The sequence below is a fragment of the Musa acuminata genome, chromosome BXJ3-9 (assembly GCF_036884655.1).
Source record: "Musa acuminata AAA Group cultivar baxijiao chromosome BXJ3-9, Cavendish_Baxijiao_AAA, whole genome shotgun sequence".
Lineage (NCBI taxonomy): Eukaryota > Viridiplantae > Streptophyta > Magnoliopsida > Zingiberales > Musaceae > Musa > Musa acuminata.
In genome coordinates this window covers 471,523-746,954 of record NC_088357.1, presented here as the reverse complement: position 1 = coordinate 746,954, position 275,432 = coordinate 471,523, and the positions used below count along the sequence as shown (strand labels likewise).

At 39.6% G+C, this 275,432-nt stretch overlaps 39 protein-coding genes, 1 long non-coding RNA gene, 2 other non-coding genes and 1 pseudogene across 79 annotated transcripts; 17 read left to right on the top strand and 26 right to left on the bottom strand.

The window, feature by feature from the left end:
* The first annotated feature begins 992 nt into the window (after positions 1-992).
* On the top strand, positions 993-15,378 carry LOC135648920 (probable alpha-mannosidase At5g13980). 2 transcript variants are annotated; one of them, XM_065166939.1, is made up of 29 exons: positions 993-1,256; positions 1,341-1,424; positions 1,509-1,597; positions 1,761-1,935; positions 2,820-2,939; positions 3,019-3,105; positions 3,181-3,252; positions 4,550-4,663; positions 6,076-6,176; positions 6,267-6,360; positions 6,464-6,631; positions 6,713-6,802; positions 7,429-7,494; positions 7,604-7,660; positions 8,103-8,319; positions 8,609-8,754; positions 9,018-9,086; positions 9,212-9,271; positions 9,374-9,445; positions 10,712-10,759; positions 10,879-10,998; positions 12,673-12,738; positions 12,944-13,056; positions 13,177-13,261; positions 13,615-13,725; positions 13,792-13,887; positions 14,647-14,694; positions 14,827-14,895; positions 14,968-15,378. In XM_065166939.1, exons 1-29 carry the CDS (start codon positions 1,041-1,043, stop codon positions 15,190-15,192), a joined length of 3,078 nt encoding a protein of 1,025 aa, XP_065023011.1. In that variant the 5' UTR covers positions 993-1,040; the 3' UTR covers positions 15,193-15,378. The 2 variants fall into 2 exon arrangements, with proteins under 2 accessions (XP_065023011.1, XP_065023012.1); XM_065166940.1 differs by having other exon boundaries at positions 994-1,256; positions 8,615-8,754.
* A 270-nt stretch (positions 15,379-15,648) lies between these two features.
* Positions 15,649-19,037, top strand: LOC135648921 (probable carbohydrate esterase At4g34215). Of its 2 annotated transcripts, none has more exons than XM_065166942.1 (3): positions 15,649-15,793; positions 15,872-16,513; positions 18,585-19,037. In XM_065166942.1, the coding sequence occupies exons 2-3, from the start codon at positions 15,989-15,991 to the stop codon at positions 18,795-18,797; spliced, it is 738 nt and encodes a 245-aa protein (XP_065023014.1). In that variant the 5' UTR covers positions 15,649-15,793; positions 15,872-15,988; the 3' UTR covers positions 18,798-19,037. The 2 variants fall into 2 exon arrangements, with proteins under 2 accessions (XP_065023014.1, XP_065023013.1); XM_065166941.1 differs by having other exon boundaries at positions 15,869-16,513.
* Positions 19,038-19,693: 656 nt separating this feature from the next.
* LOC103996627 (uncharacterized) lies at positions 19,694-34,864 on the top strand. Of its 4 annotated transcripts, none has more exons than XM_065168007.1 (10): positions 21,909-22,655; positions 22,777-22,854; positions 23,615-24,003; positions 24,113-24,249; positions 24,702-24,815; positions 24,917-24,985; positions 28,066-28,207; positions 29,787-29,947; positions 30,026-30,155; positions 33,247-34,864. In XM_065168007.1, exons 1-10 carry the CDS (start codon positions 22,640-22,642, stop codon positions 34,441-34,443), a joined length of 2,433 nt encoding a protein of 810 aa, XP_065024079.1. In that variant the 5' UTR covers positions 21,909-22,639; the 3' UTR covers positions 34,444-34,864. The 4 variants fall into 4 exon arrangements, with proteins under 4 accessions (XP_009415844.2, XP_065024079.1, XP_018673651.2 ...); XM_018818106.2 differs by having other exon boundaries at positions 22,777-22,869; XM_009417569.3 differs by lacking the exons at positions 21,909-22,655; positions 22,777-22,854 and adding an exon at positions 19,694-19,843.
* Positions 34,865-35,734: 870 nt separating this feature from the next.
* LOC135649537 (polyadenylate-binding protein 2-like) lies at positions 35,735-45,282 on the bottom strand. Its single transcript, XM_065168008.1, has 9 exons — positions 44,737-45,282; positions 42,628-42,746; positions 41,848-42,504; positions 41,677-41,754; positions 41,517-41,606; positions 40,107-40,244; positions 38,959-39,135; positions 38,333-38,530; positions 35,735-36,151 (listed from the first exon to the last, which is right to left on the bottom strand). The coding sequence occupies exons 1-9, from the start codon at positions 44,981-44,983 to the stop codon at positions 35,900-35,902; spliced, it is 1,956 nt and encodes a 651-aa protein (XP_065024080.1). The 5' UTR covers positions 44,984-45,282; the 3' UTR covers positions 35,735-35,899.
* A 1,619-nt stretch (positions 45,283-46,901) lies between these two features.
* On the bottom strand, positions 46,902-52,903 carry LOC135582753 (protein ANTAGONIST OF LIKE HETEROCHROMATIN PROTEIN 1-like). 2 transcript variants are annotated; one of them, XM_065166392.1, is made up of 2 exons: positions 51,518-52,903; positions 46,902-46,923 (listed from the first exon to the last, which is right to left on the bottom strand). In XM_065166392.1, exon 1 carries the CDS (start codon positions 52,827-52,829, stop codon positions 51,573-51,575), a length of 1,257 nt encoding a protein of 418 aa, XP_065022464.1. In that variant the 5' UTR covers positions 52,830-52,903; the 3' UTR covers positions 46,902-46,923; positions 51,518-51,572. The 2 variants fall into 2 exon arrangements, with proteins under 2 accessions (XP_065022464.1, XP_065022463.1); XM_065166391.1 differs by lacking the exon at positions 46,902-46,923 and adding an exon at positions 47,996-48,258.
* Positions 52,904-56,404: 3,501 nt separating this feature from the next.
* LOC135648578 (protein TPX2-like) lies at positions 56,405-66,948 on the top strand. 5 transcript variants are annotated; one of them, XM_065166385.1, is made up of 17 exons: positions 56,405-56,713; positions 58,091-58,240; positions 58,709-58,865; positions 59,640-59,748; positions 62,072-62,122; positions 62,411-62,526; positions 62,596-62,674; positions 62,749-62,811; positions 62,937-62,996; positions 63,188-63,270; positions 65,269-65,338; positions 65,553-65,615; positions 65,700-65,762; positions 65,931-66,005; positions 66,118-66,161; positions 66,287-66,350; positions 66,753-66,948. In XM_065166385.1, exons 1-15 carry the CDS (start codon positions 56,542-56,544, stop codon positions 66,154-66,156), a joined length of 1,350 nt encoding a protein of 449 aa, XP_065022457.1. In that variant the 5' UTR covers positions 56,405-56,541; the 3' UTR covers positions 66,157-66,161; positions 66,287-66,350; positions 66,753-66,948. The 5 variants fall into 5 exon arrangements, with proteins under 5 accessions (XP_065022457.1, XP_065022458.1, XP_065022456.1 ...); XM_065166386.1 differs by having other exon boundaries at positions 66,128-66,161; positions 66,753-66,891; XM_065166384.1 differs by having other exon boundaries at positions 66,287-66,370; positions 66,750-66,888.
* Positions 66,949-70,328: 3,380 nt separating this feature from the next.
* On the bottom strand, positions 70,329-72,896 carry LOC135649301 (peroxisome biogenesis protein 16-like). 4 transcript variants are annotated; one of them, XR_010501222.1, is made up of 9 exons: positions 72,799-72,896; positions 72,633-72,690; positions 72,132-72,348; positions 71,743-72,041; positions 71,349-71,617; positions 71,130-71,197; positions 70,973-71,034; positions 70,753-70,886; positions 70,329-70,669 (listed from the first exon to the last, which is right to left on the bottom strand). XR_010501222.1 is itself a non-coding variant. In XM_065167519.1 (9 exons), exons 1-8 carry the CDS (start codon positions 72,865-72,867, stop codon positions 70,825-70,827), a joined length of 1,104 nt encoding a protein of 367 aa, XP_065023591.1. In that variant the 5' UTR covers positions 72,868-72,896; the 3' UTR covers positions 70,329-70,669; positions 70,802-70,824. The 4 variants fall into 4 exon arrangements, 1 of the variants encoding a protein (XP_065023591.1); XR_010501223.1 differs by having other exon boundaries at positions 70,774-70,886; XR_010501224.1 differs by having other exon boundaries at positions 71,349-71,608.
* An 8,652-nt stretch (positions 72,897-81,548) lies between these two features.
* LOC135650139 (hydroxymethylglutaryl-CoA synthase-like) lies at positions 81,549-90,426 on the top strand. Of its 2 annotated transcripts, XM_065169303.1 has the most exons (12): positions 81,549-81,729; positions 82,436-82,542; positions 83,337-83,469; positions 83,718-83,861; positions 83,989-84,147; positions 86,146-86,219; positions 86,298-86,373; positions 86,477-86,532; positions 89,048-89,135; positions 89,214-89,354; positions 89,444-89,593; positions 90,029-90,426. In XM_065169303.1, the coding sequence occupies exons 1-12, from the start codon at positions 81,655-81,657 to the stop codon at positions 90,251-90,253; spliced, it is 1,428 nt and encodes a 475-aa protein (XP_065025375.1). In that variant the 5' UTR covers positions 81,549-81,654; the 3' UTR covers positions 90,254-90,426. The 2 variants fall into 2 exon arrangements, with proteins under 2 accessions (XP_065025375.1, XP_065025376.1); XM_065169304.1 differs by lacking the exon at positions 89,214-89,354.
* A 4,717-nt stretch (positions 90,427-95,143) lies between these two features.
* LOC135649338 (uncharacterized) lies at positions 95,144-98,140 on the bottom strand. Its single transcript, XM_065167602.1, has one exon. It carries the CDS (start codon positions 97,556-97,558, stop codon positions 95,369-95,371), a length of 2,190 nt encoding a protein of 729 aa, XP_065023674.1. The 5' UTR covers positions 97,559-98,140; the 3' UTR covers positions 95,144-95,368.
* Positions 98,141-102,369: 4,229 nt separating this feature from the next.
* LOC135649339 (BON1-associated protein 2-like) lies at positions 102,370-103,950 on the bottom strand. Its single transcript, XM_065167604.1, has 2 exons — positions 103,813-103,950; positions 102,370-103,086 (listed from the first exon to the last, which is right to left on the bottom strand). The coding sequence occupies exon 2, from the start codon at positions 102,990-102,992 to the stop codon at positions 102,558-102,560; it is 435 nt and encodes a 144-aa protein (XP_065023676.1). The 5' UTR covers positions 102,993-103,086; positions 103,813-103,950; the 3' UTR covers positions 102,370-102,557.
* Positions 103,951-104,060: 110 nt separating this feature from the next.
* Positions 104,061-105,474, bottom strand: LOC103996618 (heat stress transcription factor B-2a). 2 transcript variants are annotated; one of them, XM_065167603.1, is made up of 3 exons: positions 105,458-105,474; positions 105,058-105,333; positions 104,061-104,981 (listed from the first exon to the last, which is right to left on the bottom strand). In XM_065167603.1, the coding sequence occupies exons 1-3, from the start codon at positions 105,464-105,466 to the stop codon at positions 104,187-104,189; spliced, it is 1,080 nt and encodes a 359-aa protein (XP_065023675.1). In that variant the 5' UTR covers positions 105,467-105,474; the 3' UTR covers positions 104,061-104,186. The 2 variants fall into 2 exon arrangements, with proteins under 2 accessions (XP_065023675.1, XP_009415832.3); XM_009417557.3 differs by lacking the exon at positions 105,458-105,474 and having other exon boundaries at positions 105,058-105,384.
* Positions 105,475-107,544: 2,070 nt separating this feature from the next.
* Positions 107,545-111,043, bottom strand: LOC135649967 (uncharacterized; annotated as a pseudogene).
* On the bottom strand, positions 111,017-115,801 carry LOC135648869 (uncharacterized). Its single transcript, XM_065166849.1, has 3 exons — positions 115,288-115,801; positions 114,308-114,456; positions 111,017-111,382 (listed from the first exon to the last, which is right to left on the bottom strand). Exons 1-3 carry the CDS (start codon positions 115,471-115,473, stop codon positions 111,250-111,252), a joined length of 468 nt encoding a protein of 155 aa, XP_065022921.1. The 5' UTR covers positions 115,474-115,801; the 3' UTR covers positions 111,017-111,249.
* A 436-nt stretch (positions 115,802-116,237) lies between these two features.
* Positions 116,238-119,796, bottom strand: LOC135648870 (uncharacterized). 2 transcript variants are annotated; one of them, XR_010501124.1, is made up of 3 exons: positions 119,508-119,796; positions 116,771-116,895; positions 116,238-116,693 (listed from the first exon to the last, which is right to left on the bottom strand). It is a non-coding gene; the product is annotated as an uncharacterized LOC135648870 (long non-coding RNA). The 2 variants fall into 2 exon arrangements; XR_010501123.1 differs by having other exon boundaries at positions 116,771-116,845.
* A 2,487-nt stretch (positions 119,797-122,283) lies between these two features.
* On the top strand, positions 122,284-124,371 carry LOC103996616 (aluminum-activated malate transporter 10). Of its 2 annotated transcripts, none has more exons than XM_009417555.3 (6): positions 122,284-122,644; positions 122,769-122,909; positions 122,990-123,262; positions 123,342-123,457; positions 123,544-123,687; positions 123,759-124,371. In XM_009417555.3, the coding sequence occupies exons 1-6, from the start codon at positions 122,290-122,292 to the stop codon at positions 124,131-124,133; spliced, it is 1,404 nt and encodes a 467-aa protein (XP_009415830.3). In that variant the 5' UTR covers positions 122,284-122,289; the 3' UTR covers positions 124,134-124,371. The 2 variants fall into 2 exon arrangements, with proteins under 2 accessions (XP_009415830.3, XP_009415828.3); XM_009417553.3 differs by having other exon boundaries at positions 123,756-124,371.
* Positions 124,372-124,769: 398 nt separating this feature from the next.
* On the bottom strand, positions 124,770-127,793 carry LOC135648841 (protein LEAD-SENSITIVE 1-like). Of its 2 annotated transcripts, none has more exons than XM_065166815.1 (2): positions 127,339-127,793; positions 124,770-125,701 (listed from the first exon to the last, which is right to left on the bottom strand). In XM_065166815.1, the coding sequence occupies exons 1-2, from the start codon at positions 127,430-127,432 to the stop codon at positions 124,983-124,985; spliced, it is 813 nt and encodes a 270-aa protein (XP_065022887.1). In that variant the 5' UTR covers positions 127,433-127,793; the 3' UTR covers positions 124,770-124,982. The 2 variants fall into 2 exon arrangements, with proteins under 2 accessions (XP_065022887.1, XP_065022886.1); XM_065166814.1 differs by having other exon boundaries at positions 124,770-125,716; positions 127,339-127,627.
* Positions 127,794-129,227: 1,434 nt separating this feature from the next.
* LOC103996614 (uncharacterized) lies at positions 129,228-134,247 on the bottom strand. The gene is made up of 8 exons (XM_009417551.3): positions 133,988-134,247; positions 133,625-133,769; positions 133,331-133,499; positions 131,957-132,227; positions 131,610-131,875; positions 131,319-131,534; positions 130,884-130,992; positions 129,228-129,696 (listed from the first exon to the last, which is right to left on the bottom strand). Exons 1-8 carry the CDS (start codon positions 134,136-134,138, stop codon positions 129,635-129,637), a joined length of 1,389 nt encoding a protein of 462 aa, XP_009415826.2. The 5' UTR covers positions 134,139-134,247; the 3' UTR covers positions 129,228-129,634.
* A 5,400-nt stretch (positions 134,248-139,647) lies between these two features.
* LOC135648418 (ras-related protein RABA3-like) lies at positions 139,648-141,599 on the top strand. Its single transcript, XM_065166103.1, has 2 exons — positions 139,648-139,920; positions 140,002-141,599. Exons 1-2 carry the CDS (start codon positions 139,691-139,693, stop codon positions 140,465-140,467), a joined length of 696 nt encoding a protein of 231 aa, XP_065022175.1. The 5' UTR covers positions 139,648-139,690; the 3' UTR covers positions 140,468-141,599.
* Positions 141,587-145,465, top strand: LOC103996611 (uncharacterized). The gene is made up of 3 exons (XM_009417548.3): positions 141,587-142,121; positions 144,563-144,923; positions 145,065-145,465. Exons 1-3 carry the CDS (start codon positions 141,726-141,728, stop codon positions 145,241-145,243), a joined length of 936 nt encoding a protein of 311 aa, XP_009415823.2. The 5' UTR covers positions 141,587-141,725; the 3' UTR covers positions 145,244-145,465.
* Positions 145,466-146,443: 978 nt separating this feature from the next.
* On the top strand, positions 146,444-148,736 carry LOC103996681 (protein TILLER ANGLE CONTROL 1-like). Of its 2 annotated transcripts, XM_018818088.2 has the most exons (5): positions 146,444-146,507; positions 146,609-146,669; positions 146,771-147,339; positions 147,446-147,563; positions 148,577-148,736. In XM_018818088.2, the coding sequence occupies exons 1-5, from the start codon at positions 146,502-146,504 to the stop codon at positions 148,585-148,587; spliced, it is 765 nt and encodes a 254-aa protein (XP_018673633.2). In that variant the 5' UTR covers positions 146,444-146,501; the 3' UTR covers positions 148,588-148,736. The 2 variants fall into 2 exon arrangements, with proteins under 2 accessions (XP_018673633.2, XP_009415918.2); XM_009417643.3 differs by lacking the exon at positions 148,577-148,736 and having other exon boundaries at positions 147,446-147,848.
* Positions 148,737-148,976: 240 nt separating this feature from the next.
* LOC135648919 (probable 6-phosphogluconolactonase 4, chloroplastic) lies at positions 148,977-150,909 on the top strand. Its single transcript, XM_065166937.1, has 3 exons — positions 148,977-149,497; positions 149,593-149,728; positions 150,249-150,909. The coding sequence occupies exons 1-3, from the start codon at positions 149,103-149,105 to the stop codon at positions 150,732-150,734; spliced, it is 1,017 nt and encodes a 338-aa protein (XP_065023009.1). The 5' UTR covers positions 148,977-149,102; the 3' UTR covers positions 150,735-150,909.
* A 4,324-nt stretch (positions 150,910-155,233) lies between these two features.
* LOC135650301 (small nucleolar RNA snoR1) lies at positions 155,234-155,331 on the bottom strand. The gene has a single exon (XR_010501500.1). It is a non-coding gene; the product is annotated as a small nucleolar RNA snoR1 (small nucleolar RNA).
* Positions 155,332-155,453: 122 nt separating this feature from the next.
* On the bottom strand, positions 155,454-155,549 carry LOC135650302 (small nucleolar RNA snoR1). Its single transcript, XR_010501501.1, has one exon. It is a non-coding gene; the product is annotated as a small nucleolar RNA snoR1 (small nucleolar RNA).
* A 681-nt stretch (positions 155,550-156,230) lies between these two features.
* LOC135582467 (protein EXECUTER 2, chloroplastic-like) lies at positions 156,231-164,391 on the bottom strand. Of its 2 annotated transcripts, XM_065166022.1 has the most exons (11): positions 164,017-164,390; positions 162,206-162,322; positions 162,065-162,130; positions 160,619-160,725; positions 160,474-160,555; positions 159,470-160,207; positions 158,666-158,792; positions 158,423-158,586; positions 158,259-158,333; positions 157,774-157,866; positions 156,231-156,638 (listed from the first exon to the last, which is right to left on the bottom strand). In XM_065166022.1, the coding sequence occupies exons 1-11, from the start codon at positions 164,296-164,298 to the stop codon at positions 156,537-156,539; spliced, it is 1,953 nt and encodes a 650-aa protein (XP_065022094.1). In that variant the 5' UTR covers positions 164,299-164,390; the 3' UTR covers positions 156,231-156,536. The 2 variants fall into 2 exon arrangements, with proteins under 2 accessions (XP_065022094.1, XP_065022095.1); XM_065166023.1 differs by lacking the exons at positions 160,474-160,555; positions 160,619-160,725 and having other exon boundaries at positions 164,017-164,391.
* A 900-nt stretch (positions 164,392-165,291) lies between these two features.
* LOC135648560 (uncharacterized) lies at positions 165,292-168,197 on the top strand. 2 transcript variants are annotated; one of them, XR_010500993.1, is made up of 5 exons: positions 165,292-166,203; positions 166,300-166,476; positions 166,574-166,665; positions 166,739-167,869; positions 167,951-168,196. XR_010500993.1 is itself a non-coding variant. In XM_065166337.1 (4 exons), exons 1-4 carry the CDS (start codon positions 165,454-165,456, stop codon positions 167,385-167,387), a joined length of 1,668 nt encoding a protein of 555 aa, XP_065022409.1. In that variant the 5' UTR covers positions 165,292-165,453; the 3' UTR covers positions 167,388-168,197. The 2 variants fall into 2 exon arrangements, 1 of the variants encoding a protein (XP_065022409.1); XM_065166337.1 differs by having other exon boundaries at positions 166,739-168,197.
* An 821-nt stretch (positions 168,198-169,018) lies between these two features.
* On the top strand, positions 169,019-179,654 carry LOC135649602 (paired amphipathic helix protein Sin3-like 4). Of its 5 annotated transcripts, none has more exons than XM_065168135.1 (23): positions 169,019-169,410; positions 169,902-170,066; positions 170,180-170,348; positions 170,424-170,522; positions 170,605-170,775; positions 170,969-171,290; positions 172,012-172,145; positions 173,384-173,459; positions 173,569-173,598; positions 173,772-174,037; positions 174,129-174,283; positions 174,524-174,648; positions 174,800-175,054; positions 175,239-175,916; positions 176,000-176,091; positions 176,557-177,228; positions 177,307-177,407; positions 177,498-177,636; positions 177,721-177,873; positions 178,195-178,367; positions 178,437-178,548; positions 178,656-178,834; positions 179,155-179,654. In XM_065168135.1, exons 1-22 carry the CDS (start codon positions 169,340-169,342, stop codon positions 178,809-178,811), a joined length of 4,314 nt encoding a protein of 1,437 aa, XP_065024207.1. In that variant the 5' UTR covers positions 169,019-169,339; the 3' UTR covers positions 178,812-178,834; positions 179,155-179,654. The 5 variants fall into 5 exon arrangements, with proteins under 5 accessions (XP_065024207.1, XP_065024204.1, XP_065024205.1 ...); XM_065168132.1 differs by having other exon boundaries at positions 173,384-173,483; XM_065168133.1 differs by having other exon boundaries at positions 169,205-169,410; positions 170,436-170,522; positions 173,384-173,483.
* A 656-nt stretch (positions 179,655-180,310) lies between these two features.
* LOC135582383 (protein Dr1 homolog) lies at positions 180,311-185,304 on the top strand. Its single transcript, XM_065166646.1, has 5 exons — positions 180,311-180,579; positions 182,526-182,615; positions 183,346-183,440; positions 184,802-184,870; positions 184,977-185,304. Exons 1-5 carry the CDS (start codon positions 180,525-180,527, stop codon positions 185,133-185,135), a joined length of 468 nt encoding a protein of 155 aa, XP_065022718.1. The 5' UTR covers positions 180,311-180,524; the 3' UTR covers positions 185,136-185,304.
* A 585-nt stretch (positions 185,305-185,889) lies between these two features.
* On the bottom strand, positions 185,890-190,160 carry LOC103996680 (piriformospora indica-insensitive protein 2-like). Of its 3 annotated transcripts, XM_065166645.1 has the most exons (5): positions 189,747-190,160; positions 189,233-189,580; positions 188,621-188,756; positions 187,415-187,621; positions 185,890-187,138 (listed from the first exon to the last, which is right to left on the bottom strand). In XM_065166645.1, the coding sequence occupies exons 4-5, from the start codon at positions 187,619-187,621 to the stop codon at positions 185,906-185,908; spliced, it is 1,440 nt and encodes a 479-aa protein (XP_065022717.1). In that variant the 5' UTR covers positions 188,621-188,756; positions 189,233-189,580; positions 189,747-190,160; the 3' UTR covers positions 185,890-185,905. The 3 variants fall into 3 exon arrangements, with proteins under 3 accessions (XP_065022717.1, XP_018686855.2, XP_009415916.2); XM_018831310.2 differs by lacking the exon at positions 189,747-190,160 and having other exon boundaries at positions 189,233-189,581; XM_009417641.3 differs by lacking the exons at positions 188,621-188,756; positions 189,233-189,580; positions 189,747-190,160 and adding an exon at positions 187,804-188,107.
* A 3,488-nt stretch (positions 190,161-193,648) lies between these two features.
* On the top strand, positions 193,649-202,188 carry LOC103996603 (protein decapping 5). The gene is made up of 8 exons (XM_009417536.3): positions 193,649-194,099; positions 196,435-196,535; positions 198,974-199,042; positions 199,115-200,035; positions 200,204-200,266; positions 200,937-201,128; positions 201,259-201,369; positions 201,452-202,188. The coding sequence occupies exons 1-8, from the start codon at positions 193,955-193,957 to the stop codon at positions 201,599-201,601; spliced, it is 1,752 nt and encodes a 583-aa protein (XP_009415811.2). The 5' UTR covers positions 193,649-193,954; the 3' UTR covers positions 201,602-202,188.
* Positions 202,189-204,222: 2,034 nt separating this feature from the next.
* LOC103996602 (mitogen-activated protein kinase 9) lies at positions 204,223-211,999 on the top strand. 2 transcript variants are annotated; one of them, XM_065167656.1, is made up of 11 exons: positions 204,223-204,651; positions 205,195-205,603; positions 205,700-205,827; positions 205,998-206,057; positions 206,588-206,737; positions 207,860-208,015; positions 208,107-208,244; positions 208,342-208,415; positions 210,502-210,603; positions 210,767-211,017; positions 211,573-211,999. In XM_065167656.1, the coding sequence occupies exons 1-11, from the start codon at positions 204,415-204,417 to the stop codon at positions 211,641-211,643; spliced, it is 1,776 nt and encodes a 591-aa protein (XP_065023728.1). In that variant the 5' UTR covers positions 204,223-204,414; the 3' UTR covers positions 211,644-211,999. The 2 variants fall into 2 exon arrangements, with proteins under 2 accessions (XP_065023728.1, XP_009415810.2); XM_009417535.3 differs by having other exon boundaries at positions 204,224-204,651; positions 210,767-211,013; positions 211,569-211,999.
* A 406-nt stretch (positions 212,000-212,405) lies between these two features.
* On the top strand, positions 212,406-219,883 carry LOC135582290 (uncharacterized). 4 transcript variants are annotated; one of them, XR_010501244.1, is made up of 12 exons: positions 212,406-212,475; positions 212,556-212,601; positions 212,720-212,802; positions 214,893-215,100; positions 216,124-216,440; positions 216,524-216,652; positions 216,726-216,853; positions 216,954-217,054; positions 217,237-217,328; positions 219,190-219,320; positions 219,484-219,599; positions 219,678-219,883. XR_010501244.1 is itself a non-coding variant. In XM_065167657.1 (11 exons), the coding sequence occupies exons 1-11, from the start codon at positions 212,452-212,454 to the stop codon at positions 219,542-219,544; spliced, it is 1,320 nt and encodes a 439-aa protein (XP_065023729.1). In that variant the 5' UTR covers positions 212,406-212,451; the 3' UTR covers positions 219,545-219,883. The 4 variants fall into 4 exon arrangements, 2 of the variants coding, with proteins under 2 accessions (XP_065023729.1, XP_065023730.1); XR_010501245.1 differs by having other exon boundaries at positions 219,190-219,599; XM_065167657.1 differs by having other exon boundaries at positions 219,484-219,883.
* LOC135649374 (uncharacterized) lies at positions 219,771-221,202 on the bottom strand. The gene is made up of 2 exons (XM_065167659.1): positions 221,032-221,202; positions 219,771-220,549 (listed from the first exon to the last, which is right to left on the bottom strand). The coding sequence occupies exons 1-2, from the start codon at positions 221,084-221,086 to the stop codon at positions 220,011-220,013; spliced, it is 594 nt and encodes a 197-aa protein (XP_065023731.1). The 5' UTR covers positions 221,087-221,202; the 3' UTR covers positions 219,771-220,010.
* Positions 221,203-222,659: 1,457 nt separating this feature from the next.
* On the bottom strand, positions 222,660-224,123 carry LOC135648837 (probable aquaporin NIP-type). The gene is made up of 5 exons (XM_065166809.1): positions 223,952-224,123; positions 223,642-223,863; positions 223,374-223,571; positions 223,248-223,309; positions 222,660-223,121 (listed from the first exon to the last, which is right to left on the bottom strand). Exons 1-5 carry the CDS (start codon positions 224,045-224,047, stop codon positions 222,908-222,910), a joined length of 792 nt encoding a protein of 263 aa, XP_065022881.1. The 5' UTR covers positions 224,048-224,123; the 3' UTR covers positions 222,660-222,907.
* A 2,045-nt stretch (positions 224,124-226,168) lies between these two features.
* LOC135648542 (U-box domain-containing protein 4-like) lies at positions 226,169-227,802 on the bottom strand. Its single transcript, XM_065166308.1, has 2 exons — positions 227,468-227,802; positions 226,169-227,060 (listed from the first exon to the last, which is right to left on the bottom strand). Exons 1-2 carry the CDS (start codon positions 227,755-227,757, stop codon positions 226,259-226,261), a joined length of 1,092 nt encoding a protein of 363 aa, XP_065022380.1. The 5' UTR covers positions 227,758-227,802; the 3' UTR covers positions 226,169-226,258.
* Positions 227,803-230,673: 2,871 nt separating this feature from the next.
* Positions 230,674-233,214, bottom strand: LOC135648773 (beta-1,2-xylosyltransferase XYXT1-like). Of its 2 annotated transcripts, XM_065166707.1 has the most exons (5): positions 233,064-233,214; positions 232,924-233,007; positions 232,471-232,608; positions 232,246-232,365; positions 230,674-232,135 (listed from the first exon to the last, which is right to left on the bottom strand). In XM_065166707.1, exons 1-5 carry the CDS (start codon positions 233,200-233,202, stop codon positions 230,943-230,945), a joined length of 1,674 nt encoding a protein of 557 aa, XP_065022779.1. In that variant the 5' UTR covers positions 233,203-233,214; the 3' UTR covers positions 230,674-230,942. The 2 variants fall into 2 exon arrangements, with proteins under 2 accessions (XP_065022779.1, XP_065022780.1); XM_065166708.1 differs by lacking the exon at positions 232,924-233,007.
* A 4,267-nt stretch (positions 233,215-237,481) lies between these two features.
* LOC135649495 (alpha-1,3-arabinosyltransferase XAT3-like) lies at positions 237,482-240,099 on the bottom strand. Of its 2 annotated transcripts, none has more exons than XM_065167897.1 (3): positions 239,950-240,099; positions 239,675-239,834; positions 237,482-238,914 (listed from the first exon to the last, which is right to left on the bottom strand). In XM_065167897.1, exons 2-3 carry the CDS (start codon positions 239,808-239,810, stop codon positions 237,734-237,736), a joined length of 1,317 nt encoding a protein of 438 aa, XP_065023969.1. In that variant the 5' UTR covers positions 239,811-239,834; positions 239,950-240,099; the 3' UTR covers positions 237,482-237,733. The 2 variants fall into 2 exon arrangements, with proteins under 2 accessions (XP_065023969.1, XP_065023968.1); XM_065167896.1 differs by having other exon boundaries at positions 239,675-239,879; positions 239,950-240,087.
* Positions 240,100-241,260: 1,161 nt separating this feature from the next.
* Positions 241,261-243,716, bottom strand: LOC103996594 (beta-1,2-xylosyltransferase XYXT1). The gene is made up of 4 exons (XM_009417525.3): positions 243,400-243,716; positions 243,177-243,254; positions 242,742-242,864; positions 241,261-242,618 (listed from the first exon to the last, which is right to left on the bottom strand). The coding sequence occupies exons 1-4, from the start codon at positions 243,524-243,526 to the stop codon at positions 241,423-241,425; spliced, it is 1,524 nt and encodes a 507-aa protein (XP_009415800.2). The 5' UTR covers positions 243,527-243,716; the 3' UTR covers positions 241,261-241,422.
* Positions 243,717-246,330: 2,614 nt separating this feature from the next.
* On the bottom strand, positions 246,331-248,953 carry LOC103996593 (alpha-1,3-arabinosyltransferase XAT2). Of its 3 annotated transcripts, none has more exons than XM_065169351.1 (4): positions 248,796-248,953; positions 248,536-248,722; positions 248,161-248,430; positions 246,331-247,652 (listed from the first exon to the last, which is right to left on the bottom strand). In XM_065169351.1, the coding sequence occupies exons 2-4, from the start codon at positions 248,675-248,677 to the stop codon at positions 246,442-246,444; spliced, it is 1,623 nt and encodes a 540-aa protein (XP_065025423.1). In that variant the 5' UTR covers positions 248,678-248,722; positions 248,796-248,953; the 3' UTR covers positions 246,331-246,441. The 3 variants fall into 3 exon arrangements, with proteins under 3 accessions (XP_065025423.1, XP_009415799.2, XP_065025424.1); XM_009417524.3 differs by having other exon boundaries at positions 248,350-248,430; XM_065169352.1 differs by lacking the exons at positions 248,536-248,722; positions 248,796-248,953 and having other exon boundaries at positions 247,825-248,304.
* Positions 248,954-254,362: 5,409 nt separating this feature from the next.
* On the bottom strand, positions 254,363-257,870 carry LOC103996592 (uncharacterized). Its single transcript, XM_009417523.3, has 4 exons — positions 257,597-257,870; positions 257,308-257,490; positions 257,164-257,223; positions 254,363-254,782 (listed from the first exon to the last, which is right to left on the bottom strand). Exons 1-4 carry the CDS (start codon positions 257,807-257,809, stop codon positions 254,501-254,503), a joined length of 738 nt encoding a protein of 245 aa, XP_009415798.2. The 5' UTR covers positions 257,810-257,870; the 3' UTR covers positions 254,363-254,500.
* Positions 257,871-260,190: 2,320 nt separating this feature from the next.
* LOC103996591 (uncharacterized) lies at positions 260,191-260,652 on the bottom strand. The gene has a single exon (XM_009417522.3). The coding sequence runs from the start codon at positions 260,650-260,652 to the stop codon at positions 260,191-260,193; it is 462 nt and encodes a 153-aa protein (XP_009415797.2).
* Positions 260,653-261,817: 1,165 nt separating this feature from the next.
* On the bottom strand, positions 261,818-263,888 carry LOC135649595 (protein ROOT PRIMORDIUM DEFECTIVE 1-like). 3 transcript variants are annotated; one of them, XM_065168115.1, is made up of 3 exons: positions 263,758-263,888; positions 263,553-263,620; positions 261,818-263,371 (listed from the first exon to the last, which is right to left on the bottom strand). In XM_065168115.1, the coding sequence occupies exon 3, from the start codon at positions 263,354-263,356 to the stop codon at positions 262,076-262,078; it is 1,281 nt and encodes a 426-aa protein (XP_065024187.1). In that variant the 5' UTR covers positions 263,357-263,371; positions 263,553-263,620; positions 263,758-263,888; the 3' UTR covers positions 261,818-262,075. The 3 variants fall into 3 exon arrangements, with proteins under 3 accessions (XP_065024187.1, XP_065024188.1, XP_065024186.1); XM_065168116.1 differs by having other exon boundaries at positions 261,818-263,365; XM_065168114.1 differs by having other exon boundaries at positions 263,553-263,763.
* Positions 263,889-264,574: 686 nt separating this feature from the next.
* LOC135649597 (uncharacterized) lies at positions 264,575-265,443 on the bottom strand. The gene has a single exon (XM_065168117.1). It carries the CDS (start codon positions 265,300-265,302, stop codon positions 264,754-264,756), a length of 549 nt encoding a protein of 182 aa, XP_065024189.1. The 5' UTR covers positions 265,303-265,443; the 3' UTR covers positions 264,575-264,753.
* Positions 265,444-272,072: 6,629 nt separating this feature from the next.
* LOC135649966 (protein NEGATIVE REGULATOR OF RESISTANCE-like) lies at positions 272,073-272,498 on the top strand. Its single transcript, XM_065168972.1, has one exon. It carries the CDS (start codon positions 272,073-272,075, stop codon positions 272,496-272,498), a length of 426 nt encoding a protein of 141 aa, XP_065025044.1.
* The last annotated feature ends 2,934 nt before the right edge of the window (positions 272,499-275,432 follow it).

Genomic DNA, 275,432 nt, shown 5'->3' with positions numbered 1-275,432 from the left:
TCTCGTTTAGAAGAACATTATTATCTGTGAGTACAGTTTGCTCTTATCTTGGCGCTCTCATTGCTGATTAATAGCCATGTCATGTGAACTTTTCTTGGGAAACAAAAACTGCAAAATTATATCAATTTATTTACAAGAATCCACTCTCATATATTTTCTTTCCTCGTCTATCATAAAAATCGCATATTGAACTTAATATTATTTCCATAATTTGTAAGAGTACATGATCTTTTTCCTTCAAAAACTTCCGAAATTTAATGACCATTTGAAGAAACAGAAATCAAACATCATTGCATTACGAGTTTGATGATTCGTCCATCTTTTTCATTTATGTGCTGCTTTTTTGTTATTAAATAAGCGTATTTGGCTGATTCCACATCTTTTGGTTCTTCTCCTCCTCTCATCGCGGACTAAAACATTTCTACTCCTTCCGCCTGCTCGTTTTCATACCTGCCTTGCCATTGGAGGAACCTGATCGGTATCCAATAAAATGCCAGGTATGTTTCGAGTAACTGTCGACGGAGGGAAAATAACTTTTTGTTCGTTTACGAAGCACGATTATGGCAAACAGGACGATGGCAAAAATTTCTCCGCGTCTCATGACCCAGACGTCGGATCATACGTTAATAACAAGACAGAAAACATATAAGAATCTAATGAAAGTTCAGCACGTCGTCCTTTAATAGCCGACGAAATCTCTTCTGTCGAATCAGAAGCCTGTTTCTGTTCTCTTCAGAACAGTAGATCACACAATCACTGATTTCCGGGCCAAGCCTTATCCAGCCCACCAAACAGCATCTGTTACCTCCTCGAGAACACGACGAGCTTGTAGTACCACTTACGTGGCGATAAACCATTGGATTCCCGTCACCTTTGAGATTTGTGCAACATCAGTGCCCAAACTTGGGACGGAACAGAAAACCAACGTTAACCTCTGCCTCGATTCCATCGTACCGCTGTTCCTCTTCCCTTTTACCCCACTCCCCTCTATATGCCACTTCTCTGAGGTAAATGCTCTCTGTTGCTCCCCGCCGAAGTCCATGGCGATCGATCATCCTCACCGCCGTACGCGGCTTTCCGCCTTACTCTTAGTCGCGCTGTGGTCACTGGCGGAGTCCAAGTATATCGCCTACAACACCACGCAACGGATCGTCGCTGACAAGCTCAACGTCCACATCGTAGCCCACACCCACGACGACGTCGGGTGGCTCAAGACCGTTGATCAGTACTACGTCGGCTCCAACAACTCTATTCAGGTCCCTTCCTCCTGATTTCTTGCACATTTAAGTGATTTCCGAATGATCCCGGCGTGAAATTTTTTATCCCCGTGTGGTCCGTAGGGAGCATGCGTCCAGAACGTTCTTGATTCGATCATTCCCGCGCTATTGGCGGATAAGAATCGCAGGTTCATCTATGTGGAACAAGTGGGTCGCTATTTCATTGCCTTGGTTCGGTTTTGATTTGGGATTTTGGGGTTCGTGGAAGACTTATGCTCGAAATGAATACAGGCGTTCTTCCAGCGATGGTGGAGGCAGCAGAGCGACGAGATTAAGAATACGGTGAAGGAACTCCTTAGCTCCGGCCAGTTAGAATTCATGTAAAGACTTCTTATTTTTTGTTTCTTTTGGCAGTGTTAATTTGATGTGGATCATTGTTATCGTGAATTCATCAAGGCGTCTCTTTTGTTTTTGCTATTTCCTCTTTTTCTAAATTATGGTGAGTAGTTTTACAAATTAAAATTTCACCTTTTCTCTTTGAAGAAATGGTGGGATGTGCATGCATGATGAGGCTGCAGTCCATTACATTGATATGATTGATCAGACAACCCTTGGGCACCGATTTATCAAGCAGGAATTTGGTATAATACCTAGGATTGGTTGGCAGATTGATCCCTTTGGACATTCTGCCGTACAAGCTTACTTGCTTTCTGCAGAGGTAACATTTTGTGATTGACATCCATATCTAGCTTTCTGCTTTACTTCCATGGATATGGTCCATCCGTGTTAATGTTTTTTTCACCCTTGTGGTGACTGATGAACTCGAGCTAAGATAACTTCTCTTCCAGTATTACTTATCTGTTATAAGTTCTTCATATATTGCTATGATGCATATATGCTATTTGTTTCTAGCTTCGAATAACAGTTGTTTCCAATATTAACTATAGCCAAGATTTTGATGCAGAGCATGTGAAATTCAAAGTGATATCTATTTTTTCTGTTTGTATGGTTTATAAATTGGTAGAAGCTTGATGCTTTTCTATGGTTACTAAAAAGATTTATTACAGAAATAATACTGATAGATATCGTTCCTGATTCTTTGGATAAAAGGAAGAACATTGATTAAATAACTAGTATGATAACTCCTACTCGAGCTTCTCACTATGCTTCGATACTAGGTAAACTCTGATACCAATTATTAGACCCTTGCTTGATGGGATCTGATAATTGGCATCAGAGTCGACAATGATTAATAATTACTTGATTATTAGTTAATAACAACCGATTTGTGCTCAACGAATTTGTCATTATTGGTTAATAACAATTAATAATACCAATTATCGGTTGTTATTACTATTCTCACTAATTAATAATGAACTCTTCTTTTGTAAGTGCATTCTTCAATGTCATCATCTAAAATATGACAAGCATTATATCATTTCTTTATATGAAGAATCAAGAATGTTGATATGTCTATCAATTTAAAGTCGTGCTATCCTATCTAAATGATATGTTATTATATATAAAATAAAAGCTATAGTCTTTTTTCATTTCAGACCCTTGCATGATATTTTTCTTTGAAGAGGCTTTAATAAATTGCAGGTTGGATTTGATGCTCTTTATTTTTTTCGGATTGATTACCAAGATCTGGCAAAGCGAAAAGACCTGAAGAGTCTTGAGGTTATATGGCGGGCTTCTAAGTCCCGTGGCTTGTCTGTGGATGTGAGTCTATTTTATTCTTGCACCTGATTATTTCATTATTCTGTTTCTCCTTCGTGCCTTATTATGTTTCTTTCTTTAGATTTTCACTGGTATATTCCCAAAGAACTATGAACCTCCCCCAGGTGGCTTTTACTTTGAAGTAAACGATGATTCTCCTGTAATTCAGGTAATTTGTTTGAATGGTATTTAAGTGTCTCGGTGTTTTTAGAGTATCTGATTATTGTATTTCTTTCTAATGAAGGATGACCCTCTTTTGTTTGATTACAATGTTCAAGAGCGTGTTGATGATTTTGTTGCTGCAGCTCTATCACAGGTAGTGTTATCAGCTTGGTGGTTCCATACTTTCTTTATTTCTTCTCTAACCTTTTTTTTGAAGTTCCTTAGGATAACCAGAACTTAATTTGCTGCACTATTTGAAGTACATAACTATATGCAGACACCAATTCATGGCTAGTCCAGTTATGATTATGTGTCTATTTGTTATGTGAAACAGGTTTGCTAATTGAAAATTCAAAATTGAGGTACTAAGATTTGTCTGCCATTGCAGAACCTCAAACTCCAAATTTTTGGTTTTCTGTCATATTTGATCACCTGGATATTTTGATATTTCAGGACAGTTCAAGATACTCTTTAAACACGTTAATGCACTTTGTATCATATCTGTATTTACACATCTGTCATAAAGAAGATATAACACAACATTTTCATGAGCTTTTTTTTTAAATGATATAATCTGTCAAATTAATTGTTGACTATATCCACAAAATCTTGAATGCCTATACTATCATTTTATGATGTGTGCTAAATTTTAGTTCCCATGTCCTTTGTATAATTGACATATTAATATGCCATCCCATTTTATTTATATGAAACTTTGACATAGAAGCCATGTCATGTAGTTTAAAATAGTTTGTTATTTTCTGGTTGTGAATACAAATCATATTTTATCAGTTTTCATTACTTACAACTCGTGGTAAATTCCATCTCTTTTTTCAAACAATCTACAATACTTCCATCAGATGCACAAGTCAAGGAGCTTAATTTAGATTTTTTGCTATAAAGTTTACGTTGTGTTCGTTATCAAGATTTATTGTAATCTTCACTAACAATGTAGTAAACAATTTCTATGGCCTATCAAATTTTACATGCTAGCAATATATAGTTGCAGGAAATTATCAGTTAAATGACAACTAATAACGTGTATTTTCAGGTTTACATGCACGTCTGAATGTGTAAACAAGAGTGTCTTTGTTCAAAATTCATTGTTAAATTGATGGTTCGTCTAGACCCCTCAGATATATGAAACTTATGCTATAGGCTAAGGAATGTTGCATTTTTCAACCACTTCTTTTTCTTAGCTAGGTAGCAATATTCAGATATTGTATGCTCTGCATTTTCTTGTCCAATGATTGTTGTGATACAGTATTTTTCTGTGCCATGTCATGCTCTGATTAGTACGTTCCACCATAGTACATTATGCACGTGTAGGTATTTTACACACCAACTTATATGTGTTACCTATACTTGCATGAGATATTGTAGGTAGTATCATGTACAATTTAACTTGTCTCAGGAAGCAAGCTATTAAAAGGTTTGTTTTATATTTTCAGGCAAACATTACCAGAGCAAATCATATAATGTTTACCATGGGGACAGATTTCAAGTACCAATATGCAAACTCATGGTTTAGGCAGTTGGATAAATTCATTCATTATGTCAACAAGGTATTTTTTTTCTGATATTATAAAGAAAATGGCTTGTTGAGTTGTAATTTCTTTAGATATTGCTATTTAGAAAAAAAATTCATTTCTTACATTCTTTCCTTTTGTGATTATTCCTTTTTATATATTATGAGATGTCATGATCTAATGTTTCTATTCACTAGTGTGTAACGAAAGAGTTATTAGACCCAGTGTCTGCCATACCGAATCGTACCGCCCGGTATGGGCGGTACGTACCGGTCCGACAGGACAGCGGTACGCGGATCGCCCGGTACCGGTCCGCACTGTAGCAATGCTACAGTGCTCGGTACACCGTACCGTACCGGTATCGAGCCCAAGTCGAAATACCGGTACGGTACAGTATTGCGAACCTTGATTAGACCTTGGTTGCCTATGTTTATTCTTGACCATAGCCATGAAATGTACAATTATTTTTATAATTGTATCAACTAGTGTGTATCATCTATGTTTATTTCTATATCATATTTTAATCACCAATATACCCTTTAAGGGCTTAATTTTGCCCTATTTTCATATTTTATGTTTAAAATCCTAGACCCACTCATTTATGAAACTGATATGCAAAAAAAGTCAAATATTATTTGTCATATACTGTTTATTATTTTGTCCATTCAACGTAACTATGTTCTCTTGTTTATTCTTAGAATTACTAAAATTGCATCTCATATATTCACATATTTAATTAAAAACCTTTAGTTTCTGAGGATTACCTCCATAGCTCAAGTTTATAATTAATTTCACTAAGGCTCTCATAAACTAAGATAATATAATCACTAAATAAAATGCATCAGAGAGGTCTATTATGTTAGTGATTACTAAGTTCATCCATTATCAATATGAAAAAGTAAGGACTTAATGCAGATCCTTATCGTAATCCTATACTAATAGGAAACTAACTATACACAGTCCCTATAGTTCTAACACGAGTAGCTACATTGTCATACATCTCTTTAATAACATTAATATAATTAATAGATATACCTTTGTTTTCTAAAACCCAACATAATAAATCTCTAGAAATCTTATCATAGGCTTTCTCTAAGTCAATAAAAATCATATACAAATCTATCTTTTTCTCCCAATACTTTTTTATTAATAACTTTAATAAATAAATATCTTTTATGGTTGATCTTCCAGGCATAAACCCAATTATATTTTCAAAGATATTTGTTTCAAGTCTTATCCTACTTTCAATAACTCTTTCCTAAAGTTTCATCATATGGCTCATGATTTTAATTCCTCAATAATTTGAATAATTTTATATGTCATTCTTGTTCTTGTAAATTGATACTAAAAAACTCTTTCTCCATTCATCAGACATCTTTTTATATCCTTCTCTCTCTCTTTAAAAAATGTGAGACACATTAGTTGAGCTTTTTTTCTCCATGTTTTAGGATGGGCGGGTTAATGCCTTGTATTCTACACCTTCCATCTATACTGATGCAAAATATGCGTTGGAGGAGTCTTGGCCTCTGAAGACTGGTGACTTCTTTCCGTGAGTGAAATGCTTGAAAATCGTGGAAATGTTATCAATTGTCTCATATAGTTTTTCTTTTATGTGACAAATTCATTCCTATCCATTCAGTTATGCAGATAATCCAAACGCATACTGGACTGGATACTTCACCAGTAGGCCAGCCATAAAAGGTTATGTGAGAATGATGAGTGCTTATTATCTGGTATGTAGAACACCTTAAGTTTCGTTTTGTATTCTACATGTAGCCATTTCAAATTTTTGCTCTGCTGATGAGAACATGCCTAACTTTGTGGTAATATAATCAGGCTGCTAGGCAATTAGAATTTTTCACAGAAAGAAATAGTTCAGGCTACACTACTGACAGTCTAGCTGATGCTCTAGCTATTGCTCAACATCATGATGCAGTCACTGGAACAGAGAAGCAGCATGTAGCAAATGATTATGCAAAGCGACTCTCTATAGGCTATTCAGAGGTTACAACATCAACTCATGTTAATGCAGTCTGTTAGTAATTATAAGATGGGAAATTTTTTGATATTAAATGGTACTTACAGGCTGAAAAGCTAGTTGGTGCTTCTCTCGCTTGCTTAACTGAGGCAATATCAAGTCCTGGTTGTTACAACACGACAACAAAGTTTGAACAGGTAAACTTCTTTTATTCTTGCTAGGTGATTCCAATTGTTCATGCTACTAATCCTCTTAAGTCTTATCTTTCTGCATATGTGCATCTCATTTAGATTTTATTAGAATGCTCGGGCTGTTGACTATAAAACAATGTCAGATATGGCAAATGAACATTATTTTCCTTCAAAATTTTAGCTCTAGATAGTTATAGTGGACTAAATACATAATTCTCGAATTTGTTCATCGAAGTTCTAAATATCGGCATGCAAGCTATGTTCACTACTACATTAAGAGTATTTACGTTAGTAATCACACAATTAGCCTGCTATTGTGATTTTTCATCTACGGTAGACATACTATGATGTTGGTTCTGAATAAGAGAATAACAAAGCACATGAATTACTGTAAATCCTGTGGCTGTTTCACTACCTATATAGTTTATTGTTCCAGTGCTATGTTTTTCAGTAACTATGTAGTTTATTTCACTAAATCAGCAGAATTGATGCGCTTATTTAGTATATGCTTAAGAAAAGCATTTTTTTACATGTCCCTCCACCATGAAACAGTACAAAAATAAATTGTAGGGTCATTTTCACAATTTGTTTAAGAAAATATTCAAGGGATATTCTTTTTCTCTTCTTTTCAGTGTCCTCTTCTGAATATAAGTTATTGCCCACCATCTGAAGTAGATTTGTCTCTTGGAAAAAAAATGGTAAGTTCTAATATCAAATATTTTTCTATGATATTTCTTCTGGTTATGTCTTATGGAAAAATCTTTTTTTTTGGGGTTCACGTGTAATCCATAAATCTATTATTTTTAGATTGTTCTTGTCTACAATTCTCTTGGATGGAAGCGGAATGACATTATTCGTATACCTGTAAGTAAATATTCTTCCCTATTACTCATCCTTAACTGATGTATTTCTTTATTTTTCTAGTCATTTCCAAGTCTACTAGAATCTTTTAGAGAGATGAAGCTTCAGATTTGGATTGAATTTCTTAGTTCATACATTAGCATGCCAGTGCAACCTTGCCTACATCAGTTTTGATTATATATGTTCCTTGTACTATTTATCACTTTTGCCTGTAAGGAAATTGTTGACCCATACATCACCATATATCGATTTTACCAATATATCGATTTCTCATAACAACAAAAGACAATGTCATACTGGGTGCAGATGATCTACTTTGTTCCTTTTCTTCAAAACACCATGTAAGAACTGGGACTAAATGGATTCTGTCCTAGGAAATTGCAAGGAAGGTATTGCAACATCTCTTGAATTTTAAGAAACTTATACGTAATTGTACTTGTTGCAGGTGATTAGCGAATCTATTGTTCATGATTCTGACGGAAACGAGATTGAGTCTCAGCTTTTGCCTTTAGCAGATGCTACAATCAACTTACGAAGTCACCATGTCAAGGCATACTTAGGCATTTCTCCGAGTATCACACCCAAATTTTGGCTTATTTTTGCAGTATCAGTACCGCCTCTTGGTTTTAATACATACTTTGTTTCAAGTACAAAAGGAAAAGGTAAAGCTATCTATTTGCGAAGTTATTTTTATGTTTATAGAATACTGTACCGTATCATTGTACTGATCAACTGTCGGTATGATACATACTGAGGTATACCGAGTTGTACCGAGTATATTGACACATGGTACACTAAGGTGTACCGACGTAACTCCCGTACCGGTCCTCTATTGGACCGGCACATATCACCTGTACCGAGCTGTACCGAGCGGTACAATACGGTATTGCAAACCATGATTTATACACATTTTAGAGACATGAAATGTATCTGAACTATCTGCTGAAAAAGTTGCAGGTTCAGTTGCTTCAGTATCAACCTTTTACTCATCAGAAGAAAGTAAGAGCAGCAACATCGAAGTTGGAAAAGGAAAATTAAAGCTTCTGTATAATGTGAAAGATGGAACACTCACTCATTACTTGAATAGCAGAAGCTTGGTATGTTTGATGGTAGAAGATGGGTGTTTTATCGATCTTTTTATGGTTATTTATTTTCTCTCTTAGTTTTTGAGGTTCTACTAACTGTCATATTGCAGTACAAGTTCGCTTTTAGATCTGATATTTGAAATTTGACACGGAAAATCATGATACCGTTCTTGTAGCTTTCCAAGCTTATGGTTGTGTTGTGAATATTCAGTAGCATTTGATTTTTATTTCTCTGTAAAGCTTTCCATGTCCCTAATTGGTGGTCTGTTTTCAAGGTAAAAGCAAGTATGGAACAGACATACAGTTACTACTCTGGTGACAGTGGAAGCGGTAATGATCCTCAGGTACAAATCCTTGCTTCAAGTTATAAGTTCTTTCTCATATAAATTTGTGATGTTTAATAACTTAATTTATAACCATGGCTAACATTATGGATAATTTCTCAAGAAACTTGTTTTAATTGTTGAAGGCTTCTGGAGCATACATATTTCGCCCAAATGGTACATTTCCCATAAAGCCTGAGAAGAAGGTACTTATTTCTTTTTAGATAATTTGAATTATCCCATGTATCAAGAGTTTGTCAATGTAGTAAATGTCTCCTAAATATTCATATATTATCTTATTTCTCAAGACACCAACCACAATTGTTCGAGGATCTATACTAGATGAAGTGCATCAGCAGATCAATCCATGGATATATCAGGTAACAAGTTTTAAAATTTTGGTGAATCCTATTGTAATAATTAGTACAAGAACTACATTAGATATCTATGCTGGGTGTATCTATACATACCTGCATCTCTACTGTTTATTGAAACTTCTATACTTGTGGGTCATAGAAAGCCTTATCAGCCAAACCATTTTTAACAAACACACACACACACACATATGTATGTATTTTTTTTGCTTTTTATGTAGCAGCTTGGTATAAAAAATAAAATACTTGATAAATAATAAAAATTCACTTGCGGCATTTGGATGGTGTGCTAACTTGCTGACTCTACCTAATGGAATTTAAATTCTTTGGAGTGGATAGGCACCTTGAAATCATACCGAATGTTCTTGAAGTTGATTTGGATATTTTCAAAATTTGAATTGTGTAGACATCTATAAAGAGGTCAATTAAACTGCCGGCTTGCTAATCTCGGAAGGAACCAAATGATGAATTGTATCTGAAGGACTCATATCCATTACAACTTTCGACTATTTGGAGTCGCCTTTTGTAATGGGCTTTTAAATTAATTATATTCTCTTTTGGGTAAAGAAAACTGAATTCCTGTCTCTATTTTATTTTTTTGCTTTTTCTGTACCAGGGATCCTTTTATCTTTCTGTCCAAAAATCCCAGTTCTCCTATTATCATGACAGCTAACCTTAACATTACATATATGCACTGATCAAGATTTCATAAAAATAAAAAACAAGACACTGGCATAAGTCCTCTCTGAAACAATTGTAATCTGTGCACTTTTAGTGGACTTAGATGAACCATATAATGAATGCAACATCCTGTAGTCATGTATCTGACCGAATTCTCTCCAATTTGCACTCCTCTGGACTCAAATATCATCTGTTCTGCATTTTTGTTTCCCATATCAGATAATTGAGAATCATGTGAATTTAGAGTAGTTCAGTTTTTCAAACTACATAGTCAAAACTGAATTAGAGATAACATGGGAACATAAGATTGGCAATAACAAAATTAAGACTCATTATGCTTGAATGGCATGCTTATCATGTTTCCACACAAGTCTTTCTATGCACCCTATATGTATTGGAATTAAATAAGAATCTTAAAGTTCTATGGTTCCGTGAAGAAGACATAGTTATCATGTTTCCACAGAAATTTTTGTATATTTTCTGTACACGAATGGAATTAACAAGAGTTTCAGGAAAGGCTAAACAGTTTAGGTATGCTGACCAACACAAATTTCACTACTCAACTAGTAAATATGGTATCTCTATGTGCAGGTTTCCAGGGTTTACAAGGACAAGGAGCATGCAGAAGTGGAATTTACAGTAAAGAATTTTTTATTAGAGCTTTTAGGGTTCCTATGTTTTTCACAATTAATACCTTACCTAGTGCTCATGCTGGTTGTTACTAATGAAGATCTTACACTGATATATGGTCATGTTAGGTCGGGCCAATACCAGTTGATGATGAAATTGGGAAGGAAATAGTGACTAAAATTACAACAGGCATGGCGACGAATAAAACATTCTACACAGATTCCAATGGACGCGATTTTATTAAAAGGGTATTTGTGCTACATAATTTACTATATTTTTCAAGTGTTACCAAAGAATTACATTATATTGGCATGTTAAACTTTGGCTTGAAGTTGACCGATGTTTAATATGTCTATTTCTTCATATTTGCACTTCCAGTGAAATGTGTATATGATTCATTCAGAGTAAATGAGAAACAACCAATAAAAGTTACTTTCATATATTGACGGCACATGAGAAGTCTTGGGATGCCTTGAAAATATGCAATTGTATGTTCTTATAATTTATCACTTTCTATTTGATTTGATTTTTCTCAACTGGAAGAAATAGAAGCACATCTCGGACTAGCTGGTCATTGCCAGATGCAATTAAATATACGAGCATATGTAGAGGTCTTTTTTGATAACCATTCAGACTCTTTTAATTTTATTTATCTGAAATAGTTGTTGCAGGTTTAATGGAGCAGCTTATACAAAAAATTGTTTTATGTTATTCATGCTTCATATGCCCTGTAAACTGCCACTACTTTTCATCTTTTTTGGTGTGGTGGAAACTATGGATTCGATTGCCAAAAGTTTATTGTTATTCCCAGGTTCATAGAATTATAGATCATAAATTTCTTGTGTCAGTGTTGCTCTGTGAACCAATGATCAGACAGATCAAGGTTTTAAACTATGGATCAATGTTGTACTAATACACGTATAAGTTTGAACTAGAGAGAAAGAGGGAGAGAAGAGGTGAGGGTTGCTGCAGGACTATTATTTCTAATTTGAATAAATTTCATTAGTTTAGGGGTATTTTGAATATGTTGTAAGATGCCACATGGCAATATCTCCAATGTTTCTACTTTAGTTCCTTGATCCTTTGGTTGCTTAAGGAAACGAAAAAGGATGTCAACGAGGAAAAACATGTAAGAAATCAAAACTTGGTTTGATTGAAAATTACAAATCTTGATTAAAGATTTCACTTGTACAAGATGTTTCCATCATCCTTTGTAGATAAAAATCTACAAACTAAATCTATCATTAAAAAGAAGAACGGTCTCCAAAACAAATGTATCAAGGACTTGACACTCTCACCAAGGCATGGGCTAGGAAGGGTGAATCTGTGTTCAGTATTGGTCACCGGTTCCATGCCGGTCCATGATCGGACTGGTATGGGTTTGGTCTGCCTCGTGTACCATGTGTTCAGCATACCACAATATTGTTGGGAAGGGAAAAGTTGGGAGGAAGAAGGAAGAGGAAGTGATGTATTGGAGCGAGGAGCATACAGTCAGCAGCATGCAGGCGACGATGGGTGGAGAGCAGACACAAAATTCCTTGCAAGGAGTCGCATTGCAAACCCTGGTTAAGGTTGTAAGAAAAATTATATATATATATACACACACACACACACCTGTTGCTGGTTGATGGTCAGACTGATAGATACTGGATGAATCATACCAAACTGGTTGGTTTTGCAATCGATGATCTTAAGCTGTAAGAGGATATTTTCGTGACTTGAGCCTTAGTAATCCAGGTCACAGAACGACAACCTTACCTTGGTCATTATCAATGCTTTTTTAAAGTGTTTATTCACTGCTTTCATGGCTTTTCCAGTTCTTGTTCCGGTGCGTTGTTTATAACCTCCATAGTAGAATTTATGATAGCAGCATTCATGAGAAGAGGCTTTCTCACTGTATTAGAATCTTACATCATCTGCAGGTCCGAGATTACAGATCAGATCTGGAGTTACAAGTTAACCAACCTGTTGCCGGAAACTATTACCCTGTAGGTTTATGGTTCAGATGAACACTCCTGTCCTTTTTATTTTTCTTCTGAAACTTAAATGAGGTGTCTAATAGATGTTCTTTTCATGTAAATAGAGTTATTCTATGAGGATAAAAGTAAAAAAAGATGAGTGGAAACTGGGTAGCATATTATATATTATTATCTTTAAATGGACAGGCTTTATATTCGTATTGTGCTATTTCAGATCAATCTTGGAATTTACATGCAAGATGATAGCACAGAATTCTCAGTACTGGTAGATCGTTCGGTTGGTGGTTCTAGCATACTGGATGGGCAAATTGAGCTTATGCTTCATAGGTAAGTTAACATAAGATGAACAAAGTACTTCAGTTGAAATCAGACGTGTTTTTTTATGTGACATTCAATTTATATAACTAGACTGATTTTATGTTTTATTTATTATTGTATATTGTACAGGAGATTGCTCTATGATGATGGTCGAGGTGTTGGGGAGGCACTAAATGAAACAGTTTGTGTCAATGGTGAATGTGCAGGACTAACAGTATGTATATATTGGTTGTTATTTGTGCATGCTTATCATTTTTTAATCAACCTTTTGAACTTATTGATGGCTCTTCGAAGAGAGAAATCTTGATTGAATGACATGGTGGAATACTATGAGATTGTAGTAAATTTGCTTGAATTTGATTTGTCTAGGAGGAAAATACTCTGTCGTTTTGGTTGAATTTCTTACTAGTGGATATTTTCATAGAATATCTAGTTTCTATTACTTGTTCAGCGTCAGAAACAAACTTTTCGTATCTGCACATACCATCTAAATCAAGGTACTTATGCCAAGTGAAAAGCTTTGCAGGTAATTTACATGGAAGCTTAATGGGTTATCAATTTTGACAGGTTCAAGGTAAATTTTATGTTAAAATTGATCCGCTTGGAGAGGGATCTAGGTGGCGTCGGACGTTTGGCCAGGAGATATATTCTCCTCTCCTTGTAGCATTCTCGATAGAGGTAATACAGCGTCTAGTACCTCGGCTTATAAGTTTGATGCAGGTTCACCATTTTTGTTTTCTCCAGGATGGTGGTAATTGGACAGGATCCCATACTGCAAATTTCTCAGCAATGGATCCCTCCTACATCTTGCCAGATAATGTTGCACTGATCACTCTTCAGGTATGTGACTTTTCTCCAAAAGATCCTTCCAGAGGCGACCACAGCAAACATTTAATTCTGATAAAATTGAAGCAAAGATGCTTATTGAGTTCTGTATCTGCATGCTTTTTTGTTACATTTTACTTTCTTGTTGTTAATATATTACTAAGCCAACTTGAAGAATATTTCTAAACTAGTCTGAAAATTCTAAATGATTGCAATTTACCAATGTTACTGGGATCTCAATCTCTAAATTGGGGCAAATTACTAGTGTTTAGTGTTTGGTGCTTGTCATTTTCTGGCACAAAATAAAGTACCTTGCAACCATGTTGGGGATTTTGTCAGATATGCACATTGTTGACGTTATCTTACGTAGTACACATTAGACTCTGCCTATTGTAATTGTACATGTGAGATTTGCTCTAACAAATTAATGATTCGACAATTTTCTTCCAATCTCTTTCGGTTATCCATAACATAACTGTTATGAATACCCACATGCAAATGCACATTGTGTAACCGAAATAGTAGCGTCCTTGTTACATTTGAGATTTAGATCAACATGGTATCATCGGTGGTCTGTGATCATTGGAAATCTCCGAAAGCCAAGTCCAGAAGCTGAAATGAAGAGGCTAATTACTTAACAGGACTAGATCATTGTGGTTTAAGTTGTGGTTACTGGTAGTTTTAACATGTTCAGACTGATAGGCAAGTGATCTCCATGTTTTTTTTGTTCTTCTCTTTAATATCTTATTTTTCGAAAATTTAATATGCTGTCAGGAACTTGAAGATGGAAATGTTCTCCTTCGGTTGGCACACCTTTATGAGGTATTATTTCTCTTATTTCCCATTACAATATGTCATTCAAGTAGTGGATTCTTTCTACCTGTGCATGGAATTTAGTAGGACTTCCAAGTCAAGTCTATTCCTAATTTGTTTTGTTCATTTGACAATGTAAAGGTGGGAGAGCATAAAGACCTCTCTGCAATGGCCTATGTGGAGCTTAAGAAGATGTTCCCAGTGAGAAAGGTAAAGGAATTCAACTAAACTGATTTTCTAAAGAGCAATTATAACATCATTTCTGTGATTCTGCTATTCCAGATTGGCAACATAATAGAAATGAACTTGTCTGCTAATCAAGAGAAGACTGCAATGGAGAAAAAGAGACTGAAATGGAAGACAGAGGGTTCTTCTGGTGTTGAAACCATTGCGAGAGGAGCGCCTGTCGACCCTTCCAAGCTGGTTGTGGAGCTTGCACCAATGGAAGTCCGCACATTCTTGATAAAATTCGATTATATTTCCTTTGCCAAAATTGGTGATAGTTGAAATGTGTAACTCAAACCATCATCGACTTTAATGTAGACCCATGTTGCTAATAATGCCGAGCCTGAGAGCATAATCTTATTTCACTAGCTTTTCACCAAATGTAACATGCTCTGGGTTCGTCCTGTCCCATATATGTTCTAGCACTTTTCTAGTCGAAAGTAATTTGTTCGATCGGGATTGTAACTGTGTTTTGAGTTTCTGAAGATAAAATATGGGGTTGTACTTTTCATGGTAATATTTCTGTATATAATTTCTGTAATTTGATTGATTTTGTTGTTTACTAATGAGCTTTTTCTTCCGATTGCCGGTTTATCGTCTTGAGAAGACCATCCAGGAGGAAAGGATTGGACCAGAAGTGATGTTAACTTCAATTGATGAGGTTGACTCTCTTATGTTAGCTCCTCGAGAAGTTTATGGCGAAGCACATTCTATCATCTAAATTATAGGATGCAATTGCCAAAAGTATTATAGGAATATGAAGAAAAGGTTGCAGATGACATGCTGCGCATCACAGTGGAGGAGATGCGGAAGGGACGCCATGACATTGACAAATCCCATCATATCTCCATAGAACTATCAGATGTCTCGAGATCATCGCATGGTAAGTTAAAAAATTGATTGCATTTTACATCCATAGTTTGAATTATAATACCAATCGATATATTATTTCCATTAGTAGGTTATTATGCCCCTTTAAATATCGATGGCATTTTGAGGTGAGAGTGAGGGAAAAAGTGTTGCACCTTCACACAAACATAAAGTCGTACGGTGGTTGGAGTCAGCTCGGTGGGTGGAAATGAGTGAGCAGAAACAGATCTTTGTTCTGTCGGGACAGAGCAACATGGCCGGCAGAGGCGGCGTCAGACACCACCGGTGGGACGGAGTCGTCCCTCCGGAGTGTCGTCCCAACCCTTCCATTCTTCGCTTCTCAGCCCGATGCCACTGGGAGGAAGCCCACGATCCTCTCCACTGCGACATCGACACCGGCAAGATCTGCGGCGTCGGCCCGGGCATGGCCTTTGCCAACGCCCTCCTCCCCCGCCTCTCGGACGGGGCCGTCCTGGGGCTGGTACCGTGCGCCATCGGCGGCACCGCCATAAAAGAGTGGGAGCGGGGATCGCGGCTCTACGAGGAGATGGTGCGAAGGGCTAGGAAGGCGGCCGAGCTCGGCGGTGGCGGGGAGATCAAGGCGGTGCTTTGGTACCAGGGGGAGAGCGACACGACGTCGCATGGTGCTGCGGAAGCGTACGCGGCCAACATAGAGAAGCTTATCCGGGATGTCCGATTGGATCTCTCTCTGCCTTCTCTGCCGTTCATCCAGGCAAGTCTGCTTCCAATTATAACTTCTTTTCTTTTCCTTTCTGCTATGCTTGTCTTCTGTTTCCATGCTGCAAGACCCTGCCTTGGCATTGGCTTATTTTTCGTTCCGTAGGTGGTGTGAATATGAGCGTAGAGCAACCAGCAGATAGGAATCTGATCCACGGAACCACTGATCCTCTAGATAGACAGCATGTTAATTAACCTAATTGGTAAGGATTTTGACGATCGATAGCGAGATCCATGGTCGAATCCACCACTTTTCATTATTCATATCCAATTAGCCAAACAGACCACCATTTAAAGGGCAACTCTGCAGAAATGCCTCGTGTTTGGGTTCTACTGAACATAAACATGATATTCCTTTACTCTACCTTTTAATATTCTCTTCTATGTGAGAATGTGGTGGAAACATGACTGAGACAATAACCATTTCTTCCTGGCATATATACTGAAGGGATCAAGCAGTATCTTTGAAATATGAACCTATTTGTTAGTCCTAGGTTGTGCTCTAGTTATTGCTCACACTAATGTAAGCACTGGCAGAACAAATATTGTGGAGGGCGTGAAGGGACGAGAAAAACTTTTCTCTGATAAGAAAATTGGGCAAAAGGAGGATGATCCTCTTAATAAGACGAAGAATTCACATATCGCTATCTTAGCCATAAAGAGAGTGAAGGGCAGGGGAACTTGTCAAGGAAGACATGAGTTAGAAGTTGGATGAAATACACAATATATGAAGGATAAGATTTACTTGCTCTCAGAGAGTCTGAAAGCTGATATTTTCTTTTCTCCTCCTTCGGGTTGGTTGTCATTCTAGCATAAAGGTTGGGTGAGGGGACATGTAACAACCAAAGCCTTTTATGTCACTAATGTGGGACCAAAATGCTGCTTTTATGTGAGACTTCCTCTCTTTTATATCGTGGAGTCTTCTAGGCTGATAAAGGGGTAACTACGCCTTTGGAATTTGCATGTTAATGCAGTTGATTCTGAAAACCTCGGTTTATCCATGATAAAATAAGAGTGGTAGGTATTGAATTTAGTTGGCCTAAGATAATGGGCCTAGGTTATGTTATTGATCTAGAATAAGTGATTGATCTAGGTGCATATGGAGAGGAATGTGGCTGGTCTTGCTTGAGACTAAAAGGCTAAGGATACACAAAGTTAGAAGAGTATAAGATCGATGAGAGGATTTAGTGAGGAGAATTGTGCAATCCACCAGAATGGAACATCTGTCATCGTAATTGCATCTGAATGTTCTGAATATTCTGCCACTTTTTGTAAGATTTACAAGTAAATAACTTCTGGAAATTTTTAATTTTGAAAAAAAAAATCCTACAATTAACATGGAATTAGTGAGGATGAGTTGAATGAAACTTGTCATTTAACATGAATCTGAAGCAAAATAGAATTGGAACTCTAACTTGATGATGTGAATTCAGCATGCCAAGTTGGATAACAAGAATCAGTACAATGATGAATTTTCTTTTGTAAATATAAGATCGACTGTGGAACCCCTTATCCCACCATTGGATCATCATTAAGTGTGACACCTTAAATTCTAGACCTTTTGACAGCAGTGTGTTCCATGCTTGCTGATTTAGATACGATAATTTGATTTTGCGCATCAGCATGTTTGTCACTCACCTTGTGGGATCAATTCTTTGTTGCATTATTTACAAGATGTGTGGTTTTGAAATTAGTTTGTCATAATACTTGATTAATACAAGGGTTTACGTCAGCTGTTTTAAGTGTCTCTCAGTGGTTTGGACCTTGTATCATAATTGGACATGATTTGGTTGCTCCAAACTCTCTATCTGTAAGTAAAGAATATCTGGCCTAGACAAAACAATGCCTTGCTGTTTCCTGGTATTGGCTTTGGGCTTTTCTTGTGCAGCCTAGGTGGAAAGTGCGAAAAGGGGGAGCCCTAGCCATCAGTGACGGACTACTCCAGAAGAGCTGAGCTAGAATTCTAACCTTGTATCTGGGTGTTGTCAAATTAATGATTTATGGTAGAAACGGTATTTAGTTCTGGTTGTGGCTTTTATCTAAAAGGTTTCCTTTTGCATCCCCAGGTCGCTATCGCATCGGGTGACGAGCATTACATAGAGAAGATAAGAGAGGCTCAACTGGGAATTAGTATGCCCGATGTTGTCAATGTAGATGCTATGGGTTTGCCACTAAATGAAGACAACTTGCATCTCACTACTGAAGCTCAAGTCCTGCTAGGCAACATGCTTGCAGAAGCCTATGCCGAACACTATTTGACGACGATCGATGGCCTCTGAAAGAAGCTTTGAAGGCGTGCTATGCCACAACCATGTTCCACAGAATCGACTCTTCTTGAGATGGCTGAAACTTGGGATCTCTTTTTGATGCAGTTATCATTTGATTGGCACAATAATTATTGCTGTTGATTCAAACGGAAATGTTTGAAATCTTTTGGGCTGTGATTAACTGACTCATTTCTCAGACATTAAATTTATATAGATTGGAATGGTTGCTAAATGAAAGAGAACTACATGAAGATAATCTCATGGTTCGATGCACATCTATCTCTATGGTAGGAATTATAATTGAACTTTAACTTGGTTTCGTTTATCTGATGTACGAACCTTCTTTCTTTCTGAGGGTTAAGCTTTTATTTATTTATTTATTTATTTCTGAAAGGTGCGATACTCTATTTGTTTCATTACTTTAACAATATTATACGTTTTAAATACTATAATGATAATAGTTAGTTCGAATAATTAACTGTAGTTATGTTTATTTAAGAATTAAAACCGTGTTAGGTTTTGGATAGAATCATAAAATCATTTGATTTAATTTATATAACACAATAACTTCATTTGTGATATTAAAAAAAATAATGAATTATGATAAATCGGACTGACAGTGCGTATCGCTACGCATACTCGTTACGCCTTTCCTTTCCGGTGGGTAGTCTTAAGGAAGGTGCAATTAAAGTGTGACCGCACCCTTTCTTTACACGAGAATACACGCTGTCCACCGAAGTCCACCGTTAGATCTAAGATGATGCTTGTAATCATCAGTCGGACGGATCAGATCCGTTCATCAAATCCAATGCACAGTGAATCCGCTCACAGAAACATAACATGCGGTCACTGCGTTCGCATACGTCGCTGACGCGGGACACGGGCCCTACAGCAAATCTCCAATCAACCAGGAGCCACGCTGCGGCCGAGTCGGACGAGTTAACGCCTCCGACAAAGCAACCCATCTCCTCATCTTTAGAAATCCCCAATCCCGAAGGAAGGGTAGCAAACCCTCGCCATCTGCTGTTCCTTCTCCGCCCCCTCCGCCCATTTGAGAGGTATTCGACTCCTGATATCTAATTAGGTTTTGTCCGTCTCGATTTCCTGTGGTTAGATTTCTTGGGTTGTACTTTTTTGATTCGATTTGCTACGGCTCTTGTCTGTCTAAAGGCGTCGATTCTTGTTGATTTCATTGAGAAGGTTGATTGAAATCTTTGTTTGTGATGGTGGTACTCTTCTAACCATTTGTTACGAATGGGATCTGTTGCTGGTGTTAGTTCTTTCGTAAACCTTGTTATTTGATTGCTTGTGCGTGTGAATTGGGTTTCATGGACGGCGAGAGTATGTTAATGACCGCTTAATGTGTTGCTTCTTTGCTTCGATAGTGAGCCATTTGTTTCCTGCTGTTGTGTTGTTTGGCCATCTTGTTTTCGTCGCGGGAGGATTTTGATTATTTGGTGCTTGTTGGTTTCGTATGACGTCATGGCATGTAGCTTTCAGCAGCGTGTATAATTTTTATTATATTTTTCAAAAATTTCTTTTTCGGTATTATGCTATCAATGATAGTGCTTTTTATACAGATTTTTTGCAGAAAACAATAATGTAAGATTCTACCTTTCATCCATTTTTGAAAAGAAAACAACTTGATAGCTATCATCAAAAGATGTATTCAAGGGCAGTCACTATTGCGTTCTCTGCAACAGGAGCCAGAAAATGTTAGCAATTAAACCTCAAAGGATCTTAGCATCGTTAGGTGTCCAGTCATCTCCATTGAGCCAGGACCCACTAGACTAGTTAGTCCTAAAATTAAATTGTATATTGAAAAACCTCATAAAGAGGTTCCAAACAGAATTTGAAAAGCTGTGGTTACAGAAAATGTGGTCCACAGGATCCAGGTGCTCTTTGTCTCCTCACACAAACAGCAGCGATGTATACTGGTTATGTTCAGGTGAGCCAATCTCTCAGTGGTAAGAAGGTGACTGCAAGAAGTTTCCAACAAATGATAACAACTTTATGAGTGGCTGGGAGCTTCCAAGGCCCTGCTCCATCCATTCCTTTGAGATCCGAAATCAGTGTTCCTAGTTTTGAGGAAACAATATGCTGATTTCACAGTAGCTGAATCCTTAGTATCAGGGTTGTTGGGTTCTGCTATCGCTTGACACAAAGTGAACAGGGTTGGTGAGTCCTTGCATGGTGGTTTCTTGAAGTGCTCCAATAGGTAGGCAGTATTAGAGGAGCATTTTTCTTTATTGTACATGTCAAAGTGGCGGGATGTAGAGGATTACAGCTCTGGACCAGTAGGCACCGGACTGGTACACGCTGGTCATAATTCAGAGTTTGTTTAACCCATTCTTTAATTAGCATTAACCCAAACCCCCCACCCCCTAGGGTCCTCTCCCTCTTGATGTCACACTCGCCTCCCTTGTGCCGCCCACCACTGTCCTCTTTCTACTTTGTATTTCTGTCCACTGCCTCCTCTTCCTGTAAGCAACTCAGAATAAAATATCTTATATAAGAACTGAAAAGATCTTTAAAGCATCTTGCAAGCTTCGCCATCTGATGATCATTTCTCTTGTGTTTCGCTTACTAGTCTTACTCAAGCTGTTATGTTTAAGAATGGGATGCTTTATTGCACATTGATTGAGTTTGATATGCTTTAACCATAATTTCTCAACAGATAACTGATTTTCATATCCTCTATTTTGTTTCTGTAAAAACCAAAGTTTTCACTATATTGGTTTGCCATTGGAGCCATAAAAATTCTAAACAAACAACTAGTTTTTCTAGCTTTCATTTTGTTTCATACAAGGTATACATTTTCGAATGATACCGCCCGGTACAGGCGGCGGTATGTATCGGTCTGACAGTAAACCGGTACACGGACCGCTCGCTACCGGGTGGTATATATATATATATATATATATATATATATATATATATATATATATGCAACGTCGCCCCACCTCGGGAGAAGAGAGGCGACGTCGCACATTTTTTAAAAATATAAATAAATAGATATATAAATAAAAGAATATATATATATATATATATATATATATATATATATATATATATATATATATATATATATATATATATATATATATAGAATGGTATACGGAGCGGTATAGCACTCGATATACAATATCGTACCGTACTGTACCGAGAGAATGTCGAAACTTAGGTACAGTACGATATTTCAATCCTTGGTTTCATATAAGGATTAAATTGTTTATTTATCGGTCCATATAGATCCCTTTTTTTGGAGACGGTGGATAGGAGTAGGGGGCAACAAGCGGGGACAGGGACCATGAAAGGTGATCGGCCCAGGTGGACTGCACTAGGAAGGGAAAGAAGATGGGGGTTGGGTTATTAAGGTTTTTTAAAAAAGTTAAAAATAATAATAAAAGATTGGCCTTACCGCTCGGTTTGCAGGGCTACCAGGTGGTAAGCCTTGTACCATATGTGGAGTGCTGGAAATTGGATTATTCTCATGCTGGTTCACATCCGAACCTGGTCAATATTGGGGAGTACATATAGATCTAGATGAAATTGCATTCGTTTTCCATGTGTTGTGAATTTGATGTGATCATGCTTGTTTATGGATGCCATGAATCGGTAACAAATCTCCTGTGCATCATTGATTCTGGTTTGTATTGCACTTTGGGGGGGATATCATGGTATCAACATTAGTAACACTATTGTGAACGAACCTCGTATTGGAAAAGCTCAAGGAAAGCCTCGTATCAACATTAGTAACACAATTGGATGCCTCATCTTCGGACTCCTGCCAACATCACGAGAACTGCTATCACTAAGTCATAGTGGATCATCATGGGCTTGCTACAGCTTATATGTCCATCCATTCAGGTGCTCCTTTTATATTTATGTTTTTCTGCAGTCTTAGAGCTTTTCAGGTATCTAGACTTTTGCTAAAAGCTCATTTGGGTTTTTGGACCTTTGTGCATTTGGTGATCTCTGTAAATTCTAGCAAAGACTGCTTCATCCTTGTTATTCCTTCACCATGAACAATATGTTTCACCAATGATGGATATGCTCCGACTATCAAGTATGCTCACACTGGGTTGGTACTTTGATTCTTTGTTGTCATTTTCCTATAATCATCAATCAAGAAGTGGATTGAACTATGCAATTCAGAAGAAGTAACAAAAATACAACCTAGGTTTATCGTATATTTACATGTTTAATTCAGATCCCAATGGATTTACACAAATCTGGGCTAGATTTATGCAAATCTACTTGGATCTGACCTATATTATAAAGATAAATCTAGATTTCATAGTATAGGTGGGATCCACATAGATCTAAACTATCTCTATGTGGATTTAGGCTGGACTCATTTGGTCAGATTCATGTGTATTTAGCCTAGATCTACATCTTGGTTTGATTTGTACAGATTTGGGTTAGATATAAAGTAGAGTTGCACAAATCTACTTGGATCTGGCCTATATCTATAAAGATTAAGGCTGGATTTCATGGTCTAGGTTGGATCCATAGAGATCTAAACTAGATCTACACGGATTTAGGCTGGACTCGTTAGGTCAGTTTCTTGTGTATTTAGGCTAGGTCTACATGAATCTTGGTTCGATTTGTACAGATTTAGGCTAGATATATGTGAATCTGGGCTAAATTCACATGGATCTAGGCCAAACCTACATGGATTCAGGTTAGATCTACATGGATCCATCCTAGACATGATGGACTTCTTTGATTTGAGTTAACTTCAATTGTTCATATTCATTCCTTTGGATGGTCACATAAATAACTGCAATGCTTTCTATCATGGTAATCCCACTCATGTTGAACAGGAAAAGTACATTCAAATAGGCATCAGGGATGCATTTCAACTGAAACAGATTGGTCATATGGTCATGTTCAGATGACATGCAGAATGGCAGCTGGTCAACAGAAGAAACGGTTAACAAGTTCCAACTTCCATGAACAACATAAAGGAAAGAAGAAAAAAAAGCTGGACTCATCTGACTACATATTAAATTTAAGATGTCGTGTGGATCTGGCATGGGATGACCGTCAAAGGAGAGTTGTGGCAAAGAAGGAACAAATCAGTTTATCATGGACAGATATTTCTCCTTTCCTTGACTCTGTTTCCCAGTCCCATGCTGGCTTAGCTGATGTTGTTTCTGTTCCAATTGAAATTTTTAGTTTGGACAATTTGACTGATGTTCTTTCTTACGAGGTATGATTGTCCTAACACAACTAATGAATTTTCTTTTGTAACCTCTGTTTCTTATTAAAATCATTAGTATCTATATTTTAAGTACATATTGCTCTAAATGTTTTGTCAGGTTTGGGCTACATGTCTTTCAGAATCAGAGAGAAAGCTTCTCACTCAGTTTCTTCCTAGTGTGAAAGGTGCAGAACAAGTAGTTCATTCGTTGCTTAACGGAGAAAATCACCACTTTGGAAATCCTTCCCTGAAATGGCAAGTTGAATTTTTGTTGTTGATTAGTTGCTTCTGGTCAGCTTCTGTTAATTGGAGTCTCCACTATTGAATCTGAAGGATGCTGATTTCCAGTTTTACAACATATAATGTTCTTCTAAATAATATGAACTGTGGTTTTTTAAGGATATTTATCTACTTGAATTTAAAGACTTTGTTCTTAAATATTTTTTGTTTCTTGGAAAGTTTATCTAACTGATAATATATGCAAATTCACATAAAATCTAACCAAATACAAGGTAGGAGAAGTAATATGAGCTCAAATGTCATAACCATGTTACAAGGAGATATATTTTTTCAGCACTAGGCTTTTTTCCGCAGATTCTTGACTCAAAACTGTTGTAGACTTATTCCAATATGCTCCACGGATCTGTATTGTCCTTGTTTTAAATTGCCGATAAGCCTGTTTGAAGGAGTTATCCTATACTGCACAGGTCTACTTCTCTTTGTGCTGGTAATCTTCATCCTGATATTCTTCTTCAAGTGGAGGAACAATGTCAACTCAGTAAGAGGGCATATTATTGTGAGATAAATAAGTATCACAAGGGGTATGTGCAGTAAAAATATATTAGGAGATTGCAAAACTTTGCATTCAAAGTACCACTTTGGTAGTTGTTAAGTGTGTTTAATAATATGCTTATGGTTGCAGCATGCTTGAGGTTTTGAAGAAATGGAAGGAACGATGGTTAAACTGCAAGGATCCAGAGTTACTGTTGAGGTTGTTTCTTCTTGTCTTTTTCTTTCCTACACATGGATAAACATTTTTGCCTGTGGCCATTCAATAAAAATCTTTACTAGGTATCTCTATCATTGTACATTATTGACTACATGGTTATTTTTGCTTGAACACAAGCTTAGCTCCAAAAAAGAGGAGGCAAGGTACCATTTCTTCGTTTTGAGGGACACTTTGGAGGGTTTCTCATAGGTTGCATGTTTGCTACCAAAATGGTAGTTCTTATAACTTTGGAAATTTTCTTGGTTGTGTGGTTAAATTGCAATTGATATGGTAGGTTCCTATCCATTAAGGCGAACTGTATACATTATCTATCCTCTTTAGGTTTGATGGCAAGTTCACATCTTGGCTAGCTTTGTCTCGGCTAGGAATCTATAAAGGTTTTCGAGTGGTATCCCAGTTTCACAGAGAATTAGTTATATGCATGTCTATAGTTCATATGACCTCACTGTTATATGCGAGAAACTTCGTTGCAAGCTTGTGCTTTCCTATGAAGTTGAAATGGAAAAAGTTGAGTCTGTGTCAGAGTGCACCATACCCAGACACCATGTACAAGTCTTTCCTTTGCACTAACATGTGAAGGAAACTTGGTGGGTTGATCTCAATGCTATTCTGCTGGTCCTTAGGAGGTAAGGTTGCTGAAATTTTCTGCTGAGGCCCTTGGGTCAGATGTAAACATATTTGAAACTGTTTGGATGATATTTTCAATGTTGTAGCTTCAGGATGATGGTGGCAGTTTATCGTTAGCTGCTGGAGATGGTGTTGGATTAGATGAGAGGAGAGATGGGGATTGAGATGAGAAGAAGATAAAGGAGGAGACCAGGTGGTCGGAAGAGGAGAGTTCCCACCTAATGAAAACTGAGGTCTGAGCAGCCAGGGAAAAGAAGAAAGAAATGTTAATATTTTATTTGCAATTGTCAAGTACCATCAACATTTCCTCTCTTTCTGTAAGCTGTCTGTGCATCTTGAAGTTGGAAACTAAGCCACTTAGTTTAATCTATAGGAGTTTGACTATAATCAAACTCATTACTAAATTGATCTAATAAGTTGAGCACCTTAAGTGATGAAAATATCCATTCAAATTAACTATCTTTTATTAATCTAGTTAAATCTGAAATCAAAGGCTCTTGTCTCGTATTGACAATCTTTTTGTCCCTGGACAGACCAGTACATGTCAGTCAGGACTCGTGTACCGAAACATGGTACACCTGTACATACTAAAGACTCAAAGAAGAGGAGGAGGGGGAAGGAACAGATGGCTGCGGAGGAAGAGGAGGAAGGAGGAGGAGGAAGACGAAGGAAGAAGAGGTGGCGGTGGAGGAAGAAGAGGAGGCAGAGGAGTAAGAGGAAGAAAAAGAAGAAAGAGGAAGGTGGAGGAGGATGAAGCGAACCGGAATCAGTGGCACACGAATGGGCGATGAGCGGCAGCAGGTGGCTCGCGAGTGAAGAGGGCTCGCAAACATGAACCCTATTCTGGTGTTAAATAGCTTTTCCTAATAAGCCAGACCAGACCTCTCGAAGTCTGCCAGTTCATGCCCAAACCTTACAGACTTGTCAGTTTCGTACATGTCCAAGTGAAATGGTGTTCCATGTATGAAATTAAAATAACATTAATCCAATTAAAATACCATTCCAGTTCAATTTTTCAGGCTTCTTCGGGGTGGAGAAGAGTGAACAGGGAGGTGCACCATAGAGCCAGAGTAGTCAGAAGCCTGTAATACTTGTATAGTTGTATAGATGAATACATATATATTCAGAGTTTGATACTCATCTATATTCTAGTACAACACTAAAGAGAATAAGAAGAAATGTTATATGAACAGCTTTTGGGGACCTGAGAATGCCTTTGTCTTCTCCTCTTGTCTGAATATGTCTCAAAACGACCTTTTGGACCCATATGACTGCTAAAGACACAGGATGATTTGCTAGAATCCTACATGCCTTAGTATTTTATAATTATTGCATTACATCATCTAAAAAGTCAAGAAAACTCCGATAAATGGAAAGTTAAAAAGATGCTCCTAAGCTGAATTGAATGCTCCAAATTCAACTTTGATGCTTAATTGACTGTATCGCAACGATCCAGCAATCTATACACATTAATCACTTTTGTTGCACATGGCTCATCCTAGTGCTATGAAATGAAGATGATTCATACCATTTAGGGTATGGACTAAAAATGTCTTTACACTTTTTGATGAGCAAATATAAGTAATCTTTCTTAATATTTGTTCTTCCCGTCAATCTGAGATTCTGAGATCATCTTGCGGCCTCTTTAATCTGCATTGAATTTAAATATTGTTGTCTCTCATGCTTCTTGATATTGTAGATGTTTGTGCTAGCCATATGGATGACATTTGAACCAAAGCCTTCCAGAGGGACTTTCATTGTGATTCTGTCCAATTGTCATGACATCAGTGATACTTCGTTGCTTCATCACCTACATAATGTGTAGAAACATCCTTACGCATCTTCTAATTCCTTTTCTTCCTTAACATCATCTTAATTTATTGTTTGCGATGGTAGTATTCAAGGTTCTAATACCGGGCACACTGCTTGAAACAACCTGGTATTTGGCAGTTTGATGGAAGGCCAACAGGTGAACTGGGCAATTTTGCTCGGTCGGTTTGAAGAAAGGATGTTTCTAATTCTTTGTTTTGGATGTGATAGGTCTATTATTTTCATTTTGGATTAGAATATGTTAACATTCCTACTGTTTTCAAACTTAGTAGTTGATATTAGATCTTAGAAAAATCTTGTTGAGAAAAATTTTAAAGCTTTGATAGGTCTATTATTTTCATTTTGGATTAGAATAATTTAACATGCCTACTATTTCGAAACTTGGTTGTTGATTAATAATAATGATAAAATTTGTTGATCCTTATCACAGTTTGCATCCTAGGAAACCACTGTCTTTCTATAGGTTTGGAAGCTATCTTCATAAATTGAACTGGCTTCTGCAAACACTTGTTGCCAATTTTTTCATAGATGATTGGGCTCTATGTGCATCCATTAGTATTTTGCATTTGTTCTATTCCTCTAAGCTGAACACCTTGAATATACAGTGAAGGATATTGCGAGGACAAGGAAGGAAGCTTAGCTAATTCTGCTGAAAGGGCTAAAGTTCTTGCAATCTCAAAGAGGGAATCACCTCATAAAGTCAATGATCATGCTGATGACACTGATAAATACATGTCATATATTAAGGTCAGCTGACTTGTACGTCCTACTTATTAAGTAGTTAAGCTCACTTATATAGTTATATGGTAGTTGGTGCAAGTATATCTAAGGTTTTTAGACCAAAATAACTTCACTAAAGTTGAGAACATTCTTTTGACATGATATTATCTTTATCATCTAAATGCCTTTACATAATTGGTTGGCTTGAGTTTTATGGCTTTTGCCAGTTGGCTTGGAATGCACCTTGTATCTATGGACTAAACAATCTGCTAGTAACCATCTCAAATGAAAATGATATGAAATATATAAGTATCAGGACTGTATTTGATGTGCTGGGATGTTTTGAAAGTCAAATGAATATATCCTCATTAGGACTAAATTTGTAAGTAAATAGGAACTTTATATCAAATAACACGAGCTCATTTCTATTTGAAATGATATCACTTGCATCTCTCTTTGAAATGCATTTTATTATGCTTCATAAACTCAGATAAGAGTGATTGAATGATGACAAGTCTGTTATCTAATCCAGAATATTTCTTTTTGAATACTTAATGAGAAATCTGTTAGATAAATCATTGGAAATATCCTAAGAAGTTACATCCGTTTTTGATCTAGTGACAGTTAAAAGCAGATGACCTGAATTCTGTCTCCCAGAAATTTGATTCAGAAAAAGAATGTATAGTGGTTTAGTTAGACCTTCCTGTCTTGTTAGAGACATGGGGCTTGAGAACTTTTCTACATTATCTAGAGTTATACTTTGAAGATAGCCAACCAGTGAAATCATATAAAAGTTATTTGAAATGCAAATGCTCATGGCAAGCACCTCCCAGCATCTAATAGTCCTGACTGTTTATATCAATGGATAAAATTATTCCAGCTTCTCTTCACAACCAAGCTATGCTACTTTTGACTCATTGCAAAAGTTACACAAAAATAACTTGTCAGATTCTCGACTTGTAGATATGCTATATAAAATAAAAAACCACGGTGTAAAGACTTTCTACATGGTATGAATCCGGTTAGTTTGTTGCCAATGGAGATAAGATACCTCTTTCACACATATTATGTCTTGATACTCCTGCTATTGAGAAAATCATTAAGATTTTCATCTTGGTTTTGTTTATTATTGATTTGTATTGTTTGTTTTATTTTCTTCTTTCTGTTTTCTTGCATATATTTAGACTCAGATGTTGTGGAACTAAGTCCATTGGTTTAAGCAGACATTAAGAACACTTGGTCTTTGAATATTTTCCTGGTTGATCTTAAAATTTGATGCTTGTATCATTCCCAATTTGGTACTTTATAAGCTTGAACTAAGTCAAGCTGCGTCTGTGTGGATTTTCTGCTCTTTTTGATAAGTTTTATGCACATTAGTTGTATATCTGATATGTTTCATATTTGTTGGATAGTTTTGGCATTTTTGTTCATTTTATTTATCTAACAGTCCATAAAAAGAAAGAATTCTTCTGAGTTCTGATCTGTAACTCAAAATTGGCTTTCTTTATGAGGCTTTTAGAAGAAATCTGGCGTGCTGGGTTATGATTGCAATCCTATGGTTGAAAATGCTAATCATTTGTTTTTCTATTTTTTGTCAATACTTCAGGTAAGCAGGGCACAACATCAGCAGATCAAGAATATAAAGCATTCTGCTGATGGTATTCAACCTAAATTACTTGGTCGTGTGCTTGGTGACATACAATGCTTTCATGTTCATCCTTATGAGACATTTGAAGAGGAAGAAAAGAAGAGGTTGCATGAGCACTGGTTGGTTATCATTTCTCTCGTGGTCAGTTTGATGTCTGAAAGTTATTAGATTCTGAAAATTAAGCCTCGTGCAAGCAGGTTGCAAGTAGCAAACAAGGATCTCTTGGTAGCTTTTGAGGCTGCTAGGGGCCGGAAGTTGTGGAGAGAGCGATCTTGGAAATCTTTGGAACGGGAACTCGCAGAGAAAATGAAGTTTATAAATGATAAGGTATTCTTTGATCTTATTAGTTATTATTATTCTTTCATACATTTACTTTCTAAGTTAACCTTTGAAATCATTGAATATATAATGAAACTTTGCTTCATTAGTTCATGTTTTCATAGTTTATTATTATGGATATTCAAGATTTCCGTATATTAATTAATACTATTAGTAGTTCTTTAGATGCTTGCCAATATCTTGTAGAGGTAGCAAAGAGAACTCTAAGCACCATCCATGGTAATGAAATCTGTACTCTGTACATGCTATGAATTAGTTGGTAAATTGCACCGGTGCTTGCTGAGTTCTTCATCCCTTTCCAGTATATAACATCCATGCACATGCCTCAATGGGCATGACATGGCATGAACTTTCAATAGTGCCCGTGGACTCCCTATGGTACTGGCTGACTGCAATGGTCAGAGTATGCTGCTCCTTAAAACTTATCTGCTTATATAAATTGTGATGCAGAAATCTTCGGTGATGTTTTTTGTTTGCATTTTTGCATACACGCACACACATGCAATTCATTACTACATATGCTCACATTATAAAAAACAAACTAATATTAGAATCTCAATATCCATGTGCATGCACACTTGGATGAATAGAGATGCGGGTATCAGTTATAATGTAAATGTGACTAGTAACTATTAAGTATTACGTATGCACATGTGTGGTCACATCATAGACAAATATAAGAAAGGATGTTGATTGTGGTACTTGATGCCATTTATTTTATTTAATTAAAGGGTAATTGCTAGTTGATATTCTCCACTTGCTCTATCCTTAAAACACAGTTATGACTTGCCATGCATAGATTCTTGGACATCTGAGTGTCCCATCTCTGATCAACGTTACGGAGATATAACTCAAATGTCCTCAAAGCAGAAAGTGCCTTCCTGATCTCCTTTATAGTGCAGACATGTGATATACATAGTCCATCTACTATGATAGAGCAATACATACAATGACCCCATCATGACAATGATTTCAGTCACTGCATCTCAGAATCTGCAGGATATATAGAGCTCCATGACCTTTTCATCTGATGAGCTAACCCAAAATGTAAACATAGTTTTCAATCCGATTATTCTTTGCAAGATAAACTTTAAGGAGATGGATTGGCAAACTAAGTAACACAATGCCACCAACCTTTTTAAGGTTTACATTATCGTTGGTTATCACTTTTACTACAAACTGAGGTCTAATCTCATTTATGGGTCTCAATAGTGCATTGTGAATACAATTTGATGCAACAACCAACTTGTGGAAGACTATTCTGTTACAATATATCAAGAAGTTTGGGATATTCATCCTGATAGGGTCAAACCAGCTATGGTACATGATTGCCATATCATAGAGGATCCGACTTCTTAAAAGCAAGGTTTTTAATTTTGAGTATCAAAGCCATATCATTCCTGGCCCAGACCAATATGGGTATGAGATTTACCAATATCAAATTTCGAAAAAAATTTGAAAAAAAAGATGAAAATTATAAAAATTACTATCTAGTAGAAGTCCTGTATCGGATGGTATAGGCGTTGAACTACGCTTGGGTACAAGCCCTATACCTAGCAGACCACCTAGTTTACCCAAGTCCTTGTGCCAACAAGCTGTGGGATAAGTAAATACTACCAGTACGGTATCAGATGGTATTGCAAACCTTGCTCAAAAGTATTAATTTAATCTTTGACTCCTCAACCACTTTATCAAGATATCTACCAATAGTCTTACATGGAGTAGGAGGTTATACACCAGGGCATGCTTCTGAATGGACACTAAGGATTGTAACAAGGATCTCAAGCTGCATTAATAATGATGCAGTTGAAATTGAACCATTTTGTAATTGCTTTACCCAACGTTTCGTATCATACTGCCTGATATGGGTGGTACGTTCCAGTCCGTCAGCCTATCGGCACGCAGACCGCCCACTATCGGGTGGTATCAGATTTTTGGCCTCGTATCGGACGATACGAGGCTGTACTGGGTGGTAAAGGTCAAAATTTTGACCATTACCGACCTGAACTAGGCATTACATAGCAGTTGCCATTAGCCCAGATGATCGCCCCACGATCGAATATTATGTCGTTCCGCCACTCGCCGACGTATTAGTTCCCCTCTGCCACACGTACTGGCCGCAGCTCTCCTGTAGGTTGTGCCACTAGCCGCCCTCGTGATAGTCGTCATTGGAGTACCACTTGTGTCCGAACTCGTGCTCTCGGTCGGCGACATAGGAATCGGGTCTGGCATTGCCCTCCGACTCGATGAAGGTTCCGAAGCCTTCCATCCGGTCGGAATGGAGCTCGCTCATGAAGGTCGCGTTAGAGGGCCACGAGAACTTTCCCTTTCCGGAAGCCTTCCCCCTCCGCCACTCCCCCTCATGCATGCACTAGTCGGCCCCAAGGCACTTCGCCCGTCGGTGGGGGGAGTTCTCCGCATCCACGATCAGGTACAAAAACCCTAAGTTGCTTCATGTTCTCCGCTTGGTACGCCAATATGGTATGAGATTAAAAACCTTGGCTTTACCTATATACCTCTTCTTCTCTTTAGTATGTGTATCATCGATCCTTGTTTGTTTTGTAGTTTGAGATGGGAAAGCTATGGGATTTATTTCGACTAATTAAAAGCTGGCCTACCAAATGAACAAAGTAGTCTATTCCAAGCGAGTAGTATGATATGTAGTCTATCAAAATGATTTGTGGAATTGAATAGGAAAACGAGTTGATTCTTTGGAGAAATTGTTTCCTGGTGCACATATCACTGGATTTTCACCTAGTTTTGTTGTAGAGATAAAAGAATTTTGTGAGTTACTAGTGGCAAAGTGATAGATAACTCCTGGCTTACGGTCTTAATTGAATTTCTCATGGTGCTGATTTACATAAATTGAATTCTGTATGATAAAACCTTAGTTAATTGTAGTTTGTTTTACTTTGCCTTTGCCTTTTGTGAGATATTTTTGCTTTTGTTGACAACAGGGTAGTCTACATTTTTTCCCTGCTCTTTGCTGATTTCTAATTTCTTTTAGTTTTTTTCTGTTAAGCTTCCATCTATGAAAAAGAGGTTGGAGATGCTAACTTTTCTATGGCTAATTGATTAGGATGATAAATTAGAAAGTTCTGAGGGCTCCCCAGAAGAACCTACATATGATGGTTATTGCAGAAATCAACATACCCAGGATATTAATGACAAAAGTTACGGCCAGTCCAAAGATAATTCCATTGATGACCATCAGTTGGAGCTCATTCCTTCTCCGAATAGTCACAAGGAACCTAGTCTTATCATCCACAACCAAGAAGAGACATTACAACAGGATGATGATTTCTCTCCTCTTTCGCATGTGGAAAAGCAGAATCCTAAAAACATGTGGCAGACGGCAGGTGTTTCTGATTCTTATTACCATTCTACAGAGAACCATGGTTACACATCAGCTAGCGAGTTGTCTCTTCGGCAACCCCAACTTACAATAGAACATCCAACTAATATGATTGATCTAGAGAGAGACATAATAGAATCCGAAGGTGGAGAGTCCATTCCATCAGCTTTTGATGTAGACGGCCGGCCTTCTCTGTTTTGTTCATTTGGTCGAAACGAGATGCTTCCAACCTTTCCAAAGGAACCGAGAGTGATGTCATCTTATCCAGAACATATAAACGGCATGAAGCAACCTGGATTGCAGTTTTTGATGGCTAATGATGATTTGCAAGAATCTAGCCTGGTTTCCAATCAATTGCAGGAGCAGCAGCAGTTGATAGAGCAGAGAGATGTAAGGGAGAAAGAGGTATATATGCAACAAATCATACCCAAGAAAGTATATTCCACAACCAGGTACCCAACCCAAGGGTTTCCATCAGTTGATCGTCAGAATCTTGCTGCTGTTCAGTCATCCATGAATAGTGGTACCCGAGGCTACAATTGGTTTCCCGGTGATGATCAGTCTTACAGTAGTTGGTCTGCAGTTGAATCATCGAGGGGTGGTGGCCACTGTTTGGACGATGGTGGCAATGCAGATGGGAGCCTCTATAGTGTTTTATCTAACAAGTTGTCAACGTGCTCACCATATGACAGTAATAGTTCAGAACAGTATCTCCAACCAAGAAGCTTTGTTGGAAATGTTATCCCCAGTGCTCACAATATTTATGGGTACGGACAGCATCAACCGGACGACCCAAGCAGCCATCAAATGGGTGTTACTCCATCAATGAACAACGGGTCATGGATGAACTTTCCACATCAAAATCCGGATCTTCACGATCCTTTGGGGAGACCATTTCAAAGGCCTTGGGATCATCAGTAGCACCTTACTGGTGGCAGAACCCTCGATCAAGTTCTCCTTTTTGACTCGTTTGCAGGCTGAACCCTCTGTCAAGACATATTTACTCGTAAAGAGGCTCATGTGCAGAATGCACCAAGATGACTTCATAAAATTTAGTTATTTGGCCTTTGTGGGGTGGCCTCTCTCATAACCGGTGCTTGCAAACACTACGAGTTTGGTGGTTTGTACATATATCCTGAATGCCATGAGGATGTGGAAGGGGAGAGGAACAGATTGCTTTGGTTCAGCAGGGATTTTTTTTTGTTACAGCTTTTTTTTTTATTTCGCATTGTATGAAGGGTATTATTATATTTTTATGTTGGGAACGAGGGTTCCTTCCACAAATAAAAAGTTTTGATCATTTACATAAAATAGTCCTGATGATGGCAACTGCTTTAGGTCATATGTTTTGCCTTCTAACTTGCTCAATTCTAACCCCACTTTAAGCCCAACGACGTCTGGAAATTTAGGTTCTATATTTAGGTTCTATTTCAGCTGACTCATCAACCACGACACTTTATTTGAACCTGAATGATCTGACGACAAATGCAACCATTTGATTCATTAATCCTTTGATTAAATTAGCTGTGAGAGCAGGTTGGTTTGGTTTCACGGCAAAATGCAGCAACCGTTTGATTTACAAATCCTTTTGATTAGATAAGCCAGGGGAGTAGGCCAGGAGGCCAATGGCAGGTGCTGTGACATCGCCGCCATGGGATTGGTCAGATTCACGCTCAAATCTCAACTGCTGTTACATCGCCGCCTCACATACATACTGGCATCACACACAACTGAACTGATCGGAAAGATAAATGCAAGGGTTAAATTACCTTTCATCGCCATCATAAGCTGAGCTCATACGAACTACAGATGGAATGATAGATAAATTTCTCCCTCGAGCTTGAGATTAAGCAAACTGATCCCCCGAGGCTCTACGCCCAAGCGGTGAGAACTAGACAGACTACAATCCCCCATTTCTCATTGACCCTCCGTACCACACCAGACTAGCTTTGGTCAGATACATCAGTCCGGTGAACGTGACAGCCTGCAAAGACCAATAAGTAATGGATTCAAAAACACCAGTCCCTTCACAATTAAACAAGCTATGTGAACATCAGCCATACTACTTCTCTGCATGTGCAGCCTACTAAAAGAAACATACATACCTTCTTTGCCGAGCAACATAATCCAACATTTGCTGCATAAGCCACGAAATATTAGTATGATCACCAGCAGATTATAAGCAAAAAAACAATTAATTCCAAATTGCTAGTTAGTCAATGGTCACTTCAAATATTAATTAAGCCACAAATCTGCTAGACAATGACAAGATTCAACTCAAAAATGATCCTTACGAACCTACCCTAAAGAACAAGTTCTCTCTCCAGAACAAAACCAATGTCCACAACAGAACATCCTCAACAAAAGAAAAAACTAGTTATTCAACTTGAAGACCATCATTCAGGGATAATGCTGCCAACTGATCAGCTGGAGCATTCACATGCTGGTGCTGCTGTGCAGCATTCCTCAGGACTTCCATAGCTTCTGCCACTTTTGCTTTCAATGCTTCCGGAGACTCCAACAAATGCAGGACTTCTGTCTGGTCCATCTCCAGAAGCATTCCAGTCACTTTAGCTGAATGATCATGTTCCAGTTGGTCCACCAGTGGGTACAGGCTTTCACCAAGCATCTGGACAAGAAAAACATGTGCTGGTAAGAGCAAATTAAGAGAAACACTACTCAAGATATAGCTGAAAGTTCACAGTTGACCAACTACTTCACAAGTAGGTCCATGTTAGTGAAGACCATCATAGGAACTATGATATGACACCAGAACAAGAAAACCCAAGAGAATTTACAAACAAAAAAAAAGGAGCATGAAACAACATTATTGAGCAAATCAACAAAATGAGAAAATTAAAAAACCATACACGCACAACATATATGTAGCTCCTTTTATGTTTCATCTTCTCAAGCCAACAACCCCTCCAAAAGTTAAGATGTAAGGGTAAAAAGCATCAAAGGAATATCAGTACATGGTTAAAACAATTGTGAAACTTTTGATATCTTCCAAGCTTTAAATGTGGCTTTCAAAGCTCATATCAGTCTATGGAATAGATGGACCACAAACTGTCTAGTTCAGCCCAAAGACATTGGGGTATAGTAATAATCTCCTGTACATGGTTGAGAATCTGTTCTAAGCAGCAATATCTTGTCAGCGGATGTTTTAACCAGTAAACATCTCGATATGTTTGGTCAAGGTCCAAGTACTACCAATGAAACAGAATTATGAACATGTACCAGGACTTGTATTTAGGTTTACAGTAGTCCGCTTTTGGATTAACCACTCTGCAAAGAACAATCTTAGATTCAATGAAGATATCAATAAGGTCAGAAAAAGCTGATGAATTGCCCACAGATAGAAGGATAAAAAAATGTAACAAATATTAGAATGCTCAACTTATCGATGGATAAATGTAACTTTATCCTTCTAACAAATATTTGAAGGATAAAGTAAATAAGCATCAAGCAGTATTTTGGTGACTGAATCGATGGTGAAGAGATCCATAATGAACATGATAAAAGAAGAAATCATAGACCTTCACTTGATGATGCACCAGTGAAGTCATCGGACTCCAAGGGACTCGCCTAGGTGCCCAGGCGAGGTGAGGCCTGAGCGCCTGCCTAATGGTTTGGGTGGGTGTCTTCACTCAGGCGAGGCCCAGGCAAGCGTTGGGCGAGTCGAGCAAATGCTTGGTTCAACTCAGACCAATTCGAGCTCGAGCTCGAGCCCGAGTTGAACCAAATAACTGTATCTAGTTTGATTGAACCAGTAAAACCCTAAGTCAGACGGGCATAGTGTTTAATTGAGACTTGTCCACGCACAAGGCGTAATGCAGAAACCCTTTCACTCGTTTCTACACGACGACAGAGATCCTCCCATGGACGAACGACGACAGCAATGGCAGCAACAGCATCTTCCTCCAGCAGCAGAGAGAACGACAACATCTTCCTCCAACGACGACGATAGCGACGGCATCTTCCTTCGACGACAGCAGCAACAACTACTTCCCCTCCCTCCCCGTATATCTCTCTTTCTCCTCCCTCCAACCTTTGTCGTGTTCACCACAACACTCTGCAACCTCTTCTCTCTTCCCCTCCTTCCCTGTTCACCAATGCCTTCTTCCTCGTTCATGGCAGTCTCTTCCCTCCCCTCCCTCTTCCCTGTTCATCGCTGCCTTCTTCCCCATTCACCACTGCCTTCTTCCGCATTCACCACAGCCCTCCTAAAGCCTCTTCCCTCTTCCCTCTTCCCCTCCCTCTTCCCCATTCATCGCTGCTTTCTTCCCTTTTCACCACTGTCTTCTTCCCCATTCACCCCAGCCATCCTACAGCCTCTTCCCCTCGCTCGTCCCCGTTCACCACTGCCACTTCATTGCTGTTTGTCAATTTAAACTTAGAATAGCTCCTGCTTTGCTGTTAGTCTTTGTTGTTTGTTTGTTTGTGAGAACAGAAGCTGCTGCCTGCTGTAGTACAGCAGTAGTAAAATGTCGATTATTATTGCTATTTTTGTGGTGATTAGTGTTACTTTTTAGTGTTTTGGATTGTCGTAACAGCTTTAGATGGTGACAAGATTGAAGATTATAAGCTAGATTATAAACAAGATTGAAGTTTGATGTGTTGTTTTTGTTTTATTTTTTATTATTCATGATATATAATTTTTAAATTATAATATTTGAGAGCACCTCGAGCATTTTGGGATCGTTGAGCCTTTTGACGCCTACCACTTTTGACTACACTGGTGCACAAAACCAGATTGTCTAAATTTTACAAAAGATGCACAGAAACATGGTTATTTATGAGCACATACCGTTCTTTGCTGCTCAGGGGTTGCATTAGCAAGGGCTGTAGCCAGCGTACCGGTGGGAATAGGTTGTGAAATGGCAGCCTCTCGTATAGGCAAACTACCCATATCATAAGGTGAGAGCATTCCTCCAGGTGCACTAGGCATAGGAACCTCAGGTATGTTGCGCCCAGGAGGATAGCGAAAGACACGACGTGGAAGCATCTGGAATGGAATAATATCAACAATATTAACAAAGTGAATGAGTCTTGTGAATGGATTTAAACAAGGAAAAACACACCAATAATTGTGTATGCACTTACACATAAAAGAATGATACAATGAGTTGTACTGCACACTGTAAATCATATATTACGATTGCATGGAACAATGACCGTCATACACTCTAGGCATGTTGTTATTCACACTATTTAATCATGCTGTGCCAGAGTTGTCTACCCTATTGGTTAACCTTCAACATGGTTATAATAGCCAATTAGAGCCAGGTGCTTCCCCAGCCTGTCGTAGAATCTATATCAACCACATACTCTGATCAAACCACATCAATGTTACCAACCGTAGAACAATCAAACCTATCAAATGGAGCAGTGGCAAAAGAGAACTATTTTTAAGCACAAGAAGAAATCACAAACCTGCTGCTGAATTAAAGGCATCGGCTGATGTGTTTGTTGCACAGGTCCAGCGCTGGCACGTCTCCCCCCAGGGCGTGTCTGCTGACCTTGTTGGACTAATGGCAAATAGAAATTTGGCATAGGAGCACCCACAGGCCTCATTCCCGGAACATGCTGTTGTGGGAAGCCAAATCCCGGCTGCGAATGAAGATTCTTTTAGGCAACCATGCAACTGACAGTAAGTATTAATTACAAGCCAAATCTTTCAAAGGAACATAAACTTCAAATTTGTTCAACCTGCCCAAAAGCACAAAAACAATGTACTCCATGGAAATTGAGAGTAAAATCTTATGCAAAGGCATGTTGTGTGCATCCATGTTTACAACAATGCAACGTTAATGAAAACAAGCCGACTAGGATTATCAATTGATCATATCCAACTTCAAAAGTTTAGGTACCACTCCATATGTTCCATGACTAACAAAGTAGCAATTCTCAGTTATAGCTTATCTTGCCACTATTCCGCGAGAGTTTTTAGAATTAGCTTCAGAGACCTACTTGGAGTACAACTGATGTATCAATACTAAATATATTGCATTGAAAGTAAGATCACCAGGATTCATTTTCCATAAGTCAAGGTTTCTTTTAAAAAGATTTTGTGACTCTAGATTGTCTAAATTCAAAATGTTTCATAATTCATCACACAGTTTCTTCAACTATTATTCATTAAGCATCCAGTGTATGACACATTAATAAGTTTAGTCATCAAGCATCCCATATAGGAGCGATGGCTCCAAGGGATTAGAATAAATTTTCTTTTGCTGAAACAGAATTTAATGAATGCAGTAGGATTTTAGTCCAATTCTTAAAATAACATCTCAGTCTTAAAAATTCAAACAAAACCCATACTCTTCCTCCATTGAAAGAGTGTAAACCTACTATATGTTATTCTTTCTCTATCTGCAATCAAGATGAGCTTTTATGTTATAACACAACATTATTTTTGAACTACAATTAACCATGTCCTTGCAGATTAACACTAAATCACATCAGATGTCAGTAAAGAAACCAAATAAATTCATATTTTCATAGGCATACTCTCAATGTATGCATAATAAATAGAAGATTAAAGATAAAGCCAAAGCAAAATGCTTAAGAAAACATTGTACCTGTGGAGGAATAAGAGCATGCGGAGGTTGACCATAAAAGATTTGTTGTCCCAAACCAGGAGTAGCAGGAGGGTACATAGGCACCCTAGGACCAATGGCAGGTGTCATTGCAACTGGCCGCATCTGTGAAAAATGTGCCTACATTGAACAAGATCAAGCAGACATGTTTTAGTCAATCATGTCAAAATAGTTAATTTCTTAGTCAATCATATCAAAATTGTCAAGTAGAACTATGCAACAGTGTTGAAAACATGACCAATCATCAGGAAATATATGAAATAGACTGAAAATATACATCGAGCAAAAAGTAAACCACCATGGCGACAGCAATTCACAACAAAATCTATATTGCAAGAGAAACATTAAATAAGCAAACCAACAACTGCAAAGAGCCCAGGGAATATATTGTACAGAACCTAGAAAAAATCAAAATCCAGTAGAACTCAGCAAATAAAAGACTAGCTGATTGACAGGCTCCATCCAAACTACCTTAAAGGCTTAAACAATTCACCCAAACCTCAATTGTTACAGCCAAGGCTTCAAGATTCAATCCAAGACCCATACCATTCCTAGCCTCAACAATACAAGTCCTTCATATACCAGTATACTAACTTGCAGAATGCTGGTGTCACAATCAGCAGTCCTTGAACAATTGTTACAGCCAAGGCTTCAAGATCCAATCCAAGCCCCATCCGTTCCTGGCCTGACCAATACATGTCCTTTATAAACCGGTGTACGAACTTGCAGAATGCTGGTGTCACAATCAGCACGGCCCAAAGAGAAAGGAGGAAGAGGAGAATAGCTTCACACGCCATCCAATGAGGCAACAGCAGTGATGATACAAGGAGGAGGCAGCATGGATATTGTAGTAGGTAGACAAGGTGGCAGCGGCATTAGTGGAGGTTGCATCGTCCGAGTGATAGAGAGAAAAGTCTTGTTTAAAGCAAAAAGTTTACTCTTTTCCTTTACCATCTAAAACAGCTAACTTATCAACAACTGTTTTCATCTGTTAAAATTTAAAATATAAATAAAAAACCCCAATTTTGAATTGGAACAAATATAACTGCCCTGTCAGCATGCACCAATCGGTATATACCAATCAAAAAAGTCATTTAAACCATGGGTACAAACTTGATATGGAACTTGTATCTAACATGATCAACCTCATCATCTTCATCTTATTTACAATTATAACATGTAATTTCCTTATCATCCAACATTATAAACCATAAAGCATGGTTGGATCAATATATGACTTTGAAGTAGAGGGTAGGGCCACTTGACTTCTATATACAGTATCTAGGTAGTGAAGGCACCAAAATAGCTTTCACATAGCATATGAAAGGCTTGTTTATTAACTGAAAAAGACAGTAGGATAAATTATCTGTGAAATTGCATAAGATAAATTACCTGCAATCTAGCTCTCCTATCTTCTTTCGATTGTGCAAGTGCAACATAGAGTGGTTTTCCATTAATCATCTTCCCATTCATATCTGCAAGCTAATGGAATGGAAAGAATCTTGTCAGTTCCAGAATATTATCCAAATGCTGAAAGAAAGTCTTCACTTACAGCTCGAGCTGCTTCCTCAGGAGTCGAGAAAGCAACAAATCCAGAACCTTTACTTGCACCACTGGGATCCCGCATAATCTGCACAATTGACATATATCAGGGTAACATCTTAGAGAAAAGCTCCATGATTGACAAAAATAAAGCATAATCATGGAAAAAATGCAACAATACCTTGCAAGATGTAATAGTACCATATTCAGAAAACAATTCTTTCAGTGAATCATCTCCGATGTCATCATCTAAATTTTTCAAATATAAGTTGAGTCCTTGATATTTATCTGCTGCTTCCTTAATACTTTGATCGAACCGTCCTTTCAGTTCTCGCTCCCTTTCAGATTTCTTCTGTGCTTTTCCAACATACCACTCCTTCTCATCAAATTTCTGCCCATTGAGTTCCTGAACTGCCTGAGCAGCAGCATCCGTATTTTCAAAATTCACAAATCCAAAGCACTTTGATTTTCCATCCTCCTCCCTCATAACAACAGCACTTGTAATTTTCCCATACTTGCCAAATATTCTCTCTAAATCTTCCTTTGTTGTAGATTCCGATAGGTTTTTGACAAAGACATTATTAAATTTTGCCTTGTCTGCTGAATTTTCCCTTTCTTGTTTACGAAGGAAAGGTCCAACATAAACTGGCTTATCATTGATAAGCATACCATTTAATTTGTTAATTGCATTTTGTGCCGCCTCCTCTTGATCAAACTGAACAAAACCATAGCCTTTTGACTGGCAAGAAGGATCAGTAGCAACCTTGCAAGAAAGTATGTTTCCGAATACAGAGAAGGTATCATACAGTGCTTTGTTGTCTATTGTTTTGTCCAGATTCTGACATGACAAGTAACAAGAAATAATCATTAACAAAAAATTTGATTAATTAAAATAGGAAACTTATAAAGGACTTAGGTTGAAGCAAACCACACTGATAAGAAAAATAAGAAGATGCAATACCTTAATAAATATATTAGCAGCCCCACTTCTACGAGTGCTAGGGTCCCGGTTTGAATACATTATACGAATAGGCTTATTGTTGAGAGGTGTGAAATTCAGCGCATCCAGTGCCCTTGCAGCTGTCAACCACGCAAGAATAACAGGCAACAAACAAATTAGCTAGGCATTATCAAGAAACACTAGGTCTTTCTTTCCTATTTAGATTTCAGGGATGAAGACAAAGGAAAGATTGCACAAACATAAAGCAAGACCAAAGACCACTCATAGAACTCAAGATATAGAAGTAATTGGAAGATCCATTATTAGGAAAGAATTGCAAATATGGTACAGAATATAAATAACAAGATGATCTAGTTGTGCATCTAAGTGACAAGAAGGATTAGTCAACAAGTTAACTATTTTAGGTACTGCAACCTAATAAAATAGGATTTAATATAAAGCAATGTTATTTAACCCACTTCTTAACTCAGTATAGCTACTACCATTAATATATGACACTTGCAACCGTCAGCGCCTCTGTTACATCAATACACAAATACAATAAATCATCATAAGATAATGTATCCATTGAAGGAAATTTCAAAACATGACAAAAACTTAGTAGTGATGTTCCCATAGAGCATTATATATGTTAATAACAAAATGATCAACCAACTTTACAATAATACAATGTTATCAAAAGCTCGGGCCGAATTGAAGAATTACGATGGCCTCTCAGAATCTAGGCAATCAAAGTGAAGCGCATGCCTCACTGAAGCTGGTTGCACTTTTTCACAGAATACCTGAAAGATGAGCTTACAAAAAAAATCTAGAACTAAAATTACTTATCATTCAATATTAAAATAATCAAAGTTGGCTTATTGGCTCAGGCAATAAATCATTATCATATTTGCAAATATGCCATTACACAAATGTGACTAGGTCGATTCTGTCAACAAAAACATATATAGCATAAAACAAATCGAATTTGCATCATTTGGGACAGATAAAGAGTATTTACGGTGGACACTAACAATTGAATATATAAGAGGCTCGCCTTTCATGGGTCTCTCAAAAGGCATATGAGATGGAAGCCTTAAGCATTCCTTGGAGCCATGGAGCTTCAGGTGAAGTTAAACACAAAAAACAAAATGAAGTCTCAGTGCGCCTAAGCGCACCTAGCATGACAAGAACCCAAATTTATGAGCCTGATGCCAAGGAAAACTAGGTACATGCTATAATTTGGTAGCTGAATTATGCTAGTCAGCATTTACAAAGCATTTGGCTCCTACCAAAGAGAATTAGCCAGTCATTTGGTTCTTACCAAAGAGACACAGGGTCGTAAGACTCTATTTCCTGCTTTAAATCTCTACTATCTTTTTGTATCCTCTCCTCTCCATTCTTTCCTCACTCCATTTTTCTCTTTGATTCATCAATTTATTTTGACAACATGTAATTACACCTAATGAAGCCAAAAAAAAAAAAAAAACTAAGAGATACATCTTTAATTGAGGCTTATTCCATTTAATTGACCTTAATCATTTGTGAACATTCAAGATGAGTTAACTAAGCTCAAGGCATGCATCTAATTGTCATAAGTTAGTTATTTAACCTGAACCATCAACATCTTTTTCCTTTGCTTTCATCTTTTATTTTGCATGTTTATTGGCTATCCTACATCTATTTTTCACGTGGAAATCTTATTATTGATTTTCTTCATCTTCAACACAGTTAATTTTGGATCCCTTAAGCATAAAAAACTGTTCATATAGACGTTTTTATGTTTCATGAAACATAAGCTTGTGTTGCTAGAAACATCAACAGTATCATAAAAAGAGTTTTAGAATTCCAGGAAACGTATCCTGACCACATAAAATACTTATCAGTCAGGACCTACGCATCACCCATTCAAACGATATCCAAATTGCAAACCGACATAAAATAAAAATGTCTCATGTTAAACAAACAAGCCGCAAGTCCCCTTCCTAAGGTATTCTTCAACGGAAAAGATCAACGATTCGGCAAACTGTTACTCGTGAAATCTACAAAACCGTCATGAATGAAGGCATCGAATTGAGAGATTATAGACTAAATCTAAAAGCACGGCCAATGGAGAAGCATCCTGCTCACCGTCGACCGGGCTGTTGTAATTGACGTAGGCATAGCCCAGCGAGCGGCGGGTGCCGATGTCGCGGCACACGCGCACAGACACCACTTGCCCAATCTGGCTGAACAGATCATACAGCTGCGAGTCCGTCACGTTCACGTCGAGGTCACCGACGTAGAGCGATGAGGACGGGAACTGGTTTACCCCGGCAGCGCCACCATTGTTGGCCATCCCATTCGGTGGCTGCGGCTGCACTTGAACCTGCGCCATCCCTCAACAAGATACAGTATCTCTTTTTTGCCTTTCTTTCTCTTCCCCTACGAGTCAAACAAAAATAAAAACACAGCAAACCTTCCTCTTTTCTAAGCGATTTCGATGCAAAAATTGTAAGAACAACAATGATTTTGGCAACGAATTTTTAGATTTTTTTTGTTTTGTTTGGGGATACGTCGATCGGAGAACGAAGAAAAGGGCTAAGGGAAGAGAAGGAAGACGACGGATAGATTGGTAGATAGGTAGAAAGAGAGGAGATTCGGGAGGGCAGCCCCAACTGCGCTTCACTCTCTCTCGCTCGGCCCTTATCCGCGGTTATATCGCCTGGGTGATGGACAAGAGGAAACCCTAGGTCACTCACGGGTTCATCCTGGCCGTCGGATCCACTTTGTCAGTTTCAGGATCAAATGTCCGGCACCGGATGGGAGAAAGAACCCCGTTTGTCTGCCCCTCGAAGACCATGCATGCTAAAGTTGGCTCGATCGAACCACACAACATTTGGTGTTTAAATTGATTCTCAATTTAGATCTCCCAATTAATTAGTCGACTTATTTTTCATCGTCGTAGTCTGCATCTATGTAACGTTAACATAATGTAACTGTCAGTACTCCAATAACTTTGAGCTTTTTTTGCCTCCTTTCTTTTAAAAGGAAACAAAAAGTATTTTGATGACAAATCTAACTTCAAGTTCTCGGTTTCTCATTTTTCTTCTAATTACAATTTAATGGCCCATCGATGTTCCCCCTATATCTCACTCGAGCTTGCTATCGACTAATCGCTTTGATCATCACTAATCACATCATTTTCTTAATGTGTCTATTGATGGAAGAGCGAGTTTGCCAACCAATCATGTACGCGTCATAATTTTTATGGATATTTGGTGAAACTTGCTTGGTATTTCCAACCGTTGTTTCTATATTTACCCTTTGACAAACCAAGAATATATAGGTCCCTATCAACATTTGGTTTATGATAAGTGAGCATTTATTGTGAATTAGGTTGGTATTCAAGTCTGCAATGTGAAGTCTTGATGAGTACAACCCCTTATATTTATAGGATGGATTTTTTTGTTTATATTTGTATTTAAGGTTCTTATGGCGTCGTTCGAGAGAAAAGGATAATACCCCTAAAACAGAAATTGAAAGAGAGAGAGAGAATGAGGAGTGTATAAATGAAGCCACAAAAGAAGAGATAGGGAGGAACTATAAAGGACATTATTAGTAGTCCAAATTGTGATCGAGTTGTAATGCTTGTTGAGTTATCTAAATATGACTAGGAAAAGCTTATACATTTCTTTTTTTTTTCTTAAAACTATATCTTGAAAATTACTGTGCTCCATTGATAGCACCCCGCAGGAGATGATCAATCCTATATTAAAAAAATATATAAAAAATATTTAATTGATAAACAATGATGGTAAATTCAAACTTGTAAATTCCATCCACCTGAAGGGCATTTCTTTTGTTACATATTTCGTCATCCTCTATAATTTGGAAGGAACAAACAAATCCTCTAATATGAGGTGTATTACACTAGAAGCTAATTACATTTTAAAAATTATATTGATATTTTTATAATTAAAAAATTAAATATATATGTCAATTTATCCTAACATTATCGATTTTACCAACGAATACATAAATATAAAAGATAAAAAAATAATTTTAATATTTCAATTGATGGTGGCAGACGATATCGGTAGTAGTGGACGATAACACTGCTGGGGTCACGAGTGACTCTTGTGGATGAGGAGAGCGACGACGAGAGGTGAGAATCGCTCTGCATCTACATTGGCAACGAGAGGTAAGAGCTACTATGCATTTGCATTGACGTCGATGTAGATACAAATGGGCTCTCACCTCTCGTCGTCGCTTTCCTTATCCACAATAGTCACCCACGACCCCAACAGTGCCGTCGTCCGCCACCATCGACACTATCTGTCACCAATTAAAAAGTTAAAATTATATTTTTTTACTTTTTTTTTATATTTTCATTGATAAAACCGACGAAGTCATGATAAATAGACATAAATATTTTAATTTTGTAATTATAGGAATGTAAATGTAACTTTTTAAAATACAAAGATCGAAATACTAAAGATAACTAATTATAGTAGATAATTTGTCATTAGCTCTCGCATTGGTGATGACCCCGACTGTAACATGCAGCGAGACATCTGCGATATTACTGTGTTTCATCACCAAATTTCACGACCCAATTAACAGCCTCATTAGCTAAGTAACTTGGTATACCAGACCTTAAACCACATGAAGCAAATACCAGACCTTAAACCACACGAAGCAAAAACCAACACATAAGTCACTTTAGAAAGCCGATCAAACTTGATGTATCAACCAAAATTACCATCCACTTCTAGCACAAGACTAATCATCATACACATAAGATGTGCATAAGCCAACTCTACTATTTCCACTGTCATTAAATTTTCCTCTGAACAGAAGTCAGAATGTCTTCCATGAAACACAATTCCAATTATTACTATCACCAGAATGTTCTGAATGATCGGACAATTAGTTGTAATTTCAACTGCAACCGTTGATAAAGATCTATGTTTCTTCTCTCCTTCCCATAAGCAGATTCAGATAGAGCACAGTTTAGTTACAATCTATCTTCATTTCTATCTGTTGTTTCTCTTTAATTTAGATTATGAAAATGTACTTTAACCAGACACTACAAATCCCTACAGGCAAAAATAAAGTCGTACTTGTTTACATTATCAGCAAGAATCTAGAAATTTCATATTTCAGATATAGTTTTAGACAAAGTGCACAATACACAACCCAGAAGAACTTACAACACTCCAGCATTCTTATTCAAGTTTATTATCTCTATCATAGACTCATGATAACGGAAAATATCCATGTGAAGTTCCTTCTCAAAGAGTAGCAGAAAACAGACATACATAAGGACTCAAAATAACTTGATCTGTGAATTTAGTTATATGCTGAGATTTCCAATTGAAATAGAATCAGTCCTTTGTGCCAAACATTTAAAAAAAAAACTTATTGTTTATTTCATGATGGAAAAACAAAGTTTATTCTCATCCTATACAAGGCATCACAAGACTTCTTCTCTAGTTAGGATTAACAGCTAATACAGTTGAAAGTTTGATCTTTTCTGATGGCAAGACTGGAGATCAAAATAATAATATCTTGCTGACGTTGAACTTCAAAGAAGGTAGGCAGCAGTAAGGCTCTTGGGAATAGCTTTAACTTGGGACAGGCTCAGCTACTCTAACTGTAAAATCTCAACTGATAGTGCACTTCAACAGTTAATAGTTGGACTGGAAATTTCTCAGTCATGCAAGAGGAGTGAAGTTAATTAAATAAGTGTTGTTCAGTTTGCAGGTCTAATGGAGAAGCAATTCAATAAAATGAAAAATATTCTTCAAGAGGTAGCACTGACATGGGCAATTGGGGATTAAAGAAAGAGAAATCGGAAAAGATAATGCTTCAATGCTGTAATGGATAACAGACGTATATGAAGCATACATCGTCCATATAGTTGAAGTTGGGTCTGGAAGAAATAATGTTATGGAATGCAGTCTGAGGCCATGTATGCATATATGGTCATATGCTTGCATCTCATATGGCTTTTCTGTGGCCACAATATCTGTCAATTACATTTCAGAGGCATTTACATGTGGTTGCATATAATACACAACTATGTGACTGCCTTCGCAGTCCATTTAATTGTATGTGATTGTTATATGCGGTCTATGTTTCTCCCTGTGCTATTATGTCTAATAGTACAAAATATTTAACAGTATAAGACATTGTAGATGGAGTATTTGAATAATCTGTAGCTTTAACTTTGTGCAGCAACATATCACTAAACAGCTTTCCGGGTGTCCTTTGATTGAATTATATATTAGTCAAATATTGTAATATCTACACATAGCCATTTGCATATGCATTCACAGAATGCATGTGTGCTATGCAGTGACTTGACCACCTGTATCCAATGGCTTTCTTTAGAACATGGTGACAAAAATGCACAAATTGATGAGTTGCAACACCACCAATGTTTGTCCCATGTCTCATTGAAAAATGTGGAGGATATGTGTTGGGTCATCAGTAACCAACATAAAACTTATAATCTCATAGGCATGGATCTTAACTGTTTACATTATAGGGGCAGGGCTGGCTAAGTCATCATCAAAAGTGACATGTGACATCTTCGTTACCTACATGCTCTCGAGTGCAAAGGATGGACTAGGAGACCACTCGGGAGTGACCCCTCATATCAAAATTTGGATGGTGGAAAATAGAAAAGAGTTCTCACATTGTTCTAGAGTAGTGAGTATAATCTAAAATCATAGGAAAAGGCTAACAATTTGGAAAACGAGAACACTTTTAAGGAAAAGTCTAGTGATGATTGATGCAATGATTTCAACAAAGATTAACATAATTTGTTTATAGCAAACTAAGTGGTAGGGAAAAACGTCAGGAGAATGATAGTCCTAGATATAAAACTTGGTATGTTGAAAATTTTAAACATAAAATATTGTCAATATTATTATAAACAATAATATTAAGGATAGTGGATTAGAGACAAAAAGATGGGTACAGAATTACAAATTTAAAATTTGTACAAGGAGAAGTGATATTAAATGTTATATGTTCTTATGTCTCTCAAATAGGCTAGGTGATCAAACACAAAAAGATGTCCTAGAAAAAATTGATAGAATGACTAAAGAAATGCCTCCACTTGAAAAATGCTAGTCATGCTTGATGGATCAGAATGTTGATTGGTTGAGAAACAAAATATGCAAAAGTCAATATAGTTTAAATAAGAATATTGAGGATGATGCATGAAAGTTACTAGAAAAGATATTTTAAGTAATTTTTAATTGAAACAAATTAGGTGTCTCCTCAATAAAGAATAAAATGAGAAATTTTCATTTAAGATGATATGAACATATTTGAAGGAGACCTATATGTGCAATGTTAATGAAATGTGAATCAATTAGGAATAGTGGGTGTAAGGAGGGAAAAAACGATACCTAAGAAAACTTTACTAAATTCGATAAAAGATATTTGAATCATATTTTTCATTTCAGATTGGTAAGATTGGTACTGTATTAGTATTACAACATTATTATTTTAATTTTTTTGGAGTGATACCAGGAAAAAATCCATATAGGCGACAAAATATTTTGGACTTTACAAGTTGTTGGGAACTAAGTTGAATGATTTGATTAAATGGTAGATAAAGTAATGGAAAAAAATGTTATTTAGGTATGACAAATGATTAAAAGACCAACGTTTGGTGAGACGCTCAGTTACTTGTTGACAAAGAAAAACAAGCCTCTTGTGTATTTGACAAATCCAAAGTTCCAAAGAATATAATAAATGGTCATTGGCATTTACATCTTGCAGTAAATAATCAAACAATGGTTTTATGGAAGAGATAAAAAAATTCTGATTTCAAAGGAGAATGATCAAATTCTGTGGACTAATAATAAAGATTTCTCCATCAAGGATGCTTGGAACAAATACAAGTTTGGAAGTTGCTGACTAGAAGAAACTAGTTCAATTAAATCAAAATTAGAAATGACCAATTTTTGGTGCTGAAGAAACTTTATCAATTGCAGATGATGGTTCAAGCTTGATTCAACCTGATTAGTTTACACATGTATCAGGGATTTAGCTTTTTTCTTTGGAGGGTTTTACCATTTTTGGTTATGGGAGTTTATTGTGACATTGTTCTAATATGCTATACGAAGTACTTTGGTAGTTGGTTACCATCACTCTAGTGACAGGTTGAACTTTTGTTGTGAGTCTTGAGCACTGGTCGAGAGATGAACTAATATATATATCATTGTACTTCTTCTGTTTCTTAACAAAATTTCAATCACAGATCCCAGGAAAAATAGCAAAAAAAAATATTTTAATGCATGAACAATTAAGCATAGCTATAATAGAGGATAAAATGAGTAAAATCACCTTAAGATAGTATGATTGCGTTTTGAGAATATCTGTATATATTTGAGTTAGACGATGTGATGGTCATGAGACAGTATTAGTGGCATGAAGAGAGATTCTAAGAAGACTTTACTATCAACTACAAAAAGAGATTTGCATGCTCTTGATTCAACTAATTTATATTGCCTTCTAAAAACTCAATGACAAAAAAGTTTCATGTACCCGAACTCTAATAGCTGGGACGTTGTCTTGTTGTTGTGTTCATTGTTCCAATATTCTGCTGATAGAAAACATATTACGTATTCTGAACAATGTATCTTAGCTACTTGTTTAACTTTCAACTGCATTAAATTTTGAGAAAGTTTTTCAGTAGAAAGATGTACACCATGTTCAAAAAAAGTCAATTTCCTAATAGCAAAATCACTGCATTAACATTATGGTTTCCTAAAAAATAATACAGTTCTTTCTTCTTTATTATCACTAGAAGCAACAATATTTGTTCACATTTGAAAAAAAAATCAAGAAGCACCAAAATTAAAAACCATAAGATTAAAAAGAATTTAGCAGAGTTAAGACCAGTTACCATAATCCACACCTTCCCTCTTCATCAATAGTCCAATAACTGTCCTAATTGTAATTTATGGAATGCCAATTTGTCCTGAATCTCGGGCTGCCCTCGCTCTCACTGCCAACATGCTCCGCAATGTTGAAGCTTTCATCTCACAGTAAAAGTCCTCCAATCCCAAATCTTCCCCATAGTGTTCTAAACCCATATGGTTCTCATTGCATACATCAGATAGGGCAGAGTAGTCCTCCCTCATCAGCAACACATTGTGAAGAATAGCACAAGTGCCAATGCATGCCACAGCCACCTTAAAATTCTCCTCTTCTCCTAAAGAACTAAGCACGCCCCAATTCCTCATGCTGCAAACCACCCGAAGCACAGGCCGGCACATTGACTGGTGAACGGCATTGAAGTCCTCTTCGCAGGAACCACGAACTGGATCAGCAAACGGGACCATCAACCAAGGCAACAGAGGGTAGCGGCCATCCCCAACCAAGTACTGTGTTGCTCCCAGCAATTGCCCCTCCTGCACATCCTTATAAAGCGATGAGCACTTGAGAACGCTGGAATCTGTGCGATCCCCTCGAAATCCAGCAGCAATGTGTATGATCCTCGATGAGGAATCGGCCACGATCTGTGCAGCGACGACAGACTGGCCACGTGCCTCGAAGCGAGTGCAGGCCATGGCACCGCAGCAGTCGGGAAGGCCATGGCCGACTGCCTGGAATCCGGCGGAAACCGTTGTAAGGTCAGATGGAGAGGGAAACGTGAGCCAGAAACGGAAATTGGTGCAGAGCACGCGGCAGAGATGCTTGAAGCAGAAGCGAGCGGCTGACTCGGGCACTCCGAAGCGGTAGGCGAGGTCAGGGTAGGAAGCACCGGAGGCAAGGCGAGAGAGAGCGATGGCAAGGCGGGTGGGGCCCGAAAGGCGGAGGGCAGAGCCAGCGGGGTCGCGGCAGTCGAGAAGGGGATCGAGGAGACCGGAGAGCCACTCGAAGGTGGTGGACGTCATGCGGAAGCATAGCCGGAAGTGGTCGGGGCCGCGGCGTGGGACGTGTAGATCCGGTTGGTGCTGGTGGCGCTTGCGCTTGCGCTTGTGGGGAAGGAAGTGGACGGAGGCGGCGATGTGGGAGGAGGAGGAGAGGAGGTGGAGAAGAAGGGAGAGGAGAGGGGCGAGAGGCGTGGGTGGGGAGGAGAAGAGGAATAGAGGGAGGTTGTTGCGATTGGGGACGGAGGCACAAGGGTTGGGATGGGGGAAGGGCAGGGAAAGGAGGAGAAGCGCTTGGGACACAAGGGAGGAGACCAGAGCAGCCAGCTGCTTCGGGTCCATCCCCGGCCTGCGGCTTTTGGTTCGGGTTGGGTAGGGGGAATTGGGCGTGGCTTTGAAGAGAGGGTGGGGGAGCGGAGGGTGGTGGGAATTGTTTTCTTTTTTTTGCTTTTAATATTTCCTTTTGTTTTTGTTTTGTCTTAAATACTCATTTCGATCAATCGTTCGGTGAGACACAAATGCTTCCTCGTATGGAAGGAACGTCCCTATTGACGCCTATATTATTTATTTGATGACCACTGATCCGTATTAGTTGTACACGACAACTGTCGTCGATCATTTAATTTATGCTGGCTTTTATTTATTTTCTAAACATAGAAAAAAAATATCATATGAAATGTTGTGCATGTCGTGATTGACAGCTCGATTGGATCCAAAGTGTGCAAGGTCATCAACGTGGCTTCTCGGTAAGAGAAAGTCAACGTTAAGTCGGATCGGGACACCATCTATCCAGCCAGGGAGAAGGAATTTTGACTTGATCTCTTCGAATTTTAAGTTAGTATAGTAGTGATAAGGTAGATTTTAGTATCTCGGATCTGACCCCTTGGGCTGGCTAGGGGGGGCGGTCTTTATACATATGATCAAGGGTCGATTATACTTGGCCTGTTAATGGTCGCTAATGCTCCAGGCGACGAGGCTCGTACACTCAGCGTGGGCGTTGATTGACCTGCATGATTTTGTGCCACGTTATGTCATTTTGTGCCTTCATAAGTTGCTTTGCATTGTGCGGTATCACCCTACACAGTATTCGATGGTGCGAGCACAGTCGACTGTCTCGTACGATCTACGTTGGCGATGTGAGTGCAATCAACTATCTTGTACATGTTTGTACCGGCAATGTAGATACAATCGATTATCTTGTATGGTTCCAAGGTGCCACATCGACATGCTTGCGGGTTTCATGTCAATCTCAGGGTGCCACATCGACTCTGACGTGACGATCGAATACAATTGAGTTACAAGGGTGACGCTAGAATATACCTTATCAATCATTAAATGACTTTAATCTTTAAATCGAGTTTGCAATCGAAAGTAATTAATAATATAAAAAAATTCATCCGAGTCCATGCTCTCTAAAATTTTCTTTTACTTGTGTTGTCTTGGTCCACCAGAAATATTCTTGTGATTCCGAAAAAATATATATTATTTAGATTTAATTTGTGAATGATTATTACTGGATACGGAAGCAATCGATAAAGAATGTCCGGAAGCCATGCTTGGAAGCATGGGCAACTACGGAATAACATATTCCCGATTGATGACTCCTTTTCACTTGGAGTTTACGAGAGCTATAGACGCCACGCTTAGAATCATTTACATTATCATTATTAACGATGTTTGCTATTCATCCTTGTAAACGTGATATTATTATCGCAAACTAATATCTTTGGTGGTGATTATAATTTAATAATTGAAGCACTATAAAAATAATTGACAAGAATTCGAACAAAATAATCCAATCTATAATTTTTTTTAATAGAAAAGCTTTCAATTAGTTAACCAGTTTATCATAATCTTGAGACGAGTGAGTCCCATCCGCCTTGCTTCCTGTGGAGCTTTGAGCACTGCAACCCCCTCAATGTTTCAAAAGAGGCAATGACATTCGGAGTGAGTGAAAGATCAAAATGCTACATATTTCTAATGTTTATAAATATAGGCCGATTCGAGATAGGAATATTATCTTGGATTCTCCGATCCATTACTTATAAGCTTCCTAAAACCCCTTATTAACTTATAAAGAGTTAAGATGATTCTTTTTCATCATAAGAAAACTCTCGATTTATTTATTATATTCGAAGGTTCAAGTGATCTATAGTTAATATTTAAGATCGTAACCCGTAGAGACGAAGGTGTGAGTCTTTCAATATAAATAATTTTTTTAAAATTATGATATCATAAATTCCAAGATCTCTTCGACATAATTTTATTATCAAACCATCATAAATATTTCGATAATAATTCAAGAAAAGAACATCTAATCGAATATACTAGATGTAGTTGATAATATAAAAAAAAAATAAGATTTTTTAATTTCACTTGTTTTATTTGTTGATTATACCCGAGTCCACATAAAAAAAAATATGAGGCATGGTAACATAAAATTTTATCAAATTTAATGCAATGGATTTGATAAAAGAAAAAAATAAAGCAAAATATTTGGGATATCACTAATATATATGTAGCATTTTTTTATCCTTTTTATTTAGCTTGCAACTCTAATGGGGGCCAAATCATATATCAAACAGTTGAAATGCATAAATAATTTAGGAGTTTCTTGAATTCTTCAGCAATGCATAATTTCAAACTTAACTATAAAAAATTATTACATAATTTACTAATTAATTTGAATATCTAAAAAAATAAAAAAAAAGTATGATTAAACATAAAATTAGAAGTTAAATATAATAAACATGGCGATAATCTCCGCAGTTCACTTTCATCGGACGTGTCCTCCAATCATCGTTGAAATGCTTCGAGTTCCTATATTTGTTGGACATAACATTGATTTGCTATTTTTTAATTCACAAGTAAAGGCTAATAATGGTACACTTACATAGGATTCTTCACACGGTCACTAAGATCTTTCAAGTACAAGACAATTTACTCATATATGGCCAAGTCATATTTTGCACGGTAACAGACAAGAGTTATGACACAACAACACGCTTTACTAGCAGTGTACTAACATTTCATGTACTGTACAACGACCCTTATTTCACAATCAAGAACATTTAATATTCTACAAAGACTTTTGGCATTCACGTATTATTGATCATTGTACTTGATATTTCTTAAAGTATTTTACCTATAACACAACACAGGTATATCTTTGCAACAAACAACTATCCAATATATATATATATATATATATATATATATATATATATATATATATATATATATATATATATATATTTGTATATTATTAATAATTATCAATCCACGCGCTAAATTATTTTTTTTGATCGATAAATAGATAGTAAGATCAGGTGATCGAATCTCATCTTTGTCACTTACCATTCGAGAAAAATATCTATTAATGCTTTCGTCTATTGTTAAACAATTAAAATTAGTACTCTAATTAAAATAATATAAATTAATTTTTATAATAAGAACCTAACATTTATTTGTGCACACCAAACTTATTCATAAAATTTTCTTGAATTTTGGGAATTACCTAAATTATGACAATTTTGTCTTAAAAAAAATTAAATCTAAATTATATAAAAAAAAAGAAAATTCATTTTTAATAAAAATGTATGTGTTGTTTCTTGCTCCAAACAATGCCTTTAAAATTAAAACTTAATATATTAAACCCTTTTAAATTTAGATCTAAAATTCCAAAAAATTTGTTGATATTGAAGGAAAAGGAAAGTTGTATTTATAATTTAGAGCCCCTCCTTTTTTTGAAATTTAAACTATTTCATTAAATGACGGTAGCATCCCAGGAAGAATCCGAGGACGTGAACGGCATTACCGAGGCCAACGGTGGTAATATGGTCATTTCATTCGGTCTCTCGGCTTCTCCTCCCGTCCCCGCATTCAAATTTCCTCCGCCTCCGCATTGACTCGTCGTTTTCCTCCACGTTCCCCCCTCCGCCGTATCCCCGCGTTTCGCCATCGTTAAGAGCGGGATCTCCCCGGTGGCCGGAGTCAACTCCCGGCCGCGCCGTATCCTCTCGTTCCTTTCTTCCTCTGTAGCCTTCGTGGAGCCATGGACGACGAGATGGTGGAAGCCGTTCAGGGGGTATTCGTCTGCTTCGAGGTCGATCTCGATTACGAGTTCGACGCGCCGACGTACTTCGACTTAGGACGGGAGGAGACGCCGGCGGAGGCTTGGGCTGCGGAGCTATGGTTCGATACCGCCGGGAGCTACCCTCCCTCTCGTACGTGCCGTTTCGCCGATGCGCAAAACCCTAATAGTTTGATCCATTTTTCGATTGTTTTCGGTTTTCGGTTCGATCCTTATGTTGCTTCATCGGTTCTGGTGATTGTTGCGAATGATTCTGTTGTCATCTCTAGTCGTCTATGATGTGATGTAGTGTAACCTCATTTCTCTGTGCCCTATTTCTTGGCTTAATCTGGGAGTTTGAGGTCGTCAAGGTTTAGTTTCGGGGAATAACCTCTTCTCACAAGTTTAAGGGATGGAACATGTAGGTATTGAACAGCTGGGATTAATGCACGTTTGCGTTCGGATATGTCGAGACAAACATTTAGATGCGAAGGTGCCTTCTTTTCATTGAGAAGGCATATTTCTTGTTCTTATCATTTCGGCCTTTTGTCTTTCTGTTAGTAGTCAGCTAAATAACATTATTATTCTTTGTTCATCTACTCGTGTCTATTCATTCATCATTTAAACCAGAAAAAAAAGAGGTAAAAAGAAGATGGTTTCCTGCACTCCAAACGAGATAGCTGGCTGGTCGTATTGGATTTTGCCTATATTTGGGGGGTTTACCTACTGATCACAGGTTTTTTTTCAACTTTAGAAAATTTTAGAGATAACATAAAAGCACAAGCGCTTACAGAACATCTTGGAACAATTTTTTTTAATGCAAGTCAGAGGTTATTTGATCAGTAGATTTGCAAATAAAGTCTACTAGCTAATAGAATTCATTAAAAGCAGTCGAATGATTAATTCTTTTGACTGTTCTCTTTCAATATGACATGGCTATGTCTTGTACTTGAATGGAAAGTTATCTAATAGACTAATACAAACAAATTATTCCAAATCTAAATCAAACTGTTAGAGGGTTTTTGTCTTTAGGAGTTGAAGATATGCTTGCAACATTTGGTGCTTTTATTGCGTTATTGTGCGACGTGACCCATCAAAAAATGATAGCACGCTGGCTGGATAACATGTGGGCTTCCTTCAAAAGAATGAGGACCATGAGTTCACTTTATTTTTCCTGAAACATTCAACTAAGATGCTCTGTTTATAGCAGAAAGCAAGCGAAAGTAATTTTTGGACAAAGTGCAGGATCGGTGGTTCTCTCTTAATTAAGATAAAGTAGTTTGAAGACTGTCCATTTGTTACTGAGTTTGGAGCAATATTCAGTTGATGCTTGTTCTGAGCTTTATACACTGCTTATGCTCTCTTGGATTCTTGATATTCATAGCAGAGTTTGCCTTTGTCAAAGACTGCAAATTATTTTTCAATACAAAATCCATCCTGTAATTGTTTCCATGATATTATACTCCCTTTCTATTCTAATTGGCTCTTGTAAAGTTATATATTTGATTTATTTGTTCTTCATCTTTCTCAGCTCTGATAGTGAAGTTATTTTTGGGAAAAGATATACACATAGCAGCTACAAGTACCAATTCAGATCATGAAGATTTGGATTATAAAAATCCGGATGGTTCTCATGCAGATTCTGCTGCGCCTGAATTTATGGTTAATGACATTGATAGAGGTATTCTGTCGGTGAATGCTATCAGCTAGTGATATATTAGTTGCTCTAATTTTTCTTTCTTTTAATGCTAGTACTTTTTGATAATTTATAGTACTTAGTTACTTTCCAGTTTAAACAGGACTTTGAGATTTTCAAAGGAATTATAGTAGAGGAATATAGATGGAAACTTTCTTTCTAATCGTGCAATAGGAAATGGATACAAGTAGATAAGTACACACCTGAATACTAGTTAAAGAACACGAGTAAAAGTGAAGAGATTGAAATCGTGAAGAAGCATAACATTTGGTCTTATGATAATTACATGGGTATTTCCAACTCATAGGAATAGAAGATATCAGTTTTTTGGGTTCATTTGATCATTTCTACTTTTCAATTTAAGTAGTTAACACAACAGATTCATGCTTCCATTGCTTTTGAAATTTTACTGGGTCCCAATGTGCTTAATAAAATGTTGTGTTTGTTGCTTAGGACATACATTCCACAATTCTATGCTGCAAGGTGTATCAAAACTTGACCATAAATCTACTTTTAAGAATCCTTTCTCAAAAAGATCAACTTTGATGAAGCCTACTGCAAGTCAATTGGCCAAACAAAACCGAGCACGTGAAGTGACGTCAGTCAGCAGGTATGCCTTTATATTGATGTTTACATTTCAACTTCATAACATTTCTTCATCCATCATGAGCAAAAAAATGACAATTTTTGTTTGGAAACATTATCATGTTCGGAGTGACCATTAATTTCACTTTAATATACCGTTAGTTAGAAGATTTGCCTTTGTACAAGATTCAATCCAGTTTCTACATTTTGTGTACTAGACCTGTGTCAGGTACCGGACCCATGTCAGTCCCATGGCTGGACCAGTATATGTCCGGTTTGTTTTGGCATTCCAACACAGTATGTCTGAACATGCTGTGGTATAAAGATGAGAGGAGGAGGAAGAGGAGGGAAGGAGGTGGCAGAGAGGAGAAGAAGAGTACTGATTCTACTAGAATCAGGTGTGCAGCATGACAGCAGGCGCTGCATGATAGCGTGCGGTGGGTTGCGCAAGAGAGAGGCACAGGGAGAGGGTTTATTGGGTCTAAAAAAAGATAAAAAAGAACCATGACAAGCCTATTTTGCATGCGGACTCTTTGAAATTAGGCGTGTTTCAGTCCACAGCGACCAGTATGTACAGGGTAGTATGTATTAGACCGCCCAATCCATTGGTCCTTCATTCACTCTTTTGCTTTCTTTCACTCTCAGTATCATTTTTTAATCTCAAATATTACTAGCTATGTTCTGATTCTTTATGGCAGAAGGTATTGTAATAACCCTTGTTCTCGACTGTAATGTTTTCAAGATTTTTTGTTTTTTTTGGTGAAAGTTGAGTTTTATCTTCTATTTCTTTCATTCTCAGGTTGCAGAAACAGTTACAAGTTAAAAAAGAAAAAAGATCTGAAGATTCAAATAATTATACTCTTCAAGCTACCAAAAGGCAGAGATTGGAGAAAGGACATTGCTGCAAGGTGCTTTGTAATTTTCTTTTATAAGCAACAAAATCATCGTTGACATGCTTTTAGGTAAAATTAGTAACATGACGTCATATCATGAACTAAGAATGAGGTAGACTTGCACTAACTTTTGGAGTCTACTTTTACATAGTTTCTGTTGGACTTAACAATGAAAGCCTGAAAAGTGGGTCGATTATGTTGGCCTTTATTTCCTGCACCCAAATGGAGCTGGATAGTCCTTCAGAAACTGTGCATCCTTGGCACATCAATATTGGAATCTTAATTTTTCTATCTGAAATTTAATGAATATTATGGTGTATTAGATGCATCTAGGTAGACATGTTACAGTAAGAAAGTGGGCATCTCACTGGTTTTCTTGTTGCAAGTGCCCTTTGAGTTGTTCTCACTTCAGTCGCAAGAATCAGAGTCGTTTCCTATGACAACTGAATCTGGCAGAAGATCTCCTATCTAAACCTTTTTAAAATAGCATTCACACTAGTGCACAACAAATTTTAAGTTTCAAAGGTGCAAAACCCCAGTATTTCATAGTTGCATTGAGCTTACTTAAACAAAGATGACAACTTAGATCAGTTTAAAAGGGTAAACCCATTGATGTGGACTAAATGATACCACTATCTTTGCATGTTAACCTGTCAATAGGAATGTAATAATACAATCTTTACCCTTAAGAAATCCTATGGTCATCTTCCGCATCAGATGAAAAATGTGCTGACAGGAATCTCTTATCAATTACAAAGTCGAAAGAGCTGCTGTTTTTTTGTGCTTCTGAATCTAATTGTTGACATATCCAGAAATCCAACCCTCTTTAGTCCAAGAGCAGATAGAAAAGACATCCACATTTAAGATGAACTGAATGTGTGCATCTTGGTGCATGTGATCATATCAGTCAAAACAAAAGGAGTTATGCAAATGAACTATTTTTGTGCTGGTTCAGTTTATAATCCATTGTTGGCAACATTGTTTTCACTACTTTATTGTAAATGGTGCCTACCATGCTGGGATCCATCAGACTTTTGTTGAGGTGCATTGTGTAGGATGGATAGCATAAGGAATGATCATTATATTGTTTTATATCCTACTGGCACCTGTAATGATAAGAAAACTAGAAGGCACTGTTTTAATTGCTTAAAGTGAAAAGAACAGGCTAAAATTATAATTAATATTGGAGACACACCATCTGTAAATTCCATATGACACAGAGACTTTCCTCCTTTTGCCGCTCATTTCATTTTTTGTTTAATATTTTCCCCTCCATCTCCTATATTTTTCTTCAACGTACGTTATTTTTGTACTTCTCTATTTCTCTTATGTATGCTTAAATATATTCAAGAAAAATGACAATGAAAGCAATTCTTCAGAATATCTTTTACCTAAACCTCTTCAAGTCCTATATTATTAATGTTTGAAGCAGGTGGTTATGGCAAATGCTGGAATGGTTTAGTTTCTTTATTCATAGGATGAGTAATTATATGTCCTTGTCCTATGCTTTCTCTTTATGATCTTGTACTTTAAGTAATTCTAATACTTTATACGTGTGTGGTGTTATAAAGTCCGGGAATTTAAATATAAATCAAATTTAATAATTTAATGGAAATAGCAACTAGTGAAGGATAAAATTGTCCACTGTTTTGGACAGACAATCTAGTGCATTTGGTGATTGGTCTAGTTGGTTGGTCATTAGCATCTTCAATTTAAAAATAGGAAGCTTCCAGTTTCAGGAAGTTTAGGGCCTTTAAACGCCGCCCTCTTATGAAGTGGTAGTCATAGTTGTTTTAATATTCAAAAGTTTCTTAGGAAAAATGATAGTAAAACTTAATTATTTTAGAATATTAGTTACACTCTATAACTTTTGTCAGTTTTTCCAAAAACTCGGAAGAGCATCCTTCTTCTGAGTCGTGGTTGGTTGACATCTAGTCATTTGTACTTGAGATGGTTCTTGAATTAGTTTATATAAAGATGTTTGGGTAGGAAAGTTTTTGGACCTAATGTACTTTTACAACTACCTTAAATAGGATAATTTCATTTGTTTCAACATTACTTTTTCCTTTGTCTAAGCTGAGCTTGTTTTTCTTATTTTCTGTCTAATCACTCTGAAAAATTTTCCAGTAACTTTCATCATCATATCACTTTTCCTACCCTGCAACTCACTATATGATGCTCCCTCAGCTTAAGGTGTAATCTCATGTATTGTTGAACCGCTTGGAATTGTTCTTCACTTTGTTGCATGTCTCTGTGTAGTTCCTTTTGTTGAATTAATGAAATGTGATTGTAAATGTAATATGTCAGAGTTACGTGGTAAGCTTCATGTTCATTGCAGGGAAATGGTGTCAAGCAGCAAATCGACTTGTTTCACAAAGTCCCAGGAAAGGTAATTCTTTTGCTGAAAAAGCATGATATGGTCTTTAAGTAAATGATGATTTCTAGTTCCTTCTTAAAGACCTTTTTAAATAGTTGACTTGCATCTTTTTTTTTGAAATTCTTATGGTTCTTTTAATGTGGCAAAAACATGCTTTTTGGATAATGATTCTCCTTGCCTAAAAAATTCTAGCATTCAATGATATGTTTTTGAAGAACAACTAGCTATAAAATACCTGATTATTTAACAATTCCCTACTTAAGATGTACTTGATATTTACTTATCAATGACGATATCCAGCAAAATGGACTTGCTGATGCCAATAACCAGCTTCATAGACTGAAGCTTACGATACCAAGGGAACCTGAGTTAGAAACTGCAAGAAGGGCACTTAGTTCAAGAGTTCAACAACAAAGGTGATTTACTTTAAATGCATTTCATTCTATTTAATGCATAACTATCTACTAAACTGCTCATTAAATCAGGTTGGATGATGCTAAATGTCTTGTCGAAGGAATGGCACAGACTACTTCCACATTCAAAGCACGTCCTCTAAATAGAAAAGTGAGTATCCTTTGATCATTAAATAGTAGGTACATGAAACAGTTAGTCATGGACTCTGTATTAGTTGTTTGCAGATTCTTGAGGCTCCATCTCTGCCCCTTCCTCAAAAGAGCACCCCTAGATTGCCCAAATTTAAAGTAGGTGCTTGAAACTCTCATTTCTTCAAACTGATTATATCTTTCATAAGTTTTGCAGGCTATTTAGCAATTGAGAATTTAATTTCTAAATTTAATTGTTTTTTTCTTTCTCCAATTGGTTTTAGGAATTCAATTTTAGAACTCATGACAGGGCTCTACTACACAGCACAACTTCATCATCATTGGTAGGTTCCATAAATCAGATTTTGCTTCTCTTACGATAACTATACCCTATATATATGCTGCAAAAATGTCAAACAAGTTTGATTAGTTTTTTGCAATCAAAGCTTTGGATATGATGATAAACTTTACTCAATTTTAAGAACATATGATATTATGCTAATCTCAAAGAGTGCTATATGCGCAAATACTGCAGATTTCAAGCAGTCATATTCCTGCTGCTAGGAAAAGTTCAGTACGGATACGATATCAGAGTTCTGGTCACCAGCAACTGCATATGTAAGTATTTCAGACTAACTTCCAAAGGTTCTTCTCTTTCCCATTCCTCCAATAAATTCTGATATTTAAGTCTTTTATTGTTGCAGATAATGCCATAGTTTAGTGTAGGCATAGATAGCATAATGAGTAAATGATTAGCTAGTTCAGTGACATTATTAGCCAAAGACCTTGATGTCGCTTGTCGCATTTATGCAAGCCAATATCTGGCTTGTGATATCATATTAGTATATTGGGCAGATATTGCTGGCATGTATTGGCACACACCACAATCCATGATCATGAATTTGACATTCTGGCAATTTAGCTACACTGAAGGCAAGTTGGTCAACAACATATACGACAGTATGTAGAAGAACGTACATGCATGCATATATACACTATGTTAATCAACTATTTCCATGAACATAATGTTCTCATATGCATTTAAAATTTACTGTTTTCAGTATATTAGTATCTTTTTCGTCAAGTAGGTGTTCTTTGCTGAATGTTTCAAAGTGTGCTTTAGTTCAACATGATCTATTGGATGTTATTATGGATTTTATAAAAATAACTAATTTGAAATCGAATTAAGATATCATAGATTCAGGAAAAGAGATAAAAATACAATCAAATAAAAAATATATTTGCTCAATTTTATCACTCAGAGGTTAAAATCTTCATGGACAGGGCTCTACTAGGGATCAGCTGAATTAACTTCTCTTGGCTGACCCCAAGACATCCTAGGCTGGTAAACGCTAGGAACTCAGCTGTTTTGGATGTAGGTCGATTTATGGACTAGCCAATTCTAAAGTGTTACTTTGATGCAAACATCATGAGTTGGCTATTCTTATATAATTTTCCAGTCATGAGGGTCTGCATGCTGATTATTAGGTTGATGATGTTCATTTATGGATGTATTATCAGAGAATCAAACATATATATGCCAAAGGCATTTACTGCCACAATTGTATGAGTGAAAATGAACTGGAAGCAGAAGCAGTTGAAAGCCTGTCATTGTGATCATAATACAAAAAAGCATGAAGAAAAGACATCGAATTCAGATCAACTTTCAAAAGCTTGTGCTACTATCTAATTTGTCATGCTTTAAATGGGTTGTCATGTACTAGCGCTATTGCACCTTTAAATGGGTTGTCACAATCAACTTAGATTGTGATTGTCCATATCAATTGAATTTATGAACATAATGCATGTCTATTAGTTGAAATCTATATAATGTTTGTCTTGAAGGGATTAGCGATGAAGAAATATGTTTAATTTATGTGGTAGCGATGCAAAACATACCTTGAGAAGGCATCAATGAAGTATGAGAAAGTCATATAATCAAGATTGTCTCATATTGAATCACACTATCTTTAGAGTTGCAGTCAGAAGTTAATTACAGCATCATAATGAACTCGTTCTTTGGTTTGGTAAATTAGGTCTTTTAAAAATTACAGCAAATTTTTAATTGAATAGCTGAAAGAGTTGACTTTGCAGAATTTTGTATGGTTCTCATGGGCAAGCTTCGAAATTCTCATTTTGTTAATTATTATTTTCCTTTTATTTTCTGAGAAACGTGGTATTTGAAATCATGATGCTTACATTTATGTTATTCTCAGCTTGGTCTTTAGGTTTGAATAACCATACTACAAAGTCAAAAACTTAAATTGAGATATCTAACACGACTTTATTGAGTAAGTATTAGGTTTTAATGGGAAATTGTCATCTGAGTGGCCAAGGTCTGATGCAGATATGCCATAGACATGCATACAAATTTTGATTCTCGGTGAAACTAGAGCTTCACAGTCATGTATTTTCATGTTATACTTTCAGGTTTGACATTTAGATAACATAGGATATGATGCATGTAGTTCTTTGCATTGGCTGGCTAGAACAAATTATTTGATCCATTTATGGAGTGTTGCGATAGGCTCGAACCTTCATTTTTTTAGCGTTCAGATTATTTGATCCACGGCTTTATATTTCAATAATCCTTATTGTTTATTTTGTGGATGCTAGTGGGGATAAGCGGACTGCTGAAAGTAAAGACATGCCAGCAGAACTCAGAGCTCAAACATTAAATCAAAAGGTACTTAGTAAATGCTCTTTGAATTTTCCAACTATACAATAAAGGGTTAGAAGCTTAATCTGACCTCTATGCTTTTGCCCATCAATTGTTTTCTATCCACAAGGTAATAAGAATCTTTGGAGATCCAACTCTCATGCAACCTTCGTGCTTACATAATCTTGAAAACCCATTACATTCTTCAACAAGCATCTTTAATTTTCATGTCTTTTAGCAGATTTTTGAAAGAAATGGAGATGAGGTTTTTCAAACCACCAAGTGGGAAATAACAGTACCCAAGGTTTGAGTATATTGTTTTTAAATCCTTAAGAGGATAATTTTATTTCATGTTTTGAATTTGAATTTGTTATACTTCTTTATGTAGGAATTCAACTTTTCAACAACAGAAAAGCTTCAGCAGACTCCACTAACTGAACATTTTAACAAGGTAGATTCATGCAACTGAAAACAAGTTTATGCTGTCATAATTATATGCTTTTTTCAAAGTATCTTGATGAATTTGAGGCTGTAGACGTAGCTTGAAATATTTTGTTATAGCCAACTGATAACTTTGTGTCGTCTGCCTCTCTCTTGACTGTTTACTCTTATCCTGTAGCTCTCCTTGACTTCGGAAGCACAAAAACCTACTGCTCTGCCAGAGTTCCCGAGGCCAAGTCATCTAGATACTAAGGTCTTCTTGTCTTAATCTATTTAAGCTAATAAATTTTTTCCCTTCAGTTGTGTTTTATTTTCATAAATATGCATTGAAGTTTATTTACTAGTTTTTACAAAATTTTGGCAAGGACTCGAAAGAAAACTTGATCAATGGTGTACAGAAATAGCAATGGTATGATATTATTGGATAATGATATTCACTTTATTTTATTTCCATGATGTACCTTGGTTTGGAATATCCGCTTGATTTTGAATTTTGAAATTAGATGATTTATCCTGTTATTTTTGTTGTTGCAGAGGAAATATGTAATCAGTGGAGAAACTTAAGAGCCTGGAGAAGCATATTTGTCATCACATTGAAGTAATGCATCGATCCCTTTGGTAACCATCTATCGTCCTCATACCACTTACGTGCCCATTAAATAAGATTAAAACCTGAATGATAAATGCTAGCAACTAGAACATGTCACTGTGCATATATTTTTCCTTGTGCTCATTATATGTGACATTGCGTGTTTCACTTGTGTTTTTAGATTTATTGCACTTGCTTTTATGCACCACTGATTTTCTGTATGTGTGTGTGTGTGTTTTGAGCTATAAATGGATATAAGTTGTTCATACTTTGAAATGTTGGATGAAGTGATGGTGTGTAGTCTCTCTTTTATGTCCTAATTAATCTTCAAGAACAGTATCGTTCAGCTACGTTGTCAGAATAGAACATACTTGGTCATAAACTTATCTTTCTAATTCTTTGCTTTAGCAGGAGCCGCGGCATTTTTGGTAATAGGGCAAGGGGATAGCTGAATTTGTACAGGTTTTATTTGATTTTTTTCAAGAGTTTGGAGTACTGCATTTGAAGATGGACTTACACCTCGACTCCCGGTATAAAGAATTCGGGAGTTGACTCAGCAAACATATGGCTATGCTGTTCTGCCATATAGTTTTGGTTAGGCAGTCTCTTCAGCTCTTCTCTGAACCATACCATGCAAAGAAGTTAGAGTTTACATAATTCTCAAACAGCTCAGGAAGCACAGAATTAGAGAAGCGCAATTAGATGGTGTCGTCGACCAGAGGAAAAACAGGTCAGAACTGTACAAAAAGCTGCTGTAATGGTTTCCTTCTTTTTATTTTTTTTGACATTCATGTGTCATACCAAAAGCTTCGAGCTGAAATGTTTAATGTTGAGAGCTTCCTTTCTTCGTATAAATTGAGCAGTTTCCTCTCTCTCTCTCTCTCTCTCTCTCATTGTTTGTGCACATATGTAAGTATTTTTTGTGCCATCCCGGTTTTATTTTGCTCATATATCAAACTAGACTTTGTTGACGTTCTAAAAACAAGTGACAAGCCCTAGATTTTGACTATTGAATGCCATCATTCACGATGTTATTATTTTATGATTTTAGTGGTAAAACTGTGCACGTTCTCTTTCCAGATCTCGCACTGACGGTTGCCTGGTGTAAGTATTACTCGACGGATCATCATATGATAAGGTACATGATTCGTCTACAGAATATTCAAATCCAAAGTTACAATTATCGACCTGTACAAAGATCATTTTAAGTCAAATCCATTTATGAAGTGGGACAAGAAGTTAAGCTTTGGCCTTCAAGATGACTTGGAAGAAAACAACGAAGTAGTTCGAATCACTAAAAGATCCTCTCACGATCTTCATCCAAGTTTGTATCCCCAAAAGATTCTCGCAAATTTGACTTTCGGAATCCACAGATGCGGTCAGATAGGGCCACATCTGTGAGCTCACGTACGTATATAATAAGATCTAGTGGTGGTTGTGCAGAAAATACAGAGTTGTTCGTCGAAGATATAGTGGAAGGTATAGATAGGAGCATAATATCTTTGTCATAATGACGTGGCTTCCCATCTAAATCTGACTTTTGGAATCCACAGATGCGGTCAAACAGGGCCACATCTGTGAGCTCACGTACGTATACAATAGATCTAGTGGTGGTTGTGCAGAAAATACAGAGTCGTTCGTGGAAGATATAGTGGAAGGTATAGATAGGGGCACAATATCTTTGTCATAATGACGTGGCTTCCCATGTAAATCTGACTCTCAGAATCCACAATTGCGGTCAGACAGGGCCACATCTGTGATCTAACGTATATAATAGATCTAGTGACAGTTGTGCAGAAAAGACAGAGTTGTTTGTGGAAGATATAGGGGCATAATAATATTCCATGACAAATATCACAATGATTGCATAACAAAACAATTGTTTATTAAAATAGTGCTACACAAGAATGCAAATAGTATGAGTGATCACTTTTAAAAACCTAATACAAATATTATGATACAGATCTGAAGAAGAATGCCTAGAGACAAAAATCTGATATCAATAGAAGCCAACAAGAACATATAATATAAACTCCTTCAGTGTTTGAAGATATTGATATTCTCCATTGGGTGAGAATAATAAAGAAGAAAATATTCTAGCTTATCTATATAATAAATACCCTGACAGTAGTCCTCTTTCTCATGATGGTAGCACAGAGAATATTTGTTTCAGATCAGCTTTCTTTAAGTTTAGCTTAAGAGAGTTCTTTTCTACTTTACCAGAAGCAGAAAAAAATTATAGAGCTTTTATAAAATCCTCTCATTCATAAAACAAACTCCATACTGTTTAAGCATAACTATGTGATGAAGTGCATGATTTTGTTATCATCAAGAAAATGGAAGACTATACAATTGTATACACAGCCTTTGCCATGAAAAAATTGGTACAGGTATAATAAATTACAAATTTAAGAGTATATATTGAAAAAGGCAATTCTCTGAACATTGGACATCAAGAATGTCTAGCTTATATAACATGCCACGATGATAAAGAACTGATCAAGAAATAAAGATAGTAACTTAATTAAGTTAGATGTGTAACAAATGGCACAGTTAAAGTTGTCGGGAAGAATTAGACAAATAATGAATAAATACGACAACTATTATAGTACTCCGTGGTAATAACATGAGGCTTACAGAGGATTGTGAATTGCTAACAAACAAAAATATTAAAGCAGCAAAGAAACAAAACTAGTGTTCCCCTTTATTACCCTTTCATCAACACCAACAATATTTGAACTTCAAAATCAGCACATTGAAGCCCAAAGCCAATTCTTCAAGGATGTTTCTCAATGACTAAATAAACAGTGCCCTAGAAAAAGTACTTGAAAATTTGATTTGCTTAGCAGCCCATTCAAAGATATGGACACACTAATCGGCATTCACCAATGGATGAACTATAGTTTAGTCCATCACTAGATGTGTGCAATGTAAAAGGAGGGAACAGAATCGATGTAACACAAAGTAAAAGTTAATCTATTCAAAGGGAGACTGTTCTCATCGATTAAACTTTCTTAAAAGATCCATGGTTCAGCAATGTGGATGCACTTGATTATAATAATATAAAAAGAACCACTAGGAAAAGTTAGTCACAAAGAAAATTTGCTGTGAAAAATTGGAAACATAGATGAAGAAAGCCATAGACCAGTGCACCATGCCACGTATTCACAGAATATGGTTGAATAGCCCTTTCATAAAAAAACATGAGTTAATTATATATTACCTCCTATACTTGGACCCTATTAGGGTCGCAGTCCTTGTACTTAAAAAATTTATTTTGGGATCCCTATAGTTCTGAAAGTGAAATAAATAACTTCATTTGTTCTAACGTCATCAGCTGCATTGATGGAAAACACAACATGTGACATCATGTGCTGGATCGACATAAAAATAATAGACAAAAAAATAATTTTAATATCTCTTTCGTTTTTAACTATATGTTGAAATTACCTTTGTGTCAATAAAATCGTTGAAAACGAAAGAAATATTGAAATTATTTTTTTGTCCATCACTTTCGTGTCGATCCAACATATGATGTCACGTGTTGTGTTTTTCATTAATGCAGCTGACGACGTTTGGGCAAATGAGGTTATTTGTTTTATTTTTAGAATTACAAGGATCCCAATATAAATTTTATAAGTACAGAAACCACGATGCTCATAAAGTCTAAGTATAGAAGGTAATATGTAATTAGCCCATAAAAACTTAAAAGAATCTATATCCATATTTTTCTATAATATGTACATTGCCAAGTATTACATGCCAAAGTAGCTTACTCAAACAATCCTTTTCGCAATAGATATGTATACTAGTAAAAAAAATTAATGCTTACATAATTCTCTATGTTATAGAAAATTCCTTTAACAAAATTGCAACATTATGGAACTTTGATATGAGATCACTGCCAAGATTGCCAAACTTAAATGGTTAAGATCTATAATATATGAAAATTTTAACTTCTCCAATAACTTGTGGCTATTACTACCAAAGATGAAAATTGCCTTTTTAGGTGATATTGCATGTGGCAAAGAAGGGCACATAACAAATGTCTCTATAGTATTAAAGTTACAGTTGCTGTGCCAAACAAAATTAACATAACAGAAAATTTTCAACAGATGGACATTTGCGCCATGCATCTTTCTAAGGTAATCTGGACCGAACAGCTTCTTCTTATTCAAGGTACTTTCTAAACCCACACTTGATCAGCATATAAGCCACCATAGTCTACATACAAAATTTGTGGTCCGGAAACAGAGATTTTTCCAAAGACCATATGTAGTTAGCCTAAGCATCTCAAATGCCAAGTGCACCATGTGCATTGGTGTAATCTGCAAGATGTAGATGAATGTGTTGTTTAACCAAAATAGCAAACTTCCTTTATCAAGATGTTCAAGTAGCATGTTTCATGTACCAGAATAGCAAGCGAATCAACCTATCAAAATTATCTCAGTAGGACAGACCTCGGATGTCAGGATTTTCCTCCTCATGAACCTGATATATAAGTATAACGTGTTTGAACTCCAACGACAAGCTCTACAAATTTATCTGCATAAAAGTTTAAACAAGGATAATACCAGTAGCTTGTTGAGGATAAAAACATTGACATGGAGCTAGAATGAAGAAACTCAAACCTGTGAGGAACCCAATTAGAGGAACTCGGCTTAAGTATCCATCAGTCTTCTCAAGACGGTGCCTGGAGAGAGAAGATGTAAGCAGCAAGCCTAGACAAGGCAATAACGGTATACAAAACTGATCGAAAGCCTGAAAGCAAGTGTATCATTAGCTTACTTTGTATACTTGGTAAAGAATGGATCCCTCATGATGTAAAGTGCCCACAACAGCTTTCGCCTTTTCAGCTACATAGCACAATTGATGCCAGTAAACAAAAACAATCACAGCAGTTTAATTCCAATAACATATGATCCTTTATACCAAAGTAACAAACAAAATTAATAAAAATAATAATTTTAATAAATGAAAAACCAAATTTATCTAAGCCACATTTACCTCATATTTCTCAGATGTAGTGAGTTGATAATATTTATCATCACTTCTAGGGCACCGAGTTGTAGAATATGAAAGAAAGCTCATTCCAGCTAGGTCCATGGCCAGTGAAATCAACCATGGTTTCCAAGATTGAATACCATATTTTCTTATAAATAGTACATATATGAGAGGTCTCAGAACAAAAAGCACCTCCCCTGTCACAAATAACCGACTGGAAAGCCCCTTCTGTAACCACAGGTTATAAAGTGTGGGCTTCCCAACTGAAAGAGCTGCAAGAAGAAGGACCACATCATAACTCCATATTACACATAAATTGTGTTAGAAAGAGTTACTAAATATCAAAAGCCAACAGCATTGCTTGCATGACCATGATAATCACATAAAAAAAATATACCAGAGGCCTTTGAACTCTTGCAAAGCTTTTTTGACCTCATTGGATCCGACACCATTTTTGCATTCTCACCAAACCGGCTCAATGCAGAAATGGCTCTTCCTTCTAGACTCTTAGGTATTGAGCCATGATAATCATGGATACAACCAGGCCCGTTACATCCACCAGGCTCTCTGGCATCCCCGATCCCTCCATTATAGACTTCTGGAGCAGCTTGCCTTTCATCCACGTTCACTGTTTCCCCACCTTGTAATAGCATCTTGTATCCGCTATCACAAAAAGCAGCTAACCTCACGAATGCCCTGTACTACACCAAGGCAAGTCAGAGCCCAAAGAAGCAAATGTAAGCACCAAATCCCAAAAAACATAAACATATGCCGCTACGATCTTACTTCACCGCCTCTGTGACGGCCAGGTAATTCCACTTGCGCCCTTCACCAGCAAACTGCTGGGTTGCAACCTCTACCACAGTCTCCGAATCTTTGATTATGGACAGGCATAAGGACCATGGAAACGTCGACTCTCCTAATCCACGAGGCGGTGTCTTCGTCGGGGCTGTATCGATTATGTGCTGGTTCACGGTACTGAGTATGCCCAAAAAAGCGTACACTGTGAAGGAAATACCAATCCATCAGCATGATTATCCAAAAATGGGACTTCTATCATAATTTAGCTTCGATATTCAACTGTTAACAAGTCCGATACTTAAGCGCTCTCTTCTGTTGATCACTAGCTTATCAACCGGAAAAAAAATCTCTCCCTCGCAACAAGGGAAACCCCAAAAATAAACACTTCAGCGAGCAGCAGAAGTAAAAAAAAAAAGTATGGTATCAGTTCTCATAGACATCATAAAGTTAAAATACGAGGAATATGTTACCAAAATTTCACAGCACCTGCTTCAGGACCGATCTCTGAATTGGAGAAGCGCTCCGGGAGAACCCACGTTATGCCCTAAGGACAGCAAAATTCGTACTCGATTTAGCCAAAAACGGAAGGAGAGAAAGATCACTTTTGACACCAGATGAGGTGAAAGTAAAGGGTCAACGAGAGGGTTCTTACACTGGACAATGATTCGAGGAACTGGACGAACTCTCTGTTCTTCCTCACCCAGAGCTTGTAGGCCTCCATGGCGACGCCTCTTCCCACTTCCCCGCGACCACCACAAGTCCCTTTAATTGCGGACTTTCTTTCATATAAACCCCTACTTATATAGATATTTTTGTATGAGTTCCTTAAAAGAAACTATATTTCATTTATACCCTTCATCTAGTCAGTATTAGCGAATAAACCCTTATATATTGCTCGAATTACCTATAGATAGTTGTTTACTGGTCCTATCATTATTTTATGGAAATCAGTCCATATAAATCCCTCCCAATTAACTAAAATTTATATTAATTCCTCTCTATTTAAGTTTAGCATATATCTCTCGTCAAATTAAAAATTATATATATATATATGTATATCTCGTCTATATATATTTTATTATCTTTTTATCTAAAATGTGTTCATATGCTATATAAAATGCAAAACAAATAATATTGTTAACACATCAACATCAACAGAAATCACGAATGCCCTTTTGTAATCACCTATGATCATCTTATAGAAACTATAATGTTACGCGGGCAATGCCATGAGCCATTCCTGCTTTAAAACCCGTGCATTGCCTACTTATCCATTGTGTCATTCGACAACTACACTCGTAAATCTTATCCATCTCACCTATATGACTTGTGATTGGAGGCGAAAAATGGAGCCCCACATGGAATTTACCTAATCGATGGTTCTACATCCAATCATAAAGTGAGTAGTGGTTGAAGCCACCATCCTTAGTCAATCTTACAATTCAAATTTCATTTCTCTTCCGGATAAAAGCTCTTAAAAAATTGTTTTTTTAATAATGAAAACTCGAAAATACCCCAAGTCAATTTAAAAAAAAAAAGAAAGAAAGAAAAACTTGACTTTTGTTCTTGCATTTGACTTACATGCTTCTCTACATTTCCATCGTTTTCTTGGAGGAATGAGGAACTCAATGGCTCGAGAATCCAGAATTAGTATTAATGGGTGTTTAATTTGCTTACAGATATAAATCTTTATAAACAATAGTTGCAAGCAAAGGAGGGTGTTTGATTGCTTGAAACTGCTATTTATAATAGCGCAAGAATTCAGAATTTACATTTAAGTGGGTGTTTGGTTATTTGCTTGCGCCTATAAAAGTTACAAAGCAAAAGAGGGTGTTTAGTTGCTTGCGGTAATATATTTTTCATAAATGATAGTAGCAATTGTAAAAAAAATATCGAGATCGATGTTTCTTAATCGGATCTCTTCCGCACCTAAGTTCCTAATCTGAATAGATAAGTATAGATGTGTTAGAAAAAAAAAAATACCTCTTTTTTATTATGTTAGAGATAAATTTTTATATTGATTATAAAGGGAATATTATATGAAATAGTTTATAGGGAGACAACCTCTAATTATCTCTAACAGCCTTCCTTCGATCTTTTGTCCACATGGGTGCTAAGGGGGGAGGGATAACCTATAATCGCTTATCTTAAACCCTTGCTCGTGTGGGCAAACAAGTGGAGGGGTGATATTATCTTTTCTTTTCACCTTGGACACCACGTGATGGTTACGTGTCGGATGATGATTAGCTGATGACGTACTCCCTATCATTTGTCGCCCCCCAAAAGATGTGCTTTGGAACTTTTACCAGAGGGATCCGAAGTCTAGCGTCTTATTCATTCGACAGCTTATACCTCTTCGATCTACGATAAACCTGGTGACATGTTTAGTTCGTCCGGCATGTCTAGTCCACCGTGCACTTCACAACATATGGAATGTGTTCGTCTAGCAAATCCGTTCAGGATCACCTCCTCCAATATTTGCTGGTAGTGATCTATTGACGACCTACTAGTTATATCATCAAGGGATGTACATTGGTTTAATGAGGTTGGGTTTTACAACCACCACACCTCGGATAAAGGCAAGGGTTGAACTTCCAAACCTCCGTGCCTTAGTGGAGGCAAGGGTTGGACTTCCCAACCCCCAGACCTGAAGCAGAGTTGGGGGTTGGGCTTCCTAACCTCTTTGCCTTGGACATAATCAAGGTCAAGCTTCCTGACCTTCATGCCTCAAGTGAAAGTGAGGTTCAGACTTTCCTATATTGCTAGTTACATGTGCTTTGTAAGCCAATCATGTGAGTGATGACACGTATGACATGATATACAATATTTTTTGTTATTATTATTATTATATTTTTTTCACTTCATATTATGTGATAAATAGATGTTGTGATATCCTTAGATCTATACAATGAGAATTGGATCATGATGAGATCATAATAGTGAGACCAATTTGCTTATAAACATTGATCGCTAAATATTCTCGATCATAGGTTACTCGAGAGGGACATCCAAATAGCCAGATAGATCGATGTACTATATACTCATCCATGTGATGGAGGTAGCTAATCTCATAGTTGCTTGTGTAGAAACACTATGGATATAGTGCAGGTGCTCATTGGAGAATGAGTTAATTGAATGATCCATTTATAGAATAGTGGATAGTTAATGATACCTTAGACAATGATTCTATGATCCCAGTTGCATATCTGGTCATTAGACTTGAGACACCAAATATACCTTATTTGAGTATTATATTTTTTTTAATACTAGACTTATATGTTTAGAAGTTTTAGATCTAGTACAACCGGTCATCATGAGTGGTAGCCAACCTTACGAAGGCAATTAGGTGTCAACAGAAGATTATTCACTTTCAATATCATGAGAGAAATATCTCATATGTTTTCACTCAAGCAAATCTCTAGCTCTAGGGTCACTCAGGTCGTGATGAATCTAATAAAAGTGAGATTCATATTGAGAGAGAATGAGTTCTCCGAGAGAATCCAATTATAGTGAGACTTGGATAGATTTTGTATGGGCCTGACAGCTCCATGCCTGGTATACGATCTTTGGGATATTATATATATGAGGAACTATAGATACACAGTAACTGAAGACAGACATATTTAATGAATTATATTTCATTGTACCGTATGAAGATTATAGTGTAGTGGCCTAATACGTTCGCAATTGATAAGTTAAGTGAATTATTATAAGGATAATAATTAACCGAGTCAGAAAGAGTTCTAATAAGTGTAAGTTATGACCAGCTCGGTATTGGGTCTAAAGAGTCATATACATATGATGGATGATGCGACGAATAAAGGATTATATATGTGATATCCAATAAGCCATCGTTTTAATGGATCATTGAGAGAGACCCAATAGAGCTTAGAATGATTATTGGATAGAGATTCAATATTCATTAAGCTAGGGGTTATTGGATGGAGATTCAATACCCAAAAAGAAGGATTAGTTAGGGTTAGTTAAATAAGGCTCTCTATAAATAGGAGTTGAGACTAAAAAGGATTATAGGCTAGACCTTTGCTGCCACTACCTCCTTTATCTCGTACTTATCCTTTCCTCCAATCGATTGCCCCCTCTTTGGTGTGAGAGGACAACCTGATTCCTCTTTGGGGTTTGGTGGTGCATAAATGCGAGGAAAGAACGTACTGCGCGAGGAGGTGCGTCATCACCATATCCGTTGTGTGGATCATCACTAGAGAGGATTTTGTGAGAGTTCCTTCATCCACGGACTGAGATTTATTGTTGTGGAGATATATGATCTCTGTTATGTGAGAATGTCTCAACCATTTTATGCAGTTACGTGATTTTTATTGCTTTCGAGTTTTACACTCCTGATCTTGCACGACGATTCGATAAATTTAATTTTGGAAAATCAATTTTGATTTTTATTTTCCACTATGTATGTGATGCTTTCTATACTTTCCCAACAATGGTATCAAAGCCAAGTTGCTTATGCAAAGATTGATTATTAAATGCATCTTGTGTTGAATCGCATAAAATCGATTTTTGCATAAAGTAGTTATGTTTGTTATCTATTACAGATTTGAACTGCATCTATTTTGACACTTTAAAATTCTCATCAGCCATTAGTTTGTAAGTGTTGTAGCCCAACAACATTGGTAGAAGGCTGCTTATAGCCTTAGCTGAGAGAAGCACTTACTGCTCTCGGCCTAGCCAAGGGTTGCATGGCCGAGAGTAGCCTTGTTGCTCTCAGCTAGGCCGAGTGAAGCCCTTACGGCTAGGGTTTCTTGGTTGCCCGACCAACCCATACGACCAAGGTTTCCTAGCCGCTTGGGATACCCTATGTGGATGCTGCAGATGTTCTCAAATTGGATTAAGGATTAATTCAAGTATTAATTAAATATCTTAATTAATTATTACCTAATTAGTATATATATATATATATATATATATATATATATATATATATATATATATATATATATATATATATATATATATATGTATGTATGTATAATTTGGGCCTACGAGCCTCCCTCTCTCTTTTTCATTATATTTGATATGCATTTCTATCTCCCCAACTGATCTACCTCCCCTTGATATGATCAAGATTTCTCATTGATGTGATATATATATTTCTGGGCTTACATGCCTATAATTAAGTTATAATTGCACGAGATGACATGACATGAGCATGAAGGTGCTAGTGGAACCCACGAGGACGAGACAGATGTTCGTCGGGCATAGAGATGCACTAAGGTGTCGACACAATCGATGAGACGAGATGAACAATCGTTCGACATGGAGATGCGTTGAGACTGCTATTCATATGGACTATGCAAGCCAATCGCATAAGTGATGACATGTGTGACATGATACACACTCTTTTTTGCTTATTATTTATTTAATATTTTTTTCACTTTATTGCACATTGCATATATTGTGATATTAATGGATCTGTGTAATTTGAATTGAATCGTGATGAGATCATGATAATGAGATCGATTCATCTTTAAACACAAATCCTAAATAATCTTGGTCATATGTTACTTGGACATTGAAATAACTAGATAGATTGGTGTGCTATATACTCATCCATATGATGGAGGCGACCGGTCTCATAGTTGCTTGTGTGGGGACACTAGGTATACAATGTAGGTGCTTATTAGAGAATGAGTTAATTGATCGATTCGCTCACAGAATGCTGGGTAGTTGATGATACCTTATTGTCAGATAGTGATTCCATCATCCTAGTGGTGTATCTGGTCCTTAGACTTAGGACAATAAGGAAGTCTTATATGAGTCCTTCACTATTTGATACTAGACTTATAGGACTAGAAGTTCTAGATCTAGCAACACCGATTTTCGAGAGTGACAATCAACCTTACGAGGGCTATTGAGTGTTGATAGAGGATCATCCGCTCTTGGTGTCATAGGAAGAATATTTTATGTGTTCTTGCTAAGGCAAATCCTTGGCCAGGTTATTTGGATTGAGAGATAAAAAGTTTTCCCGGAGAATCCGATTAGAACGAGACTTGAGTAGATTTCATATGGGTCTGACGGCATTATGCCTAATATATGATCTCTGGGATATTAGATGGATTATATATATATATGATAATTAAGGATAGGCATGTCCAATGAATTGAATTCCTCTATATCGCCTAGGGACTGTAGCGTATTGGCCTAATACATCCGTAGTCGATGTGTCGAGTGAATCATTATAAAGACAATAATTTACTGAAGCAAAAGGAGTTTTGACAAGTATGGCTCACAACCAGCTTGATATTAGGCTCAGGGGGTCACAATCATATGATTAGTGTTGCAACGAGTAGAGGTTCAGATATGAGATATCCACTAAGCTCTAAAATTATTGGATCTTGTGAATAAGATCCAATAAAAGATTATTGGGTAGAGATCTACTAATCCAAGAGGCTTTGGTAGTTGGATAAAATTAAATTGATAGGGGGCCTCTATAAATATGAGGGAACCAAAAAACCATAAGCTAGACCCTTTTTTTGCTACCACCTCCTATACTCCTCTCTTCCTCTCCTCCTCAGTCAACAGCCCCCTATTTGGAGCATGTGGACAACACGAAGGGTCAGTACCTTCTTGATTACGTGGTGCGCTTGGAAAGAATGATTGTGCAGCGATTTGAGGAGTGTCTTCATAGCTCCTACCATATGTATCACCATTAGAGAGGAGGACAGTTAACCTCATTCATCCTCTCCCATAGATCTATAGGATTTCAGGAATATACAATCTCCCTACGTGACATATCTTTCATATATATATATATAGTTTTTCGGTTTTATAATTTTTGCAAACTAATCTTCATATAACGATGAAATATTTTTTTATGAAAAAAAATTAAGATTTTATTTTTTTTCTTTTTCTATTGCGCACTTGATGCTAAGACCGAGGTCGAGAGAGATTTTCTAATCTAATCCCTTCAATACTCTAGATAGTAACTCAAAATATATAAAGTATGAATGCAAGTAGTCTAAAAATATAAACTCTTTTTTTCATTATGTTGGAGATAAGCCTTTATACTTGATCATAGATAATCTATAATTGCCTCCAACAATTTCTCTTAACTTAGTTAACTTACTTAATCCTTATCCTTATCCAACGACATAAGTTTTAGTGATTAGCTAATGATCAACTTCCTATCAATTGTATTAAAAATAAATGATGGGATGGATGTTAGGGGAAAGGGACACCTGCATTACGGAAACGTTTTCCAAACCGGTCTTTTGGAGCCGTGCGATTCGGACACCTGCATTACGGAAACGTTTTCCAAACCGGTCTTTGGAGCCGTGCGATTCTTCCCATCTATCGTTGTCTCCAGTCCAATCCACCATTCAAACTAATAGCTTACCAGAGCGAGTTGTTTTAACCCACTTGTCCACGTTTCCTTCGTGGATGCTCTATATATATATATATATATATATATATATATATATATATATATATATATATATATATATATATATATAATCGACGTGAATACCATACCGAGAGTCAATTCTGCGACATGAATGCCAAGGAACATATCCATACTCTGCTGGGGTAAACTTATTGTCATGTCAATTATGCAGCATGCGGTTGGTTGACGTCAACTTATCGGTGGGGAGGGAGAGAACGTGAAACACGAAAAGAAAGTCCCAAAAATTAATAAAGAGAAAATATATTAGAAAACTAGTGTAAGATGTAACTTTACTGGATAATTTTCTACCTATAATCATCAAGAAAATTAAATTAGTTTTTATATGTAAAAATATATAAGACCTTAAGTTATTTTAACTCAATTATAATTCTCTTGTATACCGTCTTATATAAATTAAAAAAACTTCTTTTATCCCCACCGAGCATTAAGATTCAATATGCATTTATATGAACAAATCCTTATTTTTTAGAATTTTTTCGTACTTGAATTCTAATTAAATCGAAATCCTAATTAAATTTAATTATGACTCCTGGAGAATTAGAGCCTCCTAAAATATCTATCAACTCTAATAGTTACTAGGGATAAAGATGATCTATATGATCCTCTTCCTTTACAAGTCATAGATCTTCTCAATTAATCTTTAAAATTTAAGAACCTCAAAATCAACATAAAATTTTTGAGTTAGATTATTTCTTTATTTCACATCGAATAACTCCAAACCAAAACATAAACTCACATAATAATCATACCTCTGTCACATAACTTAAGAATACTAAAGTATCTTCTCACATTTTATATTCCCAAAAAAAATATAAAGATACATGATATATTTATAAAATAATTAAATCTTAACTTTTAGAAAAAAATTTCTTCACAATGAACTTTTCATAATAACATACTCGACTTCAAAAATCTAACTCAATAAATTATTATCCAACATAATATCTTACCTAAACATTTACCTTATATGTAGTTGATGATTGTCCCTTAACATCAAGTTTTCAAATCTCTATAAATTTCTCACTAATTACGCTATTAAACATCTCAAGCAACTTATACGAGTTCCACTTCTTGTTATTTATCAAGGTAGAGTAAGTTTCCATATCTATAAAAGTACGTTTCGGGTCCAAAAATATCAAACCAGCACTTGTCATAAAACATCCCCATACTTTTCCTCATTTATTAGTCTCCCTTATTAGTGTTCTTTCTTTTTCTTCGCCATCCTTTTCATATGCATACATTTACTTTTTTTTATCACATCAAATCGTGTGCTAACCTATTTTTTCTATTAGTTAAGTCAATCAGGTTAGACTTTCATTTTACTGTGATGCTATAAAATTCTCAGTTTATTTTATATTTAAGAATATACTATATATATATATATATATGTATATATGATCCTAAATCAAGGATAAGAGGTTTGACCGGGTCAATGCCCAGTCATCGGAAATCGAACGACAGAGAAGCCATGCAAGCAAGCGGTGGTAACCACCGGGCCTTGAAGTGATGACGCTTCGGTAGTACATGCCACCGAACCACTAGTCCCGGCCACGGATTCCCACCCACGCCACCACAAGTTGGAACCTCGCTCGGTAGGAAGCCTGAGTTCTGGGGACGTGGGTCCCGAGTCATTTAAAAGGGACCCACGAACTTGGAAGGCGGACATCCCGAAGGAATCGACACGGGTTCGTCACGTGGGCGCACCAAAACAAAATGTGACAGTTGGCTGTGTCAGTTGAAAACGTTCTTAATGCTCCACCTACCCCGTTCTGCTTGAAACATACCGTCCGATATCGATCCGACGGGTGTGAAGACGGCCCGACTCACGTGCCGAGGCCCTCGATCCGGGCACAGCGCACGACCGCCCCCCTGCTGATGGCTCTGTTGTGATTAGAGCCCGATTTGGTGTCGGGAGTCGGAAGGAACCGTGGGAGCTATAAATACAAGGGGAGACGCTACTCTCCACGAACTTCGCATATATCTTTCGGCTCTGCAGGCGCTTCGCTTCGAAGAGGCGTTTGCGTCGGCCGAGAGAGGGAGGAAGAAGGAAAAGGAATACTTGGTATTGTGGGGATGGATTCTGGAAAGGTGAAGGATGTGGGGATTCTTGCGATGGACATTTACTTCCCTTCGACTTGCGTCCAACAGGCATGGATTCGAGCAGATCCTCTTTCCGCTAATTCGGCTGCAGCTAGGATTGATGCTATTTTTCGCTTGAGCTTGCTACGTTCTTCTGCCTCGTTTGATTGCTCGATCGAGTTGGTTTTGGGATTTTGATCCTTTTTTTGTCTTGTTTTAAACTTTTCATTTCGGTCAATTTGGGGCCGCGGAGATGGGTTTGTTTTAGGTGGATTGAGAAGTGTAGGTTAAATTTTGTGGTTGATCTTGAACTTTGCCTTTTGAAGAGGCTACTTCGAGTGAAAAAGGTGTGAAATATGGGTGGATTTTTTTACTTTTTTTTAGGGCTCTTGTTCGATCTAACTCTTTGTGTGTCCACTTGCTTTGAATATATACCCTTTGGATGACACTGCTTGGTGTATGCCATCAAAACCTGGCGCGACGTTGAAAATTGAAACAACACAGGTTTTGTCGGAACATATCCGGAGGCACAAGGAATATATTAAGGAGGAGTTTTAAAGAAGGAATTGTAAAAGAAGGTTAATAGATTGTTTATCATATCGATCTACTTAGTTGTGCGCTTTAGTCATGGTAAATAGTAGAAGTCCCTTTTAATTTTAATTTTCTCATCATAAATTATCGGAGGATTTTTTCAATTTGGCGTCAAAATGTTTTTGTTACACGGTATCTCATTCTTGGTGTAAATGTCTGAAAATACTAAGTGTGCTCATTGCAGGAAGCACTGGAGGCTCATGATGGGGCGAGTAAGGGGAAATACACAATAGGTCTCGGCCAAGAATGTATGGCCTTCTGCACAGAAGTGGAAGATGTGATCTCCATGAGGTAACTGGCCCTCTGGTCTATTCTTCTTCCACCAACTAACATACGAACACTTGTTAGACAGAGATGGGACCACCTAATGATTACCTGGAAAGTCTATGTACTAGAAGACATAGCCACTGAAAAGACGAAGATGAAATATTGCTACCATGTTCTCTGAAGGTTTTAGGTTAGTTTTGACATCATAGGTCACTTTGTAGGATCCAAAGCTGAAAAGTGTAAACACAGGAGCAAATAAAAAATTTACACTTTCATGGTGATATTGAATTATCTTCATCACTCAAAGAAATAGAAGAAAGGATGCTGGCACTGTTGAATCGAAAAATGATTGGAATATTTTCGTTTATTGATTATGTTCTAATGTATAAGGGAGGCTATGTACTATATTTTCACCTTTCATATATGTAACCTTTAACTTTTTATACATCTAATGAATGATACACTTATCTTGACATACATATCTCTGTTTTTCTTAATAAGTTATTTAGCTTCGTAATTTTGTGATATTTTAGGTTTTTCTCCTCTCCGCCTTTCAAATGTCATTGTCCATGTTATCGTGGCTGTTTCCATATGGTGGAATTAATTCCTTTGATTTTGTTATTACTTACAATTATGTTCTTTGAAATCATTGCTGTGCCTTCCTTTCTCTCCCGGTTTTTGTTCTTAATATATTTACCACTTGACTGGTAAAAGATGACACATCATGTCTCTAATTTTGTAGGAAATGCATATTAATCTGTTTTCTGATTTCTGTGTAATATATTCAGATTGGAATTTTAATTAAGGGTTCTTTTCAGCTTGACAGTCGTTACTTCTCTCTTAGAGAAATATCAGGTTGACCCAAAGCAAATTGGCCGTCTGGAAGTTGGTAGTGAGACAGTGATAGACAAGAGCAAGTCAATCAAGACCTGGATAATGCAAATATTTGAGGTATGTTCTACATCTGTATGACAGGCTTATTTAATCTGCTAATATCTAATCATGAACAACATTGATCAGAGAAAATTGGACAATGTATTTCTAGCATTTGCATTTGCATAGGCTAGAATGATAACTGGTCTCGGATGATTACATTTTGTATCTACTGGTATATCATTTATTTTTTTGCTTAAATCAGTCTAGCTTAAAAATTTCCCTCACTTGCTGTTGGATTCCCAAATATTTACTTGAAAATACAGGAATCTGGTAATACTGATGTTGAAGGAGTTGACTCAACGAATGCATGCTATGGTGGAACAGCTGCTTTGTTCAACTGCGTGAACTGGGTAGAAAGTAGCTCATGGGATGGGCGCTATGGCCTGGTTGTTTGTACGGATAGTGCGGTATGATCATATTGGTCCTTTTAAATACTAAATTCATTTGAAATTCTGTCACAATTATCTATTTTGGGAGTATATTTCATGATGTGTGGAGATTGTTCCACACTTACTGGATCTTCTTTCCCTTTAGGTTTATGCAGAAGGGCCAGCTCGTCCTACTGGGGGTGCTGCTGCTATTGCAATGCTGATTGGACCAAATGCTCCAATTTCTTTTGAAAGTAAATTCAGAGGAACTCATATGACTCATGTTTATGATTTTTATAAGCCAAATCTCGCAAGTGAATACCCGGTTTGTTACCTTTCTGTCCTCCTTTTATTTCTCACTTAATCCTGTTTAGTCACCATCCACTCTGATTTTTTTCTTCTCCTGTCTTCTATTTAAACTATGTGAATTTAGTATAAGATTTCTCTAATTTCTTCTTCACAAGTGACTCTGCACAAATGACGTCATAAATTATCAACAAAAGCTTTTGGGTTTTTTCATCTAAAGATTAATATTTCAGATCTGAGCTTTCTTATTTTCTTTTTAGACAGTTTCTGTGGTTCTTCCCTGAGGTGCATATGATACCAAGTAAAATTTGCAATTGCTGCCTCCGGCCATGTTTTATTTTGTGTGCTTTTCATTTTTAGTTTTTCTGTTATGCCAAATCATTTATCACGAGAGTACAAGACATAAGGTATGATTTAACTCTCTCTACTAATGTCTGCCATTTTAGCTGAACAATCAACTCACTTGTGAGATGGTACAATAAGGACATCCTTAAAGATATAACAGCAGCTGGTGGATGTCTTAATGATATTGAGTTATATTTTTGTCTTAGTACTTAGTAGTATTTCTGTTACCTATCATCTTTAGCCAAGTTGATTATCTACTTGACCATTGACCTGTAGGCTGTTATCTTGTACACAAGGACACTTGCCCTTTGGATTTTTATTTTTCTGCAATGTCTTCATTGTTCTCATTGCCAGCTCTTTCAAAAGAAATCTTCAACTTTATGCAGTCAAAACTTGAAATTGTTGGTCTTTTCGACAGAAAAATCAGGGGCTACAAACAAATAATTCAAGTCTCAGCACCAGACCCAATGCTGGTCTTGCCTCAGGGCTTGGTAGGGGATGCATATGGTTTGGTATGCTGCTGTACCAGTTGGTATCAGATAAAATCAATTTTATAAAGAAAAAAAGAAAAGAAAAAAATGTGAGAAAGGAAAAAATCACCTCTTTGTTTGTCTTCTTCCTATATTTGGTTCCCTAGGCTTATCGATATTTATTCATGATAAGTTGGTCAATTGCGATAAAAAAGTGTCATTACCAGACTGCAATGCCAGTCCCCTTGCAAATCAGCAGGGGATGGTTATGGTCTGGTATGCCTTGTGTACCAGCTGGTAGCAGCTGATTACAATTGGTACAAAAAGAAGCACCTCTTCTCTCAATCTCTTCTTTGTTTTGGCAACCCAAGTCTATTGTGATAAAATTCATGGTACGATGATCTGTTGCAACTTTTGTTGCATAAGATTGGGACCCACAAGGACTTCACGGCAGCACTGGACTGGGCAGTTCACGAGGTTGGTTCCTCATATGGTTTGTCCCTGAACCAAGGAAATTGTGATGCACTGATTATAATAGTGCAGCTTGTTTCAGCTGAAGTTTTATTCTTGGTAGGAATTCAGACTAGTACGTACTGCCCTTTCTGGGTCTGGTATACTTCTAATTAACTATCCTTGCTACAGACAATGTTTGCTCATGTAAATATCATGCAGCTGTTGTTGTCTTTATTGTGAGGAACTTATGTAAATTTGTAATGCATACAGGTAACTTGGTATCTGAGTTTGCAAATTGATATTGAGGGTCTTCCAATTGTAAATTATGTTTCCTTGAATAAGTTCAAGATTCAGATTGGACCAGGTTAATGTGTTTGAGATGTTGCTTGCTAGATTATTTTTGAGGTAAATGAGAGTGCAAATTTTCTTAGATAGCAAATTCATGACACCTGAAATCATAGGAATTACAGCATATTCGACCCGTAGACATGGATAACATCTACCAAAAATTTCTTTACTACTTGTACCTCCTATGATGTACAATCTGACTAAATATTAGTTGTTATCATGAAAAGTTGTGAGCCAAGCTAAAATTTATTGAGGCCTTGATGAACCTTATTTATGTTATGATTTTTTTGTTGCAGTTGGTTCTCAATGTTGAGTATTAAACATTTTTATTGGGATGTAGGTTCGGATGTAGAAGGTTCTCATACTTTGCATTTGTTGGTTTTCTTATTATGCCCATCTAGGTTGTTGATGGAAAGCTATCACAGACATGCTACCTCATGGCTCTTGATTCTTGTTATAAACGTTTTTGCAGCAAGTAAGTTGTGGCTGATTGTAACAATAATGTGCATTTCCTTGGGTCCAAACTCAAACTGATTCATGATCATGTCATCAGATTTGAAAAGTTTGAGGGAAAGCAATTCTCAATTTCTGATGCGGATTATTTTGTTTTCCATTCTCCCTATAACAAGGTATAGCTGTTTTTCCTTCTTTGACAACACATATATATATCTTCAAATCACAGAATTTTTCAGGTCTTGCTGAATAACTTTTTTCCTTGATGTGTTACAACAGCTTGTGCAGAAAAGTTTTGCTCGTCTCTATTTTAACGACTACTTGCGCAATTCAAGGTTAGTTTCTTCTTGTCAACTTTTATCCTTATCTTTTGTTAATCAAACTGTAAGGAAAACTTATCTGCTTAATATTTATTATATTTGAAGTGTTTATCATTTAAAAAAATTTCATACAAAATTTTATATTGTTGTTTCAAGATGCATTTGGTGTTCTATAAAAATGATTAAATGAAAATTTAACGAGCTCAACAGATTTATGTCTTGTCATTGATTCATAAAGTTTATATTAATTTTAATATATACTATGTGGTCTCTATAATACTATATTAAAAAATTGGTGTTTAGTTTTAATCAATGGATATATCTCATTTGTTGCCCCAATAATGCTTATTTAGGACACAGGCATTTAATATAAGTAAAAAATTGTTAAACAAGTGATGTTGTGGTGATAAAAGCTTATGAAAACAAGATTGTAACTTCCTAAGCAGTCTAGAGATTGTTTGGGTGGTTACCTTGTCTATGAATTCTGTTTCCATTTTTTTGTTAGATCACAAGGTCTCCATAAATATTGTCTTCCTGGTCTTAAGGCTGGAAGGTGATTGCACAGTTGAAGATGGACCTTGCAGTTGTTGTATGTACTCATTTCAAACCACATTTCAAGATTTAGGTCACATTTTATAATATGGATAAACACGGAACACCAACCAGATCCAGCCACTTGGTGACCTGCCCACAATCAGCATGTGTGAACCTTGTGATGACTATCAGACCCTTGTGTTATTCTGTCGGAAGTCGAAATGTAACTGAAGCGGTGGGTTGATTGGCTGCAGTCAATACCATTGGACACCAGCCAACAGATCTTCATTGCGCTCTTACCACAATGAACTTCAATGTGTGGACTGACTTGATTCTACTTCTTGGTCACCTTATCCAAAGCTATAAATTCCAAGCCCAATTATGAGAACTGTCCGAGAAACTTTTTTCCCATCAATCTCCTATGATCTAGATTGTTTAGGCATTAGAGAGGTTTTGCTGGTGGACATACACTTGTTTTTTTTTGTGTCCATCAATCTCCTATAATCTAGATTCTGAGAACCAACAATCTGCAATTTGTAGAAAAGGGTTTCTGAAAACTAACAATTTCAGTCTTGTAATTATGCTTGCACTGAGAAATAAGGTTTGCTGTGAAACAAATTGAACATGGATTAATTTTGAAAATCATATTTTTTTTGACATTTTATTAGTGGATATAAATTTCATTTACAACTATCAAATGGATATTGGTTTTTAATAATATTTATGTAAGTTGACAAAGATGGAATCGGATGTATGATCACTATGGCTTTTTGTTGAATTGAAGCTGTAAATGGATGAAGATAGTATGAATTTGAATTTGTTAGCAACAATAGATAAATTGCTATTGTGAGTCTGTTGATGGTACTTGTTGGAAAAGAAAACAAGGATAACTATAAATAATTTAATATTGATTATTACCTAAAATTATTTTGAAATTCAATTACATAAAGTTATTTCTCCATGTACATTTAATCCTTGTGTTATCTGTATATCCAAATGACAATTAATGAATGGAATTCAACCATTTATATAACCCCATGTGGAAAATTTGGGTAGCAAAATTCTAAATGGAAGCACATTTATGAGACCATATGTGGCTCCAATTAGATAAAAGAAGCATCATACAGGTGCTATCTGATAAACTTTCAAGTTTCAACCCTATATTAGGTTAACTAGTTGATTCTTCTTGAGAGACAAAAAGGGTTTACCCTGTCCTCCCATCTGTTCTTCTTCCTCTTTAACCTTTGTAATTCTTCTCCCTATCTGAACCATCAAACATGCTTAATGTTAGCCCTTTATCCTTCATTTAGAAAGGGCCAAAATGCTGCTTTTAGCTTTCTGAGGATATCACGTCTAAAGAACTTGAGTAGCTGAAACAAGGGCACTGAGAGGATGATCCTTCTTTTTTATCTTCATTTGTAGTCTAAGGTTAAGGAAGCTCATCTGTGGTGTGGTTTGACAAGTCTGAGTATACGATGTGGAGGAGGAAGAAGGGTCTCTGAATGTATTAACTGAAACCAGTTGTGAGAAAGTTCATGTTGTCTTTAAGGCAAGGGAAGAATGTAGGCTTCGATTGAGCTAAATCTAAAACCTAAAAGATTGATAACACAATCCAAACTGTCAAAACTTGAGGCCCTGTTGATACTTGTTGCTGTTGAAAGTCAGTAATTGACTGTATACTTTCTTGGTCTTTTATCTATCACCTTTAATCTTTTAACTAATTGCACTTGTGAATATCTTTTCATGTCAGTTCTATTATTTGGAGAACTATCAGATTATTTGTGACACCTTGGTGTAGTGGAAAATTGCAAAGTGTCTTTGTACCTTGGTTATGAAGTACAATCATCAGCTCTTCTTTGTTTATCCTTTTTTTAACGTAAGCTTAGGTGTATTCTGAAGCATTTTGTTTTGTCTTTTTTTTCATTGAATGTTCACATTCTATAAGGTATAAATTTATTCCAAGTTCCTAATTGTACTATTCCTTGTTTCTCATTAGTGTTGTCGAGAAGGATGCAAGGGAAAAGCTGGAGCAGTTCTCTAATCTGACTGGTGATGAAAGCTATCAAAGTCGTGAGCTTGAAAAGGTCATTCATCTGCTGCTTAAAGTTGAGACCTTATCATTAATGTTTATTTGCTAATTTTTTTTCTCATAAACTGTTTAGGTTTCTCAGCAAGTTTCAAAGCCTTTATATGATGCGAAAATTCAACCATCTACTTTGCTGCCAAAACAAATTGGGAATATGTACACTGCATCTATTTATGCTGCATTTGCATCTGTTATCCACAACAAATATAGTACTCTGGTGATGTTATCATATTTCTTTGTGTTGTCATATAAATAATTATATATATGATATAAGCTAATGACCTTAGTTTTACATCGTATATGCAGATGGGCCAACGGATTGTAATGTTCTCATATGGCAGTGGCCTATCTTCCACAATGTTCTCCTTCAAGCTTCAGGATGGTCAACATCCATTTAACATATCAAACATTGCTACCGTTCTTAACGTATCAGAAAAGCTCGAGAAGAGACATGTGGTATGTTTTTTGTCATTGAATTTGGTTATAGATATCCTCCGTGTTGCTTGGCATGTATAAGTTCAAGTATATTCATTATGCCCTCTCTATATTCTGTTGTTTCATCATATCTATTCATCGTGAAAACGCTTGAACATCTTGTCCGGACAGGATACCCTTGCATCATGACATTTTTTATTCTGCCAGTTCTACCTATTTATATTTGAGTCTCTCCTGTTTTGCCCTCTACTTTGAGAAACCGAATAACCTGGAGTGGATCGATGATACAGTAGGTAGATTGCTCAATGTTCAAGTGATCTATATTTTATCGTGTTTCAGTTAGGTAGAATGCTTCACTGTTGTTTCTTTTGGTGCTAGTGTCACTATTTGCATGTGGTCATTATTTATATTTCTGGTTAACTCAACTACTGTGTTTCTCTTCTGTTTCTTATTCAGATTCCACCAGAAAATTTTGTGGAGACATTGAAGCTGATGGAGCATAGATATGGAGCCAAGGATTTCGAAACAAGCAAAGATACAAGCTTACTGTCTCCGGGAACCTTCTATCTCGTGAATGTGGATTCCATGTACCGGAGGTATTACGCCAAGAAGGGCACAGAGGAAGCTACGAGTGCCAAAAGTTTCAGCGTCAAGAACGGCTCTTTGGCCAATGGCCACTGATGGCGTGCTTCCAAATTGGGGAGGCTGGTGAGGAGCCTGCCAATGTCGTTCCTTGTGGTTCTTCTGATGCTCATGTCATTATTGTGCTAATCACTCGATGAATCTGAATTATCTAGTGAATAATTTGGTTGAGCTATTTATTTCTAGCCATTATATTTGGTTTATTCGGACAATGCTGGAGAATCACTGTGCCCCCATCTTATTACTTAGCTCTAGCTATCTCGAATTGTCATTTATCAGTAGTGTCTCCTTAATAATCCCGTATAAATATAATTTTACCTTGTGTTCTGATTTGATTGAAAGTCGCCACTATTTTAGGTTTACAGGGATTAGGAACGATGGATACTTGAGCATGTAATCTACTCAAAATACATATTTTGTGACCTATTGAGCATGTAACCTACTCAAAAGAACGATGGATGCTTGAGCATGAAAAAAAAAGATATTATTTGATCGGTTTTAAGTATGATATTATTCCCTATAATATTTATTCTAATTTTATTTTTAAGCTTTTATTTAAAAATATGGAATACCTTTACTAATGATATGTTTTAACTTGTTTAATTTCCAAAATTGCATATAGCTTGGGTGTTTATCAAATATCTATCCAAATTGTTCGTTTGATTAAAAATTTGGGGATATATTATTTTCTTCCCCCATATATATATATATTATGATGGACGGTTGTGATCGGAGGGTTGTCGATAAGACCACAAAGGATTCAGGCCGTATTATAAATGCCTATATATATATATATATGGTAGGATGGACGGTTGTGATCGGAGGGTAGTCGATAAGGCCACAAAGGATTCAGGCCGTACTATAAAAACCTACTTTGTCGGGGAAGAGTCGGTTGTGGGTGCGCCTACCAGATTCTCGTCTCCTCTCTTTGCTGCTCCTTGGGTGCACTAATCGTCTCTGCTTTAGCTCCCAAAGCACTGCAACTGGAGATCTCGCTCTTCAAGGTCGGAATAATCTCCTCCTCTCTCCCTCTCCTCCTCCCCCACTTATTTCTGCTTTGGTTTCTATTGTCTTGCCGCCTGCCGAATCTTTGCCAAGCAGCAACTCAACTCATTAGAACTAGCTCGTGCCTCTATAAGTCGTTCTGAGTGTGCTATTTAACTTAAAAAGAAACCACATTGTCTTTGAAATTAGCTTTTTTTTCTTGTTGCTGTCCCAAATGTTAGAACTCTGCAAGCTAAGCATTCAAATTTTTAACAGAACTCCGTGCTAACCATACAAGTCACGGAATAATATTACGATACTAGCTACTGTTTGTCTTTAATATATCGGTACTGATTTCTCTTCAGGTGAATAATAAGAACAAGACCAATGCAATTATAATTTTCTTTTGAATTTTCGTATCTAGCGGGTGCTTGATATGTTCTCTAATTTACTATTTCCGTCTTGTATTATTTAACATGTTTTGGCAAAAGAAAGTCCTGATTGAATTGTCTCCAATTTTTTAAAATGGAACCGTAATCTTCTTTTCTGTGCTATCAACTTTGTATGTTTACAATCAAACTTTAACAATAACCAAGGTTTTATTTACCTACGTCTTTTTGTTGATAATGGTTAAAACCATGTTCATAAGATCTAAAAAAAGATAAAAATTAATAAAATAGTTTACTTATAAATAATTAGGTCACAGAGGATTACAGAAGAGAACAATCTAAGATACTGTGAACATGTTAAAAGAAAACCTGTACCTATTGTCGTTAGTCAAGATGAATCAACTAGTATCATTGGGACAAGAAGAGGTAGCGTCCGAACTAATAAATAGTACTAATAATAATTTAAAAAAATGAATGCTTTTGATTTAACAAGACGTGTCTGGTATTCATTGAAGAAAAAGTTTCATATAGCTGATCCTAAATAGTTGGATATTATTGCTTAGTTTATGTTGTATCTTAGTTAATAACAACTAATGGATGTGAACTTCATTCTTCTTTTCTACATGGTTGTGCACATAATCTGTCCTAGATGAATCCCATGGAGTTGATTGTAGAAGAGATGTTCATCGATGTTTTTTTTGTCTCTATGCATAAAGATGGATAGTTTATTGTTTTTTTCTCTACAAAAATATGTATCATCTTGTTCATTTAAGTTTCTATAAAGAAATCATATTTTAAAGAAGAACCTAGATTTCTAGTGTTTATGTGCATAAACATTTACACAAATTTTTTTTGAGTACATGATCATGATGTTAGTAGAATTAAAAGAGGAACTGATGCTCGGAATAAATGCCTCTACTTCTTTATGATCTTTCACATGGTTGTATACATAGTCTGTCCCATGAAACTTTATAGGAGTTAATTGCAGAAAAAAACTGATTTGGATCACTGTTTACTATTTGAGCTTTGCTTTTGATCTGTTTCTTTGAGGAAATGATCTAGTAAAGTAGAAGTCAAATGTCTAGTGTTTGAATGCATAAACATTGATCCGTATAGGGCATGGGTTCAATGATTCGTCAATCCAATACCACTTCTCATATGGAAGTTATTGGTAGAGAGAGATATTGCTGGAAACAAATGTAAAACCGAAAGGAAAACAATGTCTATTGCTCATAAGATTAAAGTGCCTACTACAAGGGCTAAGAAACAGAATAAAAGCAAGATAAAAGACTTACAAATGCGTAAGAACATAGGTTGCCTTTGGATAGCACTTGGGTGCTGTCGACAAGTTGACGATTGCTGTTGGTTTTGGTCTTCTCCGTTCTTGTTGTTGGAACTTCCTTCTAAGGTTTGGACAGCGAATAACAAGCTTTGGGACTTCTTACAGAGGCTAGACGTAGCTTTGATGAAGGACTTTGGCTATTGGAACTTGATGGAGTCTCTGCTGCAACGTTGCTGCAGTAGGCTGGGAGGAAGAAGGATGAAGGTCTGCCAACAATGGAGGAAGTAGGCTGTTGCTCTTCCTTGAACTCTCATTCTCCCTTCTTCTTCTTGCTGCTATTGAAGGCCTCTTTGCAAGCTACAAAGGCTGACAACAACTCAAAAAAGATCTCTGTAGCAAGGTGGCTACAGGTAGGAGGAAGGATTGTTGAATTTTCAAACTCCTTCCTCTCTTTCTCTCCTCTCTTCTTAGCTTAGGGCCGGTTGGGAACTCAAGAGGAGGCACGACTTGGATGCCTTCAAGAGGGTTGCAACCCTTTAGATTTATAGGATTGAGGGCGTATAAACTCCTAATTTGATTAGGACTTCTCTTTAGTTCCTTGTAGTCGTTGAAGTCTTTTATTGTATATTACCCTGGTTGGCTAGGGGCTGCCCTAATCTTGTTCCTACTAGGATTGAGATTGGGCTGACTTGACTCAGGTCTCTGAGCTCAAGATTGGGTTTGGTCTTGGTTTGGCTTGATCATGATCGAAGTGGGGTCTAACTAGAACTCCAGTTGGGCTGAATTGGAGTTTGGCTCAAACTCGACTAGATCGTCCCTGATCAAACATGCCCAAATTTTTTTTGACTAATTGATGAGGATGATAGTGAGATTAACATGACATGAATGTTTGTGGAAGGCTTAAATGATTTCACATTGACAATAATTTTCTAAATACTTGTAATTTAGCAACTGGTTCATGGATCAAAGATGAATGCACTAACTTGAGTTGAACTTGGCCAAGCTTGAGCTAGGCCTGGCTTGCTTGATCTCAGCTAGTTGACCTTCTCTTTGGAAAATCATGGAGCCAAACACCATGGTATACCAACCATAATGATTTAATGCTACTGATATGTTGGAATCGCAAGCATACTGATAAAATATCAACATCTTATATATTTTTAGATATTTTTCTCAATGGTCTACCAAGGTAAACCATACCATAGATTGACAATTCAGTACATAATAATTTGATTAGATTTCAGCAAAAGTACTGCTACTAATGTTTTATTCCACAATTAAGAAGTAATTCAAGCTATAAATTGGCTGAGCTCTTAAGGTTTCAAGATCATAATTTTAGCTGTTGGAGTTGTAGGATTTTAGGTTGCTGAGATGCTGACATGGTTAACATTTGATCGAACAGTTCGAATTAATATCATTCATTCTTTTTGGCCAAGGCCTGGTGTAAAAAAGATAACACCATTGAATGAGGATAAATCATGTAAATTTCAGTGGCTTTGGCAAGACTGGGGAAACCTAAATCTGTTCCTGATCTTTGTTTATTTCCCCATATTCTTGTAGAGGAAAATACAAGAAGAATAGTCTAATTTTAGGGCCTAGCTGATTTGCTGCTCCATGTGCTCTGTGGATAGTTCAAGTAAAGTGTTTGATGTTTTCACTAGATGAGGCTGATTATAAGTTTAATCATATAATCATATACCTTATCATTAAATGGATGTTTTGGGGCCTTAGCGATGATCCTGACTATTTTCCTGTGAATGATTATGCTTATCCCCCATTATCTAACTGGTCAACATTGACCCATCTTATTTTTATGTCATATCTAGTATTTAGAGTTTGCCTTGATTTGGTACTGCTCTCGCATCCCACACCAAAATAGTTCTGACTAAAAATTTAATTATATAATCATATACCTTTATCTTTATCACTAAACGGACATTTTGGGGCCTTACCTAATGATCTAAACTATTTTCCACTCACCGATGATGCTTCTCCCCATTATCTAACTGGTTGACATTGACCCCTCTTATTTTTGCGTCATATCTAGTATTCAGAGTCTGCCTTGGTTTGGTACCGCTCTCGCATCCCACACCGAAATAGTGTTTTACCCCTGGATGTGCAGGCAACTGTTGTGCCTCAACATATTCGGGATTCACAAGCATAGTCCTTGAATTGGCGAATGTATTTCTTTTATCCAAGGGCACCAAACTAAGAATTACAAGAACTAACTTGCATTTAGTTTACCTTGACTAGTTTATGATAAAAAAAGTTCAATTGAGAAATAAGGTCCCTCATATAATTTATTTGATTTGGTCATGCACAATTGTTTACATATCCAATTCTTTGACCCAGAGAAAAATAGTGAGTAGATGATTCACATTATTCATCAAGATACCGTTATCTGAACATGGTAGCACAGTAAAAGAATGTATCCCCAATTCTATGTTGACAGTTCTAGCAGAAAGCATAGTCAACTACAGAAAATTCAGCTCATTCACATTAAACCTCAACTGTTTTCTGATTCAAAGCCAAATATCTCCACCTTTCCTTCTCAACAAAATCTGCATCTAGGAACTTAGCAACAAAAGTCCAGAGTTTGTAAGCATCCTCAAAGTTAGTGAGGAAGCTAAGGGAAGCATTTAAGACATTTATTCCCATAGTAGTTTTTTGTTTCTTTCTGTTGCCTGCAACTGTTATTTCACAGGCTCTTCTCTCCAAAACTTTATGTTTCTCAGCTTCATATTTGTCTGGGAAGCGTATATTGTTTAGGAACCCACAACTAAGAGAAATGTTGCTTCTATCTGCAAGCTTTTGTACAAGCACAGGCTCGATCTTCTCTCCTTTCCAGTCGAAGATGTTGAAAGCTATTGCAGGTCCCCTGTCAAATTTTACTTGTGGACCGTAGATCCTAACTAGGGAATGACCACTTTCAGAGTGAGGATGCTGCAGCTTAATCAAAGCAACGACTAACCAGTTGGTGATGCATCTCAATCTGTTGCTGATGAGTAGCAGACCTAGAGAGTCTGCATGATCCAATCCTCTGCACACAATCTCCATGCTCTTGTTTGCTTCAGCAGTGGTCGTGCTCTTTTCTGCTTGCACGGAGAGGTTGCATTCTAATTCTACAATACCCGATGATTCTTCATTATCATCTCGTGCTTTGGAACTCTCCACCTGCTCGGATCTCTCGACTTGCTTTTGTTTTTGTGTAGAAGCAAATTCTCCAAGCACATTATCTATAGCAGCAGAGTCATTACCGATATGTGTGGGTATTGGACCAGAGAACGAACTGATGGTCTCAATATCGTCTTCGTCGAATTGGTTTCTAGAGGAATGGCCATCCAAATCTGTTCCTGAATAATCATCAGTCAGCTGCGACAGCCTTCTTGATGGGATGATGCTCACAATTCCGAGACTCCTGGCTATCGTAGATGACTCCAATGCTGCAGTGCTGGACTTTTTGATGAAAATTCCTGCAAAACCAGATGGGTTCTCACCAAACACTTTGAAGAAAGAGCAGATGATGAAGTCTGGCTGGATCAACGAGAGCCCGAGGGTGTCCAAGTCCTTTGGCCCCAGAGCACATGCATCCAGCACCACTTGCCACCCATGTTCTTTAGCCACAGTCATCCATGAATACGGATACCTGGCTCCAGTAATCCTGGACTGAAGTGGAAACACAAACAGTCCTCTTCTTTTCTTCTTTCTCTTGCTCAGCTTCTCCATCAATTTATCAGAATGAATCCGGAGGCTTGGCCAGGAGAAGCTAGCAGACATGACTTTGGCTCCTCTCCTGTAAGCGCTCTTAGTCATCGCATATATGGCCTCGCTCTCGTAATCATACACACTCAGCAGCCCCTTGTTGGCATGAAAGGGATAGGATTCTGCCAACAGCCTGAAAGCAGTGGTTCTGTTGGCAGTGCAGATCATGCTGTATGCACCATCCAGTATGTTGAGGAAATGCATGATCCTTTTCCTGATTGCTGATTCCAGAGCAGTATCTTGATTCCCGTACTGCACTTGAGATTTCAAGCTTGCTGACTTGTAAGCGATGCTGAAATATGGAGGCTGCAGCAGGCCTGAAGGCTGAGGATCACCAGATGTGGATGCTCTGGAGGAGTGCACTTGTGCATGGGAGAAGAGGCTAAATCCAGTATAATCGAGGCAGACATGATCAGAAAGGTGATAATATTCACTGTTCCTGATTCGGTCTGCTTCTTCTGTCTCACCGTACTGTGGATACACTCTGATAAAGCCGGACAAGGCATCAGGGAGGGGAGGCAGGCACTCATGGTTTGTGAAGTGGGTGTTTGGGAAGATGGAATCCTTCGTCAGCTTCGCAAAATTCATCCGTGAGATTCCAATGGTGGTGGTTCTTGCGTGGTGCATGGTGGTGCTGGACTCGACCAGGCCAAGAAATGGCACCGGACAGCAGCCATGGGTGCATGCCTCTCCGATATCCCTGATGCAAGGAGATTGAATCTCTATCATTATCTTTCCCACCTTGTTCTTTCTTGTAGCTTTCTTCGTCTCTTCCAGAAGCCTTTGGTAGCCTTTCAAGGTGCCAATGGATGAGGAAGAACATGACAACGTTTCGTCGGTGGGAGGGAAGAGACTGCCATGGATATGATCGGAGTCCCGAAGAAGACACAGCTTTCTTGCCACAGGCCTTGGACTCTGACATCTCATGAGGCTCTCATGCCCTTTTTAACACCCCAACTGCTCAATTAATCAACAATTTTGGGTACCTTGACTTCCAGACGGTAATCATACACAGGCTCTTTTGATCTTTTGGCTATGGTCCACCTCTGTCCATGGAATTATAGATGCCTGCATGGACCATCTCAGTCTTGGGAGAGAGAAGCTGCTTGCTGCCATATGTAACCGTGTTCTTTGCACTCTCATTAAATAAAGATGTGCAAGTTGGTCAGGTCCAGATATTAGATTGCAGATGCTAACCGATGTAAGATTACCGGCACAAGTGAACAAAGGTGGTCATTGTGAGGGACGGCTGCAGGCAGGCCTCGATGGGGACGGCTAGCCTAACGCAGAAAAGGCTTCAAGTTGCTTCCTTTGTTGAAGGATTGCTGATCGTCTTGACCTGGTCCATCATCTCTTTAACAAGCCTTGCATTTTGGGTGATCTCTCTCTTTTTTGATTCAGTCTTGCTGTCTCTGTAGGTTCTAACTGGTGTAGTATGAATACAGATTGCAGGATCTCAGAAATCTTGTGCTTCTGCTCCCTTCTGGCTGCTGGTTTAAATGAAAGCAGGTAAATTTCAGCTGCTTAGAACAAAACGGGTTTCATTTGGATACTTTTTGCTGTCATGTTCATGCATGTCATATGCATATGATCCAGATCAAACCAGGTATGTTTCTCCTTGTGTTCTTTCAGCTGTTGTGTCATCCTAAAAGATTAATTACGGCCTGCCTCATTGCTTCAGTGACGACTTTTCAGAGAGGTGGAACATCATTGGCTATGATTTGGTGGAAGACCCAAGTGGTGTGTTCTACTGCAGACATGATCGTTTAGAGGCCACTCCGATGTCTCGTGGACTGGCCCCTCGCGAGCACGTCGTCTGCGTATCTTCGGCGAGTGCTCACTGGCTTCTATGGTGGGAGGCCTCCGGGGATGACCAATCAACATTGAGAGATAAAGTCTTCTCTGGGTCGTACGACGCAGCAGATCGGGTGCGAGTCAATGGGTTGACCTCAGTGGGTACATTGACCTACCATGTGACCTGTCTGGCTTTGCCACCTCTGCGTTGATTGGTGAGGTAAAATGTGGACCCACACCCTCGAGGAATGCATGCATTTAGAGAAAGACATTATTGTTTGCTGCCGCTTCGACAGCTTCGTAGGGTCCCTTCACCACATTATTGCAAGTACTTGCTGTCACTACTATTATTGCATCCCTTATTTATGCATCATTACGCAAAGATGTGAGCAAATATCACGTTAAGGGACTTATTGGCTTTGAAGATATGGAATTATTTTACCTTGATACGAGATATCATCTGGTTTTTGACCACATTACGTTCGAGTTATGGGTCCCGTGTGAAAGGCATTCTTGATGGTGGAAAAAAACGTAAGAGGAACTTTATTTAGGTGAAAACAATATTCAATTTAAAGATGGGTAAAATCTTTAAAAAAATATTTAATTTTTATTTTTCCTCACCAGACGTCTCTTTTTTTTTTTTAATCCAGTTGCCTTTTCATGGCATCTTTCACCTTTTGTCGTAGCCTTTGATTTCAATTCTGTCGCTCTCGCCATTGTTCCCTAATTACTACCTCGTTCATTGTTGTCAAACCATTATAAATTCTTGCCTCCGTCTCGTTATCCCCATTGTAAGTAGAAGTAGACGAGAGAGTGAGCAAATGATGTCAATATTGATGTAGAGATGACAAATGGCGATAGAGAGAACAAGGGAATGAAGGCGACGAGTGCGAGGGTGACATAGAGAGGAGGAAGTCCTTCTCATCGTGGGAGGACATGACAGTTTAGGTGAAGGAGAGATGATGAAAATCACGAATGGACGATGAGAAGGGGCATGAGAGAGCGAGGGTAAGAGTGGAGACGATCGACGAATGTACAACAACATGATTGAAGACAATAATCGATGGGATGGAGGAAAATGATAGTCTTATTTTTTAGAAAAAAAAAATATTTTATGAAAAAAAAAGTGTTCTAAGGAGGAAAACTGAAAATTTAGGATTTATTTTTTTAAAGAGTTTTATCCTTTAAAGATCTTACTATAAAATAATAAATATTTTGAAGGACTTTACTATCATCAATCATTGACGTCGGGGAAGTACTAATTACCACTCCTGTGGCTCATTTGATTTGACATGGAACGAACGAATGAATTGGTCGGATGGCATGGCTCCATGATTGGATCCAAACCAAAAAGAAAAAGGTGGGGTTTGAAGGTCAGTATCATCTATCATTATTATTAATTAGATAAATACTCTAGTATTTTATATATATATATATATATATATATATATATATATATATATATATATATATATATATATATAATTGCACGACCATCGTAATTGATTCCCTCTATTGCAGTCTTCTCAACGCCGAACATAGTCATGTCGTGTGCGTAATCCAACTTCAATTCCTTGTGCGATATTGTGGACAAAAGTTTCTCGGTAAAAGCCTCCATCTGATCTCATCATGCGTCGTTTCCACCCACCGTGAGAACGGTCAATATCCAACACGTTTCCAAATCAGTTTGAGTATTTGATTATCTATAATTCTGATCTCAATTTCAGAACCGACGAATTTAGTTTCAGAATCGACGATCCTGATTTTATGGAATTTGAAATCACAATGGAATCGATTCTAGACTCTCGTGATTTCAATTCCTAACCCTCTTTTTTTTTTTTTAATATCCCTCTAATTAGTTATTTATTAAGTTGTTGGAAGGATATGATACGTATAAATCTAAAGATATCATAATATATGCAACAAGCAACATAAAATGAAAAAAAAAAAAAAACTAATTTTAAAAAAAGTATATCATGTCATACGTATTATCACTCACATGATTGACTTGCAGGATATATATAACTAGTAATATCTCAGTTGATCTAAAATCAATCACCTATGTATCTAATCATTTTTAAACCTGTATGACGCTCAAACATAATACGAGATAACGACTTCGTTAGTGGATCTATAAGGTGAAATATCATCAGGACATTCTTAAACATCTGATTAGACCCAACAGCCCATAAACCGCCCCTCCCTTGTCGTGCCTTTTACGATCCTAACAGTCATGACGAGGTTAGAGGAAAATTGTGTCCCGAAGGGCACCGCAAGTGTAGCTGAAAAATAGGGCCCATGCCTAACATGAACACTTGATGACGTGTCTCGAACTCCTTTGCGAGGTCCCGAGATACGCTTTCAGGGGGACGAATGATAGGGAATATTCTCATGCCAACTTGTAGCCACCGAGGAGTCGACGAATGATAGGGAATATTCTCATGCCAACTTGTAGCCACCGAGGAGTCGATGTGGAGCGAGTCGTATGTGATCGACTCAATGTCATCTCAGGGATAAATTGAGATGTTCTCTCAATAAGATGATGTCGTCTTTCACGATGTCAACAATCTCGATGGTGGTCCTCCTCACGAAATAGTAATCCAGAAGGAGAATATCTTATTAACTCAAGTTAGTAGGGATGTGACCTTTTTTTTAAAAAAAATACTAATTATATAGAAATCGAGAACATATCAAAATCGCTCTAAAGCAAATCAGGATTTCCTGTTAAAAATTTAATCGCCGGAAACATGAAACAACATAAAAAGTCAAGAATTACAAAACATGAACAAACGACTCCAGAAAACAATGCTTCAACCCTTGGAGTCTATTGGTATGATTCAAAATCTCATAACAACAAAAGAATTTTGAGAAGTGTCTCTATGAACTGTTCATACAAAGAACTCTAGAAAGAATGACGAAGCAGGAAAGCCTCCTATACTAACAGTAGTATTAATGATTAATCCCATTCAAGCATCGGACTCGAGAATTTCTAGCCAGTGCACGAAAAAGGTACTGTGTATACATTAAGGTTTCCCAAAAAGCTGCTGAAACTTGAAAATTCTCACATTCGCTGGTATTCTACATCATTAAAGAACACCTAAACTAAGATTTTGCCATATAGGTTGCATTTCAAACTGTATAGTTCATACTTGTCTAAATATGTTGATTAGTTTTATTTAGCTTACTTTGTATAGGATGTTGGAGTGCTGATCTACAGTGGAAAACATACTGATGAGGGTAATAATGACGATAAGACTCGGGTGACGTCAGCTGCCCCAGATGACGCCTCATGCCTCTGTTGACCTGTCAGTGCCTGGTCAACGCGGATCGAAACGCCGACCAAGGCACATTAACACCCTGCTCAAGCTCGATCCCCTCACGCCACGTCAACATCGATGTCAGACGCTACCAAAAGTACGATCCTGCTCCCCACGGGCAAGCGCATCAGGCAACGGTAACCCTCACTATAAAAACCCTCGCGCTTCAAGGAAAAGAAGGGAGAATACAATAGATAAAAAATCTCATGCGACTATTCACTAACTTGATCGTTGGAGGGGTCGGGCCGAGCTCCTCCGACCCGACCTATGTGCAGGTGCGAAGACGGAGGCCTCCCACTAAACGCATGAGCGAGGAGTTCCCTCCCGGAGGAAACAGCGACCCCGTCTCGATTGGACCATCGCAATCGGCCACCTCAACGGTCTCAAGGGCCGCCCCGAGAAGAACCCCCATCATCCGGACTCGAACCAAGCCGTGTCAACCCCGAGGCCACGGCTTAAAGTTGTTTACACCAACACATACGTAAGTCAAAATATGTTATTTATACACCGACAGTAATGCTCAACCCAGACAGTAGGTTTTACTGTCATTTTGGTACACTCAAACTTCCCAAAATAATTATGAAGATCGAAAGGTTAAAGATAAGTAGAATAATCTATAATTAGTCCTAAAATTAACATCAAATCTAATAAAATGATACCCGAAGTAAAGAATTAATTGCTTCATTCGCAAAACAAAGATCAACCATAATAATTTATTTGTTTTTAGAATTTGATTATGTGCATGTAAACCAAAGAAAAATAATCATAATCTAACTTGTAATAACCTACGGGATATCCAACAGCCACACCACCGTCTACCCCCAATGGCACGCACCACGTTTCCCCTCGCCGCCGATAACCCTAACGGAGAAGTTGATGATCCCATTGCCCACACCGTTGCTGTCCCTCAGCTTGTAACTGAGCAAGTGCAGGTAGTCCTCCAGCCACAGGAAGTCCGACACCGGAACCTCCGCCGCGGCCACCGCGCACGCGGACCCAGCGCCCATCTTGCTCCTGCAGTAGACCCCCAGCGACAGTGACCGTGCCGACGGCGGCAACGTCATCGTGAGCTTCTCGTTCCAACAGGGGTAGCCTCCGCCGTCCCGGTCGACTCCGGTGGCGACTTGGCCGTGCGTGTCGGAGCCGGAACGGACGGCCACGAAGGCGCCCTTGTCTAGCGGACGGCGGCCGCGGCGAAGCTCCTCGGCCGAGATGATGGTGATCTCTACGGTGGTCGCGGTCCTCTCCATTGCTGCTCGTATGGGGTTCGTGGCGTTGGTGCCGCTATGTACGCAGCGCGTGGGAAGGTAGGACGAAGTGGGAACGAAGCCTTGCGGCGATTTCCTACGTGGATTCCGTGTAACCAGGTTTGATTTCTTGTGGAGATTGGATAGGCGAGTCAAATTTTTTGACCTAGTCTTTCCCAAAATTCTGTGCCTTGTCATTAATTTTACGTCCAATATAGAATAATCGAGTCACCGGTCAACAGACGGACTTATGATTCGATCCAACCACACTTAACTCCTTCCCTAATAATAGAAACCAGAGGACAGTTGCCTAGCGAGAGATTGGTAGTTTGCATGCCAAGTCGATGAACAAAAAAGATGATGTGGTCGTAGAAAAGAATCATCATACGAGCTATGAAACTTCCACCAACAATAAAAACATGGTCTATTTTTGTACGACGACTACACGAAAAAGCATTTGATTCGAAAGAATGAATCTTATGAGCGTGTATGATGCCAGCAAGAAAAAGTTGATGACAAGGATAGCGCACGTCTTTTTGTCTCTACCTTTAGATGAGTGTAATATGGGGGAATTGAAATATGACATGGGCATTGAAATATGACATGACATACAAATATTACAAGTTGAATTGATCCACTCATCATCGATATTTTCTATATCAATTATAAATAAATTTTCTAGTTTTATCTTTTGTTGGGATTACACCTAATTCCTACGGTTCTAAGCAACGTTTTGCCAAAGATTTTGACCCTAAAATAGCCGTAGAAAATTCTGAAGCATACATGTCACATAAATGAACGCGATGCAAAGAGAGATTCTTACACTGACTCGATCGCCCGCTGCTTGGGAATCGAAAGACGCTGAAGGCTCTGACTCGGTACAGAAGACTTCTTACAGGTTGGAAAAGCCGAGCATAACGCGTACCGGCGTTGAAGCCTCGCCCACACGGATCAAACCGCGCCCACCTTGGAAACAATAACAACAGCAATAACCCAAACGGCGGCAGATTAATAATCCAAAAGAAACGCATAAAACTAAAGAAGGGAGGAGACGTTTCCAACAACAACAGATAGCCCTAAAGTAAACAATATTATATTATAAATTAAATACCTACAATATATTCTAAATTAATTCATTAGCTTTTTTTTTTTCCTTAGCTTCCGTGTAACATCGGAACACGTGACGGCCCGCTCGCGTCACGTGCGCGCCTCGTCGTCGCGCTCTTCGCCGCTGCGATCGGCCCAGTCTGGTACGTTACACGCCCTCCGCGTCGGCTCGGGGCAGTCGATCACCCGCGGATGCTGGGGGCGGCGCTCTGGATAAACCTCGTTAGGGTCCAGCCCCGCCGATTCCGTTGGCCCCGGCTTCAACATCGGCGGCGGGCCATCGCCGTCTTCCGACCGAGGCCGCTTCACGCCGATCGACACCCCGAAGAGCCTCGGGCTCGCTCCCGGCGGGGAGGGAGGCACCTCCTCGGACGTGGCATCCTCCGGCTTCACGTCCTCCTCCTCTTCGACCTCGTTGTAGAACGCCTCCTCCGCCCCAGGTCTCGCCGGCATCAGCTCCAGGAACGGAGCCGCCTCAGCACCTCCGCCACCTTCCTGCCGGCCCGACACGTGCCTCGATATCAGCGACGCGATCTGGCCGCACAGGCTCTTCATCTGCGCCACTTCCCGGGCGAGCCGCTCGTTCTCCTTCCTCAACCGCTCGTTCTCCTCCCCCAGCTCCGCGACGCCGCAGGGACCCACGGCCACCGTGGGAAGCGGCCCGGAAGAGGAGTCGGACGACAGCACCTGCTCCTCCCCCGAGTACGTCGGCGATCTGGCTCGGCTTACCAGCGCCGTCATCCTGCTCGCCGCGGCGGCAGGGGCCGGCTGTGGCGCCACCGTAACGGCCTTCCTGCGGTGGATCTCGCGGAGGAGGCGCTTTTCGCCTCTCCTGAAGTAATCGTTGGCGAACTCCCATCGATCCGGCACGATCTTCCGAAATCCCTATCGAAAGTCCCCAAAATACTCAAAAACACATCAATAATAAGAATAAAAGGACACGGTCGAAGATTAGGCATACGTAGGTGTTGAGTTGGCGAACGAAGCTGGAGAAATTGTTGTGCTTGAAGTGTTTTGGGAGGAGGTCGCGTGCGAACTCCGCCGGCCGCCAGACGACGAACGTCGACCCGTCCTCGTTCCACGAGATCACGTCGTCCATCTCGGGGTCGTCCACCAGCTGGTACGTCTTCGTCAGAAACGGCGTCGGCAGCGCCCGCTGCTGCCCATCCGCCGCCCGTTCCTCGGCCGGCTCCGCCGCAGGAGCCATCTCGCGAAAAGCTGCGGGAAGATATTGAAACTTTCCAGAAGTTTCGATTGAGAAACAGTAATATATATATAAATATAGAAAAGGACATTGCCGAGGGAGCGGAAAGCAGTTAGATAGGTAAAGAAATGCAACGGGTTCAAAGGAGTCGGTGTACCCGAGACATGATCCAACGGCGAGCAATGATTCGGGCAAGGCGACTAGGAGGAGAAACTTCGATCCGGTTCTCGTTCTGGAAGATTCGGGAGCCGACGTGTCTGACCAATCGGATAGTACACGTGGTGGACTGTGATGGGCTGAGCGACGGAATCGCCGGATCTTTTGTGGCTTGGATTAGCCCGACATCGACACGTTAGCAACGTGCACTTTTTATCTTCTCGGTAAGGGAAAAATAATAATACAAGGACCGACGACATTCATCATGTTCTGATATATATATATATATATATATATATATATATATATATATATATACCGTATTTGCTGCAAATCAAATTTTGGAGCATGTAGAAATTTGAACCTTGATGCAAAATGTTACCTACTGTCATAAGATATTAATTTGTGAGCAGGGAAGGTTTTAACATGAATATGTCGAGGGAAGTGTCAACCATCACATGCCATAAGTCTAAGCTGGCCTCTAGTCAAAAGTTAGGAGCAAGTTTTAAAGCATGAACCCTCCACTTGAGCAAGAACCTCATGCAAAAGTCATGAATAAAAAACAGTATAAAAACAAGTCATGAAAACCAACATGGTGAAATATAGAATTCAAAGTGAAGCAAGCACAAAGACAACACAGTATTCCAAAGGACTAAGATGAGACTGCAGGTGGAGTTTAGAGGAACTCTTCATCTTTGAAGAAAGTGAGCAACTTGAGGAGACTTGGAACATACAAGATGATACAAGTTCCACAATGCCAACTTATAATACTATGATCAAGGATATATTTTATCATAATGGTCTTCCCAACCATGGAGGCAGCAACATCACAAGGAGAAGACCAAGCTTCGGTTTAACCAACTCTAGAAAAGAGAGGCATTGCCAACTAAAGAATGACAGTAGGGGTAGGTACACATTTAAAGAATGAAATAAGTATCAGTCAATGACTGGGAAAATGAGCTCTAGGTGGATAAATTGGGAGGTAAATGACCAAAATGCACATGGCAGTAGCAAATCTGCAGCTTGTAGATGATCATCCACCTTATTGACTAATTACCTTCAAAAGCTAATATTAAAGCAAAAGAAGAGCAGGTGGATTGATTGGAAAATTTAGGTTTCTTGGAGGAATGTCCTGGGAGAAACAAGGAAAAGAATCTTAAACCTTTCTTCTTGAAATAGCAGGAAAAACTACAATACACCATATATATAAATACATCAAACAAAACTTATGATGGTGTTTGCAAGAAACAAAAATGAAAATAAAAAAAACAGGAACATTGTTGCTGACCTTATATTGATCAATAAAATATGATGGTAACAAGCAAGGATTTTAATTTCAAATGATACCACCTATGCCGGATGGTATATACAAGACAGTACGTATCGATCCGCCAACAGACCGATATGTGGACCACCCGCTACCGGGCGATGTTAACCTGGCTGCAACGAGAGAAGAAAAAGCATCGAGGGAGAATCGAGAGAACCTCGACGCTTTTCGATCAAGCGCTGCCCTCCCTCGATGATCTTGATTCAGAAGGTAACGGAGAGACGACAGCTCGGCTTCTTCTTTGTTGAAGGTCGAAGACACCTACGGCCTTCGTCGAACGTCATAGATGAGGAGAAGATCGACTGTCAAAGATGAGGAGAAGACCGATCTTCTCCTAATCTGACGTGACGAGGAGAAGAAAAGGAGGCGACGTTGCCAAGATAACGTACACTTCCTTTTTAATATATATATATATATATATATATATATATATATATATATATATATATATATATATATATATATATATATATATATATATATATATATATATATATATATATATATATATAAACACGTATCGAGTGGTACACCCTAACCTACCACTCAGTACGCTTGCACCATATCGTACCGAGTGAAGCTCAAAACAACAGTACGATACGAAATTACGAACTTTGGTAACAAGACTAATTAAAGTTTTGGTGCATCCATCTAATCAGAAATATATATGTAAAAACTCTACTTAACACAATAGGATTTCATGTGAAGCCAATTTATTTGAACAATATCTTTTAGGATATTAATTGAAAAACTTAGTTTGCATTAACTCACTGAAAATTGAAGCTCATGCTAGATGATACCAATAAAAAAGGATTAGCCAACACTAGAACCATGGAACACAAACGTTTAGTCAAACATAAAAGAAACTTCAAGAGAATGAAACAAAAAATTTATCCACAAGAGTTGAAGAAAGTTGAAACACCAGCAAAAGAAAAATGTAAGAAAGATGAAACACCACTCAGCAAAAGAAACTTCTATATGAAAATTAATCTAACTAGATAAACAGGGGTACAACGGTTAGCAATTTAAGCCATTAATGACAAAAAAAATATACTATAGTTGAAAGAAGATACATATATGTTACCAATCAAGGTTAGGAAAGCATCATTTTGACATCATACACAGAAGAATTTTACATTGAGAGCTGATTACCAATGCAAAAATTGGTTGAATACTTGAAGCTGAGAGGTATGCAAAAATTTTGACATCACATCATAGAGGTATGCTGGAGCAACAAGCTAACTTACACTGGTAAGTAATACTTACAGCAACAAGCTGTTGGTCCAGCTCTTAGAAGTGAAAAAAAATAGTTCTATAGTTGTCATTCAGTTTTTCTATTTAAATAGTTTGATAAATGTCTTTGCTTATCATATAATCAATTCTTATTTTGTTGTGAGTTACAGTAAGGCTGCTTCAAGAGTGTTCTACTTGTTTAAAAACTCCCACCCCAAAAAAAAACCAATTTATAAGAAAGAAAAGCAGCCATTGGCAAATGACATGAAGTCAACATTAGAAAAGTATGGGTTAATTAGTACAGGACGATCTACAGAGTAAACACAGTGAATGCTCACAATAATATATGCTTGTTTATTGCTGCTTAAAAAAAAAAAAATCTTAACCTTCTTTGTTGCAGCTCCATTTGAATGAAATATATCATAAACATATGCCCTAAATAATACATTAACTGCTTGTTGGAACACAATCTCGAAGTATATTGAAATTGAAGAGCAGATAGCAATACCTACATGACAAGTATTAAGAGCAGATAACTTCCTATTATCTACAATATTAAGAGCAGATAGCAATACCTACATGACAAGTACAACAATCCTGCAATCAAACTTCTGCATCTTTTTTCGATTTGAGATTATGATTTCCTATTTGTAAACCGCAACGAAGCCCATTCATCAAACAGAACATGGGCTGAATAGTGGGAATAGATGTTGCAAGGTCCACAAACTGTGGCAAAATTAACCACTATTTGTTCTACTGAAATTGTTGGCCGTCACATCTCTACATTTGGCTACAACCTAAGAGAAGCTATACTCATCTTACCAGCATACGAATAAGTTTGAACTCAAAATTCTCATGCACAAAGTTGAAGTATTGAACCCAAACCATGTACACCACTCAAGGAGTCCAAGCTGCCACAAAAACTGAGAGACCAATGAATGTTAAAGAGAAACCAATAAATGTTGATGTTTAACATAGACAAACACCTGTTCTCCAACTCGATCACGTTTGCTAGAGAACAAAGATTTTCTTGTTGATGGTCTAATTTGATTTCTAGAAGTGGACCTTACCAAAAGTAAGTAGCATTTACGATTGGAACAATGAACTAATTTTCCAAATGAATTAATCAAATCAATATGCCCTTGTGGTGTTTACCCTCTATTCATTGGATTAGCTCATAGACTGACAACTATCTAACTTCTGACATATGGAATGTTTTCTCATTTCAAATAAAAAAAAAAGTTTCTAACTTACCAAAAGAATGACAAATCGATGCTTTCCTATCAATTATTACGAATTTGAACTATCTAACTTTAGTACAAATTGATGCTTTCCCCTTCAATAATTAGGAATTTGAATGCTTAATTTGATGATTTTTACCTCACTAAGAAAGGTGACTAGCTATGTAACTTCAAAGTTGTAATATTTTTTTCTCTTCTTAACACTAGACCATATTTTATGTGGCTCCATTGATAAATATAATAAAAGATAGCTTGAAAAATTATCATATATTGCATGTTACATGTTTAATTGAAGACAATAGATGATATTAGAGAACAAAAAATTCACAAATCAAACAACCATACAAGTTGTGATTGCATTAGCAAAAACAAAAGATACAAGTATCAAGCTCCTCAATCAAAATTAAATAGCAATCACCTCAACATTGGTAAGTAACAAACATTCCAACTCCTATGTTTGAAAAGGCAATGCTCAAGTAAACAAAGCTCCAAATCAAGACACAAACAAGAAACCACATCGATGTAAACAGAGGATTGACTTGGTCAGTGTGAACCAAACAAACATAATCCACCAAGCTAAGAACAAAGCTATCTCTTTTACAAGATCAGAGGAATTTAGAAGATTACCCATGAAAAGTACACCACTAAACAAGTCGCCTCTAACCTGAGACAACCCAAGCAACAGCAGAACCATAACCGGTGGTGCAAAGAACTGGAGCACCACCAAGCAGAGATAGTGATTGTGCAGGAACATTTTTTGCCCTCCCACAGTCCATGTCCGGCACCTGGGTAGCATGCAGCCACTGATACCAGCAGACCACGGCCTCATTAAGGTACATTTGAACGTTAGGGCGGAATACCATAAGCTGCAGGACGACAGAAACTAGCAGAGTCCAAACTCTTGCTCCCTGAACCCGACCGACCTGATGTCACCTCCAGCCGGCACCACTGCCACCGGGATCACCCAGAGAGGCGGTGCGGCGGCCCCTGCAAGAACAGCGACGTAGAGAACCTCGGTGAAGGGGCCACACGAAACCACGGCAAGGTTCCACCGGATCTGATCCGTCCCTAGCCAGAACGCCCTCGCCGCCCGAGAGAAGAACAATCCCGCAAGGGCCCCGGCGAGTACCGAAGCCGTCGCCTTAGCAGTTCCAGCAAGACAACCGCCCAGCTCAAAGTCAAAGAGGAAGGGAGAGAGGACGAAGGTGATGAGCAGAGCAGAGAGGAAGCCTCAGAAGCCGGCTATGAAGCTCAGCTCCTTCTCCGTCCGTTTCGAGGCGGATCTCTCTCGAGAGAGTTTGGAGAGGACGAGGAAGAGGTGGGCAGCGGCGATCGCAATCGCGAGAGAGGGTTCGGAGGGAGAGAAGATGCGGAAGAACGCGAGATCCGCTGAGGGGACGGCGGAGACGAGGAAGGCAGCGCGAAAGGAGGGGAAGAGGAAGCGGGTGCGGAGGCGGAGGAGCAGGGCATTGGCATCGTCGAAGCCGCGGGGGGGTGGGGGTGGTGGGCGCGGTTTCCAGAAGCTGTTGATAAAGTATCTCCTGTGATCATACTATGAAACCACCACCTACTACATTCGTAAAATCTATCGCTCCTTATATGAGAGCGGATGTGGCTTGAGTTTTTCTATACTATTGTGGTAGCTAAAACGGTGCACTCCTTATCTGCCACATGAGGAGGATTCCTCGCTCCTTATACGACGACTAAGTTTTTGTTTTTTGTTTTAATGTATCGCAGACAACATATATACAGATGGTAATACAAGAAATCACATTATTTTTACCATTACTAACAAACCATGAAGTAATGGTATTTATCACCTATGTCCCTATCGCGATTGTTATAATGTCTATAAATATTAGCGCAACATTAGAATGTAATTGCATTAACACTCTACCAAGTTCTCTCAATTATCAGATAATAGAAACAAAAACTTACGTGGGCGCACAAAAACATGGTCATAGTTTGCTTATCTTTCACGAGAAGCACTACTCATCCGTTGATTCCAAAAATCCGGACCTTGTGCATGTTTGGGAATTTGGCAACCTCCAAAATGGCCACTGCAATCGTGTTCAAGAACAGCATCGGATGTTGGTAATCGGTTGTGTGCGAGGCTATCAAGTACCTGCTCACATTCAGAAACCAGAACATATCAAGTGGTTAGAACTCATGTAGATTGTAGGAATCAGGAGCAGATTACTACAAGTGAACTTCAAATGTCAAAACATGTGTATGCTTCTTCACGACAATAACAAGTAATGCATCATGGGTTTTGCAGTAATCACATATGAGAATAGCCGTTAAAACTACAACGGTGCTAACCACTGCAGAAGGAGCAGACAGATATGGAGATAGACATGCATCGCACTAAGATGCCCTAGGAGTCAACTACTACAACCAACACAACATGGGTGCCGGTACGGATGTGCATCTGAATCAGTTATAAGTGGCCAAACTCAAGATGACTCCCAAATTCTTTGCCGACAAAGAAGTAGGTGGTGGTCGTCGCAGCTGGCTCTCTGCAACTAGAGGAGAATAAGACATGAAGAAGAGGGGGAAGAGAAAAAGGGCAGTTCTATCTTTGTGCCACTGCCATTGTTGCTCTCTTGCCATTGCCATTGTTGCGCAGAATCCACTGCAGCTACATATGTGCAGAGAGAGAGAGAGAGAGAGAGAGAGAGAGAGAGAGAAGATGGGTTTGCAATGGGACTATGAGGAGAGGAACAAGACTCAAGGATTCAGAAGTTTTGAACTTTCCTCGGTCCTCCGATGTAGAAAGCATTTTGCTTCGCATCAAGACCACTGGCTTGTTGTCCATCATCACAAGGTTATAACTTAGATATTTGACTAAATACAAAGATTTAGAAACTTTCAATTAATTATGATAGCTTTAGATTACAACAGTAAATGTAAATTTGTATCTGGAAAACTCAACTAAAAGTCTCATTGGAGAGAATCCTTTCCCAGGATTCCTCAAGGGTTGTATTAGAGTGTGATGGTATGGTCCTTGAGTCTCACAAAAGCTAAACGTTCTTTTCCCCTGGTGAAAGCCCAATTCCTTACCCAAATAATAAATAGATAAAACTTGCATGAACTTCGCATCCCCTTAATTCTCATGATTATTTATGTATCTATCCCCTACCCTTCTCACCCATTAACTTTTCTCTCTCACACACACACTTACTCGGCGCAATATCACAAAAAAACAGCAAATAGCATGCCCCAAGAGTTTATCTTTCCCCATCGACTCCTTGTCCCCTCTCCTCCTTCCTTAGATCGCTGGTTGTAGCACACAGCTGGCAATGACTATTGCCCCTCTCCTTCAGAAAGAAATCAGTCAGAATCCTCCAGACTTGACCAATTCAGGGACAATTTACATATGATTCTGACCAAGTTCAATGATTCTGCTGGAGTCCAACTCATAACCTGTACCATCTATTGCCCATGCTTGATTGCTACAGGGTGAAGTGCCAAGTTCAAGCATCACAGGCTCCACACTCTTCCCATGTCTAGGAGAATTTGGGAATGCTCCCACCAATGAAGGGTTACCATAGGAATTTCAGCAAGTTCCTATGTTGCCTACATCTGTTGTCCCATTGACAACAGGTCACAAAATTGCTGATGTTTGTGAAGCCTTTCGACTTCTAATGTACTCCATTCTGACCCTATACTAATAATGTCTTGGATGGTGATTGCAAATCTATATGATGAGCCTTGATCAAATATAGCATATGATAGATTGGACGACTAACCATGTAGGAATGCTTTATCTCTCAAGAGGTTTCTAGGGTTTGTTCCCTTGCATACTCTTTGCTATTAAATCATTGATCATACAATTACACGAGAACTACAAACTAAGATGTATGCAAACAGAAGGATACCAAAACCCATGGCAAAATCTTAAGAAGTAAAAGACCACTTGGCAAACATGTGAATCTAGAAACCTTTAAGATATGTGTCATCTTATTTACATAGAAGTATGACCAGAAGTTGCAGAAAATCTATCATTGGACAGCACCAGTAAGACATGTTCTCAAATGAAATAAGGAAAATTCCCAGGGTGAAAGAAGAAACATCTATGCACAAAATTTATCCTTGGACTACCAGTATAATGTGATCTGAATAGAAATTAAAACAAGTTCCTGATTCTTGCAGTCAAGGAGAAACACATGTATTGCGTTTGTATCTAAACTGCAAATTCTGATACATCTTTACAGAAAATGGGACAAATGAAGAATGAACAGACAGAATATAGGAGCAAATTATCATAAGAAGATCAAAGGACAAATCTTTTACCGAAAACATGCTCCACTAAAAACAAAATAAATTCCAAGTCATAGGGTCCAAGAAACTAGAAATAAACATGGGGTCCAAGTCAACCAGTATATTATAGCATGCAGTAGTTAGTGGCATAAACATATAACTTGGATAAAAAGCATGATTCTCAGATCAATTGCAATATTAAATGCTCTTTATAAGCATCTCACTATATTTCAAGAAAGCATGGGTTTATATATGGGGGTACACTAACCATATCATACTGGTATAAAGAACGTCAACCACACCACCTAGCACCAATATATCAAACAATATTTTATTACTTCTTTAATGGTGCAAGGAAACATATCTTAACATACAGATTGGTATGTACCTGTCCAATAACATTCTGGTATGGGTAACGATGCTAATATTTAAAAACTTGCTAGGAAGAATATTAAAATAATCAAATAATTGGTTACGAATGTACAATATGTATTCGATTTTTTCATTATATTTTTTCATTATATGCTAATGGAATGTATGATATCTCATAAGCATTCTTGTTTCAAGGAATTTCCTAGTGATCGGTTGAAACAAGCACATCTAGTTTTGACTGCATTGAGCTGCAACAAGGAGAATGACTAGTTGTCCGACTCCAAATGTTTGTAACACCATATCACCTAACCAAAGCATAAGCCATTCACAAGGTTTTATATTTCATGTTCTTTTTCACTAAAAGGAACATATTTAAAATTTATGTGCAATAGAGATAAAGAAGCATTGAACTCACAGGACGACAGGTACAACGGTCAAAAATTTCCTGTTACGTGTAAGTTGCTTTCCATTTTCCATCTGCTCCCACCAGGTCAAGTTATTGTAGATACCCTGATCTTCAGCAAAGGGAGTGCCCTTTTTCCAATGGAAGAAGTAATATGTAACCTGAAAAACAATCCATCTAGAAATCATATCTTGGACAAACAAAGCACCAAATTTATAATTACTAGACATACAGTTGGCCCTAATTCTACAAAAAAAAATGATAACTACCATCAGATATCTTCACTATTGACCAAAATGATAAGCAAGAAATATCAAAGTTGTAATTCAAATATTTTATCTGCTATAACGAAGACTGCAGGCACCAATTCTTCTGGAAGAAGTACTAAATATGTTCAATATACAAAAACCCTACACTTTGTCATCCAAACAATTATGAATTCACGATTGCCATAACCACAAGCAACATGCTTGAAACTCAACTGGTCTTAAAAGCAGTTAACCATGTTCAATCATATGGGTACAAAAAATCAATTGTCAATGAAGCAGAACAATGGTATTCCGACAACGAAGAGGCTATTGACTCATTGAAAGATATTATTGGCTACCAAACATTTCTCCATGTAGCAAAATAAAAATTTTGTAACTCGGTAAAAGTTACTCGTCAAGCTGAAAAAGGAGTGCCAACATTTGAAATTCTTATTGCAATATAACTAGTTTTCTACATGAAACCAACAAAACTTGCTATTTCTATTGCGTCACTCAAGCCAGTCTCGATCCTATATACCGAACATAAAATGTTGTAATGCTTCGCAGAGAATGCCGATATAAAATCCGAAACCTATATAAAAAAAGCAAATCAACTAGTAAATATTTGAAACGTTAAAAGGAAAACGAAAAACAAAAGAGAAGAAAGAGGGGGAATAAACATCGGACAAGAATCAAGTGAAACGAGGGTAGGAAAGATGAGAACTTTGAGGCGAGGCGACCGACCGCGAAGTGGAAGAGATTGACGAGGGTCCAGGCCATCCCGGGGGTGCAGCCGAAGACGGAGAACACGAGTAGCCAGGACAAGAGGAGGATGAGCACGTAGATGGTCCAGACACCGGGGTACAGGAACCACTCGGTGTTCTTGTTCATATCCATCGGCGGCGCCGTCTGCGCGTAGAGCTTCGCCATCGCGTCGCTCTGCGTTCCTCCCTCCGCCGGGCGCTTCTTCCAGATTCAAGGCCGAGGACGAAGAGCGCCCGATCGAGAAGAGATGGGAGCGAGGGTTAATGCAGGTCGACGAAGAAGTCGGAGGAGGAAGCGAGCGAGAGAAAGGGGGATCGATTTCGGTCAAAGCACGTTGGAATTGGGTTTTTGGTCGGAGAGGCGGACGTCGGATTTGACTCGTTCATCTAGCATCAACCATATATGTATAGCAGGAGGCGATTGCAAGGCCAAGTCGTCGTTCTACTATTAACCCATTGTGTTGGAGGTCACCAAGGTCGCAACACAAATGGAAATGGAATAAGCTCAGAAAACTTGGTCAAGAGAAAGCAAAGCATTCATAAGACAATTCAGGGTGTCAATAATTTGGAATTATAAAGCCTCAATTGGAAAACTCTAATCATCAAACAACGTGATTAGGGTTTGGATTGGATAGGGACTTTAGAACCATTTTATTTTCTGTTATCACAAAATTAGAAATATTTATCTTTTAACTAGTATATATATATATATATATATATATATATATATATATATATATATATATATATATATATATATATATATATATATATATATATATATATATATATATATATACTTACTTAGCTATGGATTTAGTCTCATATTGGTTAAAATATTGAAAAAATGAAGACTAAAAAAAGTCCAAGCCCACTAACCAAAGCAAGCATGAACCCATTGGAAAGGTCAAAACCATGCAAAACAAAATGTCATCAGAACCATGAAACAACATCCATTAGGGTTGGGGTCAGTTAGGGACTTCTACAACTGTTTTAGTCCTATATTGACTAAAATATTGAAAATTGAAGACCTAAAAAGATAGTTGAAGCCGACTATCAATCACAAAATTCATTGGTGTATCTATCGGACCTTATAAATCTAAGGTCTTAACTCATTTTCGATACTTGAGATTAAACCAGTGTGTTAGATTTCATCCTTACAGCCATGACTTGATCGGTCAGCGCCGACCTTCACCAACTGATACAATGCAAGAGACACTCAACCCACCAATTAAGTCCCTCACCGAGTTGCATTCTAAGTGAATTCATTCTTGTTTTTGTTTCTTTTCATTGACGACACCCTGAAAGAATTCTATCCCTTCTACCCCCATAAACCACCTTCAAATTTGTTCCAGATATCCTTAACCATCTCCAACTTTTCCTGATCTGACATTACATGTAACAAAATAAGAAGCTCGACAGAACATGACAATGAAGCATAAGCTGAGGTAGAACAAGCTAACCTTATGCCGCCATCCGCTTGCTCATCCTTAATTAAGATCTATGACTTTCACGATTGCATGACATCCCTTACAATGCTGGGGAAAAAAAGTCTGTATCAACAAACTGAAAGTCTTCTGTCAAGAAACTGAATTGAATGCACAGAAAAAGAACATCAATTATAAAAACTTTTAAGCATGATAGACACACTATAGACTACAAAGTCTGTAGTTCATATAAATGTATGATATCAGTACTATAGCAGGGAATACAAATTAATATACAACACTTCCATAGAGGGGACTTTCAATCAAGATTGTGAAACTGTTACCTTCTTCCAAAGCTGTAGATTAAATTGTTGTGTTCAGGAACTTCAACTAAAAGAAAGTTTGCGGTTCAGAAATACAGGGAGTAAGAAGTAACAACTCAAAGAATTCCAGTGACATCCATGATATCAAGATACTCGATCCATATTCATTAAAGGTTCAAACATATATAGCCGATAGATGGATGATAAATATCACAATAAGGCAAGCCCACAAACAGAAAAAATTAGCGAGACTAATTGAAATGCTTCGCAATTAATGCTTTGAAAAGCTATTCAAGGAGTAAGCTGGAACTTTCTTCACAATTGATCCCCTTAACATTGAAATTCCTTTTTTTCTCCCACATAAATTCAAAGTTTCGAGTCAACTGCATAGCAATGACATGACCAAAAATAACAAAAAGCTAAAAAGGAGCACAAGGGTGTCCATGAACAGTAACATCAACTGTAGCTTGGTCATCACAATTACATTGTCAAGGAAAACCAATAAATGGAGCAGCTAACATATAGGATAATGGCTTAAAACATTTCCTCCAATGCCAACTAAGAGAGTCTATCAAACATAAGAAAAATAGAAACAAGGTTCCAAGATCATGTGCCACATCATGTCACCAAAAATGTGCAGTGCATATGGTCTGGTCTGACAACAAAGTTTACCATGGATTGAACCGTGATATACAATCTTTGGTTTGGTGAATTGTCAGGAACATTGCTTCCTAATTGTGCTTTTTGCTTAATTGCTTTGAGGGCAAAGTTGGAGCCTCCCAAGAGGGATTGGAGATGAGAGAAATAAAGTACAGTATATCATGTTGATTTAAACGTATAATTACCCAAAAAGCTAAGTTAGTGGTTCAAAATCTCCTATTTACAGGGTTACTTCTGCATAAACACTATCAAACATCAAAAAGGAAACAATGAAAGGGAACAAATTGCCAAAAACACATCATCATGAGAAGACTGATTGGCCTTTCTGCTTGGCAATGTAACTAAAGGAATTGATGATTCCTTTCTATTAGTCGGAAATTTAGTCGACTACTACCAGGAGCCAACCGGATGCTGCAGGACTGGTTCTAGATTAGTATTGGACTGGTCCAGAAGGCCTGAGTTGCTGCTGAGGATGGTTTGGGTTGGCTTCTGAACTCACCTGGTTCCCAGGGTGTAGTTGGAAATCAATGCAGATTCTGAGAACTGATTTTAAATACCACGCCACAACAACAGCTACTGCATAGATTAAGAATCAAGACCGTGACACAAAACAAAGTAAGTGAAGCACAACATTCTATATGTCTTGGACTCAAAGACTTCAGATATATTAGTTGATACCCAAACATGAAAACATACGACACATAAAATGGGCATCGAATGACGATGACTTATATTGACCAGAATTAGTTTTCAGCACAGAACACAGTGACCCTTGAACCAGCATGCAATTGAGTCACAAATATGCATCACCGTAGCACATCAGATAAAGCAAAGTTTTATATAATATGCAGAAACCCATCGGGGTAGATTGTAATCACCATCAAATTTGAAGATAGGAGAGCAGATGTCTTATTGGAGTAGCAATACCATCTGATCGGATGGTAAATATAACATTAATGATATAAAACATCCAGGCATGCCGCTTGTTCAATGGTTCCTCAAGTAGATAGTGCATTAATTACCACCTGCAATCACCTCAATGGTTCCTCTATGATCTGTACTTTTCTGGTTAGATCCATGAGGATCCAGCATCCAGGATCGTATGCATGTTGCAATTCGTCCATAAGGATCTACGTCCATCTTTCAGGATCAAGTACACTTGTTGCATGAGATGCACCAAAGCCAAAGAAAGCCATCATCAAAGATATTGGATGGATCCAAAAGTGGTTGCTAATTCATTTGCCACAGAAAATTTCTAGATCAGAGCACACCTGATGTCAAAAAGCTACCATCCATCACCCTTTTATATATTATCACTTGTGCAAGACAGGATAGAAACCAAGCATTTTTAGATATCCTTTTTATGTCTATCTTTACCAAGATAACACTACCAACTCCATTTGATTTAAAGATTGCATTTGAATGATCTGCTTCTTTTGTCCAACCGACTAATAGGTCATATCATCTAGTGATTCATCGACTAGATATCATTTGGGATGCACTTACATAGCTACACAATATGACCCCATGAATAGTACGTCGTTCATCTATAAGTAGTGTAGAAACAATTTGCGGTAGTGTTTGATTGTTGATAAAGGATAGTATTCCATAATATGTCTTCCTATCAACAGACTTTTTCTTCTTCCTCGGTATACTCGGCAAAATTCTGATTTCCATAATGTATCCAGAAAATCAAATAAGAAAATACAAATCTAAGATCTCCGATTACTGATCACAAGGAGAATGCATCAGGATCGAAACCCTAGTTAAGTGAGAGAGAGAGAGGATACCTCGCATTTGGGGAATGGTTGGAGAGCGGAGGAATAGGCGAATGGAATCATCGGAGCCGACGCTGGATCTGAGGAACTTGAGTAGGCTCCGAAGGCTTCTGATCCGGTAAAGGATGGAGAAATCGGCCATGGCGTCGCGGAGGACGGACCGGATGGCCAGCATCACGTCCCGAATGAGCCTCCAACAATTCAGTGCGGCGACCAGCTCCCCCACCGCCTCCTATCGGCGGCCACGGCCCTCCGATTCCGTCGTCCGACCCTAGTTGGAGTCTCCAGTTCGGTTTCCCGGTTCGGCTCTTTGCTCTTCTGAATCGGACCGAACCGCTCGTAGAACCGGTCGACTTTGATGAATCCGATTAATTACTCGTGGTTTCAGTGTCAGCACGAGGAAAAATTATTTAGGATTAATTTTCCAAAAAAAATATTATTGGTAATCCTTCTATTATTTATAATCTTATTTTAATTTTTTTTAATATTTTAAGATATTACTCTATAAATGGGTGGGCATAAATATTTTCGACTTATCACTTAATTTAGATACTTTTCCAAATCTTTCCCTATCATTTTCTCCAAATATTTTCAGACGAATCGATATTCGTGGAAATAAAATATGTTGTAAGAAGCAAGGATAACTGTGAAGTGAGTGTATGATTGATAATTGAGAGACTATATTAATATTATTATATATTATTTATTTGTTAGATGTTCGATGGTAAAAAAATGATTATCAATAATAATCTTCCGAAAGATTATTATTTTTTAGTTTTTTGTGAGAGGTGTTTTTTTTTTGTTTCAAAAGAATATCCTCTATTTATTATAATCTCGAAATACTTATTGATAAAAGAGAGAGTATAACTATTTATACCTCTTGGATCGATATATAAGATAAATCAATCTCATGTATTAGACTCACAATTGTCAGTGTTTTTAATAGGCTTATAGTGTTTTTAGTACCTCTATCAAAATATTGTAAGTCGATATCATTTACAATAAGTTTATTATTAAAAAAAAAGATAATTTGACTGAAGACTCTATAAACATCAACTCATATGGTTTCAAATAAATATCTTTATCAATTTAGAAATAAGAACAATCAAATATGAAAACTTTTCTGAATGATCTTACAATATTTTAAAAAATTATTATTTATTCAAAAATATTATAACTAAGGAGTTAGATCAATCCATCAAAAAGTGATAGTTATTAGAGGTATTTTGAAAAATATATTAAAAAAATACTAATTAAGAAATATAAACAATACCTGTTGGAAAAAAAAAATTAAAAGATGGATATTTTTGGGGGGCAATTAGCCCAACTATTTAAAGGGTATGACTTCTGTCCAAAACATTTTGAAGGGATGTATTGTATGTTATAATTTTCTTAGGATTTTAATAAGAGCAAAGTTTCAAGACATTGGTCGAGCAATAAATGAGTCGAGCAAAACATTTGGTTGACTCAGACCAGTGTTTTCGTATCCTCGTTCAAGATAGGGTTCAAAGTTCTGAGCTGACTCACCAGCTCTCTACTGGTCAACTCCTGCTGACTGTGCACGAAGGTCCCATCAATCTTGGCAATTTGAACCCTAAATCCCCTACGTCTGCTGGCTTAATGAGAGAGTCAAATCTATTCCGCCATTATGCTGTCTCCACTTCCGGACCATCACAGTGGATGTCCCCATCACAATGGCTACAACATACAGCTCACACGCAGCGGACATGCAACGCAAGCCAGTCTTTTGCTCCACTAAGTAGTAAGATGGCAACTAATGAAGCCTCTTGCAGGAAATAATTGTGTCATCCCAAAAGCTCAAAAGTGGGGTGTGAAGCGTAAACAAATGGCGTTGGATAAGCCAGTTGGGTTTTCAGGGTAAGTTGGGTGATATGAGCCATGCTTTCTCTTATGAGTAAAGGTAGACAAACCTAATTTAGATTCTGGGGAGTGCACTTTAGGTGATAAGAGGGTGAGGTGGAAAGGCTCCACACAGGTTATGAAAGCTTCCCTCTGTGACCTAATCTCACCTTATGTGGCACCAATGGGAGGAGGCCATCGTGATGCAACACCGTTCTAGGGTTTAAAGAGCCAGGAATGAATACTAATGGTTTTGCTTTTAACCAGACTAAACCCACTAAGGAGGACCGATGTCTTGGTTCGATTAGCTTTCTCCGGAGGGGTTTATCTGATTTGTGTTAACCTTTTTTGTTTTTGTTTTTACCTATTGAGCTAAGTTTAGGACAATATCACTAATCAAACTAATGGCCATGTTTGTTGTTCTTCGACAAATTTTCGTTTAGATATTACAAGTTGATCTTTGTGAGCAATTTTCTGCACCTTTAACATGCAAGGCAGACATGGTGATCTCATAAACAATCCTGTCTCATGCAACTTGCTTTAGTCATATTCATGCGTATTTATGGCACACACAAACACTATAAATAATATTGACTAAGCTGTGGTTAGGTTCTAAGGTTGTGGGGGATGACAGAACTGTGGTTTGTGCTTATTAGTCATTCAGGCCTGTGGAAGCTGGAAAGAAAAAGAATGATCTTATTTTGTCATGCTATGTCATTACCTAACATGTTGACTTCATATTCTCCACAGGACACATCGATTCTGATTTGTATTGGATTGCACTCACCAAACTCATCATTCCCCACTTTGGGCTGTCCACAGAAAGTTTGCTACCATTTGTTGGCACGTAATAAGCAACCCAATCCCATTAGAAAGCATATAAACCCTGCATCAGTGCAAGGCTGATCGAGCTACTACATCTCCGGAGTTCGCTATGAGCACAAGAGTTGAAATGGCGAGCGAGAAAGAAGCTTCGAGGGGGTTGGAATGGCAGGTGACAGTTCCTGGTGGCTCATCGGTGAAGCTGGAGAGCGACTCTGTGCCAACCGCAGCCGGATGGAGGATGCATCGTCTCGCGTCAGCATTGACATCGAAGGTGTTCGATTTCGCGAGCACGGTACGGAAGATCGCCGCCGACGATCCGCGGAAGGTCATCCACTGCATGAAGGTAGGGCTTGCGCTGGCTCTCGTCTCCGTCTTCTACTACACCCGGCCCTTGTACGATGGAGTTGGTGGCGCTGCTATGTGGGCCGTGATGACAGTGGTGGTCGTATTCGAATTCACAGTAGGTAGGTGCTACAGCAACACTACATGCATGCATGCGCGCACGCATTCATAGATGCAGTTGACAGTCTTCAAGTGTGTGGTGCACTGTGGAACTCAGCCTCCAGAAATGGTGTGTCGTTGATGCAGGAGGTAGCCTGTACAAAGGACTGAACAGAGCCACTGCAACCCTGAGCGCTGGATCTGTAGCATTTGGCATTCACTGGCTCGCGATCAAGTCAGGGAGAACCGCAGATCACATAATTCTTGGGGCCTCAGTCTTCCTGCTGTGTAAGAGAACTCACTCCATTCTTGGTCTATTGATCCCCTCCACAACCCCTCACTCACTGGCGGGGTCTCTTCTTCCTCAGCTTCTGCTGCGACGTTCTCCAAGTTCATCCCCACCATCAAAGCCCGGTTCGACTACGGCGTCACCATATTTATCCTCACCTTCAATCTGGTCGCGGTGTCGAGCTATCGCGTAGAGAAGTTGCTAGCGTTGGCTCAGTGGCGATTCTGCACCATAACCATCGGATTCTGCATCTGCCTCACGGTGTGCGTCGTGATCTGCCCCGTTTGGGCCGGCGAGGAGCTCCATCGCCTCGTCATGCGCAACATGGAGAAGCTTGCGGACTCCTTGGAGGGTACGTGTGTGCGTGCGTGCCTGCATGCAAGCGGCTTTAAGTTGCTCAAAGCTAATGTCCTTATGCTGTATGGTGACAGAATCGGTAGCCGAGTACTTGGAGGAGGAAGGCGGTGTCGACTGCAACCAGAAGCTCGGTCAAAAATCACAAGGCTATAAGTGTGTTCTCAACTCCAAATCGTCTGAGGACTCGCTGGTAATCGATCACCACCCGTTCAGCCACTCGTTTCTCTTTGTGTTTCTTTCCCTCTACATTCTCACGTTAAATATGTGCCGACAAAGGCTAATTTAGCCAGATGGGAGCCCTCTCATGGTTGCTTTAGCTTTCAACATCCATGGCGACGGTACCTCGAGGTCGGCGCTGCAATGCGGCAATGCGCATACTGCATCGAATCACTCGATAGTTGCATCAATTCGGAGAATCAGGTACATCTTTTTTGGCTCACAAGCTACAAGACACATCGGAAGATTTATGCTGGAAAACTGCATTGCAGCAGCCACCTGATTCTGTGAAGAAGCATCTGGCCAAAGTCTACGCAAAAGTGACAACAGAGTCGTCCAAGGTTCTGAAAGAGCTGGCGAGTTCATTCAGGTCCATGAGGAAGCCATCAAGCATAGATTATTTAGTCGAGGATATGAAGAACACAGCAGACGAGCTCCAGAACGCCCTTGGTTCTCTCCCGCAAGAAGCAACCTCGCTCATCGTGGAAACACTGCCTCTCATCACGGCGGCTTCTCTTCTCATCGAGGTGTCGGTAAGAGTGGAAGGCGTGGTCCACGCCGTCAAGGAGATCACTGCACTGCCTTGTTTCAAGCCCACTAATGGCGAGGAACTCAAGGCCCAAAACAAGGCTCCGTCCACCGTAGCATAGGACTTGCGAGTTAGCAGAACACCTTTTTGCTTGCAGCTGAGTTAATTCTGCGAAGCCCTTTGCTTCCATGTATTCAGATGTCTGCTGTCATATGTTCTAGCAATACGCGCAGACAGACACCATAAAAGTAATGCATGACTAAATCCTTGTAGCTTTGAGTTTGAGCATTGTTGGATGCTCTTTTGGTGTGTGTTACTGTCCACACTGATTCATTACTGCCCTCTCAGCAATTACTACTTTCCTTTTCGACAAACTTGATTGTGACTCTATAGGACAATGATTAAAGGCATAGGTAGAGAAAGCAAAAGATGACTGCAGTTGTTGTGGACTGGTTTATGTTGGAGACTACTGGGCTGGAATCACTCTTTTTACATGCAAAAGGTAAAACCCAATCATTGCAATGTGATCCTGCACGATCATTAGATGAAATAGTTTTGATACAATGAGGCAACCTGTGGTTTACAACTTGCAGTTATTTCACAAAAATTCTCAGACACCATGTTTTCTTCAGACAGAAAAAGATTACTAGGGGAACAAATTTTGATACAGTACCAACCCTTAATTATGCTATAAACTCTGTCGCGTTCTTATCTGCTCTAGCAATCGTTCAGAACGACCAGCACAGAGCTACACAGGGAAGGAAAGCAGAAACTTATTACATACGGATTGGATTAGATAGATGAACGGTAACATTCTTAACAAGGTAAATCAGAAAGATCTGAAATGAAAAAGCTGGTCAAGTTTAAATGCATACACAACAGATCAGTGATCTAGATTTATTGGCACCAATTTTCCAAATTATCGATTTCCACAAGAAAACAATGACAACCGGATTGTGCTAACGGATGGTCATAAGTGTTGTCGTTTTTCTTCTTCGATAGATGCTACACTCGCCAAAGCATCACAATCCTTTCCTGGAGCTCTTTCCTTGGGGCAGCGGCGCCAACCGAGGTTTGCAGTCAAATCCTCTACTGCAACCTTTACAACATCCTTTCTGACCCCTATATCAGTGATGTATCTGCCTGCACAGTACATCCCAGCAGTCACGGTGGCCATCCCCACCGGCCCTGCTGCCAACAGCTTGAAAGGTGTAGAAAACAATGCTGCCAAAGGGACACCGAAGAATGATGATGCCTGCCCGCTCCTACCAATACCTAGTTCTTCGAGAGAGAGAAGGCCTGTCTTGCAGTAAAGAGCAAAGTCCTCGCAATTGTTCTCGAACACATCATAGTTTCCAAACCCATTCTGGAGTAGGTACATTGCTCTGTTGATCACCGTCTCTGGAGGATCAGATTCTGCAGTTGTGCATGTGCCACCTCGGACTTTTGCAAGGAAGACTGAGGGTGGCACTCCATATTCGAAGCAGTAGAGGGAACCATTGCCAAGGAAGCAATCCAAGCAAGAGAGGATGACCCCACTATTGGACTGATGAAATCCACAGTCGGGGAAAGTTGGGCAAACTGATGGAACACCTGAGCTCAAACTAGAAGAGCTGGATGAATTGATACCATCTGATGTGTCTTTTTTGCGTGTAAAATGAACGACTTTGCTTCCTCCAACATAAATGCCTGCACATACTTGCACTTAGAATTGATCATTAGTCCTTAATAATGATTCTGCATAAGTAATAGTTGTCACATTAATTTTGGTGATGAAATCCAAAGAGTTATGATCACTAGACGAATTCATGCGCCGATAAGAACACTTAACAGACTTCCAGGGCCTCAATTTGCTTTAGAATAGAGCTAATTCTTGTCCTGATCGAATAAGCGTCGCATTCCAGTGATGTACATAAGTTTTCTCACATGTGGAACAGAAAAAAACATGAAAACCTCTAATTTCTCAATCAGATTCCATGAGGACTTCTTCAAAACAAGATTATGTTTGGTTCTACCATCAGTGTTTGCATGTTGGTTTAAATGAGCAAACCACTGTGGATACCAATTAGAACTATAACATGCTGAATATTTTAATGCATAACAGTGAAGAAAATGCGAAAACAGGCTACTACATATTGTAGGGTGACACGAGAGAAAATTCATGCTCACGATGAAGATCATCTTCGGAAAAAATGCAATCCTAGAAGCAGGAAGCAGGAGACATAAAATAAAGCAGATCACGTGTGAAAGGTAAAGATTATTCCCCCAGAAAGATAGCCTAACATGCAAACCAGCATTCTGTGATGGTGACTACAGATCTTATCATCTGTAAACAGCTTTATGAACTGCATGATATAGACCTAAGTAGATAACCATGAACCAAAAGGGCCCATTTTAAGGCCTCTAAACAGAGATCAAAGATATAATGAAAGACTAAGAAATGTAGGCAGAAGATAACAAAGCACCGACAAAGAAAGATCTTCCCCGGTTTGTTTCAAGACCATTCTATTATGAAGGAATAATTAGACAAAAAGCTCATAGAGCAAATCATGGCATATCCAAAGACAACGAACAACATGTAGGTGGCAAGGTATAATGTTAAAAGGCAAAATGCATAGGATACGAGGGAAGATGGTTTAATATCTTTGCTTTTCATTTCTCCGTCCATTCAACTTGAACGTGGAGTCTCGACTACCCGCAAAAGAGTCAAAACTTACAGTGGCCGAGTAGACAACGGAAACAAGAAAGTAGGTGAGACTTTGAGGTGAAGGAACCTGAAGATGTTCTTTTCCTCCCTTCTACTCAAAATTTCCCAATTACACAGGGTAGCTACTCGTATGGGTTTATTATCTGCAGTGTAGAGATTGGAAATTGGAACGAGACAATTGGTTGCAGGGACAAGCTACCTTTGCCTCCTGGGAGATCTATACCTTTATCATGAAATTGGGAAACCCAATTGGGACGTGTTTCAGATCACAGCTATCGAGGTGACAATTGGGGCAGACATAGAAAATGCCATTGCAATTTTCCTTCTGCGCCCCCAAATGAATGCGCATCAATCAACCGGAACAGAAGAAGTGTAATCAAAAGATACATCAAAGTCAAATTCTTGGCCCAGATTGGTCTTTCAAGAGCATGCAGACCACCAACCGGAAGTTATTGTTCTGGAGTCCTAGTGAAATTTTAACCAAAGATGATTCATTTAAGCCCAACAATACATCGACTTGCAGAAAACAAGACAACCACAATCATCGACGGAAAGGAGGAGAAATCTCTTCATCAAATGCCAAACACGATCAATGGGAAAGAGATGAGAGTCACGATACCATGGTGGGAGTAAGTGTAGGCCGCTCTCCATGAGTAGATGTGGTCTCCTGCCTTGATCTCCGTCCTCTCCACTCTGTTCGACAGCAGACCCATCGCGCTCTCTCTCTCTCTCTCTCTCTCTTTCTCTCTCTGTGGACTTCTTTAGTCTTAAGACCTGAAGTCGCAATCGGAACTCCGAGATCAGCGGCCGTTGAAGCTTGATCAGACGTCCGGTAGTGCGTCGAGGTGTTACATATTATACATAGAATAACGGGATTCCTTGGGGATATGGATTAACGGGGGAAGTGTGAGGGTATATATGGCTAATAAGATTGCTTAAAAGCTACAATAAAGAAAGGACAAGATTGCAGGAAGAAGCTTCTGAGCAAGTGTAGCAAGATAGGGATTGCCGAGGAAAGGCAGGCTTTGGATTCCAGGCAGCATCTATGTTGCAGAGTTGCTGTGAGAGAAGAAAGCATAACTTTGCCTTTTGGTTGGATCTCCAAGTCTCTAATGACTTGTAAGAGTGATACATGGCACACACTTAAATGTTGGAACAATGGGTTTGAATTTGAGCTAAAATAAATGTAAAATATTTTTTTCAAATAATATAAACTTACATCGAATCAAGTTGACCAAGTCGAACTGAGTCGGAGACGAGCTCGAATTGCTATCGAAATACTATCTTAAAATACATTTAAAGGAGCCTCGATTTATCTCGACTCAGTCATTATTGATGATAGTGGAGGTGCAAACCGACGAGCTAACGGGAGACTTGGAGCCATAATCCTTTTAACGGTTGGATCCTGCCATTCATCTTCGTTGTATCTGTCGTGCCCAATTGATTGAGGTGGATGGATGGTTGGGATCATCTGGATACAGAGGTGAATTAGAGTTGTGTTTGTTGTCTTTTCTTTTGGCTTCTTCTCAACTGCATTCTGAGACATGTAATGCCAAAACACAAATAATTGCCTCAAGCAATATCTTCTATGTTTGATGCACCAAACCCACCAAACTCAGCAATGTGACCCTACTTACTTCCACAGTTCATTATAAGCTGACAAAGTGCATCGACATATAACAATCAGCAGAATTGACAACCACAATTCCTGAACAGAACCAACTATCTAAAAGTTTAAGCCAGTAGATGAAACCTGAACTATTAATTTACATTCTCAACAAATTGACCATTGTCATGGAAGGTGCAAGAACATAATAACAACCAATCTAACACCTATTAATGCTAGAAGTAGAACAATATTTTATTTGGGAAACCAGCTGAGAAATAATAGCAAAGCCTTCTCCTCTACAACCTCAGGTTGATTGGACTCATCAATGGTTCTCGATTCTTATTGTATGCATCACTGCTAGATTTGAGAAAAGCCCATGCCTCAGTTTGCAGCCAAAAATTCTTTTGGCAAATGACCTCTATCTGGAGCAGCAGCTGAAACTGGTCATGGGATAGTTTGTATGTTAATTCTCATCTGCTTGTTAATTTATATGTGACTCATACAAAATCTCAGAATGCAGGTGCTATCTTTCAACTTGTGGTTCTTGGAATATAAAACTCTTATTTTCAACAGTTTTATATTAAAATACCAAGACCCACTCTCAATATTGTTCTCCTTGCTGTGGTAAATTATGCAAGAAAGTTAACCGGAAAATTAGTTGCCATATTCAGACTCTGCTTACTGGAAAATTAACCAGTGTCTTCTGAACTCAACAACATGCATAAATGAGGCAAGAGATCCTGTCCACGTTTAAAAATGCTGAATTATCTTAAACCTGGGTAAAACATGCTGAACTAATTTCGTCAAACTAATACGGCAAGAGAAAACAATCTGTCAAATAACAATAGTTTGCTGTAAAAGAGAGAGAAAAAAAAGAAGGAAATGACTATCAACAGAAATAACCAAATCTAGATGCAGAAATTATTGATTATTTTCTGAATACATAATAAAGACTCGGTCATGGATAGAATCTCTAAGGACATGTAGGTCGTGAGTGAAGATAAAGAAGCAACAAAAGGATTCTAAAACAGAAAACCAATTGGGCAACTGACTGTTAACCGCTACATAGAGATACTTCTGTTTTTCAGTAATCTTTTAGAAGAAAATCTAGAATAGGGAAACCTCAATACGGAGTTCTTGCATTTCCAATGTCCTCTGCCTCATAACTGCACATCCAATTGAATCCACCTAAACATAGTAACAAACTTATTTTCCATCAGATTAGTAATGACAAGAACCAAGACAAGATTGCAGTAGCATTGCCGTGAAAGACCACATTATCGTGCGCTCCAGGTTTTATTGCTCTTCAAATGTTCAGTGGCTCCGCCTCAGCATCTCTCTCCTTCAGAGAAGTCCAATCTTCAGACTCTGCAAAGAATATCAACAATGAGAATATCACAAGGATAAAAATGGATCTCCTGCATTGACACTAGAATAGAATTTTGATGGATTTCCATAGCTGAAAGTGTACAATGGGGGGGAAGAAAAAGAAATGTTTCATAAATCAAATAAATGGAGGCAAACTAAGTTTCCTATTTTAGTTTCTGCTGTTTGGAAATTTTTTGTTGACAATAAAGAACTGGTTCTGCAACAAAATGTTATACTTTAAACATGTAAAAGAGGGTAGCCCTATAAATGAGATTCCTGCAAGTAAAGGATCTAGGATCAATGTCCTCATCTTATCCCTGCAATCAGAGAGGCTATTACCAAGTTACTTTGAAATAGCATGCCTCAACCCATCATTGGAATGTTGACTTGATGATCCAAAAATGATGACAAGGTCCTAAGAATCTCCAAACTAAGAATGATAATTTACAAGCACAAATATTTTTGGCTCGTGGCTCAGAGGACACTGACAAACCCTGAAAAACCATAGGGTGCACAGACTTTTTCTGATACCTGATATATGCTCATGCAACCATGACAAGCATTTAGATCTACGATTTTTTATGCAGTATAAGAAAGTACAAACAATAAGCAAAAGAATTTGTTGAATCATAAACCTATTCAAATGCAACTGACTGCTGGAGGCAGATTTGATGAAAATTTGGTTGTACCAGAGATTGGATAAAGATGATAAGCATCAAATATTTGAAAGTTTCTTGTTATTAAGATGCAAAAACATGTGGGCACTGGGCAGCATGTCAGGCAATTCGCATGTCATCTACTAGCACTATGCTTTTGGCATTTGTTTTTCTAGAAAAAAAATGAAAAATGAAAATTTTAGATCGTAGATACTTTTTATGGTTTTTCTTTTTTTGTTGGTGGAATACTCTGCACAGTCTACAATAAGAACATAGCAAAAGGCTGATTTTTTTGTGAAATCAATAAATTATATTAATTCATCTTTTTAACTGTTTTGAATAAAAAATACTATGACTAGAAGGATGACTGCAATATACAAAATTTAAGATAATGAAGATTCAAACATTTTCAATATTTTTTGTGGCGCCCAAAAAACCAACTTTTATTTGAAGCTATGGCAGAACAGTTAAGCTAAAAGAGAGAAATCTCATGTACTGAGAAAGGATAAGAGAGGAGATTTCCTTTCTTACTTGATCTGTGGCTCTCAGCAACTATCATCAACCTCCTTTGAAGAATTGAGGCGAGGAAAAGGAAAACAGAGCACATGGCAAACATGACAGTCATAGGGAATGCATTCACCTGCAAATTGGCACTTCAACAATCATTATATGACAAATTATGATTCATATCTTCAATTTCTCAAATTAAAGCTACCATAGCTAGCATAACTATGAAACCTTTAGTTTAATTGTTCAACTAAGATATAAAATAAATGCTAATTAATATATCCTCCTAAATTTGGCAAATCATGTGACAGGAAACCTAAAAGTTAGCATCTTATGGTGCAAACACTCGAAGTGCTGAAGTAAATAAACCTTGAATTCTCACTCGTGCAAGAAACACCAAATTTTAAATGGAAATTCACTGTGAAATCAGATAATATAGCCATGTGATTGGATGCTTACATTGTATAGAACAACACACACAAATATGTTAAGGGGAATGCGGAAAAAGTTCATGATCGTGCTTCTAGCCTCTTCAGGAATGTACTGGGACCTCATCTTCATAATGGAAGGCCAAAATATTCCAACACAAGCTTCAAATGTGCAGAAGCCAAAGAGCTGAATACAACCCCCGAAAGAAATGCTTCCACCTTTGACTGTTGAGGGTGCTACTAAGAACTGCAACATATCAAAGATCAAGTTAGAACAATTGAGTGAAGGAACACGAACAAAAAGCCAGTAAGTAGGGCATACACTGGTAATAACAGGTAGAAGGAGAGTGACCGCAGCGATAGCAAATACAAGCTGCATGTAAGATTCAACTTTGGGTGCTGCGCGGGACAATAGTCGAGATGCAATGGAGCTACCCAACATTGAGGACAGCATAAATGTCGCAAAAATGAATCCGTGTGGAATGTCTTCATCATTTGGGCTTAAAGCAGGAGTCCAGAGGAAAACAAATGTATACATGGAACCTTCAAACAACGACTGTATTGCACCAAGTAACGCAATTTTTGTGTCTGAAATAGTACATTGTTCATCACACTACCGGTCGCAGCTGATTTTTTGTAAACATGAAATTGTAATACAATAATACTAACCAGAAGAAATAGCTGATGCGGCAACCTTGAACTGGGTAACTAAATTCTTGCTTTCAGAAGGATCTCCATAGTTCTCAGTCCATGTTGATAATATAACCGCCATGCCAATAGCAAGAAAACATGCGGCAGCATCAAAGGGTGCAACAGGTCCAAAACCCAAATTATCTGTCAGCAGGTTAGCAAACAACCCAGCGATAATGGCAACAAGGCCATTTCCAAGAAATATAGCTTTGGAAAATGTTATGGATAGCCACTGTGGTTCAAAACCCCTCTGTATCACAAAAGTGAAACACATATAAGAACCAAAGCATGTTATGAAAAGGAGCATCTGAATTCAGATTAGCAAGTGTTGCACCAATAGTTTTCATCTCCAAGAACCAACCGACACTGACCTTGGATATGTATAGTGGTGTGAGTTTGAGACAGCAATACACAGTGTTAAAATTTCTAACTTTGACAAATTCAAGGGTATAGCACTAACAGTTGTCGCTTAATAGTCTATTTGAAGAAGATATTTCATCTTCTGAATCAGGTTCACACGTTATGGTACAAATAAGAATACACAGAATCAGATATTTCAAAGGAAGATGCTATTGTGACATATTACTAAAAACTAAAGGGTTATAAGCCTTTATCAACAAACCAAATTGTCATGACTGAAAATACAAGAATAAAATTTCTCAATGGATTTTTTCCATTCCAGAAAATGCCAAGGAAACCATCTATAATAATGAAACAAAATTAGAATTCATGTCTGGCACCAAGAATTAATGTGTAACATTACGAGCAATAATAAAAGTTTTGTATGATTCTAATATTTTTTTAGCATTTCCATGAAAGTATTTCCAACTTCATCTTTCAAGAAATTAAATAAATTAACTATTTAACTAATCCTTCCACATGGATCTTATCATCTATCGCAATCCTAATAAAATTGTTTCTACTATGGTCTTTTTCTGGTCTTTATGTCGTTTCAAAAACCTCTCTCTTCACCGGGTCCAATTTGCATAACTATGTTGCTGAGCAATTAACAAGAAATGGAAATGTATGATAACAAGACTCTTGTGGAGAGCAAATAAAAGAGCCACAAAATTAAAGAGGTCCATGGAAAGATATACTGGACTTGAAGTTGGAAATTTTGTAGCAATTTGACCAGCTACATACCTGACAATAACAATGTCATGGGAACATCAGCATCAGATATACAGAATAACAAAATGGGAAAAGCAAGTGAAGATCGCATGGAAATTTTGTAAATCCGATACATACAATCATTATCCGTTTATGAATGAGAAACTCAACTTTGACTCAAAGAAACATGTTACAGAAATTTCCTCGACAAAGCATATCTTAAGTCCAAAATTGATGATTCACCTTATTGTGTTCTGCAACAAGCCATGACTCAAATGCCGAAAACAAGAGTGACGTCGCAATCCCTCCTAATATGCGTCCCAACATCAAGACCTTATACTGTGGAGAATGTTTGGTGATGCAACTGAGGATATAAGTGATACAATACGTCACAGAAGCTCTCTTCCGACCCCTGCCGTTTTCAAACACAAAGAAGAGAAAAAAGGCCCAAGATCACCAGATGAGGACGAACACAAAGGATTTCTTTTTTATCTATGAAAAAGCAGCAAATCGATCCCCATTGGAGGGAGTCCTTACTGCTTGTCCGCCAGAGATCCGACGATGGTCCCGAACAGCATGGAAGATCCGAAGCCGGCGATGAAGAGCCGACCGATGTCTCCCTTCCCATATCCATACTGGCTGTAGAGGTAGTACACGTACGGACCCTGCAACCAATCTCCGGCTGCCTCCGTGAAGAAAAGGGAGAAAAGGTCAACGATGTGCAGAATTCATCTAAATAACACACGTAATCTGATTGAACAATCTATCACGGTAAATGAGGGGGAGAGATCTAGGATTAACACGATCGGAACAGATCAGATCTGCACGATGTGAGGGAGAACGATGAGATGAGAAATCTAGAGAAAGGGAAGGGGGGGCGGGGGGGTGGGGTGAACGCACCCATCATGAGGGAATAGACAAGGAGGTAGTTGTTCTTGAACGAGTTGAAGGCGGAGGAGGTGGCGGCGCGGTCCCTGTTGGTCTTGCTCATCTCCAGGGCCGCCACCACCGCCGCGAGCCCGCCGAAGAGCAGCCAGTAGAAGGCCTCCATTCTCCGGCACGCTTCACCTCACAGCGTCGCAGGAGGAGCGAGGGAATGGCGCAGGAGTAGATTGAGGAGGGTGCGAGTGAAGTGAACCGAAGATAGGCTTCCTATTTGGTGTTAGATTGGGGATTTGATTATTGTAGATAGTTTTGGTTCAAAAGTATTTTCTTTGGTTCGATTAATCAAGTAATATTTTAATTTAAAAAAATAATCAATAATTATTAAACCAACTTAATGTTATAAATGTTATGAACTTAATTTCATAAATCCAATTGAATTTAATTCAAGTAAACTAATTTATTTAAAAATAAATATTTTTAAAAAATTACTTGAAGTTACAAATGGAGTAATGGAATTAGTTTAACTAATTTTGAATCAGTTTAATTAGGTAGGTCTGAATTGATTCCGATTCGGACTATCTTATTTTAATCGAACCGGACCAAAAAATTTGATCCGGTTGGATTCGATTTGAACTAGGTTGGATATTTAATATCCTAACCCCTTAATCATTCAAAATGATTAATAAAACCGACTTAAGATCTCAATTTTACAAATGAGCTTAATGATGTGAGTTTAATTTTATAAATCTTATTGTATTGGCCTTGTTAGACTAAGATTTTTAATTTAGTTTAATTGAGACCTAATTTATTTGATATATATATATATATATAATCATAAATCGATTAATCGAATTGAATTAATCAGTTTTGAATTGGCTCAAGTAGATTCAAATCGATTTAAACTATTTTAATTTAATAAATCAAATTAAAAAAAATAATTTAGGGACTCAGAATGGATTTGAATAATCTTAGTCTTACCTAATTATAAATTGAAAAGCTATGTGATATTTAGCTTTCGGTAACTAATAACAAAAAAAAAACTATGTAAAGGGGTATCGTTCCCGACTTATCGTGATATCATTTCTTTAGTTACTTAAAAAGAATTATTAATCCTTAATTAATTCACACGTCTCATACCAATCGAGCCAGAACATAAGCTAGTGACAATTCCACGATTGGAGTCTATGAATAATATATTTATATTACTTCTATATAAACTTAATTCTTATTATGTAGACTTTATACGATAATTATCCTATCATTAATATCTCTATATAACATGAATAAAATCATGACATCACGTGGACATATCTTAGTATCATAAATATCTTGATATTACATGATATCATATTATAGACCTTAATATCGTATTAATATTTTAATACGTAATTGAGTGGGTTAGACATTTATCACGTCTTGGTTTCGATGTCGCATGACCATAACTAAGTTTGAAAGAAATGCTCCACCTTTTTATAATTTGGTGTCTCCTAAGAAGGTAATGATATTGAAAGCCCATATAAAAAGACTCTTCACATGCATTTCAAGAAATGAATCTTTTCCTATTAAAAATATAACCATATCATCTAAAATAATTATTAACTTAAGCTTTTTGAATGTCTTCACACATCGGTTTATAGGTGAATATAAACGAAATCAATTGATATCATCTCGAGACAAAGACATAGAAACATTCAACTCAGATAATTAAAATCTGACTTAACACAAATATTCTTATGCTTTGGCTTTAACTTATAAGATATTTTAGTTATATATAAATATATATATATATATATGTATGTATATATATATATATATATATATGTATATATATATATATATATATATATGTATATATATATATATGTATATATATATATATGTATGTATATATATATATGTATATGTATATATATATATGTATATGTATATATATATATATGTATATATATATATATATATATATATATATAATTAAATGAACAAGATAATTTAGCCTTAAATCAGCAGCATCTACATGGGTATTTGTATAAAAACGTAAAATAAAGAGTGTACGTAAGTATGATCTAGGACTCAAAATTAACATTTAGATATGGTTATAGTATCATAATGTTGGATGGATAATGGTTTCAATTTATGATTAAAGAAAGAATAGTTGGACTTGAGATTGATGAAGTTTTATGAAACTTCGTTAAATTATTTATTTACAATTATTTGATTAATAATCAAGATTTAGCATATTCAAGTGAAAGACTCATTGTATCTTGTAGTGCTTTAAGGCTATTTTTATTAAAACCAATCTGTATTTGATTCATTGGGCATATATCTCTAAAATAAATATTATAATCTTTTTATATTACTATTTAGCATAAACCTTTACTATGTATACGAATAGCCAAATATTCTATGGTGATACATAAAAGGATAATCAATCTAAAACAATGGTTAAGGAATGATTTATCTATAAATATTTTATAGAATATTTTCTCTTATTAATCTAATATAAAAAGTTATCTTAGGCTTAATAACCAAAATCAATTATTTTTTTATTAATTTTATTTTATCATCGTTGGGGCTAACTCGTCCAACTGATAGGAGTTTTCAACAAGTCCTCAATGTGTTATTTTCGGGGTAAGCATTCAATAAGGGCCTCATGCATCATTCTCAGAGTAAGCATCTAACAAGCCTATGCTTGTAAGATGACTATCTTAGTAGAGAGACCCTAAGACAATCACCTCAGCAAGTACTCGAGGCAACCATTATCTTAGTAAAACACCTTGAGACAACCAATTCCACATAGAATCCCAAGCGACCATCTCGATAGAGTATTAGAAAAATCATCTTAGTAGAATGCTCAAGGCAAGTACCTTGGCCAACACTCAACCTAACAAAGACAACTAAACAAGAGGCCTTAGGGCTTCCTCATAACCCACATGCTATGTCAACAACTCATGACTATACTTTTAGAGCCCTCAATGAGAGATCTCATAGTACACATTCAAAAGAGATGAATGATAGAGGTAATCATCTTTGCCATAGCAAATCAACATGTGATAGTAAATATGATAGTATAGTCAACGGTGAGGAGGCAATACATGGCCCAGGCTAAGTGGACATCAATCTAAAAGGGTGATTAGAAACGTTCTGCATAATATATTTTTTTATTAACCCACTATAAAAAAACTACCTTAGATAAGTTAATTGAGCTTAATTATTTTTTACTAAATTTACTTTATTCTTATTGAAATTTACTTGAATATCGATGGGACTAAAATAAAAAATCTATATGATGTTAGTTTTTGTGTATGTCATCTATGACACATGCACCCGAATCCTCCTCAATTCTCAAAGAGTATTCTAGTTACCTCGATAAATATTTGACACATCTTATGTATATGAGCCTAAATCATACCGAGCTAATTCGAATATTAATAACATTATCTTTAACATTATCTTTTAACGTGACTCAACAAAACTCTTTTCATTTATGTGCAGCCCATATAATTTTTATTTTTTTATAAGATAATATATAGTTACTTATTGATTGGGGAGTTAGAAATAAAGATATAATAAAAAGTCAAAAGCTACTGCCTTCATAGAAAGATCCTTTAGAATCCCGATGACTTATAGAACTCACACTAGTGAGATGGTATCCATCTTGATATTAGAAAAGGCATCGACTCCCCCAAACGATGACTTCTCTCTTAAGCCTCCTTTTAGGATCCTTTTCGAAAATAAATCGTACAGGATTGATATTGAAACCGCTAATTCCTCGTGGCTTTAAGAATGAACACCAGCTTATCAGTTTTGGATGCTCACATCATAATGTCTACATTGTTTTTTGTTCGCGATCGTTGGTATATTGTGTCCATTTGATATTGAGAACAGTTCAAATTTTAAGTTTGAAAGGCACCAAAAATGTCGAGAGAACCGAAGCTAATGGATTAGCTGAAATATTTGTTTATTTAGTGCAAAGAAACAAAGATGTGAGGAAAATGATGGCAACTTCTATTTCTTCCCAAAAAAGAGAAAAAGAAAAAGGTACATTGATGTGCACTACTAAGTTGATGATTCCAATGGTGTTATTGCGCCTCGTCTCCATCAGTGCATTAGTACTATTAATGTAGATAAAGTAGGTACGCCTCCTCTTATAATGATCCTAATTCGAGAGAAAGTAGGTAGCCAAAACCAAACCTCGATGGATGTCATCCTTGATTGTGAATCTTAAAGATTATTATTTGATAGGAATGGAAACAAAATATATGGGAAAGAGTGGCTTTAATAGACTTGCATCCGATAATAGATTATCTATGTGGAACGGTTGGTATCCAAAGGGGTTCTTATTATATTACAATTTGATTCTCAAATAAAATGTGCATCCAAACGTTTTATAGCATTTTTTTTTCCCTCTCATGTCTGCTCCACCCATATAACATTTGATAGCACTATTCGTATATTTTAAATATAATATATGGTTACATTTTATTTTTTTCAAAATATAAGTCTTGTATTTTTATCGATCGACCTATCGTTTCAATTGACGAAATATCTTAAAATTTTATTTTCTTAAAATTATCTTGCTAAAATTATTATTTATAGATATTTTCAAGTATACATAACAAAACCACTTTATAGTGAATAAATATATATATATATATTTCAAGAAAGAAAGTAAAATTGTATTATGCTTCTCGGAGCTAAACAATACACAACTCAACCTAAGATGCTATTCATCCTTCCATAGTACACTTGTTTTCAAGTGTTTAGCAAACATACCAAGCACGTTAAAATACAAAAAAATATTTCTTTGTTTAAAACATTCACCTGTACCGAAGAAGACAGAGGTTGAAGAAGAAGCTGAGGAGGAGATGAAGGAGAAGGAGGGTTTGGGGATTTGATCCGAATCGATACAAAGATTTTTATATGGGTAAAATTGATGTCTACAAAAAAAAAATGGTCAAATATATAAATGATTTATAAGAGATATCATATGATTAAAAAAATAAATATGAGGATTTTATTTGATAAATTATCTTCTTTTTTTTTTTTTTTTTGTTCTTTTTCGGACGTCGGTGCCCACCATTGAGGCTAAGAATGGTAGGTTGCAGGTTTGGGTTCTTAATCAAGATCTCAATTGATGCATGGGGACTCATCTGCATGCACACTGCTCTCTCTCTCTCTCTCTCTCTACAGTAGAAGCACAGTGATGGGGGGTCCTCCTGGTTGGTCTTCAGCCTCATCTCAACGGCTAGTTGCAGCAAGTAAAGAAGGGAGCAGGAGGAGTCGGTGGTTTCCATCCATTTCCATCATCCCTCTTCTCTGTTAAAGCTTGGCTATAACTTAGCAGCTTCTCTAACCCTCCTCGCACTCATGTTGTCTCCCCATTTGCTTAGGAATAGTTTCGGGAAGGACAGGGTGAGTTGCTGGCCATGGTGCATTGGATACAGCAAAGTCACTCGCTTTCTACCAAGTGTTGATGCTCTCCATGGTCATCGAATACTAGTTGCATGAGTTCTTGGCATCATTGTCATCCACTTTTGGATGGGGCCGCTGGTGCTACCTGCTTCTTTTAAAGAAGAAGACTTCTTTTCTAAGGCAGCATCATCAATATATGCCACCTAATTCCTGGGTGATGTTTCTCTATTAATGCTTGTGTATCCTCCCCTTCCTGAGCCCAGCTTCCGACAGCAGCCACAACAAGGATCGGAAGAGGCGACAGCGATGGAAGACGAGTGGGGTGCGGAGAGGGCGGCGGAGATCGACTACGTGTTCAAGGTAGTGGTGATCGGCGACTCGGCCGTCGGGAAGACGCAGTTGCTGTCGAGGTTCACCAAGGACGAGTTCTGCTTCGACTCCAAGTCCACCATCGGCATCGAGTTCCAGACTCGAACCATCGTGCTCAACCGCAAGCGCATCAAGGCCCAAATCTGGGACACTGCCGGCCAGGAGAGGTACATGTCTCCATCCCCTTCCTCCTCCGGTCCAGTAGGAGTTGCGTGACTCGGCTTCCAGTGATGTAACCCCAAGTGCAGGTACCGAGCGGTCACGAGTGCTTACTACAGAGGAGCTCTCGGTGCCATGCTGGTGTACGACATCACCAAAAGGCCGACGTTCGATCACGTGGCGAGGTGGGTGGAGGAACTGCGAGCGAACGCGGACAAGGCCATCGTCATCATGTTGATCGGGAACAAGTCCGACCTCGCTGAAAAAAGGGCGGTGTCCACCGAGGACGCCGTGGAGTTTGCGGAGGAACAAGGGCTGTTCTTCTCGGAGGCGTCTGCACTCAGTGGCGACAACGTGGAGAGCGCGTTCTTGAGGCTGATAGAGGAAATCCATGGAGTGGTGTCAAGGAAGGACTTGGAGAGCGACGAAGGCAGCAGAGACGGTGGTGGGAACGATGTGCTGAGACTAAAGGGGAACAAGGTGTCGGTTCTTTCTGATGTCTCAATGATGGAAACCAGTGCCCTGAGAAAAGGAACTCGGTGTGCTTGTTCCTGACATGGCCAGGACGCAGAAATCATAGCGCCCATGAAGAGGTTCGAGAGGAAAGGAATGAATGGTTGATTGTGTTTTTCTCAACTGTTAGTCAAGTTTTCTGCATATCGATAGTTTCATTTTTCGCTTTATGGACTGAGAATAAATAGTACGAAAGCATCGTTACATTGCAAACTCTGTTTCATTAGTGTTAATTGATAAATAAAAGATGTGGTACCTATCAAACGACAACATAATGTTGATGTTAAAAATAATAAACCAATGTATATACATACACTTAGCATTTTCCAATTAGTAGAGTTATTGAAAAATCAAAAAAGAAAAAGAAAAAGGGAAAATAAAATGATCAGAAGAAACAACAAAGGCTAACCGATGATTTCCTGGGTGGGGTTGAGTTGCTCTACTTTGGGTCTTCCCGGGTCAACTCACTCCGTCCATTGGGTTGAAGTGCTCGACTCGCCTAACTCGCTCCAGGATGACCCATCCCTGGGCTTCTCGTCCTCGGCCCCCTCCTCGCCGATCTCTGTCTCCGCCAGCTGGAACCGCCGACGTCCTCCACCGCGGCCCGCAACCATGTCGTACACCCTCGCCTTTAATTCCTCCGGCAAGCATGCGTGAGGCGGCGAGGACGCGAAGTCAGGGACGCTCCCGGGGCCGTGCCTCATGCCAACGACCACGTAGCCGTAGCCCGGGAGAACGATGTTGTCGATGAGGATCGGGGTGGCGCTGCGGAGAAAGAGGCCGTCGAGGGTCTCTCCGGCGGCGAGGTGGGACTTCATGCTCCGGGAAGAGGCGTCCGACTCCAGCGGCAACGACGACGACCCAATTGGTGGAAGCAAGGGTTTTTTGGGCGGGGATGAAAATGGCGGTGGTGAGGGCTCGGCTGGATCCGCGGGGCGTGAGGATCGAAGGAGGGTTTTGGAGAGGTAGGGTTTCTGCAGGCGAGGAGACGAGGGTTTGCTTTGGGTTTCCCAGCGTTAGCTGCCGCCGTCAAAGACAGAGAGGCGGCCGTTCCTTCTGAACTCTAGAGAGAGACTCCCGTCCCTGGACGGGCCGATACGCCGACAGAGAGGCGGGCGGATATGCAGCACGTAAAACGGGGCCCACACAAGTGCCATCGATTTTCCAACCAAAATGCGGGTAACTAATGCGAGTGTCTCTAAACGGGTAGGAAAAGCATCGCCAGAAGACGCTCTTAGCCCGCTTCGTATCATATCCGGTGACAGCTCGAGCCCGGAGTCTCTCCGCTACAGATTTTGTGATGCCGCCTCCGGCATCCGCAATCCCACAGTTCCGCTGCGCGTCATCCTCCCTCCTCCGCTCAAGAAAATTAATCTCCACCAACCCTCACCATATCCACTGCCCCAAACCAATTTCAAGCTTAAATCTTCTCTCCTCCTCCTCTTCTCCTCCGCGACGGTGGCGATGCGGCGCCAACTCCGAGGGGACGGGGTCGCGCCCGGAGGAGGAGGCGCTTTCGGGCATGGTGGACGAGCTGCTGAGGAGGGAGGAGAACAAGGCCCTACTCGACGGGCTCGAGGAGGCCTCCGCCAGGGTGGAGCGGGCGAGGGAGGCTCTCGCGGACATCGAGCGCCGGGCAGCCGACGTCTTGAGGGCTAAGGAGTACATGCGCCAGCTCCAAAATCGCGAGGCCGAGGTGAGCTCTCTCTTTGCCCTGTTATATGACTTCATGCATCCAGTCATTTGAGCCCTCAAGTTATTTGATTAATTGATTCACCCTTTGAAGTTGTCATGCTTAATGTGTGTATATCAACATAAATTGTGCGGTTCATATGTTGGCCATGTAAATAGTTGACGAAATGGCCAATGATATTTTTTGACCACCACGGACCTCCATGAGGAAGCATTGTCATCATTTTTAAGTAAAATAAAAAAAGAAAAAAAATAACTACCTTATTGAAATAAATCAGATAAGTCCATCACATTCTTTTGTTCATTTTACAATCTGCAAAGGGCTTCTTGCTTGAGAACCAGCTTTCACTTCCATAATCAGGATCACCACTTGTTCCAACACCATGGTATACATATTTTTTTTCCTCTACTTATGCTTAGAAAAATTTGAACACTTTTAACTTGTCTTATGTAGCCAATTGTCTACATCTTTGCAAAGGCTCACTCTTTGGAACCAGAATATCAAACCATTATCACAATTTGGTTGCCTGAGCAAATGTATTTTTTCTTCACCGATAACTTTAATTTGCATACTTCAGAGTGTTTCTTACTTAAAAACCAGCTTCACATCCATAAGCTTGGTCGCTCTCTCAAATGGTATACACAATTTTCCTTCTTGTTCTTGGATAAAATTGAACTATTAAACTTGTCAATTATGTATCACCAGCTCACAAAGGCAGTCGATTTTTTATACCTCCTCTAGGCCTTTGCAAAATCTCAATATTTTGACCGTTATGACCTTTTTGCTTTCCTGAGCAAATGTTTCACATTGTTGACAGCTAGAAGATCTCAACAGATGACCTTCTTGATAATTTGCTATAACAGTACATCTTCATTAAAAAAGAATCTAGTTCTTGGACCCCTTATGCACCACAGTTGTGGGTAGTACCTTTATGTTGTAAGCAGAATGTAGCACTGCCCTTGCATGATCTATTGACCATTTCTTGTTTCAGATTACCAATTGCTATCACACTTATTTACGAAGAAATTATTGTAAAAAACCCCATAAAATAACTTTATTAACCTAATGAATTACAGACATGAAGCTCTGCCATTAGCCTCAGCACAGAAGAATATAGAAAATATAATTTTGTTATAACCCTCTTTATTTAGTTGAAGATTAAAGTATAGGATGTTCTTTGGAATCTAACGACCCAAGGATGGACTTCAAAAGCAATGATGATCCAGGAAGAAGAATCTATGGATATATCTGAGATAATTAGTTTGGTATCAGTGGCGAGATGGCACCTTGTTTTAGACGCATAGGGGTTACTAGACCCTTGTGCTATCTTCCACATAGAACATTGATGATTTTTGACTTATGCCAAACATCACTTGCTGAAAACCTCTTTGAGGACTTATGCCAAGTGTCACTTATGTTCTCTGAGATCTGTACTGCTTGTGATCTGCTTGTGCAAGCCATTGCCATAACTACTCATGATCTCTGGCACTTTGTGCAGAATGTAGGGACTGTGGAGAAACCTATCCCTGCCAGCAGATGGCCAAATCTAGGTCTAACAATTTTCCCTTATCCTCAATTTATTCAGCTTTGGCAGGCGCATCTCTATTGGCTGGCTGCTGCCACCAATAAAATAATCTTCTTGGTTGCATATAAGAGGGCCCTCTAATTAGCTCCTTTGTATCTTCCACTGCATTCCACCCAGGCGTCAAAGGGGCTCTGGCGACGTGAACTCTGGTGAATCCATAGGTGTTTTTCCTTCACTTTTAGGGCACTCACTCTGATGCCTTCACCCTCTACTCGACATCCAACTAAATTAATCCATATGGTTGCCTTCTTAATGACATTGTTCTCTAGCACCAATCAGTAGAAGGAAACCAGGAAATTCAAAGATTAATTTAAAATAAGGACATAGGAAGTGGGTCAAAAATATTAGAGCATTATGATTGCATGCCCACTAAAAAAAAAGAATTCAGATAAAGAATAGCAAGAAGGCTAAGAAACTAGCTTTTGTTTTGTTCATTTCAAAGATATTTGTCCAATTTATATTCAACAGGAGAAAGCCATCTTACATAAAGAAACTTTTAGCAGCTGTCTGTGAGTGCAAGAGATTGTGAAGAGTTGTGACTGATTGAATCTCACCTTTTTAGCTGCCGACTTCCCTTCTTTTTAGAAGTTTGAGCCTTTAGAATTAGTCTTTATCAGGTGAGGAGATGGGGTTACTTAACAGATGAGAAATAGATGTCCACACAACCAATATAACATGAGGACTCTTTTAGCAGAAGAAACGAACCAAAATAGTAAGAACTATATGTAGATTATTTGGAAGTGAGACACAATATTCCAAACTCTTCATTTGTGCTATAAGCTGATTTAAGATGCATCTTTTTTGTCATTTGTGCAATTGAATGGATTATTTCTTATTTTACTTCCCTTGTCCTATTAAGATTGCACAATCTCAAAGGGAATTGTTAGAAGCAAGGGCAAAGGTGGAAGAAGCTCAGCGATCCCTGTTAGCGAATACGGATGACAGCAATAATTCTGATATTGTCTTCGAAGACATTAACAAAGAGAAAGAGAGATTAGAATCTGCAAAGGCTGCTGTAGTTTCATCTGTGGTTGGCACACTTGCTAGTGTCCCTATATATCTGTATCAAGCTACTAGCGTCCCTCAACTTATTCTTGACTTGGCAGTCATTTCTATTAGCTGTGCTTTATTTGGAGTTACCTTTCGGTACACGGTAAGACAAGACCTGGATAATCTTCAACTCAAAACAGGGACATGTGCGGCCTTTGGTTTAATCAAGGGTATGAATCTCCCAGTCATTGCGATGCTCTGAATACGAGTTAGCATATACGCATTCTTTATTGCTCATGTGGTTTCTATTTCCCTAAAATTGCAAGTGCACACTAAGGATTCGAAGTTGAATGCGGTGCATGAATTTGCAGGGCTTTCGGCAGCTGAGACTGGGAGGATTCTGAAACTGGATGCTGAAACTTTCATCTCATTTTCAATTGATGGAGCAGTGTATGTGTCAGAGAATATCTTTATCTTTCTTGCTGCTGCTGTTGCTCTAGACTTCTGCTTTAAGATGAGGGTATTAAGTCCTTTTCCAACAAGGAGATAGACCAAGCAAATTGCGATTGCAGATTGAAGCTAGTCTTTTATATTCTCGTTCATTGAATGAAGCCATTGTTATGACAACAACAAATGTCTCTAGTGCCACTGCAGGCAGGTCTCTAACACTGTGTAATCAAAGAATCTGATGTGCATATCAAGAACTTCTGTGAACTTGTTTGATGCTATGCGCATTGGATTCCTTTCAACATAGATCAATATTTGAATCCAACCAAGGTCTATACATGGCCAACCTACACTGCTGTTATATCTATTTACCCATCCCTCTCACCAGTCACCACCCAAACACAACCATCATCACCACCACATAGCAGCAGCAACACAACAACAACAAAGACAAGATACCAAAAAAGGCAAAAAAAAAAGGAAAAAGGGAGCTAATTCTCGAACTTAGAGGCTCACAATGCAAGATGGAAAACCCCTGCAGTGTGGGGCTTCAACTTGTAAAGATGATTGTCTATAAAGTGGGTGGATGTCAAGGCCACTTTTGAGAGTGGATCCCATTACCCATATCTGCAGCAGATGAGCTTGCTTACGGATCAGGAAAGCACATATTTTTCGTTGGGTTAGGATGGGTGTGCCTCACCTAAACTACAACACTAATGACTCGAGATCAATACGCAATCGTTTCGATGATTCAAATCCTGATTAGTTGTAATGATATCACACGATTAAGTATACACCAAAAAGAAACCATCACATGAGTTTTCCAATCGAGAATAATTAAAGAGAGCAGAAATGTTAGTATCAGGTACTCATCCAAATTGTTGAGACTGTGTTCTCAGAGGAGCATAAAGGTTCATCTGAAGTGCTCCTCGGTTGACCCAGCGAGCTGTTACAGTGTCACCTTCTTGATACATGAACGTGGCCTAGAAACGGAAGGATCACGACGACGTTGCATGCATCTCCAGCTGTAAATGGAATGCAGTCAGGTTGGATCAGGTCATCTGCCGAGAAGTAGCATGCAGATGGGTTCGGATCGGGACTATTTCCCACCATGTTTTGACGTACTTCCAAACAGATGTAAACACATCTCACTCCCAATGCTTATTACAAGCTACTCCGAGACTGACAGAAAAATACATCCTCCATCTACAATCTCATACTAGTTTCCCTCAGCATCCGAGGACTTTGCACCCCCCCTCCCTCCAATGATTACACGGTTTCCTTGCTTATTTAACTCCCAGCTCAAATCCGACATTGCAGTAGGCTTCAGTTCTTCGACTGTTCATCCCTGACACGTAGAAATGAAAGTAAGTGCATCTAGCATCCTCTGCAGAAACTAGTTGCTGTTTACTGTTGTTGAATCCTTGACTGGCTTCTCCATGGAACTTGTAACTGCGTACATTTGCAGATCTTCAACTGGATGCACCGTAAACTGCACTCCGGCAACAACTACTCCCAGGTTTCACAAGGTCCGTTCGTGCTTGTCATCGCAATCCTTTGGTTAAATTTCCCTGAACGAGTTATGGATTTGAGATACAGTGGTAGTAGTTCTTTTATGCTTGATTACCAGATGAAGATGTCGAAGAGAAGGCAGTGGTGGAGACGGACACGGATGCGCTGCTTCTCCATGACATGCTTAATGGCATCCTCACCATTGGCACCTTAGGCCATCACCACCACCTTGTGCCTGAAGCTTACTTCGATTCAGAAGAGCTTCTCGGAGAGGTTGGAGAAGTCATAGAGGAAGTGGAGGAAGCTGGGTTGTTCGAGGTAGCGAGAGAAGCTTCGGCAGCCGTACGCAAGGAGTCATTTAAGATCAAGTTGTCGGTCGAGGATGAGGAGAAGAAGATAATGGAGGTGGTGCAGGTGCACGAGGTACAGGGATCTGAGAAGATCCTTGAGCTGCCATTGCTGAAGGAGCACAAGGAGAAGAGACACCGGCGGAGGACGACGCTCGCCGATCTGCTGGCGGCCAATGCTGTCAGCGACAACGATTCAGCGGCGAAGACAGTACCCGACGGAACCAATGCGAGGGGCAAGCAGCAGGCGATCAATGCTAAGAATAACATGCAGCACAAGAAAAGTAAAGGAGATCAGAAGCCACCTGCAACCACCACTACCACTGGAAAACTACAAACAGTACATGTTTCTATCCTCTGTTACCCGTAATAATCACATTCTTCAGGTAACTGGAACGATTACTACTACTACTAATATGTTCTTCGTTTTGTTGGCTAATGGGTAGCTGATACCAAGGATGTTGAAGAAGAAGATCCATCCGGAGATGGTAGAGCCCAAGGAAGAGACGCTGAAGGAAAGAAACAAAGCAGAGAAGCCTCCAATCGCCGGGGAAGCAGCATCTGGTAATCTTCCCTCTCTCTGAATAGGCGTCAGCCGTGTTCTAAGGTGCAGATGAAGTGAACTGCAGCCAGTACTATCGTTGTTCGCTGGATCGCACAAGTGATCGCCACCGGTTTGGTGTAGTTTCATGTGGTTATATCTAATCAAAGATACATAAAACGATAGAAAATTATGTGGAGTCTCAACAAGCTTCCCTCACGCAGTCCTCCATTGAGATTAGGATCGCAGCTCGCTTATCTCGACTCCGACACTGTTCGATGCACCAGTTCAGCTGGCGATGATTCGTTGGTCGGATCCACGGTGAGGTCGCGATCTATCTCACTTGGACTGCCGCGCTGCTGCGACCCAAAACACCGTGTCGCTGACAGTACGACGGTCGCCCGTCTAAAGGCGACAGTAACTAGTTACTCCACCCAGTTTACCCAACCCGCTACCCGTTCATCGCTCGCTCGAGTTGTGAGTGAGGCGGCAATGGCCCCACCTGGGAGCCGCGGACGGGGCGGAACTCGGTTGCCCTACGGACGACAAGAAGGTACGTGGGAACAGTGACTGTGCACATGCATGGGCTGGTCCAAGTTGCCTTCGAGTCCGCGCACGCGGCCCACACGCATGCGAGTGGAAGGGTGCATTTTGCCCAACCAACGGCGGGATCGTAGCCGAAGCCGAGTCAAATTACGCCAAAACCTCGAGTGCTCGAAAGATCAGAACCGTCTGTTGTGACGGTCGTGATGGTATCGGATGATATAGATTCTTTTGCAGACTAAAAGCTAAAATTTATAGTACCTTCATGCATGCTCTATAAATTCTCAAAATAAAACAAGTCGATAAGACACATTAGGGTAAGTGACGTTGTGTTAGTATGTGACATCATGATAATTCATTTTTTGAGCAGACTGTTGTGTCATTAATTAAAAGTTTTTGGATTGTTCATTATTTATGTAGTTCTCTTTCTATATTTAAATGCGTTAACCAACACAATTGACTGCTCACTGCTTTATTTTGTGTCATCTTCCAGAGCTGTTTTGAGGGTTTCGATACGAGAGACCACGCAAGCCCGTCGAATCGAAGAAAGATGCTTCCACCAGCAATCTTTTATTGTTTCCTATTTGTCTATATTCTACATTTACCCATCAAAAGATTGTATTCGAATGTTCTTAATGCATTAATTCTGGTATTCTCCTTTAATGTCATGCGCAAATTATATATATATATATATATATATATATATATATATATATATATAATTTAAATTTAGAAGAGCAATGTTCAGGGACAATATTGAGTTAAATCTGGACACGTTGCATTCCAACCGTGGGTGAGAAATCTTGTTCCCTGTTCTAAACGATGCAGGCCCAGTCGCGACCTTCTCTGATCGCTCTCTTTGCGCAGATCACAATGCATCACTTACATGGATTCATCCATTAGACTTTCTCATTCGACGGCACAGCACTAGCCGTCCATCTTCATGTCAACGGATATCAGCGGACGAACTCGATCGACTATAGGCGGACAACTGTTTCCCGGAAGCCCGGCTCCGCAACATGGCTGCCTCCGGCGTCTCCCACTCCCCTGCCGCTCCTGCTTACCGGCTCCGCCACCTGCCGCTGACACGGCGTTTCATGCTCCCGGCGACCCCACGATTACACCTGCCGACCGGAACCCTATATCCGGGCGCGAGGATCTCCCGCTGTCCTGACGCCCCTGCTCCGCTCCGATCCAACCGCAGACCGCTGTCCCCGCCTCTCGCCATGGCCTACGAAGCGACTTCCACCGCGACGGCGGCGAATGGGAAGCAGGACTTGTTGGTCTTCGACAGCGACGAGGAGCTCTCCGTGTCGCTGGCGAAGTACACGGCGGAGTTGTCGGAGAAGTTCGTCCAAGAAAGGGGCGTCTTCACTGTGGTGCTCTCCGGCGGATCTCTCGTCAAGTCCCTCAGGTTTGGAGCTGAGCTTGCCGTCAGTTTTGGATTTCTAGGGTTGATGGGTTAGGAATGTGAGACATTAAAAAAAAAAAAAAACCCTGTTTTTGTAGGAAATTGACGGAATCTCCTTATTTGGAATCGGTGGATTGGGCGAAATGGCACGTATTCTGGGTGGATGAAAGAGTGGTGCCAAAGGATCACGAAGACAGCAACTACAAGCTAGCATTTGATAGTTTTTTGTCGAAGGTACTAAATTTCGTTCTTCTGGAGCAATATTTGACAAAGAGGAAATTGCTCACCGTTACCTCTCTCTTGATCTTGCAGTTCTTATCTTTCATGATTGCCGCCCTAGTTTTTTCACTCAATGGATGTAAATGGAATGCAAGTTCGACAGTTTTAGCTTGGATTGCATGCCCAGTTTTTGAAAATAGATTTAAATTGGATGGTTATTAGCTTTATATTGAAGGATAATCTGGAACAAAGATTAAATACACAAGTTTAATTTCTTGAGCTTGAGTAGATTGCATTTGTTGATTCAGTTTAGGAATGACTTAGTCATGGATTGTTCTTTTGAAATCTTGGATATATAAGTGGCCTGACAACAACATAGAGCATAATAATAGCAGAGTACCTGTTTAATTTGAGGTTCATTGTGGTGGAGATCAACAAGTTTTAGGGCGACGCGACTATTATGCTTCTCTTATTTTCTTTACTTATCAAAAATATTGCTTCGGGGTCATTAGTTTATTTATTTATTTAACGACAGGTCCCAATTCCACCAGTTCAAGTTTATGCCATCAATGATGCCTTATCAGCGGAGGGTGCTGCTGAAGACTATGAAACTGCTTTGAAGAATTTGGTCAATGCTGGTGTGATCGCGGTATCAACAACAGGGTACCCAAGATTTGATCTCATGTTAATGGGGATGGGACCGGATGGCCACATTGCTTCTCTTTTCCCTGGCCACGCCCTCCTGAGTATGACGGAAAAGTGGGTTACCTACGTAAAGGACTCTCCAAAGCCACCACCTGAAAGAATTACATTCACGTTTCCTGTTATCAACGCATCCGCTTATGTTGCCTTGGTGGTCACTGGAGCTGGGAAAGCTGGTGCAGTTTTTAAGGCTCTGGGGAGTGAGAAAACATCATCTGATTTGCTGCCTGTTGAGATGGTTTCCCTTGAAGATGGCAAGTTCACTTGGTTCACTGATAAAGCAGCACTCTCAATGCTCCACGATAAGGCAAGCCTGTAGCCATGTAATGTAAGTTGCTGATAGGTTTCATGGTGGTCTTTATTTTGAATAACTTATCTGGAAGAGTCATTGTTCTGCGTGTTGTTGTGGAATGGACTAGTGGTTGCAGTAGGATGATCTTCGTGAGGATACTTAATGTCATCGCTTCCTCGCTCGTTTTGACCATTTACTTTAACACTTTGGTATTCTTTGAGCAATGTTGATTGATAGAAAGATAAATTGTAACTCCTATGCATAATCTTTTTCGTAATGTTGTAAGGCTTAAGTCGATTCTATTCTCCTTCGCTTTTTTAGTGACAACGTTTGCTTACATAACCTTGTCCTTTGACTCGCTGAGCTCCCTTAAGTAAATATAAGCTTTAGAAAAGTCCAACTCTCCAATCACTTTGATCATACCTCTGTATAATCAAGCCTCCCCCCCTCCCCCCCCATGGGGCTCACTAGTTTTATACTCAAAATTCTCCCTAAGTGGTATATAGCTCACACATGCTGATGGACAAGGCTTTCATCTGATGTAAAAAATCGATGCACACATAGAAGACTCGCCTTTGCGGTACCATGACATTCACTCCTTGAATCCATAGCTCTTTTTATCGTCATATTATTCATTGAAGTAGAGCTTCCAATAGCTTCCAATCCTACCTTCATATGATCAAGTCCATCACAATCATGCTATAGTTGGATCTGTAGGGAATCGTTTGTTGACTCCATCGATTGGGCTTCGGATTCAGGTAGGATAGAGTGGTAGTACGGTCCATTGAATTTCACAATTGGAGATTGAAGTGCTCCCTCGACCAATGATTCGATAGGTCACAAGCACTAGTGTTAGTCGTAGTAAGGTTGATGATGGTGGTTGAGCTAATGGCACTGCCTATTAGGTTAACTGGGATAAAAGCAAAGCGATGAAGTATATAATATCTTTAAACATATGCACTTGCTAAGTGAGATTTAAGAATACCTCGATGAGAATGAGCATGTGGCTCAGGATCATCCTTGGGGGTGAGAGACCCATATCGTTGAATAGACACCAATATCGTATCGATGTTTGCGTTGAGGTAGATGCACCCATATACAAAAAAGGTGGCTATTGCCTCCATTAGGTGAAAGTATTATGGGTCAAGAGCAAAGCCTCTTCACTTCAGCATTTATTGAGAGGGTCGGCGGGTGATCATTCTTATGATATTATGCCCTTTTTCTAGCATAAAAAATATTAAGGGAAAAAGTTATTGACGTCTTAATCGATATAGTTCGGACCCGTATGCATAGGGTTGTTTGATTTGCCTCTGAAATAAAAATATCAAGCTCTCGAGATATCACTTGCATGAAGATCGAGGTTAGGAGAAGTTTCCTGACCTGATCCGTTAGACGCCCAAGTTAGTAATCCGAAGTATATGAATATAGACATAAGTGGTAAAAAAATATGATCTCTCTTTCATTATGTTTCAGCTTTTATAATTGATCGTAAAAGAGTATAAAATATTCTACGGGGAGCAATAAAGGAGACAATCCATAATCATCTACCCTATACCCTTGCTCATGGATTGATGAAGGATAATCTCCATCTTTTCCTTTCATTCTAGATATCGGATTAAAATTGACTGATAATACTTCCTATCGACCTTCAAAATATATTATAAAACATAAATGTTATGCTTATAAAAATGGATCATAAACCAATTTAAGTGATACATGAAAGATAAAAAGAAATCATTAATTTCACACGAGTAATTTTATAAAACAACAAACATTCGAATATATCTTTTAAAAATTATATATAAGAAGAGTGACGGAAAGCTGACCGGAGCCAAAACAATGGGGTCTCAATGTCTTGTTTCTGCTTTCGAAACTCCGAAAACAGTCGGAAACACTTTGGGAAACATAAACCAAACACACTGACATGTGGAATGCAATTAAGCGTTTGAAGCGTTAATTACGAGCGACCCAACCAAGTGTCGGGAATTAAGAGAGACCAATGGAGACAATAACGGTGATTCAAACGTCCCGGTCAACCCAACGGCTTTGTAGGCGCCAATTCAGAAAGACCCGAGCACTATATAAGATGAGGAAGACGGTGGTATTGCTCACTCATCTCCACACCACATCTTCCTTCTCCTCCTCCTACTGCTACCGAAGCCATGACGAACAAGCCCAACTCACTTCCCTTCTCCTTACTCCTCCTTGCTCTCCTCTTCGCCTCGGTTCTCGTCGTCGATGCCCACAATGTAATCTGCAAGTGCCACCGAGTCCATGGCCACAAAAAGCACAACCACAAGGGCGACGGGCAGCATGGTGGCGTCAATGCCAATGGCACCCTTGATGTCACCGTCTCTCAAAACGGTACCGCAGGTGGCAACCAGTCCTCCTCCTACTCGTCTTCGTCGTCATCATCTTCATCCAATGTCACCATGTCCCAAAGTAACACCGGTGCTGGCGATCAAAACTCCTCGTCATCCTCGTCCTCGACCTATGGTTCCCTATCTAGCAATAGTACCGGAGCCGACAACCAAACCCCCTCCACGCCCTTGACTCCCCCCTCATCATCCTCATCAAACTCCTACGACAATACTGGAACTGGCAATCAGACCACCTCCTCGTCCTCTCCGTTGCCGCCATCCCCGTCATCACCCTCGTCCGACATCAGCACGTCTCAGAACATTACCACAGCTGGCAACCAATCATCCTCCTCGTCTTTGCCGCCGCCGTACTCCTCTTCCTCATCATTGCCGCCCCCGTACTCCTCCTCCTCGACATTGCCGCCGCCGTCCTCCTCGTCATTGCCGCCTGCATCCTCCTACTCGTCTTCCTCCTCCACCATCAACGTGTCTCAGAACATTACCGGAGCCGGCAACCAAGCAACGTCCTCCTCCATCCCTCCTTCATCATCGTCCTCGTCATCCCCGTCCACCTCCACCTATGTCGACGGCAGCGGCAATGCCGGCTCGGTGGGCGTATGCTTCGGACGCTCCGGCGACAATCTCCCCTCCCCCTCCGTCATCGTCCAACTGCTCAAGTCGCATCGCATCTCCAAGGTTCGCCTCTTCGTCCCCATCCCCGCTGTCCTCACAGCCCTGAAGGGCACCGGGATCCGGATCATGATCGGTGTGCCAAACGAGAACATCATGCAACTTTCCTCGGGCGGCGCCGACGCTGCCCTTGCTTGGTTGAAGACGAACGTCCTGGCCTTCGTGGACGCCAGCCAGGTCTGCTACCTTGCCGTCGGCAACGAGGTGCTCCACACGGACGCTTCACTCACCCCGTACCTCGTGCCGGCCATGTACAACTTTCACAAGGCGTTGCAGACGTTGGGCCTGGATTCCAGCATCAAGCTCTCTTCGCCATGTTCCTCGCAGATCCTCACCGTCTTGACGCCTCCTTCGAACGGCGCGTTCGCTCCGTTCTGCCTCCCCGCCGTCCAGTCGATGTTGAAGTTCCTGTCGGAGACCGGGGCGCCGTTCATGGTGAACATGCAGCCCTTCCACAGCTTCATCAATGACCCGGTCAGCACCAACTTGAACTTCTGCCTCTTCCAAGCGAAAGCGCAGCCGATGCTCGACAACGGCCTGCAGTACACCAACATGTTCGACGTGATGTTGGATGCCCTGGCGACGGCTATGGAGAGGGAGGGGTTCAAGGGGATCCCGGTGATGGTGACGGAGACAGGATGGCCGACGGCAGGGAACAACGTCGCCACGCCCGACAACGCAGCAGCTTACATCGGGGGGATCCTCGAGCGGAGGTCGCAGGGCGTCGGCACGCCCAAGCGCCCGAATCAAGCGGTGGAGGTCTTCTTGTCGGATATGTTCAACGAGAACACCAAGGGCGGACAGGAGTTTGAGAAGCACTTCGGCATCTTCCAGCCTGACGGCAGCCCGGTTATCAACGTCACCTCCTTCACTTGAATCAGGTTCGGTGGCTCCGGCGAGAGAGAGAGACACAGAGAGAGACAAATTTGATGTCTGCTGTTTCTTTCTTTTGCTTGCTTTTTGTTTAACTCTGCTTCCCACGGAGTCTCCTCGCTTTGCGTTCGAGCGGATGCACTGACGGAGACTCATTATGATGATAATAAACTGCTCTCTTGGCGAATGATTTAACAAGATGATGTTGATTTTTCAGCATATATGACTCGTTCACTCCACTTCAACAATGCGAATCAACTTCCATGTATGTATCTACTATGTATATATATTAAGCCAATGTGTCCCATTCAATACATCTAAAACCTAACGAACGGATAGAAGAACTATGTAGAAAAAAATTAATACCTAATAAAATTATGTCAAATAACAAATTTAAACTCATGTGAAGAATTATACGGAGTAGAAAAAAAAATCTTAATAAAAGCGTATCATCAAAGTTTTTCATTTTTAAAATTAATTATACGAATATTAAAAGTTAATAGTTTTGTTCTTTAAAATTATTATAAAAAAATTAGAGAAATACAAAGACTGAGACATATGTGGAAGAAGCGTCGATAAAGAACGCAATAGACGACGAGGAAGGGCTCAGTTCATTGCTAAATCTGCTCAAGGAAGGGCACTCTTCTACGAGTCCCTTCTCAAACAAGAGGTGTCAGAATAAAGCAGTGCTCGTCATAGCCCTCACAACGCACTCAACCACAGAACAAGAAGAAACAAGGGGGGGATGAACAGAGACGACAGCATCGCCATCGCCATCGCCATGTATGGAGGATAATTTAACATAAAGAGGTAGGCGAACAAGGGTTCAGAAATTTGCTACTCTGCTCAAAGAGGAGCTACAATGAAAGTAGCCCCTCTCAAACAAGAGGTGTCAGAAGAAGCACGTATCATCACAACCCTTCTCGATCATCGTCCACCATGGTCATTGTCCCACAAGAAAAGCCATTTGTGTCACATAGGAACCAAACTTAAGACGGTTGAATCAGACAGTATAATTCTCGAGAAAGCACGTAAAATGGTCGAAATAGTTATTTCAGAGTGATATCCGCCTGTGACACAATATCAACCCAACAGAAAACCTGGCATCTTAATCGGAAGAAATCAAAGAACAGTGTTTCAGTGCGTCAAAACCCAAAAGAAGAGCATTTTCCCAAGGAGAAGAGATGAGAAGAACATGATCTACCAAGAAGAGGGAGAAGAGGATTGGTAACGAAAGAGAAGCATCGTTGCCCCCCTTCCTCCCTGCTTTTTAAACGAAGAAAGCGGGCGACTCTGGCGGCGGCGGCGGCGTCGTCTAAAACCCTAAATGATTCGAACCCTACGCGTATATAACGGAGCGTTATGGCGTGTGATTGCTATTCCCCGAGGAATGGGGGGTATGGCCGCAATCGCTTGATGGTGGGGAACGCTGGACCCACACACCTTGGCATCTGACCGTTCATCACGAAGTCCGTTTGCGATCAAGATGATGATCGTCACGGCTGAGCTAGTCATGCCATCATAGATCATGAGTCTTCTTTCTTAGTACAAAGAGTAATGCGGAATTGTACGAATGAATAATAAAGAGGAACTTGTGGACTTGAAAGATCGGAATGATGCTGAAAACTTGTCAGCTAAAGATGTTCATGGGAATCAAGTTTTGACGCTCCTATCAGCATCATCAATAGAATGGAGCTACATCCACCGCAAAAAGTTTCACCGAAATGGTCAGTGAGAAAAAAACACAGTAGCCTAATTCCCTCATGTAGACAACACTAAGGAAAACTCTGAACATGCAGGTTGGAGTGTGAAAAATCCTCGATATCTGACATTGAAGAACTGCATGGGAGCTGATGACATGTTTACTCTTTGACCCCGTGACTCAAAAGGCCGGACTTCGGCAGCACTAATCTGGAAGTCTCAGCGGCTGGAACAGCACCATGTAACTCTGCTCAGGTACAACATAGAGAAACCCAAGTAACATGTCTCTGATATGTGGCCCCAACCCCTGCAAAATTCATAGTTCAACGTTGAAAAATACAAATCTCATGGTGCTCCTCCCCATTGAGAAGCCCATATACTATTTATCGAAATGGTTTGTGTGATGTAGACCTAGTGTCACAAGAAATGCAAATTCTACTAATTAAAGTATGATACGTGTCTTGTACAAGTAATACATCTTGCTAGACTGCTAAATGACAGTTGCTATGAGATGAAGCAGCATAAATATAGTCATTTCTTGTTAATGCAGCAACTGATCAAATGACCAATCACACCAACACATGTATCTTTTAAGATAACGACAGTATCATGACATCCAAACCAGATATAGGCTACACAGATTATTTTGCTCATTCGTCCATACTAGTTTACATTCGTAGTCCTCCGATGCCAATTTCTCAACCATCATACATTGAAATTTGATATGCACATGCAACACGAGTTTCTACTTACAGCTGAACCCCAACCTACCATTCTATCATGAGAACGGAGAATTTTGACACTCTCTCTGCTATACGCCTTCCTCTGTTTACCCACTAGCACTAAAATGGGTAGAACTTCAATATTCCATCTAATCATGCTCAACTCAAATTTACTTTGTTGTAAACGCCATACTTACCAGAGTATCTATTCCAGGATCAATGGGTGAAAGTCTCTCTGCTATATTAATTCCTGAACCTACACTTCAGCACCAGATCAAATAGAATTTCGATATTCTTTCTTATCGTGCTTCTCTCATATGGACTATTTTCCTAAATCAAGAAAAAGGCATTAGATCATCACATGATACTGCTCCTAGCTTCATCCACTCACAGACTTGGATTGGACTGGCAACCCCTATTAGTTTCCCCTTGAAATGTCTTTGATGATTCCACTAGAAACAAACAAATTAGTTGATCAAAGACCTTCAGCTCTGCAACCTCAACCACAAATAATGAGGTTAATATGTAAGCCATGACCACAAAAATTTACTAATGATATGACTTTTTAAAACATACGGTATCATGATTCATAAGGATTAAATCGGTATCATCAGTTTGTATATAATTATGCCAAGTCACAAGTCAAGCAGAGCCTTTTAACATGTAGTGTCATGTTGTTCTAAACAAAACATATGAGCTCAGTCGCAGAACAAGTTTTACCTTGCCACTTAACTGGAGTAATTCACCATCAACCCATCGCGGATTCGTAAATCCAGGTTCAGCAATTTGACCCTGGCCTTTGTAAATTGAAACCTGCATTCCACGAAGAACAAAATTCTCAGCTCATACTAGCACAAGTGTGTTTTAGCAAAGAGTTTCGAAGCAACAGAGCTACCTGAAGAATCATCAGAAAACTAAGATACAAATAGCAACAAGATCTTGCAGCCTTTGAACAATCAGAAGTAGAACAGGCTAAAAATTTCTCAGCTCAAACAAGCCTAAAATGGTTTCAGCAAAGAATTAATTCTAAACCTACAGAACTGCCTCAAGAATCATAAGCAAACCTAGATACCAATCATGATATGCTCCATCCAACCTTTGAATTTTTAGAAATAGAATTGATTAATACTAACCCACAGGTAATCACTTAAACAATTTATATGGTGAACCACAAATATTGAACAAAGACAACTTCAGAATGTTACCACGCCAAGCTCCTCTGGATACAAGCCCTTTTTTGGGAGGTGATATTTCTTGCCAATTTTAGCACGAAAAGTTACCTGCTCATAAAAGGAAATGAGAAACGACCATACCTGAATTTTATCTATTAAATGAAAGCCTACAAAGAGGAAATTGACCAATCACATGCCTGTCCAGCAGGAACATTTAGGTCCCCAGTCAATTTTATTGCTTCAACGTATTCAAAGAAATTCATATCTGAATTCAATCCATTTACATCATTCCAGTTACCATACTTGCGTCGCAATTGTACCACCTCAGTACCATAAGGACCAAAAGCTCCCACATATAAGCCTGTATTTAAAGAGAATGCTAATTGTCATATAATCAATCAAAATTTTCCACCATATCAAATTGTAATTCTGCAACTCACCTTCAAATGGATCCAAACCCCGATTGTCACTGATGATCCGATTGAAAAAGGTAGTCTTGGATAGTCTGTTCCTTCTCTGAGCATGGCTAAATGCAAGCTTGATAACCTCCCGAACTTCTTTGGAGACCTGATTTTTAGTAGACTTCCTCAGGTTTATATATATACATAAATAAATAAATATATATTTATATTTATATATACAAACACTATCCTCTCCATTTTGTATGAATAGATATAAGAATGAGATAAAATGATATCAAAGTAACTAAATGAAATGTATGTCTAAATGTCAAATTGTCTGTGATTTGAAGACCTAATGCTCGCAAATAACATCACAATTAAGAACCACTGAAATTTATATCATCATGATTCATCTCACTTCTTCATGGGCATATAACAGGAATACATGGTTTTGGTATTAAATTTGCATAGACAGAGGCAGAAGTAGCTACAACTGGCAGCAAACAGATCAAAAAGGATAAAACAAGGTGTTGATATGCTCTTTCTTATCTTTGAAAATGGAATGAGAGTCATAATTGTATACAAAAAATAAGGAAGAAATGCAATATTGTTTCCAGATCAATATTAAAAAATGCAATACTAGTAGTATATTTCTTTTCTCCAATGTTAAAAGATACTAAAAGTTACCTACATTTGCAAACTTATTTCACTGTACTATTGTCATTATAGCGAAACCAGAAGCATAAGTGGTAACATGTGTATCGTAATGTCTTCAGCAAAGCCTAACAAATATTGAAAATGCTTTTTATTATTTAAACAGAAAAACCAATTTGTCTTTCTAACCTTTGAAATAGCTTTATCCCCGCTCAAAATTGCCTTTGCAAGATCAGAAGGCATAAGATCTGAGGCTGATTGAGCAGCTACAGCTGCAACCCTGACTTTAGAAGGCTTCAGTGCTCCAGCACCTGTCTCAACACTTTTTCCACGCATATGTAGAATGAATGAATCCTTTTTCACATCATCCATCTCTGCTGGAACACGCATGTATGACTTTGACAAGTCATCTTCTTTGTTATAAGTAACTCCACCAACAAAAACTTGTGCAGTATCTTTAGTTTCATTTGAATCAGAATCCCCATCAGCTGAGAACATTTTGCCCTGAATATTTTCTGATTTTCTATCTTCGTATTTTGTATCTTTGCTTGAAGCATTTTTCTCGTCATCTTCCTTCACTAACTGCTCCAGTGATTCAGTGTCCGTCTTAATTTCATCTGGCACAGTGACATTCACTACTTTAACTTTAAAGCCAGGAATTCTTTCCTTCAGAAAATTTATAATAGTGTCTAGAACTTCTTCACTAGAATCTTCATTGTTTATGTTATCTTTGCTGCTCGTCTCCGTCGCATTTCTCTCTCTCTTCTCTGCTGTATCATCATCACTATTATCTGCAGCAACCTCGCTAGTTGGATTTATTTCAGTGGACGAATACTTGGAGGAAGATGCAGCTGGACGATCTATAGTTTTTGACACTAACGAAGGGAACTGGGTTAAGTTTTCTGTCACTCGCTGCAGGGCTACTACCTGTAGAAAGATCAAGCATCGGAGGTGATTGATTAAATAACCCAAGGGTAACAAACATAATATTCAATAATAGTAATAGGGAACCAAACTGTAACCTAACAGGACTTAGCCTACTAGTTGGTTTACCCTCTTTATCTTTTATGAAGTTCAGAGTTTGAATCCTTAGGAAGATAGTGCCCAATTATCTGACCTATGTAATTATTTAAGGGTTAACCTTACCCATCATTCTTAAGCAAAAAAGGGAAAAAAAGAAACAAACTGCTTACTTGTGTTTTGTATACCCCATCATCATCTCTGACAATAAAAATTTCAAACAGCGGAGATCCTGAATATCCATTTAGCAGTTGTCTGAAATAGAATGATAAGTTATAATGCCTATCCCAAAAACATGATAAAACTTTAATAATTTACCTCGGACTGTAACTTTTAGCCACATATCTACCAAAAGCAGGGGTTATCCGTACTATTCTACCAAAAGGATCATCAGAATCTTCTGCCCAGCATGCCCACCAACCAATCTAAAACAAGAAATTAAAGCATTGAAAGATATCACTTCAAACTGCAGTCATAACATAAGTCCATTCTAGATAAGACTGACAGGGAAGTCTAATTATGATAGAAATATTAAAAGAAAAAATAGCACGTCATGCTTAAGTTGACAAAAAATAGACATTCATTAAGCTTAGTAAGATAGAGTGGGATGTAGCGTGATGATAGATGGCTGGCTGATTTCTTGCATCATATGTTCCTATGATAAGCTACTCAACTTCATTAGTCATTTACAAACCTTTTTATCATTTGTCTAAAACACGAGAACCCAATATCTGTAGCATATAAACCATACAAGCTCCACTAGTGGGGATCTCCCTGCCTTTCCCCTTTTATCTCCAGCAGCAGCAACAGAAATTGCTTAGTGCCAAAGCTCCTTCTCATTTTTAAGCAGATTTAACTACACTCATCCACTCATCCTCCTTCCCCTCCAACCTTACTTGCACTTGTACTGTGCCGCAACCTCCAATATGCACCCCTCCCCTACAAAAAAGATAACATGCCAACATGGTCTGCAGTACCGGACTGTACCACCTGGTACGGGCGGTACGTACCGGTCCGATAGGTCACCGGTACGCCGACCGCCTGTTACCGGTCCGAGTGCACTGTAAACTGTAGCAGTGCTACAGTGCTCGGCACACCTGAGTATACCACTCGGTATACTGTACCATACCGGTCCCGAGCCCAGGTCAAAATATCGGTACGGTACGGTATTGCGGACCTTGCATGCCAATATCTTTTTGAAAAGCTCAAAATCTTTGAATTTTCCTTACAAACACAGACCTAGGTGTTAGGCCTTTACGGTAAGCTCATTTGATAACATACTAGTAGCTGGTGCTGTTGATCGCTTAAGATTAACCATTAAGTATTTGTGTTCTTTATGATCTGTGTCTAGAAACGAAAACAGGTTTAAAAGTTTCTTCCATGGTCAAGATAATTAAAAGAGGTTTCTTATTCTCTTCATGCAAGCTTCTGCTTCCGTTCAAACCATGCACAGATGATCAGTTGACACCATTTGTTCATCTGATTAGTCACGAAAATCTTACTTTCTGTCCTATTATGCAAATAAAGTAATATCATTCCTGTTCTAGTCTCATGAACCAAAACCAAACTTTCAAATAAATTTTGCAAGGTGAAGTTATGTATCAAAATTTCCAGACTATTTATAAAAATTCAAGAAAATCATTTATTGTTAAAGAAATCGTAAACAAAGAACAATTAATAATTTACTAAAGGAGAAAAGGAATTACAAGATAATAAAGATCAGAACTATGCATATTTCTGATGAAGATCAAAATAGGGAATTACCAATCGACTGCCAGCAAGCTTAGACAATCTTGATGCATCATGATAACGCTCCTCTTTTATAGCATTCTGTATATGATATTTTAGTCAAAACTCAATTCTACTTGGTTTGTATATAGAAAGTGGTAGTAAAAATAACCTGACCTTCAACGCTGATAAAACTTCAGCCACAACATCCTTTGATGTTGCTTCTTCAATTGCTCTCTTTAACTTGGCAGCTTCGAAGAAGTCTTCCTTCTCTACAGCTTCTTGGAGTTGAAACTACCAAAACAAAATTTAGGAAAAAAAATCATAGCCTATCCAAAAATTTCTCAAGTAATATGGGTCTAAACTGCAAATCTGTGGGAATATTATCTTTGTTATAAAATTATTTTGAGCGCACTAAACGAAGTTAGTGATACAAGCCACATCAACTTTGAGAAACTGAAACTATGTAGTCACCCGGTTCCTTGAATGAACTCATTTCACAAAGTTCATGGCAATGATCAATCAAATCATCATAACAACAAAAGAAATTGGGAAGAAGTTGTGGTCTTCATTATCAACTTTGGTTAAAACCAGTGGAAACAGATAAAACTTCCCTTAAACTATCTAGTGATATTGTCACCAACACAGTTCGATGGAAGAAAACAACCAACAATATTCTTACTGGAACAATAGCTTGTGTACTAAACAGGATAGATTTGATAACCATCAAGGCATTTTTTGATATCAACAAAGTTTAGAAAGTGATAAAACTAAAAGATATTAGCACAAGAATCAAGGTTCAAATAAAAAAGAAGACAATATCCCTGTTGATGCTGTTTCGGGCAATCTTCTTATTGGATCCATTGTTAATTAATTCATGCAAGCACCAAGGGGTTTCTTGTTTACCTGGATTATCCAAAGGTTATTATTATGATTGGTTGTGTTTATAGACATGCAGCAGTGGTTTAATTAAGATAACAGTAAGTTCAGCAAATTATCATTCCTTGTATGCTATATCCTGCGTGTACAAACAACAAAAAAACAACACTAGAGCATCGTATCCTAGTCCAAAACAGACTCCCAAATACCAAGAATGACTTCAAAACTATCAAAACTAAACAAAAGAGAGAACTTAAGATCCATGGAATAATATACTTTTCTCCTTAGTTACTAATTTTAGCTTTTATTTGATGATAACAAATCCAGTTATCATTGTTCTGTCCCACCTTCCCCCCTTCCTCCCCAAACAAACAAATAACAATAACAAGTTAATGACATCATATATTTTCCACCAATTTTTAATCACCAAAATGAATATCAGGAAGGACATATTTCATCAAGTTGTAGTACCAAAACACCAATTAAAGCAGCCAGCAATTTCGAATGTGAAACTCGTTGCCACCTTGAAATGACAAAGAAACTTACATAAATTTAGATCCTTAATATCTGAAAAACACTGGAGTTTCACATCTCCAAGTGAGCACATGAATGTGATGTACGTGTCTGTTCATAAACAATGATGAGTCTCGCAGTTTGTTTCAAGAAACATAGAAACCATTCAAGTCTTAGCTAATCGCTGCTGCCAATCATTTTCAATAGGCCAATCTTTTTCAAATGGATATAGATAGATAGATAGAATTATCATGATTTCTTTCTTCTATACAAGTCATGTTCATGGTTCATTTATAAATAAATAAACAAAAGGATAAAGTACTCACTCTAGTTTATTGTCTTTTATCCGTCAATTACCCGATAGACGAACTACAATAGTGTGAATCCATAGCGTAATAACGTGTCTTGGTTTCTTTCTTGTGGCAAACCGTTTAAATTGCTATAATTTCAGAACGAAAAAGTAACGAAATTAAACAAAATCATCGGCAAATTATTTAACAGAGAGAAGAAAAAAGAGACGAAAGGCGCCGCAGAGAGATCCTAAATTAACCATAACGAACTCGTAGGAGATAGAAAAGGGAAAAGGATGAGCTAACCTTGAGCGCGGAAGAGAGGCTCTCGGCCTGGTCGGTGTCGGAGAAATGTCGGCTCCAGCGATTCCAGTCCCAGTGGCCACCATCGTCTCCGCCGCTTGTCGTGGCGGAGTTGCTGCAGCGGCAGGAGAGGGACGGAGAGCCGCGCTCGGCCCTGAGGATGGACCGGCGGAGTGCCGGGCCAGCGAGGCTGAGGTGGCGGGCCTCCCGCGACGGAGACGGCCGGAGAAGGGTCGTCGTAGCCGCCGCTGCTGCCGCAGCGCCACACGCGTTCGCCACCACCATCCTTCTCTCTGTCTCTCTGGTGGGATAGCGTTACTTAATTTTTCATCTCTTTCTTTCGGTTCCCTCTTGTTTGTAATTTTGTTTCTTTTCACAGGGAAGAAGAATTTGGACCGGTGAAAAGACCGCGACGGGAGGGACTCGTGGTAAGGAGGGGACAGGTCGGAACCGTACGTCTTGAAGACAACTTGCCAAATAACTCGACCGATCACCTTTTGCCACGTGCGAGTGAGAGAGTAATTGTGACGAATGATTGGTGTGTGCCCATTTTTCAATATTTCTTTTTTTTTTATTTCTGTGGGGCGTAAATTTGCTTGGAAACAGGGAGACCAAAAAAAAAAAAAAATCTTTTTTTTTTTAACCGTCGGACCTACCTGCCTTTGAAACGACCTTACGGGTGGGGCTCACAGCTTCTTCCGTGGCTGCTATCCGTCACAACGCAAGCGGGTGAAGCGGGTGAGATCTCTCAACCTGCGGCCAAAGAGGTGGCTGATAAACCTGCTGACGAGGACTCGTTCAAGCTTCTTGATGAGGCCAGCCCGAGTCAAGACATTGTTTCTTGTCTAGTTCCTAATTTACCAAATAGGGCTCGTATTATTAGTCTTGGAAAACCTTTTTCTTTGGCTGGGACCCGGCAAAAATATTAATATTAATATATATTAAAGTTTAAAATATATTATAAATATTTATTAAAATACCAAACATATCAATCGACTTCGGCACGAGGGACGGCTATCTCGTAATTTTCAGTGGCTCCTATTCCAATAAACATATCAATCGACAGTCGGTAGTAATCCGACGAATTCGACCGTTGCTCAACGTTCCAAATTCCTTCGTCCCCTCCTCCCCTGCCTCACCCCACGCCGTGCAGGTGTGATCTCGATCTGGGACTCGGGAGGCGGGCCCCGCCGTCGTGTCTTGCCGGTATCTTCTTAGCTGCCGTTGGACGGGAGTATAACAAACCAATAATAAGATTACGCCCGGTCGAAACTTTTCGCCTCCTCTGCCCTTCTTCTTCTTCTTCTTCTCTCTTCCCCAGCAACTCCACGACTGCGTTGACGATCGCGTCAATTAGTGGAACGTGGGTGGCTGTGCTCTTTCTCTTCGTTGAGCTGCCCCTCGCTTTGGATTTCTTTCCCTTGTAGAAAGAATATCATCATGGCGACGCTGGCACCCGGAATTCTGATGAAGCTGCTCGACGGCATGAAAACGGGGACGCGGGAGCGCCGCAGTGCGCTCTTGCAGGTCACCGACATCGTCCCCGCTGATCTGGACGAGAAGGATCTCTGGCCCAAGCGCGGTTTTTACATCAAACTCTCCGATTCGTCGCACTCCATCTACGTCACCCTTCCCTTCGACCAAGACGAGCTTGTTCTGAGCAACAAGCTGCAGCTCGGCCAGTTCATCCACGTCGACCGGTTGCAGCCGGCGTCGCCTGTTCCTGTCGTCGTGGGCGCCAAGCCGCTGCCCGGCCGGCACCCCCTCGTAGGCACGCCGGAACCCATCGTTCGAGTCAGAGGAAGCGGCGACGAGAAATCATCTGCGAAGCACACCGCGGCTTCTTCCGTTCACAGGAGGGGCTCATGGGAGCAGAACCATGTTCCTTCACCGATGATTGTAAAGCCGACCGCTTTGGATTTCGGAGAGAGAACGCCGATGAAGGACCGATTCCAAAGCAATGGTGTCTTGTCACCACCAGCAAGTGCGAGACTAGGCAAGGAAGTAAGCTCGGCGTTCGCCGTGGCATCATCTGTCAGTGGGGCTCTTCTGTCCCGGATGGCAGATGCCAGGGAAGCTGTAGGCTCGGGTTTGTTAAGGAAAAGCTGCAGCATCTCCAAGTTTTCGAGGAGCAAGTTCGTGGCCGAGCGAGAGGCTAAGACCCCGAGGAGTTCCTCCTCCTTTCCCGCTGTAGGTAGATTGCCTGTAAAAGGCTCGTCTGGAGAGAATGCTGGAACAGCATCTCTGTGGATTCTGACATGTTCTTTCCCCTCCCTCCCGTTGCAGGAGAAGAATGCTACTAAGACCCCTCTGCTCAAGTCGAGAGGTGATGCAAGAGAGGAAGACTCTTCGTGGACGTCTGATGAACACAGCAGTTCGACTGCGATTGACAATGCTACTGCTGCAAAGCACATCTCCAGCGAACGCCTGTCCTTGCCCGGAAAGATCAACACCCTTGGAAAGGTGAAATAGACTTCTACTTAGTTTGGCTCGTGGAATTTGAAGTGTCTTCTTTCTATTGAGGATGAATTGGCATCGCACGCGCTCTGTTGACTTGCAGGAAGCACTAGAGCAAAGAAAAGCAGCTCAGAGGGTAGCTCTGCAGGCGCTGCGAGATGCTTCTGCTACCGAGACCATAGTTCGGGTTCTCAAGTAAGACTACAACACTTCTCCGAGACTTAAGTCTACGTACCTGGAACTGGGCTTCAGGTTTAGATCCTTGCAGGATGTTCTCGGAATTGAGCAGCAGCGCGAAACCAGAAGAACCAGCCGCTTGCTTCGATCAATTTCTGTGCTTTCATCAAGAAATCGTGCAGGCAGCGGCCGGTATAGAAGCAATTCAGGCAGCTACTACTTCAGTCGCTGAGGAATCCACGAAGGAACAAGGCGACAAGGACGATTCATCCGTCTTGCAAGCGAGAGATCACAACGCCGACAACCAACATGGGCAGTCAATCAAGAGAAGAGCAGCATCGGTAGTATCCAAGACCGATGAGAACAAAGTAGGCCTCGGCAAGCACCCAAGATCGGACTCGAATCACAAGGATAAGAAAGAGCAGGATGAGGCCAAGCTGCCGACTTCTACGTCTTCTTTGGGCAGATCAATAGAACTGGCAAAGCAGATACGAACTGAAGCAGGAAAATGGTTCATGGAGTTCCTGGAGGCAACGCTGGAATCGGGTTTTAAGACAACTAAAGGGGCCGTCGGTGGTGGCGGTCATCGGTCGAAGTCAGTCTGCTGCTGCCCCCAGTCGCTGATACTGCGGGTCATAAACTGGGTGGAGCTGGAGCGATGTGAAGCCGGCAAGAGGCCACTCCATCCAAGAACAGCACAAATAGCAAGAAAACTAAGAATCAAGGCAAAGAACCCCTAACCGGGTGAGGAATCCAGGAAACCGGTGATTGGTTTCTTTATCGACCGAGGTTGCCGATAACACCTCTAATACCTTTACTAGAGGTGCCATATTGGTTCATCCGAGAAGAGCGTATCTCCAGCTTCCATATTTCATAGTTATTGATGGATGATGATAATATTTATATGTGACGACGCATGATAGATTACATGATCGTTGTTAGTGTAAACAATCCGGGCGTGGCCTCGGGGCCGACGCGGCTTGGTTCAGGTCCGAACGATGAGGATCTCTCCGGGGCGTACCTCTAGCCTGCTAAGGTGGCCGAGTGTGATGGTTGTTACGGGGATGTTGCCTCATCCGAGTAAGGACTCCTCGTCTACGCGTCCCACGGGGATCTTCGGCTTCACTCCTGCACAAAGGTCGGGTCGGGGTGCTCGGCCCGATCCCTCCGACGATCAAGTTAGTTGACATGAAGGGCATTTGAGATGAAGTTTTTTTGCTGTGTATGTCTCTCTCTCCTTCCCGTTCAGAATGCGAGGGTATTTATAAGGAAGTTTACTGTTTTCTAATGTGTCCGCTTGCAGGGGACAGACTGGTAGCGTCTGACACCGACGTTGGTGTGGCGTGAGGGACCGAGCCCGGGCAGGCGTTAATGCGCCTCGACCGGTGTTCTGGTCCGTTTGATCGGGTGCTGTAGCGTTGATCGAGACATGAGCCATCATCTGACGTCAGTCGAGTCTTATCATAATCACTATCCTCATCAATCGTGTTGTGCTTTTATTGACGAAGAATTACTCCAAGAGCTAAGCTTTATTGGTTCATACTGTAAACGTAGGATTTATGAGGATGAATTCACGACAAGCTCATCTCCACATCTATATAGAGATTAATAACCTAATTCTGAACTAAAGCTTTACTTGTGGATAATTAAACATGACAAATAATCTCAAGGACCATTTTGTTTCCACCATAAACAAAAAGTAAGCTAACCTATCACATCATTGATTGCACGATTAGTGCTAATGCATTATTTAAGACATGTCCTGTGTGTTAAATCGTCTTCTCCGGATTTCATCTACTGTATATCCTACATCATGTCAAACCACCTACACTATAATATGCATCATATAATGTGCCTTTTTTTCACCCTTAAAAGCTAAAAGACACCATCCTATATGAACCATATAATGTCTCTGGTGACCCTTAAAAGCTCAAATCTGGAAAGTCATATGTAAGAAGAATAACACAAATCATATGTCAAGCAAATGAAACATGTCACAATGTTCAAGCCATCTTTCTCATGGTTGGGTCCTCATACATCTTACATGAGGTGTGGTGAGGTAATCTCACCGCACCCCGAAGTCTGGAAAGAAAAGGGTATGACTTGGGTAACTCGACCCGCCCACCCTAGAATCGACCGCATCTTCACCGTCCAACCTCGGATAAAGCCTCGAAATCGGACGGGCGTGGATGTCTCATCACGGACCGTTGGATGGGCGGGACGCTAACGCCTGATCAAGAGGCGTCGCCCGCCGATCCGACGGCTAGAAAGGGAGGATTTCGGGCCGAGTTGGTTCCGGTGACTTCGCAGGTATATGTAAGCGAGCCCTCACCGCTGGTTTCCTTTCGTTTTAGTTTTAAGCCTTCTCGTGTCGTCTCGTCTCCGGCCTTGGCTTCCTCCTGGTCTCTTTAGATAGAGGCAAAAAAGAGCTCATGCCCCTCCTCCCTCTCCTCTCTCTTGCGCGTCACCTTCGCTTGGGCTTCTACAGCGAGCTTTCTCCACCTCGATCCCCTTGAATTCACCGTCTCAGATCGCTTCGATCGGAATTCGAGCCGAGGGAGGAGGCGCAGTGGAGAATGATCGAGCGTTTGCATCTAGTTGGGGTTTGATCCGCGGTTCGTGTGTGAAAGAAAGCAGAAAAGAGGATCTTGGTTACTTACGTGGTTTACCCACGTCGGTGTTTCATGGGTCGATGAAAGGGGCGCCGGAGGAAGCACTGATGGGTTCCCAACTTAAACGGCCCAACGTTCCTCGAGTGGATCCGTGAGTTTCGCCTTCTCCGTCGTATTATGGTTCGTGTATCGGTTCGCTGTCCGCGATTTCTTTTCTCGAAGAGGCCAACTTTATTTGTGGGGTTTTTTTGGATTGTGTTGTCTGTTCGACGGCTGTTAAAAAAGAAGAAGAAGCAGTTTCTTCGGATTATTTTGATTATGAGTTCTTTTGTTTACGATCCTTTGCTTCATGGGAGATACGGATGTCGCAAAATTCTTTTTCTCTGTTTTTTCTTTATCAATTCATCGTTGATATGATCTTATTTTCTGGGAGCTTTGGTCGTCAAGCAACCATCCCATTTAGAATTTCTTTTCTCAGGTTTGATCAGTCAGATATATAATTTTTTGGAGGAGAGAGACGAAGAGAAAGCCTTTTTCTTTTATTTCTTTGCGTTTTGGGTCGCTCTCATCTTTTATTTAGGAAAGATATGATATGGGCTTGGATCTGTTGTGGTTCAATGGATTTGGTTGGTTTTTTTACAGGTCTATGCAAACCCATATGGCGCCGGCATCGGCAGCAAGTAATACTCCCAAACTCACCACTAACGATGCCCTAGCCTATCTCAAGGCCGTGAAGGATATATTTCAAGACAAAAGGGAAAAATACGATGAATTTCTTGAGGTCATGAAGGACTTCAAGAGCCAGAGGTTCAACTCGATTTCCTCTCTCAGTTACTATTGCTACCAAGTTTTCTTTTTTCTCTTCTCCATAGATGTGTGTTTGATGCTTATTTGTATGCGATGTTCTGAACTAATTGCAGGATTGACACTAATGGGGTCATCATGAGGGTGAAGGAATTATTTAAGGGCCATCGCGATCTGATATTGGGCTTTAACACCTTCTTGCCAAAGGGATATGAAATTAAGTTACCGGAAGAAAAGAAACCAGTTGAATTTGAGGAAGCAATCAATTTTGTCAACAAAATTAAGGTATTTTAATCCTAGAATTGTTTTTTGCTAGTGCGTTGGTAGGTGCAACCATGATGCAAATTATACTGCTGGCAGAATCGTTTCCAGAATGATGATCACGTTTACAAGTCATTCTTAGATATTCTGAATATGTATCGAAGGGAGAATAAGTCAATCCATGAGGTCTACCAGGAGGTATTTTTCTCCCAGTTAGTGTTGTGGTCTTTGATAACCAAGTATTGGCGACTGAAACAATATATGCTGCATATGCTTCTAGGTAGCAGCTCTCTTTCAGAATCATCATGATTTACTCGAGGAGTTCACACACTTTTTGCCTGATGCCTCTGCAACATATGCGCCACATCATGCATTTTCTGGTCGAGGCTTTGTGCAACGAGATGACAGGAGCTCTTTGATGCCTACAGCAAGGCATATTCATGGGGATAAGGTACATCTACAGTTTAATTTGCTTTTATCCAGCATAGGTAGATGTTATATGCTAAGTTTTTTTAGGGCTGATTTATTAGTTCAGATATTTGTGCTGTAATCTTTATGTGCATATGTTTCTAAAAGAAGTCAACATTAAGTTGGTGTCTTTATGTTATGAACTGAAATGAATGAATCTTTCCATGGTTTTATAGAGAGAGAGATCTTATACGTCACATGCCGATCGCGATTTTAGTGTTGATCATCCTGATACAGAGCATGATAGGCAGAGAAGGCATGCAGAAAGGGAAAAGGATAGGAAGGAAGACAGGGACAAGAGAGACCGTGAACGGGATGAGAAGGATATAGAGCATGATAGTGGAGATTTAGATGAGGCAAATAGAAGGCATAAATTTCAATCTAGAAGAATGGATGACTCTGTTGCTGAGCCAAAGCAGCAAAGGGGTGACTGTACCGAGAATATTGGCACCTATAGCATTTCAGTTTCATCATCTGATGATAAGAATGCTTTGAAGAGTAAGTCTTTTGTCTTTGCTGTTTGATTCAGATGTCTCATATGGATGCAGCCTGCTTGTGGCATCAATAACATACTATATTTTTGTCACATACAAGGTATACTACCTGATAATTGCATTGTTATATTTCCAATTTTATTGTTTTTTGGATACTGCATTATAATTTAACCCATTGCTTTATTTATCCTTCTTAGAGCGAAATATAAATGGGTTTTGTGACTGTCACTGTAATTGTACATCATCATTTCAATTCTTAACACTTATTTGATGATTCTGTACAAGGCTCATTTCTGCTATGTTTGAGATCATCAAGTTAAATTCATCGTCATAATTAGTACCTTGTTGTTAAATTCTGCTTTCTATTCTCGAGAAATGTCCATTTGCTTCCATCTTCAATCAGCTAGAAAGATCTGCCTAGTTAGCAATTGGTTCTGGGGAGCTGATTTTTCTATGCTTGGGCATGAAGAGCTGAACTCATGTGAGGTTGATCCTAGTAATAGAATTCTACATTTTGAGAGACACTTCAGTTAAGATTGTCTTATGAATTTGAAGAGTGGTTCATGCAGTTAGGTTTAACAGTTTGAGGAGATCTACTTTTTGCTTGGTTAAGTTTCCTGTTCCAGTTGTCTGGTTAGAAGTTCACCAATAATAATCAATGGTTCTTTGATGCGCATTATTTAATCTTGTAATACCTTATCTTTTATTCAATTTCAATGTGGCAGGTGTGTATACCCGAGAATTTAACTTTTGCGAGAAAGTCAAGGAGAAGTTGCACCCTGACACTTACCAGGAATTTTTGAAATGCCTTCACATATACAGCAAAGAGATAATAAACAGAACGGAGTTAAAGAATCTGGTAAGTTGTTGATTATTCAGCTTCCACAACAAAGTGATTATGCTGCCCTTGCTTGCACCATTTTTTCACCTACTGCTACGCTTCATGCATCTTATTCTTGTCAGCATTGTACTATTTTGTGAACATTGCTTAAGTTGCTACAAATGTTGGCATGTTTAATTGCACTTTCTTAATCACTGCTGCCCTTGCTTAAACCATTTTTTCGCCAACTGATACCCTTTATATATATTAGACTTGTCAGCATTGTACTATTTTTTTAGCATTGCCTAAGTTGCTGCAAATGTTGGCACGTTTAATTGCACTTTCATAATTACCGCTACCCATGCTTGCATCATTTTTTCACATACTGCTACCCTCCTCAATTTTACCTTGAATATATTTGTGACCAGTGTTGGTTCTCTTGTATCAAAGAAAGTGCATGTAATATGCTTAGTTACCATAGAAACAGTGTTGAGATGTGAATCAGGCAAAATATAAAAGAATATTTTAAAATATATTAACCAATTTTAATGCGACTGCTGTCAGATATTCTGTCTGCACAGACAGACTGCACGTTGAATACATGAACATATGAATTACATGAATAGGTTCATGCAGATCTATAATTCTCTATATCTGTGGTAAATGAAGATATAGAAGATAACTTAAGTTGTATTATGTCAAAGAGGCTGATAAAAAAAGGTCTGATTCTAGGATGAGCTAGCACATGAGTTCAATTGAAACTTAGAGGTATCTTCTTCAGATGCAACATGATATAAGAAGACACTGATGGGGAGAGTAAGAACCCTGATTATCTAGAGGTAAAATTCAGTAGATACCAGGCCAAGTTGCAAAAGTTACATTGATTGGGAAGGATAGTTCCTCTGTACATTGACCCTCTCCTTGTCACAAAATTTTTGTCTAACTGCCTACAATTTGCTGTGACACTGACTTGGTATTTGTGACATTTTAATAGCCTTGGCGCATTTAGGTGCCAAATTTTTTTAATGAAAGAATGTACTTTTGACCTTATTTTGTATTCACAATAAATTGCACATATTTCTAGATGTCTCTGAGTTTGTATATTTTCTTTTAGCATTTTTTCTGTTGTTTTTGTATTATCTCTGGCCGATATGTATATGTATATGTATATGTATATGTATATGTACATGTACATGTACATGCACATATGTATGTATGTATGTATGTATGTATGTATTTTTCTTATTGTTTCTGAAAGGTAGTGCTTGTTGTTGTAGGTAAGCGATATCCTTGGAAAGCATCTGGATCTCATGGAAGGCTTCAATGAATTTTTGGCCCATTGTGAAAATATAGGTGGGCTTGTACATGTTCCTATTGGTGGGATTCGATCTTCGTTATACATGTTCTATTAACATATGGTTGTATAGGCCTTCGTAGTTTCTAACTGTAAACCCCTGTGCAGATGGATTTCTCGAAGGTGTATTCAACAAAAGTATGTCTGTGGAGATTCCTTCCCAGTACTTATAGTTGAAATTGGTTAACTTCTTTTCTTGAGTAGAAAGTCTTTTTTTTGGCTACTCAAGAAGTTTTGGAATTTTAACTATGTGATTTTTGTCTAGTTCATTAAGTAGTGTGTCATACTAAAATAATCCTTGTGCAATGAAGGGCATACAGCTAGGCCAATTAAGATAGAGGACAGAGACAGAGAAAGGGAGCGGGACATGGATGAGCAGAAGGATTCTGAAAGGGAGAGAAATAATGAAAGGGAAAGAGTTGACAAAGGTGCTCTGTACAATTCTAAGGAGGGTGCTTCACACAAGGCTACTTTCTTCTCAAACAAAGAAAAATATAATTTATGGAAACCAATTTCAGAGCTTGATCTCTCAAATTGTCAACGTTGTACCCCAAGTTACCGTCTTCTGCCGAAAAATGTAATCATCACCCATTGTTGTGTTTTTTGCACCTTATATTTCTCAAATGTCTCCAGTTTTCATGTTTATGGTTTATCTCTTCTCTTGTCAGTATCCAATTCCTCCTGCTAGCCACAGGACTGAACTTGGAGTGTCAGTATTAAATGATGTATGGGTATCAGTGACTTCTGGAAGTGAGGATTACTCTTTCAAGCACATGCGCAAAAACCAATACGAAGAAAGTTTATTTAGATGTGAAGATGATAGGTACGGTTTAAGTCCTCTCAAATTTATTATTCCCCTATTTCGTACCATATATAGATATAAGATGAATTTTATCATTCATGAATCTGGAACTGGCTACTTTTATTGTATATTTTTTCCTTTTGTTTTTCATGTCATCTCACTTACCATACTAGTTTCTGTCAGAAAAAAAAAAATCTAACAAGTACTTAGATGGCTATATTATCTCTCATTGGCCTCCTTTTCTCCACGAAATGTGTACAGATTTGAGCTGGACATGTTATTGGAATCGGTGAATGTCACAACCAAGCGAGTAGAGGAATTGCTAGAAATGACACAAGATCCTGTCAAATCAGAAAATCTAATTCGCATTGGAGACCATCTTTCTTGTCAGTATGCATGATAATTTAATGGATAGCATATTTCTTTTCGTGTAATATGTTTCATTTCAGCTTTCCATCATATTGTTCTCATTTTTTTCTTTTCATTACACTTTTTTATTTGTCTTCTTTTTAAATTGTGTTTTTTCTTCTCAAATAGCTTTGAATTTGAGGTGCATTGAACGGTTGTATGGAGACCATGGTCTTGATGTCATGGACGTACTTCACAAGAATGCTGGTCTTGCTTTGCCAGTCATATTAACCCGCCTGAAGCAAAAGCAAGAGGAATGGTCTAGGTGTCGTTCAGATTTCAATAAAGTTTGGGCAGAAATATATGCTAAGAATTATCATAAGTCACTCGATCATCGCTGTTTCTATTTCAAGCAACAGGATACAAAGAGCTTGAGCACAAAGGGTATGTAATCTGTTGTTGTTTACGACATTTTAGTGTTGTCCTAAAAACAACTTTTTAGTATCGTTGTGCATTTAAAACAGGGATTCTCATTGCTTCTAAAGCACGTTAAGTTTTAAGTTGAAGTCCTATTGTTCATTATGTTTCTGTAGGTCTGTGTAATGTGTTGCTAATGTTTTCTGAATAGCTTTGCTGGCTGAGATTAAAGAAATCAATGACAAGATGAAGGAGGAGGATGACATTCTTCTCGCTGTTGCTGCCAGAAATAGGCGGCCTATACTTCCCAACATGGAATTTGAGTATGTAGATGTAGATATCCATGAGGATTTGTATCAGATCATTAAATATTCATGTGGAGAAGTTTGCACATCTTTGGAACAAGTGGACAAAGTCATGAAGATATGGACCACCTTTTTGGAGCCCTTAATGTGTGTTCGATCTAGAAATCAAGGTGAAGAAGATGCTCAAGATGCAAAACCTAAAAACCGTGCTGTCAAAACCAGTATGGTAGGAGTGGGTGAAAACAATCGGAGTTCTGGTGTTGATTGTGCTGGTGCTACCAGGCAAAACAATGGTGATGGGAACATTTCACCCGAACAAGTAGCTCCATGCAAAACTAGGTTGGCCAGTGGAGACACAACAGTTACTGAAAATGGTTTTCATAACATAGATCGAACAACTCGCCATAGTGAAAATCTTGGTAACAAACCACTGCAAGGAAGAGGGCAGGGGAGTGCTCCAATGGCTGATGAAGTGTCTGGAATAAACGGACAATATGTATCTGCAGAGCCTTTACAGGATAACATTTATGTTGCTGGTGGAGCTGAACAAAGTCAGAATAGAACAAACCTGGAGATCATATCAGGTTCAAGGATAACATCATTGATATTTATATTTGTTCTCATTCTTATTGCAAAGTAACTTAACCTTTTTTGTTCTCTTTTTAAGGAGCTAATAGTGCCTCTCTAAGAACTGGTCATTTTGGAATGGAAACAGTAGTTGAACCTCGAGCTACCAATGAAATTTTACCATCTTCAGAGGTATAAATTTTGCATTTTTATGATTTTGAGTTTTTCTACTCTGGTATATGGCTATAGTTAATGCTTGGGCTTAACCCTTAGAGGCTTTTGTGTTATTAAGGAGTTACACGTTTGGTGCTGTTCCATACCTATATTATATTGCACCAATATGGTGCTGACACATGGACACAATCTGTGCTTACCAAGGGCATACGACCATTATTCCTTTGGATGAACACTATCTGTGTCAGTTGCTAATCTTTGTTTCCTTGCTTGAAATTCTTGCAGCAGTTGTTATGTCTGGCTAGATTCAATTTCTATAATCATCATGGCAATGAAAAAAAATTTTGGCAAATAAATGCTTGTGTGTTTGGCCTTAAATATATGAATCCGGGTGCTGTTTGTCCTGGTAATAGTATGTTGTGTTCTACCTCAGAATCGACAGTCTCATTTTTAACTTGATATAGCTATATTGAAATGTGCTAGGGTGGACAAACTGGAAGGCCCATTGTATCAGCAAATGGTGCTAGCACCACTGAAAACAACAAGGGTCACAGGCCTAATGAAGGTTCTGCTTCCCTTAATAACCTTAAGGTTGAAAGAGAAGAAGGTGAATTGTCACCTACTGGAGATTTTGGAGAGGATAATTTTGTGACTTTTGGAGATGCTGCTATAAATGTTGCTCCTAAAGGGAAGGAAACTTCTGCCAGCAGACAGTTCCAAGTCAGACCTGGAGAAGTAGAGGCTTCTTGTGGTGAAGCTGCAGGGGAGAATGATGCTGATGCTGATGATGAGGGTGAGGAAAGTGCTCAACGGTCTACAGAGGTTAGTGAAAATGCATCGGAGGCTGGTGAGGATGTCTCAGGCAGCGAATCTGGTGATGGTGGGGAATGTTCTCGGGAAGATCACGAGGAGGAAGAGGATGATGCTGAGAATGATCAGGATGGTAAGGCTGAAAGTGAGGGTGAAGCTGAAGGAACGACTGATACACATGATGCTGAAGGAGAGATTACCTCATTACCATTTTCAGAACGAATTCTACACACGGTTAAACCTCTTGCAAGGCATGTACCTGCCTCATTACATAATAAGGAAGATAAATATTCGCGGATTTTTTACGGAAACGATTCATTTTATGTGCTGTTTCGTCTTCATCAGGTCAGGTTTTTTTTTATTGGGATATTTTGTAGCTGATATTTCAGATAGTCATTTATAGATCTTTTATCTGCCTTTCAGACTTTGTATGAAAGGATACTCTCAGCCAAGACGAACTCATCAGCTGCTGAAAAGAAATGGAGAAGTTCTAAAGATACAACCCCTCCTGACTTATATGCCAAGTATTAGACATTGACAACCGTGCCTCACACTTTGTATTATTTTTTGTGGATTACCATTCTTGAAAGTCTCTAATATATATGACTTTGCAGATTTATAAGTGCTCTATACCACCTACTTGATGGTTCTGCTGACAATACCAAGTTTGAAGATGATTGCCGTACGATCATTGGAACTCAATCCTATCTACTTTTTACGTTGGACAAGCTAATCTATAAAGTTGTTAAACAGGTAATATCTAGAGTATTACATGGTTGTTAATCAATGATACCCTTTCTTTCCTCAAGGGCCTACTTGTCTTTATATATTTTTCAGCTTCAAGCAATGGCTTCAGATGAGATAGACAATAAGCTTCTTCAACTCTCCTTGTATGAAAAATCAAGGCGATCGGGCAGATCTTCTGATTTAGTTTATCATGAGAACATTCGTGTGCTTCTTCATGATGAGAACATATACAGATTTGAATGTGTGAGTTTCTAGTCTCCTTTTTTCCCCAAGCGTTTAGGGAAATAAATTTCCACATGTTGCTTTATCCTTGTCCCTTTATGTGTACCACAATATTACTGTCAAAAACATTACTGCAAAAAACTAGTACTAGAAGCTATTGTTTATAGTATTCGGCATTTCTATCTTGTTTTAGCAGGCAAGAAAGGATATGTGATTATGAAAAAGTGAAATGCATAAGTTCTGTTTCAAATATTTGATTATAAGAAGTTTACTTACAAATTCTGAATATTTGAAATAGTTTATCAGTTCTCACTTTTTTTTTTATATGCTTTTCTTCGTCAGTTTTCGCAGTCTTCATATGTGACCCGACTATCCATTCAGCTTATGGAATATGGACACGAGAAGCCCGAAGCCACTGCTGTCTCTATGGATCCCAGCTTTTCAGGTTATCTTTACAGTGATTTTCTGTCGAGTATTCCAGACAAGAAAGGAGCAGAGGGTGTCTTTCTGAGAAGGTTAGCATGATATGGTCTTTTCGTGTTTTTTTAAAGAACTCGTCGTTTTGACTGCCTAACATTCTGCAGGAACAAGCGCAAATATGGGGATGATGATGAATATGCTTCTACTTACAAGGCCATGAGTAGGTTCCAAGTTATCAATGGTTTGGAATGCAAGATATCTTGCAGTTCCTCAAAGGTACTTGATCAAAGCTTCTAATTAGAAGCTCTAGTCCTGATATCCAGGCCTGTTAATTTGTTAAGTGTGGGTATATCTTATGGAACTTTTCTTGCTTTGCTTCCCAGGTGTCTTATGTGCTAGACACAGAAGATTTCCTGTTCCGAGGGAGAAAGAAAAGGATATACTCTTGTGGGGGGACCATTATTTGTGGCCAAGCTCAACCTTCACAAGCACATGATGCAAAAGTACAGCAGTTTCATCGATTCTTATCCAGATCCTAGAGCACCTTGCCACAAGAAAAGTGGTAAGTTTTTTTCCTTGCAAAAACATTTATGTTTATTATTCTTTTCCTGTACATTTGTTTGCAATGCTTCCTATTACTATTAATGTTTCAACAATGATCACCCTTATTGGAAATTTGGAATTATCTTTGTCAGAGTAGGAATTTCTATTAATTAAGAACTTCCTTTGGTCATTTGGGCTCCAACTTAAATCAGCAGGCATGGTATTTGGTAGGATGAGTTTGAACAAATATCAAGCTGCTTGTTATTTTTGTCTGTCTTGATTATTTCCACTCGAGCAAGCGATCACGACTTCTAATCTGGCATCACCTCTCTTGTGCAGTGGCTGTTTGTCGAGTCAAAAAATCCAACCCGGCAGCCCGCCCCTCAGCTGCGATACTGAAAATTCTGGCATTTTCTTTTTCGCCTCCTGCATCTTGCTGTCCTGGAAATAATAGCCAGGGAGAATTCTGGTACATACGGCGATCATTATAACTTCATTCTAGTGGCTTTACAATCACATATTTGTATATATGTATGACCCTCAACTTCCTTGCTCGCATGGATATTCCAAGTTTCTTTTCCCCGTGCCCTCGGCTCACATATTGATTGTCTACCAGAACACACTGTAACATTGAGATGTAACCTGCTTACTCCTGTAACAAGTGTAGGTATCAGCAGCCTGTACCTTGTATGTGATCGTTAGGAATATCTAGTGATTTGCATCTTGTTGAGGGAGTTGGGACTGCGGTCCTCTTGATGTAAACTTTTCTTGTGAATTGCCTTGTTCCCAGCAGGAGTTGCAATGTGATTCTGGTCACCAAATTGTTGCTTTTGGTTTAAGTTTCACCAGTTGAAATGTGATATCAAAGCTGAAGGGTCCGAGCATTGTTGTTCTTTTAAGTCTGACATTTACATCCTTAGGAGCGCCATGTCACAATTTTCTTCATCAGCACACCATGGATTAAACGCTAAAGCTTCGTTGTCATGGTGAAGTCCAATTGAAGTTTTAATATATAAATAACAAATGATAAATACGGAGAAAAGTTTATAGGATAAGATAAATGGAGATATCATCACCACCGAATTAATATTTGAAGTATGGAATTTAAAGAACAAGATTATGAATCCTGCGATAGATGAATTAGATATGCCATCAAATTAATAATATTTTGACATGTAAATGGATTTTTTTATTAAAATTAATAAATAAATCGGCATCAGAGAGTTCGAATTCTTATTCGTCGGTGACAGGATCGGATCCTGGTGGGAGTTAAGGTCCGCTCATCGATCTTAAAACCGAATTCTTATTCTTCGTTGGATTGGATTTGCATCCAACGGATCTTTATTTATCTTAGAAGCAATGGTGGCACCCGATAACCTAAAATCTAATTCGGATCTTAAAACCGTAGTATTTAAATCCGATATGCGACCCAAATCGATGGATCTCGAAATTGGCCGAAAGAGCTCGATAAATATGAACCGTCCGTGGCCCCTATCCCACCACCTGGTCTCGACGTCTGAGTCGATCCGGCCTCCGCAGTGGCCCCGGTCGTTCGATCGATCGATCCCATCTTGTTTGACTCGTCCTCCTCTCGAGGCTTCGCTGTTCCCCTGTTTCTTCTCTGTCGAATCGTTCTTCGATCGATCCGGTATCCGCGCGGAGCGAAGAGGAAAAAAAGAATTTACATTTTATTAGGGTTTGATCGGAAGATGGAGCCGATGGACATCGTCGGAAAGTCGAAAGAGGACGTCTCGCTCCCGAAATGTGAGTTCTTGGTCCCGATGATTGATCCCCCGAGCTTTTGTTCTATTCTGTTTGTTTCTTTGTCGATTATGTATAGCTTTCGGAATAGGTATCGTCCGTCTGCGTTAGGGTTTGTTACTTATCTTAATATTCAATTGGATTTTATAATCTCGTGAAAAGAAGATGCATAAGCTAATCAGTGGAGTTTTTATCTTAATTTTTCCGAGGATAAAGCTTTCGCTGGAAGTTTGCCGCTTCCGAGATTCCAGCAAGATGATGGGTCCTCTTTTCGCCCGACATCTTTTCGGGCAATGATACTAGGTCTTGGGTGTTTTACAAGGGGCTAAATCCTGGATCCGGGAAAAATTATGCAAAATAATTATGGCCTTGAACCTTGTTTCGTCATTGACTTAATTTGTTATTATCCTAGTGTTCAAGTCTTTGGGTTAGGACCAAGGTAGCGAAGCACGAAATTAGCCATCTGGTATATCAGTCCCTCTGTAGCAAGACAGTTGTGTTCTCATATCAAAGATGATTTACCATTTTTTTCAATGTTATGTTCTTTTAGTAATAAAGTTCCCACCATTAGCATGTGGAAATAAAAGGCTCCAGTGTTTGATCTTTCCTTTCTTTAATGATAATTATTTTTTTGCCAAAATGGTGGCAGTGGCTTCATACTAGAAAAAAGAGTGACAAATACATGTGGCTGGTATTATGGTTTTGAAGAGATGGTTACAAATTTGCGGTAAGATGAAATTCTTCACAAACCTCACTGGAGAGTCTTAGAACAGGAACCAGTTGAAATCATAGGCGTGGTCTTTTGGAGAAACATGATCCCCTATGAGTGACATAGGTGGCTTTTTCATTCATATGTAGCTGCATACAACTTTAAGAAGCTCTCATATATGAGCGGCCACTATCAATGGCTCTCTCTCATCTCTGCTCAGAAAGTGAAAACTTATGGTTAGCAGCTTCCTAGTTACTTTGCAAATACAAGATTATTGGCTAACTACATGATGATTTTATTAATACACTAGTATCCTATTCATATACTCTCGTAGTATGCTTTTTGTTCAATTTCCCATGTCTTGCTTGCCTTGAACCTTTTTTTCTTCCCTGAAATTCTGACACTTCGAAGTTCAAATTGGTTATTTTAAGCATTACTCTGGTGTCCAGACTTGTTCTTTTAAGCATCCTACAAAGGGATATAACCTCATTGATATAGATTTTGTAGTTTTGCTGAGAAATTTGGGGCCATGTTCATGATTATTTCTTATTCATACATGAATCATTTAACTGGTTTCCTAAGTCTAATCATGATAGCTCTAGCTTTGTCATGATCTAAGTATCTTTTGTCCATTTTAGAAGTTAATAAAATTTTACTAGGACTTGTCAGATTTGTGTTCATGTATTTTCATTGCAACACATGAATAGCTTCATTGCCTTAGCAAAAGGAAACAGCAAGCAACTCAATAAGGATCAGTGATTTGACGTTTGCTGACAAGAAGTTTATGCAACTTATGGTTCAGAATAGCTTATGTGATTGATGCTTGAAATTATTGCTCTGTTTCCTTTTACTCTGGTTTTTGCCCTTATTGACCTGTAGTCTGGATGAATGAAGACACCTAAAAGGACATGAGTGTCACTAATTTTTAATATAATGCATGTCACCTGTTTTGGAAGAAAAGTGCTCATGTAAGATCTTAGGGAAAATATCTGACTTCAACAAACTAACAATTAGAGAAGGTTCTAAAATATAACATTTTTGCTTCTTCTGTTAATGAATGAGCTCTTGTCTTCCCAAGTCTGTGGTACCGTAATTCGCCTCTTTCGTTGACTCTTTTGAATTGTATATACTAATCTCCTTTCAGATCCTACGGCTAAGAAAGACACCTTTTCTGTAAAATGAACTTCATCCTTGGATTTCAAGTTAATGTCCTGAACTCAGTGTTTTGGTTACTTTTCAGCGACAATGTTCAAGATTATTAAGGAGATGCTACCACCAGATGTTCGTGTAGCTAGAGATACTCAAGATCTTCTTGTGGAGTGTTGTGTAGGTAAGCAAAATTTATAGGCCATTCTATGGATTTCTTTCATTTATTTCTACTGCAAGTTTTTGATCCTTGTTTGCTTTATGAACAACAATTGAAAATTATGTAGAGATTTTAACAGGCAAATTTATAACCCTTCTCACTTTATTTTTTCCTCTCAAGGAAGGAAATATCCCATTGGCGGATATCCTTTAAACTAACTCAGTGCCTATGATGCATGTCAAATAACTTCAACTTTTTGTTTGGAAGATAAAGAAAAGCATACCTTTGGAAACAAAAGGCAGTATGATGTGATGTCAGTATTCAATTCCAGCCACCTATTTTGTATTTTTCTTGCTAGTGAGCCATTGATAACATGTTGCATTTATAATTAGACAAAGCACATGAACAAGGGAGCAAAAATCACTTTTATGCAACCTGCAGTTGGACATCCAGTCTATCTTACAAGTAAGAAAGCAAACAAGAGAAGTTAAGTAACTTTAAGAGGATATAATTTTAAAAGAAGTGGTATTCTCCTAGTTCTGTCTTTTCTTGTTTTAATTTGTTTCTGTTCCTCTCTTTTACCATATTTTAGCTCCATTTGACACCTAATGCCATAAATATTATTATCTTTCTATAAACAAGATTTATATCAGTACAAGTGCCTTCTAGTGTGCTGGTCAAATTTATCAGTTATCCCTCTTGTATTGTCTTGGTTCTACTGATTGAGTTTTTGAGTATTTATCATTATCGGCAGAATTTATCAACCTTGTATCTTCGGAGTCCAATGAAGTATGTAATCGGGAGGACAAAAAGACAATTGCACCAGAGCATGTGCTCAAGGCTTTGGAGGTTGTTGATTGTTCTACACTTTCTCCTATATATGCTGCATATATTTTTCTTTTTTTCTTCTGTTTGTATTATCGCCACTTCTTATTTATAAAGAGTTATTCTAATGTTGTCTTGGGTTTGTTCTTTGCAAGGATGATAAGAATTTTAGCATGTAAGATTTTGATTTAAATGTTGTATGACTATCTTTATTGACTTGTCATGGATGATTCTAGGTGCTAGAGTTTTAATCCTTTCTTAAGTTTTGTTCTTTTCGGATTTCAGCAGCACTTTTCGTTTTATAGACACAACAATGTAGTTGAATATTATTGACATGATGTCCAATTTTACATATGTTTTTTTCTGAAAAAATGTTCCTTTAGAATAAAAAAATTGAAGCCCACAATTTTTACGGTACTTGGAAAGTAAGAATTAACTGCATAACAAGTAGCTCATGTTGGCCGCAAGAAAAATATGATATACGGGCAGAAAGATGCACGTGTTGGGGCGCATCTATATTGTTGATAGGAGGGAAGGGGCAATTGAGTAGCTTGGAAAAGATTGAAATCACTTGCACCTCTTACACGGTGTTATAACAGGGTACTTGGGTGCTCACCTAGGTGCCCGGGAGAGGCAAGGCGAGGCGAGGCCCGAGCGCCTCAAAAATCTTCGGATGGGGTGAATTTAACCTAAGGCGGCTTAGGCGAGCGCCTGGGTTGGCCCAGTCACATCGAGTGATATCGAGCCCAATCCAGCCTGAGTCAAATGACTCAGTCAATCGATCAAATTCCTTCCCCCTACCTACATTTGTGTCCACCCAGTGTCCTGGTTTTGTAGAGAGATTATTTCATGAACAGAAGAATTTGATGGGTCTATACATAAAATACTCAGTCTACATGTTCTTGGTCGCTCTCTCATGGGCAAATGTGGGACCAAACTCTACCTGGAGAAACAACCAAGTTTCTCATTGGTTAATGTCTTGATAAATGGTCCTGGGTGTTGGGCGTGGATTTATTGCATGCTGTGTATCTAGAATTATAAAGAATTGAAAATATGAAGAAATGAAGTAATGACAGCTCCTTTGGAGACAAAAAAAACTTCTTCCTATTTTTGATTATCCAATTTAATCCTTTTATTTTACATTTTAATCTCCTTGAGCTTGCATACAGAATTGTTGGTATAATTTTTCGAGAAACTAAGCATTAAAGTAACCACAGTGCAGATTATCCTTTGTTAAAACATATCACCGTACAATGAGCAAAAGAGTTGGAACTTTTGTTTTTAGTATTATGAGATGCATCCTTAACAGAAACTATCTCATGTCTGGTGAGGCCGATATGTATCCTAGCACTCTATTTTATCCTTTAACAGAAAGTATGTACCAGGTTCTTGGCTTTGGTGAGTACATCGAGGAAGTTTATGCTGCATACGAACAGCACAAGCTTGAGACCCTGGTAGGTTCGTGGTTAATTTTCTGTGCATTATTTGTTTTGAGTTTCTTTAGGTACATATATATAGATATAGATTTGCATATATCTGTCTTCTATCTATACTGAGCAGGATTCACCTAAAGGTGGTAAATTTGGCGGTATAGAGATGACAGAAGAAGAAGCGTTGGCGGAACAGCAGAGGATGTTTGCAGAAGCCCGTGCGAGAATGAACAATGGAGTGAGCATGCAAAAGCAGCCGGACTCCGATCACAACCTGGAGAGCCAATGATGGAGCCCCGGGCATTTGCGATCGGCAAAGCAGCAGCCTCCAAGTGTTGCACAATGGGCTAATTGGGTGACTGCACGTTTGTATATCTAGCTATCAACTCCGACAATATTGCCTGATTATAGCAGTACAGTTTAAGTAGAACAGAGTACTGGTGTTTCCTTGAGCTTGATTTCTTGTGTCCTTCTTCACTCCCCCCAAGTGTGTAGTTTCCCGATTGATATTTTTCCCAACCACAGTGGTGCCAAGTTTTAGCATTGGCCGAACTCCTCTGTCGACATGCATCAAATATTCTTGCCAACCATCCTGCATAAGGTTTGGTTGGTATCTTCAAACCATTCCTTACCGCAACACTCCTTGAGAATTCCCAATCCTATCCTCAAAGGTATAGGTATCACTGCATAAGCCCACATCCGGTTTGCTACGAGTATTCTCTCTTGATGATGGGATAAACGGAAGATGGGAAATGCAGTGAGAACTAGCAGCAATGACTGACGTTTTGTTCTTCGGTCTGCGATTTAGTGGATTAAGCTCCGGTCGCCCGCTTTTGATCAGCCCGCCTCGTCGATCACCGGTTGTTCTTCAAGAGCTTCTCGTGCCCACCGACAACGTGAGTTTAGAGGTCCATCCAATCTATATAACACGGGTTAATTACTCTACTGCTATTAAGAAGTGTTTTTGGGCAGTTGTTTGTAGCGTGGGTTAAGCAGGACGGACACAAAGCGCCATCCGAGATGTTTCCTTCCCCAACCAGCCAAAAAAAAGAAAGTTGTCTATGGATGCATGATTAAGAGCGTCTCCAACAACATGACCAAAAGAAGCGCGAGCACCGACTCTCGAACACCTACTCCCCACCAAGCACTAATTGAAGAAGCCGGTAAGCCAAACGAGGTCGACATGCTCCAACTCTTACCGGGGTTCCCATCGTATGCAGCCTTGTCTTCTGGATTAGACGTCGTCTGCTGCGCTTGTTTGCATTGTTCTACGCCTGTCGGCATACCCACTGAACCATGGCAGAGGTATGGGTTGTCCCAAAAAGCGGATCTCCTCCCCATTCTTCGGTAGAACTCGTCGGAGAACCTGAGCTCCCCTGTCAAATTGTTGCCATTGAGATAGAGCGCAGTCAGAGAAGGCAAAGTCGCAAGCTTGGGGGAAACGCTGCCGGAGAGCCGGTTGTTATCCAACGCAAGGAACCTTAATCTCTTCAACCCCGCGATCGATTCTGGAATTGCTCCGCTTAAGTTGGCACGAGAAAGGTCCAGGGTGGTGAGGTTGGCGAGGTTCTCCCACTGGACTTCCGATAGACTCCCGCCCAATGGGTTGTCGGAGAGGAGCAAGTCTTGGAGCGAGACCATGCGGTGCAGAGTATGAGCCCGAGCCAGAACACCGGATAGCTCGTTGTTTCTGAGGTCGAGTAGAGTAAGACTCCTGAGGCTTCCGAGCTCCGATGGGATACTCCCATTTAGGAGGTTGTGACTCAGGTCTAGCTTTAAGAGCGAAGCAAGATGGCCGAGCGAGGAAGGAAGAGAACCGGTCAGAGAATTCCTGCTCAGGTCTAAGATCAACAGCTCGGCCATGTTGCTCCCAAGAGAAGCCGGGATGTAACCGCAGAATCGATTCCCGGCGAGCGCTAGCCTTTTGAGCCGAGCCAGATTGCCGAGTTCCCGTGGCAACTCGCCAGACAAGGAGTTGTCGACAAGCACCAGCGACTGCAGTCTTGTGAGCTGAGCGAGGTCGGCCGGGACTTCACCGACGAGGCCTTGATTCGATCGAAACTCCAGAGTCTCCAAGCTTCCAGCTAGCTTCTCCCAGTGGCGCGAGGGGATGGTGGTCTGGCGATGCGAAGAGAAGCAACCCAAGAAGGAAAGCCTCCTGAGATGCTTCAACTCGAATAGCAGTGGACTAAACACTGCATCCTCTGCGCATTCGAGTGAGCCGTCGAGGAGCGGACCGATGCTTAGGCCGGTGACGTACCAAATCCCGTCAAACAGATCGCATGACACTCCCTGTAGTCAGCGTTCATGGCGAGAGCACAACTTGTATCAGAATCCATGATCGGATTATTAAGGTCAATTATCAAACTATCATCGTTAAATGAAAAGAATCAACCTACAAACCAGAAATCAAATTCCGAGCTAAGGAGAGTTCAGTGATGCCTTCACATGACAACTGAAGACCGGATTCAAACGATTCAACTCTCGTAAGGAGATGGTTCTATGGAAAGAAAAAGAAGTTTGAACAGAGGAAATAAGACATGGCAATTGTCTACCAAGCGCAAGTACCTGGATTTGAGTCCATCCGCAAGGATCGGGATAAAGTTGTGAACCATTCCACCGTTTACCAACAACGTCTTGAATAACTAAATACAAAGCTTCTTGCTCTGTCCTCTGCATGGGAGCTATGGACACTTCTCCTTCAGATGATACATGGAAGAAGATAAGGAGGAGCGAGAGTGGAAGAAGAGCCCAACTACAAGTGCTTCTTCTCATCTGTAATAACAAAACGAGAGGATTAGGTGATGAGGGGAGTGCAAGGCGAAGACCTGTGTCAGTCAACTGAGAAGGAGAAGAAGCATGAAGAGAAAGCAGAGGAGTTTAGCATTAATCAAAGAAGCGATGCCAATAGTAGATCTGGGGAGGAACATCGAGGGGGTCGGAGCAGGAGCAACTACCTTCACAAGACACCAACAAGGAAGTGAGACTATTATTGATCAAGGCGACACAGTGTACGACAGTCGAGAAGAGGCACAGCCTCCCTCAATAATCTCACACTAGCAGAAGCAAGAAGGAGAATATCAAAGAATGATCGCAGGAACAGGAAACCTGCAACTCCTCAGGACCATCAAAAACCAAAAATAGAGAGAGGTGACTGCAAAAGACGCTCGGCCACCAAAGGAAGAAGAGACTATGTTGGAGCGTTCTCCAAGAACTAGTGCAGGAGGCAAAAGCCAACAGGGAGAGAGTTGGGTCTCAAAACAGAAAGAGCTGAAAGTAGAACACAGTGAGAGTGAGAGAAGTGAAGGGTTGATTGATGTGTAGAAATGACTACGGATGAAGGGTCGATGTAGAAATGACAGCAGACCAGACTGAAAGCGAGGGGAAAGAACCGTGAAAGACGTACTCTTGGTGAATCGGAGGTGATTAGGTTGCTATCGGGGACCGTCTCACATGCATGTCATAGCAGAAACAGAGAGCAGATGGGTTGGTTTCATCTTGTGGAGGACCATTTTTCACACAAGTCTACTCCCTCTGTCACATTGGCCAAAAGATCGTTTATATCTTAGATATGGCATCCACTGTTTACCTAAACAGTGAACCTTAATTGACCTCAGAAGATGATATTGCAAGAGACTCTCGATGCAGGCAATTAGCACTGCCATTACATCGCCCGCCTTCTCTTTGTTCCGAGACAAAAAGAAACCCAGTGTTTTGGACTCATGCAAGCATGATAATTATTGGTGTGTTTCTTTCAGTTAATAACAAGCATACCTAATGATGCACGCATCGTATGATTTGAGGTTGTTTGCTCGCTCGTCATTAAAATCCTCGGGATGCTTCAGGGTTGGACAAAACATAGTGATATGGACCATCGGTGAACTTTTCCTTTACCCTCTGCCTCTTCCTTCTGTCAGAGTCATTCAAAAAAGCTACGAGTAAGCTTTGCAAGAGTCAAACAGTTTACCACAGAATAAATAAAGAAGAATAAAGTTCCCCAGCATTGCATATTTAGAAGTTGGGAGAAGAGACTCCCCAACCAAATAGTGTGAGATAGATACTTCAGCCAGCAAAAAAATAAAATAAAATAGATAAAAGGCATACTTCCTAAGTTATTAATCTCGGAAAGTTACTCACAAAAGCTGGATTTGATCTTGTCACAGGTAATAATGACACAGATGCCAGTCAGCTGATAAAATTCATACTCTAAAGCCAAAGCAATGCATATTTAAACTAACAGAGTAGTGACAATTCTAATTTGTGACTCGTATGATAGCTATTAGAATATACTGGGAAGACAATGCAGGTATAAAGCCCTCAGCATAATTAAACAAGAGCTACTACGATGAACTTCCACAACAACAAGAAAGAAGAACTCATATCTACCTGCATCGGCTGCGCGGCAGCAGTAGAGGAACCACATGGTCGTATGATGCCCGAGACAGAGCTTACCATCGCATCACATCTGTTGCTCTGGACCACCCTCTTTGCCCTTGAATAAATAAAGAGGTGCAGTAGAAGGCCGAGTCCCTTTCCGTCCCGGCTTTATATTTGGCAGGTTGCTTCCAGTTCCCAAGCTGTGGTTTTTGTCTTTGTATGGATGTACGCGAGCACTGAGTGGGCTTTGCATTTACTCCTGTGATGCCAAGCATTTAGACTCCTCTTTGCACGACCGGAAGCAGAAATTACATGACAAATGTAGTCGGTCGATCCTCGCGAAACCCAAATCCACCGCTGCAATTAAAATCACATGAACTGTGAGGCGCTGCTTCAACATTTGACGCCTGCACTTTGATCGCCCGTACCATGATGCAGAAGAGAAATGAGCATGTCTGCTTTTTCTAAGCATAGGCTTCGGTGCAGACACTGTGTAAGGTAAATCGTATGAAAATGTACTCACAGAAGCAGAGAAACCGAGCCGGAGACCGCCATCTGGTTTGGTAATTTACCGGTGCTACATTCTCAAAGAACAACGTGATCATCAAGATCAGGAGGCAAAGAGGGGTGGGTGGCAGTAGCACCTCCATCACGCTCTTCCGGTTCCAGACGACCACTCCGCTGCAACTCCCGTCTCGGAAAGGGGGCGACGAGCCGATCACCCTTTCTTCTGCGGCGCAGACATCACGATACCCACCTCAAACTCCCAGATCCGACGAGAACAGAAATTGGAGGAGGGGGACGGGACCCAGACTCCGAAGACCAATTCTCGATCCGGCCCCATTACCACCCAAAAAGATGGCCATCCCCGGAAAAAAAACGGAGACGATGACAACAAGAATCCGCGAGTTCCCTTCACCGAGATTGGAAATTGGATCGAAAAGAAGCTTTACGTCGAGAGTAGATCGAAGAGAAGAGAGGGCGACCCTAGAATTAGAATTGGAGGAGACGAAGAAAACGAAATCGAGTGCTTGCGAGTAATTTATAGATTATCCCTAATGCTTCCTAATCGTTGTTTCGGTAATTAAAATATTCTTGCTGAGATCACGTTTGTTCCGTAATGAAAAGAAATTGAAACAAATAATGTAATTAGCTACAGTGATTAAAATGACTTTTCATTTTAATGAGTATGTCATGGATCATGAAGAGAGACCGGATAAGGTTAGACGATTGAAAATGACCTTCGTGAAGTAAGTGACAGAGAGGTCGATGAAGACGAAGGCTCGCTCCCATGAAGAGAGGGAGGCCCAATCACTTTGCCACATGATTATCTTGGCTCTTGGCATAGCGAGAACGACCATCAATAATATGCTTAATGTCGATGTAGCAACGTTCAAAGGCTAACGGTGAGGAACATAATGACTACGGGCCTCCCGCTTTTCATGGGAGTCTTTGCTCTGTATATTTCAACTCACGTGAGAAATCGTCATATGCCAATCACACGATCATGTTCACATGATGCATCGTTGCACATGAGAGTGTTCAACATTGTGATCCTCATCGTGATCGTACCATCGCTTGCAATACACTAGCACTACTCACTACCTATCCCAAGAGATTGAAGAGAACAAGGAACAAAAAGAGAGCGAGGGAACGAGAGCTCCAGAGGGGGATAAGGGAAAGGAAATGAGGTATCATCTCCTTTCTTCCCTTTTTTTTTTGGTACCGTGGGAATTGACTCAAAATTGAATCTAACTTAGGCTTAATCAATTGGACCAATTCCTCATTGAACCAGTCCAACTCGTGTGAGAAACCATCACACACCTCTCATCATCACTACATTCCTCATCGTCAGCTTCTGAGCGATGATGACGTTGAGCCTCTAAATGATCGCATTCGATTGGCGGAGGCTCCTATGAAGACGGGGAGGTCCAAAGCTACTGCGTTCCTCACTGTCGGCCTCTTGAAGATTCCTCGATGTGTTAGCTTTGGGTATCACCTCTTCTATGGAGGTGATCTTTGGTCGTTTAACTCCATCTAATTCCTCTCCATGATCGATGACACACTCACCAAACTACTTGTCACCGAAAATGAAAGAGATGTTGAGATTATCTTTTTGCCTATCACTTTCGTGTCGATCCAATACATAGCGTCATATGTTGTGTTTTTCCGTTAATGTAACTGACAGAGTTATGACAAATGAGATTATTTGTTTTATTTTTAAAATCGTAGAGATGTTAATATAAATCTTTTAAGTACAAATCCTAATAAGTCAAAGTAAAAAAGATAATATATAATTAGTCCAAATGATTAGGATGCTTCGAGAAATTAAACCAACTAAAATAAACAACAAGCACTTTACATCGTCGTATTACTATAGCAAATCATTTCAGTCCCATCCAACACAATACAACTCTACTCCCTTATTAGGAACACGGTTAGGGACAAAAATTTTAAATTTGGTTATCATTAATAATATAAAAATATGAAGATAAAAATCACGTATAAGTGTATTTTTTTTCTCAAATAATAGTAAAGTAATAAGGTACTATTAATATAAGATTAAATAAAATAAAAAATATGATAAAAAAATCTATTCAAATTTTAAAAAATATTTATAAGATTTTAAACTACTAATAGATTTGAGCTTTAAAGACATGATCACTTGAGAATTGGATGGAATAATAATTTATAGGTATAGAATAATAATAAGCCAAGAAATTATTTATCTCTCAAATTTTATCTAATTAATTTATTATAAAAATAAAAAAATCTTAATTTTTTTCAAAAATAATACTTTAAATCTTTAACCGATGAGTACATCGTGTGACTGCTAAACTCATATGCTTATGTCCAATATAATATCTAAACTCATTTTCTGAGAAAATATTTTTGTTACATGAGGTTGGGCAACATGACAATCAAATCGATGAACGGGCTTCATAAATTGACCAAACAAGGCATCGAAAAAAGGCATTTGAATTGACTTGTACGACATTCCACCCCCAACACCTAAACCGGTAAGTAGTCAAACGAAGGATTCATAGAGCTACTCCTTTTCGTATCACAAGGGTTTATTATTATTATTAGTCTTTTTTTGCCTAGTCAAATGTTTGGTGAAAGACGTGACTTCTCTTTTGCTCATGTAAAAATACCGAATCCAACGGTATGACATGACATGACATGACATAAAATAAAATCTTATTTCATATTATATTGAGAAAAGTTCAAAAAATTCAAAACATAATAATAAAAAATATTAAGATAACTATATGCCTAAGGGTTAGAAATAGTTCGCATAAGTGATGATTGGTATGAATCTTATCAACTTGTGAAGTTGAAAAAGAATCCATCACTTTCGATGATTTTTTATAGATCCTTAATAAATAAATGTATTCTACGTTTTCATTCGATTACATCTCACAATGATAATCCAATATACTTGAAATATATGAATAATCAAACGCATTAACATCTTATCATCACTAACATCGACATCCGCTTTAATGCATCATAATCATCCATGTTATTTATTATGTCACTAGAGTTTTTTGATATCCTAGAATATATTTTATTCAAATCATGCCCAAATGTTAGGTCGGTTATAATACTAAATATCACGACCCGAGCTTGATGGGTTAATTAGTCTATCAACTTCGTTTGGTCTAAATCACTGATCAAAATATTTAAGTTGAAGTTGATTATACATTTATTAGATCCTTATAAATCAATTTTAATCTTGTCCACTTTCGATATTAAACTAATAAGAAGCATTACAGCATGTTTTTGGTCTTCTTTTAAACACTCTAATTCTTTCTTTAGCACTAGTTAAGTTAATATAAGATTTTTCTCCTTTCAAAAAAGAAAAAATTTGAAGGATGGTGGATCAAAACAAAACATCGATGAGTACGATAATACCATAGTCGAAATAACATTTAAAAAAAAGAAAATATCAACCTTCAAGAACATCAAAAAGTCTAAAAAAAAAAAATATATCATCAAAGATAGGAGGAGATAAAAGGAAGGATCTTGATCGACAAGGTTATGAGTAACAGTGTTGTTTATCCTATTTACATGTTCAAATCTCAAAATATTAATCTTCCCATAAAAAAAGTAATTATTACAAATATTATACCGACACCATGGAATAATATGCGTAGATCTATTTACAAATAACAACAGCCTCACGAAAATATAAATATATATAATTTTGACAATGACCGTTGTGGAGAGGGTTGGCGAGTGCGTGGCGTGGGGTCGAGGTTGGATGGACATCGCTGCCGTGATGCAGCCGTGCTGCTTTAGGATTAGTGCAGGATCATCACATTAACTCGTCTGTTATCGCAGAAGAACACAACGGCAAGCCGAAGCACTCGATAGCTTTTATTACGGCGGGAAGGGGGAAACGAGCCCCAACTTTTGGTTCGCGTTGACCGCCGTGACCAAACCAAGCCAAACCAAACCACTAGTTAGGAACCCTAATCGATGACCACCATCCGGAAGGGACGAGGGATCGCGTTTTCCCCCCAGCCTCATCCGATGCCAACTTTCGTTCCGAGTAGGGATCTAAGACACGAAGTTGGGAAACTCTCCACCCTGCAAAGTGGAAGAAAGCGGAAAGGAGGAGGTTTCCTTTGGGCTGTGTGTCGTCGTAGTCCCCCGAGATCCAACCCGGTCTCTCTTTGGTTATCTATCTAGCTCTCTGATCCCTCCTCCTGGGAGGCGCCGGCGATGGCGGCGGAGACATCCAGATCGGGGCCGTCGGCGGACTCCTACATCGGGAGCTTGATAAGCTTGACCTCCAAGAGCGAGATTAGATACGAGGGCATCCTCTACAGCATCAATACCGAGGAATCCAACATAGGCTTGAGCAACGGTAGATCCCTCCTCCCTCCTCCCTTTTGTTTCTTTCACCTCTTTCTTCTTGCCTCCTCTTAGCCATTCCTCATGAGGATTTGGTCCCCACCCCGAAAAAAAATTATCTTTTTCTTTTGTCGAATTTTCTGGTTGCTAGGGTTTCGTCGTTGAAGGGCCTTTCGTTGATTAGGGTTAGGCTTGTCTGAGGCTCGTAGTGGAGTTCCGTTTATAATCATTATTATTGTTTATATCGTTCTCGTTTGATTTTAGGCCTTCTTTTTTTTTAAAAAAAAATTATATCCCTTTCTAAATCTCCTAGTTTTGATCTGAAAATGTGCTCATTGCGTAGTCTTCCTGTACCATGATAAGCTGCAGTCTGTTCAAATTTGACCATTATGTACACGGAGTGATCTATTTTGCTTTTTGTTTAAGGAACTCTTCGTTTTTTACGTCTGCTATATATCAAATTAGGGTAATCTGAAGGGTAGTTAACGGTTTGCTGCTCTGGTTTAGAATCTTCAGGTTCCTGTGTTTCTTTGTTGGGAGCATCTCATTTACTGGTATCAAGAAAGAGGATTGTAGTGCTCAAACTATGATGCAGCGACCGATTAGCAGTACCCGAATACTATTCATAATTTTTATTAGTTACAGTTTCATGCTCAAGTTTTTGTTATGTCATGGTATCTGATGTTTACGCCAAACAAAATTAGTGCATCATCTAAGTGACTTTCCAAATGAAATTGTCCAGCTTCAGTTCATTGTATTTTCTTCTTTTCTCTTGGTTAACATTGTGAAGCATTAGAGCCTTGTAAGACATTGTCACTGTTTCAGGAGCACGGTGAGCATTTGGCCCAGCATCCTCCTATTTCTGTTCACTCTCTTGATGGCGGGCGGTGAATTTGAATGCTTCCAAATTTGCTTCTTTTTTTTAATCTTATTTTCTAATTCTTGGAAGCTTCGATTAGACATCTGATGCACTGTTATTCCTTTTACAATGCCTTGTCATCTGGACCAGAATGTTCTTGTCACATCACTGTACAAACTAGAGATCAGTGATAGAAAACAGTTTTTGTGAGTGCATGTGCATGCACACACACGTCATGTACAAATTCTCATAAAAATAGAAATAGTTGGTGATTCTTTATTGACATCGATACAATGTGACTCATAACATTTCAAAATTACTATGACTCTCACATCGTTACCTTTGGCCATGAGCCTCATGTACATATGCATGCAACCTGCCTTATAGACTCAATAACCAAATAAGTTGGATATTAGAACCCTATGATCATGTATCTAAGATATATACACCCATATCGTTAGTGTATCCATCTGATCCTATATGTCCCTGTAATTGGGATGTCATGATCTCTCTCCCAAAGTCTTGATGTCCTTGCCAAGGCCCAACATATAGTCAAGTTTCATTTTCTATTGGTGACACATGAGGCCCATGGTCTAGTGATGACTCCATGCATGATATGCTTGCACCATCCACAGGCAATCTTTCTTATTTAGACCCACTCATTGCACGTGTGGTACTGGGTGCACTTTGATATCAATTGCTTTTACCCACCCTAATAGATCTACTGATTCAATAGTGCTACCTTTGATTTTCTTGACGAAGGTTGCAGTCCTTCAAAGAATACCAGTTGAAACATGATTTTTTCTATTATTAAGCCCATCAACCTGAAAATTAGACCTTGTCTTGACAGAGTTATAGCAGAAGTCACATAGTAAGCTAAAATTATTTTGTATCTTTCTCTTTTAAGTAGGTTTAATTGGAGTATTCTGTTTCATTGTTGTATGCTTCTTCAAGTCCGTGATATGTACCTACTAAAACTGTTATTTGATGTTCAACTACAAGTAATGATTAATGTTTGATGCTGGCTTTCTTATTTATCGAGATTAAGGGTGTCAGCAAATGACATTTGCATTGAAAAATGAGTTGATAAAAAACATTTAGTGGCTTTGATATGCAACACTGAGGTTGTCATTATAGTTATTTCATGGCTGAATAACATACTAGCTCAATAATTAATGGGAGTGGGATTTGCCTTGAGGCTTTTCTTGGCATCACCTACTAGGGATCCTGGTGATCCTATGAAATGTCTCCTTTGGGATGAGTAAATGGGACTAATCAGATCTTAATCAGGATATTACATGTTCAGTTTGGCGAAGAGGTAATTTGACAATGGTGTACTGTTTTCCATTATAGGAATGCTCATAGTTTTGCTCCTTTCTTGTGGAATTTCAGGAAATGAAGTTGTTATTCCTTCATACTCTTTTCCTAGACATTTCTCTTCAGTGTTGGTATTAGTTACCTTAATTATTTCTCTTTTAAATGATTCCAGTACGCTCATTTGGAACTGAAGGTCGGAAGAAGGATGGACCACAAATTCCTGCTGGTGAAAAAATTTACGAATACATACTCTTCCGAGGAAGTGACATCAAGGTACATGAGTAACCAAACTACATATGTCTTTTCTCTCCTGTAGGCTAAGTAAGCTAAATGAATTCCAAAATCAAAAGACTAACAACAACCATGTCTTGAAGAACATTTAGGAACACTGTAATTTGAACTAAAAAGACTAGCATATTGGTCTTTTCTTTTTTTTTTCTTTTTTTTTCTTTCAGTTTTGTGTTTTATGGTTCATCAATGTCATACAGCTTTCATCCTCTATAAATTTGGTATTAGTTTATTATTACAGTCCTTTTGTTTGCCCCTTAGCATCATTGCTGATCATGACTGTTATGTATGCCTCTAAGTGTGCCATGTATTACTAAGAACTTACTGAGAATTCTGACCCAAACCGCATCTGTACTGCAATATTGTTGTCAACTACAAAGAATTAGGTACACAAACATAAAAGTATGCTTCACAATAATTGCAGGTAAAATATCAGAAATTGTAATTTTGTCTAGCTTGTCTAATTTAATTATTTCATGTTTTCACTTCAGATTTTTAAATGAATGTGTATAGATCCCCCTCCCCCAAATTACGCTGATTCATGTTTTGCAAGTGTTCTTTTGGTTGCTATAGAGTCTAATTAGAATATAAATGGGTTTTTATATTTTCTTACGAGGACCAAGTAGCTTAATAATGATTCATTTGGAATCATATGACTGGTTCTTCTATTTACCTGTATAATCATGTCTCTATATTAACATTTAATTACTAATCTATGATGATTTTTGGAACCCTAGCCTCTTAAGGTGGAAGTTTTTGCATGAGGCTAAATTTCCATGAGGTAATTGAAGAGGCATAATCTCAAATGTTTTATGGAATGGATGGATAAAATTATTAATAAGGTCTAAGATGTGAGTATGACTATCAATACTATAAATATATGGTGGCATAATGAATTCCCAACATTAACAGGATAGCTATTTTTTTTCAGTTTGTGCTAACATTTGGATTGACACTTCTAGGATGTACGAAAGACCATAGCGTTCAATGATCTTTTTACTAAGCAGACATTTGTTGGTATCTTTAAGGAAATTGTTTGAGAATGATTTGGTTTCTGTGAATTCAACTTTCGTTCAAACTGGGTACTTGGGGATTTATAGAATGTTCATCTTTTCAAAGACATGAGAACTCAATATACGCCTATGTGGTGGAAAGAGAATGTAAATATAAGAATGATGGGAGAAAGTATCTTGTATCAGATTGGGTTACAAGACTTTCCTGGGAAACAAATTGAAATTTGTGTGAAGCTTGGATTTGCGGGTGTTTCAAGGGAAAATACTATTTGTAAGTTTGTGTCTGTTTATGTACAGATTATATGTTATTATGATCAAATAAATGCAGTTAGCATGTGATTTTGAGCTGGTGCTTGAATTACATGTTATTTGAATTATTGGGTATGAAAATAAAGACGGAGTCTTAGTTCTTATGGAACAACCATTGGAGAACATTGGAACTCAGATATGGAGTTGATATGATTCTCAAAGGCATCAGAGAAAGTAGTGATCTAGTATCAGAGTGGAACTTGAGGATGTGATAGTTTTCAGTAGTATGACACTGATGATGGAGATGCATACAGGTAATCAGAGTCATACTAAGTGGTACGAGGAGATCAGAGTCACACATGTGCTTAGGGGATCTATGGATATGGTAGTTAGAAGAGGTGAAGCAATTGATATTAGTGGTGCGAGGAAAGGTAGAGGAAGACCTATGAATACCTTATTAGAAACTATAAATAAAGATTTTAGTACTTTAAGCTTAACTGAGCATATGACTTTTTACAGATCTCATTGGCAACAAAAGATATATGTAGCCGATCCCAAATAATTGGAGCTTATGGTTTGTTTGTTGTTGTTGTTGTCAATATAGATGTATATTATCTTGGTTCTTTTGATATATGATTTCTTTTTCTAATGGTGTATCTTTGAAAACTTGAGGCCTGATCAAAGGACAATAACACAGATGATCAGCTCATCATTTATTTAAATGCATTGCTCGATCTCATAATTTGTTTTGAGTGGTGATTTACCAGGTGTTACATAATCTATAGTTTTTGTTCTCTTGGTGGTTGATTTCTATATTTTTAATTTAAATTGAATTCTAGGATTTGTGCATTCTTTTCCACTGTTGTCAGTGTTTATATGACCGCTCTCTTTATCAAATCATTGATATTGGAAATATTCTGTTTAGTGGACTACTCTTGCTTGATTTTTACCAATTTTGTTGCTTTGTCCACCATTCTTGATTATTAGATTTGAGAATCGTATGTAAAGCACATAATGTACCATGCTACTGTTTGTCCGGTGTACTTGAACTAATTTGGCTGTTCTAAGTTCTCATAGCTTGAAAGATCTTTTTTGTTCTAGCTTATGTTTCCTAAATGGTTCATTTCTTGAGATTAATATTGTCATTTGTTGTTGCTGCAGGACTTGCAAGTGAAGTCCTCTCTGCCAGCACAGTCAACACCCATAAACAATGATCCTGCTATAATTCGGGTATAAAAATGACCTTGGATATTGGGTAGTCATCTAACTCCTTGCTTATGAATATCTTGAAATGTTTGGCAGTCACATTATGCTGGTCCGACATCTACGTCTACAAGCGTGCCTTCAGCTGGTAGTGGAAGTGCAGCAGATATTAGTTCCCATGCAGCTCAGTTAGGACTCCCAAGGTCAACACTTCATGGAAATTTGCCTCTTTATCAGCCTGGGGGAGGTGTGGGTACTTGGGGTCCCTCACCCATGCCTCCCACTGCAAATGGGTCTGGGCTTGTGATGCCACCCATGTATTGGCAAGGATATTATGCCCCATCTAGCGGGCTTCCTCATTTGCAACAACCATCAGTACTCCAGCCTCCTCCAGGACTGCCTATTCCTCACGCCATGCAGCACCCCTTTCAATATCCTGGAATAAATCCATCTTTACCATCTGGATCCCCAACTTTGTCGGAGCTTCCTCCTATGTATCCACATACTAGTGCTAACCCAACTCTAACCTCTAGTCCATTGCCATCAATGTTGGGTCCATCTTCAATGAACATGTTATCTGTGGAAGCATCATCAACTCTGTTTCCTGATAAATCTCCTGCTCCATCATCTATCAGTCTTAGTGTGCCTTTGGTGCCTCCCTTGACTTTTAATCTTGAGAAAACTGTGGCCACACCTCAGAGTACTCCTGTTGTCGGTAGCAAGCCTAGTACAGTTCCTGGTTCAACATTGGCATATGGATTTGTTTCAGAACCAGTACCCGCTGTTGTTTCATCTAGTTCAAGCCAAGTAGAAAAACCAGTAGCCATAGAGACGCAAAATCATTCACTGCAGACTGGCCACCCGTTGCTTCCTTCCTCCCAGCCCATGCAGACAAGCCATACAGATGCTGATGCTAAAGCGCTTGAAGATATGTCCAAGGCATTCCCTGAACCATCATCTAATGTGACAGCTGAAGCCAACGAGCCGATATTGCCATTGCCAAAATCAACTGTGCATAAGGTATGCTGGTTACATAGCATAGAATGTGGAGACATGGTGACATGCAACTCATTCGACACTTCAGCTGCTAAAAATTTACTGTCTCAAGGCATTCTATATTTTGTTAATTCTTTTTCTTAGAGATAATACACGATATGCATTTAACGCCGATGCATGTTGTATGTTCAGCCAAATGGAACTGCTTCACACCATTATTATAATAGGGGTCGTGGAAGAGGAAGAGGAAATGAGGTACCTAATTTTTTTTTCTTTTGCTATAGACTTGACTACTGGCATATTTTTTCTCTGTCCCATTTTCTTAGGAAATGAGCTACTTGGAGATCTTTGAATAATGTTGCATACAATTTATCCCGGTATGCTTCTCAGAATTGCTTTTGTTGGTCCCTTCCCTCTTATAAAATTAGATAGTAGAAACAACACGATGAAAGCAAATTTTTGTCTATGTTTTTGCCTCACCTTTTAGGCCATAACTACTAGGGAAAGGTTTCCCTTGCTGATAAGCTCTTTGGAGGCTAATGTAACTTGTTTACATGGTTATATAATGAGTACAACTTATTTTCAGGAAAGAATGCATGTGTGTAGTTCTTGTGCTTCTTACCTAATTAACCCCCTCGACATAATATCAACTCCACCTCCATATTATATTGGACTCAGATGGTCTGTTTCACATGTATGTCCAAGAGGTATTCTCTTCATTCCAGAAGATGCATTGCTAGTATTACCATTGTATTTGCAGTGTTACATCATTATGTTTGTTTCCAGAAACTACTACTAGGATTACTAATGCATTTTCATTGTGATGCTTGTTTTCCCTGAAAAGGATTGCACATTAGCATTCATGAGACTTTTTCTTTTTCCTCTTGATGTATCATATGTAAGCATTTGTTGTCGGGCGATGCAGTACTCGCGCCGTGTGACGAAGTTCACTGAAGACTTTGATTTTATGGCAATGAATGAAAAATTCAACAAAGATGAAGTCTGGGGTCATCTTGGCAAAAATAAAGCCCATTTAGGGGACAATGATGGAGAACTACAAGAAAATGAAATTGATAATGATGTGGAAGAAGATGAAGCTCCAAAGCTTGAGATCAAGGTAATCAAAGTCCATTTATGAGATTTCCTGGTGTTTGTCATTGGTTATCTAGTTACATTGTTTTCCTGTGGATATATCAGTGTGCTTTTCTCTTTAACTTCACTGATTGGTTTGCTTTGTCTCATTTAAGCCTGGTTATGTTAAGGATGATTTCTTCGATTCACTTTCCTGCACCACCCTTGATCGGGGAACTCGGGGTGGGAGGACCAGATTTTCAGAGCAGTTGAAGATAGACACTGAGGTAAATAGGAGTTTCTAAAGCGATCGTGTTGCCATCATCAAACGAAGGTTTATGAATTTAGTTATGCCTTTTCTCTATGCAGACCTTTGGTGATTTTACAAGGCATCGACCAGGCCGAGGGGGTGGGCATGGCCTTCGAGGGGGTGGGCGTGCTCGAGGGTCTTACCGTGGAAGGGGATATGGATACACTGGTAGGGGCCGTGGTTATGGTCAGCCACATCATGCCTCTTGAGGAGCAAAATTTTCATACTAAGCTGAAGTGGTCATCATGCATTGAGCTATGCTCGGAATGTAATTGTAGTTGGAGTTTTGCTTTGATGCATCACTATCTGACTATTGTTGCTCTGAAAGCAAGCAGTAAGCAGCCACGAGACGTGAGGGGCTTTTCATTTCTGATACTGAGCAAAGCATGGTTGATCTGGTCCCGATGCATCATTTGTTGTAACAGTTGTAACCATCTTCCTGCAAAGTTTGTCTTCAGTTTGCTGGAAATGCTTTAGGTTTTCAGCATTGGTCCATTTCTTTTTGTGTTAGAAAGAGTGGGTGCTAACTGAGAGCTTGATGTTAGTCATAGACTAACTCGGTGCTTCTTGGCAAATTGGCAGGAGGTTGTTTTTTGGTTTTTTTGTTTTGTCTCCTTTTGTTTTTGTTGTATATGCTGCTCATATGTTAATAGGTTTTCGTTTTTGTTGTATGCTGCCCGTATGATTGGCAGATTGACATATGACATCTACTTACCTAATGGTAGATGTCAAGGGAACGAGGTGACGATGTTGTAGTATATCGTTGAATTATACATAGTGCATGGCTCTTGGTTTAGCGTTGATGTAGCAATTTTTAGTTGTCGATTCGCAGTTGTCGATTCGCAGTGTCTACGAGACATATGATGGATGATGAGGTTCTCCGGGGGCAGACCTTTCTTTCTCGGCCCTTCTCAGACTCCGGAGGATGTCGGGCGATTGGTGAACGCTTTACGGCCACTAGAATGACTGCAGCGTAAAGGATAAAGAATCATGTGGTTGTCATTTAGTGGAACAAGTCAGAAGGGAAAACACCTCTCTCTCTCTCTTATTTCGGGTGGCTTGTCTCCCTCCAAACATAAATTTGCCATCAGACTTGTGTTATCGGCTTATCCCAATCAGCCTACACTTACGAAACATGATTACAGCTGCAGTCACCGAAATTATTCGTATGGAAAAAGTATGATCACGATGGGCAATTGATGCACTCAACATCCACAGAGGCATACGATCTAAATGCACTACTACTACCTCTTGTCTGGTGGAGAGTGGCGTCAAATATGCACCACCGATACATATATCAGAAACCAACTAATTTTAGAATTATGTATATATATTAATATCATCACAGAGAGTTAAGGCATCTGATTGGCTTGTGAAGAAAAAAATGGACATCGGATCGGACGTCAAATCTGAAAACTAACACAGAATAGTTGGATTATTATAATCCACAGGGAGTGGTGTTGAATGGTCGATACTGTCGACCTCATTATTGATTGAGAACCAACCAACCATCACATGAAAGTGGGTCCTCAAGGCAAGAAGATGAATCCATAGGGCAGCGGTTGACAGTCTGTGGCTGAGGAGCTCACCCAAAGCTCATCTTTCATCATCGTTTCCATGTTCATCGAGTTGCAACACCCACGCCATTCCATTCCTGAATCCGATCGATGCACACCCAGCGCAGCATCGCGTGTTATTTTTACCCACCCATCTACGTGCATGAGGTCGGTTCCTTGACGTCATCGTGGGCCCCACACGGCTGTTCCACGTGGTATAAGGAAGTATTTGCACTCGAATTTTTCTTTGGGCAAATTCTTAAAAAACAAAAGGTCAGTTTTCTAATTTTTTTTATTTTTCTTCTAAAATAAGACGAAATATGCTGTCGTCCATCATCGTTGCCTCCACCCTGCCACACTTAGCTATGAGTCAACAAAGATGTGATGAGGGCATGCACATGAACGAGAATGAAGGCTTTATGGGGATGAGGCTATGGCTCTACCCAGAGGGACTTTATAGATGGAGATGATAACCATGTTGAGGAGTGAACGAAGACTAGAGATAATCTTATCCTTTAAAAAATAAGAGATGTTCAACAAAATAAGAAAAAAGAAATGATCGCTCATGCGACTAAACTTATATGAATTTATCCTTTTAATATTTTGATAGAAATATTCTAAAGTATTATAGTATTTATAACAAATCAATGTGGGCGCTATATTCAATCTCTATCACCGAGAAATCAAAGTGTTTATACTTTTTCATTTTTAATTAAATTTAGCATAAAATTATAAATAAAAAAATGAACCTAATCCATTGAATGACAATTATATCTACTCTTTTGACCTTTAAATTTAATTTAGTCAACACGGATTTTTTATATTTATTTTCTGAAACAACACAAGTCAAAAATTTGATATTTATTTAATCAAAATCTTTTTTCTATGTTTCTTTTTGATACGTTTAAAATTTTATTTCAAAAACATTTTTTTCTAAACCACATGGATTATAAAGAGGAAAAATTGCATCATCTCTTCTACAAAGATAATAATGTTTGCATCGACAACGTAATCTCCCGTGCATTTATATATATATATATATATATATATTATATATACATAGAGAGAGAGAGAGAATATATTCCATATTCAATTAAGAGTCATATTCAGTAGGAAATATGTGAGGCATATTTTATAGTTTCTTAATAGGAAAGAAATTGTTCTCTTTCTATACTTTAAGATTTATAATATTATTAGGAAACGTATGAAATTATAGAAATATAGAAACATTGCGTTAAATTATCCCCACAGATTCAACATATTTACACGACTAGTGAGTCTCTGGCCCCCCAAGGGTGGTAGATCCATTGCGCAGACAGCACTCGGTGAATGGGAAGCGAGATGAACGAGGGTTAGGGTGGGGGGCGGAGACAGACTCAGAGAGGGGGCAGTCGTTCGTTGCTGCTTCGATCCGCCGCCACCGTAGCCGAAGCTTCTCCATCGACGCCGCTGACGCCGGCCTTTATATGGGGGGAGGAGCTCTCGTGGACGGCGTCCGTCGCTGGTTCCAACGCCGCTCGCACCGTTCCTCCGCCGCTGCCTCCTCCACTCTCTCGACTGACGATTCCGCCTACGACGAATCGGGCGAGGTGGAGGAGGACGACCAGCTCCGGATCGTCGAGGACTTGGACCTCATCGGTCTTCCGTACATCCGAGTCCCCAAGCGCTTCAAGATGCCGCCGATCGGACAACCCTACAAGAAGGTTCGCTTCCCGTCCCCTTCCGATCCAAAAGCTATGAAGTTTATAGCGTTTTCTTTTGGCGGAATCTTGGGTTGACACCGCCAACATCGCTTGTTTCGTATAAGAATATTTGATCTTATCGTCCCTCGATCTTAGTTTGTGGTTGACGAATAAGCATATTTGTAATTATTAGCTCCTCTTGTTTTCAAGAAAATAGATCATTTGGGTATTCCTATTGTTGCAATCAAAAGCGCGAGACTCTTTTCATTTCGATTCATAACCTGTCTTCCAGACATCTTATCTGGTCCGAGGCTGGTTTCCCCACAAACTATTTCACCAGAAAGAAAAAATAAATTAAAATCCTAAAAGAAGTCCAATATTTGCTTTCTTCTTTCGTAACCCTATCATTCCAAACATTCCAAGTGTCTGATACGGTGCCCTTAGTTTGGGATTCATTGCGTGGCGAGGAAGATCCGATTTTACTGAGTATACTTGTCATTCCTCTTTGATCATTGCCATATATAATTGTCCAGATTTACCTTAATTAAATTGTGAACCACGCAGAGCATGCTTGACACCGAGTTCTTCACTGAGTATGGTGAAGCCAGCCAATATCAGATTCAAGAGGTTATCGGCAAGGGAAGCTATGGGGTGGTCGCTGCTGCTGTTGACACCCACACAGGAGAGAGGGTTGCCATTAAGAAGATCAACGATGTCTTTGAGCATGTCTCCGATGCCACTCGCATCCTTCGGGAGATCAAGTTGCTCCGGTTGCTACGACATCCTGATATTGTTGAAATAAAGCATATAATGCTTCCACCATCTAGGAGAGAATTTAAAGACATTTATGTTGTTTTTGAGCTAATGGAGTCAGACCTTCACCAAGTTATTAAGGCCAATGATGATCTCACTCCAGAACATTATCAGTTCTTCTTGTACCAGCTTCTTCGAGCTTTAAAGTATATCCATACAGGTACCCTTTTTTTTCTTTTCTTTATCTTGACTATCATACATCGCTCTCCATTTAATGCCATAATATCAATGCAATGAATTATTTGGCATATTGCAGCAAATGTATTCCACCGTGATTTAAAGCCCAAGAACATACTTGCTAATGCGGACTGTAAATTGAAAATTTGTGACTTTGGACTTGCTCGTGCATCATTTAATGATGCTCCATCAGCTATTTTTTGGACTGTATGTACTCTATCTGACTGTACACTTTAGTCCTTGGTTGTCTGCTGTTTTGGTAATTGATTCTTTGTGCTTTTTTGCTTCTTCAACACATTTGTGTTGTCTGCATGTGTCCTTAGAGTTTGTTGATTGTAATCTTAGAGCTCATTGTCTATGTTTTTTTCTCTTTCCAGGATTATGTAGCGACTAGATGGTATCGTGCCCCAGAACTATGTGGTTCTTTTTTCTCCAAAGTAAGACTTTTCTCTTTTAGAGCATTGAGTAATTCACCTGAACAAACATAGTTTTACCTAATTGTGACATCTTTTTGAGGTCTAACTATAAAAATTCTTTGTTATGCATTTTATCATCAGCAGTTGCATGTTATTGTTAATGTAAGTTTGTAAGACTATAAGAATATGTTGACGAATTTTTGTTCTTGCTGTCAGGATTTTTTCTGCTTTTATTGTTACTTTTTTTTTCTCTTTTTGAGTCATCTTTACTAAGAATAGTGCAATGTACTATCTCGAGTTTATTTTAGTGTATCTTGCATCTCTTTGCATATATATATTATATAACAAATCAGCGAACTGTGCTACTTATGCTAATGTCCCTTAATCCTATAAATTATGATTTTTATTATCTATGAAATGCATATCTAAAACTTTATACCTTTCCTATGATTTATTGCTGATCATCAGCAAACTAAACTTTTAGTTTTATGCTTCACTAGATTGTACACACTTAAGATGATTGACCTGTTATACTTTGCTTTTTTTTGCAGTACACACCAGCAATTGATATTTGGAGCATTGGCTGTATATTTGCAGAAATGCTAACTGGGAAACCGTTGTTTCCTGGAAAGAATGTGGTTCATCAGTTGGACATCATGACTGATCTACTTGGCACACCTTCTGCCGAAACCATTGCTAGGGTTTGATCAACATCTCTGTCTCTAGACTCTCTACATTAGTTTCTATTCTCTCCCTCAGTAATGCACTGTGATTGTTATAAATATTTCTTATTGAACATATTATCTAAACAAGTAACTGGGTTTCTAGTAATGAAAAGTCTTACTCCTTGTGGGGGTAAGATTGTGAACATTGATCCTTCCAAGACCCGGTCTTGATGGAGCTTGTGCACTTTCTTTTAATGATCAATCTTGGTAATAAAATGCTTGGCTTCCTTTTTTACATATGAGTGTATCTAACATTTATCCCAAATCGTATTTTCAATTAGGCTGCTTTGTAAAACTTAACTATGGTATCCTACTATCATTTGATGTTGAATGCTGAGGGATATGTGGAATGCGAGAAGATGAAGAGTTGACAAAAAGAGGAAAGACACTAGTATTTGGTAATTGTAATCATTCTAATGCTCGACTTGTAAGCCACTAGTTCAGTTATGCAAAGAGTTGAGCTCATAGTGTTTGTATTATTGGAGTGTAAGGTCAATGAGATGATTAATTGTAACCTACAACCTTGATAATCCTGTAGCATATTTACTAAATATTTTTCTCGTGATGATGAACTCCTGATCTTTCAAAGTTTTGGATTATAGAGAAGCGCATAATTGTTGATCTCAAGTGATGGTAGGTAAATTATTTATTAGTTTATATTCAAATAAGACTGGAACTTCGTGGAAAAGCAGTGTTCAGCTTTCTTGATCAATATTTACTGGAAAGAATAGAACATTTCATCTGCATTTGGATGTCCCTATCACGATGCCGCACATATTTGCTTCTTAGTTATTTTCTTGAATCTAGTCTTTGGCTTGGAAAGAAAGTACTACAATAAATGTCCTTGAAGAGATTTTGTGCAAATAAATTTCAGTTTGATTTTTGAGCGGGATTGAACTTCATAGTAAGACTTCACATTGGCTGCTTAAAATTTTGGAGCAGATAAGTAACAATATTACATGTGGCTTTCCATAGCACAATGTGAGCTTGCATGTTTTAGCTGTTTTCCCGAATCATTTTATATGTTACACTGCATAATTTTGGTTCAGCTGTCTTTGGGCTCATGCATTATCTTTTCTTCCCTTCATTATATCTTAGATTCGAAATGAAAAAGCAAAAAGATATCTTAACAGCATGCGGAGAAAATCACCAGTTCCTTTCTCGCACAAGTTTCCAAATGTAGATCCATTGGCATTACATCTATTGGAGCGTCTACTAGCATTTGATCCAAAAGATAGACCAACGGCAGAAGAAGTAAAAAGCAGCAACTTATACCTTATCTTTCAACCAATTAACAATGCTAAGAACACAGATTTAATATGATATTGGTGTTGGTATGTTTCAGGCTTTAGCAGATCCATACTTCCGGGGTCTAGCAAATGTGGATCGTGAACCATCAACACAACCTATCTCCAAACTTGAATTTGAGTTTGAAAGGAGGAAATTGGCAAAAGATGATGTAAGAGAATTAATTTATAGAGAGGTATGTTACTATAGTCTGATAAATCTTTATTGCCATCTTTACTTTACAGTTGCTCCATGTTTAACTTGTAATGGTTTCCTTTTTGAGAAGCAAACAGATTCTGGAATACCATCCTCAGATGCTGCAGGAATATCTTCGAGGTGGAGAACAGACTAGCTTCCTGTACCCCAGGTGCGATTTTTATTAGCTTTTCCTTGTCAACAAAACTCCATGTAGTCCTTGATTTAAGCTGAGTTAATGATTGGGCATCTTAATACCTGCAAAATCATCATTTTTTTGTGAATCATCAACTGAGATGCAGCTTAGATGTCCCTGTTGAAGTGAATCAAATGCTGATTAATTTTGAATCTACACATGAAACAATTACTAAGTTGAGCTGCAAGTTGTAACTTAACACCTTTTGTGGAGGGGAAGGGTTAAACTAAGCTATTCTAGACTGAAACCTGAATAAACATGTAACTGTTAATATATTGAGCAATATAATCTGGATATTGCAATCAACTATAGATTTTACATTTGGCAGTAATCGTGCAAGTAATATGCTGTGATCAATGTCATTTTATTGTTATTGTGGGGATCTTTGATCACATTGTTACATGAGTGTTTGTCATGATTTGCATTAGGTTTGCTGCTAAATAGATATTGGATTGGATTAGTGTGCACCTTACATTGGGGGTTTGAACAAATTAGAAAGAACAATTTGGTGAAGTGATGATGATCTTGATGTTAAATGGAGACATTTGTCTTTGCAAGAACTAATACTCAGAATGAAACCCACAAAGTTATGGTATTATTTGAGGAGGTGACAGTGATCTTGATGTCAAGGATCCAGTTATATCTTTTGCCTTGAAGATCTTCCTGAGCTATAATTTGAAGAATTGATCTTAATGTTTCAAGCAGCTAATTTGATGTGGATTTGGTATTATCTCATACTTGGACGAAGATCTTGAAAATATAAAGTACTTTGGTGCAAGGTATTATGTGACACTTGTTTTCCTTGTGAAGATTTGCATGCGGAGTCTGATTTCCAATTTTGTGTGCCTCTTTGAGGTCTATGCCAGCTGTATTGACTGGTTTCTCCCGTTCTGAGTTTATTTTCTGGAATCTTTATCTATGTTAACAGTTGTCAGATAGCTTTGGGGGATGGATACTAATACTGGGTATGTGACACATTAAAGATATGCCAAATACATCTAATTTTGTAAAAAAAACGATGCCAAACACATCAATTTTTTGCCAGAATCTTCATATTTGCAATTTTTTAGATTGTTTTAATGTTATGGTATTTGAACTAACTTTCTAGACTACAGAAGCTTTAATATACGTATAAGTGGTTCTTTGTTAAGTAACTTTAGCACAACAGGATTCAGATTTTTCTAGGCTTTGTAAGTTCAGTTTGTTTCTCCAAGGACCTAACTATCATGAGATTTGTTTGCGTGTGGCAAGTTCTTCCTATTAATCATCAGAAATCTGAAAAATCCAAATTCAAGCTTTACAGACTGTCACAGCTTGCTCTGTAATGTATTAGTACCCTTTTAAGTGGCTGTAGTAGGACAGTTTTTGGTTGACTTTCTCTGCCAACCTCAGATATAGGTGTATGTATTGACACTTGCATGTGGTACCTACATGTCATATTTAGACACTGCTAGTTGAGGGTGGAACATCACATTCAACAGTTCATTCTATTGTTGTCCTTCAATAAATCAGCCACCCTGTTGAGCCTCATCATTTCATCCACATTGACATAGGTAGGTCACGTGTCTATGGGGATACTGGAAACCCATGGGTCCTTCCAAGTGGTAGTAGAGTGATCATGGCTAAGAAACTTCCTAAGACCCTCTCCGGGACTCAATAATATTAAGCAGGTTCCTTTTGGCCCAAGGCCCTTTACTCTTGTGATAAGTATTGCAAGGATGCATCTTCCAAATCTAGAAATGAGGACCTGAATCCAAAGTTTCTTCTCATTGTTAATGGCGGGAATTAACCTTTTAACACATATAGCTAGTCTTAAGGTCCCTTAACCCCAACCCTCCCAAGTTCTTAGGGGTGGTGAATCTTTCCCAACTAATCAAATTATCCTTTTTATACGTTCATATTAAGACAAGTCATGTCCACTGACATGCCAATTGTTTTTTATAATTTCAATATGCGATAACAGGTAATTTAATTCATCTTTGATTCCTCTGTTTTAATTGACATGTTTAAGAATCACTTTGATATGCTGACAGCTTACATTTTGTGAATATCCAATGAACAGTGGAGTTGACCGTTTTAAGAGACAATTTGCACATCTTGAAGAGCACTATGGCAAGGGTGAAAGAAGTACACCTCTACAGCGGCAGCATGCATCTTTGCCTAGGTAATTTTGATGAGTTTATTCCGTTATTTATTGCATGGATATTAACTGACTTACTGGTCAAATGAGCTAACCTATCTTGGCTGTTTCTATATATAGCAAAATGGTGCACCCAGATTTGATTTGTATCTTAGTTTGTGAACATGTATCTTATCACTTGTGACAGGGAGAGGGTCTGTGCAACAAAAGTTGAAACTGGAGACCAGAATAATGATTGTGAGATAAGGACTTCAGAATCTGTTGCTAGAACTACTTTACAAAGCCCTCTAAGGTTGCAGCAGGGAGTATCAGACCATGTATCAGCCACAGAAAATGGTTCAATCAAACCAAATAGCAGCACTCGTAGCTTGCTGAAGAGCGCTAGTATTAGTGCATCCAAATGCATAGTCGCCAATGGAAATAGGGACACAGAGGTAAGTGGGTAAAAAAATAACAACTTTGGTTTTTCTAATTTATAACGTTTTGACGGATATTGATTTTTCATAGAGTTCTGATTAAAAACACATCATGTCAGTTGGTGATTCATGTTTTTTTAAGCAATAATTGCTGGACTCACATTTTTATTAAATGGATCCAAAATAAAGTATTTCCTCTGCCTATTAATGCATTGAAAATTAAACCACAGGTTTGTATTTTATAGTTGAACAGAAACAATTATTGGATAAGCAAAATAAGCCTATTTATGATATGGTTAATGTAACTTATGTCAACTAATAGTTCTCCATCTTGATTAATAATGTGCCTAAGTCGGGTTACGTTGCCAACTCAAATTCACTGACACTATTAATTTGGATTCCTGGAATATTTTGGTTTTACATGACTTTTTGGACCTATTTCTAGATTGACTTTGAAGTGTTGCTGATATTTTTTTTGCCCTAAGCATTGTCTCTGAGATGCTATCAGGAGAAACAATCTGTTTGCCAGGAAAGAGTTGCAAGTACTGATATTTTCTTATGTTGGTGTTTCAGGAAGAGCCAATTCCTAAGCATACAGACGAGACAGTTGATGGGTTGTCTAACAAGGTCGAGGAACTGCATGCCTAATGCCATGAATGCTTAAAGTTGATTACAGCCGCCAACGCATCTGTCCCAAGGGTGCTACAAAATTCACATGCCTGATTGCCGCCTTGAGGTGACTGGAACTTGATCAGGTTTTACGCCAAGCAATATTTGAAGATGGCCAAATGCATCTATTTGATTCTCTGTGTTGTAACGTATTAATTAGCATGGTTCTGTGTTCGTTACTTAATGCCTGCTTTGTGGGTAATATCTGTCAGGTTATTTTTTCTGTCGTCGATACCGTCCACAGAGCTTCTCTTTGAAGAGAGAACCGCCCTCCTATAACTGTATCAGTAATTATTATATCTCACTTGACACTAAAAAAACTAGTCATTCTACAATTTGTTAGACTGGACATGGAGATCTTTGTCATTTCCAATATGCTATTTTCTTGTATCTATTTCTGTTTCTTGTTTTAGTTATATGCAACAGTATCTTGATTTCTTTACCTTTTCATATATATATATATATATATATACGTTGAATCCATTACCAGCATTATTACGAAAAAAAAAGAGATTGGCGGTAGAAGTAAAATATGTTCCCTCGCTACAAAGGCGGAACAAATCCGCTCCTCCTGTACGATGAAAAATTACTGTGGGTCCCGCTGGATCCTCTTGATCTACCAATCGCATGGGCGGTATGGAGTCAAGGTAACCGTCGATGATCCCACGGGCTCCTCTTGCTGGAATTAATCAAGACCGTCCAGGAAGCACGCATCTTTACGGTTTGTGCCCATACTAGAGGGTTCCCACGATCCCTCCGTCCACCGTAGCTCGACTCCGCACTCCGAATGTGGCGGCAATACACTTCCGAGGTGACAACTCCCCGTCGTCTTCCTCCCTCCGATCTCTATTCTTCCTTCCCCTTCTAATCTTCCTTTCTTTTCCCTCGCAGAAGAGAAAGAAAATGGGGGATAAAGATTCCGATCAGAGCCTCTCAGGTACTCGTATATTCATTTCACCCCACCCCCGACAATGGATCCTCGTCGCTCACAGCCCCCTATTCTTCATGTCTTCTTCTTATGATTCCGATGACTTTCTGCCTATTTCATTGATTAGATGAAGACGAGTCGGATAAGGTCGCCTACGACCTCGACTGCTCCACCAGTCGCCAATCCCTCTACCATTCGCATTGGGTGAAGGTAACTCCCTGTCGTTTGATATTAAACAAGTTTCAAGTTAGGCTGACAAATGCCTCATCGACTTTTCTTCTTGAAGTATTTCTCATGTTGAACTGTTCCTTGCATCTCCGGAACCTATTTCTTTAGGGTTGTAGAAACGGCTTGTTGAGTTTTCTTGCAATCAATTGTTTCTCTAGCTTTTGTTGTAGGAGAGAACCTGCTAAGAATTAATGATAAGTAATGGCCAGCGGAGGTATATATTGTTGAGTGAAGGAACCTCCATATGTCAATTTGTTTGTCTTAATTTTCTGTGGTGATAGGACACCAAAGTCGTTATTTGTTTCTACCAAGCATGCCACTGGTTCACATGTTTGACACTATAGTCCTAATACTAGGACACTTGTTGTCTATGTCATGCACATTTCTGATGTAGTAATGATTGAAGAGTATCCTTGTAAATGATATCCAAAAGATTTATGTATGTGATAGACAGGATTTCTGTATAGCTGCTAAAAAACCAAAAGTACATGGCAAATCCCGCAGGTTCAGTTTTGAAACATTCAGCACAAAAAGCTTTCCTTGTTGGCTTCATACTGCTCAGAAATGTTGTAAATCACAATAATACCCTATGAAGACTATCACATTTGCATTTCAAGAATGTGGCAAAAGATTTGCTTCATCAGGTTGTCATCTTTTGACGATTTCTGTCGTGCACTCAGGTTGCACTAGTTGGGTGACAAGCTTTTTCTTCTTTCTCATCAAGTACTTTTTGTCATAATTATGTTTCATCCACAGTAACTGTGTGACCTGGATGGCATATCTTTTTCCTTTTGTGGTTTTAGTCCAAATAATGCATGTCAACAAGATAACAATTATGGCATTCGATATATAAGAAAGTTGAAAACCAATTATTTGTTGTTTGTCTTAAACTTGTTTATGGACTGAATGTTTGGGGGGAAAAAAGGATTTAGCTACATATTTGTAGGTTTTGTTATTCGTATACTACATTTTTCGTAATGTTAGTTTGCACTAACCATAGTTTCATTGATGTGCTTATCTTTTTGTTGAATCTAAGGATTTTCTCATCAAAAACACTACCATTACGTTTTTGGTTTTTTGGCACTGATATAGTTTATGCCTTAGTTGCCATAATCTTTAAAAATCATAATATGTTAGCTTTAAATTATTTTTATTCTGTACTCCTTTAAAGAGTTTTAAGAGGAATTAATAGAATGTTTTTGCCCATTGCATAGGAACATTTGCACTTAATTATGCAGCATGCTTCTTGGTGAGACTGTGCCTTTAGAGCTGCCTCCAAATTCTAAGATATAGTGGCCACAACTTTTCATTCCCTGGTTGATGAAATCATTATGTTGAAGAATATAAAATATAATTGCCTTGATCTATCCTGTTGTTTATCAGCTTCATATGAAATAAGTGCAGTAATCACTATGATCTATTATCCCTTTGACATGCAAAAGTGAGATAAGCCACTAAAATTTTTCTCTAAGAGTGGCTTCAAGGTGCTACTGATTTAACTGAACTGATAAATCCTCTTTGTCAAGTGACACATGATACTTTTGATTATCTTTCACTTCACATGAACCAACACTCAGGATCTCATGTGAACATTCTGTGATGCAATTGCTTTTTCCAGAAGTTGGAGCTTTGCTCATCTAAGTTTGAGAAAGAAAGTCACGGGGTCCATCATGATGACCATGAGTCCTTGGAATCACATCCAAGAGGACAGCATCACACTGATTCTAGCTGTGAATCTATTTCTGATGAGGTAGAGCCAGAGCTGTCACTCCAACATCATCTGTGTGATATAATATGGGGTTCAATTCCCAATTTTTGGAATCTGAGTTTCAAAAATAGCACTTTTATATCGAAAGTTCACTTTCCTACTGGATATCATATATGTGATATGTTGACAGCACTGGACATGTTACTGTGACTATTTCTGCTTTTTATTGAATTACCTTACCTCAATTTTCTTTTTAATATTTCAACATTTTTTTACTTAAAATTGGATTTTGATATTGGATTACCTTAAAATGTTTTTTAAGAATTTGGTTTCTTCATTCTCTTAATTCAATTTTTTTTTTCAGGATGACATGGCACCAACAAAGTTATCAGTTGCCTCTGCTGCTTACAAATTTCAAAGAGGCCCTTTTCATTCTGCAAACAACAATCACAAGGGAGAGTGCACGTGTTCTGCAATTAACGAGGAAGCAAATGAGTTAAATTGTTTATGTAAGAAAGCGTGCAGTTCCTCATTCATCAGTCATTTCTCTGAAGCAAAGAAAAGTTATAAAAGTACGTACGTCCTTTCCTTTGATAAACTTAGGTGTCTCATTTTTCTTCAATTATTAAATGTTCCAAACAAATATATCATTTTGAATGTCTAAAAAGATTTCCTTGGAGTGATATTTCAATACAAAGGCAAAGAGTGATATTTCCTTGGAGTGTATTTGTTTCATTAGATTTAATAGGCTTCTTGACTAAAATTTAGTAGCTATTGTATACAAGATAACTTGATGTTACATTTTGTATAATTGCTCCCTGTAGTATAACTTAATTCTCCCCTTCTGTAGGATTTCTTTATTGGCATGTGGATTTGGTAGGCCATACTAAATAAGATACATCTTCCTATCATTTAACTAGCATTATATGTTTTGAGACAATTTATCTGAATCTCACTTAGCCAGAAATTTTGTGTAATTTAAGAGAGACTGCACCACGTTTACAACCAGTTCTATTATTCAAATTTGTTCTCCATGTGGGCTTCAAATTTTTGGCTTTTGCACTAGAGTGTGCCCAACTTTAATGGGAATGACTTGATAATGTTGATTAGGCCCGGGCTCTGTTGATTTTCTAAATAAGAGGCAGGTTAGCTGAAAGTGTCCAGTGTGTTCTCTATTTCAAGCAAACCAGCTCACTCATATTTTAGACGTAGTAGCAATACACCTGAGTTCCTTTCTAAGCTAAACTGTATACCGTATTCTTGAGAACCTTCTTACGTGCTTTATGCATTTAAAGCCAAAAACATAGGATGTCGATTGCATGTCAGGGTCTCCTTGGAGATTGATTCCAGAACCCACTTCCAGGTCTTTCTTACCTTTTTTGTTTGGTGAGGAATATGCCTGCATTTATACCAAGAACCACCTCTGGTTATTGTGAAGTTTCTATGGTAGTTATATCTTGAAATAGGTTAGAGGAATTACCTATTACTAATTTTCAATTTGATGGTTGAGGGTGTGATATGCAGAATTTACCAGTTTATAGTGTTCTTTCCTTGTGCGGCTGCTGAATAAACACTCAACTTAATTTTTATTGTAGGTGGTAGGAGCAGAGACAAGCCTAAGTTTTCCATTCGAGCACAATTACACACAGCAGAACTTCCCTCATTTTGTTCAATGGACATAAATGAAGAATCTTCTCAGGAGGGATCTGAAAGCTTCAAAGAGCATAATGACCATGACAGCAGAATCTTAGAGGAGTCAAAGGCTGAGCTGTTGAGTTATATAGAGGAAGACAACCAAGATTTGCCTGTCAAGTCAGTAACTCATGAATTAGCTTGTGCATTGCCTTTGATGGCTGAACTGCTGGAAGGTTTGGAGGGGAAGAATGGACTAACTGCTGGGGCTCCATACTTGGTCTGCATCCTTCACATGCTTGGTTTTCTGACAATCTTTTTTAATAATTCTAAAATCAGCTTTTGGTTCCATCCTTGCTCCAGAATTCCAGATCAAAAAAAAGAAAGAAACATTCTTCTGGGGGGAAACAAGCTGCTCAGTTGGGTTCTAGAATTCTTGATAATGAAGATTCCCTTGAATTTATGGGAGCTGGAACATCCAGCGAGGATGAGGTACATGTTTGATTGGTTAGTTCTTGTCATTATTAAATAATATATTGTTTTTGCTACTTTCTTTCTTGTCTAGGACCACAATCAGAACCGCTTAACTCCTGCAATAGAAGATATCAAACAACAGACAATGGGAGATCTATTTCAGGAAACTTTTAATATATCAGTTGGTAGCCCTTCATTATCCAATAATAGGAATGCAGTGTAAGCATATTTATGCAGTTTATTTGGTTATGTTTGGTCAAAGTCTGACGTTGAAACAAAAAAATCTTTTAGTTATCCTGGTTCTGACCATCTTTGACAGATCTGGGTATTTTGGGAGATTGCAGCAAGTTATGCAGATTGAGAGGGATAGACATTTCGAATTCTTAAAGCAGTCACAGACAGGAGGGAAGAGCCCTCTAAGTAAGAAATATTAAATTATTTTGACTACCTATTTTTTTCGTTATATATACAAATGCTCATTTAAAGATGAGATTATGGCAATAACATCAGCTAATCAACTATCATCATTTTGTCTTTTCCTAAATTTTGCTTTATGCTGTGCATTATGATTCAGTTATAAAAATTGGTAACCATCTTTCCAGATGATTTAAGGTGCATTACAGTACAGATTTTGTCAAGAATTTTGGAGGCAAAGCTGACAGTTTGTCATTGTTTGCTTGCTGAAAGCACCAAGGTTTGGATCCTTTTTCCTGCATCTTTGTTCCTCTACACTTCCAACTTCTGTTATTATTGTTATTACCATATTTGATCCTGATGAATTTGGATACATTCAGTTTCCATGCACCATTACAATGTTGAAGAGCCAATGTTTTACTTTGTCCAGAAAAAAACGTCGCAAATTGACAGCTACGTTTCATTTTCTATATAAAATGTTTTGGAGGCAAAACAATATACTATATAATATTCTTAAAAGTTAAAACTATGTCAATAGTTCATTACCACTAAGGTGTAGGATGTGCTTGAGGCATGATCAAGCAAGATTTCTGGAAAATTGTTTATCTGTTTAGAAATAGTCTTTAATTTGTCCACGTGGCAAGAGAACGACAATGACTTTCTTAGGTTCAAGGCAAATCTCCTTTGCAATTGTGTTCTTCTTAGTTGCTTCTTGTTACACTATATATCATCCATCTTCTCATGTTCCTTGTTTATTTTTTCTCATCTCCATAAAAAGATTTAAGTTAATTGTGCCAGGCAAAATACCACCCAGTTTTACCAAGGGCTAGCAACTGAAACATACTTGAATAATTTTTTATGATGAAAAGGTCGCCGTGTAATGGTAACTGAAAGGTTTTTAAAACCTTCTTTGAAGGTTTAATACATGGGTCCCGTTCTTTTTGCCTTTCCTTCTTTGTTCATTCCTAATAAGTATATAAATTTGGTAATCTGACCGACTCTTCCAAACAACCACAAATATCCATCGACCTTATTTCTTATTGATTTTGTGCAATTTATCCAATGTCTCACTTTCTATTTTCTTATAGATTTGTTCTGATCATCTGATGTTCTTTTGTTACTCCTGAAATAATTATTTTGCTAAATTGTCTAGGCCCTGGCTATAGACAGTTAATTTCAGGTGAGGAAATATTCACTGAACTCCTGCTGATATCTTGATGCCTTATTTCTTAAATTTGGTAGCTTTCTTGTCAGACTATGCTGTTCCTGGGTTCTTATTCTTTTCTGTAAGGTCATGAAAGATTATGGCTCTGTAGGATCATTTTGTTGGGGTTCTACAAATCCCTTGTCACCACACTTATTGTTGAAAATTTTTAACTTAGTGTCGATAAAAATATCTATCATGCGAAGTAGCCATTGTTATCTAAAACTTTTCAATCTCCTCGATGAATTTTGATCTTGGAATTGAATCATACCCCTTTAGCCATTTGGAAAATCTAAAAGAGAATTTTATTAATCAGGATCTTCGTTAATTGCCAGGAACCAAGCTCCCGAGGAAGTCAGCTTTTCGTTTACAATTTTTGAAGTGTTTAATCGTATGACTACAATGCATTTACCCCTGCAAAGAAAAGAAACGAAAAATTAATAATAGCTAGTGTGATTCTGTTCTTATGGGAGACTATTGGTGTCTGTTCGAAACAGGTTAATCAGAACGGCTTAGGCTGCAGTAAACACCCAGTGATTGTTTCTTTGTTGACTAGGATGTTGGCGTATTATAAATCTCCGTGGCGATTGACAGCATGACTTTAATTTGCTTAAGTGAAATCTGATGTTGTGTGAAGACAAAATAATTCCTCTCTGTTCTTTTGGCCAGAAACACTGACAAGTAGGTTTACTTTACAACTTGCTGGATTCTTTTGTTTAGGGATGGCAATGGTTAAGAGTATTCGGATGGCATCCATTGTCCAAATCTATTCTGAGACAGCTGTGACAAAATAATTCCGCTGTCATCCCTAGTTTCGTCCGTCCTTTTTATTTATAGCATCTCTTATTTATCAAATTATATATCATACGTACACAGCTGTGATATGTACATACAATATTTTATCCTGTATGGTATGTTATATAATATTTTGTTGCAGAGCCAGCCGGGTGAGAATGACTCTCCAAAATGTCATAAAGAGGGAACTCTAAGGACAGTTATTTTCAGTTCAAGAATTTGTGGGAGCGTGGAACTTGAAGTTGGTGGCTTTGTTCGTATACACCCACCGTGGTATGAGATCTATCTTGGCGTTTCTGACACATTGATGATATTAGAAATTTCTTTTTAGACAGTCCATAAACACTGCTTAGCTTTTGTAAATATTACATTTTGATCTGTAAAACATGGAGAGAGAGAGAGAGAGAGAGACATAAACGTAGTTTCTGTTAAACAGGAAAGAGGTCCTAATCGCCAAAGAAGAGAAGATCTTATTGTGCAGTTATTTCTCGACATGATTGCCATCTACCGAAATACAGATTTTTGGGACAAGATGCGGCGGAGGAAACAAATGTCAGTGTGCAAGCTTTTCCTCGTAAAGTGAGTGCCTACCTATAGAACTACTAACCTACCTTTGATTTGTATGTGCAGTACATGGGTTCTCATTTGGATTTGGACGAAGAGGAAGTCTCCTGTCAAGCCATCCATTCATCGCGTCTTGCATTCCATTTCAGAAAAGAAAAATAAAAAGGAAAGAAAATTGTCCTAAAGTATCGTTTCCAACATTTGGTACAGCCAATCGTCAAAAAAAAAAAAAAAAGGCCCTGCTTACGTTTATTACATGGGCGTACAAAATGCTCCAAACACGGGATGTGACGGCTGCCCACCGAACAAAGTATTCCGAGGCCACCATCAAAAGGCATCAGATTCTTGAGCACATCAAACTGGAAGGAATCGCCACCTAATTAAAAGCTACTCGCCAACTCAGACGATGCTGCAAGCATTGGGATTCTCCTCGCTAAATATGGTGGTGAGGCGATGCTCGTCGGTGGCAATGCGGTAAATTCCTTCACGTATAGGGGTAGGATAGTAGTGGTATTCACCGCCGAAGTACTCCCTCCGTTGCTCGCCGTCCTCCCATCTCGGCGGCAACGGCGACGTCATGTACCGGTAACCTGACCCGTGGGGCGGAACCAGCTCGTGCAAGTCGGGGCCGGACCGGGGTCCGACATCAAACCGGACATGGACGGATTCTTTGGGCGTGCGAGGACCATGATGAGGGACCTCGTCCGGGTGGTCTGGTCCATGGGCGAACCGGACCCGGCGTTGTTCCTCGGGCTGAGTTGACGGAGGAGGAATCACAGCCTCAGAGTGGTGCTTTGAGACTCTGGATTCTGATGGCATGATAACCACGGCAGGGCTGTCGTCGTTCCAGGTCACGTGCTTCGCCCGGGATGCGGCATGGGAGTATGTCGGCGGCGATGAGTACACCACGGTGGTGGCTACTCCACGCCTCTTTCTCCCTAGCAACGAAAGTATAGAACACAATAAGGAGAAGAAAGCAATTGTTGATCCTAATTGCTCACTACAAACATGAATGAGATGTTAAGGTGAAATAATATTTATTAGGAGCCGACTGGGTTGGCATATCCTTTGGATCAAGCAAAGACTAAGTAAGGTCTCATGGGCAGGCACGAGAAAACATAGGAATTGTTGTATTCTCGCTAGGGATTTATTATTACATGGGGGAACTGAACAAAAGGATTTAAATGATTGTTCGTGGCTGTCACTGGTTCTGCTGGTGTTTCGTTGTATCAGTTATTAACTATATCTTGGACGAAATGAAGAATATATATATACAGACAGTGGTGTAGTTAGTAATCTCTTGTCACTGCCGTCTCATCTAGCGATTACGGAAGAAACAGCCATTGCTAACGTCTGATTCATTAACTTCATACAATTAATTATACATGCAAACCACAAGAAAAAGAGCAAGAACTAATACCTTTGCACTTCCGGAGTGCTTTGGACACCATCTTGCCTATGGGATAGCAACCCATCTCTCTCTCTCTCTCTCTCTTTCTTTCCTTCTTCTTCTTCTTCTTCTTCTTCTTCTTCTTCTTCTTCTTATTGTTATTGTTATTGCGCTCTCTCGCTACATCCTCAATTCTTCATCAGATATGGATGATGGGATGACTCTTTAAATAGGTTAATTGCAGGAATCTGATAAGAAAAGAGGGAAAAAGAATAAAAAAAAAAGGAATAATGCGCCAGCCAGAATGGACTTTGGTTTCCACCGAATGGAGAGAAAAGAGTGGTCCTCAACTCACAGTCCATTCATCGTCTCAAAATCCAACAGGTAGAACCCTCCTGCATATATTCCGATCCTTGGCCATCCTCCTAAAGCTCCTTTACATATTCTCTCTCTCCCGTCCTTTCCCCCACGACATCTCTTCTGTGTCTGGCAGTGAGTGGCTACGAATTGAGTTCCCTAGGTAAATTAGATTCGACGCTTAGATCAATATCGATGTACGATCATCGGAGAAGAAAACATTATAATAATAATATAGGTAAGTAGGCGTTCGATGTTCCATAATCCACATAACTACAATTGATTTTTTTAACTAGAATCGACATTAATAATATGTGTAAGACCACAAAAGTTGCCTTTGATATGCTTTTGGATGTCATGAAATCTAATGATCTCCTTTCATCTTCTTAGAGGAAGATTAAGATGTCATAGAATTTGAAGCCTTAAGAACAAGATAATGACACGCATTAAGCTTTTTATCACTCGATGAACAGGTATAGTTGTCTTGCAGCTTAACTTGTTTATGTACTGTTGGTGTAAACAACTTCAAGCCGTGGCCTCGGGGCTGACGCGGCTTGGTTCGGGTCCGAATGGTGGGGGATCTCCTTGGGACGTTCCTCGATACTACTGAGGTGGCCGATCGTGGTGTCCCGATCGGGACGAGGTCGCTGTCGCTGTTTCCCCCGGGAGGGAACCCCCGCCTGTGTCTTTGGTGGAACCTCCGACGATCAAGTTAGTGGATAGTCGCGGGGGTTTCTTTTGCTCTCTCCCATATTCTCTCGGAGCACGAGAGTTTTTATAGTGAGGATTACCGTTGTATGATGTGTCTGCCCGTAGGGAGCAGGATCGTACTTTTGGTAGCGTCTGACATTGCCGTTGGCGTGGCGTGTTGGATCGAGCCTGAGCAAGGTGTTAATGTGCCTCGGTGGGCGTTCTGGTCCGCATTGACCAGGTGCCTCGTCAGGTCAACAGAGGCGAGAGGCGTCATCCGGGATAGCTGATGTCACGCAAGTCTTATCGCAATTATTACCCTCATCAGGCACTACTTCGTAATGACGATTCCAACTCAATTAGTTTTGTCTTGTTAGTGAATTAACTAAACCTTCATTTTCTTCGTCTAAACTTGAAATGTTCATTTCTATCAGATTCAATAGCCTAGTATGATGGATAGCCAATATATATATATATATATATATATATATATATATATATATATATATATATCAGTCGTTACGACTCATAGGTTCCTACGATCCTTTAGGTGTTCATATGTAATTTATGTAATTCATATGGTGTTCGATGTGATGAACAATAGATTGCAAGCAGTAATATAAGAAAGACACAACTTGAGGAACAAAAAGGTCAGCATCTCATGAGGAAAGTCCACAACACAGATGCAGCAATGATTCTTCTCTTCATCAAGCTTCCTGCTTCCTTCCCTCTCAATGCTTCACCTCCTCTGGCTGCTTAATTTCCAGGTATACATCATCTCCCCCCTACCTGTTGCTGTACATCGAAAGGCGATCTCAAACATCGTGCTGGAACTCATAAACATGCTCGTTCCATGCTTCTAACGATTTCGAGACACGCTCTTGAGGAATGAGCTGCTCTTTGTGATCTCTCGGAGCGGCTTGTCTGTGTATCTAACGAGATTGTAAGTAAAACCCCCAGCCAGAGTACCTATCATTGGTCCTAAAACGTAGGCCCAGATTGCCTTGTAGTTACGCATGACGATGGCGGGTCCGATGCTTCTTGCAGGGTTCATGGACGCCCCTGATATCGGCCTGTAATACATTGTTCATCACATCGAACACCATATGAATGTGAGATGTATATTATGTCCTTTGCATGCAGATTCGATTCAGTAAAACTCTGCACATAAAAAAGGCAGCCGAAGAATAAGATGTTACCCGGCAACGAGGACATTCAACAAAATTGTGGATCCGACAGCAATGCCTGCTAATTCCCCAATCTGCAAGACATGATCGAAAAAGATCAGAGGAATCGAGATGCGACGGAGGAAAACATACGCTTACAGCTCTGGTGTCTGTGGCCACGCCAGAGATGACGAACATCAGGAGGAAAGATATGATGATCTCGAGGACGAAGGACTGCACGGCTGATCCAACCGGCGTAGTTCCGTAGAAGTGCTCTGCTTTTGGATCGAACAACAAGTACACCGCCCCACTTGCGAGGATGGCTCCTACCAACTGAGCTACCATGTAAAGAGGCAGCTGCATGCATACAAATCCTCAGTCAAACAAAGGAAAGAGATGAGAAAAACTCGAGGAGTTGGGAGAAGACCTGCTTGAGAGGGAACTGCTTGAGAATGGTGAACGTGGTGGTGACCGCAGGATTAAAATGAGCACCGGAGATGTGGCCGACAGAGTAGACCATCACCATCACTACCAGACCCCATGTGATGCATATTCCTGGGAACGTCACCGATCCATACATTTTGTTCACCACCACCGACCCACATCCTGCGAACACCACAAAGAACGTCCCGATGGCCTCTGCCAATAGCTGTCATTGCACCAGAGCCATCGGCCAGTGATTTCTGGGAGTACAGGAGGAATCAGCAAAGGGAAAACGACGACGGTGAGAGACACACCTTCTGAGCAACGTTCACCATGGCAGCAGAGCAGAGGCCGGAGTCGTGGGTGGTGACTTCTTCCACCTTGGTAATCTCTTCGTCGACCGAACACATGGCATCAGGGGTTTCAGGACTCTGCTTCTGTGGAGGGAGTATATGGTGGGGTGAGAGGGAAGGCTGAAAATGGATTGCCAGGTAGTGTGGTGATGGAGATGAATGATGCGCAGAATTTATAGGAGTCTCGAGGCGACGGATAGATAGAGTCTCTAAGGATAACCATTAGAGGTGTGGTTGGCCATGTGTTGGCGGAGTCCTCAAAAGTAGGGGGGGCTAAGAGGATACGATGCATGGCGAAGCGGCGAGGAGGAAGGCAGGTGGAGAGGCTGTGCTTTGTGTCAGCCATCAAACGCACTGATTGTTTTGTGGTTAATGTTGATGAAGTAAACCCAAAATGGAGACAAATCTGGTTTCTGTGCTTTTGTTCGGTGGCCCCCCCCTTTTTTTTTTTATCGATTGATGAGTCAGCTTAGTTGATCCATTATCGTAGGTGTAGACTCATTTAGGTATCTTTTCCTGATTAATGTGAGAGACTTGAAGGGGTGAGATCACATAGGTTATTTGGTTGGAAGTCGTTCTGTAGGTGAAGACCTAATTCGGGATGGTGGGTAGGCAGACTGGGTTCTTCCTAGTTGCAGGGTTCCTCCTTAGGGTCTGAGTCGTCTGGGTGTCTTCGGATGATCGGTGATCCTACATGATAGGTCAGAGCTGGGGGTTGCTCGATGCAACCTCTCTGATGCTTAAGTCAATGAAGGGGAGAAGATAGTAGTGCAAGCTATATGATTGAATTAGCGTGTAAAGAGCCCCCCATCAATGTGAGTTAATGAGTTTCTTTTTATACTTGATCCATAATCCTTCTTACTAGTTGACTTGGGATAAGATCAGGTTAATCACTTGATTATTATGGTCTCTGATCTTGATAAGATGGGGCGATTATTATGAGTCATTGATGCGAGATGCATTGGGACGCATTGAAACGTCATTTTGGGGTCGATGACTTGGAGCCTTGCTTGGGTGTTGGCCTATATGGCAGATGAGTAAGCACGTGACAAAATTGTCCTTATCACCATCATAATTTTTTTCCTCGCAACTATGTATATCTTGAAAACCATGGATATCACCCTTCGTTTTGTGCATCCCTACACATGTAACATTTCAAACCCTTTGAGGTCTTTATTGTATTTCCTTCCATTTTGTATAACTCTTAATGTAATCTTTCTTTCATCAAAATCATGCAATCCAGAGTAACTTTTAGAACTCCACTTTCAACCTTATAGTCATAACCTCGAGAATCGAAAAGACTAAATAAAAAAAACATAAGTCACATCCTTCAAAATATATATATCATACTTTACCAACATTCATGATCTGAATCATATAGTCATCGTCTAGACTCAATTTACTAGTTATCTTATCATTTAGTGATTAAAAATGATCATTTTAAGAACAAGTATGAGTAATATATGCAAAATATGAAAATCAATTCTTTTGAAAAGATATATCATTATCCATTATGAGGACATATCTATCGCCATCTATTATAAGATAGCACTCACCAGCATTTTCTTTCTATTTTTTTTCTTATATAATTCTACTTGATATGTTCGTACTCTTTACATCTATAGCACTAAACATCATTCAAAGATTTAATTCTTGATCTAGATCTCTCATGCTATTATCCATCCTGTCAAAAAATCTTCCTAGTCGACTTTCATCTAATGGCTTATTATATATATTCTCATATTTATTCTTTTTCCTAGTAGCATGAGATATAAAGCTTCTCCAACTTATTTTAGAGTTACTTTATCCTTCCCATTATATCATCTCTACAAAGTTATTATAAGAGTCAACGAACAATGGAAGAAGCAATAACGTCTTATCTTCTTCATCGATCTTCGTATTATATTTTTTCAATTGATCTAATATTTCTTTGAATATGAACTTATGTTCTACCAAGTCTCTGCCTTCCTCCATTCTCAATTTATAAAACTTCCATTTCAGAAACATCTTGTTAGTTAAGCTTTTAGCTAAATGAATTTTTTTTCTCACATAAACCTGAAAAAATATTTTATGGTAAAGACCTTAGAGATCACTTTCAGAGTACCAAAAAAAAGGTGTTACGCTTTCATATTCATCAAAACCTTGAAACTCAATATATACTTATTGACACGAAGCTTAATTTATTAAGAAGTTAGAATTTAATTAAAACTCTCTCAATTAATTCGAATACAATTACAACTCCTAAAAATACTTATACACATTTCGAGTTCATATGGATGCCCTCTGTTGTAAATGTCTCAAGCTCATCTCCATGCTGATCTGCACCATCTCAGCCAACATCTTCTTTGCCTTCCTTGTCTGATCAGCGCTATCAATTTTGGAGACGATGCTACAAACACTGCTATCAATAGTGTCTGCTGGTAGCTCAGACTTGTGATGGCGAGAGCTTCGTAGTAGCTGAAGCAGCATACGAGCTTTCACTTGAGACTTGGGAGTCCCCTGAACAGTGAGCTGTAGAAGACCAGGAATGACACCCTCGTTAAGCACAAGTTCTCTATATCTACAGTACTGATCACTCTCGCACATTGTCAGGAGGGCTCCTACGGCATGCTCTCTACTTCGGAGAGACCCTTCTTCAAGTACTTGTATCACCGTCAGCACTCCGCCTTCTGCGTCTGTCAAAGCAGTCCTTCCCTCCTCGAAGTTCACCAGTGATTCCAAGAGGGCGCTGCACTTTTCGGCTGTTCGGGATGACTTTTTGGAGGTCTTCAGCAGATTTATCAAAGACGGAACAGGTTGGAGTGGAAGGATAACCTTCAGGTTTTCTGCGATCGCTGAAAGATTGTAAAGAGCCCTGACAGCATCATTCTTGGCTTGTGGATTCCCATCTCCAAGGATTTTGACAAGGAGGGGGATGGCATCAGAGGCACTGATTTGAGGCTTGTTGATGGGCGAAGCAGAGAGAGTCAGGACAGCTGCAGTTGCATACTCCTGTAAGCTAGAATTTGTGGATTGCAAGAGATGTAGGAGTGATTGGAGTGCGCCAGCTTCCACTATCTTGATTTTGTTCCTGAAACCATAAAACTAATGATGTCAAAATCATCACTCCATGTGTTGGTGCAGAAATCAAACAACACAAGGCTTCCTTTAGCAACTTCTCTCGAGGTTTAATTTCTTTGTCGTAGCACAGGCACATGTAATTCCAGCAAGCCTCCAATAGTAGAGTCATCCGAGAATTTGGACATCGACTCCATTATTGTCCATCACATCAATAAAAGACACAAAAAGCGGACATAAAAATCTACAGTCGTCCCGTCATAGAGGGTAGAAAAATAACAAAGGAAAGATAAAAGCATGATGAGAAAACAAAGAGTTATAAGAACAAGACAAGAAAACGACATGAGACAACCACTAAGAGACAATTACCATACGCTGAATGAAGATATCTATCTTCCGTCGAAGAATCAAAGTTCGCACCTTTCGTCCCCGACGGCGAGATTCAGGAGGGCGAGGATGGCGGCCTCGCCGGACTCAGGGCCGCCCGACCGGAGCAACGAGACGAGCGGCTCGATGGCGTCGGAGAGCTGCCTCCGGTGCTTAGACGACGTCTTCGTCAGCCGCCGGATCTCCCCCGCTGCCTGGACCCTGCTCTCCTCATCCTCCAACCGGATCCGCTCCATGATCGCGGACATCTCCGCTGCGGTCTTCTCCCCTTCCGTTCCTCCTCCGACCAGCTCGCCGGCGAGCCCAATATCCGATGACGCCATGCCACTTCTCTGTCCTCTCCTCTTCACGCTTCACAGAGCGGCATGGTGGGGGGGCCGGAGGAAGCATTTTATAGTAGAGGACGGTCGTTAGTTGCCCGATAACCATGTTGACGCGTCGCATCTAGTGTCGGTTAGCGATGCTAAGTTTTGACGGCACAGATTGCTCAATCAAGTTTTGATACATTGCTCTTGGGTTGATTCGAGTTCGACGTGGCGACACGTGGATCTCTGTGGACCATTGGTTGTTCGTCTTCCTGGGTCCCAGCATTTTGAATCCTTTTATTTGTAGTATAAGAAAAAGATGAGAGTCAAAGAGGCGCATCGCATCCTCGCTTTCTCTCTAGAAAGCAACTTAAATCTCTCCCTACTTTTGCTTTATTTCGATAACCACGAGGGACACGCTTCGATACATACATATATACATACGTATATGGATATATCCTCTAAGTTGGAAACTTCATTGTAATTTTCTTGTTGCAGCATGGAATCTTGGATTCATGCACATCCTATAGACTACTTTTCTGGAGTACTGATGCTGACGAAGAAGAAGTGTAAATTCTGATGAGAGCGCGCACTCACTCGCACATACCACAAATAAAGTCAAAAAAAAAAAAAGAAATAGAAAAAGTGCATAGTCCGGAATTTGGTGGCGGATTGGGGTCCAGCAAACGAACCCAACACGTTTGTCACGTATCAGTAGACACGTGTCGGTGATCTCGTGAGGCTCGGATTTAAGGATCACGCAAAAGCTAATAATACTGGCAACAATAAAGTAATATGCAAGATATGGTTGGCTGGCTATATATAATTGTACGTGTGTGCGCCATTGTTTCGGTCTCTGGACGTAACGCAGCGCATACATATCGTGTCGCCTTTTTGTTTTGTACTTTTTACCCTTCGGTTCTTCTGTAGCAACTGCTAATAATAGCATTGCTTTGTTCCTTTTCTTCTTTAATAATTGATGGTAATAATGCGTTTTGGTAAGTTGCCAGCGTGGCATGCGACGTGGGTGGGATAACTGTGAAGCAAAGAAAAGGATCGCAACGACCGTGTGTTTCTTAACGGCTAAGCCTATCTTTCTCTCGCTCCCGACAACCGCCATGTCACCGGTTTGACGTGTTTTTTTTTTTTCTTTTAGAAATAAAAATAAAAATAAAAAACCAAAGAGATTTGTTTTCATCGCTCAAAACTTGAACATTAATATATCATGCTGCAAAGAAACAATGCTATCAAGCTTCATCCTCTTTTGTTAGTCTATTATTTTTTTTATCCAAAGATAATAATAAAACGAAAACAAAAGAGACAATATTAAATTCTCGTTGTTTAGCTCACTTTGGTTCCACGTTGCCGTCGGTGTCAGCATCTCACTACATATTTGTGCGTTCATGTGGTACATGCTGTCGAGATTTCTTTAGTTTGAGTTGTCTTTTAGTGCTTTCGTGTTGCTCTTCATTTAAAACCTGCAGGTTGTGATCTTTCAACGCTTGCAAGAAAAGCCAAATAAAAAGATGGAATTGGAAGAGCAAGCAAATCAAATCTGCTCATGCCTTGTATCGACGTCTAATTTGATTTGGACCGTCTAAATCGATTTGCATATGTGAAATGCTGATGAGCAACTCTACATGTTATCACGAATCAAGAAACGCTGCAAATACTACTCGTACATGGGTAGGTGTCTTCAAGACTCCTCCACAAATTTAACTTAGTTGGGTGATAAAGAATGAATAGGCGGAAGCATGCAGGATGATGAAAAAAGACAAAGGCTTACCGAACTCGAAGCTAAGGTGATGGTGCCAATCCATGCATCCATTCTTCTATTCTATCCAAATGCTAATGCTGTGGATATGTGTCGCCGTGCAGATATGAAACGAGACCTCGATCACATCGATCTTAGGTAGTGGGCATATTAAAATACTTCCTAGGACTCCACTTCTCGGATTATTGCTCGCTTTGTAATCCCGGCTGGTAATGTGATCGTACCAAACGCGTAGCTCATTGTTTATGCAACTCCTACACTTGAATACACCAGATCAGATTGGATTGGATGATATCATATCCTCTTTCACCTGAGTACCCAAAGCATCCTCATGTAAGTAAGGTCCCTACACCTGTTATGCCATCTCGGATCATGATAGATTAAGTGTTAGTGTGAGTTATAGCGTGAGACCAGAGTCTCACACAGATTCTAGACTACATATCCAAAACTTGGAACTAGAGAAGAGTAAAACGTATGGATCTAGTCTCACATCATAAGTTGAAAGGAGTGATTTAAGATCAACAAGCTAATGACTTAATCATCTTATGGAAGTGGATCAAATACACTTATTCCACGAGATTCTTTTATGCAAACCCATAAACTCGGAGTGTCATTCAATCCACGGGAATCACGTAGCGAGGTGCATTTCTAGCTGGGGAAGTCAGCATGCTGGTCCTGTCGGAGTAACTTTTGAGAATAGAGGTGTCGTAGACTGCATGCAATCTTTCAGAGACAAATAAATGTCTGATGGATTAATGATGGCTTTTTGGCTTCAGTGTTCCCCAAAATATATAATATTTTAATTATATATTGGCTACGTAGCGAAGTCAATTAGTGTACATGCAGATCGCAGGGGGAGGCGAAAGGGGAAGAGGGGGTTGCTGCTGGAGGTGATGGGAATGGGTCGATCAGGAGAGTGACTTCTTCCTCTTCCTACGTTTGGATAATGATCTCTGCTTCCTACTTCCCTATGCCTCCCAATCATCTTCGGCAGCTTCTCCCTTCCTCCTCCTGTCCACCTCGCCCGGCCAGCCACCTTCCCGGGGAAGGGGTTCATCTGCACATGGCTGTACTTCCAAATTAGGTACGTATCGGATGCTGTCTCACGCTTGTGTTGTGTAAAATATCATAAACACTTGTCCGTTTTCTACATGGCTTCACAGAGTGCAGCAACTTATCGCCATGGCTGGTTGAGTGATTTGGGGGCGGATGGCGACATGCCATTTACTATGTAGTAGTATTACTGTATACACGTCGTACAAACACAGAAAGGAAAAGCGGCATCGCTACGAGGCCCACTGTAATTTGCTGTGACAGCACCCAGAAAGGCATTCATGAGTGCAAAATGATTGCTGTGGCATATATAGAGTCATCCGTGTGGTCGTTCGTAATTGATGGGACTAAATCAATATACAGAACTCCCGGTTCTTCAACTGTACTTCTTTTCACGGAGAAGCTCGAATGCCCTCTGTAGGACAAGCCTGAATCGGTTCACATCAAGCTCTACGTTTTGTTGTTTGAGGTAGATGTCCCTCAGTTTGAACCAGCCTTGCTTGTGAATGGACTCGGGGTCCTTGAACACCTGGTGGTCTCTGGGGAACGCTTCCTTCAGGGTGCTCTCCTCCACGCTTATGTCATACTGCAAGTACCGCAGCTTCATTCCCATGGCAGGCTCCGCGTAGAAGTTGGTCGCTATCCAATCCAATTTGCCCAGTGGCACCACCTGGATCACGATGGCGTCGGTGGGAAGGAAGACGAAGTTGGTCAGTCCTGCGCCGTGCACGCCCACCATCACATCGCACGAGTTCACCACCCGTGCGAACCTGCCCACATCGAAGAAGTCGGGCTCCGACGCCACCACCTCGTACCCCACCCCCTCCGCCATGCCCACCACCTCCTCCAAGTTCATGAATCTTCTCGTCCCGCCCCTCGCTATCAACAGCAGCCTTGGCTTCTTGCCGGGCGGCTCCCCGGCCGCAGCCCACGCGCGATCTCGCTCTAGCGAGTAGGCTCTCCTCGTGAGCCTCACGAAGTCCATGATGGAGTACCCTTCTGGGGCTCCGGCGGGATCGATCATCAGGTCCCTTTCGGCTCTCAATCCAACGACAGCATGCTTGAAACAATGCACTCTGTCGTCATTGTCGTAATCGATTATATCATACGACGACAGCTTCATTAGATATGGGCGGTACTTGTGCATCCACCAACCTTGACGATCGGCAATGATGAACTGGACCTGGCCTTGGAACGGGCCGGCAGTTTGGAAGAGGGGAATCAACACGTCGGCGAAGTCGTGGAAGCAGTTTCCGCTGTGTCCGCCGGTCGAGAACAGGACGCCGGGGACAGCGTGATTGACAGTGCATCGAGGGGCTTCTCGATCGCCATGCGGTGATGTCAAGTTCAAAGCCCGGACTTTAGCCATGGCTGAGTCGTCGAACTTGCGAGGATAAGGTCTGATCTGCCATGACTCGTTTCTGTCTCTGCTGCCCTTATGATCAGAGGGGGTAACGAGCATTACAGAGGACAGATTCTTCCCGATGACTCTTATGTCACCTTCCATATCGCAGACGTCTGATCTGTGGTCGGAAAAATCACACATGGGCTTCCTCTCAGGCGCCCCATCTGGAAGACAATGCAGTTAATGGCTTCCATTAAACTAGACTATGCAGTCTTTTTTTCTCTTGGAAGAATTCACAATGGCAAGCTCAAATAGGCAACGAGTACAAGCGAACCTGATTCGCTAGAATCACCAGCAGTTAGTGTCTCCAGCACTTCCCTATCGTTTTCCGGCTTGCAATTACCCGAACTCGATTCGCACAACCGGCTTATTCCCTCTTCCTCCTCCTTGCCATCTGTCGGGTAAATTAACAGAGCGTCATTTTACATTAATGGACATTTGATATATATACACTATATAAACCAATCAGGATTACAAATGAAATAGCACGGTTGATCACCTGATCCGTTCTTCGTGCTGGAAACATTATCTTCTTCAAAGGGAACTTCGGAAGCTGACTCTGCGGAGGAAGCATTGCCATGCATCTCGATAGCGTCACTTCTTGTAGGCTTGCTCTCTCGTGTTGCACTCTCATATTCTTCGGCAAGAGAACAGCAGAATAGAAAAGAACATTAGACAACATCGTCTATGAAAAATCGTATCAAATCCATATTATCAGAACACCCACGTATCCTTCTCGCGGTATAAAATCAGAATAACACCTTGCCTTTTGTTCTGAATCGCTTACCGAACAAGCATTTTATTCCAGCAACACAATAGTTGCTCACTTCAAATATTTTCTTCGATCGAAGAAGAAGAAGGGAATATTAGGCGTTCAGCTTCATTTTTTCAAGTGAGCAAGAACTAGGACACTAGAACAAATGAACAAAGGTGATCGCCTGATTGGTCTTACCTGATAGTTGAATCCTTTTGTTCTTTTCAACCATAGAACTCATAGGAGTTACATCTATCGATGACGAGGACGGCAGGCAATTCACTGTAAAAACTAGAATTACACCACAGAAATGTTGGAGTACAGAGAGGAGAACTCACGGATAGACAAATGCTCCATGCTTATCATAGTTTTGGATATCATAACGTATGTCGTTGACACCAGAAAGCATCCGACGATTAGTCCTGATCCGAAACTGCGAGGCTCGACCTGTGGCCGGAACTTCTTCGCCAACTTCATCCTGCATGTGTCGTTGAGCTGTCTATCAGGAGGAGGAGAAGCAATGGAAGAATCGACATGCAAAATGCAGAGCTTATAACAAGTGAGAAAAAGGTGGCAGAGCTTATGGCGGTCGGGTGCCGATGCTATCGTTTTTGGTGGTGAATTTTTTAAGCGTCAAGTCTGAATCACAACCTGCAATCGTCTAAGGAACCGAGAATCACGTCTTGTTTGGTTCTGCTCTTTCCACATTAGATTTGGATTTTGATCTCCAATTATTAGTGAAAACTGTAATCATTCTCCTCCATTATCGCTTGGAGGTATTATGGAGCTAATTCAAGAATGTCAAAGAAAATTGTTCAGATTGTATGTTATGTTTTAACCTATCATATGCTTAATTTTCATTCATTTCTTTCGTATTTAAGCCAAAAGTCGGGTTAGAAATATTGTGATGACTTTTGTTGGGCTCTGTTTCGGAGTTGATTTATACAGGGAATCGAACGGCTGAAGCAGGCGCCGTCGAGCTTTAGCCAATTTGCTGCTCAAGATATGTGCCTTGGATCCCGCGTCCGTCCTCGGAACACTTTGGAGGGTGCTCTCTTCTCCGCTCGTGTCCTAGTGCAAGTGCGTCAGCCTCATCCATCCCATCTCTGGCTCTGCGTCCAAACGAATCGTCACCTCCCAGTCATCCCGCTTAGCCAATGGCACCACCATCACGTCGCATGAGTTCACGGTGCCTGCAAACCGCACCCAGTCGTTCGTGGCATCTATCATCTGCACATCTCCGTCAAGAACTGGCGGGAGATCCGGAAGAGAGGGTTCGCACCAGCCAAATCGTGGAAGCAATTGTCGGGGTCCGTACACGCCGTTGGCGAAGACGACGCCAGGCGCCGTGTCGTCACCGACGGTGCATACCAGGAAGCAACAAGCATCGGCCCGTACCTTCTCCGCCGACACGGGAGGAAGCAACAAGCATCTCCCGCTTTCGAGCACAAGATCTGAGGCGCCATGACTCATTAATTCTCTGCCGCCGACACGGGAGGAAGCAACAAGCATCGGCCCGTACCTTCTCCACCGCGGATTTCCGTTCCCAAGTCAAAAAAGAAGGAGAGATCACACATCGGCCTACTCTCGTGTTCCGCATCCACATTTATTAGCCATGCAACGGATGAATCCAGCAACAGTCATCGGTCAACTTCAAATATGGGAAGAATCAAAGCGGGGGAGACGTTGCGCACTGCTACTCTTTAGTTTATTTCTCGGGCATTTTAAATCCCTCGATCTGTGTGTGTGTGTGTGTTCGAAATGACAAATTTAGTCATTAAAAAAAAAACTGGATCCCATACGATATTTATTGTGGTCGCTTTCTTTGGTTATTTAAAATAGATTTATATTTCTCGAATATTTTAGTTGAAAGAAAAAGAGTCGCAGGGATGATGATAGACCCATGATGATAGACCCAGAATGATACTGGACCCATAAAAGAGTGCAATGAGTTGCTAATGATGCTTGGAAGCCTCAGTAATTAAGGAAAAGCCCAGCAAATAAAATGGTTTACTTTTGCGTAGACGTGCTGCCGAATTTCCATGCAGCTACCTGCTTTGCATAAACGTGGTTAGTACCTAACGTTGCCACGCCTGCATGAAAACAAAGTAAATGATGTTTTTACAGCTCTAATTACAGAGTTCAAGCCTTCCATCAAAAGCAAGGCTAACTAGCTTCCCGAGTGCTCCAAGCCTAGATCCGCCTGATATCTGCTCGTGACACTCAGAGCATGCAACCTAGTACATAGTATGACATACATGATAGATCATAATACACAGCGAAATTAAATGAAATTATAATCAAACAGAACACCAAGATATACGTAGAAAACCCCTCCAATGCGAAGGGTAAAAATCACGAGGTGAACTAGAGATAATGTATTATGAGAATAATGAATATACAAATCTTAATCTCTTGCCCTAAACCCTAGCAACAATCACAAGAGAATAATTGGGATACAAGGATCACGTCACTGTCCATAATATCTAAAACCTCCCCAAGTAATCACAGCAAGAGTCAATTATATATCTGATCTAACCTGAGATGAGAACACTGCTAGATCATTGAGAGCAATCTCTCTGTTACGTTGTCCTTATTTTCTTCCCTTTCTTTCTTTTGTTTTTTTACTTTTTTTCTACTCTTCTTTGCTGTTGCAAAGATCACCACGTTGCTATAGTTTTTCTCCCAAAAACGCAGTCACCTGCGTTTAAAATGCAGCCACCATACCCCCTTTTATTGATCTAAGGTTAGGTCAAAAGTGTGTGGACTGTGAACTGATAAAGCCCACAATGGGCTGAACCCACTTTAAGCTATCAGCCCAACATCGAAGTGCTCCATATGAAAATCCCACAATGCTGCTACATCTGCCACGGATTGCATGTTTGAAGCAACGTATGGTGTCGTCGTCGTCATACTCGATGATCTCAAACAGTGGGTACCTCCTCTTCATCCATGACGGCTTCACGTTTGCAACGAGAAACTGGGAACGAGCACGACGGCATAACTAAGTTATGGAACAAGTCTTCCGCTGTGACCATCCATCCACCCGTAGCAAAAAAACGAGACATAAGGTTTGTCTCTTTCGTCATGGCCAAACTGAGGATGGAGCAGCAGACACCATCCTGCGATCGCTGATGATTAACATCTAACATCTAACATCTAAAGGGACCACCTTGAAAACCAACTTGATGTCGGTCTTGAGTTGGTCAACCATTCTAAATCTGCCACCGACATCATTCCGCAACACCACTCATCGCATCCTCAACATGTTGCTCATGGAGCCGGATGAACTGAATCTTCCAACTTAGAAGGTGACTTGCAAGTTTCGATTTCCTAATATCTGTCTATGAGTCTACATCGGTCTGTATTCTGATTACGATTGGTTAATAAAAAAATTTTAAATTTTTTTAAAGATATAATCTTGATAAAAGGGATTCTCTTAATTATCATTATGAAATTTTTCCTCTCGTCTATAAAATGATAGAATGCAAAGCTACCGATGGAGGACAAATGGGTAACTGTTAGGGTGGGAGAGAGGTCTACCACCATCGATGCCAGCGGTGTCATCTTCCACCATCGATGTCGTCAACTATCGAACGTTAAAATTATCTTTTTACCTCTTATTTTCATATTTTCATTAATAAAATTGATGTTGTTAGAGTAAATGGACCTAATTATTTCACTTTCGTAACTACAAATATGTTAATATAATTTTTTAAAATACAAGGATCAGGACACTAACGATAGTTAACTATAGAGGGCAGTTTGTAATTAGCTCAAGATATAATGATACACGTTTGAGTCGATATTCTAATTGATATTCTTGTTTACGTAATTAATATTATTTATTTTAATATTTTGTATACATTTATGTATGTACGTATTTTAATTGAGTGTATATAATAGAATCATCACAAATTATATAAGTTATTTTGGATTATATTAGGAAAGACTAATAGTGTTGTGGTATACAAAAGAAAGCATGATATTAATGACATACAAACACTAACTCGCATTGGAATTATATTTATTTGACTTATTAACTTATTTTATAAAATTCGTATACATGTATAAAATATTTTTTTTAATTTTTTTAGTAAAATTATTTTAAATAAACTTTTATTTTATTTATTTTGATTTTATTTTGTATATCTTACTAACTAATAGGTTAAATAAGAGAATGTTAGAATACATGACACTATCTAATTAAGATGTATTCTAAACAGAAGGAAAATTTAATTATAATATGATTCCTTAGGACATGAATTAAAAGGATGGATTCTCCTAATTACATCTTCTTTAGATTATAAATGGTAAGATCTCAAGATATTATAGGTCTTCTATTGTTCTAGTAAAAAAATAAAGAAAAAAAAATACTAGTCTAATTCTATTAACATCATTATAATATAATTTTTAGATCTGATGACAAACGCTTGTACATCAAATAAAGATTTTTTAAATGACACCGAAAGCTGCGTATCATAAAATTATTCTATCATTATTTAAATTTAAATATTTAATCACGTCACGAAAATACACATAGCCGTGTGAGTAATTGAATAATCGGCAAGGACGAGTATTGTTATTTCAAGGATACACCCAAACTTATTATAATCAAAGGATACACGTAGATCGATGCATCATCCATCATCTACGAACGTAATCGAGATTAGAATAAGAAGAGTCAGCTTTTGGAGAGGCACGGGATGATCGGGAGCAGTGCGCCAGTGATTAAAGACGGGAGACAACTTTCGTATACAAAATAAAAAGACGACGTTCCTCGAAAGAAAAGCCCAGTCAAGGATATTTATAGCTCCCAATCTTCTCTTTTGACCGAGAAGATAAAGAGGACGAGCAGCACCAGCAGCAGCTCATCTGCGATCGCTCGACATGCCATCCATCATACCCTCTCTTCGGATTTTAACATTGTCCATAGTTTAAAAGAATAAATTGGAAAACTAAACTCCTGAAAATAAAACAATAATTAATAATATATTCATCTTTCACCTCATTCTCCCCGCCGGTGGCGGAGGATCCGAAGGGCACGCTCCAGGTAAGCCCTAAACCTCGTCACATCAAGCTTCACGTTCTGCTCCTTGAGGAAGATCCTGGAGAAGGTGTCCCAATCCGCGTTCTGAGGATGCAGCGACATGGGGTCCTTGAACACCGCGTGCTCTCTCGGGTACAGCTCCGTGAGAGTGGTTTCCTCTTCGCTGATACTGTATTCCAGGTAGTTCAGCTTCATTTGGTCGGACGGGTCCCTGAAGTAATGGCCGGCGATCCAGTCCAGATTACCCCATGGCACTACTTGGATCACCACAGCATTCGTAGGCAGGAACACCATATTGGTCAGCGCCGATCCGTGAACACCCATCAACACGTCGCAGGAGTTGACGATGCGCGAAAATTTGGAGACGTCAGGATCTCCCTCTGTGACCACGACTTGGTAGCCCACCTCTTCCGCCATCCTCACAATCTCCTCCACGTTCATGAATCTTCGTGTCGTGGCCCTGGTTATGACCATCAGCCTTGGCTTCTTGTCGGTCTCTTCACCCATCCTCGACGCGTAGTCTCTCTCGAGGGAGAAAGCGCCTCTGGCGAACTTGGCGAAGTCGAACATGGTGTACCCGTGCGGCGATTTGGAGGGCTCCATTTGGAAGTCCTCGGCGCTGGTGCATCTCAGGCCCAGGGTCACATGCTTGAAGCAACGGATGGCGTCGTCGTCGTCGTACTCGATGATCTCATACCGAGACAGCTTTTTGAAGAAGAGTTGGTACTTGTCCATCCATGCCCGGTTCAGGTTGGCTATGAGAAACTGGACCTCGCCGCCGAAGTGGTAGGCGGTCTCGAAGAGAGGCACAAGCACGTCGACGAAGTCGTGGAAGTAGTTGCCGGTCCATCCACCGATCGCAAAAACCATTGCAGGGACGGTGTGGTTGACGGAGCAGCGCCTGTCTTGGGCGTACCCATCGACCAGTTTCAAGGTCACCTCCCGAACACGAGCACCTGATCCGGCGTCCCATTTACGAGCATAAGGCTTGATCGCCCACGATTCGCCTCCTCCTCCGGCGACAAACACCATCCTGGTATCTTTGCCCATGATTCTAACATCGCCGTCTGCTTCACAGATGTCGGATTTCCTGTTGGACGTATCACAAATGGGCTTCTTCTCAGGCGTCACAAATCCACCTTTGCAAAAACGGGCAGCAACAATTTGATTTAGAATTCTGAAGCTCGATCTAGACATCAGACTACTTTCCCCGACAAGAACAAGAAAAACAAATCAAAAACAATAATCTTTGGGTTTATGGAAGCAATCAGTCAAAGATGAACACCATCGATACGGAAATTATCTTATCGGTGTCTGTTCCTTCTTCCGTGTGATGAACACCATCGAAAGATGCTGAGATGGGGATTTATGCAACCGGGTCGGTGGCCTCGGTCCTTCACCAAATCTTGCGGTTGGACAATAAATCAATCCATGCATGTGGTAGGTGGGGACTTTTACTGACTACCCATAATCAGTACTACTGCTGTGGAACTTGTTTTGATGCGACAAAAAATGAGGCTGAAAGATCAAATTGAAGGACCAAGGAACTCTATCTGATCCTCTCGGAAACAGAGGTCGTCTTCGCTCGGGGGATCCCTCCGATTACATCTTGTTTTTAACTTCCTTTTCCAAATCGAAGATGCTATTGTCCCCAGAAGAGATCAGATAAACTTGAGAGAAACAGAAAGAGAAAAAAAAATATCAAGAAATTGGGGGTCGAAATAGGAAGATCTGAGATTCCACACTCCAAAATTGGGTTTACCTTCAAAGAAGTATTTTTGTGTGTGCAAAGAAGACAGACGACGGTTGTAGCTGCCATGTTGCCGCTACACCATCAAGCTGTGAGAGAACTCGAGCTGATGGCAGGCAGATCTAGTCGAGAAAGGAGCAGCGAGTTACCAAGAGAGAAGCGCATGCTGGTAGTCCTCGTCCTCGTAACGTAGGTCAGCGCCACCAGAATGAACACCGCAACCAATGCCACGCCATATTTCTGAGGCTTCGCTCGGCGGTTAAGGTTCCTGAACGCCTTCGCCATTTCCTTCGTCCCCTCTTATTCTCACTGGGATTTCATTCGGGATGGTAAGCACAAGCCGTGGCTGCAGAACTTGTGAGCGGAAGTCCGCAAATCAGAAAACAACAGGATGGAAAAGAGGAGGAGAAATTGTGGAACTCACAGAGGGGGAAGGAACCGAGTGGAGTGGAGAGGTACCCAATCAGCAGGACCTGCTGCCTGCACCTCTTTTTTAATGTTTGTGTCGGCTGTAATAGTGCTTGCGATCCGAGGGGAGTTCCAAGTTTTACAGCTAAATTATTGCAGATGGCCAATTGCGTTGAGTGCGGAGATCAACTTAATTCAGCGGATCCACACAGAATAAGAAATTTTTATTCTAGTTTACCAAGAGAACCGACGAGGATAATAATAGCGACATGACGCGCTACGATGTCAGTCACGTCTGTAAGACACTCTGCCCCAAAGAGGACAATAATGTCGACGCGATGTGCGCTGACGTCACCCGCTCCCAGACAAGGATTTCATCGTTGTCTGACCCAACATGCTTCGCCAAGACAGAGGAGAACGGTGACCGAGGCTCGCCCATGCCCTGCGGCAGTTCGGTCCTCCACGCAACGTCAACGGCAATGTCAGACGCAATCAGAGGTACGATCCTGCTTTTGCAGGCAGGCACATCAGGTTAACACTAAACTCGCCTATAAATACCCTCGAGTTCTAAACGAAAAGAAAAAAAAGAAAAAGAAAAGAGAGAGCACTTCTTCACCTAAAACCCCTTCACATCCACTAACTTGATCGTCGGAGGGGTCGGGCCGAGCTTCCGACCCGACCTGTGTGCAGGTGTAAGGACGGGATCGCTTCTTCCCGGCGCCACGGAAAAGCCTTCCTCTCGACGCAACGACCCGACCGGACCGCCCTAATCGGCCACCGGGGCAATTTCGAGGGACGTCGTATCAGATCCCCATCATTCGGACCCTAACCAAGCCGCGTCGGCTCCGAGGCCACGCATAAAGTTGTTTACACTAACAAGAACAACATAATAATAATAATAATAATATCTCAAATACGGAGACATGACATCAACCTCATGGTTTGCCGGTCGGAAGATGCCAACTCATTTTTCACATGTCGCTGGCGTGGAGGTTGTGCCGTATCTTTCAACCTACTAGCAGCCTAGATTTTTTTTCTTTTTTTATTTCCTATTTTCTTCCAACCATTACAAACTTGATGTTCGATTAGATGTTTGACAGTACGAAAAAGCCATGAAAGTTACTTGACGGTGTAGAGAATTCCAAGGAGGACATTAAAATGGGCCATAAGGATCCAGTGTTTTTTGCTTTGTTAAAGTTTTCTCCTTTTCTTTTGGAACCAAACAAAAAAAAATCCTGTTCATTCTCTGCCGCGAGACTTTGTCACTCTCCACACAACCAATTTGAGATAAGATTCACAAAGTAAAAACAGTGAGAGTAGCAAAAAGTAAAATAATAGTCTCAATAAAGACTAGGTTTTAGCTCAGAGCAAGAAGGCGGCTCAAACCATTGGCGGCGAGGAACGACTGTATGGTATGATCGATCAACAAAAAGAAGAAGAAGAAAGAAAATAAACTCCACCCAGCACACCTAACAGTACAGTGTTCATTCTAGCGACCGAGAAGGTCCATGGCTCTCACCAAGAAAGGCCTGAACCTGTTCACATCGAGCTTTACGTTTTGTTTAACCAAGTAGATCTTCCCCATCTTGAACCATCCCTGCTTGTGGAGCGACTGAGGGTCCGTAAACACGGGATGCTCTCTGGGATACTTCTCTGACAGTGTGCTCTCCTCCACGCTGATGTTGTACTCCAAGTAGTTCAGCCCGGCTCCCATGGACGGGAATCCAAAGGTGTGCGTGGCCATGCCCTCCAGCTCGCAGCAAGGCACTATCTGGATGAGCACCGCATTCGTGGGCAGGAACACGAGGTTGGTGAGCCCGGCACCGTGCACACCCATGATCACATCACAAGAGTTCACCACACCGGCAAACCCAGCCACGTCCCCGAAGTCTGCGTCCGCACGCACCACCTCGTAGTTCAACCCCTCCGCCATTTGGACGATCTCCGGCACGTTGGTGAACCTTCGAGTACCGTTCCTCGCTACGAGGAGAAGCCTCGGCTTCCTGTCGGGGTGTTCCCTCAGGCTGATGGCGTGCGCTTTCTGCAGGGAGTAAGCCGACCTCAAAAACGCGGTGAAGTCGAGCATAGAATACCCGTTGGGAGCTCGTGCAGGTTGGATCGTCAAGTCATTGTGGAAGCGGAGGCCGACCATCACATGTGGGTGGCAGAGGACCTGATTGCTGTCGTCGAGATCGACGAACTCGTATCGCGTGAGCCTCTTAATAATCGGATCGTATTTGTGGAGCCACCAAACTTGAATGTTGGTGATGAGAAACTGGACTTCTCCGTCGAATTGCCGTGCGGTCAAGAACAGAGGGAGCAGCACATCGGTGAAGTCGTGGTAGTAGTTTCCCGTGAATCCACCCAGCGCAAACACGATGGCGGGGACGGATCGATTGATGGTGCATTCGGGGACGCCTCCGGGGCTGCTCGCTGTTCTAACCGATACTTTCTCCACGTTTCCCATTTGCTTTCGGACGTAAGGCATGATCTTCCACTCGTTGCTTCGCTGGTGCGGAGAAACAAACACCACCGACGAAGACTTCCCGTGGATGCGAACGTCACCTTTCATCTCACAGAATTCCGTTCTTGGATCCGAGAAATCGCATATCGGCTCCACCACTTGGGGCTTCATCGTCTGAGACCTTTCAGCCTCTCTTTTAGGAGGGAGAATCTCTTCATCTTCTGAACAACATTAAACATGTCTGTGCAATTTAAATGAAAACTTGCAAGACTAAACTCGTTACTCAGCACATGAATCATCATCATATCTGAGTTGCTAATTAATGGTCAAGCGATGAAGCTTACTTGGTTTCTCGGACTCTCTTTTCTCTTCCTTGGCAGTGATGGGGGAAATAGCAGAAAAATTGGTGTGGTGGACCTTCTCCTCTGCAGTATTTCCATGTCCACCCTCCTCTTTCCTTAATCTTTCTGTTACATTGAGAAATAAAACTCAATTAAAGTCAAAAATCAAATCCTTAAATCGTTTTTGCTCAATCTGTCTTGAGATCAGAACTTGGGTGTGTTCCCAGAAACAGAGATCTTTCTCCTTCGTTTCTTTTTCCACTTTTTCTCTCCGAAAACAACCCAGAGGTTTCTTGAAGAACTCACGAGTCCCAACAATCGTGCATTGTTGTTGATGATTTATGCAGATTCTAATGACGGCGACATTACCAGCCCAACAACAAAGATTCAATCAACCCTACCAAACAAGCGATAGCCAGAATTTGTATGATTTCTGACCTGGCTTCTGTAGACTAATTTTGCCGTCCACCACCTCGACAGTGCCAACCCTGTAGGCTACGGAAAGCTGCTGATCAACTGCAAAACAAGAGTCGCAAGATATTAAGACGATGCTGCTGCTGCTTCCCCCAGATAGTCTACTTGCTTCGTTTGCTTGCACCTCATCAACCTCTGGAAGTAGAGAAGAAAAGGATTCGTTGCTGAGAAGGCAAGAGAGACTCACCGGTGGTCTCCGACATGGAAACGAAATATGTCAATATGACTATGCAGCATCCTACCAGCAACGCCAAGCCGAGCTTCCGCGCTTCGATCCGGCTCATGTTCCTTACTATGGTCTTGTTAAGCCCCATCTTCCGCGTATCTCTGAAGCCCCAAGTTTCAGCTGAAGAGATAGATATCAGATCGCTCGACCAGAGACCTGCCGTGTGGAACTCACAGCAAGCCACTCTCTTCTTCTACCTCGAGAAGAAGCTATAGACTAGACTCTTTCCTTGTTGAGAACATTTTCTACTCCACCCATTTCTGCTGCTGCCGCTTACTATCATTATTATTATTATTATTATTCCAAAGCTCGCTTAGACTGGAGAATCCTGAACGTGAGGTTTAATATGATCGGTTAAGGATATGTATAATGTTTTCTCATCTTCCCTCAAAGAGAAAAAACAAAATTGCTGTTTCAATAAAAATAACAAAGAAAACGAATCTAGAACGCTGAGATAAAGCCAGCTTGACATGTGTGGCAGAGGTAAATTGCTCACAAGAAACGTAAAAAGATTTCTTACCGTAGCTTTTCCTCTTCCCAATGTTATCACTGACCGGTGATTGACTGCCCTTCCTACAGGGTCTGATTCATGAACCTGTGATATATATATATATATATATATATATATATATATATATATATATATATATATATATATATATATATATATATATATATATATATATGTGAAAAGATGGAGAGAGAGAGAGAGAGAGAGAGAGAGAGAGGTGAAGAAAAAAACTTAATTGAAGGTGAGAAATTTTGGATGATCATATCCTTTTAACTAAAAAGAAAAAGAAACATGATATTTGATTAAGTTGATGTGCATGTTAAACTGCAGCAACCCACACCCAAAATAAGAAGAATAGGACAAGCAAAATCACGTTATGGCAATCAAAAATCTCATTAGTGATGTATGATACAAGCCACACTGCAATTTCGACGTGGAGTTTGAACTTTAGCTGGACACCTTCCAATAATTGAAGGATCATCGTGCTTCCTTTTGCCTTTTACTTTTGGCTTATTTCACCCTTGGCTTCTTGTCAACTAGAATAAAATACAATGAAAGCTACCTAACTAGATGCGCCATGAATGCTAATGTCCGTCGTCGGCTGCTTCTCATATAAGCTCCTGTTCTCGATAGAGGTCCCCAGGGAGGTTCCCTACCGAGAGAGGATGCAAGTGGTCCCTTTCGGCAGTAATAGATGCCCGGACAGCGGGGCGCGGCGCATTTGCTTTCCTTCCCTCTCTCATCGGGGATGCCTTGGGAACACAAAACCGGCTTCATTTTCCTTGAATTCCACTCGAGATCAGTCGTGAGGCATGCATGTCCAAACCATACTTGGCTACGGTTCTACTTTCACCACCACCGCCGAGCTCTCGCCATCCCCATCGCCATCGCCATCGCCATCGTACGCTATGTGTTCTCCGCTTACGTATTATTTATATGCATCTATTTATTTTTCTCTCAACCCATCAGAAAAATCCGACTATTTCTTTTTCCCCTTTTACCACATATAAATAAATATATAAAAGTATTTTGTAAAATAATAAACCTTAACGCCTAAGAAAAGTATTTTCCCCTCATTCTCCGGACAGACAACTCGATTCATCAACCAGGTTAAGCTATACTTTGTCTAAGATTTGTATCTTTTTGGACTTCGATAACTTCGTAGGAGGAGAAGGCTTTAATACCAAAAGAGTACATAAACGAAGGAAATTAATGTGGTATTTATGATATATGTCATCCTCGCATTGGCTTCTCTTCTCTATTCTCCTTTGATGGAGCTATCAAACTATGTTGTGACAGCCAGTTTGTTGTAGTTGCATAGAGATCGATCCAAAGAGGAAGCTTCATTAGTGTGTTCTATAATGGTGGTGATGATCTGTTATGTGTACCAATCATAAATTACTTTCTCCAGATCTGGAGTTTGCCAGTCCACTTTGCTTGCGCACGTCTTTCACGAATGAGGTTGTAATTTGACTTCTGCAGCCGACAAAGAAAAAATAAAATAACAAAAAGTATGATTTCGTACAATGGTCGATGAGGAAATCACGTAGCTTGTGATCTAACGTGATAATATTCCAATGGCGTCCGTCCATGACTTTAAATCTCCGTGAGTGAGTTGTTCTCGAATGCAATTATCGAAGAAAGAACATTGTTTAAAGTTGGGTCAAGTTGGGCAGCGGTGCCAATTAACTTATGCAAGAGACCATCCCTAAATTGTGGAGCAAACACATTGTTAGCTGTCTCCTAAGTTTATTATGTTTGTCTAATTAATAAATCAACAAAATGATGCATCACCTTCTCCTCTCTCTCTCTCACTCTTTTCTTTGTTTTGTTTTTCGATCACTTTGTTGGCGAATTAATGTGGTATGTATCAACATCAACTATTGACGCAGAAACACAGATTCAGATCCAGAAATCAACATGGAACTCACGGTAGCACATGTGCTGATCGATGAGCCTCGAGACGTCTGATACATACATGTAGCATTAAAGTTTGCCTTCCTTCAGCTTCAGCTATATAAGTTTCATTACAATATGAATCGACTTCTCCTACCCAAATCGCTAGATAACAATCTTGTCGGTTTTCTATAGCAGGACTGATAGCTTTGTGTCATGGGACAAAAATAAGGATCGTAGGGTGTTGGTAGGGTCAGTCGCAAGGTCTCGCAATGTATGTTCAAGACAATTGGTGGCGTCACGTACGTTTTACGACTACCGGAGACGTCACATTGATTCCAAAAAGGTCTGTCGTCTCTGCACCCGCGGCTTGGAGTTTTCTGGTCGTATGTGGTAAATGAGGTTTCTAATGACGGGACAGACGATGGCCTCAGTCAAAATGCACCGCCCCAAGGCAAGTCCACATGCACACGGATCACAAGGTGTGACGACGGCCAAGTGTTGCATGCATCATTTCTCCTCCCTTCTCGATCGATCGATCTCTACAAATCACAACGAAGTGGAATCTTTCAGAGCTTGTCGAGTAAACAGTCTTCCTACCGATGAAGAAGCTGGCGAGCATGCACGAGAATGCTACTGAATCTGCTCACGTCAAGCCTTACATCTTGATTGAAGAAGTATATAGAGGTCCAATTCCGCCAACCATCCTTCTGAGCCAGAATGGCTTGCGGATTTGTGATCGCCGGATCGGTAATGCCGTACCTGTCCACCAGCGAGCTCTCCGTGACACTAATGCTGTATTGCAAGTACCTCATCTTCATCTCCAACGCCGGCACTCCGTAGTCGGACCAACAGTACGTCTCCAATCCACCCAGAGGAACGACTTGGATTACTACCGCATTGGTGGGAAGGAATATAAGATTGGTGAGCCCGGCGCCGTGCACTCCCATCATAGCATCACATGAGTTCACTACGCGCGCAAATTCCCCCAAACTTTGGTTCTTCTTGATCTCCGCTATCACTGGTTCGAAGCCCTGCCATTCTGCCATTCGAGCGATCTCATCGACGTTGCTGAATTTTCTTGTGCTCTTCCTCGCGATAATTACGAGTCTTGGCTTCTTCTTCTTCTTCTCCTCTTGCTTTTCCCCCAGCACGATCGCTGTCTCCCGCTCCAGCGAGTAGGCGCTCCTTATAAATCGCCCAAAGTCGAACATGGTGACACCACCAGATCTTGCAGGATCGATGCTCATGTCCTTGTGGAACGTGATGCCCACTATGACTCGAGGATAACAACGAACCAGAGGATCCCTGTTGAAATCGATGATCTCATAACGAGAAAGCTTCTTCAGTAGTAGTTCGTATTTGGCGATCCACCACGGGAGCATGTCACTTATCAGAAACTGAACTTCCCCATCGAATTTATGCGATGTTATATATAGGGGGACGACCAGATCGGTGGTTTCGTGGAAGAAGTTGCCCATGTAACCTCCGGTCGCAAAGATGATGGCCGGAACCGAGCTCTTGACGTCGCATTTGGGAACATCTTCTTGGTGAGTACTCGAATAACCTACAGACAATTCGGTGAGCCGAGATAATGCAGCATGGTCTCCCTTCCGAGGATGAGGCTTTATCCGCCATGATTGCTGGAGTTCCGAAGCGTTCCGATCCGAGGAAGTAACAAAGAAGACGGATGAGGAGGTAGCACGGACCCTGACATCGCCCTCCATGTCACAAATATCAGCTCTTCGGTCCGACGTATCGCACAAGGGCTTTCTCTGTGGCTCCTCGTTTGTGTCGGTTCCATCTTCTGCAACCAGACAATTAAGATTAAAATACTAGGAACTTGTCATAAGAACTTCGAGATGTTGTTGGTAATTTTATTTAGATCCATGAGTGAATTCGCCCATTGGATACGGTCGTTTGTTGATAATATACTAAGATCCATGAGTGAATTTGCCCATCGGATCCTTTGAAAGTACCCCAATAGTCCATTGGTCTTGTCCTTTGGTCTTCCCCAAATTTGGTTCTCTTAAATTCGAGAAGAGCCGTGTGGAAATCCGTCTCCACATGATATGAAATTTGGAAAACCTGCCTTTTCCTAACTGAGATGTTCGATATCTTCTACATTGTAAGCAACAAAAAGAAAAGGTGTTGATCATGGAATGATTACCGCAACACTAGAAAGCAAAAGAGAAGCGTCGAGATGGTAAAACACGACGATCATCGATCTCAGCTACTACATATGGTGGAAATTTACAACTGTTTTGTCTGGAGATCTTTTGTTCTTTTTGTTTTCCCTAAAACTACGTGCGTACCTGAGATTGTTAGGTCCCAACGCAAGCAAAAGGGTCTTGGAACAACTATGTTCATGGTGCCTCGTTTCAGCAGATTCAACTGCTTAATTTCCGGCTTGGATGACGGGGATGAGAGTCCCCACCTCCCTCCTAGATCTGGGTGTGCCCGGCGATGATTCGAGAGGAGAAGGTATTCGAGAATTGGCTTACCTGGGTGTGGGTGTTGAGGACCGGGATTTTCTTGGGCCCCAGAGACAGGAGGAGTCGTGTGAGCTGACAGCCACGAACTCACTGCAAAAACAGCCAAGATCAACTTGTGTTTAGAAGCTCCGGCTGAGACCGGCAGAAAGGAACATCTTCGATGACGACGAGGATCATGGGAAAGATTTAACTCACGACTTGGAAGGGAGACAAGAGAGCCGGCAGACCCCGCAAGAAGGGCCATGGAGATGAGAAAGCATCCCGCGAAGATGACAAAACTCAGAGTCTGAGGTTCTACCCTGGTGAAACTCCTCAACAACTTTGCCTGGCTCCCCATCCTCTCGCTGAACTTAGAACTTAGGCGGCGACGATTCCCGGTTACCTGTACAAGACCCTCATCATCATCATCGTCGTCGCGGAGGGAGAGAAAGAGGGGCAAATTATTAGGCATCAACCACTCCGCACGAAGTCAGTCGGCGATGTTGCTTTCCTCCGAGCTACCCCATGGGGTATTGGCAGACATGGCACCAGACTTTTCCTCTCTCCGTCTGTCCGCTTTTTGGCATCCCAAGCGTAGCCCTGACCATATTTGATAGGGTGCGTAGTTTCTGAGAAATGGAGAGTTGACTCGACGACGATGGATGTAGTAATAATACTACATTAAGTTTAATTAGCAATTTGAGTTACAGTGATTACATGTAATTAATGTTATACTCTCTTTTATATACTAGTTAGTCTGTCATAATGTAGTCCATAATAACATCAATAATTTATCTTGTATCTTATCAAAACAATCATGTTATTATATTCAAATATAATATGTATAAATATAAATATAAATAGGATAATAAAAATAAATAGTTTTAATTACGAAAATAAAAAAATATTAGTTATAATGTGTACTTAAATATGCATCACTATATCATTTATAAGTTACTCACAAACTTAATCATAAGAACATATATTTTTTAAATACTTTAGGTGGTGGTAAGGCTTAAGTTAATAAATCAATACAATCAAATTGAAATTCTTAATTCACATTAATTATTTTTAAACTTATTTTCTAATTACCTTATACTTTAAAACTACTATAATACTTGTTATTCTTAAAGAGAAAAGATACTATGATATGTCACAAAAAATATTCAGTAACTTGATAATTAAGTTTCACTAAACCAAGTCCTAAATAAAATTTCACTAAAGCTTAATTAATGGCCCTAAAGCATACTACTAAATTAGCTTGTGTCATCGGTACTATAATTTGTATTATACTATTATTGTAAATAGCTCCTCCACATGATATAGATATAAATAATAAAGTAAACTTATTATTATCGAGATAATTTATAAAATCAACATATAAAAATACTATTATTTCAAACTGATTTTTATATGTGAGTAGATAGCCTTTCATCATCTTAATATCTCATCATTTTCTTTATAATTTTCTAATATTCTATTCTTGAGTATTTTGGTATTTATCTAACATTCCAACTACAAAACTAATATTTGGTCTCATACAAATACAAATTTAAGCATATAATATACTTCAAACTATGTATATATAAAGAATATCCATTCTTTTCTAAGTCATTCTTAAGATAATGACTTTAATTGAATCTAATAAATATATCATTAACTAAATAAAATTACATACTATATCTCTTAAAAGACTCGATTAATATATTTTTTTAAGATAATCTTAATAATGCCTGAGATATATCTTTAAATATCTCAATACCAATAATATATATTATCTTATTCATATTAATTATCTTAAAATTCTTGGTGAAAAATATCTTATTAGTAATCACTACTAACAAGCAAAATGTTATCTACATATAAAACTAATAAACTTGTTCCTACTAACCATCAGATATATACACTAATCAATAATATTTTTTAAAATTTAAAAATAATAATAAAATACTAATAAATAATATATTTCTTAAATTTTAAAAAATAATGATATAATGAAACTTTATATATGATTATCTAGAAATTATTTAACTCAGACAATAGTGTCCGTCTAGAGTCTAGAATCTCGCCCTGAATTAGACTAGCAAAACAAATCGATTAAAGCACTGGGATCTGTCAGTAGTTGTCATGACTTGTTCCAGGGTAGATCTGTAGGAGGCAATATCGGTACGTCTCTTGCTCAACTTGTTTCTAAAATACCAACCCATCGGCGTTGACCAATTCTTGAAATTGACTCCTCGCTTGTTTTGGAGCTTTTCTGCAGAAGAAACAAACGGTGCAACATTTTTACTATAATTTATAGGCACAACATCATCAATCATAATGCCGCCCTGAAAAATGTAGTGTCGATTCAATCTTATATAAAAGAAAGCAAATCATAAGCCTCTTAAGTTAATGAAAACCTTCTGAGGAAGAAAGAAATTAGAAACACCAGTACATAATTTTGCCTAAAAAACCAACCCGCATATGATAGAGATTTATTTTTCCGATTTTGTCTAGAAAAGCAGACCCTGTGTGTGACTTTTTTTTAATTAAAGGAATTCTAAAAAAATTTAAGAAGAAAGAACTCCTGTTGACATATAGATAAGTTTAGATATAAAGAGCCAAGGTTCATGGAAAAAAAAAATGAACCAGTTAAAAAAAGAAGAAAGAGCTAAATGTTGGCCACAGACAAGTGAAAAAACAAATTCCACATCATAATCTGATCTACCCTGGAGAATAAAGGAAACATTATTGAGTTCCGTCATCCCCTGTTCAGTTTTACTGAGTTTTGGCTATGAAGACCAAGGATAGAGCTTTCAAGTCTACGATCCCCACAGACATGATAACATGACATGTTCAGCATCATGCCATTAAAAATGAAACAAGAGAAACTATTGACTATTATTTGATGTATACATGTCTGAGTCCTAATCAAGCTAAGTTTCATCTAATCGTAATTTACTCTATACAGAAAGTTTCTTGTATCCTTGGAATCTATTCATATTTTATAAACTAGCATGACATTCAGAATTCGGTTTCAAGATTTAGAAAGAAAGTACTAGAATAAACTTAATACTTGCACGAGAAAGCAACCAAAGCAGGAGGCCATGCATGCAGTGCCAATTTCTAATGTAAATGATAACAATTATTATTATGCTTCAAAAAACACAGGACTAACAATTTTGCAAGGTTAGATTCAAATTATATATAAGAGCCGGAGAGGAGGTAATGAAGACACAATAGTGTTCCCCTCACTGTTATCTACGTTGCTAACAGATGATACGGCTGCATCTATTAAAAGCACATTGAGACAAAGACAACATTAAATGGCAGAATCATGCAACCAACAATTATATGAATGGCAGAGATGATTTACTTGTGTAAGAATGTTGAAGGTGGCTTAATTTTTGTGCTACGATCTCCCACTTTCAGCACCAGCATACGGATCTATTATAACATTGATAACGGCTGGTTTTCGAGCAGAAAAAGATTCAGAAAGTGCAGAGTTGAGTTCTTCAGGAGTTCCAGCTCGATAACCTTTCCCACCAAAAGCTTCAATTAGGGAATGGTATGCTGAATGTGGAACAAATGTAGGGCCAGGGTCATCTTTGTATGGCCCAGTAATTTCACCGGGGGATCTTCTGTCACCCCCATATATGCCACCATTGTTGAATACAATTAGGACAACTGGAAACTGATATCTCACTAGTGTCTGCAAGGTTCTTAAGAGGAATAGTTAGGAAAATTCAAAATGATACGAGCAGCCAATTATTAACTAACACTACCAGAAAAGGGGAACCTCAGTACAACAACAATAAATAATCCAAATAAACATGCTTAGTCAAGTCGCTTAAGCAAAAGAAAAAATGCAATATTATTTCAAACAAGCAGATACATGACATCACCAAAAGTATCTGATGAACTCATGGTAACTACAAGTAATACGAGGTGTTGTCCATTTACAGGAAACATTAATCATTAGAATATTCTAAAGCAAATTGATACCATGAGTGACAAGTAAAAAATGAACTGGTAATACAGAATAAACCTCATACAATGTTCACATCCAACCATAACCAAGTTGCTTTGTAGCTTCTACCCATAGACCTTACTAAGATGACACTATACTTGTTGTTTATAACCATGTTTCCATTCACCAGGAAGGACATCATGAAGATTGATATATGCCCAACAACTCAAATTGAAGAGCCATGATAAGAGATTTAACCCATTAAAGATGGAGAAACTGATCCAAACTGGATGTGCAATGTGAACATCTCATAAACTTTATATGGTGCTGAGTTGAATACAAAGCTGAACTTATCACATGTACCTATATACTGAAGATGAACAATACAACAGGTACTCGATATTATTAAACAAGGGTAAAACAAATACACAGGCTTTTGGCTGACATGATACGAGGAACATAGATAAAGAGTATCTTGAGCAAGTGAAAAAACATGAAGAAAATAAACATTCCACCATTTTCCAAACTCCAAATCAGCAAGGAATTTTATAAGATTACAAGAGGTCTATGCAATGTTCAAATTCATATGATGGCTATTAAGTAATCATCTTGACAAAATGTAAGCAATTGCAAAGAGGAGGGAACTCACATACTTTTTAAGTATCCCAATAAACTAAACCCCAAACATCAGGGAAAGGATCAGCTCTATAAATGTTAAGTGGACTTGAGATAAGATCAGAAAATAGAGAACTTGTACTCAACTTTCAATATTGAGATGGAGATCAAAGACAGCTATAATTGATAGCATTGCCTCTGGGATCATATAAGCATGAAACACTATCAATGAAATCATAGGTGAATAGAAACATGCCCTGCCACAGAAAATTACATTCTCAAAACAATCACAATTTGATTATGACACATTCATGACTTAAAGTCCAGTGACAAACAGAAAACAATTTCTTTTCCTGTACACTAGGTCTCAAATCATGAAAATAACTTCCCTGCCTGTTAGGGAAAGACTGTGTACCTGTCTGATCCTCCCTAGTCCCCGCATTACCAAGAGCCTTATGTACCAGACAATCCCATATTTAGTATACACCCAAGCAGACATTATCATTGCAAGACGCCCAAGACCAATGAGAACTTCCAATGCAATAGAACAATACATACTTTCCGAAGGAGATACTGGAAGCGTATTGTCAGGATTTAATTGGAAATTTGTTATTGTGTAGTTATGCATTAATTGTATAAACTTTAACTTTAAAAGATGAAAAAGAAAGCAGATCTATATATGTTTCTCTTTTCACTTAATGATCAAATTCCATACAGTAATATGTGGATGCCTTTTATAAAGAGGACAAAGAATAACACAATTAACATGACAATATGCGCACATGGCACATCAATTGAGAGCTTACCTCAACTTCCATGGCACTGAATCCAAAACCGGAATCCCCTTCAACAGCGACCACCAGTCTTCCAGGTGAAGCTGGAAGCAACTGCACGGGTGGCGACGGCGGTAACAGGGATGCCCACCACCCCGAACATGTGTTGCACGCCGGCACGGGCCAGGGAGAGAGCCGCCAACGTGCTCCCGTCGATCAGGGACCGTGGAGAGTCCGCCATGACCAGTTCGGGCATCTGTGTGAGAAAGAGTTGAGTGAGCCGCGAGGGAATAGCAACGTAACCAAGCACGCACAAAAGCCCTTTATATACTGGACGGATAAGATTTATCTGGAGCATGTGCATAGAAGTAAATACCCACTCGGCCGGGCCCGAAGAGACTCCTAAAGAAAATAAAAAGCTTCCACCCGTCGATCATCTACCCATCTCCACTACCTGTCAATAAAAAGCTTCCAGCAATATTAGTCTCATCTTCCAACCATCCGACTGCCACCGCGGAGCTGTGGCATGCCATTGTATGGACAATCATAGGGTAATATATACATATGCATGACCACAATCCAACAACTAGGTAGACTGTCAAATGAAATGCTCAAGAGCAGCATGGTCAGCAAAGGGCACTGGGCAGTTGCCTCCCCTCTTTTGACAACAAAAGTTGGAGCATCTGAAATCAGGAAGTGGGCGTAATTCTAATGCATCAATACTTCATTCTCTTCATTCAAGACTAAGAATGAACACAAATACATAGATGAGTACACTTTAGAAGTTCAATGAACTTCAAGTTCATTCAAGGCTACGAACAAAAACGAATATAAAAATTAACTATGTGACACGATGACATCGGCACCAATATGCGATGCCTCCACCTCTACCTTGTGCAACTGCAATTTCCTCATCTATATACAACCAAATGAAGAAGGGATCTTTGGTAGTGGGCTCCCTTTCTGCTTGTCCCAGATTAATTTGCAACGGACCAAGTAGCCCAACCTTTATACGGATGTTCTCAAAAATGAATGCCAACATTCTGTTCTTCCATGAAAATTTGCCCTCAAAAGTCAGACATCCAATAGGCCCCAGATATACTCCATTCTCAATCCTTTTTGCCTGATATCCAAGTCCAAGTTATTAAATTTCTAAAGCATTTCAAGATAAATCATCTAACAACACAAGGAATCACACATGAAAGGAAAATAACATGGGAATAGTCCATCAGCCAAATGTTTGCCTGTATTAGCTTTTCATGAATAATGAGCAACTGATATAATATAACACGTACCTTTCTTTGAGAAATTCCATTACATACATAATACAGGTATTTGAAACAACAAAATCAAGAATAATTGCCAATCATTTATGTTAAATATTCATTTCATCCGGGACAAAGTAAATGATACTTCAAAAGCTTGTATGCCCTACCAATTGAGTGAATGCTGTTTCAATTGGTCCTTAGTAGGAACGAACAAATTAATTGATTTTGCAACTGATACCCTCAACAGAGAGCACTAACCTCATTAGCATGCATACCATTGCTTAAAGTCGTCATACAAGTTATTGGAGAAAAATAAGCACTTCCTATGTAACATAGTTGTATGATTCCTTAGGGAAAATTGACAACCATGTAAATAAATCTACCATCTCCAAAGTTAGTCATCAGCTTTTAGAGATAATGCTTTCATCATCAAAAATGAAACTCAAATATAGACGTAACTATTATCTATATGGTAATGAAGCTTTCATGACACAGCAGAAATTAGATAAGGGTCTCAAACATTTACAGCTACAAAAGCAACAATCTCATTCATCCAATTGATGAGTATAATAATTAATTTTATACATATAAAAAATGAAATATAGTGTTGCTTCGAGGACATGCAGAGTTAATGAGAATTAGACCTATATACTTAACAAATATCATACTTGTCCTTCCAAAATGCCTATTTACGACTATGTCTTCTCATAAAACCCAATTTGTGTACTAGTAATCTTGCCATCATGGTCCACTCATAAGCATCAAAACAAACCCACATTAAACGAGAGTTACCATGAACTATAGTGCAGAAAGTCATTTTTCCTCCCAACATTTTTCACGTGCACACTCAACAAATTAGCTACAAATGCTCTTTTCATAAACTAATGCAGACACATTCTGATACCAACAACAAGACAGTTGATTGATTTTATGAAGGTATTATTGATAAAGAGTAATCACATTATATAACATAATATCAAACATTTTTTTGACAGCACCAGGATGTCTGTTAAACATGGGAGCACGAATTCAAATAAATTGGACTCATAATGATATATATATATATATATATATATATATATATATATATGTGCAACTTTTCAGATGTGACTATGCACTTTGTCAGACTTGAAAAGGTTTATACAAAAGGAAAGAAAGGGAATCTTTTTTTCTAAGATAGAACACTTCGAGTTGGCTTAAATCAATAAATCACTTTTTTTTAGAAATAGGTCTTTCATGAGTATAATTTGAATCCATGATTTCATTCATGCATATCTAATTTATAAGGATTTTTAATATGAGATGTTTCCCCTAGCTTTTGCTGCTGCTACTACATTAAATGTTTAGAACCAGATGTGAGTACTGGCAGACTTGAAAAAGGTTTTATGGAAAAAGAAAGTAAAAAATTCTTCTTTTTTTTCGAAGTTAGAACATTTACAGTTAGCATGAATCCTTAAATCAATTTTTCTAGAAATAGCCTTGCATGAGTATTCAAATATGAGAATAGTTTGAATGCATGGTTTCATTCATGTGTTTCTAAATTCAAAGGATTTTCATCCGAAACTTTGTCCCTAGGTGTTGCTGCTACTACATTAAAAGTTTACAATCTTACTTTAAGTAATATAATCTTCTGCCCCTGCTTTAAGTAAAGATTGTGTTTGAGTCAAGTTTCAAAGAAAGCAGTGATTCTTTGGTTTTCAGAGTGATTAACAACATTCCTCCTCTGATTTTAGTTTGTGATAACACTATAATCGTGCAGCATTAGGTCTCTCTTTTTTAACAAATTATGGCCGGCTTGGTAATCTCTCAGTAGGCTTCAACTTTTCTACCTTGCTCATCTATCAGCTTGATCTGTTGGATGATCATCCGGGTTGACTAAAATCCCACTATCATCTAAAACCGAATTACAAGGGAACTTCTAGATACAGCAAATGCCAGACTGGAGGCTGGATATTTGTCAGAAAAGAGCTAGCAAAAATTAGAAATGAATCAATCTACATTCAGTAATACTGGTTTGTTTGTTTCTTCTCTTTCTGGACAGATTCACCTATTAGAAGTGCAAATAACATTTTAGGGTTTGTCGAAAAGATTCTTTGTCTCGATACACAATCAAGACACCCAAATAAAGGACCAATTGATCGTCAATTAGTGGAATAAGGAATGCAGTAAAAGGGCAAATAGCTGCATGTTTATAATAAAAAGTAATCGAAATGTGTCGTATCTATAAGTTTCTCACCGCTGCGTCAAATCGCTGAACTGCAGTGACTGGGAAATATCGACCCTTCTCCAGCCGACCCTAAAGGCAACAGCCCTCATATCAAATGCCAGTGAGAAGGAAGGCTAAGCGGCCAAAAGAGCGGTAACAGGCACTCGAGTTCACCTGGGCGGTGAAGATAAGCATCCAAGTCCTCCCCGGCGACTCTGTCCCTCCGAGGGTTTCAAGAAACGAGGACGGGTTAGCCTTCTCCTTCTTGATCACTGCCAGGGCAGCGAGGACTTCAGGCGCCGAGACCTTCCTGGTCTTCGCCGCCGCCTTCAGAACCTTCACGCTGGCCGCCACGCCCTATGAGCACATAAAATCACCGCCACGAAGAGGAGACAAAGATCAACAAACTCAAGGACCACAGAGAAGGCAGAGGAGATCGAGCCTAGAATCTGGATTTACCGACCGATTCCTCCTTGGGCAAGGGCACAGTGCTCCTCTGGTCCTCCTCTAGGGCTCCGATCTCCGGCGCGGCTGCCCCCGGCCGCAGGATCCGGCGGCGGCGAGGCTCTGAGGCAACGGAAAGAGGAGCGATTGGGGGTGTGAGGAAAGGACAACGCTTGGGTTGGGGGAGAGGAGAGGGCGAGAGCGAGGGCGGACGGAAGGAGAAAATTGCCATCTTCTTTTGCCGGGTTGAGAAATTTTTGGAGGGAGATAAAAACCGTGTGGTTTTGAAATAACACACATTCTTTCTATCTCAACTGCCCCCAATAATAATAATAATAATTATTATTATTATTATTTGTGGCCATGATATAACCCATACTAAAAACCATGAAGCAAAGTCATATTCCGTTTCGTGCATGATCATATTGTGGCAATGGATAAATTTGCTGCAACGCTAATCATCGACAGATCATAGAACAGAATTTACCTCTTAGAGGATTGATGAACCAATGTTCCGAGTTTATATATATATATATATATATATATATACACACATCATGTGAAATGATGTGGTAGACATCAATCGTGTTCGACTCAACTTGATTTGGTTGCGGGTTGGATTTATGTAGGTATTGCGTGGAACGAACAAGCTCCTTATCTAGAGGGTTGTTTATGGGTGTAAGTAAAAGAAGTGGATGTTCCTTTGTTTCATGGTTGCTTTTTCTCAGGAACTGGCGCAACCATGTGGGAGTTGCTTCTTCCACATATAAAAGTTGCTTCATCGTGTACTATCGACATGTGCCATGAGAAATTGAAGTACCTGTGGCCTGTGACGGTACCAACAGAGCAAGAAGATTGGAATTGCGACCCAAAGATGCTCTCTTTATGACACCACGATAAATGCATCACGAAACAGTTGACTCTGAAGCAGACAGAGATCACACTTGTAATCTGATGGATTGGCCGAACGGTTTTATGCTAGCAATGTACATGGCAGATGAGCTTTCGTTCGGCTTCTGTGACATGATAATTCAGATGAGATGGGATCGATCCTTCACAAGGGAATCTAATTATTACGGTGATGATAGCCCACGCTGGAAAGCACTGATGTAATTCTCGAAGTGGACGGCGGGCCGCTAAGCTAGTGGAGTTTTAACAGTGTGAGAATGGGAGAGTTCCGAGGCTTCATTGCTTAGTTGCGAAGGACGCCCATCCGAAGTCATCTCGTCGGGACAAGAAAGCGCCTGACATCGATACCATTACTTCACCATGGAAATGGTGCATTGAACTTGGCCAGATCGTGGTGGGGCTCGTTATACCGGAGATTGACAGGTACGTGAAGACAAAAACATATGTTACTGTCGGGTGTGATCACAAAGAAGAAGGCAGGATTCATCCTCCTCCTATGCGGAACAGAATTGGGTTAACGGCGAAAGGAGATTCTTCGACTGTAAGTTATGAGACCTTTTGCTTGGGACACTGATTGCGCGTCTCTCTCGCTGATGGTGAAAGCCATGAAGCGGCTGGTATTTGGGGTTTTTGCAGACCGAGGCGTGTGGGGGCAGCATCCGCTCTTTCCTCCTCCCTACCTCTCTGCTTCCCATCCAATCCAAAGTAGGATGGTAATAATACTATTCTCTTTTGGCTCCTGTGTTACTGCCAAGGTAGAAAATTAAGCTAAAGACGGAGGAGACATCGATCCAAACACGAAAACCCCACAAGCAATGCAGAGAGTTTTGGGCGGTGGAATGTAGCGTAGCGTAGCCAAGTGTTGAAGATAATTAATTTTATGATGATTGCAGTATACGCGCTAGATTTTGACAACAATCATTTGAGGATCGGGTCCCTTCTTTACTTGTGGGAGTATCCAAATAGCTGGAGATATGATCCTATCCAGACCGCGTTAATTAGCTCCCGGTGTGAGTGGTGGGTGGGCGGATGCACCAAAATCTATACCCACTTGTTGCTTCTAGGCTTCAGCTTAAACTATACAGGCCTCACCTGGAAACAGAGCGCAAGGCAGCGGGGCTGTCATTCCTTCATCTCGTACATTTATCCGTAAGCATCCTCGTCGAGGTTCGAAGCTTACGCGTAGCTGCCAGATGTTCCGTCCCCGACAGGAACGGAACCATCATCGCATCAAGAAACAACGAAGTAGGCATACAGACGCTTCAAGTTTGGCGATCTTGCTGATGATTTTATGATATAAATTAATCAAGCCACTTCAGATTTTTTTTGGGAGGTAGAATCGAGCATGAACATGCCTCAGCCAGAGACCCATTTTACGAGCGGCTCCGATGATCGATCGTATCAGTTTTGGATCCACGAAAAGCTCCTCCGCTTTACTTGAAGCACGTTACTGATGGAGAAGACGACCGTTGCAGGGTTCTGCTACTTGTGTCTCATCCTTAAGAAACCATCAGCCAACACTGCTGTACTCGTTCCCTTTTCAGTCGGATTTTGCAAAAGCGTCGAGCGAGTCCTCGATTATTACCTCACGCAACATCCATAATTCATTTGCTCGCTGAAGCATCTATGGCAGGACTGAACGAATTAATTGTAATATTCTATAAAGCTATGGAACAAGTGGAGTACACAGACATTAAACGCCACTCAACCGAGATGCATTCCGGCCAGAATCCACTTCGAGGCCTGGATCAGATGGAACAAGATCAAGATCGCCGACGTCGGAACGCTCAACGCAAGCACCGCCATCAATCCGATGGCGACGCTAGGCCTTGTGTTCATCAGTAGGGTCTGCAACAAGCACAGGATGTCGGAGACGTCGGCGTGGTATCTGGCGTAGTAGCGCTTCTCCCAGTCCATCCATTCCGACGGCGCCTCATAATTCCTCTCGGCCATCTTCATCTCGTGGATCCTCTTCCTGAGCACGATCATATTCTCGTCGACAAGCCCGCCGCCGCCGCTGTAGTCCCATCCGTAGCCGTCCCTCCCTGCCGCGACTTCGATCGATCTCTGCCGATTCGGAAGGTGCGGTCCGGCGTGACGGTCCGACGGTCGGGCTGGAAACGAGGAAGGGTGGAGCGATGGGCAGGCGACGATGGAAGTATACATTCTGCCGGTTGAGAAGAAGAAGAAGAAGCGGAGCGGAAAATTGGAGATGGGAAGAATGGGAGTCGGGAGACGGGGAGATGGGGCGTATTTATAATAATATTAATACAAGGGGGATTGATGGTGTCGATGGCACGTGACACGGAATCCTGGGCAGGTAGTTAACGGTCGACGGGCACGTGTCGATGTGCTAGCCCCGGCTCTGCTTCAAAATGCCTGGGAAGAAGATGTAGTCGGCGCCTTCAGTTGCGGTCGTAATGTATGCTTATCTTAATATAGATTATTCTTATGCAAACAAATACATATCTATTATTATTATTATTATTATTATTCTTTGTGTGACTTAGGTTATTAGAGAACTCATCAAAGGAAAGCTGGAAGTTGACAGGTAAATTTCATTTAGGGGATCACACAACGATATCATCGATCACTGGCCTCGTAAGATTTAAACTTTGACCGTGGGAGGGGTCTTTGTAGTCACTGGGTGTGCCGAGGATGCACATTTATTTACATGCGCTTACGGTCCAGCAAGGAGGAGAAACGCACGGTGGATTGTGGTAGATCTCAATCCATAGCCATGTCAAACCGAGGCAAACATGGACCAAAATGGGGGCTCCACGTCAGCTACATCCCACAACTTGTAATTCTGTAATTATGACTACATATCATTATAGTTTACCAGTTAATTTTTTTTTGGCTAAATTTTAGTGGGTCTACGTCGTTGATGTTATGGAAAATAAAACAAAGTCGAGTTATGAAACAACAATAACAAAAAAATATATAAATCTTGACTATTTAGATCAATTATATAAATTTTTTATCATCATTAAGATTAGTAAAAAATTAATCTTAAAAACAAAGAAAATAAATATGCTGGTCATCATTGGTTTTCTTCTTACAAGAAGACAACATTGTAGAACAAATAGTTACAAGATAATCTTTTTGTGACAAGATACAGTTGAAAACTTGGACGATCCTTCTTTATCTAAATGATTTTCCTTCATTATGAACATTTTCTCCTCACAATCCCCACAAGTATTGACTAAACCTTTATCCTCAAAGCAAGAACATGAATGATTGATTGTCTAGTGTGCCAAGATACACACACACAAGAACCAAAAAAATCACATGAAAAAGAAAAGAGAAAAAAAGACAGGAGACTACAAGATAAAAAATATTGAACAGAGTATATTTCAATGGAGCTATGACGTCCACCCTATGATACACTGGGTACAAGGCATCCAGTCCGCTAATCAAATTGACAAGATCATACTATATTACTGCTTCGGCTTACTCTTCAAAGGCAAAATTGTAAGCTCCGTTGGACTGATTAAATCATGTTTTGCAAACAGAGCAAAATCACACAGGGAATAAGCTATTTTGAAGCTTCAAACTACCTTGCGTTCTCCTCGCCCATGCCCAAGTTTCACTCTGCATCTTCCTCATCAGCGTGAAGACTGCTGCTGCAGAGATCCTCCATGATATGTTCTTCATCATGACATTCTGCCATCTGAGCAACCAGATCTCCATTATATTGCTTGTCGCATCGCTCATCAAGTTGCTCCAGTCGTCGCTTCTGGTTGGTATTTCTACATCCCAGCGAAACCAGGTCCAACATTTTCCTTCGTACTGCATAAACAGGGTTGGGCTCAATCAAACAACCTTTGCTGTAAGCTTCTCTAAGAAACACGGTTTGGGTGCTCCCCTTGGTGGAGATGTAAAATATGCCTGGGTGCTTAAGAATGAGCTCCCTCACATTAACTTCCATGCTAAAATCTCTTCTGTAATGCGACAACCTTTCGACCTCAACCATCTTCTCCATTGTCAAACTCAGAAATTCATGAAGAATGCCGACAGCACATTTCTCAAAACGCAGAACATTGCAAATCCTGATAACATGCTTCTTCTCATAAGGCTTTGTGTAAGGAAGCATCTGCCAGTTCTTCAGCCTTTCTCTCGATCCTTTTTCGATCTTAAAACCTGTAGGAAACTGAATTGGAAAAGCATACTTGGTTTCGTGCTCACCCAACCATTTCTCTCTGTACTCTTTCTCCCTCCATTTCTCAATCTCAGCTTCAGCCAAACTTGCATCTCGAGAGATGAGTACCAAGGTATCAGGAAGTTCAACTCTAAAACAATCTGGATACTTTGGAATCACTGAATCCCTGAAATCATCCGGCAATCCCAACTCCCTCCTTGAAAGCCATAGTGCATGGAGGTTCAACGTTCCAAGAGTTGACATCATCAGAAGCTTCCTCAAACGCTGAACAACAGTGAATTCAGATGCTCTAATGACCCTAGCTTCCTCCGCAATCAAATCGATCATCTTTTGGCTGAGTTTGCAACAAAGATTCTTCTTAACAGGGTGAATGTACGTCTCAAAAATATGGGGATACTTGTGAAGAAAGTCACCTATTTCTGTATTCAAGCCAACCATGTGTTTCCATCTAGAGAGGAGCTGAACGGATGTGTAGTGACCCCTACGTTTTGCCATTAGCTCATGAACTCCCATTACCGACCTTAGCTTCTTCAACTGATTCATCAGCTTGTCAAGCTTGAGATCTCTTGTTCTGTTCTCCAGACGAGTTTGTGCAGAATCCACTGGTTTCTTCCATCTTTTCTGTATGCTGCAGTCAAATGGGACAAAGCAGCACATCTCGTTCAATGTGGGAGAAGAAACCTTCTGCAATATGCTTGTTCGTAGCATTCTCGATGCCTGGACCTTAAAAACGAACTATTATTATTCAGCGTCTATATCATGAAACTAAACCATCGATAACCATTGAAACAAGAGCGAGGATTATTTTCTTTAAAGTGAAAGAAGTGGAGACCAGTATGTATCTTATCAAACAAAAAGAAAGACGAACCAACGCTTTTGCCAATGAACAAGAAGACTTCCTTACCCTCCAATGATTCGAACCAATGCAGATTTGTCATCAACCACCGACTTCCCTCCCACAGATAGAAGTTCCTGCAGTAGCATGAACATCCATTCTGATCAGACATCAACTCAGTACCACGATTAATATACATGTATATAGGAAACCGCAACAAGAATCCGGCTTAGTTTCCTTAAAATCAGTCCTCCGAGTGAAACAATTTCCTGACTTGTGTCCCTCCCGAGGGTTTCAAGAAACGAAGGCGGCTCAGCCTTCTCCTTCTTGATCAGTGCCAGGGAAGCGAGGACTTCCGCCGCCGGGACCTTCCTGATCTTAGCCGCCGCCTTCAGTACCTTCACCCTGGCCGCCACCGCCCTATGAACACATAAAATCACCGCCACGAAGAAGAGCCAGAGACCAACAAACTCAAGGATCACAGAGAAGGCAGAGGAGATCGAGCCTAGAATATGGATTTACCGACCGGTACTTCCTTGGGCAAGGGTATAGTGCTTCTCAAGGGCTCCGATCTCCGGCGCAAACAAAGAGAAAGCAGACGGTAGGAATTTGATGAATGGCAGGCAGCGAACCAGCAAATGGCAGAAAGCGGTGGCGCATCAGGTGACTGAGCAACCGAGCGTGAAGAGATGTTGTTGTTTGGGGGCGAAAGATGGTTAGGGTCACCACAGTGAAATGGAGGAGGAGGTTTTCTAGAAAAATCGAATCGCTTGTAATTACTTGTTTACCCTTCAGCCGAATGTCTTCGATTGTGTGTCCGCGGTTCATCACGAAACAGCGACCGTGAAATTAGCAGATAAGACCAATTAAAGAGAAGGAAGCTGTCACGTGATCAAACCGGTGACAGCCACGCACCGTGATTCTTGGCACCACCAGGAGAGCCCGTCAGATGCGATCGGAATTGAATAGACGGTCCAGATTCCATCCACCAAATGAAAGCGCAATGCAACGCGCACATCAGTTCCCACCACGACTCTCAAAGCGTGAAGAACCCGCCCACCGACCGCCCCTTCCCAAAAGTGATTCCGATCTCAAAAAGACCGTCCACCCCTAAAGATGATCATTTTTTATTTGGTCCATAATTTGTCTTTATTTCTTCTCCCTCCATGTTTCCCTGCCTAGGAAATGAAAAGGCTTTACATGGTGGGTGTCGTCACCATAAAACAAGTCTACAAAACCTTAAAAAAGATCGATAAGCGCCGATGCCATCTCAGCCGGCGGGAAGCGACTCCGGGCGCCACAAGAGATCAGACGGATCATATGGCCCCGATGCTACCTCCTCGGGGTAGTCGAACACCAGCCCGTCCTCGTCCGCCACCATCGCCATCTCTCTCTCCAGGCCGAACCCCCCGTAGCTCTCGATCGGATCTTCAAAACCCCAAATCTGCCCAAACCCGACTCCCTCCGGCTCCGGCACGGCTCCCAGCCCCGCCGCTTCAGCGGCTCCTACATCCTCGTCCACCGACGAAGCGGCTGCGGTCGGCGGGAGGCCGAGCTCGTCGTCGGAGGCCTCTAAGAGATACCCGAGTTCGGGCTGTCCCGCCGAGACCGACGGCTCGTGCTGTAGCTTGGAATGAGGCGACGGATAGGCGATCTCCTTCTCCAAGCTCCTGATGACCGACTCGAGGTCCTGGTTACCAGCGCCGGGATCGTCATCAAGCATGTCGAGGAGAAGATCTGCCCGGAGGCGCTTGACCTCCGGCGACTCCGACTCGTCGGAGTCCTCGCGATGGCGCTTCTGCTCACCGGAGCTCTGCATCAAGAGGGAGGAGAGGAAAGATTGGTGGGGCTATAATGGGAAGACAGAATAAAGGCGAACCCAAAAAGTGCGATGCCGAAGGGGTAACGTGGGAAGGTGTGAAAAGGGAGGGGGGTGTTTTGGGCAGGGAGGTGGGGTGTTGTGGTGGGGGTTTATATAGGGGCGCGGGTGGTATTGTGTTTCCAAGGGGTTCTTTGGGCCGGAAGATCATATAACACGCACCAACATTAAATAAACACTAGTAATCGGCGACAACGGACGTAAAATAATAAGAGGGAGTAAAAAAGGAGGAGAAAGAGAGAAGGGACGGGTGCGAAGGCGTGGAACGAAATCGAGTGGATTTTCCATGGTTTTGTTTTCCAAATTTAATTTTCTGGACGCGTCCGTCGCGGAGGGAATTTCGCGTCCGCGGTGCGGCGTCGACCGACGTGGGTAGGACGGCCAGCGCCCAACCTGCTCAGACCAAGTATACTTTCTACCTCATCAATCTATGTTTGTGAGACTTGTAACATTTGTGTTAACAGAATAAGTTCATATTGTGTAATGTTTTAAAACAGTGGATGATATATGTTAATTTTTTTGGGTTAAATTATTAAGAGACTTATAAATTTATTTTCCCATTTTATGGTTTTGTTACACTTCTCTAGCTTCTAGTTTGAAAGATTTTTTTGGTTTTTTATGATGAATAGGCACCCAACTGAATCATGATGTGAAGGATTGACAACTCATGTGGTGTCTTGCATCGCCAAAAATCTAGTAGAGCAATGACAAAGTGGACTTCCGGCAAGAAAAATATGATCAGTTTTTTCTAGCATTAAGACGCGAACTAGCTAAGCATTATTGTCTGATGTGATGGGCTATGTGGCTTGGGAAGGTATAAGTGTCATTATTCTTTATGTCGTGGTCTTGGAGTCAGGTACGATTTGATTCGATCCCGATCATACTATTATGTCCACATAGGTGTTACGAGGTGGAAATGAGGACAAGGTTGGAGTGATGATGTTGTCTCTTGGGTCAGCCTACGATGAAGCTAGGATTGCCTCTGGCGTTGGGTTCCTGCACAACAGGTTGATATCGAGAGGGAGATTCTCAGCTCGACCCTCAAACTTAAGGTAGTTTTTGGTGGTAGCATTGAGTGCTCGAGATTCGCCCCCTAGCCAACTTTTTATACCTCTCCACGAGCGTCGATCGTACGCAAATTGTAATGATCGTCGATAATCCAATCAGCTGGTTCGTCTGCTTTGGACGGCACAAGCTAATTGTTTTAGTTCTATGTCGCATGGGGCTTTGTACGATCTCAAGCACGACTGTGCGTCGCTTCATGATCGTACCACGCATGTGTGCCACGTTGATTCCAAGGTGGCTGTCGATTGTCATTGTGGGGTGATACCAAAATATTTCCTATTATTTTCTCCCCCAATAGGCATGTCTTAGGTTCCTCGTAGGGGGGCTCGAGATGCACCTTTTTTTTATGTCCGCCTTTAGCGAGTCTTCTAGCCAAGGTGCACGACTTCGGGAGCGAGTTCGCCTTAGTGTGCTTCGCTTCGATTGAGGTGTACGGCTCGAATCTTCTGGTCGAGATATAAGACATTGACAGAACTCCCGGTGTCCACCATTGCCCTTTTCAATCAGGCGTTGGCGATCCTGTCCTAGATCACCAGGGCATCATCGTGATCGGGGTATTCGTCTTCTCCCACCTTGAAGGTGATCTCGGGGCTATCCCTTTGCCTAGGACACTTATCTACTGTGGCATGGGCATAGACCTTCCACTCGGATGTACTGTCTCCTCTAAATGTTAAACTGCCGATAATCACATTTATCTGCTTCTCGATTGGGTCGTGAGGGTGCAAAGAGGGCTCCCTAGGTCTTCGGAGGCATCGTTCGAGATGTCTCCTGTGGATGAGTTCCTCGATCTAGTACTTCAGGACCCGACACTCTTTAGTGTCGTGGCTATAGTCGCGGTGGAACCTGCAATACTTTGTTCGGTTCCTGAACTCACGTGGGATCTTCAACAGGTTAAGTTACTTTAAGAGCTCTTGTTTTTTACTAATCTAGAGGAAAATCTCCATTCTGGATGAGTTGAGAGGTGGTAGAGGGGGCCTCGAGAGTGGTGGCTCGGGTCTGTCAAGCCTCCTCTTGGGTGGTCCCAAGGGTGAGCCTCGAGATTGTTTCGCACGGGGTCTTTTGTTTGACTCCTTGCACCTCCCTGCCACTAGTGCATCAATGGTGACATATTGATTAGCCCCCTGGAGCTATTGGGGAGGAGCCACTTGCAGGGCTAGCTTGGGGATGAGGGGTACAATGGTTTACATCATTCCCTTCAGCGTCTACACCTAATAGGTGAGGCTAAGGAATGCCATGGTGGGCACCACTAGTTGTGTCACATTGGCCCCAGGAGCTAAGAGTTCGGGGTCATTGAATAAGTACTAATAGCACCCTGGGGTTTGAGCTGAGGCGTTCCCATCCATTTGTAGGAGAACGGACAGTTGACCTCCGAGGGAGAAAAAAGAGTGGGCAGCGAGTGCCTCCTCGGCAGGGCATTTGCTGAGGTTGCTTGTTGGTGGATGCTTTTGTGATATCGGGCCTCCTTCTAGCGTCAAAATATTATTATCCATTATACAGTGGCATAGGAGTCGGCAAGGCTTGGTGCGATCCTAATCGTGCTAGGGCATCCACATAAGCATTCCGAGGTAGAGATGAGGGTAAGGTTAGAGCAGTAGTGGGTGTCTCCTAGGTCGGCCCTAAGGGGAAGCTGGGATTACTTTCGACACTAGGTCCCTGCACAACAGGTCGATACTAGGAGGGGGATTCTTGGTTCGTCTCATCCGAAGCTTAAATCAGTTTTTGATAGTAGCGTTGAGTGCTCGAGATTTACCCCTTGACGTTGACTAGGGGATTGATACATAGGTTGTTAATGACTATCAAAAATCCAAGCGACTGGTTCATCTACGTCGGACGACACGGATTGACTGTTCTGGTTCCACGCTACACGGGGCTGCTTTGTACGGTCTTAGGCATGATTGTGCATCGTTCTCGAGTCCGCTGTGTCACTTTGAGGTCGTATCGAGCGTGTTTGCTATGTCGACTCTGAGATGCCACATTGATTCCAATATAACTATTGATTATAGTTATAGGGTGATATTGAAATATTCCCTATCACCCAATTCTTCACTTAAGAGAGCACACTACCACAATTGACATGAGTTGGTATTCACGTAGGGCGCAAAAGAAAAAAACCATAATTGACATGAGTTGGTGTTTACCTAGGGCGCAAAAGAAAAAAAAAATGATGATGTCAATATAAAGGAGTTGAGGTGAATACGAAAACGTAAAACGTGGTCACGTGTCACCATTCATCCTATATCTCTCATGCCTTAGGTCGAGTAGATTTTGTCTTCGTTGGGGTGCAATATATATTATATGGATTTGTCTGGGTATTTGTATTGAGTAGATCAGAAGTGAACCCTCTCACTCTACAAAAGGTTTTATCGAAATTTAGGTTTTTTTTATTTTTTTTTAAGATCATATCCTCATGCCTCTTAGATTTTTGAGTGTGGCCTTAGAGATGACGAACTAGGTCGATGCACAAGGTCATGAGCCAGTGGATCCGGGTGTTATTCGAGAATCAAATGAGATAGAAAAAAAGTTTTTTTTTTTTTCATGAAGATTGCATGACACGAATTAGAATCTCGCCCATTGTTTCTTTAATCTCTTAATTAAAATTTTAGTTTCTTTTATATCTAAACGAATGATCTGACCTTTCGCGTTGATTGTGCTATATATTAAGGAAGAAATCGAGCAAAACAAAACCTTTCATGATACACGAGACGAACATGGTATATAGGACTATCATCGCAGGAATATTTTCAAATTTTTCGTAATTTTTATTTTTTTTATTATATTAGAAGAGAAAAAAAAAGTATATCAAACAAATAAATAACTACCGATGGGATTCCCTCTTTAATCTTTAATCTTGTTTAAAGCGACATGCATGTTTCCAAATTGGCTGGGTTGAGTTGGGTTGGGTTGGGGGTCGAGCTCTCTTGGCTTTTGGGAAACCAAACCGCCGGTGATGATGATGGTCGTACTTCGATGACACCACCACCCTTTCTTTTCCGTTATTTCTTCTCCTACGTATTTTCTAGATATATATATTTGCTAAAAACACTCTTTGTCACACTATATTAATGCCTTTATTGTAATAATATTAATATTTATTTTCGGTAGCATACGTCATTCGGAGTCCACGATTGTGTCGTATTATACTGACACTTGTAATAACAACAAATATTTGCCATAAGGCTGAAACGAAAGAATACTATATTATATTAGCGATCATCGATTTCTTTAAGTAATTAATAATTAATTCATTCGTTCTCTACTATTCTACCGCTCTCATTTCGACCCCACAAGCCAATAAAATCATCTAAATGACGCCTACTAATTAATTGATTAAATAGTGTAAAAGGAACTAAAGCAAATGCATGGCAGCCAATGCAAGATTCAAATTTCCAAGGGATTAAAGAGAGATAGCACCTGACCGACCACTCACTCACTATATGAGTTAATTACAAGGGAAAAGACGGCGGTAGGCTCGCCTCGACTCCTCTCTGTGTGTTCCACGACAGTGGTATGAAGCTGCGTTGATTTCGACTAGTCTAAGAAATCGCAAAAGCTTTCGTCATGGTTCGGCTGCTTGTGCTTGTGCGAGCAGCAAAAAGAAATGAGAGGATGATGATACCAAGGTTTTGTGCCACGCGGTACACACGCATGCATGAATCCCTCCCACCTTCCACGACTCGATGATTGATTGATGGGCGTTTGTTTGGATCTCATCTATCTACCTCTTCTGCCATTTTTTAGTGCATCGCCCAGCCAACTTGAGCTTATCATGTACTCTGAAACAACAAAAAGCAATCTCATGTAATGACATCACAGTGCATGCGGCTTGCCCTATCTATAAAGTCCCATAAATAATAATAATAATAATAATAGAAAAAATCACTATATATGCTTGCATGGTGTGCCTCCTTTCTTTGAGTATAGCAAAATATAGAATGGCACGCCCTTGGGATTGATTCCTCATCCCTTGTAGCCATCCAAAAGCCGATTTGGTGTCTCCGCAAGGTAGAGGGAGACAGCACGCAGTAGTGACTTGGATTCCTCGTCTCTTTTTATCTTTTTGGTGGAATGGCTCTTTGGCCGTCTTCTCTAAATTCCTCACCGAAACATGAACACTATTGGACACGTACGTGTGTATCTTTGCTCGCTCGCTTGCTTGCTGCGACCGGCCGATGACAATATTAAACACGGCCGACGACCAATTAAGCGTGCTGCCGTGAAGAACAACTACCTAATGCTGTGGTGGACATAATAATAAATGCTCCTCACGACTGGTCTCCATCGTGTCATCATCATACTAGGTGAGCGATGATAAGATGCCTTGAGGATAGATAGATAGATAGATAGATAGATAGATAGATAGATAGATAGATAGATAGATAGATAGATAATAAAGGAAGGAATCGCGTTCTTGCTTTGCCGTCCAGAGAGATGACGCTTGTGTTATCAGGTCTCGAACATGTGTTGCAAGTCCAGTTAAGCCCATAACAGGGCACCTCGCATCCTTAAAAAGATGTTGAAGGAAGGACATCAGCCATAGTTTCAGGTAATATGTTTTATTTATTGGCAGTGCACGGTTTGGTATCAAATCCAAACAAATTAGCTTTGGAGGGTAAAAGAAAAAGGATGGATGAGCACGCAGGGTTCCATAAAATATTGAAAGTGCTGCGTTCGTATGGTTGGGATCGAATCACTCAGTAGTCATGTAATGTGGAAAGGAATGTTGGTGTGAAGCTCCACTAATACTACCTTTACTTTTCCTTTGATTCTGATGTTGCAGATGTCCATCGTTAGAAATAACAGCAGGGAAGGGAAACGGGAAAAGCCACATGTCATGGATCCATGACTCCTCTAGCTATATGTTTAGACCATTGGGAGGAATTGGACATATTATAAAGATAAGATCGTAATTATTGTTATACAAAATCTTTATCTAATCTACAAATGCATCATCGGACGATATCATTGACCGATAATCATATTCAAGATCTAATTTAATTGACCGATAATCGATTTACTATAGACTAAATCGTATGATGCAAGAGACGAGAAGAAATATGTTAAACCCTTTAACTATATTTGTGATTTCCTAATAAAACAAACAAAATTTGTCATCCATAATGCATACCTATTTTAAAATATGATAAAAAGCAATTAATGAATGCAAAAGTAATTTTTGATCGACATAGAATGCTTAAAAAAAAAAAAAAAAAAAGGTGACCCATATGTTGGGTTAAGCTGAACCGTCTATGTTTGAATGAGAATAATAGGCTCAACCATTCGATATTGGGTTTCGGGCTTCGTGGGCTCACATTTCATCAAGATTGGATTTCTAGCTTCGTGGGCTCACATTTTTTTGTTGTTGATGTTATCTCTTGATGTCCAAAACAGGTTTCTTTCTTCCGTCATTCCATGTGGAGGCGAAGCTATCCCCTCCTCCCCCGATGACGACACTTTTCATTCGTCATCGGCCCCGGTCATATTACCCAAGACTCACCACTGTCGCTTTTGTAGTCTGCCCTCCCCCTCCTTCTATTATATATATGTTGTCCATTCATCGTTTTTACCTGCGGATTCTTTTCATCGTCTCGCTGAAGACACGAGGGAGAGAAACAGAGAGGAGGAGAATTAATCCTTCGTCCTATCTTATGGCGACGACGGCGGCCAAGAAGAGGCCGGGTGGCGACGGCGCCGAGGAGGAGAGGTGGACACGACGGTGCAGGGCCGAGGAGGCTCAGGTGACCGACGACGAGGTCGAGGAGTTCTTCGCCATCCTCCAGCGGATGCGGGAGGCCGCCAGATTCTTCGTTGCGACGAGGGGTGGTGCTGCTGGTCGTGAGGGCGTCGGCGGCGAAGCCAAGGCGGAGAGGGTGACGCAGACGGCGCGGCGGTGGCAGCCGGCGTTCGAGAGAGAGGACTTCCAGGAGTCGGGCGCCGTCGAGAATGCCGCACGGAGGGGGATGGTTGCGGCTGTATCGGAGGAGGAGGTTGAAGCGGTGGTGGAGAGCGGGATCCCGAGGGAGTCGCTCGATCTGAACGCCGTGCCGGTGACCGAGGAATTAAATCGAGCGTGACATGACGCGCTGTTCTCCCACCCCATTTGAGTCCGGTGGTTGTGTTCTTTCTGCATTCAATTTGGTGTAATCTTCGAGTTGTAAACCATATTCTAACACAAGATTTGGTATTTGCGACATATTTATTATATATTGGGGTTTTTGGGTAACTGTGAGAGGGTTTCTTAGTCGTCTCATGGCCCATTATTTCTCATCTGCCTTGCATTTCTCAATCTAAATGTCGTCTAAATGCATTTATTATTATGCTGCTCAATATGTAGCCAGACATTATTATTATTATTATTATTATTTTTGACCCAAACAAACACAGATTGTTTAAGAAAAAGGTAAGTGGAGTCAAAATTTGTGGTGAGCGTCAAACATGGCAACTCAGAGCATTAGATTTATTATCCACCGCGCGTCAACTTTGAAGTCGGCATGGCATGCATGGGTTCTTACCTCCACAGTCAAACAAACGCTACGTATGTCATCGACGAGAAAAATGAGATCGAAAAGATGGAATGCCTTTTGTCGAAAACAGATTTGGCAGCCAAGACTCCAAACCCGAGGCTTTCAGAGAGAGAGAGAGAGAGAGAGAGAGAGAGAGATAAAAGACTCGTCCTCGTTCGAGGGAAGTCCGAGTTGCTTAAATAAAAGAAAGATGGTAGTTTCTCTATGTATTCTTACTCGTTATACCAATAAAGAGGTAGTGCTGAGAATGTTCCCGGAGACTTCCGATCATCTCCAGCAAATAGAGACAAAACATTAGCAATTAAACAAGTGATCCGCAGCAGGGAAACTACAAGGAGGCTTCGTTCCAACAACCAAGTAGTGCAATTATTCTATGCACAGATCGACCGCGGCTTCTTCGTGAGTTCGCATGATGATGATGATGACGATGATGTGTGGCTCGACAAGGTCAGGGGTCTTTCTTTTTTATTTATTGTAGACGGGAGACCTACGGAATATTATTATCGTTATGCTCGAGACACGAAGGTCAGACGAGAGTATTGTATCTTTCCTATATTTTGTACATAAAAAGACTATAAAAGTGTTTCCATTACTCGCATCCAAAGATGAGAGACAAAAATCTAGTTTTCCTCTACGTGATTTATAGTGAGTGTTCTTTCAATAATTTTCATCTTATGTTTTTTCCTTTAATTTATTTATGCTGCAACATCTCATGGCCACAAACAAACGAGTTGAAGATTTTTTCGATGAGGTCTGCATGAAAGTGGGGAAATACATCTTAGGACAATGATTCTTGTCTTTTTTTTTTTTTTGAATTTATTTCAAAATGGCATGTTTCTTAATCTTTCTATTCACCATTTCTTTAACAGTCGGTTAGTTGATTAATAGAGCACGGCCCAACAACTCAAAAATTGTGGTGAAGTACGTTGATATGGGCCCAAGTTTCGGGCCCGTTTTATTAGGCCCATTTATGACACGAGGGGTGTGTTTGAAGCTCTTTTGTTTTCACGACATCAAACAAGCCAAAAACAAAATCAAGAATTAGGGTTGTGTGCTAGCAAATTAAAGCATGGGAGAAACTATAAGAGTTACTAACTAGTGCGACCTTTTTATGCAGCCATACTTAGAACACCACGTCCAGCAATAACTAGCTATCGTACTACCTTAATCTGCTAAAGAATCAACCCCACGTTAATCTTTGTTTTCTTTATTCGACTCATGAAATATAGCATTCGCCGTGTCGAAAGGGTCGAGTGGCCACCACGCGCCCTTTTATTAAACAAGTGAAGGCGAGTAGGTCTTTGGCTTGATTGTTGGACTTGCACGGCCTCCTGGTACTTAGAAATCTTATTTGCAGCAGTAGTCGTTGGACAGATCTCACAGATTCCAGCGAATCCAAGGATTAAGATAATGTTGTGATTACGTCATTGCTTAGGTTTACGAGTGCTATATATTATTGAGTATGCACGAAGCTCAAGTGTGAGGGGGGGGGGGGGGAGGGGTAGAGATAGCGGATAATTCCGCCCTAGGTTTTGCTACCCAAACCATGACTCGACTGCAGTCGGAGATATAGATATACGAGCGTACGGCAGAACAATTTTGCGTCGGAGAAGGTTAGTAGCTCCTCTGTCTTTCTTAAGACTGGGATGCACTTCAACTAATGGCCCACTGGGGGATACAAATAGCATCAAGCGAACGAATCGTTGATATAGAAATCCCGGAAGAATAAGAAAGAGCATCATTTTGCCATGCATTGAGGCATAAATACTCAACAAATTTGACGATCGATATACCTCAAAAGAACATTTGAAACATCGCCTTGTCATTTCCTATTAGCTGAAAATTATAGACATAAATAGGTAGGTTGAATTCTCGGGTCAAAGTTGACTATCTTCAGAAGTTGCAGGGCAGAAGACGTGATCATGGGGGTCTGCTTCCTAGCTGAATCCACCGATTAATTGACTTGTTCAACTCGTTTTCCTTTTCTTCCCCCAAAAATCCTGACTTGCTTCCATCTTAATTTTGTAGTAGAGCGATATGAACAGACGTATTCATCTCCTCGTCACCATGAATATTAGAGTAAGAATAGTGTGCATGTAAGATTGGACATGGAGATTGCAAATTATGTTTTTGCCTCTTAAATATGTTTGTTCCATGAAATACCGCTATTGCAGCCACATCACAGATGGGGCAGACCACGAGACTACTGATCTCCAGAAATTGTCTGCTCCAAACACGGTTTCCTTCGTCCAACCTTTGACGAGATAAAATCCAAGTGCCCACGACGATAAAGACGGGAGAACGAGAGAGAGAGAGAGATTTGAGCCACCGGATGCTGTAGGCCGAGGAGGCTTGTGTCAGCCACGCGCCTGGTTATTAGAAAATACTTGAGGTGCATCCGCGTAGGCGCGGAGCGGCGACGGCGACGGCGACGGCGACGGCGACAGCGACTCTCTCCTACTCCCAAGTCTCTTTCTTACTAGA

Coding starts and splice junctions, on each gene's coding strand:
- LOC135648542 (XM_065166308.1), bottom strand. CDS start 227,757: ATGGCGTCATCGGATATTGGGCTCGCCGGCGAGCTGGTCGGAGGAGGA. Junction 227,061..227,467: donor CTCGCCGTCGGGGACGAAAG/GTGCGAACTTTG, acceptor TTATGGTTTCAG/GAACAAAATCAAGATAGTGG.
- LOC103996593 (XM_065169351.1), bottom strand. CDS start 248,677: ATGGGGAGCCAGGCAAAGTTGTTGAGGAGTTTCACCAGGGTAGAACCT. Junction 248,431..248,535: donor TCTTGTCTCCCTTCCAAGTC/GTGAGTTAAATC, acceptor CTGTTTTTGCAG/TGAGTTCGTGGCTGTCAGCT. Junction 247,653..248,160: donor TTGGGACCTAACAATCTCAG/GTACGCACGTAG, acceptor GTCTGGTTGCAG/AAGATGGAACCGACACAAAC.
- LOC135648837 (XM_065166809.1), bottom strand. CDS start 224,047: ATGTGTTCGGTCGACGAAGAGATTACCAAGGTGGAAGAAGTCACCACC. Junction 223,864..223,951: donor TGGTGAACGTTGCTCAGAAG/GTGTGTCTCTCA, acceptor GTGCAATGACAG/CTATTGGCAGAGGCCATCGG. Junction 223,122..223,247: donor TTGAATGTCCTCGTTGCCGG/GTAACATCTTAT, acceptor AATGTATTACAG/GCCGATATCAGGGGCGTCCA.
- LOC135649495 (XM_065167897.1), bottom strand. CDS start 239,810: ATGGCGAAGGCGTTCAGGAACCTTAACCGCCGAGCGAAGCCTCAGAAA. Junction 238,915..239,674: donor CAGCATGCGCTTCTCTCTTG/GTAACTCGCTGC, acceptor GTTTTTGCAAAG/GTGGATTTGTGACGCCTGAG.
- LOC135650139 (XM_065169303.1), top strand. CDS start 81,655: ATGGATTCTGGAAAGGTGAAGGATGTGGGGATTCTTGCGATGGACATT. Junction 84,148..86,145: donor ATCTCGCAAGTGAATACCCG/GTTTGTTACCTT, acceptor ATGCCCATCTAG/GTTGTTGATGGAAAGCTATC. Junction 89,594..90,028: donor AGCTCGAGAAGAGACATGTG/GTATGTTTTTTG, acceptor TTTCTTATTCAG/ATTCCACCAGAAAATTTTGT.
- LOC103996602 (XM_065167656.1), top strand. CDS start 204,415: ATGGGGGGAGGAGCTCTCGTGGACGGCGTCCGTCGCTGGTTCCAACGC. Junction 204,652..205,194: donor TCGGACAACCCTACAAGAAG/GTTCGCTTCCCG, acceptor TGAACCACGCAG/AGCATGCTTGACACCGAGTT. Junction 208,245..208,341: donor GAGAATTAATTTATAGAGAG/GTATGTTACTAT, acceptor AGAAGCAAACAG/ATTCTGGAATACCATCCTCA.
- LOC135649595 (XM_065168115.1), bottom strand. CDS start 263,356: ATGCTACGAACAAGCATATTGCAGAAGGTTTCTTCTCCCACATTGAAC.
- LOC103996614 (XM_009417551.3), bottom strand. CDS start 134,138: ATGGAGGCCTTCTACTGGCTGCTCTTCGGCGGGCTCGCGGCGGTGGTG. Junction 131,876..131,956: donor CGCATCAGCTATTTCTTCTG/GTTAGTATTATT, acceptor GTACTATTTCAG/ACACAAAAATTGCGTTACTT. Junction 130,993..131,318: donor TGTGTGTTGTTCTATACAAT/GTAAGCATCCAA, acceptor GCCAATTTGCAG/GTGAATGCATTCCCTATGAC.
- LOC135648578 (XM_065166385.1), top strand. CDS start 56,542: ATGGACGACGAGATGGTGGAAGCCGTTCAGGGGGTATTCGTCTGCTTC. Junction 56,714..58,090: donor CGGGAGCTACCCTCCCTCTC/GTACGTGCCGTT, acceptor CATCTTTCTCAG/CTCTGATAGTGAAGTTATTT. Junction 62,675..62,748: donor CACGTCCTCTAAATAGAAAA/GTGAGTATCCTT, acceptor AGTTGTTTGCAG/ATTCTTGAGGCTCCATCTCT.
- LOC103996627 (XM_018818106.2), top strand. Junction 29,948..30,025: donor AAGAGGTTGCATGAGCACTG/GTTGGTTATCAT, acceptor TCGTGCAAGCAG/GTTGCAAGTAGCAAACAAGG. Junction 30,156..33,246: donor TGAAGTTTATAAATGATAAG/GTATTCTTTGAT, acceptor CTAATTGATTAG/GATGATAAATTAGAAAGTTC.
- LOC135649537 (XM_065168008.1), bottom strand. CDS start 44,983: ATGGCGCAGGTTCAAGTGCAGCCGCAGCCACCGAATGGGATGGCCAAC. Junction 42,747..44,736: donor TTACAACAGCCCGGTCGACG/GTGAGCAGGATG, acceptor CGTGGTTGACAG/CTGCAAGGGCACTGGATGCG. Junction 42,505..42,627: donor CTGCTAATATATTTATTAAG/GTATTGCATCTT, acceptor TTGTCATGTCAG/AATCTGGACAAAACAATAGA.
- LOC135648869 (XM_065166849.1), bottom strand. CDS start 115,473: ATGGCGAAGCTCTACGCGCAGACGGCGCCGCCGATGGATATGAACAAG. Junction 114,457..115,287: donor TCAATCTCTTCCACTTCGCG/GTCGGTCGCCTC, acceptor ATTGTTTTTCAG/GTTACATATTACTTCTTCCA. Junction 111,383..114,307: donor ACCGTTGTACCTGTCGTCCT/GTGAGTTCAATG, acceptor GAATGTGAGCAG/GTACTTGATAGCCTCGCACA.
- LOC135648841 (XM_065166814.1), bottom strand. CDS start 127,432: ATGGGTCTGCTGTCGAACAGAGTGGAGAGGACGGAGATCAAGGCAGGA. Junction 125,717..127,338: donor CTACACTTACTCCCACCATG/GTATCGTGACTC, acceptor ATCAATTCTAAG/TGCAAGTATGTGCAGGCATT.
- LOC135648921 (XM_065166942.1), top strand. CDS start 15,989: ATGAGTGAGCAGAAACAGATCTTTGTTCTGTCGGGACAGAGCAACATG. Junction 16,514..18,584: donor CTTCTCTGCCGTTCATCCAG/GCAAGTCTGCTT, acceptor TTGCATCCCCAG/GTCGCTATCGCATCGGGTGA.
- LOC135582753 (XM_065166392.1), bottom strand. CDS start 52,829: ATGGACCCGAAGCAGCTGGCTGCTCTGGTCTCCTCCCTTGTGTCCCAA.
- LOC103996680 (XM_065166645.1), bottom strand. CDS start 187,621: ATGAGAAGAAGCACTTGTAGTTGGGCTCTTCTTCCACTCTCGCTCCTC. Junction 187,139..187,414: donor GCGGATGGACTCAAATCCAG/GTACTTGCGCTT, acceptor CGCTGACTACAG/GGAGTGTCATGCGATCTGTT.
- LOC103996611 (XM_009417548.3), top strand. CDS start 141,726: ATGCCGCCTCCGGCATCCGCAATCCCACAGTTCCGCTGCGCGTCATCC. Junction 142,122..144,562: donor TCCAAAATCGCGAGGCCGAG/GTGAGCTCTCTC, acceptor TGTCCTATTAAG/ATTGCACAATCTCAAAGGGA. Junction 144,924..145,064: donor GGCCTTTGGTTTAATCAAGG/GTATGAATCTCC, acceptor ATGAATTTGCAG/GGCTTTCGGCAGCTGAGACT.
- LOC135649338 (XM_065167602.1), bottom strand. CDS start 97,558: ATGAGATGTCAGAGTCCAAGGCCTGTGGCAAGAAAGCTGTGTCTTCTT.
- LOC135648919 (XM_065166937.1), top strand. CDS start 149,103: ATGGCTGCCTCCGGCGTCTCCCACTCCCCTGCCGCTCCTGCTTACCGG. Junction 149,498..149,592: donor TCTCTCGTCAAGTCCCTCAG/GTTTGGAGCTGA, acceptor CTGTTTTTGTAG/GAAATTGACGGAATCTCCTT. Junction 149,729..150,248: donor TTGATAGTTTTTTGTCGAAG/GTACTAAATTTC, acceptor ATTTAACGACAG/GTCCCAATTCCACCAGTTCA.
- LOC103996592 (XM_009417523.3), bottom strand. CDS start 257,809: ATGGCAATTTTCTCCTTCCGTCCGCCCTCGCTCTCGCCCTCTCCTCTC. Junction 257,491..257,596: donor CCTTGCCCAAGGAGGAATCG/GTCGGTAAATCC, acceptor ATGTGCTCATAG/GGCGTGGCGGCCAGCGTGAA. Junction 254,783..257,163: donor TTCAGCGATTTGACGCAGCG/GTGAGAAACTTA, acceptor CTTGGATATCAG/GCAAAAAGGATTGAGAATGG.
- LOC103996681 (XM_009417643.3), top strand. Junction 146,670..146,770: donor CTACTCCCAGGTTTCACAAG/GTCCGTTCGTGC, acceptor CTTGATTACCAG/ATGAAGATGTCGAAGAGAAG. Junction 147,340..147,445: donor CCACTGGAAAACTACAAACA/GTACATGTTTCT, acceptor GCTAATGGGTAG/CTGATACCAAGGATGTTGAA.
- LOC135649374 (XM_065167659.1), bottom strand. CDS start 221,086: ATGGGTTGCTATCCCATAGGCAAGATGGTGTCCAAAGCACTCCGGAAG. Junction 220,550..221,031: donor AGCACTCCGGAAGTGCAAAG/GTATTAGTTCTT, acceptor TTTCGTTGCTAG/GGAGAAAGAGGCGTGGAGTA.
- LOC135648560 (XM_065166337.1), top strand. CDS start 165,454: ATGGCGACGCTGGCACCCGGAATTCTGATGAAGCTGCTCGACGGCATG. Junction 166,204..166,299: donor GTTCCTCCTCCTTTCCCGCT/GTAGGTAGATTG, acceptor CTCCCGTTGCAG/GAGAAGAATGCTACTAAGAC. Junction 166,477..166,573: donor AGATCAACACCCTTGGAAAG/GTGAAATAGACT, acceptor GTTGACTTGCAG/GAAGCACTAGAGCAAAGAAA.
- LOC135582383 (XM_065166646.1), top strand. CDS start 180,525: ATGGAGCCGATGGACATCGTCGGAAAGTCGAAAGAGGACGTCTCGCTC. Junction 183,441..184,801: donor ATGTGCTCAAGGCTTTGGAG/GTTGTTGATTGT, acceptor AGTATGTACCAG/GTTCTTGGCTTTGGTGAGTA. Junction 184,871..184,976: donor AGCACAAGCTTGAGACCCTG/GTAGGTTCGTGG, acceptor TATACTGAGCAG/GATTCACCTAAAGGTGGTAA.
- LOC103996591 (XM_009417522.3), bottom strand. CDS start 260,652: ATGTATACTTCCATCGTCGCCTGCCCATCGCTCCACCCTTCCTCGTTT.
- LOC135649597 (XM_065168117.1), bottom strand. CDS start 265,302: ATGCAGAGCTCCGGTGAGCAGAAGCGCCATCGCGAGGACTCCGACGAG.
- LOC103996603 (XM_009417536.3), top strand. CDS start 193,955: ATGGCGGCGGAGACATCCAGATCGGGGCCGTCGGCGGACTCCTACATC. Junction 196,536..198,973: donor TCCGAGGAAGTGACATCAAG/GTACATGAGTAA, acceptor TTGTTGCTGCAG/GACTTGCAAGTGAAGTCCTC. Junction 200,267..200,936: donor GAAGAGGAAGAGGAAATGAG/GTACCTAATTTT, acceptor CGGGCGATGCAG/TACTCGCGCCGTGTGACGAA.
- LOC135649301 (XM_065167519.1), bottom strand. CDS start 72,867: ATGGAGGCCTACAAGCTCTGGGTGAGGAAGAACAGAGAGTTCGTCCAG. Junction 71,198..71,348: donor CTACATCTGAGAAATATGAG/GTAAATGTGGCT, acceptor TGTGCTATGTAG/CTGAAAAGGCGAAAGCTGTT. Junction 70,887..70,972: donor TCTAATTGGGTTCCTCACAG/GTTTGAGTTTCT, acceptor ACTTTTATGCAG/ATAAATTTGTAGAGCTTGTC.
- LOC135648920 (XM_065166939.1), top strand. CDS start 1,041: ATGGCGATCGATCATCCTCACCGCCGTACGCGGCTTTCCGCCTTACTC. Junction 2,940..3,018: donor CCCGTGGCTTGTCTGTGGAT/GTGAGTCTATTT, acceptor TTCTTTCTTTAG/ATTTTCACTGGTATATTCCC. Junction 7,661..8,102: donor ATGACATTATTCGTATACCT/GTAAGTAAATAT, acceptor TACTTGTTGCAG/GTGATTAGCGAATCTATTGT.
- LOC135648418 (XM_065166103.1), top strand. CDS start 139,691: ATGGAAGACGAGTGGGGTGCGGAGAGGGCGGCGGAGATCGACTACGTG. Junction 139,921..140,001: donor GACACTGCCGGCCAGGAGAG/GTACATGTCTCC, acceptor CCCCAAGTGCAG/GTACCGAGCGGTCACGAGTG.
- LOC135582290 (XM_065167657.1), top strand. CDS start 212,452: ATGTGGCGGCAATACACTTCCGAG. Junction 212,476..212,555: donor GGCGGCAATACACTTCCGAG/GTGACAACTCCC, acceptor TTTCCCTCGCAG/AAGAGAAAGAAAATGGGGGA. Junction 212,803..214,892: donor ACCATTCGCATTGGGTGAAG/GTAACTCCCTGT, acceptor TTTTTTTTTCAG/GATGACATGGCACCAACAAA.
- LOC135582467 (XM_065166022.1), bottom strand. CDS start 164,298: ATGGTGGTGGCGAACGCGTGTGGCGCTGCGGCAGCAGCGGCGGCTACG. Junction 160,726..162,064: donor AGCTTGCTGGCAGTCGATTG/GTAATTCCCTAT, acceptor TTCTTGTTTTAG/ATTGGTTGGTGGGCATGCTG. Junction 158,334..158,422: donor TAAATGTTCCTGCTGGACAG/GCATGTGATTGG, acceptor TTTTATGAGCAG/GTAACTTTTCGTGCTAAAAT.
- LOC135649602 (XM_065168132.1), top strand. CDS start 169,340: ATGAAAGGGGCGCCGGAGGAAGCACTGATGGGTTCCCAACTTAAACGG. Junction 173,599..173,771: donor CGAAGGTGTATTCAACAAAA/GTATGTCTGTGG, acceptor TGTGCAATGAAG/GGCATACAGCTAGGCCAATT. Junction 177,874..178,194: donor ACATATACAGATTTGAATGT/GTGAGTTTCTAG, acceptor TTTCTTCGTCAG/TTTTCGCAGTCTTCATATGT.
- LOC135648773 (XM_065166707.1), bottom strand. CDS start 233,202: ATGAAGTTGGCGAAGAAGTTCCGGCCACAGGTCGAGCCTCGCAGTTTC. Junction 232,366..232,470: donor CAGCACGAAGAACGGATCAG/GTGATCAACCGT, acceptor TTTACCCGACAG/ATGGCAAGGAGGAGGAAGAG. Junction 232,136..232,245: donor TGGTGATTCTAGCGAATCAG/GTTCGCTTGTAC, acceptor ATTGTCTTCCAG/ATGGGGCGCCTGAGAGGAAG.
- LOC103996594 (XM_009417525.3), bottom strand. CDS start 243,526: ATGGGGCTTAACAAGACCATAGTAAGGAACATGAGCCGGATCGAAGCG. Junction 243,255..243,399: donor TTCCATGTCGGAGACCACCG/GTGAGTCTCTCT, acceptor CTTGTTTTGCAG/TTGATCAGCAGCTTTCCGTA. Junction 242,619..242,741: donor AAGAGAGTCCGAGAAACCAA/GTAAGCTTCATC, acceptor AATGTTGTTCAG/AAGATGAAGAGATTCTCCCT.
- LOC135649339 (XM_065167604.1), bottom strand. CDS start 102,992: ATGGAGAGGACCGCGACCACCGTAGAGATCACCATCATCTCGGCCGAG.
- LOC135649966 (XM_065168972.1), top strand. CDS start 272,073: ATGGCGACGACGGCGGCCAAGAAGAGGCCGGGTGGCGACGGCGCCGAG.
- LOC103996616 (XM_009417553.3), top strand. CDS start 122,290: ATGAGCACAAGAGTTGAAATGGCGAGCGAGAAAGAAGCTTCGAGGGGG. Junction 123,263..123,341: donor GCTTGCGGACTCCTTGGAGG/GTACGTGTGTGC, acceptor GTATGGTGACAG/AATCGGTAGCCGAGTACTTG. Junction 123,458..123,543: donor AATCGTCTGAGGACTCGCTG/GTAATCGATCAC, acceptor GTGCCGACAAAG/GCTAATTTAGCCAGATGGGA.
- LOC103996618 (XM_065167603.1), bottom strand. Junction 104,982..105,057: donor TTCGCCAACTCAACACCTAC/GTATGCCTAATC, acceptor GACTTTCGATAG/GGATTTCGGAAGATCGTGCC.